General features: G+C 34.9%; 1 non-coding gene across 1 annotated transcript; it reads left to right on the top strand.

Moving 5' to 3' along the window:
• Nucleotides 1–4,656: 4,656 nt before the first annotated feature.
• LOC135269751 (U6 spliceosomal RNA) lies at nucleotides 4,657–4,763 on the top strand. The gene has a single exon (XR_010338015.1). It is a non-coding gene; the product is annotated as a U6 spliceosomal RNA (small nuclear RNA).
• The last annotated feature ends 283,595 nt before the right edge of the window (nucleotides 4,764–288,358 follow it).

Below are 288,358 nucleotides of genomic sequence, written 5' to 3'. Positions count from 1 at the left end.
GGGTTACCCACTTAAACATATCACACACACAGTTTCTATACCTGTAATTGAAGTAATGTGTTGTATGAGGAGGTATTGTTCTCTGGAGAACACACCACAACTACCACAACCCCACTCAGAAAAAGGGTGGCAGTTGATTTGTCCGTGCAGTTTTCTTCATTTACTTCTTCCTGGGAACTCTCTTAACTTATAAATTATCTGATATTAAGGACTACATGTTCTTAAGAGAGCCCAAAAGCCCCCCATTTAGTATTATTTGGTTTTGTTAGTGTTTTGTCAGATGTAGTCATAATAATCACAATCCAAGATTGAAAAATATTTAGACTAAGACATGTTTTTCCCACTGAAAGTATTTATCTCTGTATCATTATTAAAGTAATGACAGAAATGCCTTATGGTAAGGTATTGTCCCCTTTTAAAACCAACAGAGTGGTCTAGTGACAAACATTCTGAACTGGGAGGGTCCACATAGCTCGATTTAGTTCTTATTTCTTGCTTTGTTTTTGGGGTTGTAAAAAAATATATAGTTAGCAAGACAGTGCTTTGCAAAAGCACTATGAAAACTCAAATTAGAATAACCATTTGCTGTTTATATTCTATACTATAAACCAACACCCCTCCTAGATCACATGTAAGCCTTTTCCTCTAACATTTATTTTCTTACAGTCAAATTTCTTTTTTCCCACACTTCTCTTTTATAAAAGGTATTGTCTGGAAAATCATTGAATGCAAGGCCTTTTCTTTCCCACTTTTACTAATGATTCCAAGTCACTCAATACATTTACTTATTGACTCTTTCAAAATAGCTCTTTCTTATTCTCAGTAATGTATCTTGTTTCTTTTTTTATTTATTTGATTACTTCAATTTCTCTTTCACCAAGTGTTGTTTTCTCTTTCTATTCTATAGCCAAAAAAAAAAAGGTGGTTTCAAGCGTTCCTGTCTTTCTTCTTTCTATACTATAACAAACAAACAAAAACAAAACAAAACAAACAAACAAAAAAACAAAAAAAAAGGTGGTTTCAAGCTTTCCTGTCACTCTCCTTTAATTTCCTTGGCCAAATAACAATCTTATTACCAATCTATATCTGCAGCTTCTGCCTTACCAAATGTTAAAGGATTAAAAAAAAAATCATATGGCTTTCTTGCTTTCTTTTAGTCCAAACATTTTTTTTTTCCTATTTCATGTTTCTTTTCTATTAGGATATTAGGTCTATCTTTTCTTCTATTTTTCATAGTTTGTGCTTTTCAAATTTGCACATGTAGATCTTCAAGTTTTGTGGTATTAACAGTGTGAGAAGTCAATAAGAATTTTAGAAATATAGAACTAGAACTTGAAGGACAGGCAAGAATTTTAAAAGGCAGATTCACAAAATTATTATACTGTAGCATCCCAATTTCAGGAATGTGAAAACCAAGATACATAGAAGTCAGTTAACTTGTTCAAGGTCACACAATCATTGAGACAGTAAACCTAAGAATGTCTGATCTTAGAATCTAAATCTTAATCATTATGACCATTGAGCTATACTGACAAGGATTTAAGTATCACCTGAATGACTGTATACACTGTTACTGCTTTTATCTGTTCTTAACATTAAAAACATTTAAAAAATGTCTATAATCTTTGTCACCATTATGTCTGTCCTGTACTACTGCAGTAAGCTCCTAAAAGATCTTTCTGCTTCTGATTTTACTTTTGACACTCTACAGTCTATTCTCAATGGTGTGGCCAGAGTGAAACTTTGCAAATGTAAGTCAGGCAGGTCATATAACCACTGCGTTCAAATCCAAGCAGTGGTTTTCCATTTCCTACAGGTAATGCCCAAAGTTTTTACAATGGCCTATTTGACCCCATATGATGAAAACTTTCATAATTTCTCTGGATTCTTTTCCCACTATTTCCATTAGTTTATTCACTCCAGCCACACTGGCTTCCTTGCTAATGCTCCAAGGAGCTAAATGCCTCACGCCCATTACCTTGCATTGTGGCATAAATACCTGCATTTCTAATTGTCTCAACTCCTCCATGTATTTTCTAAAGCAAAATATTTTCTCAAGAAAAATATTTCCCCATTTTGCCAATAAAGCCTACTCTCATTTTATTATGCTGGTGCAAAATTAACTGTGTTTCTTGTCATTTAAAGTAATGGCAAAAATCACAATTACTTTTGTACCAACCTAATAAATTATACATCATCTTTACCCTATAGCAGTTCTTGCATAGAATTTATCATCTCTTTATATATATACAATTTACATATATGTTTCTTTACAAACTATATATGCATACCATACAATTATGTGTATTATACATGTATAATTTATGTATTTGTTAGTTGCTGTTTTTTGTTTGTTTTGCTTTGTTTTTTTTTTTGTTTGTTTGTTTTCTTTTTTGAGATGAAGTTTCACTCTTGTTGCCCAGGCTGTAGTGCAACGGCACAATCTCGGCTCACCACAACCTCCACACCTCCCAGATTCAAGCAATGCTCCTGCCTCAGCCTCCCGAGTAGTGGGGATTACAGGCATATGCCACCATACCTGGCTAACTATGTATTTTTAGTAGAGATGGAGTTTCTCCATGTTGGTCAGTCTGGTCTTGAACTCTTGACCTCAGGTGATCCGCCTGTCTCGATCTCCCAAAATGCTGGGATTGCAGATGTGAGCCAGTGGGCCCTGCCTTGTATTTGTTAGTTTTACAGTTTATTCTTTGTTGCTCCTTCCAGACGAAAATATAAACTCAACTAAAGAAATATAAAAGCAACTATACATTTTTAGCATATATTTGTTATTGAACAAATTGTACATCAAGAAAATCCTTGAGAAGCAAAATGAAACATGAAAAGCAGGCTTATGAGTTATGAGAATATTTCAGTAGAGGACAAATCTGTCACTATTCTCTGATACTTAGACAAAGTCACTGCTTTTTATGGGACTAAGTTTTCTCTGAAAAACAAGAAGAATTAATTTGACTATCTCCAAATGCAATTTTAGCTCTGAAATATGAAAAATGAATGAAAGGATAGAGTAAATGTCTATTTTTTTATTAAGCCCATAATATTAGAGGGGACCTCCTGGAATTGAAAATAGTGGTTTTGTAACTCTATAGAGTAACCACTTATTTTTCACAGTAGGTAGTAAACATATGGCACTTATATTCACAAGACCTGTTCTGACTCAAAATTCCAACAGACTGAGTTTTAAATAATCATTTCTGCTTTTGATATTTTGAATCACTGTTCTAAATGGCAACTTTTCTACCCTACATTCTGTTAGAGATATTATTAGAAAAGCTAAATCCTGATCTAATCCAGTAAGGCAGTTGTCTTATGCACTATTCCATATTTGTGGACTGAAAAGCAAAATGTCCTCTTACACATGTGGACTTGAATCCTGTATCTTCAAAAATCCAGAAGTAGGTGAGATTATTCTAATGCTTTAACTTAATGGTTCATCTTGTAATGATTTTACTTTCATTAATCTACTTTCTGAATTGAGTATAAGGAATTCATTGTCATTTGTGACAGGGCAAAGGGCTTTATACTATAAATTCTGCCTCAACTCGTTTTATTAGCTATGACATAATTCTAGGAAATAAAGATTGCAAAAACATTAGTATACAGTAAAAGGTTAGTTGCTATAAAATTTTAGATGTAACATTAATATATGTTAATATATATCCTTGAAAATGACAATTTACAATCTAAAATGCAAAATTTTACCTTTATTGTGAACATCTGAAAAAATGAGAATTGTATTAACAAAATGGATGTTATAATTTCCAAAAATTATGAAATTATCCTGATCTAAGCTCTACTATATATTGCTATTTGACCTTAACCATACAGCCTAGTCTCTGTATACTTGATTATATGTGAAAACAAACAAACTTGACCAATACAGAGAAACTAAAGTGTCACAAAGGGCTCATATGAATATGTGCAGGTTTCTAAGATCCTTGGAAGAAAAATAACAAAGTGATGATAAGAAATTTTATTAGTGGAAGCCAAATTTGGAAACACTTTAGAAGGCTGTTCATAGGTGTGTGTTGTACAATATATGCTAAAAAGAGATTTGTCAATAAATACTAATAATGCATATAATTACCTTGGAAATATTTAAGTTTCTCAACTTTACAAGAAAAAGCTTGAATGTTTGTTCAAATTCTTTTATGATGATGTGACCAATAAACAAAATTTAACATCTAATTATTATAGTTTGATGTTAACATTTTCATAGAAACATAGGCATAGGCAAGGACTTCATGACCAAAACACCAAAAGCAATGGCAATGAACGCCAAAATAGACAAATGTGATCTAATTAAACGTAAGAGCTTCTGCAGAGCAAAAGAAACATCATTAGAGTGAATGGGCAAGCAACATAATAGAAGAAAAGTTTTGCAATCTACCCATCTGACAAAGGGCTAACAACCAGAATCTATAAGGAACTTAAACAAATTTACAAGAAGAAAACAACCCCATCAAAAAGCGGGCAAAGGGTATGAACAGATACTTCTCAAAAGAAGACATTTATGCAGGCAACAAAGATATGAAGAAAAGCTCAGCATCACTGGTCTTTAGAAAAATGCAAATCAAAACCACATTGAGATACCACCTCATGCCAGTTAGAATGGCAATCATTAAAAAATCAGGAGAGGTGCTTGCTTTGGCAGCACATATACTAAAATTGGAACAATACAGAAAAGATTAGCATGGCCCCTGCTCAAGGATGACATGTAAATTCGTGAAGCCTTCCATATTAAAAAGAAAATCAGGAAACAACAGATGCTGGAGAGGATGTGAAGAAATAGGAACACTTTTACACTGCTGGTGGGAGTGTAAGTTAGTTCAAACATTGTGGAAGACAGTGTGGCGATTCCTCAAGGACCTAGAAATAGACATAGCATTTGACCCAGCAATTCCATTACTGGGTATATACCGAAAGGATTATAAAACATTCAACTATAAAGACACATGCACGTGTATGTTTATTGTGGCACTGTTCACAATAGCAAAGACCCAGAACCAACCCAAATGCCCATCAATGATAGACTACATAAAGAAAATGTGGCACATATACACCATGGAACACTATGCAGCGATCAAAAGTGATGAGTTCATGTCCTTTGCAGGGACATGGATAAAGCTGGAAACCATCATTGTCAGCAAACTGACACAAGAACAGAAAACCAAACACTGCATGTTCTCACTCAAAAGTGACTGTTGAACATGAGAACACATGGACACAGGGAGGAGAACATCACACATTGGGGCCTGTCAGGGGTAGGGGGGTTAGGGAAGGAAAAGCACTGGGTGGGGGATTGGGGAGGGCTAACTAGGAGAAATACATAATGTAGATGATAGGGGGATGGATGCAGCAAACCACCATGGCACATGTGTATCTATGTAACAAACCTGCACATTCTGCACATGTACTGCAGAACTTAAAGTATAATAATAATAATAAAATAATAATAGGCCTTTGTTTGTCTACTCTCTTTGATTGTCTCCTTGGGAATGAGTAATGCAAGATGAGAGAAAACGAGGGGTCTGTCGGCAAGACGGTGATGGCGGAAGGAAGGTAGTGGAAGGAAGGTGGCTGAAAGGTGGCTGTGCACCTAGACTTTCTAGGAAGATGCTCTGTGGCCAAAGAATAGCTGAAGGCCCAATGAGAAAACCAGGCACAGGGACGAGGAAAATGGGGAGCCAAAGACCAAGCAGCTCAGTGAAGAGGAGGAGGAAAGCAAGATGCTCAGGGAATTCAGGCTGCAGAACCATGTCCCAGAGGATGAAGACCTGAAAAGGAAGAGGGTTTCCAGGCCAAACCAGTTGTTGTGGAGGAGAAGGCGAAGGAGAAGCTGTAGGCTGCCAAGGCACATCCTGTCATCAAGGAGATGGATTTGGCCAACCTCGCCCTCTAGAAGCCTGACTGGGACCTAAGAGAGATGTGGCTGGCTCGCCATCACTTTCAGTTTGGTTTCTGAGCAGTGACTCCTTGATCCCTAATGTCTGAAACTTCCATGGGTGAGGTCAGCTTCTTTTCTCCTGCGTGGTCTCTACCATTCTTGGTGAGGGGCAAGGGGAAGAGCCAGCAACAACTCTCTGAGTGTTCCTGTGTCAGCCATATGTATGTATTTGAACTTTTTTTTTAATCTCTAGAAATAAAGACAAGTAAAGCCCCCTGTGTGGCAGAAATCTGTGAAATATTTCCTAGGTCAAGCAGTACTGTGGATTTGGGCTCCAAGACAGGGTGGCTTCAGAGGTGGTGTTTAATACAAATAATCCCTTTTTAGGGTTGGGCATGTTGAAGTTGGAGGGGTGGGGAAGGCACAGGGCTGACCTGGGTCCAAGTCCTGGTCCAGTCCATGCTCAGTGGTGGTCATTGCAAAACCCATGGGTGACAAAGACAGGGTATTAGAGTTCTTTTAAGACTTTCCCTAGGTCTAGGCTTTGCACTAGTCTGAGAGACAGCTGAAGAGGTTCTCATCCTGGTTCTGTGTGGACTCCTTCACAGTATAAGAAAAAGAAGAAACACTGGGCCCTGGCAAGCCCCTATTTGAGGCCACTTCAGATTTGAGGGCCCTGGCACTGCTTTTCCTCACTCTGTCCAGCCCGAGGGAGCCCCTCTCCCTACTGCACCAGTCAGAGCTGCATTGAGCATTGAGCAGTGAGACAAGGCCAGGACTCTGACTCCCCTAATGGTCAGGAAACAAACATGCCGAGAGTTGACAGGACTAGAGACAGCCTCCCTCTGCAGTTGGCAGGACTGGAGCTGGGCTTCCTTTCCTAGGAATAAAGGATCAAAAGGCTCTTTGCATCTCCTGAAATTGCTGCTGGAGGCAGAATGCTTGTCTATGGCAACGGAAGGACTACTTGGACAAACTTACTTATCTCAGTTTTCAAATAATTCTCACTGATAGAGGTTTTTGTTTGTTTGTTTTTTTTTTTTCTGAGACAGAGTTTCACTCTTGTTACCCAGGCTGGAGTGCAATGGTGTGATCTCGGCTCACCACAACCTCCGTCTCCTGGGTTCAGGCAAGTCTCCTGCCTCAGCCTCCTGAGTAGCTGGGATTACAGGCACGTGCCACTGTGCCCAGCTAATTTTCTGTATTTTTAGTAGAGATGGGGTTTCACCATGTTGACCAGGATGGTCTCGATCTCTTGACCTCATGATCCACCCGCCTCGGCCTCCCTCACTGATAGAGTTTTAAGAAAACTGAACAGCTTAGGACCTACTCAGTGACTCAGGATTCATGAACCCTGGAAGGTTATTTCCAAACATGACCTGTGCCAGTCTATGCTGTCCTTCCTCACCACCAGTGAATTCAATGAGCATAGCATCTACCCCTTCCATCAGTGCAACTAGGATCCTGACCCTATGTAGGAGGATGGGACTGTGGGAAATGAGCAACAAAAGAAGAGGGGAATAAATTATGAGCCAAGAGTTTCAAATTATAAAATTAAAAAAAAATTAAAAAACATACAGAGAAACGTTTTAGACAGGAAGAAATAAAACATAAAGAGCAAAGAATATAAAAATAACACAGTAGAATCAGATTTGCAAAGACTTCAGATATCAGAATTACCAGGCATCGAATTTAAATGTTTTAAAATGATTTAAGAACTTTAAGAACTAGGATGTGGAAATAGGAGGAGATGTGTAAAAGAACCAACTGATGTTCTGGAAACATAAAATGCAGCATCTCCCTTATCCACAGTTTCACTTTCTGTGGTTTCAGTTACCTGCATTCAACTGCAGTCTGAAAATATTACACACAATAAGATATTTTGAGAGAGAGAGAGAGAGAGAGAGAGAGAGACCACATTCAAATAACTTATATTATGGTATATGTAAATAATTATTTCATTTGATCAGTAGGCATAGTTGTTAATCTACTACTTTGCTGAGTTTATAAATTAAACTTTATCATAGTTATGTATATATAGGAGAAAACATTGTATATGCAGAGATCAGTACTATTCACAGTTTCTGGCATCCATTGGGGGTTCTTGGAACATAACCATGGGTAAGGAGTAACTACTATACTATTGCAATGAAAAACCTTGTATATGTGAATTAGACAAAGCTGAAGGGACAATTAGTGAATAGGAACCTAGATCTGAAGAAGTTTTCCAATATGCAGCCTAGTGTGATAAACAGATCAATAATATAAAACAAAAGGCTGAGGGATACAGAGGACAGAATGAGAAGATTCAACATAGCCTGTGATTACAGTTCTAGGAGAAAAGAAAAAGAGAGGGTAAAAATGAGACAGAGACAATATTAAAAGACGATGTCTGAGAACCTTCCAGAACTTTTGAAAATCAATCCACAAATTCAAGAAAGGGATTAATTAGATATTTTTACTTTATGAATATTTATTGAACTGTATACATATTGCATAAGTCCATTTTGCATTGCTATAAAATAATAGTTAAGACTGGGTAATTTATAAAGAAAAGAGGTTTATTTGGCTTAAGTTTCTTCAGGCTGTACAAGCATAACACCAGCATATGTTTGGCTTCGGTTAGGTCTCAGGAAGCTTTTACTCATGGTTTCTACCATGAGTAAATTTTATTAAATGGTCTCCCATAAGGGTGAAATAGGTATATTACATGGAGAAAGAGGGAGCAAGAGAGAACGAGAAGGAGGTACCAGGCTCTTTTAAACAACCAGCTCTCACATCAACTAAAAGAGTGAGGTTATCACTTATGACCAAGGGGATGGTACCAAGACATTCATGAGGGATCTATGCCCATGACCCAAACACCTCCCACTAGGCCTGAGCTCCAACATTGGGGATTACATTTCCACATGAGATTTGGAGAGGACATATATCAAACTTACCACATATATTTTATGCACTCTTTGTAAGTTTATTTTAGCTCAATAAGCAAATTTATTTAAATATTTTTTACATCTTTTATATCAATCAATTTCTATATACAAGTTACCCAGTACTCAGAGGCTTAAAATAACAAATACTTATTAATATCTTACGGTTGCTGTGGGTCTGGAATCATTAGTGGCTTAGCTTAGTAGGTCTAGCTTAGGGTCACTAGTGAGTTTGTAGTCATCTGAAGGCTGGACTGGGAGTGGAGGATCTGCTTCCAAGATGGCTCACACACATGGCTGTTTATTGGAGGCCTCTGTGTCTTGTCACATGGACCCCTCTAGAGGGCTTGCTTAAGTGTGCTCATGACCTGACAGCTGGCTTTCCAAGAGTGGTAATACAAGGGAGAAAGCAAGAGAGAACCTTGGCCTGGTTTTGGAAGTAATATTCTGCCAAAATCTGTTGTTAGAATGAAGTCACTATGTCTAACGCACACTCGGAGGGAGAAGAATTAGGTGCTATTATATGAAGAAAGGGCTAAGAATTTGTAGACTTATTTTAAAATTATCACAAACCTAGCCACATTGTAATAAAATTGCAGAACACAAGACCAAGAAAAGATCTTAAAATTAGAGAGAAAAGACACATTACCTTTCGAGGAGCAACACAGCAGCAGATGTCTCAACTACAATCAGTGTTAACTGGAATGAAAGAAAATTGTCAACTTACAACTGCATACACAGGGAAAAATATCTTATGTTTTTGGACAAACAAAGCCAGGGATTCTGTCACCAGCAGACTCTTACTAAAAGAAAATCTATTTTGGGATAATGGCAATGTTCTAAAAGTGACTGTGGTGGTGGTTGCAGAAATCTGCGTATATACTAAAAGCCACTAAATTGTATGCTTTAAGTAGGTGAATTGTATGGTATGTATACAGCTTTTTTTTTTTTTAATGAAATAAACATTCTCCTTTAGAAAATAATAAAAATAGTTTTTTTTTTCTCCATAAGGCCATTTTGAAAAATACTGACAAAGTTTCCACTTAAGAAATCTCTTGGTTAATCTTACTAACAAAAGAACACTATCATATTATTTTTATACCATTATGTATGTGTATATATATGGTTAATGCTGTTTTTATACTTATACTAATACAGTTATTTTTTCAGTAACTGAAATTTTTTCAAAAGTTCTAAAAGTCATTACTAGAGACAAAAGCTCTTTAATACTTCAGGGAATTCCAAAATTTCCTGAAATGTAACTAAGGCCCAAGACTTTGAATCTCTTACTGAGCAGCCTTATGGTACCTTAGCTACTGTTCACAGGACATGATCCTAGCTAACATCAATACCAGTCTAAGATGAAAGCACTTTTCACTGAGTGACAACAAAGGTTAAATAATAGAATTTAATAAAATTTATTTAAATATATAGAGTTGGAAATTAAATATGTTCTATTAAATACTCTTTTGCATTATCCTTCTTGAGTTTACTATGATGCTTTCCTACTATTTTTTTTTTTTTTTTTTTGTACTTGTGAGATAGTCAGGAAAAGGCTAGAATTTTGCCTTAGACACAAACATGCCTTTTTTGGAAATTATTTAGAGGGGAGATTGTACAGGAGATTGTCTCCCATAATTTCAATGTAAATAAAATCTCATTTTTCAATCTTTTTAAGATAAATATATTTAAAAATTGAAATTTGTATATTTATGTAGATTATTTTATTTTATCCTAAAACATTAACTAAACTACTATCCCTTGGATACTTACATTCTATCATCTTATACTAACTGTAGTGATAGTTTTACTATCTAGGATCAGGAACAGAAAATAAATACTTTTCAGTAATTTTACTCATTTTAGAATTATATATACTATACATAAATCTGAAGTACAATTATGTGTAGGAAACATCTAATAGTTGCATTGAATCTCATCATTTTTGATGAGTAACTTGCCATGTCAATAAAATAGTGCAGTCTTTGTTAATAACTCTCTCTGGAAAATAAAATTAATGACTCCTAAGAATATTAATACAACTTTTCAGGGGAATTAACTTACTCCCTGTGAGTTACCTAGGCACTGCAAATGTGGCAGATTCCTATAAAGCTGGGGCCTTAAGACTACTATAAAGTCCACCAAACCATCTTTGCTAGTTGAATCTGCTCTTTTACCCTGCCTGAGGAGGTTAGCCTTCCCTTCCTGAAAAATCTGTAATGATCTCTCCTAAAATATTAATACCTGTATTGCAAGGCACTGCCTGATTCTCATTGGGACCTTTCCCACAGTCTCTCCTTGCTTCTACGCCTATTACGAGGCTGATTCTTTAGCAGGTCCAACTGTGATCCATAAGGAGATGGAAAAACCAGCCAAATTATTTTGCTACTTTACAGTGACAGAAACCTAGAGAATCATGTGGAAATACATCTTACAATCAATGGATCAAATAGAAGAATATGAATTTGGATTACATCAAATTTGTTTATATGGGTTTACTAAGCAGGGATTTTAGATACAGCATTTTAGAACACACAGATAGGCATGGTCCTAACAATTTGCTCTTTGGTTGACTGAAATATAGACCCAAAGGTGGCCTACATTAAGTAGAGATTAAATACCAAAATTTTCTTGGTGTACTACAGAGGAAACTATCTGAAAGCTTATGGAGACTGAAATAAGAGTATATTTATTATGTAAGACCTGCTTCCATATTCTGTAGATTTCAGAAGACACTCTTTTAATCATAGCTGCAAGAAATAAATTTAGAAGAGGAGCTCCAAAATGTTAGAAGAGCTTTCTTTCTTTCTCCCCACCCAACCCCCTTTCTTTTTCTTCTTCTTCTTTCTTTCTGAATAGATCAGAATGACAGGGGGATTGATGGCATCAAACTGATATCCATAAGTTCAATGGAAATAATGGATTCCCATGGAAGTAGGGGCCAAGTGGTGTCAATCTTCTAAGACATTGGTAGATTGTAGGAGAGGTAGATGTAGTTACTGTAATGGAGTGTTTATTATAATGGAGAGTGGAGCCAAAGTGATATTAGAACAGTTTGACTTCCAAGGTTCTTTGGCATTAGTTAGTTCATCATATCTTTATAACTAAAATAGATAGCCTACTGAAGTCTTACTTTGTCTATATAAGCAGAAGAGTTCTAGGACTAGAGAACAGAAGTCTGACTTGAACCACCAAAACAGAAAGTCATAGCTCCTCTATGAAGTTAAGAATTGAACCAGTTCAAGACCCTGGGCCCCTTGAATGAAGTTCAATCACCTTAAGGAAATGTATATTCTAATCTTCCCCAGGTGACTGTGCATTCAGAAGGGAAAAATTCAGGACAGGGGAGAGTAACTAAACACATTGACCCAAGTGTCTGTGGACATAAACCTTCACTGTGGTCCCTCGGGGTAGGAGCTTACAGAGATCAGATAATCAGTGGAACTTTGGCTTAGTTTTGTATCACAGTGTACGTAGTGGTTGGACAAAACCACCCTGTGGTTGTTACTTCAATTCCAGAATGTACAATTTGAATAAACATACTCAGCAATGGCAGAATTCTCATATTATTCCTTTGACCCATGAAATGAGGACTATTATGGTAGGAGAAGAACAATTTTTGACAATTGTTAAATTTAGAGTCATATTTATGCAAACCACTAGAAGTGCATTTATCTATGAAGTAGATCAAAAGAAATGCTGCATCCCTGGAGCAAAACAGACCAACAGTAATGCTACCTCCTACCATTCAGTGTTTGGAGGATGCAGAGATGGTGATTTTTACTACATCCCCTTTAACTCATCTTTTGACTTTGGTAAAGAATAAATGAATCAAGGAAAAAAGTACTGAATTGTTATAAAAGTCAACTTGTTATTCTAATTGCAACCGTTATTCAAATTATGGTATTCTTGAAGAAAAATCAACAGATTCTCTAGTATATGGCTATTGATCTCACAAATGCTTACATTTTCTACGTACTTGAGAATAAAAAGCATGTGGAACAATTTGCTTTCAAATGATAAGGCCTGTAATATACATTCACAGTATTATTTAGGGGGAATGTATCCTTTCCAGCTCTATGTCATGTCCACTTAGCAGGGACATGTCTTTTCCCTAAGCAGGATATAATGCTGGTCCATGTCATTGATTATATCACACCAATGGACCAATTGAGAAGAAAGTTGAAATTTACTCAAGATAGACACATTGTGAAGACAGTTATGGGTAAAGTGTAGGAAAAAAAAAAAACACCCAAAATCTGAGAGCCTACTAGCTCAGTGAAATTTTCAGGATTCAAATGATGTGAAGTGTTTTTTCCTCTTTCTTTGTTTTTATTATCTATCACATAATAGACATAACATTAAGGCTGGGCGCTGTGGCTCACGCCTGTAATCCCAACACTTTGAGACGCCAAAGCGGGCGGATCACCTGACGTTGGGAGTTCAAGACTAGCTTGACCAACATGGAGAAACCCAGTCTCTACTAAAAATACAAAAAATTAGCCAGGCATGGTGGTGTGTGCCTGTAATCCCAGCTACACAGCAGACTGAGGCAGAAGAATCGCTTGAACCCAGGTGGCAGAGGTTGCAGTAAGCCAAGATAGCGCCATCACACTCCAGCCTGGGCAACAAGAGCAAAACTCCATCTCAACAAACAAACAAAAAAGTCACAACATTTAATAAAAATATGAGAGAGAACATTAGATAAACAAAAAAAATCTAAAAAGGAAATATATTTACCATAGTTATGAATAAAGATACCATATGACTATTATTGTAAATTCCATATATCCCATTTTAGTGCTATGCTTAAGTTTAGCCAAACTTTAAAAAAAGGTAACTAAAAGCTGACTTTTGAGAAGCAAAGTATACGAAGGTTTTTCTAAAATATCTGAATGTCATTACCTAATACATTAGTCATCATAATTTCCAACTGAATGAAAATGTCTATAATGTGAATGCACTCTTGCAACATTTTAAATGAATCATACAATGAGAATGTTACACTGAGTGTAGCCAAATAGGAATTCTATTATTAAATGTGCTGTACTCTTTAAGTTCAAGGTAAAAAACACATGACAATTTAATAGCTTCTGTTCTTAGTTATAACAATTAAGCATATAAAAAAACTAAATTTGTATAGATGGCACATGATTATCTTCCATCTTTCCTTAATCTACATAGTTTCTCAATAAGCTGCTGTAAAAAGTACAAACAAGATACTAAATTGCATAAATTGTATATGCAAAGCAATCTGAGTTACAGGAAAGATAGAATTATAATAATAGTTTCCTTTTATGAATAAAAATGATCGATATAAATATGACTCTAAATTTAACAATTGTCAAAAATCACCATTACCAAATTTGTGATTCTAAATCTTGCCAAATCTTAAATTATTTTCAAAAAGACCTTTAAAAGCTGTCTTCTGGGATGTCAAGTGATCTAATTAATTCAGTGTAGTTTTAGTTTTCCCATTCTGCTTTTCATTTTACATTCTTTTTAATTTTAAGGACTTTCTCGTCAAGAGGTAAAAAATAAGAAGTGAAAAAAATTGATTTTTTTTGTACCATCATGGTGGAAAATGTACCAAATTGTCCAAGAGGGCTTTATAAAATACAAATTTATTTAAGTAATTTTATTGGTGTTTGCATTTTTGAAATATGAGCCATGAGTAAAGACATCTGTCTCACCCATCATTCCTCAGAGGTATCAGCATTAGCATTCTAGTATGGGAATGTCTAAGACTTTTGTGTTAATACAATAAGCATATGTATAAATGTTTTTTCCCAAAATTAAGGTTTGTATCATCAATGTCATTTTCTTTCTTCTCAGTTAATCACATATCATATAAATACTTTCACATCTATATATTTCTATTTTTTTATTCTTAGTGATATTTTGAACATTTTTACTTTGTAATAACATAGCTAACAGTGATTTTTGTTCTATTAGTTGGTGCAAAATTAATTGCAGTTTTGCCTTTATTTTCAATGGCAAAACCTGCAATTATTTTTGCATCAATCTAATATATGCTGTTGAAAAAATTTGATGAAAAAGTTTAGTGGATTTGGTAGACTGGTATTTAGCATCCACTTGGATATCATTGTAATGATATCCAGAGTCTGGATAGCAAAACATCTTGTTTTCAGACTCACACGCTCCGGTCAGATGTCCTGTGTGAAATTTGAAAGCCCTTTGGTCACAGTGTTTCTGGCTTTGATGTTGCAACTTCCAAATTAATTACTCACAGCTTTTTATTGTAGGAAAGTGGTAAGTACATACAATTTACAGCATGTCTTATGCAAGTTTCCATATAATTTCTGCTGCCTATTACTTCTGTGCCTTTAAACATACTAATTCACTTTTTGGTGTTTCATTACAGGGGAAGATAATATTACCTTGGAAGAGTATTATAAATGTTATTGAAAAATATTTTGCATAATATCTGAAACAAAGTTATTCTTGACTACTCTAAGACAATTGTGCAAATTTGGAAATATGTAATCTATGTTTCTGGTTTCAACTTTTTAGCCTCAGACAAGAGACAATTGGTTCAAATTTACTATGCAAGAGCATGCAATACAATTTTTAGTTTAAGTCTATGTATTTTGTATAAGAAAATAAAGAATAACTAATGGGTCTCCTTATTTTTCGCAGTCTTATTTTCAGAAGACTTTCTCTAATCCCTGTAGTTAGAGAAGGCTTCAATAAATTTCAGTATTTTTTTGCTCTGAGGAAGAATATCTATTTTCTGTTCCTGTTCCCATGGAAAAGACTTAGTGGATGGTAATTCTCTCTTCTAGAACAAAAAAAATTGCTCTTTCAGTCAAGAAGTAGCAATATCGTACATGCCACAAATAGTTTTATGCTTCAGTAAATGTTTGATGAATGCTTCTTGACAGTATTGATGATTATTAACTAGACTTACCACTTTTCAGGAGAATATCTTGTAGTTAAATATTTCTCTGCTCAAATGGTGTTCTTTCTTATAAATAGTAATATTTTACTTTGGAGAGTCATTTTGGTTTTGCTTGCTTTTAGAAAACTGATGATTATGCTATTTTTCACATAAATTTTCAAAACATTCTATAAGAATGTTTTAAAGAGAAGATATTTTTTCTCAAACAATTTTTTTAAATTTAACTTTAAGCTCTGGGATACATGTGCAGAATGTGCAGGTTTGTTCCATAGGCATACATGTGCCATGGTGGTTTGCTGAACCAACCAACCCATCCTCTAAGTTCTATCTCCTCACCTCCAATCCCCCAACAGATCCTGATGTGTGTTGCTCCCCTCCGTGGGTCTATGTGTCCTCATTGTTCAACTCCCACTTATGAAAACATATAGTGTTTGGTTTTTTGTTCTTGTGTTAGTTTGCTGAGGATGATGGCTTCTAGCTTCATCCATGTCCCTGCAAAGGCCATGATCCCATTCATTTTTCTGGTTGCATAGTATTCCATGGTGTATATGTACCACATATGCTTTATCCAGTCTACCATTGATGATTGATGGGCACTTGAGCTAGTTCATGACTTTGCTATTGTAAATGGTGCTGCAATAAACATATGTGTGCATGTGTCTTTATAGTAGAATGATTTATAATCCTTTGGGTGTATACCCAGTAATGGGATTTCTGGGTCAAATGGTATTTCTGGTTCTAGATCCTTAAGGAATTGCCACACTGTCTTCCACAATTGTTGAACTAATTTACATTCCCACCAACAGTGTAAAAGTGTTGCTGTTTCTCCACAGCCTTGCCAGCATCTACTGATTCTTCACTTTTTAATAATTGCCATTCTAACTGGCATGAGATAATATCTCATTATGGCTTTGATTTGCATTTCTCTAATGATCAGTGATGTTTAGGTTTTTTTTCCTATGTTTGTTGGCCGCATGAATGTCTTCTTTTAAGAAGTGTTCGTTCATATATTTTGCCCACTCTTTGATGGGGTTGTTAGTTTTTTTTCTTGTATACAAGTTCCTTGTAAATTCTGGATATTAGACCTTTGCCTGGATAGATTGCAAAAATGTTCTCCCATTCTGTAGGTTGTCTGTTCACTCTGATGATAATTTCTTTTGCAGTGAAGAAGCTCTTTAGTTTAGTTAGATCTCATTTGTCAATTTTGGCTTTTGTTGCAATTGCTTTTGGTGTTTTAGTCATGAAGTCTTTGCCCGTGCCTATATCCTGGATGGTATTGCCTAGGTTTTCTTTTAGGGCTTTTATGGTTTGGGGTTTTACATTTAAGTATCCACCTTGAATTAATTTTTGTATAAGGTTTAATAAAGGCTTCCAGTTGCAGTTTTCTGCATATGGCTGGCCAGTTGTTCCAGCACCATTTATTGAATAGGCGATCCTTTCCCCATTGCCTGTTTTTGTCAGGTTTGTTGAAGATTAGATGGTTGAAGATGTGTGGTGTTATTTCTGAGGCCTCTGTTCTGTTCCACTGGCCCATATGTCTGTTTTGGTACCAGTACCATGCTGTTTTGGTTGCTGTCGGTGTCAATGATAGTTTGATGGGAATAGCATTAAATCTATAAATTACTTTGGGCAGTACAGCTATTTTCACAATATTGGTTCTTGGTTCTTTCTATCCATAAGAATGGAATATTTTTTAATTTGTTTGTGTCCTCTCTTATTTCCTTAAGCAGTGGTTTGTAGTTCTCCTTGAAGAGGTCCTTCACATATTTGTAAGCTCTATTTCTAGGTATGCTATTCTCTTCTTAGCAATTGTAAATGGGAGAGTTCATTCATGATTTGGCTCTCTGCTTGTCTATTGTTGGTGTAAAGAAATGCTTGTGATTTTTGCACATTGATTTTGTATCCCAAGACTGTGCTAAAGTTGCTTATCAGTTTAAGGAGTTTTGGGGCTGAGATGATGGGGTTTTCTAAATATAAAATCATGTTGTCTGAAAACAGAGACAATTTGACTTTCTCTTTTCCTACTTGAATACCCTTTATTTCTCTCTCTTGCCTAATTGTCTTGGCCAGAACTTCCAGTACTATGTTGAGTGGAAACAGTGAGAGAGGGCATTGTTGTCTTGTGCTGGTTTTCTAAGTGAATTCTTCCAGCTTTTGTCCATTCAATGTGATATTGACTGTGAGTGTCAAAAATAGCTCTTATTATCTCAAAATATGTTCCGTCAACGCTTAGTTTATTAAGAGTTATTAACATGACGGATGTTGAATTTTATCAAAGGCCTTTGTGCATCTATAAGATAATCATGTTGTTTTTCTCTTTGGTTCTGTTTATGTGATGGATTACATTTATTGATTTGCATAAGTTGAACCAGACTTGCATCCCAGGGATGAAGCCAACTTGCTCGTGGTAGATAAGGTGTTTGATGTGCTGCTGAATTCAGTTTGCCAGTATTTTATTAAGAATTTTCACATCAATGTTCATCAGGGATATATTGGCCTGAATTTTTTTGTTGTTATATCTCTTTCCGGTTTTGGTATCAGGATGATTCTGACTTCATAAAATCAATATGGAAGAGTCCTTCCCTTTCAATTGTTTGCTGTAGTTTCAGAAGGAATGATACCAGCCCCTTTTTGTACCTCTGGTAGAATTCAGCTGTGAATTTGTCTGGTCCTGGGCTTCTTTTGATGGTAGGTTATTAATTACTGCATCAATTTTTATAACTGTTATTGGTCTATTCAAGGATTTGACTTCTTCCTGGTTTAGTCTTGAGAGGGTTTATGTGTCCAGGAATTTATCCATTTCTTCTAGATGTTCTAGTTTATTGGCATAGAGGTGTTTACAGGATTTTCTGATGGTAGTTCGTATTTCTCTTGGGTCAGTGATGTTCTCTCCTTTATCCTTTTTTTACTGTGTCTATCTGATTCTTCTCTCTTTTCTTCATTAGTCTAGTTAACCGTCTATCTATTTTGTTATTTTTTTCAGAAAACCAGCTCCTGGATTCACTGATTTTTTTGGAGGGATTTTTGTGCCTCTATCTCCTTTACTTCTGCTCTGCTGTTAGTTATTTCTTGTCTTCTGCTAGCTTTTGGATTAGTTTGCTCTTGCCTCTCTAGCTCTTTTAATTGTGATGTTAGGGTGTCAATTTAAGATCTTTCTAACTTTCTGATGTGGACATTTAGTGCTATAAATTTCCCGCTTAACACTGATTTAGCTGTGTCCCAGAGATTCTGCTACATTGTCTCTTTGTTCTCATTGGTTACAAAGAACTTCTTGATTTCTGACTTAATATCGTTATTTACCCAGGAGTCATTTGGGAGAAGGCTGTTCAATTTTCACTTAATTTTGTGGTTTTTGAGTGAGTTTCTTCATCCTGTGTTCTAATTTGATTGCACTGCGGTCTGAGAGACTATGTATTATGAACATTATTTTACATTACAGAATAATATAAATTATTGTGTATATGTTTTCTATATGTCTATTAGGTCTACTTGATCCAGAGCTGAGTTCAAGTCCTGAATATCCTTATTAATTTTCTGTCTTGTTGATCTGTCTATTATTGACAGTGGGGTGTTAAAATCTCCCACTATTATTGTGTGGGAGTCTAAGTCTCTTTGTATATGTATAAGAACTTGTTTTACGAATCTAAGTGGTCCTGTATTTGGTGCATGTATATTTAAAATAGTTTACTCTTTTTGTTCAGTTGCTACCTTTACCATTATGTAACACCCTTCTTTGTCTTTTTTTATCTTTGTTGTGTAAAGTCTGTTTTGTCAGAGACTAGGATTGCAACCCATGCTTTTTTTCCCCACTCCATTTGCTTGGTAAATTTTCCTCTATCCCTTTATTTTGAGCCTATGTGTTTCTTTGCCTGTGAGATGGGTCTTCTGAATATAGCACACCAGTGGGTCTTGACTCTTTATCCAGTTACCAGCCTGTGTCTTTTAATTGGGGCATTTACATTTACATTTAAGGTTAGTATTGTTATGTTTGAATTTGATCCTGTCATCATGATGCTATCTTGTTATTTTGCACACTAGCTGATGTAGTTTCTTCATAGTGTCATTGGTCTTCATATTTTGGTGTGTTTTTGCAGTGGCTAGTGCTGGTTTTTTATTTCTATATTTTGTGCTTCTTTCAAGGTCTCTTGCAAAGCTGGCCTGGTGAAATCCTTCAGCATTTGCTTGTCTGGAAAAAAATTATTTCTTATTTGCTTATGAAACTTACTTTTGTTGGATATAAAATTCTGGATTGAAAATTCTTTTCTTTAAGAATGCCGAGTATCGACCTGCAGTCTCTTCTGGCTCATACACTGTTTGGCTGAGAGGTCTGCTGTTAGTCTAATGGATTTCCCTTTAGAGGTGATCTGGTCTTTCTCTCTAGCTGCTCTTAACATTTCTTACTTCATTTCAACCTTGGAGAATCTGATGGTTATGTGTCTTGGGTTGATTTTCTCTTGGGGTATTAGTGGTGTTCTCTATGTTTCCTGAATTTGCATCTTGACCTGTCTTGCTGGGTTGGGGAAGTTCTCCTGGATAATATCCTAAAGTGTGTTTTCCAGGTGTTTCCATTTTCCCCATCTCCTTCAGGTACTCCAATCAGTTGCAAGTTTGGTCTTTTACAAAGTTCCACATTTCTTGGGAGCTTTGTTTATTCCTTTTATTTTTTTTCTCTAGTCTTCTCTGCATGCTTTATTTCACCAAGGTGGTTTTCAAACCCTGATATCCTTTCTTCTGCCTGCTTGATTTGGCTATTGATACTTGTATATGCTTCACAAAGTTCTTGTGCTATGTTCTTCAGCTACATCAGGTCATTTATCACAAAGTTCTTGTGCTATGCTCTTCAGCTACATCAGATCATTTATGTTCCTCTCTAAACTGTTTTTTCTAGTTAGTAGCTTCTCTAACTGTTTATCAAGGTTCTTATCTTCTTTGCATTGGGTTGGAACATGTTCCTTTAGCTCAGTGTATTATTTTATTACCCATCTTCTGAATCCTACTTCTGTCAATTTCTCCATCCAGTTTTGTTCCCTTGCTGGAGAGACACTGTAATCATATGAGAAGAGGCACTCTGGCCTTTCGGTTTTTGGCATTTTTTTCACTGATTCTTTTTCATCTTTATTAACTTGTATAGTTTTGATCTTTGGGGCTGCTGACCCTAGGATAGGTTTTTTGTGGGGACTTTTTTGTTGTGGTTGATGATGTTATTGTTGTTGCTCTCTGTTTATTTTTCCTACAATGGTTAGGTCCCTCTTGTGTAGGGCTGCTGTGATTTGCTGGGGGTTCACTTAAGGCCCTTGGATCTCTCTGAGAGAGATCCAAGATGGCTGATCACTAGCAGTTCAGGATTGTAGCTCCCAGTGAAAGTGCAGAGAACGAGAGGATGCCACACTTTCAGATGAATTTTTCTTGCTCATGGACCAGGAGATTCCCAGTGGAGGAGCCCCACGGGTCACCAGCACGACTCTTGTGGCTGGTGTGGTGGTTTTGTTGGCCCCTCGGCGTGGCAGTTCTTGGTGCAGAGTAAGCGGGACTGGGTCCCCTTTTGGCCGATGTTTGGAGCTCCAGGAAGGCAGAGTCACCTATTCAGCTGACTGAAAGACAGACTCAAGAAGGAAGCCAGACCAGAGATTCCTGGGCAGAAAAGCACCATCAATCTTAACACCGCTATTTTGGCCAGCGCAGTGGATTGCTCAGATTTCGGCACTGGGAATCAACAAGTTGGATGTCCACTCAGAGACCTAATTAGAAAGTTGGTAATTACAAAGATGACAGATGGATAAATTTATAATGAAGGAAGGAAACCAGCCTAAAAAGGCAGAGAATACCCAAAATCAGAATGCCTCTCCCTCTACAGGGGATCACAATTCCTCATCAGCAATGGAACAAGGCCTGATGGAGAACGAGTGCGTTCCATTAACAGAAGTAGGCTTCAGAAGGTGGATGATAAGAAACTTCTGTGAATTAAAAGAACTTGTTCTAACCCAATGCAAAGAAACTAAGAACTTTGAAAAAAGGTATGACGAATGCTAATGAGAATACACAATTTAGAGAAGAATATAAGTGAATTGATGGAGCTGAAAACACAACACGAGAACTTAGCGAAGCATGCACAAGTTTTAACAGTCGAATTGATCAAGCAGAAGAAAGGATATCAGAAGTGGAAGAGCAACTTAATGAAATAAAATGAGAAGACAAGATTAGAGAAAAAAGGATAAAAAGGAATGAGCAAAGTCTCCAAGAAATATGGGAGTATGTGAAAAGACCTAACCTACGTTTGATAGATGTACCTGAATGTGACGAAGAGAATGAATCCAAGTTGGAAAATGCTCTTCAGGATATTATTCAGGAAAACTTTCCCAACCTAGTAAAGCAGGACAATATTCAACTCCAGGTAATACAGAGAACACCACAAAGATATTCCTCAAGAAGACCAACCCCAACGCGTATAATTGTCAGATTCATTAGGGTTGAAATGAAGGAGAAAATACTAAGGGCAGCCAGAGAGAAAGGTCAGGTTACCCACAAAGGGAAGCCTATCAGACTTACAGCAGATCTCTCAGCAGAAACGCTACAAGCCAGAAAACAGTGGGGGCCAATATTTAATATCCTTAAAGAAAAGAACTTTCAACTCAGAATTTCATATCCAGCCAAACGAAGCTTCACAAGTGGAGGGAAAATAAAATCTTTTGCGAACAAGCAAGTACTGAGAGATTTCACCACCACCAGGCCTGCTTTACAAGAGCTTCTGAAAGAAGCACTATACATATAAAGGAACAACCAGTATCAGCCTTTCCAAAGATATACCAAAAAGTAAAGAGCAACAACATTATGAAGAATTTACATCACCTAATGGGCAAAACAGTCAGCTAGCATCAAATGGCAGTATTAAACTCACATATATTATTATTAATCCTAAATTTAAATCGACTACATCCCCCAATCAAAAGATACAGACAGGCAAATTGGATAAAAAGCCAAAACCCATCGATATGCCGCATCCAGACCCATCTCACATGCAACGATACACAAAGACTCAAAACAAATGGATGGAGGAAGACCAAATGGAGAGCAAAAATAAACAAAAAGCAGGAGTTGCAATTCTCATCTCTGATAAAATAGACTTTAAGGCAACAAAAATCAAAAGAGGCAAAGAAAGACATTATATAATGGTAAGAGGATCAATGCAACAAGAAGAGCTAATGATCCTAAATATATACGCACCTAATACAGGAGCACCCAGATACATAAGACAAGTAAGTATCTTATGTATCTCCCACACAATAATAGTGGGTGACTGTAACATCACATTGTCAATATTAGACAGATCAATGAGACAGAAAATTAACAAGGATATCCAGGACTTGAACTGAGACCCAGAACAAGTAGATTTAATAAACATTTATAGAACTCTCCACTTCAAATACACAAAACATAGATTCTTATCAGTACCACATCACACCTATTCCAAAAGTGACTACATAATTGGAAGTAAATCACTCCTCAGTAATTGCATAGCATTTCATAGGTTTAAATAAAATGTTGGTTGGCTGCTTGTTTGTTATTTTCTTCCCTTATTCCTTCTTGTCTCCATTGTTAAGCACAAATATTGGCATAAAAGAGGTTTTCAATACCCATTTTTAGACTGCATTCTAGCCTGGGCAATAAAGCAATACTCTCGTTCTCTCTCCCTCTTTCTCTTCCTTTTTCTTCCACTCCTTCATTCTTTTTTTCTTTCTTTCTCTCTTTCTTTCTTCCTTTTTATTTTTCTTTTTCTTAAAAAAAAAAAAGAATCTCACTCTGTCACCCAGGATTCAGTGCAGTGGTGCAATCTTGGCTTACTGCAAACTTCGCCTCCCTGGCTCAAGTGATTCTCATGTCTCAGACTCCCAAATAGCTGGGACATACATGCCTACACCACTATGCCTGGTGGGAAAAAAAAAAAAGGCCCTATTTATCTGATTTTCTCCCGTGGCACGAGATGTCACTCAAGGAAGTTGGAGAACACATAGATGAGTGCCTGCTCCTTTTTCTGGGATCTCTTACCTCAAGGGGCACCAATCTGACGCCAGTAGGATCATTCCTATATAAAATGTCTTAAACCCCTATTGGAGGGTCTCATCCAGTTGAGTGGTACTGGCAAAAGGACCTGTTTAACGAAGCACTTTGTCTGTCCCTTGATGGAGGGGGTGTACTTCGCTGGAGGGAAACCCACTCATCTGGGTTGCCCAGATTCCTCAGAACTACCAGGAGGAAAGGTTAAGTCTGCTGATCCACAGAGATGGTGGCCACCCCTCCTCCTAGTGGCTCAGGCCCAGGGACACCTGGGTTCTGTCCCTGAGCCTCTGGAAGGAGTTACCGGAGTTTCTGCAGGGAAGCCCCACTCAGTGAGAAAAGATGAGTCAGGATCAGGCCTGAAGAGCCATTCTGGCCACAGTCTGCTACAGTCGGTGTTTTGGGCTCTGAGAGACAAGTCTTATGACCAAGTCTTCCAGCCTCCATGACTCTTCCAGGGAAAAAGCAGTGTGGCCTGGCGCTATATAGATGGATGCCACCCTCCCCCTGCCCAGGGTGATTAGAGTGTTAGGCAGTTGTGTGTCCCAGTACAGGCTGCTGCCCCTCCCCCAAGGTGCTCAAAGACAGCAGGCAGCTGCAGCTGTGGTGCTGGTCGCCCCTCCTCCCAGGAGCTTGGCAGATTTAAGCAAATTCTAGCTGAGAGGCTGTTGAGAATCTGAAAGTCTCTGGGGATGGGATGATAGGCCCTGGTGGCATTGTTTTGTGAGTGAGATCATCAGATCTGTGGGTTGCACAGATCTGTGGAAAAAGTGTGGTTTCCCGGGATAGGTAGTGCTCTCACTCACTGCCTTTCTTAGCTGGGGGATGGGAGCTCCCCAGCCCCATGTGGCTCTCAGGTGGGCGGCTGCACCTCACTGCTCTTCCTTGATCTCAGTGGATCGTGCCAGCCTCCTAATGAGTTCTAATGAGAACCTGGATAACTTGATTATCCAGGTATCCAGGTATCACCACAGAGGTGAACGATTCACATGCTTATTTTGTCTTTTTTCCATGGGCGCCTCTGAACGTGGCTGTTTCTAGTGGGTCATCTTGGCCCTGCCCCTCAAAAACAATTTTTATAATCCTATCCTAATATATAAGGACAAATCTTTAGCATCCAGCAATTTCCCTTCTGGGTATTTAACCCTCTAAAATGAACTCAGTACATCAAAAAGCTATCATCTGCACTCCCATGTTCATTGCAGCTTTATTCACAATAGACAAGATATGGAATCAGCCTAAGTGTTCACTGATGGATGGATGAATCAATAAGGATTCTATTCATATTTGCAATAGAATATTTTCTAGCCACACAAAAGAAAGAAATCCTAACATATGCCACAGTATGAATGAAACTTGAGGACATCATAAGTAAAACTGGCTAGTCACAGGAGGACAAATATTGCGTTGATTATGCTTACGTAAATTATTTAAAGTAGTTGAACTCACGGAAGCAGAAGGTAGAATGGTGGTTGTCAGTGACTGGATGGCGGAGGAAATGGAAAGTTGCTGTTTAATAGCAGAGAGTTTCAGTCACGTGAGGTGAAAAAGTTCTAGAGATCTGCTGTAACTGTAAGCATTGGGCTTAAAGTTAGCAATACTAGATGTACAAATTAAAAATTTGTTAAGAGCAGAGAGCTCACATTATATGTTTTTCACCAAAACAAAATAAATATTCTAAAAGTATAATGTTACCTAAGAAGTTAGTATTATATCAATTTGATAGGTTCATGCCTGTAATCCCAGCACTTTCAGAGACCAAGGCAGGCAGATCACAAGGTCAGGAGTTCAAGACCAGCCTGATCAACATGGTCAAACCCTATCTCTATTTAAAATACAAAAAATAGCCAGGCATGGTGGCATGTGCCTGTAATCCTAGCTAGTCAGGAGGCTGAGGCAGGAGAATCACTTGAACCCAGGAGACAGAGGTTGCAGTGAGCTGAGATTGTGCCACTGCACTCCAGCCTGGGCAACAGAATGAGACTCTGTCTCAAAAAACAAAAAAGAAATTAAATGGCATACACAGTATGTTATGCTAAGTATTATGTACTTCTATAAACAAGGTCCTTATATATAAAGTAATATTATACTAAGTATCTTTTCATCCTGCTGGTCAATGCTCTATTTCTATAAGGAGTTCCCAGGACTGTCTCCAAAGGACAAAGGTAAAATTACAGAGTATTCTAAGTTTTGGACTGGCCAAGGCCTTAATGCAGTTGAGTATAGTTTATGTTACTGTTAAGGTTATTATATAAGCCAATGTTGAATAATGTAACAAGAATGTTTGGAGTAGAATGTAATAATAATGTTTATAATAGAGATAAGAAAACGCTAATTTAGTTTTATTTGAATCAGAAAATAATGTGCTATATCAAGTCGGTATTTTTCCTGTTTTCATGCATTTGAAATAGTCATTTGAATGTCAAGTGACATACTGTTAATGATCAGAAAAGTACTAATTGAACACAGGATGAATGAGGTGTCCACGAACAGGAAGTTTTGGAAGTAAAAAGCTAAAACAAAAACAGATTTCTGGCATTTACCTACATCCAAAGCCGTCAGATGGCAAGAGCAATGATGCAAGAGGCAAAGTGGAGCAGAGAGAGAGGTATCTTGTGGCACTGCAGAGGTAGTTCTGGTCAGAAATCTGTCATTTTGCCTAATCATGAAATTAATTTATGATGAAATTCAACATCAATTAGAGGTTAAATGGAAACTGGCTATTTTGCATTTTCTCTAGCAACTTATTGTTTAACCTGCAAACTCATGTGTAAATGCACCAGGAGTGGGCTTTTCATTGATTAAATGATAAAGAGATGAGAAAGAAAAACTTCAGCTGAATTTTACCTAAAATTTCCAGCTACATTCCAACTTAGAAAATTAAATAACGCATTTAATTTTTGATTATTGATACTTAAACTGATAAGTCTTTTTTAAACATATGCCACATGCACAACACTATATTAGGAGTCATGAGAGAGAAAAAGAATTATAAGACCTTATTCTGGACCCAAATGTGTTTATAATCTAGTTACAGCTATAGGAAATGCGAGGACTTATATGTTATGAGAGCACTATAACAATACAACAAAGAAATGTCTCACATCTGATTAAGGAACAAATTAATATTAGGGTAAAAATTAATCTAACAGATAAAAGAATATATCAAGTCTAATGATATGACATTTTTTCTGGGGATCAGTTTAAAGTTCATAGGAACATAAAGGTAAGTTGAAGCTGCCAAAACTACACATTTAATTTATCTTAAACCCATTAAACAGTGTCTAAAGTGGTAATGGAATTATACTACTCAATTTTCAGACATTCAAGGTGTTGTGCATAGTTCAGAATTATACATATCAAGAGAATAACAACATGTTCATGCAATCATAGTCATGAATCACAAAGTTAAAAGTTCTCAAAGGCACTTAATCATGGAAATGAAAAAAAAAAAAAAAACAAAACACTGCAGAGAACAGAAGAACCATACAGACATTGATACATTTTTGAAAAAGTATAAATCGGTCTTGGTTTTATTATTCCTTACAGAAGAATTTACAGGAATGAGTAGAAAGTGCATGGAGTCACAAATCGATTTACTACAGGGAACAACTTATTAGTTAGTTTGTTTTTGTTTTTGTTTTTGTTTTTATGAGACGGAGTCTTGCTCGTCTCCCAGGCTGGAATGCAGTGGTACAATCTTGGCTCACTGCAAGCTCCACCTCCCGGGTTCAAGCGATTCTCCTGCCTCAGCCTCCCAAGTAGCTGGGATTACAAGTGCATGCCACCAGGCTTGGCTAATTTTTTGTATTTTTAGTAAAGATGGGGTTTCACTGTGTTAGTCAGGATGTTATCTATCTTCTGACCTCATGATCCACCTGCCTCGGCCTCCCAAAGTGCTGGGATTACAGGTCTGAGCCACTGTGCCCAGCCAACATTTTAGTTTTTGAACTTTGGTACAATTGCCACCTCGAGAGGCAGGGAGTTGGCCATTGCAGAATGGGCAAAGTAATTGAAAGAACACTCATGAGAAGTTATAGAGGGAATTTAAGCTTTCGGTATGGAACTGGCAAAATAACATGCCTCTATAGTTTCTTCAAAATCTGAAAGTCATTTTTTTCTATGAATTGTGGTATTAGTATGGTACTGTTAGGTTACAAGGATCAGAAACACATCCAAGTTACTGCAGGCGATGGGGGTTTATTAGTTAACAGGAAGAGAGTGCCTCAGCAGCTACACATACGCTGCACAATCTCACTTATATGTGAAATCTAAAACAATCAAACTCACAGAAAATAAAGAGTAAAGAGTGCTTGGCAAAAGAGCACCTTATTACTCACTGAGATGCAAGGGAAGCTCTCAAGTTGCAGTCTGCTGATGTCCTTTCAAAAGTGGACTCCCGTTTCTTTCTATTCCAATGATGGCTCACTCAGGGCCCATTTTATCTTTGTCTCTATCTACCTCTAAATAAACTTGGCTCTTTACTTTTAATTTTTCTGCTGTGATCACTACTTCATCTGTATGTCCAAAGTCTCTGCTTCTCCTGTCCTTAAACTGCTTTACTTCAAATTTCTTCATGAGCAAAGATCTACTTGAGTCATAATTTAATATGAAATATTCTTATTGAGAAGAGTCTTGACACAAAACACCTTTTATATCAGATCTATAAATGCATTTGGGTCAGTGGAAGATATGAGTTTAATGGATTATGATCAGAACAACAGGGTGAGAGAATAGCATTTTAGGCAGAGGGAAATCATGTAACCTTTCCATAGAAGAGGATATTTCAGATGGGCACTGAGCATCACAAATCTCCCTCACCATTCTAATCATACAATATCTGGCATGAAGAGAGAGATCATCATAGGTTGGAACGTCCTCCATGCATGAGTGGAAGTCAAGGAAGAAAAAGACAACTTCTTTATACAAATTACTCTGACTTTTCTGAGTATCTTAGAAAGAAATGCTCAGGTTTTCAATCTAAATGATTTACCTGACAATTTATGCTTCTCCAATGTCATTTATAAAATGATAGACTGGCCTCAGGCTTTAATGCATAATTCATTTTTATAAATATGTATTGCTAAACATAGTATCTGATAAATGCAAGAGTATATACGTAGCATATCTATGGGATGAAGCCTAATAACAAAATGAGTTTTCACAAACCTATTACCTCTATTTAAGAACTAAAGCAAAATCTAATATGAATAATTCATCTTTAATCAAATCCCTGCTTAGTGGTAATCCACTGATAGCCATAGTATGACCTGTGCAGTAGACAAAGGCCTTACATAAATACTTGTTATGTTAATAAGAGTGTGTATGGTCATTTGATGAATAATCAAAACAATTTTATGTCACTTTCTCCTTGACTTCCTTTTATCTTACATTTATAATCTTAAACACATTAAAAGACAGTGACTTTTTAAATATTTGAAGTAGGGGTTTTATTTGGAGAAAGATCATCAGGAAAGGGAGTCATTATCGGCTTCATTCAGGGTTAGATGTCCATTTATTAGCTAATATTTAATTTCTATTCCTAGTAATTCATTAATTTTCCATCTCTGATTCAAACTTGGATTTGGAATTCACATAGAAATCCAGGCTGTTATATCTTGTAGGACAATTGCTACTCTTACAACACAGAAACATGTAAAACGATATCATCTGAAGCCTTTGAAGTTGGTAGAAAATATGTGGAAATTAAAAGACAATATAGATAGAAGACTAAGAAAAACATCATTATAAAGTTAAGAAATTAAAGACTCAAAACAAAGGGATGGAGGAAGATTTACCAACCAAATGGAGAGCAAAAATAAATGAATAAATGAATAAATAGATAAATAAAAGGCAGGAGATGCAATTCTCGCCTCTGATAAAATAGACTTTAAAGCAACAAAGATCAAAAGAGGCAAAGAAGGACATTACATAATGGTAAAAGGATCAATGCAACAAGAAGAGCTAACGATCCTAAATATATACACACCCAATACAGGAGCACCCAGATACATAAGACAAGTTCTTAATGACATAAAAAGACTTAGCCTCCCACACAATAATAGTGGGAGACTGTAACATCACATTGTCAATATTAGACAGATCAACGAGACAGAAAATTAACAAGGCTATCCAGGATTTGAACTCAGACCTGGAACAAGTAAACTTAATAAATATTTATAGAACTCTCCACTTCAAATACATAAAACATACATTCTTATCAGTATAATATCACACCTATTCTAAAAGTTACTATATAATTGGAAGTAAATCACTCATCAGTAATTACATAGTATTTCATAGGTTTAAATAAAATATTGGTTGGCTGCTTGTTATTTTCTTCCCTTATTCCTTCCTGTCTCCATTGTTAAGCACAATTATTGGCATAAAAGAGGTTTTCAATTCCCATTTTTAGACTGCATTCTAGCCTGGGCAATAAAGCAATACTCCCGTTCTCTCTCCCTCTTTCTCTTCCTTTTTCTTCTTCTCCTTTATTCTTTTTTTTCTTTCTCTCTTTCTTCCTTTTTGTTTTCTTAAAAAAAAAAAAAAGAAAAAAAAAGAGACTCACCCAGGTTGCAGTATGTAAAAGAAAAAAAAAAAGAAATTAAAGATAATATTATATATTATAGTGGAATGTTACAGAAAGTGCGAAATAATAATAAATCTCATCTTTAGGGAGGCAGAGCATTTGATAAACTTTAGCAACACTGAGCTGAAGTCTTCCCTACAGTACTACCTAAGTTTCACAAGTTAATCAAAAGTTTAGTATTTACTTACTTCATAGTTTCCTCACTTGTATAGTGAACATAATGGTATCTAATATGAGGGCTGCCTTAACCATTGAGTTTAATATTCTGTGTAAATATCTTAAGTGAATGCCTGATACACAAACCACATTCAATACATAGCAATTATTACTATTGACTTTCTGTGTGATCTTTGGAAGATTATTTTTCTTCTCTCGATTTGTTTTCCCTGAATATGCATAGATAATTTTTTACATAATGGTATTAACATTTTCTTTTCAAACCAGCAAAGATGCTATGAAAATTAATGCATTCATTTCTGGATGAAGAACCATTATTCTGAAACTTCTGGAATGAAAGAGGCTATTTTGTAATCACAGTCATATAATGTACTCCCATATACTAAGAGTATAGTTAATTTGATTTAGATTATATAACACAATTAGTGTTCTACAAGTATTTATTGATAATAATATTGCACAACATTTAACCTGGATGATCATAACATATTGAAGCAAAAGAAACCCTTCAGTTTTGAGCATTGATATCTATTAATGTAATGAGTCACTCTGTCAAATCTATTAAGACTCCTCTCTGTTTGTGGTCAAGGTGATATTCAGGCTAAGTTTTCAGTATGTTTTAGTGATTTTTATACACTAAAACTATGTTTTTCAGAGTAAATTTTTCTATGCACCCTAGAACTTCTGTCAGTTCCAATAAAAAAGGAGATTAAAGGATCCTTGAGTCTATATTCCAGGAAAACATTAAACTAGGAGAAGGAGGTATCAGGCAAAAACAACGTGTTGATGTTGCAAGTTCTTTAGAATTTATCTACCTAAAGCATATCTTCTGCAATTCTAAAAAAAGGAAAATAATTATTTAAGGCCATGTGCTTTAAAACATGAAAATACTTTAAAATATAAAAATATTTTAAAGGAATACTTTCATATATAATTTTTACTTATATATATATACTATATCATTTATATAGATAGTTGTGGATATATTTTTCTTATATCAGAGATTCTCACCTATGTACAATACTGATGGATTAAGCAGGTGGAGCTTCTCTGAACATAGCAATGGTAGATAAAATTTCTTTTTGTAATGGATAGAAAAGAATAACTTTGAAGTTCACAGAAAGTTCTAAGACAAAAACTTTAACCACTTCTCTCTCTCACTTCCTTTTTATGGGCAGGTTTACATGGCTAATGTGATTTTCCACTGAGTCTATAGCCACAGAAAATAGACATACTATCTTCTTTTCTAAATGTGGCTCTATTAGAGATCAAATGAAAGTAAGTAGGTCTGCACAATTCCCGGACATATTCATGAAAAACAACAATAATAAAATAAAACAACAGTAACAATAATAAAGGTAATAAAATAACATCAAAAAACCCAAAGCCAGTTCAGAGTATAAGTCCTATGCATAATCAATCAGAAACATCATGTTTGTGTATGAACCAGAACCTGTGGATAAATAATTAATGACCCCTGCTAGATCAAAACAAAACAAAACAACAAAACATAGCAAAACCTGCTGCCCTCCCATTCTCTACTAAGCCCTCTTTCTGCAAGGTGAAGTTAGGGCTGGAATTTTTCTAACACTACGTCTACTGAATAACATCATGACCCAAATTGAGGGAAGATGTTTTAATCTACATCATCAGAAAGCATGTTCTTTTCTTCTGCCATGGACCTTGTTTGTAGAATATCATCCAAACTAATTACAACAGGAATGTAGTGTAATCAGGGAATGCCTGAGGTAGAACAAATGTTACAATCCATGCAGTCTGTTTTTCAGATGAGGAAGCTGAAGTTCAATGATAAACCATTAGAAAAGGTAAGACACAGGAAAAGATAGGTTTCCTGCCCTGTAGTTCTATATCACTTCTCTACACTAAACACCTTAGATTTGCCCAAACTGAAAAGTTATGGTTATCGTAAAAGTAAAAATGAGCATTATAACTTTGTTATTTTACTCTTTTTATTTGCCTATAGGTTTTAAGATTCAGTGGTTTTAAAAGTAATATTGTATCTCTATTTATATGACTGTTGCCATCGTGATTACATACACTTGAAATCAAGACTTGTATTATTTAGATTTGAAACATTAAAGAAAAGATTCTTTAGATCTTACACATAAATTATTTTCCTTGCAGAAGAATAAATCCACATTATTTCACTTGAAATTTTATTTTTCATTTTAGGGGAATTTTATTTTAATAGGTAGGGTTTATCTAACGTATATAATCACCCTGTAAAAGTTTTAGTTCTTATGTACATAATTCACTATTTCCATACTCATACATAAATATTGGCTAAATACAAATGCAGGTAACATAATAAATTAATGTTTAAAACTGCTGGATTATTTTCAGATCAGCTACAACTGAAGGCAAATCCTTTTCTCATATGTTAACTGCTTCATTTGGAAATAAAGATTGATTTGGGAATTTGATAAATTTGAAGTTTATTTGTAAAAAAAGATCTAACTGCTTTATCCCTACAGTTACAAGAAATCAATGGATTTTTAATATCTTCCAATTCTATGACTTTTTTGTTCTGATAGGAAATGATATCTAATTCAAAGCAATATAAACAAATGTGTTAAATCTGAGAGGCTGACATACAGAGTTAAAATTGTTAGCACATTTTTTCTACATCCTCTTAAAGAAAGGGTTCAAAATAAACTATCGCATCTAGTTAAGTGAAGCATTCTTTATGTCGGAAACTCTGTTTTCCGATTTGAAATAAAATAGAGACTATCGTTCACTTCTTAATTGTCTAGTAAAATTATGTTCTCAAATGATAAGAAATATACATTTTCTCTTTTTAGAGGCAAACATGCTTTCTGATTTTTCCTGGGCCCACAATTTCTAAAATAATAGGGCTACATATTAAATTTCAAAATTCCTATTTTATTAAGAAGATTTTTGGTTTCAGTCTTTTCTTCTTTTTTACTTTGGTCACCAAAGACTTTAGATCCAGGAAGCATGTTCAAATGCAAAGAAATGCACTGATTATAGTCAAGGATTTTACATTTTACAGCATTGAGGGCAGTTCCAAATTCCTTTGCGATAAATTAGAAATGTTTTCATTACAGGCTTCTGAAAAATATTTTTCAGTTCAGATATTTTCACTTCAAACTGAAGATATCATTATGCTTCTTGAAAATAGCTCCACAGAAACTGGTAGGCTTTTCCTGTTGCAAATTTATCTGTGACTCTGAGCTTAATACTGGTAAACTAGAATATAGACAGGTAAGCAGAACAGACATAACAAAAATCAAAAGAATAAGAAAATAAACACAAAGTGTGTGAAGAAGTAGTATATTCCAGGCACTTTCTAGAGATCTCTAATTTTTAAAAAAGTGTATTGTATACTCAAGTCTATGTCAAAATCTAAAGTAAGTAGTGTGTATTTAAGTTTTTACTCTGTATGAGATTATAATTTGTTAAAGGATATAAACAGGAAGATATACATAACAAGACAAGAAAGATATCATTGTAGAGATAAACAAAGACTTCATGAAAATGTTTCTATAAATAATGTTGCCATACAGTTCTTTTCTCTGGGAAAATCCTAGATTATGCCTTTTGTCCTGACATAATAATTAATTGTATTCTTTTTCACTCTCAAACTGCCCTGGTTTGGATGTTAAATGATATGGCTAAACTACTCTAGAAAGAGAAATAGTAATTGTTAAGATGAAGGGGGAAAATGGACAATTCCAGGAAGATCTGCAACTTCAAGTCATACATGGCATGAAAATGCATGCTGTCTTTGAGATAATCAAAGCTACGTGTTAAGTATAAATTGCAAGAAGGAGGATAATGAGAAGAGAAAGTGGGAGTCAGATCAGTTAGATTCCATAGGCTGCCTTTGCCTGCAGGTAAAATATTTTATTTTACCTCAAAGCAAGTAGGAAAGGAAAGAAATACTTAAACAAGGTAACTGCATAATTGGGTAGATATTGTAGATAGAGATATAATCAAAAAATGAAGGCTGGAAGCTAGATATTATGATGATTTTCAATAATTCAAAAAGAAATTAGAATCTGAACTAAGGCAGTGGCATTTAAGGTTGAGATAATTAGAAGCATTCAAATGATATCAAAAAGGCTTAAATACAGGTTAATATGTTCTCTAATATTACAAAATTCTTCATTCTTTAAAATAGCATAATGAAAAGCATGATACATTTGAGTGGATCTTATGTCAAATACAATGAAATGCTAATAATGTCCACCCATAAAGCGGCCCTTTGTGCATGAAATTAGACTGAAACACTATTTTTATTCAAATAACATTTTTATTGTAAAAAAATAAACATAACATGTAAAATGTAATCATCCTTAAGTGTACAGTTCAGTGACATCAAGTATATTCATATTGTTTTTCTACCATTGAAATCATCCATCTTTAGAGATCCTTTCATTGAAAAACTGAAACTCTGTACCCATTAAAGAATGACTACCTATGCCTCTTTGCCCCCAGACCCTGGCAACTACCATTTTACTTTCTGTATCTGTGAATTTTAATACCGTAGGCACTTCATACAATTGCAATCATATAGTCTTAGTCTTTTTTTTTTTGACTAGCCTAATTATTGTTACCTCTGCTCTCTTCTAGTTACTATTTGCATGAAATCACTTTTTTCATAGTTACTATTTGCATGAAATCACTTTTTTCAGTCTTTCATTTTTAACATTTTTGTGTCTCTAAATAGAAGTGAGTCTCCTGTAGATAGTATATAGTTGGAGCATGTTTTTTTATCCATTCTGCTTATATTTGTCTTTTGATAGAGAGTTTAAAACTTTACATTTAAAGTAATTACAAAGAAGAGATGTGTTATTTTATTTATGTTCTCTATGTGTTATATTATTTTTATATCTCATTTCTGATATTACTGTTTTCTTTTTTGTTTAGTTCATTTTTTGCAGTGAAAGCTTTTCATTCCCTTCTCATTACCTTTGGTTTATGATATACATTCTATAACTAAATTCTTTGTGGTTACCATAGTGATTACATTTAACAACCTAATGTTATAACACTTTAATTTGAGTTTCTACCAGTTTAACTTACAATAACATACAAAATCTCTTTCCCTATGCAGCTTCATCCTTACACTTTTCATTTGTTGATGTCACAAAATTATGTTTATATGTTTCTAAAAATATAAATAGTTTTTATGCATTATTCTCTTAAATTATACGGAAAACAAAATGTGGAGTTACAAAGCAAAGTTACAAGAATACCAACTTTTAAACTATTTTTTAAATAGTTTTTAAAAATATATTAGTCTCTTAAATAATGTAGAATACAAAAAGTGAAATTACAAACCAATGTTAAAATAATGCTAGCTTATATAATTACCCACGTATTTACCTTTACTGGAATATTTACTTCTTTATATACCTTTGTAAATTATTATTTATTCTCCTTTCATGTCAACTCACAAGATTTCTTACAGTACCTTGCAAGGCAGGTCTAGTGGTAACAAGCCCCATCAGTTTTTGTATATCTGGGAATGTTTCAATGTCTCTCATTTTTGAAGGACAGTTTTCCTGGATGTAGAATTCTTGGTTGAAAGTCCTTCATTTTTTTAATAGTGCTTTGAATATATTGGCTCACTGCCTTTTGGCCTCCACCATTTTTGATGAGAAATCTGGTGACATTCTTTGAGAATCCTTTTTACATGATGCTTTACTTCTTTCTTGCAGCTTTCAAGTTTTTCTCTTTGTCTTTGGCTTTTTATAGTTTGATTACAAAGTGTCAATATGGGTCTCTGAGTTTATCTAACTTGGAGTTAATTGAGCTTCTTGAATGTTTATATTCATGTCTTTCATCAAATTTGGCAAATTCTTATCATTCTTTCTTTGAAAAAGTTCTTTACCCCTTTGTCTCTCTCTTCTCCTTCTGGAACTTGAATATGTATCTTAGTCTTGCTGGCAACCTACAAGTCCCTTGGGCTCTGTTCATGTTTCTTCAATGCTTTTACTTCCTGTTTCTTAAAATGAATAATTTCAATTTTCCTATCTTTGAGTTCACTCATTCTTTTTCTGACTGCTAAAATCTAACTTTGAATCCCTCCAGCAAATTTTTAATTACAGTAATTGTACTTTTCAGTTTCAGAATTACTTTTATGTTTTAAATCTCTTTATTGACATTTCAATTTTGTTCATACATTGTTTTCTTGACTTTCTCCACATCTTTCTTTAGTTGTTTGAACGTATTTAAAGCAATTGTTTTAATGTATTTTACTAGCAAGTTTGCCAGCTGGTCCTTCTCAAGATAGTTTCTCTTGGATTATTATTTTTTAACCTTTGAACAAATCATACTTTCTTGTTGCTTGGTACATTTGTGACTTTTTTATTGATAAAAGCAGAACTTTTGAACCTAATAACTATAACCATCAGATTCTGCCCTTACCCAAAGCTTTGCTGATTTTTGTGAGTTTTTTTTTTTTTTTTCCTTTTAGCTGTAGGCTGTCTCTGAGCCAGAAATTAGTCAGAGAAATAAACTTTAGATCTTCTGAGGGACTTTTTTAAGCCTGTGACTTTCACTGTTGTACATAATAACTTTATAATTCCCCCATACATTTGGTTTTCTTTCTCATATCCTAGGTTTTTACTGACTGATTCCTAAATGGGTAAAAAAAGAAAAATGAGGATTGGGAGGAAAAAAAGGGCTCTGGCCCTTTAAATTTCCCGGAAATTGCTTCATTAAAGTGCCAGGGGCTTGCAGAGCAAGAGGTACAACAATTGCTCTCACTTACTTATCTGTGCCTCCAAGATCAAAATAAGCAATCAGCAATTAGAGGACAAATCCCCAAATTATGGTGGACAGGATCCTTTTTGTCTACTCTGGCTCTCACAACCTATGTTCAGGCTTTCCATGAACATATATACAGTTACCTGCTGTGAAATCTAGGGGATGGATAGCTGCTACACTGCTGGCTGCAGAAACTGGCTTAAAACAACTGAAATTTACCTTGCAAATCTTCCCCTGGAAGTTGTGATCCTTGGAATTGACTCCAGAACTCCCAAATGCTTAGATCAGACTATATTTGCCAGTGCAATTGTTGTATAGGTGGATATACAGATTCAGGAATCCTTTCTGCCTTGCTATTATTCCAGAATATTCTGGAATATTTTTCATTTTTTTCTATCTATCAATGTTCTATTCTCAGAACTGCCTGTAGGGTCAAAAGCAAAACTACAAAGAGCTCTAGATTTGAGACTGATGAAGACTTCCTGCCAGTATATATCCATGCCAATTGTTATGAAATCGAAGTTTTATTTTGTAGTAATTTAGCAATAATTTTTACAAAAATCCTAGGCAAAGCCATTCAGGACATAGTCATAGGCAAGGATTTCGTGACTAAAACATCAAAAGCATTGGCAACAAAAGCCAAACTAGACAAATGGGATCTAATTAAACTCCAGAGCTTCTGCACAGGAAAAGAAACAATCATTAGAGTAAACCGGCAACCAACAGAATGGGAAAAAATTGTTGCAATCTACCCATCTGACAAAGGGCTAATATCCAGAATCGACAAAGAACTAAAACAGATTTACAAGAAAAAAAAACAAGCCCATTCAAAAGTGAGCGAAGGATATGAAAAAACACTTTACAAAAGAAGACATATATGAGGGCCAACAAACATATGAAAAAATGCTCATCATCACTGGTCATTAGACAAATGCAAATCAAAACCACATTGAGATACCATCTCACACCAGTCAGAATGGCAATCATTAAAAAATCTGGAGACAAGAGATGCTGTAGAGGATGTGGAGAAATAGGAAAACTTTTACACTGTTGGTAGGAGTGTAAATTAGTGCAACCATTGTGGAAGACAATGTAGCGAATGCTCAAGGACCTAGAAATAGAAATTCCATTTGACCCAACAATCCCATTACTGAGTATATATCCAAAGGATTATAAATCGTTCTATTATAAAGACACATCCACACATATGTTCCTTGAGGCACTGTTTACAATAGCAAAGACCTGGAACCAACCCAAATGCCCATCAATGATAGACTGGAGAAGGAAAATGTGGGACATATACACCATGGAATACTATGCAGCCATAAAAAATGATGAGTTCGTGTCCTTTGTAGGAACATGGATGAATCTGGAAACCATCATTCTCAGTAAACTGACCCAAGAACAGAAAATCAAACACCACATGTTCTCACTCACAGACAGGTGTTGAACAATGAGAACACAGACATAGGGAAGGGAGCATCACATACTGGGGTCTCTTGGCAGGGAATAGGTGAGGGACAGCAGGGGGTAGGGAGGTTGGAGAGGGATAACATGGGGAGAAATGCCAGATAAAGGTGACAGGGGGATGGAGGCAGCAAACTACATTGCCATGTATGTACCTATGCAACAATCCTGCATGTTCCGCATACGTACCCCAGAACCTAAAGTGATATTATATATATATATACACACATATATATATTTAAAATAGTAATTTAGTTGTGATGATTTAAAACAGAAAAAATAATGTACTCTGCCACATTTGTTTTCTCATTAATATGAACTTGAAACAGTCATTTGGAAGTGATTGTTTACATGAGATGATGGAAACGAAAAATTTATGACTATGTAGTGTCTTCCCTGAGATGACTGACTGTTTTTCATAGAAGGTAGAGCGGTAGAAACTTTTGTGAGAAAAATATGAGTGGAGACCCTATACACTGAGTATGAGTTGGCAGTTATATATCTAAGTGAAGATGTCCAAAGAAAGTTAGGTTTATGAATATTCACTCAGAAATGGCTAGACTTGGGTTAGGAATTTGAAGATCATCTTGCCATAAGTAGAAGAGAAAGATAGAGAGTAAATAAGAATCAGGTGAATTGAGTGGAGTGCCAAAAAAAAAACCTCAGAGAAAACTGAGGAAAAAATGTACATTTGAGTATTAAACTTAAAAAAAAAACAGAGCTGCCTCATCACTGGTCATTAGAGAAATGCAAATCAAAACCACATTGAGATACAATCTCACACGAGTTAGAATGGTGATCATTAAAAAATTAGGAGACAACAGATGCTGGAGAGGATGTGGAGAAATAGGAATGCTTTTACTTTGTTGGTGGGAGTGTAAATTAGTTCAAACATTGTGGAAGGCAGTGCAGCAATTCCCCGCAAGCACCTAGAACTAGAAATACCATTTGACCCAGCAATCCCATTACTGGGTATATACCCAAAGGATTATAAATCATTCTGTTATAAAGACACATGCACACATATGCTTATTGTGGCACTGTTCACAATGGCAAAGACTTGTAACCAACCCAAATGCCCATCAATGATAGACTAGATAAAGAAAATGTGGCACATATACACCATGGAATACTATGAAGCCATAAAAAAGGTTATGTTCATGTCCTTTGCAGGAACATGGATAAAATTGGAAAGCATCATTCTCAGCACACTGACACAAGAACAGAAAACCAAACACCACATGTTGTCACTCATAAGTGGGTGTTGAACAATGAAAGCACATGGATACAGGGAGGAAAATATCATACACCAGGGCCTGTCGGGGTGGAAGGCTGGGGGGAATAGCATTAGGAGAAATATCTTATGTAGATGACGAGGTAATGGCTGCAGCAAACCACCATGGCACGTGTATTCCTATGTAACAAACCTACATGTTCTGCACATGTACCCCAGAACTTAAAGTAAAATAAAAACAAATAAATAAATAAACAGAGCTGTTGAGTGCTCAGAAAAGCAGGAGGAAAACAGGAAAGAATGTCTGAAAATGAAGTAAAGACAACAATCCAATAGTGGAGCAGTGAGTAAAGTGAGTAATTCTGCATGCCACGTGTGTGTTTATTTTGAATACTGAACAAATTACTATGATTGATAGCTTAAAACAAAACAAATGTATTTTCTCAGAATTCTAAAAGCCAGAAGTTAAAAATTAGTAACTTGGGCTGAAATCAAGACAGGATTTCACTTCTCATAAAGGCTCTAGTGACAATCCATCCCCTGCTTGTTCCTGCACCTGGTGGCTGCTGGCATTCCTTGGCTTGTGCCCACGTGACTCCAATCTTCAAGGTCAGCATCTTTAACTCTCTCTCTGCTCTGTCTTTTTTATCAGTTCCTCCTCTGTGTGTATGTGATTTCTTTCTGTCTCTTTCTTATAAAGATAATTGTGATTGCATTTAGGACTCACTCAGATATTCAAAAATAATCTCATCTCACCTTAACTTTATCACATCTGAAAAGATCCTTTCATAAAGTGATATGTACAGATTCTAGGGACTTAATCCTGCATACCTTTTCAGGCCGTTTTTAGCTTACCACATCCCATGTAACTTTGGTAGGATGAAACTTATTAGCACTCATTGGATTTAGCAGTTAAAGAGATTTTAGTGACTATAGTAACTGAAAGTTTAAAGTTATAGGTGGAAAGCAATATACAAAAACAAAACAGTTATTTTTCATCTGGGAGTTGCAGTTCTAACTTGGTATGAGAGAAAAGAGTCTTAAAATTAATCTCTGGAGAACCAGCATCTGTAGATAATGGATTACTGGGATGGAAATCATAATAGAGGTGAAGGCCGTTTTAATAGATCTTTTAGAAATTCATTCCTATGGTAAATAATATGGTTTAAACATTTCTATGGTTAAAAAAGAAAACCACAACCCATATAAAATAAATATTTACCTTAATTAATTGCAGAGGCAATATATCCTATAACCACCATCCAGGTTAAGATAAAAAGTTAATTGCATCCCTGAACCAAATCCCATCATAGCCATACATTTAACCCCATAGATTTGAAAACATTTTAAATTTCACTGATATATGCTCATGGTATAGTCCAACATGATCCTTTGCCTTCTGTATTTTCTGCAAATAAAATAGGTGACTAGCTCCAGAAGCTCAGTTTAACTCAGGTTAAATCAAGTCATGGGATGGTGAAATACAGTGTATGATGCTCCCCCTCTTTCTTTTGTAAATGCTCCATTCTTTAGATGTAATTGACAAGAAGTAAACTTTACATATTTAAAGCGCATCATTTGATAAGTTTTGACAAAATGCATATACCATGAAATCATCACTATCCTTGAGATAATATATCAATTCCCAAACTTTCTGTCTGATTCTATTTACCCCCTCCTGCTTGATTCTACTTCCCATCTTCAGGTAACAAAATATCTTTTTATTATCAAGACATATCAGTTTATAATTTCTAAAATTTTACATACATGAAATCATGTACTATGATTTTGATACTATCAAAATTCTTCTTTCAAACAGCATGATAATTCTGATATTCTTTCAGGTTATTGCATACATCAACAGTTTATTATTTTATGTTACTGAATTATACTCCATTTATACCACAGTTGCTTTGTCTATTCATCTATTTTGAACATTTTCTTCATTTCTAGTTTTTGGCTAGTAGTATAAAGTTACTCTAAATATATATTTTAAAAATTTTGAGTGGATAGACACAGTCATTTTCCTTGAGTAAACCATCTAGAAGAAGAACAGTTGTGTCAAATAGTAAGCATATATTTAATTTTTTGCAAAGCTCGCAATCTATTTTCCCCAGAAAATGTACTGTTTCATTTTCCCACCAGCAGTTTTCAAGAGTCACTGCATGTTCTCAACACTTGTTATTATGAAGGCTTTTTAATTTTAAGCATTCTGACAGGTATGTAGTAATATCTCATTGTGGTGTCAAACTGCAATTTGCAACAATTTGCATAATTACTAATGTTCACTATCTTTTCACGTGCTTAACTGTCATCCATATATCTTTGGAGAGACATTTAATTCTTTTGCCTATTTAAAAAATTTTATTATTTTTGTGATGCTTACAGTAGTCCCGCATTATGCATAGAGTATATGTGGATGCCTGAAACCACAGATAATACTGAATCTGATTGGCATCAATTGGAACACATTCTGTTTATGTCTTTCATCTGGAAATTTAGTGTCCTTCCCATCTTAACTAAGCACTTATCATGCACTGCGGCTATAACTTTTGCAGTTTGAGATTCAACAGCAAAATTAACACAAATTTCTTTTTCCTTAATCACAATTTCATAGGTAGGAAGATTCTATAGATCTTAGTACCCTCAGCATAAGATTTTTTTTTTCTTTGTAAGTGAAAAACTTTTATCTCTTCCCTAAAGAAAGCACTTTACAGCTTCTCTTTGGCATATCTGAATTGCCAGCATCACCAGTCTTGGATTTTGGGACCATTATTAAGTAAAATAGGGATTACTTGAACACAGCACTGAGATTCTGTGATAGTTGATCTTTGGGTAGCATAATACCCCATAAATATGCTGGATGAAGGGGTGATTTACATCCCAGGCAGGACAGAGTGAGATGGCACAAGATTTCATCATGCTACTCAGAACAGCACACAATTTAAAACTTATAGCTTGCTGATTTCTGGAATTTTCTATTTGATATTTTCAGATTTTGCTTGACCATGGTGAGTAATTGAAACCTTGGAAAGCAAAACTGCAATCAAGGGGGAATTATTGTAATTTCACGTGTCAGCTTGAATAGGCTAACATATCCTTACATAGCTATGTCTATAAGGGTGTTTCTAGAAGAGATTCACTTTCGAATAGGACCTCCACCTTCTACTGTCAGACATTTGTGTTCCTAATTCTCAGGCCTTTGGACTGGACAGGGAATCAAAGAGTTATCAATTGGCCTCACTTTTTCCTACCCTTCCACACTCTATCCCTGTTCTCAGGCCTCCAGACTTGGAGGTTGGAACTACACCGCCAGCTTTTCTGGCCCTACTGCTTATAGAGAGCAGAACATGGGGTTTCTCTGGCTCCTCAACTGTGTGAGATAATCCCTTATAATGAATCTCTTTCTGTACTATCTATATGTATCCCATGTAAATCACTACATGTAATTTAAAAAGAAAAATAATAATAGTTACAGAAAAATTATTCATATACTACCTCCATAACAGTAAATTCAAGACAATCCTAGAAATCAAAAAGGAAATAAGCAAGTGTAATCAATATTTCTTTTGTAAAAACAAGAAAATGTTTATGTTATTGAGAAATATATTTAAGGTCATGTTAACCAATATTGAAACTGCAAACACCATAAAGTTAGGAATTTATACATTTGCTATGAAAAAATTTAAATAACTTAAATGATAAGCATGGACTGGGAAATGTTTGAAACTGAAAAAATTAAACCTAATATCCAGGCCAAATTTTTAAAGTACTGAAAATAAATAAGAAAAAGAGAAATGACCTAAGAACATTATGCAAATATTACAAGACATTTCACTGGATAGAAAATAAAGTAGCCAATAAACATAGAAATGTTTATCCTAAGTAGTAACTTAAAAAAAAAAAAAACAAATTAAAATGAGAATCATTTCCAGCTATCTAGACAGAAAGAGGTCATGTAAAATATAGTAAAATCATGGGAGTATGAGAATATAATTTCTATCTAAAAGACCTTAATAAAAACTATAGTCTGGGCGCGGTGGCTCACGCCTGTAATCCCAGCACTTTGGGAGGCTGAGGCAGGTGGATCACGAGGTCAAGAGATAGAGACCATCCTGGTCAACATGGTGAAACTCCGTCTCTACCAAAAATACAAAAAATTAGCTGGGCATGGTGGCGCGTGCCTGTAATCCCAGCTACTCAGGAGGCTGAGGCAGGAGAATTGCCTGAACCCAGGAGGCAGAGGTTGTGGTGAGCCGAGATCGCACCGTTGCACTCCAGCCTGGGTAACAAGAGCGAAACTCCGTCTCAAAAATAAAAAAAATAAAAATAAAAATAAAAACTATAAATTGACATTCTTTTTAAAAAAAGACAACTGAATAGAAAAAATGAGTCAAAATTATCCAAGTGGTGAATTAACATGTGAAAGTTTATCACTGATCAGGAAAAAACAAATTAAAATTATTAGATATCATTATACATCCAGAATAATCCCTCAAACAAAAAGAGAGAAAATACCAAATACTGGCAACCTTGTAAAGAAATTGGTTGGATGTCAAATTTGCAAAACCACTTTGGAAAAGTATTTATAATATTTACTCAACTACATATATCTAATGAAACAGTAACTCTACTCATATGTATACTTTCAACAGAAGTGTATACATACATCCTCCAAAAATAAAAAAATAATAATAATTCTTGCATAACTACTCCTAACAGCCTCAGACTGGAAACTATTCAAACACCAATCAACATAGAACAGGTAAACATATTGTGTTATAGTCATAATATGAAAACTATTAAACACCAGTGAACATAAAATAGGTAAAGATGTTATGAGATAGTCACACAACAGAATACTATATAGCAATGAAAATGAATAAACTATTTCACCAAACAATGTAGATTATTTCAAACACATAAGGTTGAACCAAAGAAGCAAAATGCAGGAGTTAATATTTCATAATTCTGTTTGCATAAATTACAAAAAAATAGACTATACTAACTTATACTTTTAGGAATTTGGATAGTAGTTAGTGACCCCTATTGGGAATGGTTAATGAACTGGGAGCATGGAAGGGTTTTCTGGGGTGCTGGTCATGTTCTCTTTCTTGATCTGGATACTAGATATACAGACAAGTTCTGTTTGAGAAAATTTATAGAACACTTCACTGGAGAGAATTTAAAACAAACAATAGTTTTTTAAAGAGTTCTTCCAAGTTGCTAACTAGGTGATAATCATTCCCTTTTTAAAATTTATATTTCATTATACACATTTTTAAAAAGAATAATGTTCTGGTTATTAGCCCTTTGTCAGATGGGTAGATTGCAAAAACTTTTTTCCCATTCTATTGGTTGCCGGTTCACTCTAATGATAGTTTCTTTTGCTGTGCAGAAGCTCTTAAGTTTGATTAGATCCCATTTGTCTATTTTGGCTTTTGTTGCCATTGCTTTTGGTGTTTTAGTTGTGAAGTCCTTTCCTTTGCAGGGACATGGATGAAGCTGGAAACCATCATTCTCAGCAAATGGACACAAGAACAGAAAACCAAACACTGCATGTTCTCACTCATAAGTGAGTGTTGAACAACGAGAAGACATGGACACAGGAAGGGGAACATCACACACTGGGGCCTGTTGAGGGTGGGGGGCTAGAGGAGGGACAGCAGGGGTGGAGGGATTGGGGAGGGATAAGATTAGGAGAAATACCTGATGTAGATGACGGGGGATGGATGCAGCAAACCACCATGGCATGTGTATACCTATGTAACAAACCTGAGTGATCTGCACATATACCCCAGAACTTAAAGTATAATATAAATAAATAAATAATGGTTTTGAATCACCCAGGATGTGAAAATATAGGCATTCAGAAACAATGCTGGTGGAAGCATTAAAGAGCAAAGCTATATCAAAGGTTCATTTGGCAGCCCTATAAACCTAAAAAATATATATCCTGCAACTCATTATTTCTACTCCATCATGCAGAGTAACTTGCAACTGTGTAGGAGGGCTACAAAGAATATCCATCAAAAAAATTTTTCGTAAATTTTTTATTAAAGCCCTTTTTATCTATTAATAGGTCTTAATGAAATTAAATGTGCTATTTCCATTCTGTACATGAAGCATACTTTTAGTAATTCAAATAATTAAAGAGACATATGGACAGGAAAAATACAGGTAATTGTCTATAAAATATATTAAAATACTTGTTAACATACATGTAATAATTTTATTACATGTTGAAATACTATCAATATATAAAAGATTATTTTAATAATCTTCAATTAATTTCTACTAGAAAATACTCAATTTTAATTTAAAAGTTAAAGCAGACCAATATTCTGCAGGCAACAGCATGAGGAACATACACACCTATATATACACATAGATCTATAAATACATATGCTTTATGAATCTGGGTGCTACTGTATTGGGTATATATATATTTAGGATAGTTAGGTTTTCTTCTTGCATTGGTCCCTTTACGATCATGAAATGCCTTTCTTTGTCTTTTTTGAACTTTGTTGGTTTAAAGTCTGTTTTATCAGAGACTAAGATTGCAACAGGTTCTCTGTGGTCCCAGGGAGCTAGGAGTTGGCTAGCAAGATGGCTGAATAGGAATAGCTCTGTTCTGCAGCTCCCAGAGAGATCAACATAGAAGGTCAGTGATTTCTGCATTTCCAAGTGAGGTACCTAGCTCATCTCATCGGGACTGGTTAGACAGTGGGTGCAGCCCACAGTGGGTGAGCTGAAGGTGGGGGGTGAGCATTGCCTCATCTAGGAAGTACAAAGGGTCAGGAAACTCCCTCCTCTAGCCAAGGGAAGCCATGAGGGACTGTGCCATGAGGAACAGTGCATTCTGGCCTGATACTACACTTTTCCCATGTCTTTGCAACCCACAGACAAGGGGTTTCCCTCAGGTGCCTACACCACCTGGGCCCTGTGTTTCAAACAAAATACTGGGTGACTCTTTGGGCAGACACTGAGCTAACTGAGGGAGTTTTTTTCATACCCCAGTGGCAGCTGGAATATCAGTGGGACAGAACCATTCACTTCCATGGAAAGGGGGCTGAAGCTGGAGAGCCAAGTGGTCTAGCTCAGCAGATCCCATTCCGATGAAGCCCAGCAAGCTAAGATCCACTGGCTTGAAATTCTCGCTGCCAGCACAGCAGTCAGAAGTCAATTTGGGATGCTCGAGCTTGGTGTGGTGAGGGACATCTGCCATTACTGAGGCTTGAGTAGCTGGTTTTCCCCTCACAGTGTAATCAAAGCCACAGAAAATTTTGAACTGGGCAGAGTTCATGGCAGTTCGACAAAGCTGCTATAACCAGACAGCCTCTCTAGATTCCTACTCTCTGACCAGAGCATCTCCAAAAAAAAAAAAAAAGAAAAAAAACAGCAGCAGCTCCAGTCAGGGGCTTGTAAGTAGCTCTTTTAAAAACAGTAATAAATATACACACAAATTTGTAAAGTTTAATCAAAACAAGATAAAATAAATTAACAAAGAAACAGAAAAAGATTTAAATTATAACTGGATACTGTATAATTCTGTTTATTTAAAAAACCTCCATGAACTACATAGCTTATTAAAAAATATGAAGAACCAATATTAACCTGAGAACATCCAGTACAACAGAATTTCTCAATTTCCAAATAAGAGATTAATAAAATATTACAATGATATTTCCCAAATTGAATCTGGGTGCAGATATTTTTAAACAGTGAATTATCTAAATTGAGAAGCATTTTTAAACCTTAAAAAAAGGAAACATATTCTACGCATACTGTACAACTAGCATATAGCTAATGTGGACCAGGATTCCAAACTCAAAACCAGTCTTATTTCTGCATATAGGTGCAAAACTACCTAATGAAATGCCACCAATTTGAATTTCATAGAAGAGTTGCAACGTAATATGCCATAAGTAAGTAGGTTTACCCCAGGAATGCAGGGGTATTAATATGTAAAATATATCAAAATACTGAATGCTGATAAAGCCCTTTAATAAAGCCCAATGCTTTACTGATAATGTTTCAGCAATTTAAGAAGAGTTACATCTTTATTGTACTAAAAACTCTCTATCTTTAAGAATGGATATTATTCTAATAAAGATACTTTCCTCAGGATAGAGATAGGTTTTTTTCCTTAGGAAATATCTATACATTACTGATTATAATTTCAATTTCTTAGCCTTGAAATTCACAGAAGGGTGACCCTAAAACATACACACAAAATAAGATTTTCCAAGTTCACGCTTTCTCTGACCACTTTCTCTTTTAATGCCTCTCTTTTTTTCTATGGAAAAAAACAGTCACTTAAAATAATTTTCAGGCAATGGTCTAGCCCCTGGGCTCACTGATTGCACATATAAGAATGAACCAGTTAACACACAATCTTTACCCCAATTATAAGGACCCAGATGCTGCAATCATTTGTAAGTAATGGTAGGGTAAACGGCATTTAAAAATAATTAGATAGTCTTTTTTCTCCAGAGTGGCTTTTTCAAAGCTAACATCATCACCATCAGAACATTAAATAAAATACACCATCAGAACATTAAAATGAAAGCTTTTGTGTTTCGTTTATTGTCTGGTAGCACAGGTCTAAATACAAAGGGTAAGATCAAGGTGCAGATTGTAAAACAAATGTATTTGAAGTGTCTTCTAGCATTTTTACCACTAACAGAATATATTTTTTAAAGGCTTTTTGGGTCATGTGGCCATATTCTGTGGTGGTAACCAAGATAGTGATTCCCTATTCCCCTTCCAACCCTGCTGGTATATTTCAAATGGAAAAAATAGATTTAAAAAAAGCTAAGAGGTTGGTTTACTTTATCAAATAATTTTGAGAAACTCATGATTAACCATAATTAAACAAGGCCTTTATGCAGGAATTGTTAAAATATTTAATGTCCTTCTTTAAACTGAAGATGTGGAATATAAAATGCTATGTTTTCTGAATATGCCTTAGAAATATCTTTTTCCAATGTATATAACTAGGGATTAGTGTTTTACATAATGCATTTTGCAAAATACCTGTTTGAACTACTTCACACAAGTAGAGAGACTATGTTTTATGTATTTTGAAAACATCTACAATTTTTTAAAATTTTTAATTGATACATAATAATTGTACATATGGTATATAAGGTCATGTTTTGACACATGTATACATTTTGTAATGAACAAATCAGAGTAACTGGCATATCTGCACCTTAAACATTTATCATTTGTGGTGAAAACATTCAAAATCTTCTCAACCAGCTGTTTTGAAATATACATTATTATTAACTATAATCCTGTTGTGCAATAGAACAGCAGAACTTTATTCTCCTAGATAAATGTAACTTTGCACCTTGTGACCAATTTCTTTCAATTCTCCTTCTACCCCTTTCTCTTCGCCAACTGGCCCAGCCTCTGGAAACCACCATTCTACATTATATTTCTATAAGTTCAACATTTTAGTTTTCACATGTGAGATCATACGGTTTTTGTCTTTCTGTGCCTGTCTTGTTTCACTTAACATAGTATCCTCTAGATTCATTCATGTTGTCTCAAATGGCAGAATTTCTTGTTTTGTTTTGTTCTTACAGCTTAATAGTGTACAATGGAATGCTTGCCTCCTTGGGTCAAACTGGACCAGCCCATTTGAATCTCTGGAATCACAAAGGTGGGAGTCTCTCTGACTAGGCGGGTCATTGCAGTGGGCTCTGAGGCTTGGCAGGGAGACCAGCAGTAGAGGGGCTCAAGCTAGATCATACACCCCCAATGCTTCCAAAGTCAACCAGCTCAGCTTTTTGGTACCATATGAGGTTGTTTGATACTTCGGATTGATCACAGAAACACAGAGGTTAAACCAGAATGCATGCACTGTTCACTTTCTTCGTTTCTACCCAACTGCCCCCAATCCCAGGGTGGGGAGGATGGGGGAAGTGGGTGGAGAGTCAAGCTGTGCTATTTCCCCTAGTACTCCCTGAGGGGCGAGACTGGATTGAGCTTCCTGGGAAGTGTTTCAGAATGCTAGGGAAGCTGGATGACTACTTCTGGTTGTCTTTTCCCCCGTAAGCCCAGGAAAATACTAGCATTGTGCTGACTTGCAGTAAGGGTAGGGGTTGGTGGGGAGAGTGACACCATTCCTCCTATGCTTCTACTTTGGATTTTGTTCAGTTCTGTGTACCATGTGGGTATCTCAGGCTAGTTTCCAGGTGGTGGGGTTTCTGAAGCAATGTTCAAGTCTGCGGATAGCTGCTAACTGAACTTTCTACAGAGGAGAGAGCCCGAGATTTCCTATTCTATAATCTCACTGACATCACTGCAACACCATGACTTTATAACATGCTGTGTGCTATAAACTGAATAATTGTGTCTAGTTAAAACATGGGTTAGATCTTAGCTCCAGTGCGGTGATATTAGGAAGTGAGACATTAAGGAAGTGAGGTCATGAGGGTGAGACCTTATGAATGAAATTAGTGCCCTTATAAAAGAGGTTCCAGCATACTCCTTTGCGTTTCTACCCAGTGAGGTTGTGGTAAGAAGATAGCTATCTAAGCAGGAACTAGAAAACCAGCCCCAACCAGCCACCAAATATGCCTGAGCCATGATATTGCATTTTTAAGCCCCCAGAGCTGTGAAATATATATTTGTTTTATTTATAACCCACCTGGTCTGTGGTATTCCATTACAGCAGTCCAGAGGTGCTAACACACTGATATGGATTGGCTGTGTCCCCAGCCAAACCTCATCTTAAATTGTAGTTCCCATAATTCTCACATGTTGTGGGAGGGACCTGGTAGGAGGTAATTAGATTATGGGGGAGGTTACCCTCATGCTGTTCTTGTGATAAGGAGTGAGTTTCACCAGATCTGATGGTTTTGTAAGGGGATTTTAGCCCTTTAACTCGACACTTGTCCTTGCTGTCTCCATGTGAAGAAGAACGTGTTTGCTTCCCCTTCCACCATTATTATAAACTTCCTGAGGCCTCCCCAGCCATGCTAAACTGTGAGTCAACTGAACCTCTTTCCTTATAAATTACCTCTTCTTGAGTATGAGAACAGGTAATTTATAATTCAGCAGCATGAGAACAGACTAACACAGACACTGTGTAAATTACTGAAACTTAATGAGTACATAAAAAGATAGAAAAAAATTAATATAATTTTTCTCATGCTTCATTTATATAATTTATACTCCTAATGTTTCACCCCACTTTATTCCTCCTTCCATTGCTTTCTTCCTTTCTCCCTTCCTTCCTGTATAAATATCCTTTCCTTATTCTAGCTTATTTAGGCAGAAACAGAAGGACAGGGGTTTGCACGTTGTCTGTTGTCTCCCAGGAAATAGGCAATGCTCCCTCATGAACCCTTAGCTTATCAGCTCTGGAAAAGTGATTACAAAATTGAGTTTGGGCTTATTAGTGATTTAACTTGCAAATTGCCTTTTTGCCTCCCTGGGATTCCAGCTAAGGCTATTAGAAACGGAGTTGGACACTTCCTTCTTGCTCTTCTCCTTAAGTTCTGACATTTAATTACATGCATCTTTGATTTTTTCAAACAAAAGAAATTGAGAAAATATTAGTGAAATGTTTGAGATCTTTTTTTCTTTTATGTTCATTGTTCACATTCTTAAGAGAACCATTTCAGGTGATTTTTAATGGATGTATTTGTAAGTGAGACATTAATGGCGATATAAATATACTTGCCATTATAAAAGCAGGCATACCTAGGCCTTACAATAGCACAGCAAAGAATACAGACATTGCTATATAAGAAGTACAAAGAGATGTGAAAACATAGTACAAGGTTTTAATTAAAACTTTGGGCTTCAAGATGAAAGTAGTAAATGAATTAGGCTTTAAAGCTAATTGATTAAATGTAAATAACTGGAGACCTGGGCATACAAGAAATTTTATGTACAGGAAAAGAGAAACAGCGAAAACAAGGACAGAAAGAAAATAAGGACAGGAAAAATTCTGTGAGCAGAGAAACAGTGGCATGAAGAAGAATGTAGAGTTATGAGAGTTTGGATCTCGCTCTGATGCTCCTGGGCTCTGTGACAAAGTTCCTATATTGTGAATATAACAATGGTAACTAAACTACAAGAATGTTATAAAGATTATATGAGATAATGAATTTTAAAATGCTTAGCATAGTTCGTGGTGCATAGGGAGCACTTGCGTGACTGAAGTTGTTATTCTTGCTGCAATTAAGAAAACAGTGAGAACTCTAGTATACCTGAGCCAGAGTTCTAGGGAAATTGACGATGTATTTAGAAATCTACAATGGAGGCAATTGTGGAGACCCTGAATATTTTACTTTGTTGGCATGATATTGAGCATAGCAATGTCATGGAAGGGTCATATAGGTATTTAAAAGTTAGTCATTGGTAATATCTAGCATGTTTAGGAATGGGAAAACTATCAATAACCAAAATCAGATAGGAAGTCTCTAAAATGCATGGAACAGGTAGGAAAAAAATAGAACAAAGGGAAAAGTCAGTAAGTGTGAGCCAGGTAGATAGGTTTGTGGTTAAAAAAGAAAAGTCTCAGTATTTAGAATGATGGTGTAATAACATTTTTCTTTACCATTTATTAAAAAAATATTTCTTGATCCTTGCTTTCTTCTAAGCCTTATCCCAGGTTGCTAGTGATATGGAAGAAGAACAAATTCTCATTCACTTTACATTCAATTAAGAGACAGCATACATTCAACACACGGTTGATACATAAAAAATAATTTCAGATGTAGTAAGCATAAAGAATATTTATGCAAAAACATTTTAGAGAAATAAATAGTGGTGATATTTTAAAAGACAGGCTACTTTAGGTATCCTGGACCAGTAAAAAGACATACATCTTATAGTATGCTTGTATTTGAAGATAAGTTTTATGAAGATAAAGATTTAAATATTTTTCCCTTCAGTTTTACTGGTTTTATAAACTTTTCAAGCCTTCTCTTACTTTGCATTTTTAAACAGTCTTGTCTTCTAGCAAACTAGTTCTTTCTTCTGCTTGTGCAATTCTACTATTAAGAGACTCTGATGTATTACTCAATTTATCAGTTACATTTTCAACTCTAGCATTCTGCTTGATTCTTTTTAATTACCTCAATCCCTTTGTTAAATTTATATGCTAGAATTCTGAATTTCTTCTCTGTGTTATCTTGCATTTCTTTGAATTTTCTCAAAACAGCTATTTTGAATTCTCTGTCTGAAAGATCACCAATCTCTGTTTCTCCAAGCTTAGTCTCTGGTGCTTTATCTAGTTTCATTGCTGAAGTTATGTTTTTCTGGATAAGCTTAATGCTTGTAAATGTTGTCTGTGTCTGGACATTGAATTGTTATTTATTCTAGTCTTCACAGTCTGGGATTGTTTGTGCCCTTCCTTCTTGAGAAGACTTTCCAGGTATTTGAAGGGGCTTGGACCTGAGCCTAACAACATTGTGATTTATGCAGACTTAGAGAGGTTCCACCTTGGTAGTCTTGGATGAGATTCAGAACTATGTTCTGGATTACCAAGCAAATACTCCTGTTCTTTTCCCTTGCTTTCTCCACAGAGAGTCTTTCTTTCTGTGCTAAGCTGCCCAGAACTGGAGGTATGGTAATTTAAGCACCTCTGAAACTGCTCTGGATCAGACCTAACTGAGTCAGCACAGCACTGGGTCTTACTCAAGGCCCTCTCCAACCACTACCTGGCTACCATCTAGGTTCACTTAAGGTCCTAGGGCTCCACAATCAGCAGGTGATGAAGACAGCCAGGTTTGTTTCCTTTCCTTCAGGGTGTTAAGTTCCCGCAGGCCCTGGGCAGGTCCAGAGATGTTGTCCGGTAACCAGTAATTGGAATAAAAAAATCTTAGGATTTTACCTAACATTCCATTCTATTAAGAATGGAATGGTTAAGCTGGCACTCAAACCACAATACAAAGTTCTTCTCATTCTTCCTTCCCCTTTCCATAGGCAGAGGAGCCTCTCTCTGTGGCCAGCACAATCACTGGCACACAAGGGGTTCTGCCAGGCCACCACTGATGTTCACTTAGGACCTAAGGGTTCCTTAGTCAGCTTGTGGTGAATGCTGCCAGGTCTGGGGTTCACCCTTCAGGGTAGTGGTCTCCCCTCTGACCCAGGGCCAGTTCAGAAATGCTGTCTAAGAGCATAGGCCTGGACCTGGGGACACCACGAACCTACTTGATACTCTACTGTGGTCAGGCTACTACCTGACGTGTAAGACAAAGTACCCTTTACTTTTCCCTCTGCTTTTCTCAAACAGAAGGGGTCTTTCATCATAGCAACCGCAGCTGGAAATGTGCTGGATCATGTCTGAAATCAGCACATCTCAGACCCCAAAGCCAGCACTGGATATCACTGCTTATAATTCAGCACTCTTTAGTCATCAGGTGATGAGTCCTGCCAGAACTGGGTCCTTCCTATAAGCCACTGAGTTCCCTTTTGGCCCACAGTGAATCTAGACATGGCATCCAGAAGCTAGGGATTAGAATGGGGGCCTAGAGACTCTGCCTGATGCTCTATCCTAATATGGCTTAGCTGGTACCCAAGACGCAAGAAAAAAATGTTCTCTTTACTCTTCACTCTCCTCCTTGTAAGCAGAAAGAAGGCAAAATGGCAAAACATTGGTTGCTGTGAGCTCCACTGCCTGGGGTTAGAGGAGGGACGGTGCAAGCCTTCTACCAGCCACTCAAGCTGTTGTCTCCCTAGGTCACATGCCATCCTAATTCACCAGTTCTGAGCATGGCCCAGCTCTAGGAGTTGCAGTCTTTGTGGCCTAGGCTGCCTTTCAAGTTTATGTGGAATCACAAGTACTTTGGCCCATGGTGGCAAGGCTTCCCAGGAAACTCAAGCTCTGACTGCTGCAATTGGTGATTGATTCCCCTCTGGCTAGGTCTGGCCCAAATGCTCCTTCTGGGCATGGGTGCTGGGCTTTGGTCTCCACTGTGACATGGCAGCGTTGAGTTCAATGTAAAGTTACCCCAGCCACTGTGCTCTCTCTCCCTTAAAAAAATAGATTCTTTCTCCATGCCACACAGCAGCTTCTGGGGATGGGGAGGAGGCGGCTTTGGCTATGCACGACTATCTCTCCAACTGTCTTCTATGCCTTTTTCAGAGATGTAAAAGTAAATCAGGTACTATAATTGTTCACCTGACTTGGTTCTTGTGATAGGGCTTTTCTATGTGCAGACAGTTGTTAAAATTTTGTGTTCCTGCTAGGAAGATTAATAGTGTAGGCTTCTGTTGCACCATCTTGCTCTATCCACAATATTGCTTTTCCATTTTTCTTAACTCTCCTCTAATCCTTATTATTCCCTTATTTCTGCTAATATTCAGTTTAGTTTGCTCATCTCTTTCTTGTTCCTCAAAGCATAATGTTATAGATTTGAGATCTTTCAATTTTAATGTAACTTTTTACAGCTACCATTTTCCCTCTGACCACTGACTTCACTGTATCCCATAAGATTTGGTATATTATGTTTTAATTTTCATTTGTCTTTACGTATTTTCTAATTTCCCTTGGTTTCCTCTTGAACCCATTAGTTTTTAAGAGAGTGTTAATTTCCACATATTTGTAAATGCGTCACTTTTCTGTTATTTATTCCTAGCTTTATCCCATTGTTATTATATAAGATATTTGCTATGATTTAATTCTTTTTAAATTTAGTGAGACTTCTCTGTGGCCTAATGTATGATCTATTCTGGAGAATGTTTCATATCCACTTGACAAAAAAGTGTATTCTGCTGTCATTGGGGGCAGTATTCCATAAATGTTCACTAGACCTACTTTGTTTGTAGTGTTGGTAAAGTCCTTTATTTCCTTATTGATCTTTTACCTAGATATTTTATTAATTATTAGAAGTGGTATATTGAGATCTCCAACTATAATTGTAAATCTGCCTATTCATTTCTCCCTATAATGCTGGCTTTTTTGTGTCTTATATATTACGGGGTTCCATTGTTTGGTGTCCGTAGCCTTCTAATTTCTCCTATATATACTAGGGGTTTTGAATGCTCTAATATCTCAAAGAATCTTCCCAGCTTTTCCTCCAGTGTTTTGTTTTATTTTTAAATCTATTGTATTTCTCGACCATAACCCTTTGTCTCAGTCATTTTGAGGTTATTTCACCTTGCAGCATTTTCTGCCTATGCACAGCGCCTTTCTGGCCTGAGTTCTGATTTAGGCAGCAAAACAGATATGAGCCCTTGGATCAACGCTTAAGGTGCCTCCAGACATGTTAAAACAAACAGACCGAGTAATTTGCAAATAAGGTCTGCTCTTCTTGGTCCAGAAGCAGGAACCAGAGTTCCACACTGGAAACATGGGCTATCACTGCTTCAAGATTGCTGTCATTCCAGGAAAACAGTGAGACAAGGGAATGTTTAAATAAGGGAAAGCTTTCCCACTATTTTCAAGTTGCTATTTTCTTTATTTAAAAAGGCTAGGTTGTTGTAAACCTTTGAATGTTTTTCAAAGTTCTGACAATGTTGGTACTGACATTTCTGACATTTCTGTCTTTATGTGTGTGTGTGTGTGTGTGTGTGTGTGTGTGTGTATAAATATATATTTCATATATATCATATTACATATTTCATATAAATTATATATATTTCATATATTATATGTATATTTCTATAAGGACACAAGAGCTTGGAGCCACGTACTTTGCTGTTTTGCTGATGTCATTTGTCTCGAATCTGTGCTCTAGCTAGGTCTGTAGCGGTTACTGCTGCCCACTAAAATTTGAAAAATATCGAACAATGAATAAGAAGCTCAGCTTAAAAATAGAGACTATAGGTTTGCAGCTCTTTCATTCATACATAAATAGTGTGATAGCTGGAGATTTAAAAAGTCTCTCTGATAATTGTTTAGCCTGGATAATCCATAGTGTTCTTTACAGACTACTTTTAGTAAAAAACCAATATAAAGTACATGAAACAAAGATGCTTAATTAATTTGTTCTTCCTTCTTCTACCTCTTTTCTGTATTCTAAGACATTAAGCATTCACTTTTAATCCTCCTCTGTCCTTCTCTGAAAGTGTCATAAAGAAATGTCTGAATATACTTGCAGCATTCATTTGAAGCAACTGGAAATAATGAAAAGGACTCTAATCTTAATTTTGGAAGATTAACTTTCAGATTTATTCTTTCTTATTCATGGATAGGTGTCTCTGGGCAGATTACTTAAGTTTTCTGGTCCTCCTTTCTCTTTTGTAAAATAGAGGTTATCATATTTACAGGACAAGGTCTTAAGAATTTTTTACAGAGAGGTGAATCTGCTTATCAAGATACATAGTACAGAGTATACTCAGGAGATTTCTTTTTAAATAAATGAATTAATGCATGAATGATGCTGAAGGCTAATGGCATATGAAAAGAAAGTTTATGAAGATAATGCCCAAGCTGTTTCCATTTAGCAAATGCCCACACAAAGAACAGGAGACAATAAATAGTGAAGTATTGCTTCCCATTTTATAAATGTATAGAATAGTAACTTTCAAACATGAGAGAAAAGAAAAGTCAATAAAGACATAAAACAAACAACAAAAAAACCTTTAACCAGTCAATCAATGCATCTGCACATCTGTACTTTTTTGTGAAATGGAAATTCAGACTCTTCAACAAATGTATACAAGATTTATTATAACGTATGTCACCCTCTATCCTATGTTGAAAGTAATTGTCCCATAGAAGGATATGAATTATGCTGATAACACATTTGAGTTTAGTGTTGAGAAAATTTAGCATGAAATATATTGTTGCTTTTTCATAATAAGAAGTAAAGTACACTATGGTTATAAATACACCGGGTTATTTTGGTGGAATATCACAATGGTTAAATTCCCCATTTGGTCATAAATAACATGAAAGCAGTTTATCGCATTCATGCATTTTATTTTCCCTGACTGTCCATGTCACACAATTCACAATTACTTAAAAGTACTATAAATTTTACAAACAAGTTACCAATAAGACACATCTTTAGTATTCTGACACTTAAATTATTACACTATCAATACTATCTAAATTCTGTATACCACCTCAGTACAAGTAAACTGGAGTTGCTACCTGTAGTGGACCACAGATCCTTACTTTTTGTTAATTTTCCCAGAAGATGAATTTCCCACAAAAGGTAAAATTAGGAAATATACTTTTAGTGTTGCAAATTTGACCAAAAGTCAACAAGAAGCACGCACCTACTACTTTACCAGTGCATATGTGGCCTTAAGAATAGCATTAGCATCAAGATACAATAACAAGAGAATTGAAACATAAAAAGATTTTATGTGCAGATGGTGCCTTGCTATTTATCACTGAGCCACAAACAATTATCCTGGAAATATTGAGACGAATAGGCCCATTTAGTAAAAGAGCTAATTGTGAGAGGCATTGGGATAAATCTGAACTATTTTCCATATCAAAGTTTTCTCTAGTTCAATTGCATCTTCTATAGAGTTATAACCAACCCACCAGTGCCAGAATCTTTTTCCTCTTTTTCTTTGCTTTTAGGATACTTCATTTTATAGGAGTATGTTCATTCTGGGATTGTAGGTTTATATGCAGATAAACCTGGAAAGTGTCACTGTCTAAGGAATTACAGTTACTTTGTAGCATTTTCAGAACTTCAGTTTTCCTCACGCATCTGAATTTTCTCTCCTCTTTATACTTCAGAGCCTAATAAAATCCAGTATGTTTTGGTAGTTTCCAATTAATGAATATTTATAAACAGTGAACATTTGCAAGTGTTTGGATTTTTACCATGCACATAATGGAAGGATTTGATACCAGCTTCTTTACATACACATGCAGTAAACGAAGTCAGGCAAAGGAGTTTTATGACAAAGTCACAGGCTTTGAAACTGCAGGGTAAAGTGGATTGGCTATCAAAAAATCAGAGACTGAGTGTTGAAAACACAGATTCAAGTCCCTATTCTCTCACTAATTAATTATATCCACAGATGAATCCTTGTCACTGTCTCTTTTCTGTGAAATGGGATTGAAGATCCTGGAATCAAACAGGACCATATATGAAGCATTTTGTAAACAGTAAAACATGACAATAAAGGTTAGCTTTGGTTGTGTCCTGCAAACTGGGCAATTGAGCTCATGCCACTCAGAAGTAAGTGTTAAGCATCTTCCTACCAAATACCTTGGGCTGGAATAAAAATCTCAGTAGGCAAATTGCAAATTGGGAGCCAGAGCATACTTAAAAATCATGCTGAAAAAAAGTATTTGCATGTCGCATTTGTTTGACTACTCGTTAATAAGTTGTATTCTTTTTGAAAAAACCAGGAAAGATAAAGCAGGGTAAATACTTGTTTTGAATGCTGTAATTTTGCTCCTTATGTAAAGTACAGTTTAACAGTATTACAGTTGGAGCAATTTAGTGGACAAAATGAAGGAAGAAAATTGAAATTATTAAGCTAAATGGCACCCTATATAACTGAGGCTACCTATTTAAATAACGAGATTTAGCTTTCTTGATTAGCTACAGCAAGACAGACAAGACATTCAAAAACAAGTAGCATCATACCAAAACACTTACAAATACTTATAATCATATTTTCTTTTTTAGCTTTACTTAAGCTAGAGATGATAACAAGAATATTTCCTCATGGCTACATATTAAACTTATCAACCAAATTTGTCCTGCTACACTAGGGCCTGTCCTTGAAAAACCTGGACAGAACTGGAAATTCATTAGATATAATGCTTAAGAAAAGAAATTAAAGGAATATTTATTTCACTGGGAAACCTAGGTCTATAGCCAAGGAAAAAATTCTAATTTATTACTGCCCACATAATGTGATAAAGAATAAGTATTTGATTTTTCTTCATTGGAAAAGAATAGAGAACCCAGAAATTAACCCAAATACTTACAGCCAATTGATCTTTGACAAAGCAAACAGAAACATAAAGTGAGGAAAGACACCATGTTCAACAAATGGTGCTGGGATAATTGGCAAGCCACATGTAGAGAATAAAACTGGATCCTTATCTCTCACCTTATACAAAAATCAACTCAAGATGGATCAAAGACTTAAATCTAAGGCCTGAAACCATAAAGATTCTACAAGATAACATCGGAAAAACCCTTCCATATATTGGCTTAGCAAAGACCTCATGACCAAGAACTCAAAAGCAAATGCAACAAGAGCAAACATAAATACATGGAACTTAATTAAACTAAAAATCTTCTGCATAGAAAAAAAAATCAGCAGAGTTAACAGATGACCCACAGAGTGGAAGAAAATCTTCACAATTTATACATCCAACAAAGGACTAATATCCAGACTCTATACGAAACTCAACAAATCAGCAAGAAAAAAAAATCCCATCAAAAAGTAGGAAAGTGGGCTAAGGACATGAATGACATTTCTCAAAAGAAGATAGACAAATGGCTAAGAAACACATGGAAAAGTGCTCAGCATCACTAATTATCAGTAAAATGCAAATCAAAAACCCCAAATGCAAGAAAGGCCATAATCAAAAAATGAAAAAAATAATAGATGTTGGTGTGGATGCAGTGAAAAGGGAACACTTTTACACTGTTGGTGGGAATGTAAACTAGTACAACCACTATGGAAAACAGTGTGGAGATTCCTTAAAGAACTAAAAGTAGGCCAGGCACAGTGGCTCATGCCTGTAATCTCAGTATTTTGGGAGGCCAAGGCGGGCAGATCATGAGGTCAGGAGAGAGAGACCATCCTGGTCAAAATGGAGAAACCCTGTCTCTACTAAAAATACAAAATTAGCTGTATGTAGTGGCACACACCTGTAGTCCTAGCTACTCAGGAGGCTGGAGCCACAGAATTACTTGAACCCAGGAGTCAGAGGTTACAGTGAGCTGAAATCGCGCCACTGCACTCCAGCCTGGTGACAGAGTGAGATGCATATATATATAAAGAAAAGAACTAAAAGTAGATCTACCATTTCATCCAGTAATCCCACTACTATGTATCTATCCAGATGAAAAAAAGTCATTATACACAAAGATACTTACGCACACATTTATAGCCCATCATTCAACTTATGGATGAAGAAAATGTGGTGCATATATATATATGCACGCACCCATATATATCATGGAATAATATTCAGCCATGAAAAGCAGTGAAATAGTGTCATTTACAGCAACCTGAATGAAATTGGAGACTACTATCCTAAATGAAGTAATTCAGAAATGAAAAACCAAACCATATGTTTTTATTCATATGTAGAAGTGAAGCTATGAGGACTCAAAGGCATAAAAATTATACATTGGACTCTGGGTACTCAGGGGAAATAGGTGAGTGGTGGGGAAGGATAGAAGACTATACACTGGGTACAGTGTACACTGTTCGGGTGATGTGTGCACCAAAATCTCAGAAATCATCACTAAAGAACTTATTCATGTAACCAAGCACCACTTGTTCCCCAAAAACCTATTGAAATTAAATAATAATAAAAGTAACTCACTCTTACATCATCACGTAGTGAACATTCTTAATGTAAGATGGGGGTGGGGGTACTCAAAAACACTTTTTAAAAAGTCTTCTTGTTACAATGTAAATATAGGAATGACAATAATAGTGCAAATATTTTTAGGTATCTTATTTTACTTTACATTCTATGTCCAGAATTTTCTCATAATTTTAACTATGTTTGAGAATACCTGTAAGTTGTCTCATCACATAGCTAGTCCCTTGAAGATATATATTAGGTGGTTGTTTTTGTTTTTGTTTTTTGAGACGGAGTTTCGCTCTTGTTACCCAGGCTGGAGTGCAATGGCGCGATCTCGGCTCACCGCAACCTCCGCCTCCTGGGTTCAAGCAATTCTCCTGCCTCAGCCTCCTGAGTAGCTGGGACTACAGGCGTGCACCACCATGCCCAGCTAATTTTTTGTATTTTTAGTAGAGACGGGGTTTCACCATGTTGACCAGGATGGTCTCGATCTCTTGACCTCGTGATCCACCCGTCTTGGCCTCCCAAAGTGCTGGGATTATAGGCGTGAGCCACCACACCCAGCCTTAGGTGCCTTTTTTTTTTTTTTTTTTTTTACCATTATAAATAATGGTCAGATGAACATGATTTTGTATGTATATTTGTACATATTAAATAGATTTTAAGAAAATTCTTGAAAATGAAATTATCATTTCAAAGGCTATAAATATTATTAAAATGTGGATATGTACATCCCCTGATATCCCTTAAGAACAACTGTACTCATACTATTTTCTTGAAATAATTAATCATTCCATAAGCTTCTTGTAATCATACTATTTTCTTGAAATAATTAATCATCCTATAAACTTCTTATCTGTGTGTATATATTTTTACATTTCCAACAATATATACATTACAATATTTTAAAAATTTTCCTATTTGCTAGACTATGCTAGAGTTTCTTATTATTTAGTCTTTCACCTTTTTATTTTTTTGAGGGGTAATTCTTTCTCTAAAACATAGGTATACATTCATTTTTGAATCTGTAATGATGTTAAGACATCTTGTACAGTAGAATTAACTATGACGCAGTTTATCAATTTGATCTCTCTTTTCTAATTGTTTCACACTGCTCTGGAGATTACTTGGCAACTAATAGTTTATCAACAAATATCAATTTAACAAAAAAATGAATAAATTAATAGTGATTACTTAAGGTGAGTATGTATAGATTTTGGTCTTAATGCTGAAATATAAAATGTTTATTTTTATTGGTGCTTTTAATCTTGAGATTCACCAATCACTGAGATATTTGATGTAAAGTGTTCGCAATAAATACTGAAACCTCTTACTGTTTCTACAAATTACACAAATGTCAATTAGCTTAGCATGAGTGTACTGTTTGCAATTATTTGCAATTTATTTTGTATCCTTTCAAAAACTACTAGGGTCATGAAAAAGTAGCTCTCTCAGACTGACTCCTCCATTTCAGGCACTTACAAAAGTTGGACCAAACCAAAATTTTGTTATCACTAGAAAGCACTAGTAATTAATACAAAGGAAGCACACAAGAGGAGATTAATATTCACATTAATTTCTCTTTAACTGCATTTTTAAATAAAATTTTCACAGAAACTGGAAATTTATTGTTCAGAGGAAATAACAGAGTTCTGGTTTGCCAATGCAGCTGAAACTTGATGTACAGGAGAAAGTAGCAGAGAAAAATTCTCTAAAAACCTGTATAAAAACTTATCTCCCATCTTCAGTTGACTCCTAAGTTGCACATACACATAACAGACAGCTAGAAGGCTTAGTAAAGAAGAGAGGTTGCAAAAGACATGGTTTATGTTGGAATCCAGGCCCAGATAGAATTTACAAGGAATATAAAAGACAATGGGTATTCAGCTATGACCTCTAAATGATTGTGCCTTGGATGTAAAGGAAAACCTAAAATAGAACCACCCAAACATAGCCTAGAGTAAAGCATCAACAGAATCAAGATGAAACCCTCATATTTCAATTTTAAAATAAAACAATGCAAAACCCTACAAACCAAAATAGAAACTCAACAATCTTTATAGGAATATAAGATAATGCAAGTCTCCACATGCACACTATGTCACAAAGAAAAAAAAAGCGTAAAGAAAAGTAAGAAAAATATTTAAAATATGGGAAAAATAATACCATACGGCCAAAATATCTAATCCACCTATAATTGGAGTTCAATAATGGGATAACAGAGAGAATAGACCAGAAGCCATATTTGAAAAAATATTGACTAAATAATATCTAATATGATGAAAGACATGACTTCCTGGATTTGAGAAGTTCAGCAAATATCAATTGATTTAAATCCAAACAGTTTATCCCTGAATCAAATTACTAAAGTCATTAGATTAGAAATAAATATCCAAAATTCAATTTAGTTTCTACATATTAGTAAAAAATTAAAAATCCTTCACAGATATCCTGCATATAAGGTTGGACTAATATATATATATTCATGTGATTTATAAAATAGGAGTCACATTTGCTGAATATTTTAAAAATAATCTTTAAAGTAAATAGTGCTGGAACAATTAGATAACCTTATAGAGAACAAAACAATTTTTGACTCATTTCTTAAGCCATATGTAGAAATTAATCTGAAATAGAATACAGATGTACATATCTATTAAAGGTAAAACAATGAATCTTCAATAATATACAGGAAAATAATTCTGTGAACCTGAGTGAAAAAATACTTGTTAAACAGAGCAAAAATGTGCTAACCCCAAAATCAAAATACTGATAAACTGGATTTCTTTGAAATCAAGATCTTTTGTTCACTGAAATGGGTAATTAGAAAAAACAAAACTGGAAGAAGATACATAAAACAAATACGTCTTACAAAGAATATATATCCAGATTATAAATGAATCTTACAAATTCATAAGTAAAAGACCAAAAGCACATTTTAAAAGCTGGGAAATCTGAACAAGCAAAAGGTAGATAGCTAAATGGCCCATAAGCATATAAAAATACGCTCAACATCATTATGTATCAAGGAAATAAAAAGTAAAATATCAATGATTTATCAACTTACTCAAAGAAAAAAAAAAACCCTAAAATTAAGAGGATAGACAATGTCCACTGCTGGTGAGAAAGTATAAAACGAAATTCTCATGTAGTGTTAGTAGAAATATAAATTACTTCAACTACTGTGGATAACTTTTGACAATGTCTATTAAGCTTAGGCACACTTCTACCTTATTACCCAACAATGCCATGCTCATGTATGTATCACAAAAACATAATTGCCTACATTAGCCAACAGACTATATAAGAAAAAGTTCTACTGACCTCATTCATGGTAGCATAAAACTGGGAGCAACTCAAAGATCTACAAAAAAGAGAATGGATCAATTTTAGTGCATTTGTAAAATTGACAAAAACTATTTCTGAAAAATGCAAAATCATCATAATTCTCACAAATAATATGTTGAATGAAAAAAGACAGACACAAGTTATATGATAATAATTATATGATTCAATTCATATGATGTTTGAGACTAGACAAAATTTAATCTTTAGCTTTAGAAAGCAGAATTGTTATCTCTGAGAAGGATTATAAAAGAACCTTCTGTTATCTAACATAGTACTAGAAGTCCTAGCTAGAACAATCAAGCAAGAGAAAGGTTTTAAAGGCATTTAAATTGAAAAGGGGGAAGTCAAATTATTCCTGTTTACTGATGATATGATCTTATAAGAAACCTAAAGACTCAAAAACAAAACACTAGAACTGATAAACAAATTTAATAAAGTTACAAGACACAAAATTAGCATACAAAATCAGTAGTATTTCTATATGCCAACAGTGAACAATGTGAAAAAGAAATTTAAAAAGTTATCCCATTTATAATAGCCACACATAAAAATAAATACCTAGGAATTAACTTTATCAAAGGCATGAAAGATCTCTATAAACTATAAAACACTGATAAAGGAAATTGAAGAGAACACCAAAATATGAAAAAATATTTCATGTTCATGAATTTAAATCAATATTGCTAATATGCCCATATTACCCAAAGCAACCTACAGATTCTATGCAATCCCTATCAAAATATCAAAGTCAATCTTCACAGAAATAAAAAAAAAATTCTAAAACCTATCTGGAATCACAAAAGACTCAGAATAGACAAAGCTATCCTAAAAAAAAGGAACAAAACTAGAGGAATCACATTAGCCGACTTCAAATTACACTACAGACATATAGTAAGCAAAACAGCATAGTATTCGCATAAAGGTAGACACATAGACAAATGGAACAAAATAGAGAACCCAGAAACAAATCAACATACCTACAGCAAACTCATTTTTGACAAAGGTGTCAAGAACATACACTGGTGAAAAGACTGTCTTCAATACATGCTACTGGGAAAACTGAATAGTCATATGCAAAAGAATGAAACTACTCCCCTATCTCTTTCCATATACAAAAATAAAATCTAAATAGATTGAACACTTATTAAGACCTCAAACTATGAAACTACTACAAAAAAACTTTGGGGGCAATCTCCAGGACACTGGTTTGGACAAAGTCTTCCTGACCAATACCCTACAAGTACAGGCAACCAAAGCAAACATGGACACATGGGATAACATCAAGTTAAAAAGCCTCTGCATAGCAAAGGATACAGTCAACAAAGTGAAGAAACATCCCTCAGAATGGGAGAAAATATTTGTAAACTACCCATCTGACAAGAGATTAATAATCAGATTATATAAGAAGCTCGAACAACTCTATAGGAAAAAAATCTAATTATCCAATAAAAAATGGGCAAAAGATTTGAATAGGCATTTCCAAAAAGAAGGCATGCAAATGACAAACAGGCATATGAAATGGTGCTCAGCATCACTGATCATCAGAGAAATGCAAATCAAAACTTCAATGAGATATAATCTCACTCCAGTTAAAATTACTTTTATTCAAAAGGCAAGCAATAAAAATGCTGGAGAGAAAATGGAGAAAAGCGAACCCTTGTACACTGTTAGTGGAAATGTAAATTAGTACAACCACTATAGAAAATAGTTTGGAAGTTCCTCAAATAACTAAAAAGATTAGCTACCATATGATCCGGCAACTCACTGTTGGATATAGACCCAAAAGAAAGGAAATCAGTTATCAAAGAGAAATCTGCACTCCAACGTTTGTTAACAGCACTGTTTACAATAAATAGCTAAGATTTGAAAGCCACCTAAGTGTCCATCAACAGATGAATGGATAAAGAAAATGTGGTACATATACATAATGGAGTAGTATTCAGCCATAGAAAGAAAGAGATCTAGTGATCCATTCCATGGATGGAAATGAAGGTCATTATATTAAGTGAAATAGGCACAGAAAGACAAACATTGAATATTCTCACGTATTTATGGGATCTAAAAATCAAATCAGTTGAACTCACGGATACAGAGAGTAACGGATGGTAACCAGGGGTTGGGAAGAGATGGGTGGAGATGGTTAATGGGCACAAACAATAGAAAGAATGAATAAGACCTACTGTTTGATAGAACAGTAGAGTAGCTATAGTCAATAATAACTTAATCGTATATTTGTAAATAGTTTGAAGAATGTAATTGCATTATTTGTACCTCAAAGGATAAATGTTTGAGGGTTTGGATACTCCATTCTCCATGATGTGCTTATTTCACATTACATGCCTATATCAGAACATCTCATCTACCGCATAAATACAAACACCTACTATATAAATACAAAAACAATTTTTTTAAAAGAAGATTCTGGAATGATGTATATTTAAGAGTGATAGTTACACTGATATATACATATGCTTCACCTTAAGCTGAACATTTAAGGTTGTGCTCTTTACTGAAGTTACAGTAATTTTTTAAAAAGGCGATCATTAGATGACATCTAATGCCATGTTTTTATTTAGGAGTCAAGCTACGCTGTGTTTGTTTGCCAGCTGTATTCTATGTTATGTAAAATTCTGGACTAAGTAGATTTGGCTTTTGTTTAACTGTGGCTTTCAGCAACTTGATTAGGATGTACCATAGTAGTGTTGTCTTTTTCCTTTTCTTCTTTTTTCTGCTTCAGATTTGTTGAGCTTCGAATTCATGGGTTTGTAAATTTTATTAAATTTGAATAAAGTGTTGGCAATGATTTATTCAAACATTTTTTCTGACACTCCCTCCTTTTACTCTGTAGATCTAATTATACTTCAAATTGTCCCATAAGTTTTGATGTTCTATTCTCTTTGTGTTTTATTTTGGATAGTTTTTCTTTTTCTACTACTTCATGTTTACCACTTTTTTTTTCTTCTGAAATATGTAATGTAATCTGTTATTATATCATGAATATGCTTTTTTAGATATTGCATTATTATATCTAAAACTTCAGTTTTTATTTTTTATATATTCTATTTTCTCTTCATCATGTTCCTATTTTCACCTACTTCTTTGAACTTCTGGAACATACTTACAGTCCTTGCTATTATGTCCTTCTCTGCCAACTGCAATGGTGATTTCTAGATTTGTTTACATTTGTTTAATTTTAGCTTTATTATTGGTCTTATCTTTCTGCTTCTTTATATGCCTGGTGATTTTAACTGTAAGCTGTATGTTTTGTATTTTTCATTATTTGTTTCTGCATAATAGTTTTAAAATAATATTGCCCTCTTTGTTCTCGTATCCAGTGGAGTTATTGGGGATCAGTTAAAGCCTTTCAAGGTCTGTTCTTATACCTAGTTAAGCTGCTTTTTCTCTAGTGGTCTGTCCCACAAATTATGAACACCTCAGTATCCCCAAATACTAATCTCCTTTTTTCTCTACTCACAGAGACTTCTGAGATTTGGCTTTTTCTCTTCTGTTACCTGGAAACTACTTCTAAAAAGTAAACTATTGCAATTATAGGGATTATCTCATTTATTTTCATTCTCTCTGGGATCACAGTTCTGCACTGCCTGCTGTACAATAACTGAAAACCATTGTTTCATATGGTTGTCTGGTTTCTAGTTGATTAAGATGTGAGAGAAAATCAAATACCTGTTAATCCTCCTGGCCTGAAGTGAAAATCTACATACATTCACTTTTATAAACCCATTGAAAGGTTATAAAATACCAAGTGATAGTAAAACTTGTTTCCAAGTGATGGTTGTGTTTTTGTTTTTCTTTTAGTTTGCTTCTTTGTTTTTGCCTACATATATAATTCAATAAATATACCTATTACAGAGCAGTGAAATTAACATTTACTGAAACAAGTAAGATCTGCGGATTTAACTTTCTTCAATTTTTTCTTTATTCTTTAGCAGACCTTAACTAGAAAATTATCACTGGCTGCTAAAATGACTATGGACTTGGCTGAAGTGAACCTATTGGATTTGAATTTTAACCATGTCATTTATTAACTCTGTAATGTTAAGGAATCCACATATCTCCCCTGAGACTCAGTTTTTTAGCTATAAAATGAAAATGAACTATGAATACTAACTTGGAAATATTCACTGTTTAAAATAATAAAGGCATTTTATGAAACATAATGTCTTGTATATAAAAAATGTTTTGACACAAAAAATAGAAATCTGTGTGCTAAAGAATAGCATAGGGCAAAGGACATAACTCACATAGAAACAGCATGAAATAGACAAAATAACATAGAAATTAGGTGTAGGAGAGCAATAATCAAAAGTCCTTTCTTGGAAAATTTACTTGACCTTTTTGAGGCTCATTTTTCTCATTTTTGTAATGAAATGGTTTAAGTTGATAATTGTAAAAGTCATTTCTAAAAATGAAATTATATGATCTGATCTCACTTCATGCCACATCTTAACAGACTGACCTAACTGGTCACATACAAAGCTCATTATTTTTGCATTATTATTTTTTCCTATTAGGCACCAGACAAAAGTAGATTTTTGTGAATTCTTGTTACTATATAACATAGTTATTGAGTATTGGTTCTTGTATATTAGAACAAATCTCTTCTTTTTGGGTTTTACCATTAATTATTTTTTTATCACCTTGATAATCTGTGAAGCATTTTTTGGTACAGATTTGCCCTTCTACCTTTTTTAGAGTATACAGTCTCTGTTGGAACCTTAGTCAATAAATTTCCTTAATATTTCAAAAATAGAAGAACAGAAATTCTAAAAACTGTCTCTCCAGCAGTTGAAAATAGAAATTATTGAGGTAATAAAACCTTACCTGAAGTGAAATTACTGTTTTTCACAGCACGTAATGAGAGGAAATGGGAAAGCCACATGGAGGCAGGAAAAAAAGCTATTAGAAACAAAGATCATGTTTTTTTATTATTATACTTTAAGTTCTGGGGTGCATGTGCAGAACGTGCAGGTTTGTTACATAGGTATACATGTGCCATGGTGGTTTGCTGCATCTATCACATTTTTTGTTAGTTGAAAATGTACACATTATTCATGCAATGTTTATCGTTTTCTGATGATGTCTGTATGTTACTGAAATCTTGAAAGCTAATATAAAAGTGTACACCTATAAAACAAAATTTAAAAAAATTATTATCTATAATTTTGCAATTGTATTATCACTCAGGAGAGCGTATCCTGTCTCCGTGCAATGCTTCCATCTAACACACACTTGCCTTGCATTCAGTTTCCTCCCCTCCAGCCTGGCCAAGTAGAAGGTTAAGATACTGATTTTAGGAGCCTAATTAGACTAAGGGAAGACTAGGGTTAGTGACTTGTCTGAAGCCCCCAGGGTAATCTTAAGAGTTAGTGACTGATGTAAAACTGATATCACAGGACCCTGAGACAATATACATCATTGCAACAGGGCTAGACGGGACTAAGCTCTTAGGACCAACTTAACATGTTAACAAACTAAAGACCACCAAACAGAGTTGTGGTAAAAGTGAAGTAAAAAAAAAATACTGAATCCCAAGACAATAGTGCAGATAATATTTATCAAGAATTTTTAACTTTAAAATAATCCATTTTAAATTATTAATAAAATACAATTCCTTTCATTTTAGCTCATATAATCATAATATATAATTTTATATAATTATTTTAATATAGAAAACATACCATTCTTTTTAATTCCATTTAAGTCTTTTCAGTATCTCCATGAGATGAAGTGAAATGGAGATGTGAGATAATCTATTATTTTATCATGTCATTTGCATTACCTAGAATATATTAATTAGTAAAACTAAAAGTTATATGAACACTTATCAACTGATAATAAAAAACTCAATGAAAAAGAGAAGTAATCCAATTTAGAAATACACAAAGGATCTTAATGGATATTTCTTAAAAGAAGATTTATATATAAATACACACATATATACACACACACATATAAAGATATCTATCTCCAATAAGCACATGGAAACTCAATATTATTAGTCTTTAGAGAAATGCAAATCCAAACCACATTAGAATAAAATTTCATATCCAATAGTATGACTATAATAATATGTATTTTTTAAGACAGATGTGTTAGTCTATTATAGCAGTATTATGCTGCTTTAACAGAATACCTGAGGCTGGGAAATTTAAAAAGAACAGAAATTTATTTCTGGAGGCTGAAGTTCAAGACCAAGTTTCCTGCATTTGATTTGATGAGAACCTTCTGGCTCTGTTCTCTCATGGCATAAGGCAGAAGGGCAAGCTGGCTGTATGAAGCCTCTTTTAAAAGGGTCTTAATCCCACTAAAGAGGAGGGAACAACCCTCAAGGCCTAATCACCTGTTAAAGGCTTGACCTCATATACTATCACATTGGCAACACCTGAATTTTGTAGAGGATTAAGTTTCATCACGAATTTTTGGAGGGACAAAAACATTCAAACCATAGCAACAGGCAGTGCTAAAAATGTGGAGAACTGACTATCTCATATACCACTGCTGGAAATGTAAAATGGTGCAGCTGCTTTGAAAAACGGTTTGGTTGTAAAGCAAAAAGTTCAACCTAGTGTTACCACATGACCCAGCAAATTCTACTCCTAGCTTTACGGCCTGGATGACCTTTAAGTTCCTCTCAGTTTGACTGAACTTCAGATAGGCTTCTTCCTGACTATAGGTCACTGTCCTCCCTTTTCTTACATCATTTACTTGAGAAAACTTGCAATTGCATTTTTTTCTTTTCCACTCTGAGATGTAAACTTTCTCCCAGCCTCTTGCTGATTTTGGAATCCAAGAATGTGTTTCTCAAGGAGCCACTCCTTTGAAATATCATCATTGAAAAAAATATTATGCTAAGCAAAAGAAGCCAGTTACAAAAAGACCATATATTGTATGATTCCATTTTCATGACATGTCCAGAATGAAGAGGTTGTCCATTACAGAGAAATAAAGTAGATGTTCCTTATGGTTATGCAGCTGAGAAACAATGGGAAGGTGACAGCTAATGGACAGAGTTTCATTCAGAAGATGGAAATATCAGTTTATGGCATTGGTTGCACAACACTGCAAATATAGTAAAAAAAATTGACTTGTACACTTTTAATGAATTATATGGCATGTGAATTATATTTAAAAGCTGTTTTTTCTTAAGCTGTTTCCCATGACATTCTCTGTCTTATACTGATTTATTTTTTGTTATTATCTGACATATCACATATGTATCTTCTCATTTGTTTATTGTCTACCTTCCCACCAAATTGAAATCCGTATATAAGCAGATTTCTCGTTCATTTATTTGTTTGCTTCATTTAGTATTTCTAAGACTTAAGAGTTTCTGGTACACCATAGAGTATCTGAATTAGCCCAGGTAAAGCAGCATTAGAGACAGGTTTTATGTGCAGTAGTTTATTTTGGGAAATACTCTTATGGCACAGGAGTGGGAGGCTGAGAAAAATGAAAGAAGGAAATAGAAAATTCAATAGGAGGGTGAGTTCTAGGGTTGCTCCCCAGTGTGGAAAATGCTGCTTTATATAACTGAGACTTTCTTTGGAGATATGGAATCTCACAACTGCCCACAAGAAGAACAAAAAGAGGAAGTATTTATCATCAGCTCTTCTCTCTCATCATGCAAGAATTGTCCCATTAGAATGTTCACAGCATTGAGATTTTAGTAAAACATGCAAACGTGTGTAAGTGCGAAGTAGGTTTATGCAAGTTTCTCCATTGAGTTAAAAAAACCCAGGAGAATAATCCAAGAAAGAGTAAATGTAGTGAAGCAAAGTGCTATTAGTTTACATCTGCATACATCTGCTTGCCTTAACAATGTCTGGAGTAAAGGTTAGGTAGAGAAGATAAGAAGTAAGGCACCAGAAGTATCCAACACACCAGTGATACTTGATGAATACTCTGGTCCCCCGGTCCCATCTAAAAGAACATGGTCAGTGAGACGTGAAGAATCTAAGACAGCCACTGGGGTACTGGATCACTACCTCTAGTATTTTCCCTCATTTCTCCTCTCTGAATCTTCCTTGTTTTGGCTTTCCCCAGCTTGTTCCTTTCTGACCTTGTTTTTGTTTTCCCCAGCTTTTCAACATTGGATTATTTCTCAAGGCCTTCTTTTTTTGACTGTTCAGACAAACTCATCTCCTACAAATCTCTGAAAACTCTAAAAAGGTACCTATAAGTGTCACAGATTAAAAATAATCCAATGCATAACTATAGACCCTGAGAAGGTTCACTTATGCTGCTAATGGTGGCTGATAAATCAAACAAAACCAGATAATTTTTGGTGAGCAAAGGCATATTCTTCATATGCATTGAAACAATTAGGCTGTAGTTAAATTCTATTAATGTATATTGACTATTAAGAACGTAAGTTTAATCTTCCATTTCGCCTTGAATAACCTAATTCCAATACAAAATAATAAACTCTATTCTACCTCTTAGAAGTTTGCACCTTTTTAAGAGTCTAAGTGGGAATGAATCTTCACCAGCCTCTTTGTCTCTTGTCAAGAGTACTCTGGATTCATGGGTTTAAGCAATCCACATGGAGAAAGGATCTGATCTGCTTAGAGGACTGCTTCTTCCTGGGAAACCTTGAAGCTGTGTCAGTAACATCTCAATCTATAAACTTTCATTCTAACTAAAAAGTCATCTGTACCTAATGTCTGAGTGCTCAGTATTTATTATACCGCATGGTATAGACATTTTCATAAGGTTTGCATTGCAGATAATTTAGCATTGTTTCAGAATGAATAGGCAGTTTACAAACAGCAGGACTGATCAGTTTACTACAGCTGACCTCTTTGGCAGGGCTGGGGATAGTTTACCCTAGTTCATGAGCCCTACCTTATGATTACACAGATTGATGCTATGATCTCCTTCAATAGATGAAAACATCTACTACTTAACACTTTGAAACATGTTTTTCTATGCCTACACATATGCACAACCACATAATATTATGATAGTAGACATAGAACAAATAGATAAATTTCTCCTTTCCCACTAAGCAATGCAACTCAGGACCACATATCTCAGGCATTATCTGTGATTTGTTAAAACTGAATTACTTCTTATAGGTATATTCTACCAACAAATGTTTTCTGCTAAGTTTTGAAGGTTGTCTAGATTGTAGTTGCACAATTTTCCCCTCCTCCATAGAGTTCATGCAGTTTCACAGCAGAACATTTTTCATACTGCCATTACTTTGACGTAATTTTCATTTTTTTTTTTTTTGAGACGGAGTCTTGCTCTGTCACCAGGCGCCAGGCTGGAGTGCAGTGGCACGATCTTGGCTCACTGCAAACTCTGCCTCCTGGGTTCAAGCAATTCTCCTGCCTCAGCCTCCCAAGTAGCTTGGACTACAGGCACGTGCCACCACGCCTAGCTAATTTTTGTATTTTGAGTAGAGACAGGGTTTCACCATGCTGGCCAGGATGGTCTCGATCTCTTGACCTCGTGATCCGCCTGCCTCGGCCTCCCAAAGTGCTGGGATCACAGGCACGAGCCACCGCTCCCGGCTACTTTGACGTATTTTTCTAAGGCACTTGCCATATAGTTGAAATACATTTAAAAATACAGTGGCTATTTCGCAAATCACATGTGTGTCTTTAATGACATACTACTTTAGGATTTATATAAGAAAATACATCTTAATCTCAAAAACTCCTTTCTAGAGACTAATACCAGTTTTGACTATTAGTGCACTACAAATTCTACTCTTTTCCCAAATTCGTTTTGTAATGCCTAATATGAGAAACAATTATATGGGACATGATATTTTAAATTCCAGTCTACTCTTCCAGATATAAGGCTCAGGTTAATCATGGATATATACAAGGAATATATTTGAACCTTAAGGAAAAAAAAACTCTGCAACGTTTCAGGCTTGGGGAACCATTCTCTGACATTTCCAGGCAAACAGTTCGCAATCATCCTCTCCCAATTTGACCAATGGTGTGTTAGTAAGTCATGTATTCTCACCTCATTTTAGGTTCCTCTTGTTAAAGAAATAAAATTCTTTCACATATTATCAGTCTGCACTATTTTTCTTACTGTTTGCTATCTGTGAAGTACACCATTATCTTTTCATTCATACTATAGTATTTGCCTAATTTGGTACCAGGCCTAAAGATTCCCTATCCCTTAGTAGTTCTGGAGTAAGGGGGATGCTTTCAACCCCTTGGAATTGTATGATTATACATATCAAACATCAGGATTAACTAGTTACTATGGCATGTAGCCACACATCCACAATATTAGTATTTTTTGGTGTAAGTCAACTTTGTCTATCGCGTGTCCTGAATCACTGAGAAGTCCACCATATTCCTACTACAGATACATGAATGCTTCAAGGTAATGAACTAAAAGTGTCTATTAGACTCGATATGTCCCTGAATCGCATTCACTTATGTCATAGAAGTGTCAGTTATCTTTGTATCGCCCATAGATCTTCATATAGGGTTAGTTCCAAGTAAACAGCCTGCGCTGTGAGCGTTACTGAAACATCACATGATACATTTTGAGCTCATAGCTTGCAGAGTCTCATGGATAATATTCCAGATTTCTTTCTGTCCTGACAGCCAAACCAATTTCCAGAACATTATAACATACATAATATTATTTTTGTGAGACTCTCAAATGAGGTCCATCTCAAATTTTACCCAAAACAGCTAGTGTCTTTGAGAGAAAAAATAAACTCCAATGAGTTTTGAATCCCCTCTCCCGATTCTTCTCAGGCAACCTCTAAGGCTTGTATTGGAAATGGTTGTTGTATACCCACCAACTGAAATTGTCATGGGGTTCTTGGGGTGAATTACACCTGATAAGAAAGATTAGGATTAATAGTGTATTCACCAGGTTAGAATGCACAAGGCAGATGGACTTTCTGCTCTATTTAGCATTTTTTTCAATCCCAGAAAGGTTAGGGGTTCTGCATAACTTGCTGATTATTAACCTTTCAAGGAAACAGTATTAAATCTTACCCTTTGCTGTCACCCATTTGGTGTCTGCACAGGTGCATCCAGCAATAAAATGGATGTACATCCTCTGTACCTTACTTATCATTCATGCAGTTGTGCTTCGGGTCATTGGGTTTGTATGAACAGTGCACAGCAGAGTCCACAAGAAAGTGGCTCTAAGTGTCCTCATTCTAAGGCTTTTATTCACTTCAAATCAAGGCAGGTAGGATCTGCATGAACATATTAACCATGTATCTCTCTGTTCACTCAGACTTAATTTTAAGGTCTTGTACTAGTCTGATCTCACACTGCTATAAAGATACTATCTGAGACTGGGTAATTTTCAAAGAAAGAGGTTTAATTGACTCACAGTTCCACGTGGTGGGGGAGGCCTCAGAAAATTTACAATCATCATGGAAGGCCAAGGGGAAGCAAGGCACATCTTACATGATAGCAGGAGAGAAAGAGTGCAGCGAAAACTGTCACTTTTAAACCATTAGATCTTATAAGAACTTACTCGCTATCATGAGAACAGCATGGGGGAAGCTGCCCCCATGATCCAATCACCTCCCACCAGGTCCCTCTCTCAACATGTGGGGATTACAATTCAAGATGAGAATAGAGCCAAATCATATCAGGTCCCAATTAAGAACTGTGCACAATACCTGAGTTATAAGAACTTCCCTAATCTACACTTGCAAATAATAGCGTCTTCTCCAGTCCAGGGGTTCCCTGGAAGCAGTTTTTTTTGTTTATTTCTTTCCCCATCCCCTTCCCTTTTTTTCTTTTCTTTTCTTTTTCAGGAAGTACTCTTGAACACAGCCTGATACATTACTCTTTCAGCTCCTACGAGAGGGAGGACCCTGAGATTCCTGTCCATAGAGCAGGGTGACCTGGAAAATGTGTATAGAACTAGGATGAACCTTCAAAGTCAACAACTGTGATTACCTGTGCTAGATATGTAGGGAGCATGAAGTCTGGATAAGATACTGTGCTTCACTCAAGAAACTAGAGGGAGTATAACTGAGATGATTAGTTCAAATGTTGGCTCAATGAAGGGATCCTGTTAACAGAAATCAAGAACCACATATAAGAAATGGGATTCATTTGCCAAATACCATTTTTAAAAGGATGTACAAATATAAACAAAAAAGACACAAAGTCTTAGGGCAAAAAAGAATATAAAAACAGTCTGTATGAAGGAATTTGGACCTTGAACATGGAAGGATGTTGGAGGCTGGCTGTGATACTGAGTATCTGAAATGGGGGACACACCTGCTGAGTTAAAAAAGCTATGCAGCTCTGACATATTTATTACTCTGCTCCTGAGTTGTATTGTTTCCTTATTTACATTTAGTTATTTACACAAATTGTAGAGCTGCTTTCTTTATATCCTATGAAGGGCAGTTTTTTTAACCCAGTGTTCTTAACTAGTAGCATTTTATTTTCATAATTAGAGTGGAGTACGCAACTGGAATTAAGTGGGTACTGCTTAACAATATACAATGCACAGGGAAACCCTTACAACAAAAATTAGCCATCCCAAAATGTCAATAGTGTTAAATTAGAAAAACACTATCCTGACAACAATAAATATGCAGATTTGTCTTTCTATAATCTTTGTATGTATTTTAAAGCAAAAGTAATAAAGAGAATAACAGTAGTTCCCATATATGGTAAGATATAAGAATTACATATGGAGGTTTTGAGAACCATATATTCCAGAACCCCTCCCTAGACCTGCTGAATGAGAATATTGGTGAATATATCTGTGTGTTTTAAAGGGATAAACAGTTGCTTCTGTTAGCTACCCATGCTTGAGAATAACAAAGATAATATGTCCATTCCTAGTGTGGTAGATAAAATGGATTTTGTTTTCTTATTCTGATTATTCACCTGAAGAGTCTTTATTGATCTGTTCATTAAATTCTGCCTCTAAGCATACCTGGACATATTAAATAGAAAAATGAATTCCCCATCAAATTTGTCATCTATGCACAGTAATTGAGAAATCAAGATAATGATTCAGATTATTAAAATAATAGATATCAGAGGAATTGTTGACAATTATAGTATGCTGCTAACTATAATGTTTAGGATTTATACGATTTCTATCTCCAAGGAGCTCACATTGATTGTCACAAAGATTTTCAATGTGTATTAAAATTCATCCTCATGCTCATTGTCTCTGTTAATATTTTAATTAAAATAATACCCTAAGTAACTGAGTAAAAGTAACAAATATCTTTATCTTGTTAGAACTTTACAAAAAAATTTCCATTGCTTTTATCACTGTGATACATGTACCCTTTTTGGAAAACAAATCATGAAACACACAAGAATATAAAGATAAAAATGAATAATCACGAAATCACTTTATCTAGAGTTTAAAATTGCCTCAATTAAAAAATTCTGTATTATATATATGTAGAGATTTCATTAATTAAGAAAAGAATTTACACTGCTTCAATGTTGTCATTATAGAGTAGCAGGCATTAAGTCTACTGCCAAAAATTATTATGATAGCTGAGTAATTTAATAGCTATTAATGTAACTGAATCTGTATTTCAAAAATTTCCAAAAAAAGGGAGAGAAGAGCAGAAGGCAGGGAGGTAAGAAAAAAACAAATAAGGAAAGAAAAGATAACCTACCCTAGATGACTTTGCTGATGAATTTCTTCAAATCTTAAAGGGAGAAATAATACCATATTATACACATTTATCTAAAAAATGAAAATGGGAGACTACTTTTTAATCTATTTAATGGGGCTAGCACAACACTGATACCAAAAGTGATAAGAAAGTAAGATTACAGGTCAAAATCTTTTATGAACATATACAGAGAGTAATAAACGAATATGATTTAAAAAGATTACAAATGAGTTTTGTTCCAAGAATGCAAGGTTGGTTCAACATTTGCCAATCACTAAGAATAAAAATCATTGTCATCTTAATAGAGGCATGAAATGTTCATTGATAAATTATGACGCTCACTTATTTAAAATCAAAACAATAAAAACTAAAATAAAAAAACACTTTAGCTAAGAATGGAACAGTCTTTGAAAATATAAGTTATTTTTTAAAAAGCCTATAACTAACATATTTAGTAAAAAATTATTGAATGGTTTTCTCATACCTTGGGCAAAAATAAAAAATGTCTACTATTATTGTTCAGATCAACATTTTACTAGAGGTATTAGCCTATGGTCCATGCAATAAAGTTTAAAAGAATTAAGAGGTTTAGAAATATTGAAAAGGAAGAAGTGCAACTATTCTTTTCAGAATGTCATTATTATTTTACAGTTCCAGAAGAATAAATAAAAACGTAGAATAAGTGAATCAGTAAAGTTAATGCACACAAAATTGATATATAAAATTTATCTATGCATAATTGTAAATTATATAAAATATTATTTAAAATTACATCAAATAGCATAAAACACCTAGGATTTTGAAATTAAATTTGAGAAAGATTTTCATACTGGAAACTCTTAAGATATTCTTGAGAAAAATCAAATAAGACTTCAATAAATGTTCATATAGTGACTTGGTATTAATATTTCTGTTCACCCTAAATTGATCTAATTATGCTAAATATTCACTCAAATATCAATTAATGTTCAAGCAAAACTTTGGAGATGCAAGGACTATAAAATAGACAAAACAATCTTGCAAAACACATTTAAAATAGGAAGACATATACAGCCAAAGTAAAGACATGCTCCCTTTCCCCTCTGGGATTTCCCCTCTGGATCCCCTTCCACACTCTTTGTGGAAGTCTTTCTCTTCTCCTTTTCTTCTGCTTTTCTCTACCTAAATAAAATCACCTTTCTGCAACAACAATAACAACAAAATACAAAAAACAAAACAAAAAAATGACATGCTTTAGGGAATAACGTCATTAAAATTATGAAATAGAAAGCTGTGGACTCTCCTTCCCTGAAAGACACACTGATTCAACTGCAACACATGGATTAATATTCTCTGTCAAAAGTCTCGAAATTATTTGAGAGGCCCTAACATCCGAGCTAGTACAAAACCAACCATAATAAAACTTGTAAGAAAAGCAGAGACATTTTTCATCCCTGGTACAGTACCATATGATTGAAATGCAACTTCTAGCTCTCAGTTTCTCCCTCAGGAGGGAAAGCTTTGGATCACATATCTAGAATCCAAATTTTTCTGGGTGCTATCCAAGAGGATTCCACATTGCCTGTGGTGGAGTGATGTTGGGCCCAATATATGCTAGTCCCCTGGGGGGCTACAGAGAACAAAGTGATGGTTTGAACAGGAGTGAGAACAATCACCACAGCTTTTCTCTACAACCTTCAGCTCAACATGAAGCTAACAGAAACAAACAAACAAAGAAACAAAAAACAGCTTCCAGCTTCTTCATGAGAAGGAAAAAATTAAACTACATATATAGTGTTCTAACTTCTCCGGGGACTACCAGGGAAATTGACTTCTGTCTTACTTTGCCTGGCATTATGTAGATAACTGGGGTCCACATAGAACAAACACACCCGTTTGGACTAGCATGAAGGTCTGAGAGGCTCAGGGAAACTCTGACCTGTTACATTAGTAAAGGTCTTACATTCTACAAGACCAATTCATAAAGACCAGAAGAAATAAAAGTTTATTTTCCTATTTGCATGAATACCAACAAAAACAGTCAAGGAAATTTAAGAAATAGGAACACAAAATCCAAACAAACAGACAAAAAATCAAGATAACACCCCAAAAATAAATCCTAATAAAATGGAGTTACATAATTTACTGAAACAGAATTCAAAATAATTGTCATAAAAATGTTCACAGGAGAGCTATGCATGGGCTAAATGAGAATTTTAACAAAGAGATACAAAACTTTTAAATGAACCAAACAGAAACCTAGGAGTTGAAGAATGTAGTCACTGAACTAAACACTTTGATAGAGGAGTACAACAGCAGATTAGAGCAAGCAAAAGAAAGAGCAGGGAAGATGAAGACAAGTCATTTGACATTAACAAGTCAGAGGAGGAGTTAAAAAAAAAAAGAATGAAAAAGACAAGAGTGCAGATAGCTTAACAGTCCTATAATACACCATCAAGTGAACCAATATATGTGTTACATGAGTCTCAGAAGGAGAAGAGAAAAAGAATCAGAAAGCTGATTAAAAGTATGATTGGCTGGGTACAGTAGCTCATGCCTGTAATCCCAGAGGTAGGTGGATCATTTGAGCCCAAGAGTTTGAGACCAGCCTTGGCAATATAGTGACACCCCATCATCACTAAAAATGCAAAACATAACAAATAAACAAACAAAAGAAATGACTGAAAACTTCTCAAATCTGGGGAAAGAAAGAAATATCCAGATTCTGGAAGCCCAAAAGATTCTGAATAAGATAAATGCAAAGAAAAATCCATACTGAGATACAGTATATATATATATATATATATATATATATATATATATATATATATATATATATTCTTACTCTATGACCCACTCCTAGAGTGCAGGCTGGTGTGATTATATCTCACTGTAGCCTCAAACTGCCAGGCTTAAGTAATTCTCCCACCTCAGCCTCCCAAGTAGCTAGGACTAAAGGCATGCTCTACCATACCTGGATAAACTAATTTTAATTTTTTTATATTGACCAAGTTTTACTATATTGCACATGCTGGTTCTAAACTTCTGTGTTCAAGTAATCCTTCTGTCTTGGCCTTTCAATTTATTAGTATTACAGGTGTGAGCCATCATGCCCAGCCCAAGACCCTTTATAATCAAATTGTTAAAAGTAAAAGGCAAAGTATAAAAGTTGTTGTAAAGATAAATATATAGACAAATATAGAGTACTGTACTACTGTAATAGTGTTGGGAAAATCACTCTTAATTCTAATATAAAAGTTAAAAGATAAAAGTATTAAAAAATAACTATCACTAAAACTATGTTAATAGGTACAGAATATAAATACAGTTGACTCTTGACCAATGTATGGATTAGGGGTGCTAACCCCCCAAACAGTTGAAAATATGCATATAAAATGTGACTTGCCAAAAATTAACTGCAAGTAGTCTAATGTTTACTGGAAGTCTTCTCAATAACCTATACACATTAACACAAACTCCTGAACAACCAATGAATCAAACAAAGTAAAAGAAAGATAAAAAAAATTGAGACAAACGAAAATAAAAATACAGCATACCAAAACTTATGTGATACAGCAAAAGCAGTTCCAAGAGGAAAAATTTATAGCAATGAACATCTTTAATAAAAAAGAAGAAAGAACTTAAATAAACAATCAAATGTTATACCTCAAGGGACTAGGAAGAAAGTAAAGATCAGAGTAGAAATAAATAAAATTGAGATTACAAAAATAGAAAAAAATCAACAAAACTAAGTTTTTGAAAAGATAAAATTGACAAATCTTTAGCTAGACTTAAGAAAAAAAGAGAAGAGAGAGGACTCAAATAAATATTATCAGAAATAAAAGAAGAGACATTACAACCTATGTAACACAAATAAACAAAGTCAAGAGACAATTATGAACAATTATACACCTCTTAACAGTAGAATGAGTAAATTCATGGTGTTATATTAAATGTATAATATATTGCAATAAAAAAGAACAGTATACTGATAAACACAACATAGATGAATTTCACAGATATTATAATAAATAATGTTCATAGAAATGAAAATAAATATTACTCTTTGGATGGTTTACTGTGATCTGATATATAGTTTCCTCCTCTGGGTTCCAGAAATATTCTATTCTTATCTGATATGATTGTTACACTCTTATAAATATTTGCGCTTACTGAGTTGTAAACAAAAAATTAGTATATTTTACTACGGTATAATTTACACCTTATAAAACATTAAAAATAAAGATTTTGTAGTATAAATGCTAGTTTTTGGTTTGCCTCATTCATGGTACCATATTGACATATATGTATTTCTCATAGTTTACCAATTTAAACAACTGATTACAAATTTATGACAGAGATTTTTGTTCCACATCATCACAAATGCTGATGTTATTACTCTTTTAAACCATGCCAAATTTAGCAGCAAACATTTTTATAAAAGAAAATCTGATTGATAATTCTATTTCTTAGGTTAGTGATGAAGTTATTTTTTCAACTATTTATTAGCTGGCTATTTGTATATTTTTGTAAAATGACTGTATCCTTCACCCATTTTAATTTTAATTTTTTATTGATTAATAGGCACCATTTATAAAATTATAAATAATAAGTGTTTGTATCTTTGTGTTACAGAGCTTGCTTTCCCAGTTTGTCTTTTATTCCTCTATATTCTTTTCTGTATTATTTAACAGCTTTATTGGAATTTATGTGCCATATAATTTACCCATTTAAGGTGCACAATTCAACATATTGTTACTATTTATTGTGAGTGAGACATGGTATTATGTTGTGGTTTTGCATTAAGGCACTTTTTTACATAAAGAAGAATATATTTGTAGTAACTTCATATAAATTTCTAAAAAGTTAACTTTGTATTTCCAAATACTTCTTATATTCTATAGCAATGATGTGTTCTTGCCTAGAATTTCTAACTATATTGATATCTTCATTTGATTGGCTTTTAATGTCTATAACTTTGACTTGTCTATGACTCTGATGCAAATATTAAAATACTGGTACTTATGTGTTCATTTATTTTTTGGATACTTCTGCTTTCATTTGTTTGCTGTTTCCTTGCCTTCTTTTAAATAGCAAACTATCTAATATAGGTTATTAGCCATTTCCTTCCAATACCATAACTTTGCTTTTCATTTTCTGTCTCTTTAATTTGTTTTCTGTTTCTAATATTGCTTTTTTTTTTTTTTGGTAATAATTCTTATATGGTGTTTCCTTGACTTCTCACCAGCCTGACATCCTCCCATCGATTTGGGGGCTTCTCAAATTTTCTTTTAGATTTACTATGTTGATTATCATATGTTTGAATAAATTTCATGTAAGAATCTATCAGCTTTCAAATCAAAAAGGTTATACAGAAACTAAAACCCCATTAAAATTACATATTATATTATATATATATTATTTATAATATATATACAGTCTGGATTTATACTTTTTTCACCTTCACTTAAAACAGATACCTTTTGGTTTTTATATTCATTGTTTTATAGATTCTGAGAATCTTCCACTTGATTAAATAAAATAATTGTTATAGTATGTATGTTTTAATGAAAATTACTATAATGATATTTGCAAAAAATAACAATTTTATGTTTATACATAATACTGTTAACCTTTCAAAATTAAAGTGTCTTCAGTTAAGTAAAAGTATTTGTTTCAGGACTAAACTGACTTGATCATACAGATATTTTACTTTTTGTTAGATATTAGGTATAAGATGAATACATTCTGAGTGTTTTCATGTATAAATTATATTTTTTGAAATTGTTCATAAGGGCATATTTTTAATGTATGTAAATTTGAAAATATTTTTGGTAGTTTTACATGTGAACAATAATATTAATTATGTGTTCTTGGGCCACATCCTTTTTTATGTTTTATATTTAATAATGCTATTTTTTATTATACTTTAAGTTCTGGGATACGTGTGCAGAATGTACGGGTTTGTTATGGTATACACATGCCATGGTGGTTTGCTGCACCCATCAGCCCATCATCTGCATTAGGTATTTCTCCTAATGCTATCCCTTCCCTACCCCCCTACCCCACAACAGGCCCTGGTGATGTTTTCCTCCCTGTGTCCATGTGTTCCCATTGCTCAACTCCCACTTATGAATGAGAACATGCAGTGTTTGGTTTTCTGTACCTGTGTTAGTGTGCTGAGAAAGATGGTTTCCAGCTTCATCCATGTTCCTACAAAGGACATAAATGCATCCTTTTATATGACTGCATAGTATTCCATGGTGTGTATGTGCCACATTTTCTTTATCCAGTCTATCACTGATGGAAATTTGGGTTTGTTCCAAGTGTTTGCTATTATGAATAGTGCTGCAACAAAAATATGTGTGCATATGTCTTTATAGTAGAATGATGTATAATCCTTTGGATATATACCCAGTAATCGGATTGCTGGGCCAAATGGTATTTCTGGTTCTAGATCCTGGAGGAATTGCCACACTGTCTTCCATAATGGTTGAACTACTTTACACTCCTACCAATAGTGTAAAATTATTCCCATTTCTCCACATCCTCTCCAGCATCTGTTTCCTGACTTTTTAATGACCACCATTCTAACTGGTGTGAGGTGGTATCTCATTGTGGTTTTGATTAGCATTTCTCCAATGACCAGTGATGATGAACTTTTTTTCATATGTTTATTCCTTCCATAAATGTCTTCTTTTGAGAAGTGTCTGTTCATATCCTTCCCCCACTTTTTGATGGGTTGTTTGTTTTTCTTCTTGTACATTTGTTTAAGTTCCTTGTAGATTTTGGATATTAGCCCTTTGTCAGATGGATAGATGCAAAAATTTTCTCCCATTCTCTATGTTGCCTGTTCACTCTGATGATAATTTCTTCTGCTGTGGAGAAGTTCTTTTATTTAATTAGATTTCATTTGTCAATTATGGCTTTTGTTGCCATTGCTTTTTGTGTTTCAGTTGTGAAGTCTTTGCTCTTGTCTATAACCTGAATGGTATTGCCCAGGTTTTCTTCTAGGGTTTTTATGGTTTCAGGTCTTACATTTAAGTCTTTAAACCATTTTGAGTTAATTTTTGTATAAGGTGTAAGGAAGGGATCCAGCTTCAGTTTTCTGCATGTGGCTAGCCAGTTTTCCCAACACCACTGATTAAATAGGAAACCCTTTTCCCATTGCTTGTTTTTATTAGGTTTGTCAAAGATCAGATGGCTGTAGATATGTGACATTATTTCTGAGGCCTCTGTTCTGTTCCATTGCTCTACATAACTGTTTTGGTACAAGTACCATGCTGTTTTGATTGCTGTAGCCTTGTAGTATAGTTTCAATTCAGGGAGTGTGATGCCTCCAGCTTTGTTCTTTTTGCTTAGGATTGTCTTGGCTATAAAAGCACTTTTTTGGTTCCATATGAAATTTTAAAGTAGTCTTTTTCTAATTCTGTGAAGAAAATCAATGGTAGCCTAATGAGGATAGCACTGAATCTATAAATTACTTTGCACAGTATGGCCATTTTCACGATACTGATTCTTCCTATCCATGAGCATGAAATGTTTTTCCATTTGTTTGTGCTCTCTCTTATTTCCTTGAGCAGTGGTTTGTGGTTCTCCTTGATGAGGTCCTTCACATCCCTTGTAAGTTGTATTCCTAGGCATTTTATTCTCTTTGTAGCAATTGTGAATGGGAGTTTATGATTTGGCTCTCTGTTTGTCTATTATTGGTTTGTAGGAATGCTTGTGATTTTTGCACATGGATTTTATTTCCTGAGACTTTGCTTAAGTTGCTTATCAGCTTAAACAGATTTTGGGCTGAGATGATATGGTTTTCTAAATATACAATCATGTCATCTGCAAACAAAGACAATTTAACTTCCTCTCTTCCTATTTGAATATCCTTTATTTCTTTTTCTTGCCTGATTGCCCTGGCCAGAACTTCGATACTATGTTAAAGAGGACTATTGAGAGAGAGGATCCTTGTCTTGTTTCAGTTTTCAAAGGGAATGCTTCCAGCTTTTGCCCATTTAGTATGATATTGGCTATGAGTTTGTCATAAACAGCTCTTATTATTTTGAGATACATTCCATCAATACCTAGTTTATTGAGAGATTATAGTATGAAGAGTGTTGAATATTGTCAAAGGCCTTTTCTTCATCTATTGAGTTAATCATGTGATTTTTACTATTGTTTCTGTTTATATGATGAATTGCATTGATTGACTTGCATATGTTGACCCTGCCTTGCATCCCAGGGATGAAGCTGACTTGAATTTTCTGTGAAAATTAAAATACCTTAAATATTTTTGAGTCACAGAATCTATTTTTTTGTGATTTATTTCCTGCTTTCTTCATTTTGCTTTCTTTTTCTTGATGTGCTTTTGCTTTCAACCCTTTTATTTTTATTTTAAAGAAGTTAATCATTTAAAAATAGTTTCTTATACATTTTCTCATACGTAAGAACTTTTTTTTTTTTGTAAAAAATGCTTGTACTCACAAGATCTAATATTTATGTTTGAATAGCAATGTCTTTGACAGATATATGCAGCTATATCCATCAGTATGTACCAGTTGAATAGACTGTGGTAGCTACACATAAAGGATAATAAAAATTGACTATAAAGATTATTAGGAAGACAACTAAATATTAATATAGACCTATTCCATGATTACATTTTTATAGGGGTTGGGGAGAAAATGTACAGAATCATGCACTTTATTATGTATAATAAAACATTGTATTTTGTTATTATTTACATTATGAAGGCTTATAGTATGCCATCATAATATAAAAAGTATGGGAAGCAAATATGTGTAGGTGTGTTAATACATATTCTTTCATATTTTAACAAAGGAAAGATGAGAGAATCAATTTAAAACTTACCTAAGAAGAAAGGGTATCAGGAAGAAGAAAGGAATGGAAGTGATGGAGATGAGAGTTAGGCTTCTGTTAATAAACTGTCTTTTAATAAGCTTACTTTATAATGTTGAATTTGGAACTAAATAGTGTTTTATTTCATAATAATCATCACCAATCATAAAAAAGCTAAAAAAGAAATTCCTGAATATTGAAATGAAACTGAAACAAATGTACTTAAATATATATCTATTTGGAGCATAACAAAGAAGAATTATTTCCATTGATACTAAAGTATAAACTTTTGACTGCATATTTCTAGTAAGACACATGAAAAGGATAAAAAAAAAATCCCAAGCTGCATTCAGTAGTCTTCTAGTTCATAGAAATAATTATATATATATATATATATATATATATATATATAAATATATATATTTGAAATGATTATGTGCATATTTTTGGATAAAGCAACTAAGCAACTAATTATTTTACTACATTAGAAACCAAGATATTTTTCAGCATAAAAACACACATAAGTGTATAGATTAAAAAAATGTGACCCTAAATATGAATTTGAAATGCCAGTATAAACTTATATTTTGTTTTTCTTCTTTTAATCAATATATATTTTCTAACTCAGTAAACTAAAATGTTTTGTTAACCATACTACCCTTAGAATCCATAATGTGATTTTTTTTTTTTTTTTGAGATGGAGTTTCGCTCTTGTTACCCAGGCTGGAGTGCAATGGCGCGATCTCGGCTCACCGCAACCTCTGCCTCCTGGGTTCAGGCAATTCTCCTGCCTCAGCCTCCTGAATAGCTGGGACTACAGGCGTGTACCACCATGCCCAGCTAATTTTTTTTGTATTTTTTAGTAGAGACGGGGTTTCACCTTGTTGACCAGGATGGTCTCGATCTCTTGACCTCGTGATCCACCCGCCTTGGCCTCCCACATAATGTGATTTTTAAGACCACTTCCCATTAAAGTAATTACAGTAACTACAGTTTCTTAGAGAAACAGCCACTTCCAGGTCTTGTGAAGGGTACTGAGTAAGTCTGAGAGAAGGCTGTGTGACAAAATACAGAGTGTATCAAATTCTACTGAGGCCATGTCAAAAGGAAACAGGAGCCCCCGAAAGGGCTTTCACCCATCAGAGTTGAACATCTTATGAGGGCAATAGGCCAAAACTTTTCAACTATATAAAAATATGAGTTCATAATGATACTAAAATACATTTATTATACAACTATGGAGGTTTCTGAAGCATCATAATATATTTTTTTTCAAAATTAATAAAAGTGGGAAATAAGCATTTAATTCTTCTTCCGTTTCTGAGCAAACTCAGAGTATCCTAATATTTGATAAGGAAAATCATCTTTTGCCTCTTGGTAGATAATTGCAGCTAACAGATGCAAAAGGAATGATGAAGTTAGAAAATTACTATTTTGAAACCCCTTATAAATAATCGATTGAGGCTATGCTCTTCAGTGGATACTAAAACCATTAGGCAAAAGGTTATAATGGATGGATCAGGTTGAAAACACTTGAACCTACTTCTCAATCTTAACTTCTCAATTTTTGGGACAAACAGACAATATGAATCTCCAGATACATTGCAAAAAGGAATATATCATCTATAAAGAAATATTGCCATCCTTAACAAATGAACACGAATCTAATCAAGTCTCTGGTTTTATCAGTTCATAAAATGAGGAAGCAATCATGAAATTCTATAAGTCAAATGACCAGGTTGCAGTCCTCCCCTCTTGGCCTCCCAAAATGCTGAGATTATAGGTGCAGATGTGAGCCAATGTACCAAGATGACATAAACTTTCTAATGAAATGATTCACAAAAGTTACAATTTTATTTCAACACTGGCAAGTCATTGTCCACTGATGATGTACAGAAAGTGCCATAATACACTATTCTCACCTAAACTGCTGTCAATGGATTTATATAGAAATATAACTACATATTTATATCTACATTTATGTATTTTCTATCTATTAACTTGATTGAACTATCTGTCTAGTGTGTGTGTGTATGCATGTAAACTAATTTAATACGACCCAGAACTGTTGGTAATTTTCAGTATGTCTTCTCCGAGAGTAGAAATTTTGAATATAAGCACTTAGTTTATGACTATTTACATTCTTAGAGGTTAAATTTACAGTGGTAAGGATCAGAAGAGAAACGCATTGAAATGGTTTGAAAATACACATAGCAACTTCAAAGACTAAAAGATGTATATGTTTCTTAAATATAAACTATACTTATATAAATTTGTATGATTACAATTATACAAATAGTTTAACTGATCTTTCTGCCCACTTTGACCAAAATTCCATTCCTGTTCCAATGTGTGATTTCTCATCTAGAACCAGGTAAATCTCTACTGCAAAAGTGAAAAGATGTCTTATATTAGCAACATTTCTCAACTATTTCTTTATCCCAAAAAAGGAAATTGATTTGACAACACCCATGAAAGCATAACGATGGGTTACTGATTTTTATTTTTCACACATTTTTCAGATTTTATATGAATCATTCTATATTTATGAAGCACATATTTTTGGTTTCAGTTGCTCTATCAAATGGTTCCAGGTCTTTGCTGAAGTCATCCGTGAATATAAGGAATGACATTTTGCGAGCAATGCACTTTATATCACAGGAACAAGCCTGAGCTCTTCTTTTGTGGAATGACCCTGAAATGGGTACAACAGGGAATGACGAGGATCTATCAAGGTGAAGAAATACTATTTTATTAGGTGAAGCAAACCATTTGCTCTGTCAACCTACTTTTTTGCTTCAGTGATAATGGGGCCTTTAAGAAACTCAAATGGTCTCTCACATACCACACCTGATAAATTTCCATTTGTTACATCTACACAGAGACACAGCAGGATTTTCTTCAACTGCTTTTTCTTCCTACAAAAGTTTCTGAAATTCAAATTCTTTACATTATACCTGGACTGTCTCCCTTTTTGAAGCTGCCAATGCATTTCCTGGTTTCAGTTAAATATTAAAAATAATTGGTATGTACAAATACAGATGGAGCAGTGTAATGGATTCTTCTACATTATCTTCTATGCCCTGGGGTGTGATGGCAGCCACTGTTTTTTGAACCCAATTTCTGTTTTAACTTTGACTATTGATATCAATTCCTCACTACCAACGACCTTCCTGACTTCTAATATTATTTGTAATCTGCTAAATATTAATTTATTGGCTTAGTCTTTAATCCTAGTATGCAATTGCCCTTTTTCTCTCTAATGTGGTGGTTTTATAATCATTAATAGCATTTATTCTACATACACCCTGTGCATGTGCATTTTCTGTTCCACAGACAGAAATACCTCATCTTTTATAAAATGCCATTTTATTTCAAAGGGGGCTGAAAGAAGCCTATGTTCTTGTAGTCTTGAAATGTTAACTTCCTCTAGTACCAAAAGTTAGCCATTCTGTCTTGCAAAGATAAACCTCTACCAAAGCTAGTCAAGAAACTCTATGTGAAGTTTATAGTAGTATTTACATTAAAGTGAGTTCGAGTAAAGAGAATCAACTAGATCTTGTTACTCTTTATTTCGGAATCCTATACCAATACGAGGTAGTTGAAAGAGTCAAAGATTTGGAATTGGGTAATCCTAAAAATTCAGAATCCCTGCCCTATCACTTTGCCAATCATTATAACTTTTAGTATTAGAATATATGTGATAGAATTATATGTATTATGTCATGTCCATATATATGATTATAAATCTCATATGTCTATCTGAATAATGACGGGGGTTTACTTGAGACAAGTAGTTTGTGTAGCATCCAGCAGAGAGTAGCTTGTACAGTATCTGCTCAAAAATAGAAGCTCAATAGTTGGGGGAGTGCATGAACAGTACATCTTGACCAACTCAGTAACAGCTTGTAGAGATGTGCTGTCTAATATGATAGCCACTAATCATACGTGGCTTTTAAAATTTTAAATATAAATTAATTACAATGAAATAATATTAAAAATCTATGTGTTTTTTATCTTGTTCACATACTATGTGCTCAGTAGCTACATGTAGCTTGTGAATATCACATTGGGTAATGTAGAGATTTATTTCGGACATTGCTGGAAGATAGGAAAGAACATCATCTTTGGCATCAATCAAACCTGATTTCAACCCTCAGTTTCAATATCACTAGCTGGGTGACTGTAACAAGGTCATTTTATTTCATCTATTAAGTGTGACACGGACCTGGAATTTTTAGAATGAATTGATAAGATCTCTATTTAGCAAAGCCTTGAGTAATCCTGGGGTAGCTATGTCATCATAGGATTGTAAGACACCAAGCCACTTGAAGGTAAAAATCAGGGAAGATCCAAAGCTATAGATTGAAATAAATTTTATACTCTTCCTGTGACAAATTTTGCTCTGCCTGCTCCTTGTCTTCCTAGTCTTCTGTTTCCAACCAGATTATTTTACTACTTGCAAAGGAAATACTTTTGCCTTTCTTGCTCCAGTGAGAAATCTTCAAGGAAAATCTGTATTTTTGCTGCTATCCTCTGACTGAACTACTCAGTGTGGTTTGAAAGGATGAAGTACAATGAGGATGCAAAGGATCCAGGTTAAGTCAATCTTATGGACCAGAGACGCTTCATTAAATAATAAGGTTGAAAGTAACATTCAAATCATTGATAGGGCAATTTTTAAATAGAAGGCAAATAAGCCAAACATGAGTTCCTCTAATAGATTCAAGAGCCAGGCAAAGGACACAGTAGAATCTACATGATGTTTGCCTCGCAGGGTATTGTGAGGAGTACTTAAAAGGGCATCAGTGAAGCACCATTTCAAATACATAGCTCATAGGAGAAACTAATAAATGATTGTTGGCTTTATTTCAACAACTCTTCATAAATTAGCAAAATATATAGAGAAGCATGAATCCTTTGCCTCTTTCTCTTCAGGAAGGTCTTGCATAAGTACAGGGCTTATCTGATAAGAGGTATAGCCTAACTGTTTTTCTGTAAGGCCTTTCTTCCATCTTAACTTTCCTTCAAAACCCTTTCAATAACCCTCTTCACCAATCAGACTATATAGCTTACTCAACACCCCTCTTTCAATAATTCTTTGTGTTTTGAATGCTTCAGTGATCACTAAATTTTTCCTTCCTCTTCCTTTCTGCGTAGAGCCTTGCATGAGTGCCAAGTCCCATAATAGTTGCATTTTCTCATCTGAATTATTGGAGTAGCTATTGCCTATACCTTATTGTATTGTGTACTTCATTAGTTTTAAGATACATGCATATATTAATTAGCTTTACTTAGCCATTCTACAATGGATATATTTCAAAATATGTTGTACATTAGACACACGCACCCCCCCACCCCTCCATATATATATAATTATTTTTCCTTTTAAAAATAAATTATTTGGATAAGATATAGGTAAACTTGGGATCTTAGCTTTGTTCTTTCTACATTATATTAAACCATTAAATCAATCTTCAAAAAATACATTTTTTTCACATTTAAATGGCTCTGAATTTAGAGCATGTATTGTAATTAATGATATTTCACAATATCTATTGGCTTAGAAAAGCATCCGGTGTACAAAGGTGAAGAACTTCAACTCACAGAAATCAAATGCTTACTGGAAGATTTGGATGAGATGCTGAATCAGATATGGGCATGCCTCAGAGACATTGCAGGTTTGGTTCCAGACCACCATAATTAAGTGAATATTAATAAAGCAATTCATATAAATTTTATAGGTCTCCAGGGTATATAAAAGTTTTATGTTTATACCATACTAGAGTCTATTAAATGTGCAATAACATCATATCTAAAAATTATATATACCTTAATTAAAAATACTTTATTACCGAAAAATGCTAAGAATCATCTCAACCTTCAATGAGTCATAATTTTTTTGATGGTGTACGGTCTTGCCTTGATGCTGATGGCTACTGACAGATCAGGGTGAAGGCTGCTGAAGGCTGAGGTGGCTGTGGTAATTTCATAAAATAAGAACACTGAAGCTTGATGCACTGACGTAAGCTTCTTAGTAGTTATGAAAATAACATCAATCTCCTTGTACATCTCTGTCAGAGCTCTTGGGTGACTAGTTGCATTGTTAATGAGCAGTAATATTTTCAAGGATTTCTTTTGTTTTATAAGTATTAGGTCTCAATAGTAGGCTTAAATATCCAGTAAAGCATTCTGTAAGCAGATAGGCTGTCATCAAGGCTTTGTTCTTCCATTTATAAAACACAGGCATAGATTTAGCATCGTTCTTAGGAGGAATGGGATTTTTAGAATGGTAAATGTGCATTTGCTTTAACTCAAAGTCACCAGCTGCTTTGGCCCCTGACAAACGAGTCAGCCTGTGCTTTGAAGCTTTGAAAGCAGGCATTGACTTGTCTCTAGATCTTCTGGAAAACTTGCTCCAACTTTAACATCAACACTTGCTGCTTCCCCTTGCACTTTTATGTTATGTAGATGGCTTTTTTCCTCAAATTTCACGACCCAACCTCTATTAGCATTAAACTTCTCTTCTTCAACTTCCTCACCTCTCTTAGCCTTGCTAGAATTAGAGTTAGAGACTTGCTCTGGATTAGGCTTTGGTTTAAAGAAATATTATGGCTGATTTGATCTTTGATCCAGATCACTAAAACTTTCTGTATTATCAGCAGTAAGGCTGCTTCCTTTCTTATAATTCATATGTTCACTGGATTAGTATTTTTAATTTCCCTTAATAACTTTTTCCATGCATTCACAACTTGGCTAACTAGTGCAAGCAGCCTGTCTTGGCTTTTGACAAGCCTTCATCACTAAGCTAAATCATTTCTAGCTTTTGGTTTTAAGTGAGAGATGTGCGACTCTTTTTTCACTTTAATACTTAAAGTCCATTTTAGAGTTATTAACTGGCCTAACTTCAATATTCTTCTGTCTTAGGGAATAGGGTGGTCCAAGGGCAGGAAGAGAGATGAGAAAAAAGCCATTCGGTGAAGCAATCAAAACATATACAATATTTACCTATTACGTTCACTGGCTTATATGGGCAAGGTTCATGGTGCACTCAACAATTACAAAAATAACACTAAATATTACTAATCATGGATCACTATAACCGACATAATAGTAGTAAAAATGTTTAAAATATTGTGAGAATTACCAAAATGTGACATGGAGACATAAAGTGAGCACATGGCATTTGGGAAACAGGTGCTAACAGGCTTACTTGCGGCAGGGTTGCAAACAAACCTTCAAATTGTAAAAAACACAGTATCTGTAAAGTATGCCTCTATTCTTCCAGCTGGATAAATAATAATAAATAGAAAATATATTTTATAATTTGTTTAAATATTTATTTATTTAACATCTGTGATTTTATAAATTTCCCCTATTATCAATAATTCTGTATTGAACAATTGTTATAAATGGACCTTTCAATTTAGAACTTTTAAATATGTGAAAAGATAATTTCATGAGAAAAGAATCCCCCAAATAATAAGAGGAATGCATTCTGTGGCTCCTGATAAATATTGTCAAGTTTTTCTTCAAAGTAGCCTTACCAATTTCACCAAAAATGCATTTGTATTTCCTAGATAGGTGTTTTGCAAAGACTTAATCCATAGTCAGAGAATATCCACCAGTGTGTCAAGTCTTTAAGATTCAAAATCCTTTGATATTTTCATTTTACATTGCTGGTTGAATTAAATAAACAGAACTTGAGCTCATCCAGAAAGCTTCTATTTTTAGTCATCAGTTAATAGACTCTTGATTAGACATCCGAACACTTTGATTTGGGTCTGCTTCTTGTTCCTCACCTAACTTCAACAGTTTAATACTGAGCTAGATTTTGCAAAGTTTATGTGTACACATATAGAAGTCTGTGGCAGAACTTTTGAAACAGAAACTCTGTCAAAGGCACTAATGGATTTAGTAGACTCGTTCCATGCTATACAAAGTGTAGTTCAAGGAGATCACCTGAGAGCTTGTTAAAAAGGTAGACTCAGGTCCTAATCCTACTACTAAGACCTACTGTGATAGAAATTGCATTTTAAGGGAGAGAGATCCAAGAAGGCTGATCACTAGCAGCTCAGGATCGTAGCTCCCAGTGAAAGCACAGAGAATGAGAGGACGCCACACTTTCAGATGAATTTTTGTTGCTCACGGACCAGGAGATTCCCAGCAGAGGAGCCCCACGGGTCGCCAGGGCGACTCTTGTGGCCGGCGTGGCGGTTTTCCTGGTACCTCAGCACGGCAGTTCTTAGTGCAGAGTCCGGAGATTCCCGGGCAGAAAAGCACCATCAATCTTAACACTGCTGTTTTGGCCGGCGCAGTGGACTGCTCAGATGTCGGCGCTGGGAATCAACAAGTTGGACGTCCGCTCAGAGACCTAGTTAGAAAGTCGGTAATTACAAAGACGACAGAGGGATAAATATATAATGAAGGGAAGAAACCAGCCTAAAAAGGCAGAGAATATTCAAAATCAGAATGCCTCTCCCTCTACAGGGGATCGCAGATCATCATCAGCAATGGAACAAGGCCTGATGGAGAACAAGTGCGTTCCATTATCAGAAGCAGGTTTCAAAAGGTGGGTGATAAGAAACTTCTGTGAATTAAAAGAACTTGTTCTAACCCAATGCAAAGAAACTAAGAACCTTGAAAAAAGGTTTGATGAAATGTTAACGAGAATGGACAATTTAGAGAGGAATATAAGTGAATTGATGGAGCTGAAAAACACAACACGAGAACTTCGTCAAGTATGCACAAGTTTAAACAGTTGAATTGATCAAGCAGAAGAAAGGATATCAGAAGTCGAGGACTAGCTCAGTGAAATGAAACAAGAAGACAAGATTGCAGAAAAAAGGATAAAAAGGAATGAGCAAAGTCTCCAGGAAATATAGGACTATGTGAAAAGACCTAATTTACTTTTGATAGGTGTACCTGAATGTGACGAAGAGAATGAATTCAAGTTGGAAAATACTCTTCAGGATATCATTCAGGAAAACTTTCCCAACCTAGCAAGGCAGGGTAATATTCAACTCCAGGTAATACAGAGAACACCACAAAGATATTCTTCAAGAAGACCAACCCCAAGGCACATAATCACCAGATTTATTAGGGTTGAAATGAAGGAGAAAATACTAAGGGCAGCCAGAGAGAAAGGTCAGGTTACCCACAAAGGGAAACCTATCAGACTTATAGCAGATCTCTCAGCAGAAACCCTACAAGCCAGAAAAGAGTGGGGACCAATATTTAACATCCTTAAAGAAAAGAACTTTCAACCCAGAATTTCATATCCAGCCAAACTAAGCTTTATAAGTGAAGGAAAAATTAAATCTTTTGTGAACAAGCAAGTACTTAGAGATTTCACCACCACCAGGCCTGCTTTACAAGAGCTTCTGAAAGAAGCACTATACATATAAAGGAACAACCAATATCAGCCTTTCCAAAAATATATCAAAAAGCAAAGAGCATCAACACAATGAAAAACTTACACCAACTAATGGGCAAAACAGCTAGCTAGCATCAAATGGCAGTATTAAACTCATATATATTCAAATTGGACAAAAAGCCAAAATCCATCGGTATGCTGCATCCAGATCCATCTCACATGCAACGATACACAAAGACTCAAAACAAAGGGATGGAGGAAGATTTACCAACCAAACAGAGAGTAAAAATAAATAAATAAATAAAAAGTAAGAGATGCAATTTTCACCTCTGATAAAATAGACTTTAAAGCAACAAAGATCAAAAGAGGCAAAGAAGGACATTACATAACGGCAAAAGGATCAATGTAACAAGAAGAGCTAACGATTCTATAGATCAACGAGACAGAAAATTAACAAGGACATCCAGGACTTGAACTCAGACCCGGAACAAGTAAACTTAATAAACATTTATAGAACTCTCCACTTTAAATACACAAAACACACATTACCACCTCACACCTATTCCAAAAGAGACTACATAATTGGAAGTAAATCACTCCTCAGTAATTGCATAGCATTTTAATAGGTTTAAATGAAATATTGGTTGGCTGCTTGTTCCTTCCTGTCTACATCATTAAGTATAATTATTGGTATAAAAGAGGTTTTCAATACCCATTTCTAAAATGCATTCTAGCCTGGGCAAGAAAGCAATACTCCCATTCTCTCTCTCTCTTTCTCTTCTTCATTCTTTTTCTTTCTTTCTTTCTTTCTTTCTTAAAAAAAAAGAAGAAGAAGAAACTGGTCATGAGAAAGTCTGGGGGAAGAGCCTTTTAGGTGGAGGGAACAGCAAAACAAAAGGCTTTGCAAGGGGTAGGAACAAACTTGGGCATGTTGAGGGAAGGAAAGGAGGTTAGTATACTAGGAGCATAAAGAACAGAGGGAAATGTGATAGATAAGATTGGAGTGGTAGGCCAGGTAATGGACAAAGTTACTTAGTCCCTCTGAAATTCAATTTCCCCATCTGTAAAATGAAGGCAATAATAACATTTACTTCATCTGATTGATTTGAGGATTCAATAAGATTAGGTATGCAAAGTGTGAAAGGAAAGGCAAGACCTGGGCAGACCTGGATGCTAGATGCTAGAGGCATCTAGGGCATCTAGGCATCCTGGGGCATCTGGGAGGCTGGCAGAGGTAACCTTTGCCAATTCTCTGCTTCTTTCTACCAGTTCATCCCAATGCCTGTGCTCTATGGCATCTTCCTGTACATGGGGGTGGCAGCACTTAGCAGCATTCAGGTGAGCCCATTAAAATCACCTAGCCAAAAAAAAAAAAAAAAATTACTTAGCAATCCCCCTCTTTTTTTCTTAAGAAAAAAAAAAAAGAAATTGCATTTTAAGATTTCCCTTTGATTCGTATGCACATCAACATTTGAGAATCACTGGTGGAGGTGATTATGAAGTCACAGTGAGAAATGCTCTTCTTTGCCCTTCGTTGTTTAACAATTGCTATCATTTCTGCAGGTGACAATCAAACCATGTACAGAGAGAGAAATCTCTTTCCTTCCAAGTATTCTCTGCTTTATATGTGAAATTCTTTTCTAAGCTTATTGTGTCATGTGTGACATTCTTAGAGTTTGACATTATAAAACTTTCTGCCTCAGCCAATGCTTTAAAAAAATCCATTTGAGTTGTCTTCCTCTACTATTCCAAATACATTAGCTTTCCAATGATAGTGACGTTACAATATTTGACAATCATTTTCCATATAGACTGCACAGAGATCATCAGTCATCTACTCCGATTTTTTCATTTTTATTTCGTATTTTTATTAGGACTTCGTGGCAAAATACATGAAACAAATGGTTTTACTGTTTTAAGCTGTACATGTAACACAAAGATAATACTCAGACCAAATTCACTTATGTTTGATCTCTTGGGAATAATGTGCAAAAATCCATTCGTTCGTTCAACAAATATTTAATGAGCGCCTAAAATTGGAGAGATGTAAGTGTTAAGAATTTCACAGTGAACAAGAGGAAAAAAGTCCTTATTCTCAGAAGGCTTACTGAGTAAACAGAGGATAAATGATGGGCAGGCAAAGAAATAACCACGATTTCAGATATTGAATATTACTCTGAAAAACATAAAGAAGACAATAAGCTAGAAAGCAGGAAAGTTAGTAAGAGAGCTGTGGCCCCCACTTCTCTCTGGAGCAACGCTAGCTCATGAGAAAATCTTAGCTTTTGTTAGTACCCTGGTGTCGATTTGAAATTCTTTTGTGTAGCTATGCTGCTATTTCCACTGAGTGTCAGTTTCACTGGATCAAAGCCCAGGATTAAAATAATAGGGTTTTGTGAAGATATCCTCACAAGATCCAGGGTATAAGTGATATAGTGATAGTAAGAAAAAGAGAAAGACAAACCTGGATGCTACGGAAAATATAAATAAAGTCATATGCTAAACCTTAGATTTTCTACATTATTTTAATATAGCTTGTTATATTCTTGCTTAGAATGAAATTGATCATGTGAAATTGAAGCACAGAGAAGTTCAGTAACTTGCTCTGGCTTACATATCTTCTCAGTAAACAAATAAGCATACAAAGAATAGACTATAATTTATAGATTTATTCAGAGACATATCTTTAGTATGTCCTGTGCAACTGTTTCTATCCTACCCTTTAGTTTTTTTTAGTAATTCCTGTGCAAACTGTTTCTATCCTACCCTTTAGTTTTTTAACTACAAAGAAAACAAGTAGAAGAGAGCTGGACAAGGAGCTATAAACAAAACTTGCCCGGGAGAAGCAATACCTGAAAAGCAGAAAGACAGAGACACAAATAGCACAAATCCATTGGAAACTTTTTAAGCACTGGGGATGCGAGGCTGTACAAAACATCTAAAAGGGAAGCCCAAAGAATGCAAGGTTATATGCATGGGGCTTCTTAACTCACATATCTTTACCTAATGAGATAGGAAGCAAGTTCAGGAAAAAGAGTAGACACAGTTATACCACACATTATATGCCACATTCCATATACCAAATACTATGTAGCTATAAAGTGTATGTGGCTAAAAGGATGAAATAAGATGAGTTTCTTCTGGAATGATGTCCTGACTCTTTTCTATACAACCTGTTAATCTATCTGGCCACCTAAAAAATCCTAAAAATATTTAATGTAGATGGTGATTATTACAAACACAATTCCTGCAAATTGCTCTATAAAAGTATGATACATGAAGGTTTCTGTGCACTCACAGCAGCTTTATTTATAATGGACCAAAGCTGGAAACAATCCAAATGTCTGTCAACAGGTGAACAGACAATCTGACTGTGGAATGTTCACATAATGGAATATTACTTAACAACAACAACAAAAACTGCTGATCCATGGACCAAGATGAAAGAATTCCCAAAATAGTATATCAATTGAGCAAAAACAGGAATAAAATGATCTATGTATGATTCCATTTACATAAAGTTACAGAACAGGCAAAAATAAGCTATGGTGACAAAGATAAAAACATTGATTGCTTAGTGACAGGGAGATAGACTAGAAAGCAAAATAAGAAAACATAAGGTAATAAAATGGTTACATATCTTAGTTGGGGTATTGGTTACACTCCTTTGAAATATATATTAAAATATGTGAATTGTATGCTGTGTAAATATTAACTCAAGAATTCCCTGAGTGATATGATTCTAATATGTATCTAGCATGAAATAAAATAAGACTTATCTCATACTCTACAAAACAGCAATTTTAAAATCTCTGCATAGAAATTTCTTTTCATCCCTTCTACACATTCTATCATTTGATGAGCTTGACTTCTATTTTATTCTAAAGAAAAAGTATATACCATCAGTCAAGATTTTATTAACTATACTATAACCAAGTCTACGGTTTCATATATCTGAATCCTCACTATCCAAATTCCTGTCCTTCTATTCTCTAAAATGCACGTATTCAAATACGATATTAATTTCTTTCTCTTTTGTCCTTTACAGTAAACATATCCATGACTATACCTTTTATTTTTCCATATTTAATCTTAACTTTTTTTATTCTGTCTTTGTTTTTTTAAAACACAAAAGCTAAACAAAACTATTTTAGAGTTCCCATTCATCTTTTGCTATAATCTCACCTAACTGTCCCTTTATATGCAAGTCACTGTTTCTATTTCCTCACATCTTGTCAATTTTAAGGCCAATCTTTCTACCAAAACAATTATCAATAAGGTCACTCTTTCACCTTCATGTTGCTAAGTATAATGATCATATTACAATTTATCTTTAAACTTACATTGGCAAAAGTTTCTGACACTGATGACCATTTGTTCCATCAAAAAATCCTCTCCTTCCTTGATTTTTAAGGCATATAAGTTATGTGTGTTCCCTTCTTTCTTTTCCTGTTTCTTCTTTTGGGCTTAGTCATCTCCAGCAGCCACATAAATGTTTAAATTTTTAAAAGTATATTCTAGGTCCTTTCTCTTATTTACTTTCTACTTTTCCCCTAATTTTGTCTATTCCATGACTAGGTTTTGATGTTACCAAAATGTGAAAGAAAAAAAAAAGACCAGACTTAAGGAGACATAAAAAGAGGGAGCGATAAAAAGAAAGGGCTATAATAATTTAGGAATCTGAGATTGGGCAACAATGGGCTAGAAAAATAAAAAGGGAGGCAAAGAACTGGCAAACAGGTGGTGGTACCTGGTCAGTGCTGTGCCTGTTGGGGTTGTAAATTTCAACTTGTCTTAAAAGGACAGGTTAGTTTAATTTCATGCAAGGTATCATCCCGAATTGAGATTTTTTTTTTTTTGATGGTGCAGTTAACATATATTTCCACCACTTCAATAAAGTGATACTTGGTGACTTGTGATAATTGAAATAATAGTAACAATACAATACTGAACTTGAGCTATTAAAACACTTCTGAGGTTAGAGTCTGACACTAATCAAATTTTATCAGTATTGTAAACTGCTTCTTATCTACCTACACAGCTAATTATCAGTCAGTACTCACATATTGAACTTCTTTATAGTATTCTGGTTCACTTGCTGCTTTCCAGAGAGATTGCAATCTATATCAGTGGAAAAGAAGTCCACTGCACGTTTTGCACCTTCTGTTCAACAGAGAATTTGCCCTTTCCTTGGCAGAAATTTCAGTTGTCTGTTATTTTTCTAAAATGCAAACCTAATCATCTGACTCCACATCTTGTATTTTTAATGGCATCATCTTGCCTACATGTTAAAACTAAAAGTCTATTGGTAGGTCAAAATTACTTTATAATCTGATCCTTACCTGTATCAATCATGTAGTTCCCGATTTGACCATTTTGCCAAAAAATCCATTTCTTCTTGGCCCAAAAAATTTACCAAGAGGAAAATTTTGTCAGAGAGAAAAACTTATCTACCTAGATATACAAAGTTGGTCATGAATTAAATACCTCCTCTTTATACTGTGTTATAATCTGTCGATTTTGTTCCTAGCAGTAATGACTATTTAGACTTCCATTAGCAAACACTAATTTTGCTTTATTTGATGGTGAGCCATCTAGGGTATGAACATTTGTTGCATCTCCAGAGCTCAGCCCAGTGCCTAGTGTAAATTAAAGATATTGTGAGTAATTAAATAATTGAAAAATAAATGGATGATTGAATAAATGAAAGAAATGGACCTTAGCTCATTTGACCAGCTCACATAAAGTCATATAGCAAACAAACATTAAACATCAAAATCACTCTCATTTAAGAATTAATTTTCCTTTACTAGTATTTTGTTAAATTCATTTACTTATCAAATGTTAGTTAATGGGGCATACATTACAAATTACTGTCACATAAAATTTCTAAGTAAAGCTGTGTAAATTTGGAGGAGAAGGATTGTTACCCTCAACAAGCTTCTCTCATCCCCTGGTGGGCTTCTTGCTGCTATCTTTTAACATGTAGTGGAAATACTAAGCTGTGTTGTTAATGTAGAACTTTCAAACGTGGCAGATGCAGTTTGTGTGACAGTTTTAAGTACTTATATTCTCTCTGAACCAAAATAACAATGAATTTTGGAGGAAAAATCATGTCTCTGAAATATGACATATCTTTAGTATAAAGGCAGCATAGTTAAGATTTTTTTCAATATATCGTGTTATATAAAGAAATAGTTCAATATCATACATAAAGATTTAGCACATTATACACACCCACATACATACACAATAATAAAAAGAAACTCTTGAGTTAGTTAAAAAAAGGATAAGTCAGATTAGTTTATGATTTGTTTTTTAAATATCACTTTCTCATCTATAATTCCACCTAACTCTATGTAATGGATATTACATATTTCTAAAAGTTCAGTTTTGTTAATACCCCATACAACTTAGTAAATGATAGTTTAGTTATACCTTTATTTAACAAATAATTTTCAAGAGAGAAAGGCATTAGTGTCCAGTGGTTAAATGGCAGATTCTGTATCTTTTTTCACTCAATTTACAATTTAGCATTAACTGAGACAATGGAAAAACTGAGTATGTATGTATCCTTTTTCCTTAGCTTAGCTTATCACATATTATGCTTTAAAAGTAAATAAGGTGGCTGGGTGTGGTGGCTCACACCTGTAATCCCAGCACTTTGGGAGGCCAAGGTGAGTGGACCACAAGGTCAAGAGATGGAGACCATCCTAGCCAACATGGTGAAACCCCGTCTCTAATAAAAATACAAAAATTAGCTGGGCGTGGTGGCACATGCCTGTAGTCCCAGCTACTTAGGAGGCTGAGGCAGGAGAATTGCTTGAACTCAGGAGGCAGAGGTTGTAGTTATTGTTATAATAACAAAAATGAGGTAATTATCTTAAAACTTTGATTTCTCATATTCTTAAAATTTTTTTCCTCAGGCATAGGAATTTCATAAATGTCGGTATAGCCTAATGAAGCAATATCTTACTGCGTATTTTAAGTCTACATGTTGGCATGTTCATGTCACCATTTTGGCTTTTTGTAATCTATAATCAGTATGTGATACCAATCAAAGCGGGGAAAATCAGTGACCTGAGAAAGCCAGAGAAAGGAGTTCAGGGCCACAGAATCTGCAGCTGCAGTCCTTGATAAACACCATTTTCTAGTCAATAACTGAAATATTTTAGAATTTTAGGACAGCTAATTAAGCACTTTTCAAAAGCATTTAATTATTGTTTTAATCTGTAATTCAAAGGAGATCAGAGATAATATCTTGACCAACTTCAACATTCTTGTAAATCAGCCTCCTCATTAAAAGTTTTGGACTCAAAGGCCTCATGCACTTTTTAATTTAATGTTGGTTATGAAACATTATTTCCTTTTTCACTAAGTCATCTGGGACATTGATTGTTTTGTTAGGCTCTGCTCTGCCTCATCTGTATTGTCTTGAAAGCATAAAGAGCTTTTTCTAAAACTTAGAAATTAAGGAAACATAAACTAATCTACCCTCTCCCACCCACCCACACAAGCACACGATAGATAAAGATATGAATAACCCAAACAATATTGGAACAAGTTCAACTTGCTTCAAATATCTCTTTAGATTACTATCAAAACAAAATCCTAGTACTGTATATTTTTGCTGATTTTTAAAATATTATTTATATCAAAGTTAATATTAAGTATATAAGGCTTTATACATACACACATGCACATAGTATGGAGACATGAATTTACTGTCTTTATTGCTTAGTGATAACATTTCAAATGTTGATTAGCCTGCTGTATATTATAAATTAAAAAACTACGAGATCCTTACATATCAGATACCAGATGCGAAATTTGTAAATATCAAAAGCCTGTATCATTGTCCTATATTTCTTTGGGTATGTTAGTATTCAATGTTGCTTAGTCCTTTTCTCTAAGTGAAGTAATCATTTTTCAAATTTTACCAGGCACTACCAACTTAACTAACAAGATCCTCCATGAAACCATTCATGATTATTCCCAGTAGCAATGGGAAGCGCTCTAATTTGACCTCTTACGCACTCATTTGTACCTCTCTTATTGTCTTAATTTTTTTTTTTCAGTTGGCCAACCTATCTTAAAGAATTCATTTAATCAGTCATACCAACTCAACAATATTTCTGGATACAATTATACAAGAGATTAGGGATACTAAAATGAAGAAAAAAAAAAACCTCTTACTCCTATAAAGCATGCTATTTTGAGAGGACAGACATATAAACAAACAAATTTAAGGTATATTTCCCAATACTGAAAGTTCAGAGAACTTAATGAAGTAACTTCAATAAAGGAATTTACTTCTTTATTGAATGAAGTAGCTTTCAGACTGAGTTGTGAAGATAGGTGTGACTTCTCTAGGTACATGAGTGGGGGTGATCTCCCATAGGAATGAAATAGTATGATATATTTTTGGAAGAGAATAGTACTTGTTTAGCCTAGAGTGTGATGGAGAAGGAGCTGATGCTGGAGAGGAGTGCAGGGGTCAGGTCAAAGGGTATCTTGTGGACTTTACTAAGAATTTTAGCCTGTGCATAACTGAATTACCACAAGTCCTTGCCTGTTATCCTTCATTGCACATTTCTTCATTCAGAAGAGAAATCAGAGAAAAATCCACATCCCTATTTTCTCACATCCTGACATACAGGAGGGTACGTCCTTTTAAAGATAGCCTAAACCATACTTTCTTTTTCCAGCATCACTCTCTTTACCATTGTTGGTCTGGATTATTGCAATACAATCTATATGTATTTCATTTGCCTATTATTCCACTTTCCCACATATTCACCATGATGCTTTGTAAGTAATCTCTTAAAAAATAAGTTTTAATAATGTTACTGGCTTGCTGAATGAAACTTATTACCTCACTTACATGTGAAATGCTTTTATTGTTCTTTCCTAATGCACTGTCACTTCCTGGAAATCAGACATGGTTTCCTCATGTCTCCAAGAGCAGCTGTAACGTAACACTGGCTAATAGTGAGACTTAGTACATTATTGGTAGGTGAAATAATTAAGTATTATTGAATTTTATTAATGCCTTCAAATAGTCCCCCTCAAAAACAGCTAAAAAAATTGGCTTATTTCCGTTTTTGCTTTTCTTCCCAAACTCATACATTAATTTCATTCTCTGGTTTTTTTTTTTTTAACTTGACTCTTTGCACATATATTTTGCTCCAAAGTAGAAAGATAAAAAAGTTAATCGAATTTCTTGTGTCTTATTATCTTGCTTCTCAGTCTGCATAAACATCAACTTTCTGAATAATTAAAAACCCTCTCCTGGGATCCTGTGTGACAGCATACAATATTCCACACCATGTATGGGGTACAGTTGTTTTGAAACTAGTAAAACGTCAGTAATCCTTAGCTAATGCTGAGTGTAAGTATGTGAAAAGTTTTATATATGTATATATATAAAATGCTGAGTGTAAATATGTAAAAAGTTTATATATTTATTATATGTATATATAATATATATTCTATATATTTTTAACTCAGCATTTTATACATACATATAAATTATTTTATTTCACTCATTCTTTTTAGAATCATATTTTATTTTTGCATTGAAATTTTATAGGATAATTTATCTAACATGTATATGCTCTGTGGATGATATCAAGGCATTCATTAGGTGTTGCTGATGGCAAAAATAAATTTTAGGTACATACTATTCTAAGAATTTAACCTTCTCATTCAGGAAGATAAAAAGTATGTAATCAAAAACTAAGGATCATTTACATAATATAGAGATAGCCTGTGAGCACTGATGACTAACATAAGGAATGACAAACACAGGATGAGGTTACTTGCAGGGAGATTGTGATAGAATGGTAAATCGCATCTTTCATATTTAAAAAAAGATTCAGGTATTCTACAATTTTCTTTTGAAAATCCTACAACTGCATGCCTAGAAAACACACACACACACACACACACACACACACACACACACAAATCTCTGTACTAGGAAGGAAAATAACTTGGACTTTTGGAGAGATGAAAGGCTCCTAATGAATGTTGTTTGTAGATGGTTTATCTTTTTATCTGCTCTAGGATATATGAGCCTTACTGAGCATGAGTGTGGTGGAAACAATGCTATGTGTTCACCATACCCAGTTTCATATTTCTTTTTCCCAGGTTTATGCACAACTATATTGTCCATATCCTTTCATTGCATGCATGGCTGACCATGTGGATAGTTCTGGCCAAGATAAATGCATGCAAAAATGATACATGCTACTTCCAAGTTTTTGCACAATTTTCCAGTCAATTCCTTCCTCTACCCAAGCAATTAAAGATGCCTAGAACTGTCATGGTTGACACTCAGAGACGCAATCAAGTCATTCTTGATAAAGTTTCTGCCCTAGAAAGTTGCCTTCCTACCACATGTTAAAAGTGTAAGAAATACAATTTTGTTATGTGAAGTAGTAAGATTCGAGGTTTTCTGACTCCTCTCTTCCTTTTTCCTGCAGCACAGCGTTTTTTTTTTAAACAGTACTAATACACTATATTTCCCTTTAACTTCCCTTTCCTTTCTTTGAAATCTATTCTGTTTATAGAATCTGCACCTTTTCTCTGCTAGAAGTCTCTTTACCAAAAATAAGTTTTTAGCACTGTGGGGATAAAGCACTTTGAAACTGCAAAATTTTGCCTTGAATTGAGAAAATAGTTTTCCTTTGGTGTTAACACTCTCAGGTCATTTGTTTTCTGCACACAACTTACACATGCCTTATAAAAACACGCTTTTTCTACTTCTGCTTTAATTTGGATGTAAATGAGGAATCATTAGGTATCTCTCTCTCTTTCTTTCAGTTTCTACCTATTCAGCATCATTGGAAATAACCATAGGCTTATCTGACAAGCTACTATATAGGTAAACAAGAAATAAAGAGGCCAACTGGTCTTTTTTGGGTGTGAATTTCTAGGCAAAAGCATACAACTGCTGAGCCATCAGGTTGATAACCTGTGTTTTACTGTTGGCTTAAATTTAATGTTTTAATTAATTATATTTATGATAGTTTGAGTCTAAGGCTAGTAAGTCTTCAGATAAAAACAATGGCACACATCTACTGGAACACTTATGGACCTAGGCATGCAACTTATTATTAGCCAGCTCACAAAATCAACTTCCCGATAAATAAACAAGTGATCCTTTATGTTCTTCTACCTCCTTAGCCTAAACAATCTATGTCAATATAAAGTTAGGACTTCACTTAATATTATTGTCACTCACTACGCTCAACCCCAGGCAAAAGAAATATTAGGATGCTTCTCCAAACTCAAAGCAACATCAAAATGCAAAGAACTAGAGAAATTTGGATAAGAGAAGTCAGAAATTGCATCAGGATATCTGAATACCTAATTTGGGGATTGTTTTCAAAGGTGTTTTTACAATTTATTTCATCCTAAAGGGGACGTTGTGTATGAGTTTATATTCTATTAATGCTTGTGAGCACATACTAATAGAAGAAAAACTTTAAAATCAGTAGCTGATTTGTGGAAATTTGAGCACTAGCGTCTGAGAAAGTGAAGTACCTGTCACAATTCTTCTAAGTCATGAATATAGAAAGAAGGGATACAGTAAACTATATGTCAGACATACAGACATTTCATTCTGTACTGCCTCTGATGGGGCCAGTCTGAAACATAGTGAAGTCTGATAGATAAAGACAGGATTCAAATGAGTATCCTAACTATTTGAAACAATGTACAATGTAAAGTGCATTGTCCACAATTCGAGAACCACAGATATATAAAATATATTCCCTGCATTTGAGGAGTTTCAAGTCTATGGAGGGCAGTAGCAAATATACGTCTATACAGGCTTCTCTCTAGATAGACAGAGATAGAAGGTTTTCTATTCTAAATATAAAGTAATTTATATTGGAATTCAGAAAAGAAGTACAAATTGATGTGCTAGAACCAAGCCAGAAAACTTTTTCATGGATATGGCATTTGGAAACCTTGAAGAAACAAGATTTTGATCAGTGAAAAGTTTGAGCCCTGGAGTGACTCATCGGAGGGCATAGGCTGAAGTGAGGTGAGAGGAGGGAGCGGGCACTCACACCCAGAGGCAGCTGCCTCACTCCAGGTAGTAAGAAAGGGCTCAGGAGGATGGGTTTCATGCACAAAAAGTAGTCAATTCAATAAGAATAGAGGATTTGCCTGAGGGAAAAGAAAGCAGAAAGGGGATAGATCATAGAAACTCTATAATGCATGGGCGGAGCTTTTCTTTAATTTTGCCTGTACTTATTATAAAGAAAAAGGAGGCCTGAAGGAACAAGGGGCCAAAAGAATACACCTGTTTATTTGGATTATAAAAATTTTAAAGAGGCATACATTCTGGCTTATGTTTATAGCTGGAAGTAGCTATATTTCATTGAGATTTTAAAAACAAAGTATCCATATAAAATTCACTCTACACACTGTCTCTTTTTACTTTAAATGACTTCATTGTTTTTGAAAACGTAATTCATTGGAATACAAAAAAATCAATATAAAAATTTAAGTAACAGAGAAAAGCAACAATGTTGAACGGGAAGCATAAAATCTTGCCCAAATTCCGTCTACTGCCATTGTTAACTTTAGATAAACCTCATTCTAGACACAACTTTCTCTATTTGAGTACATTTAATGAAGTAAAAAACAGTTTCATAGAAATTGCATCATGCTATATTGTTATTTTTAATGAAACAAAATTTTCATTCAATAAATTGATATACTTTAAGTAAGCTTTTCACCTAAAAGAAATATGTATGGTTAATAAAGATAATTGGGCTACCTTAAATCTTTCATAGATGCAATTTTATTTTTCAACTGCCTGTTTCGATTTTTGAGAATAGTATATGTTCTGTGCTTAAAATGATTAAATAGACTCTTCTTTTTACCTCTGTTCTCCCTCACTTGCCAATTTTTGTAAGTTACATTATTTATATATTGTTGAAGTTGATAAAATTCATATTCTACTTAACAATCTCCATTTCCAGAGCTGTTTGGTAATTATTCTATTTATAAATGGATTCAGTGCTCTCAGCCAGTCCTTTTATGACAGGTTTTCCATTTCAGATTTTATTTTGTTTTGCTTCATCACTTAGTTGACTGGAGTTATTTATCAAGTTTGCTTATTTTTTTTCTTTCAAAAATGGCCCATAAATACTGTATTCCATGAGTTTCTGCATGCCTGGAAATAACTCATTTTGTATTATTTTGTCCTGTTTTATTGCACTTGAAGGACAATTTGATTATGTATAAAATCTTGGCTTCGGTTTTAATTTTTCCTTAGAACTTTGTAGCTATTGCACCACTATATTTTGATATTTAATGCTACAGTAGAGAAATTTAAGGCAAGATTGAATTTTTATTTTTCCACTATAGATGACATGTTTTATTCAGCCCAATTACCTTAAAAATGATTTCTTCATATTTGAAAGTCAGTAAGTTAGTCATTTAGCATTACCAATTGCCATTAACTATTTTTTTCTGAAATATTTCATAATATGTTTAAAATTTTACCTTTATTTCTTCCTATTGTACCTTCTAATGCTAGAGCCTATCTCATTTTTAAGGTTCTACTTCAAGGACAAAAATTATTTTGGATCATCTCAACCTGATATTTAAAATTATCACCTTCATTTTTGTTGCTTTCATCTTTCTGTCATTTTATCCTGAATTCAGTATGATTTTCTCAAACTTCCCCTTATTTTATAATTTGATTTTAATCTAATCCTTTGTTGTTTCTTGAAGTCTCTAAATTATTCAGTGTCCTATAATCAGTGTTATTTTGGGTTTTTACTTTTTTTCTATCTCTATAATATCCTTTTTACAATATTTTATTTTAGTATTATCTCATCTTTGAATTTTATTTTTAATGATTCATGACATTTATTAAGTTTTCATGAGTAGGGAAATGCATTTTGTTCCTAGGGGTATATTTTCAACTGAGGTAGTATTTCTTTTTAAAAATAGGTACATGTTCTTTTCTTGTGAAATGTGTGCTGAATTGTTGTGCCTTTTTCTTTACTGTTGATAGTGCTTAGTGCTAGCACCTCAGTGTGGATTTTCTTAATGCATAGGATAGGTTCCTTTATTTATTGTTAGCATGATCTATGCTTATTATTTTTCATTATACTGTGGATTGAGGACTTGGATATGCTATTTTATTATCTTCTTCTAATAGTAAGTCAGTGGGTCAGGCAGAGGACGATAGTTCTCCTTACCCCACATAAAGCAAATGTAGTAAATGTTTGGTCCTCTCTTATGGAAAGGGATCTTTTTTCTTAGTGATATCTGGGCATTCTGCCTTCATGGGAGCAAGTTTCATGAATTCAAATATTTCCCCATTTTTACATAACCTTGAATCCCACCTTTCTATCAGAAAGAATCATTTTCTATTGTTGGCATCCTTAATTTCACTTATTTCTCCCCAGCAGAGCTTTTTCTTCTTACTTCTCACCTCACATACCATCCTCTTGCCAGTAGGAAGAGAGAAGAGATAAACATGATCACTCCCTCCATTTCTCCCCAGATCTAGGTGTGTGTAAGGATTCTCAGGATCTATGTTAACCCACAAATAATTCTAAACTGGGGTGAAGTTAAAGCCACACTCTGAAAGAAGCTTCTGCCTTTTTCCTTGCTTGCTTCTTAAATTGGTCAGCATGAGGCCATACTCCTTTGCTTATGTGATTGCTTTTGGTGAATGGTGTCTGCACTGTCTTTGACTATTTGATTAGACTTTACTCATCATTGGAACTCAGAGATCCCCATTTATTTTTCTTCCTTTTTGTAATTTACAAGACTATCTAACACCAGCTACTGACAATACCTGTTTATTAACAGTGTGAGGGGAAGGAGAAAATAAAAACATAGGCATGAATCAAGACCTAATCTTGAGCATGCTTTTTTCTCAATTTAGGGTTAAAGAAAATGAGTACTTTGTACTCAGATGGTACGAAGTAAAGAGAAAATGAAGAAGGGGAGAAATTTAGGGTAGACGGATTGGGAATTTCTATGCTGTCTTTATTATAGTTATCTGGCCATACTGATTAAGAAATGTCTGTTAGTACAAACAGAGAATGACATTATAAGAACCTGCTGCTGGGTGTGGTGGTGCATGCTCATGGTCCCAGCCACTAGGGATACTGAAGTGGGAGGATCACCTGAGCTCAGGAAGTGGAGGCTACAGTGAGCCGTCAAGGTCATGCCACTGCACTCCAGCCTGGACAACGGGAGTGAGACCCTGTCAAAAAGAAAAAAGAAAAGAAAAAGGGGAAAAAAAAAAGAATCAAAGAGTCTGTTTCTGGCATGAATGGTTGGGGAAAAAAAATCCTTATGGAGTAGTCATAATTTTGTATTTTTGTAAGCTTAAGCAATGACAGGTAATAAAATCGAAGGCCTTACTAAAATAGGTGGGTTGAATTGGTAGATAAAATACTGTGATAACGAAAATGTATAGCCAACTTATTGACAGACTGGACTTCAGGTGTACAAACAAAACATGTCTATTTTTCTCACTTATGTTGCTCTCAAACATGCTTTGTTGGAGGTGTTCTGTGCCCTCAACAGATCCCACAGATTCACAGTTACTTTCTGTTATGAGAAAAGACAAATTTTAATAGCTGAGACTGAATTTTAGTATTCGAGAGTTCCAGCTATTTTAAATCAAAATTCAATCACATATTCAGTTCAAAGACTCTCATCTCTCCAGCCCTGACACAGGACTTGGGGCCTTCCAGTGGAGAAGATGAATGCATTCTCATTTTCACTTTTGCTCCATCTTTTTTATTTGCTGCTTTGATTCTTCAAGGACTTGGCCAGGAAGGAAGGAGGAACTGTGACTATTTCTCAGAGCCTGACCATGGCAGTTAATCTCATTCTTTTTTACTGTTAAGAGCTTCCAAATCTTGCAACTACCTCTTGGCTCATGAAATCTCATGAAGATTGTCCAAAATATTTACCTCATCTGGAATATTCTTGTCCAGTATCTTCCTCTTTCAAACACTCCTAGATTCATCAACATTTCCCTTTTCTTTATTTGTCTCGTGAAGAGAAAATGGAACATCCTTTGCCGTTGAAAAAAGTACAAATATAAGGCCGAACACAGTGCCTCACACCTGTCATTCCAGCACTTTAGGAGTCCAAGGCTGGCGGATCACAAGTTCAAGAGATCAAGACCATCCTAGCCAACATGGTGAAACCCTGTCTGCACTAAAAATACAAAAATTAGCTGGGCGTGGTGGTGTGCACCTGTAGTCCCAGGTACTTGGGGAGGATGAGGCAGGAGAATTGCTTGAACCTGGGAGGCAGAGGTTGCAGTGAGCCAAGATCATGCCACTGCACTGCAGCCTGGCGACAGAGCAAGACTCCATCTCAAAACTAGAAACAAAAAAAAGAAAGAAGAAATATCATTGCTTTTTTATTAGGTTTACTTTATTACAGACTTACTAACAAACTCTAGTCTTCTTTTAGTTTGGCCAAATTTTAGTGGGTCCTAGAAAGCTGTATCTAGCTGTATCAGTCCATTTTCACACTGCTGATAAAGACATAACCAAGACTAGGAAGAAAAAGAGATTTAATGGGTTTACAGTTCCACATGGCTGGGGAGGCCTCACAATCATGGCAGAAGGCATGGAGTAGCAAGTCACATCTTACATGGATGGCAGCAGGCAAAGAGAGAGAGCTTGTGCAGAGAAAATCCAGTTGTTTAAAACCATGGGATCCCCTAAGACTTATTCACTATCATGAGAACAGCATGGGAAAGACCTGCCCTCATGATTCAATTATCTCTTACCAGGTCCCTTCCATGACATGTGAGAACTGTGGGAATTACAATTCAAGATGAGATTTGGGTGGGGACACAGGTAAACCATATCACTAGCAGTTTCTCTTTAATGCAGGAAAGGTTTATATTTACACAAGGTTTTGGTAAACATATCCTCAGTGTTTAAAGCATTAATAGAAATTCTGAACTTCCAAGATAATGAGGAAAGACATACCCAATATTTTCTAATACTTACTTCAGTGCTTTAATATTGTACTTTGATAATATGAATAACATATTCAGCTTTTTCACTAAGTAATCAGAAAAGTATAATAAAAATGAAAAGTATATGCTATGTTGCCTCCAAATTTTAACTTCATATGTAATTTTTAATATTTTATGAAAAAATTCACAAATATTTTCTTAATCTGCATAAAAGCGGTAGTCAAAATAAACACTATATTTGTCCTTTAAAAGATTATACTGCAGAAACTCAGAGGTTATTTACCATACACAAAGTTACATAGTTAGTGAGTGCTACAATCATAAATGATAACTTTATTCTATTCTCTAATTATTATTTTCATTGTCATTAAACAGCCTGTCTCTATATAACTTAGAGAATATAATTTTTGATTTTAGTTTATGTGCCTAACATAAAATTTTTTATAATTATATTATAAATATGTTGTTTTAGGTTAAGAATTAAGCCTATACTTATATCCTTAGGGATCATTTTCTTGCTACCGGAGAGAGTTAAGATGAATAAATGCATTAAAAATTATGGTTTACTTTTTCAGGAGAATTCTGAGTTTTTCTAATCAGATGATTGTTCTATCAGGAGAGAAGTGTTATACAGATCGAAGCCACCAACAGGCAAATGTTTATTAGAAAACATGATTAAAGATACCCAAATAATTTTACCAGCATTTCTATTTAAGTACTAGTCTAAATGCTAACATGAGAATGCACTCACATATCTTCCAAGTTTATTGATGATAGTTGCAAACTTCTCTTTCTCTTTCTGACATTTTCATGTGGCACTATATCAATTAGTGTAGCATCTTTGCTTCCCCTCCCCTAGGGAGAGGAAATGACTTATGTGATCTCTGAGTTTGGGATAGGACACAGGCAAGTTTAAATCAGTCTCTGCTTTTCCCTCTTTGGATGTAACTGAAGAAGACAAGCATAAAAGATCTGTCTTTGAAATTGATGATAATTTTAGAGGTAGGTGCAGCTTTGAGATAAATCCAACCAGATGTCATATTAGCTCTAGGTACATTGGCCTACAAACCTTGGAAAGTAAATATAAGTGGAATTTGAATGCAAAATCACACAAAAGTTTAAGCGTTTTGTATATCCAGGCATGACTATTTTTACCTTGACAATTTGCTGCACCCTGCCCAAGCAACTTAAAGCCTGAGGTGACATATTATTTTGACTTCTCCAGCTCATGGCCACTTTCTCCATTTGGGAGTGTCTGTTTACATACATTCAAGGCTAAGTATACCTTAGCCAAACACCAGGCAAGGTCTGAGGATGTAGGGAGAGGGCAAGGTGCGTGTGACCTGAAGAAGCTAGGTGAGCTTCACAATCACAACGGTCATCAAATACAAGTTTCAATCATCTGTTCTTGAACTGCACAGTTGCAGAATGGCCTATAGTTACAGAAAAAAGTGATACTGACTAAATCTTATTAAGAATAGGGGTAGGTTTGTTTTTTTCTTTTTTTTTTTTCAGCTGAATCTGTTAGCAGCTCCTTTAAACTGCATATCAATAATGTATCCTTATGTGACTGGTTGCCTGGGATATTCCCTCTTTTATGTTCTTGGCCTCCTGTTCCATCCTATTTAACATGTCGCCTGAATGATATAATATGCAGTCACTCTATCTATTGAACAAGAAGTTGTACGCTTTAAATTATGAATGAAAAGCCTAGGTATGCACTATCAATAGGCTCCCCTAAATTCAGTTCCTTTTGATGTTTGAAGTGCATTTAGGACTGTACAAGGAGAAGATACCTGCCTGGATTCATGTGGATTATACACTGTGCCTCTGTAAATTAACATTCTATAATGAAAGTTATCACATAGACAAAAGGAGACACATTAGTGAAATAAACATCCTCAGACCCAGAACCAACAATACTTGCTTAATTTAGCCTTCCACCCAACCCCAGCACCACCCTTTAGTTTAGAGCATTATGAAGTAACTCTTAAGAATCTAATCATATCAAATATAAACATAATAGTATTTATAACACATATGGATTTCATAAACAACAAAAATATGAATACACCCAATGCTAATTAATCATTAATTATTTTACACAAATAAATGGCTCCTTATTTAATTATTCAATTATTGATTATTAATGTAAAATTCTTATTAGAATCAAACACAGTTCACATTTAACTTTGCCCAAAAGTTTTCAAAAAATTTTTCATTTTAATAAGGGTCTAACCAAGGTCACACACTGAATTGGATTGATAATCTCTCAGATCTCTTTTTATCTGGAGCATTCCTTCTTCTACTTCTTCTTTCTCCATTTATGTGTTGTAGAAACTAGGTCATCTCTCTGGTATAATTTTCCACATTCTGTATAATGTAATACTATTTAACATGTTTTTCTATCTCCTGAATATCTCATAAATTGGAGAGGGGTACATGCAGAGATACATTTAGATTCAGTACAAAGACTTTTAATACATTTATACAGCTCCATGTATATCCATTTGTATATTCTTAGTAAAGACTGAACCATAGGTTTAAGTGGTATCAGTCTCACACCTCTGTCGTACAGTTCTAATTATCTTCCATCTAACGGATTAGCCGACGTTGATTATCATTCATTTCCCTTGAATTTATTAGCTGTGATTCTTTTTTTTTTAATTGAGGTGAAGTCTCACTCCGTTGCCTAGGCTGAAGTGCAATGGCGTGGTCTCAGCTCACTGCAACCTCCACTTCCCGGGTTCAAACAATACTCCTGCTTCACCCTCCCAAGTAGCTGGGACTACAGGCATGTGCCACCACACCAGACTAATTTTATATTTCTAGTAGAGATGGAGGTTCACTATGTTGGCCAAGCTGGTCTCAAACTGATCTCATGATCCACCCACCTCAGCCTCCCGAAGTGCTGGCTATGATTCTTACATAAAGGGAAATTTTTTATCACCAGTTCTTTGATTTGTCTAAAGACAGTCATTATAGGACAGGCTGGACAGATGCTTGCTTCTTTCTCTATTTTTATCTTAGTTGAGATTACGGCTAGCCTGTTTTACACCATGGTTACAAAAAATACATGGAGGGGGAAGGATATCTCAAGCACGGGATTATTAAACTTAGCAGTGAAGAAGATCAGGAATTTAGGACGGATGCTTTTGGCCAACTTAGAATTCATTGAGCTCATATGGCCCACAGAAAACTTCATAGCACAAAATTTTGAGTTATATTAGGAAAATAAATATGCCAGAAGGGAATAAAAAGAATAAGGAAAAATATAATCAAATCTAGCAACCAAGACTAATTATGTATATGATAAGAAAGAAAAAACATAAGAAACAGACTGGCATGTTAAAAACTCATCCAAGTTTGCTTAGCCCCTCAAAAATATGAGAGAAATGGAACACTTTTCTTTGGCCTGAGCATATTCCTAACAAGGGAGCATGGAAAGAACCACAAATGCCACAAAGAGAGTTCAGAAACTTAGGCTCTACACTCAATGCATCATTTGGCAGTAAAGAACTCAGAATTCAAAGCCAAAGCATAATAATAAATTACTATATGTAGGGAAGCTTCCTAAAGTAAGAGCCATTGGTGAAAAATATATTATTTTGCAAAAAGGGCTTCTTCTGAGAATAGAGAGAATGATCCATAGTTTAAAATTCTTAACGGAATGGGCTAGTTCTTCAAAGTGATTTGAGTTCATGGTTCATGGACTCCAGATAACTACTGTAAATCTATTGCTACCTTGGTAATGCTAATACCCAAAGATTTTGATCTGCTCATGTTAGGTAATGGTATGATTAGCTTTTGTATTATGTTAAATCTCTGGATTCTTTCAAAAGAGATGCACATCAGAAAATTTGTTTTGAATTCTGAGACTCTGAAAGGAATACACCCATAAACTGGTACAGACCAGGCTCCAGCTGATAAATTTAAGGATCTTTTGAGGACCCCTAGTTGCAACTGAATAGACTAAGAAATTGGAAGAAAGAATTCTGAGTCTGAATTTCTTTTAACTTAAACCTTCAAGTATTTGGATATGTGAACATTAGTTAATAAGGACATGTCGTATTTGGATTTTAATTTTCCCCCACAAATTTGACAATGGGAGGAATTGTATATTACATTATGAACCGTCTTACTGCTGGCCTCTTATTGGCATGCCTTCTTCAAAATAACATATGGTTAGTAGCAATTAAGATGGTCTCCCTAACATTTTGCTAAATGAAGAGAGATAAAACTAGGACTGGCAGATAATCTAATACTAGAATTTAGATATAAGTTCCTGAGCAATAAACATTGATAATAGGTGTATAAAATTAATGACAAACAAATATAGTCCTTATCCTAAATCACTTATTCATTATCACTGCTTTATATATTAATTAATTTAATTATAACAACACTATTAGGTTCAGTTATTTTTATCTCCTTTGAATCAATGGCAAAGTTGAGGCACAGACAGATAAGGTCATTTGCAAAGATTATAGAACTGGTAAAAGGCAAATCAGTTTGGTTCTAGATAATATAGTCTCAAATAGAGAAGAATTAAGACACGTCAGCTTGGAGGTCAGTTCACAAAATACTAAATACAGATTTTTTTTTCATGTAATATCCAGCCAAAAATATGTAAGAAAGAATAGGATATCTCCAATCTCAATTTCCACTCTCAACTCAAAATCTAGATACTATATCACCTCTAATTAGGGAAGATGCAATTATAAACCCCACAGGAATTACATATAAGATACCAATAAACTCTTCCATACTTCAAGCAGATCCCTCATATTCTCCATTCATATTAACACTCACATGCCATGTTTATAGAATCAGAAGACTACAAAGTAGAGAAATCAAACTTAAGAATGTGTTGAAAGCCTTGAATTTAACTCCTATTATAATAAATTAGAACAAAATCAGTAATATAAATGGTGATGTAAAAGTAAAAGAGCAAAAAGAGACAAAACAGAGGAGGGGTTTAAGATGGCTGATTAGATGCAGCTAGTATGTGCCTCTTCTACAAAGAGGAACCAAAATAGAAAGTATGATATAATTTAAATATATGTCTCCTCCAATTCTCATATTAAAATATCATCCACACAATGTTGGAAGTCAGGCCTAGTGGAAGGTACTTGGGTCACGGGGATGGATCCTCATTAAGGACTTGGCACTATTCCTGCAGTAATAAATGAGTTCTCATTCTATTAGTTAATGCAAGAGCTGGTTATATAAAGAGCCTGGCAATTCCTTCCTTTTCTCTTTCTATTTCTCTCACCATATAACATGCCTGCTCTCTCTTTACCTTCTGCCATGATTGTAAGCTCCCTGAGGCCCTCATCAGAAGCAGATGCTGGCACTATACCTCTGCAAAACTGTGAGCCAAAATAAAACTTTTTTCTCATAAATTACTCAGCCTCAGGTTTTTCTTTACAGCAACAATAAATAAACTACCCAACAACTGCAGAATATACACTTCTCATCAAAACATGGAATATTCTTCAATGTATGTCCTTTGTGACTATATAAATAAGAATAGAATATCTTCAACCTCAATTTCCAAATTTTAACAAATACAAAAAAGTTCAAAATTATATGAAATATCTTTTCAGACCACAGTGTAATAAAACTAAAAATTAATACCAAGAAAAATCCTCAAAACTATATAAATACATGGAAATTAAACAACAACCTCCTTCAGGTTAATGCAAATAATTTAGACAAAAATCGTAACATTTTTGAAGCAAACAAAAGTAAAGGCACAACATACTAAACCTTCTGGAGTATAGCATAACCAGTGCTAAATTCCTGGAAACATACAAGCTTCTGAGATGGAACCAGAAATAAACTGAAATCCTGAATAAACTAAGAATGAGTCAGAATGCAACAATAATAAAAGGTCTCCTGATGAGGCCTAGGAGCAAACGAATTTTCAGTTGGATCTTACTAGACATACAAAGAAGAACCTGTATCAGCACAGTGGGTTTCTACACAAAGCCTCACAGAAATCTGGGCAGCCATTTCAACTGGTACCTGGAATGCCTGGGAGACAGAGCCACCCAATCAACTGAAAAACAGAAGCTGAAAGCAGGGAGACAGGGGATCTGGCTTGGCAGGTCCCACCCCCACGAAGACCAGCAATCTGAAACACTCTGGATTGAGAGTTTTGCAGCAAGTGCAGCTGGACCCGAATGGTTCAGCTCTGTGGGTGGAAGGGCATCTGCCATTCTAAGGCAGTCCACCACTACGGAGGCAGTCCACCATTACTGAGGCAGTCTGCAATTACCGAGGAAGTCCACCATTACCAAGGCAGTCCACCATTACTGAGGCAATACGCCATTACTGAGGCAGTCTGCCATTACTGAGGGAGTTGCCATTACTGAGGCAGTTCTAACTGTACCTCTGTAAATAAAACCACAAGGAAATGTACACAGCAGCTGGGCAGTGCCCACAGCAGCTCAGCAACTCCTGTGCTGGCAGACTGTGACTAGACTTCCTCCTTGCTGGTCAGGGCATCTCTGAAAAAAGGCAGTAGCATGTCAGGAACTTATAAATAAAACCTCATGTTCCCAGGGCAGAGCACCTGGGAAAAGAGGCAGTTATAAGTTTCACTGAAGCAGACTTAAACATACCTGCCCAGCAGCTCTTAATGGAACAGCAGAGCTCCCAACACAGAACTTGAGCTCTGATAAGGGATAGGCTGTTTCCTCAAGTGGCTCCCTCACCCCCATATATCCAAAGAGATACCTCATAAAAGAGAGCTCTCAATGACATCTGGCAGGTACCCTTCTGGGACAAAGATAATAGAAGAAGGAACAGGCAGCAACCCTTACTGTTGTGTAGCCCCTGCAGGCGATTCTCAGGCAAGCAGGGTCTGGAGTGGACCTCCAGCAGTCCTGCAGCAGAGGGGCCTGACTTTTAGAAGGAAAACTAAAAAACAGAAAGATATACCTTCAACATCAACAAAAAGGACATCCACTCAGAGACCCCATCTGAAAGTCACCAACCACAAAGACCACAGGTAGATAAATCCATGAAGATGGGAAGAAACCAGTGCAAAAAGGCTGAAAACATCCGAAATCAGAATGCCTCTCCTCCTACAAGGGATCGCAGCTCCTCACCAGCAAGGGAACAAAGCTGGATGGAGAATGAGTCTGATGAATTGACAGAAGCAGGCTTCAGAAGGTGGGTAATAATGAACTTCTCTGAGATAAAAGGACATGTTCTAATCCAATGCAAAGAAACTAAGAACCTTGAAAAAAGGTTAGACAACATGCTAACTAGAATAACCAGCTTAGAGGAGAATATAAACAACTTGATGGAGCTGAAAAACAGAGCAGGAGAACTTTGTGAAGCATACACAAGTTTCAATAGCCAAATTGACAAAGCAGAAGAAGTGATATCAGAGATTGAACATCAACTCAATGAAACAAGAAGGCAAGATTAGAGAAAAAGAGTGAAAAGAAATGAACAAAGCCTCCAAGAAATATGGGATTATGTGAAAAGACTTAATCTGCATTTGATAGGTGTACCTGAATGTGACAGGGAGAATGAATACAAGCTGGAAAACACTCCTCAGGACATTATCCAGGAGAACTTCCCCAACCTAGCAAGGCAGGCCAACATTCAAGTTCAGGAAATATAGAGAACACCACAAAGATATTCCTCAAGAAGAGAAACCCCAAGGCACATAATCATCAGATTCACCAGGTTTGAAATGAAGGAAAAATTGCTAAGGGCAGCCAGAGAGAAAGGTTGGGTTACCCACAAAGGGAAGCCCATCAGACTCACAGTGAATCTCTTGGCAGAAACCCTACAAACCAGGAGAGAGTGGGGGCCAATATTCAACATCCTTAAAGAAAAGAACTTTCAACTTAGAATTTCACATCCAGCCAAAAAGCTCCATAAGTGAAGAAGAAATAAAATCCTTTACAGACAAGCGATTGCTGAGAGATTTCTTCACCACCAGGCCTGCCTTACATAACTTCTTTCAGGAAGTGCTTCTTCCTGAAAGAAGAACTATACATGGAAAAAAACAACCAGTACTAGCCACTCCAAAAATGTACCAAATTGTAAAGACTATCAACACAATGAAGAAACTGCATCAACTAATGGGCAAAACAACCAACTAGCATCAAAATGGCAGGATCAAATTCACACATAACAGTATTAACTTTAAATGTAAATTGACTAAATGCCCAAATCAAAAGACACAGACTGGCAAACTGGATAAAAAGTCAAGGCCCATTGCTGTGCTGTATTCAGGAAACCCATCTCACATGCAAGGACACACATAGGCTCAAAATAAAGGGATGGAGGAAGACTTACCAAGCAAATGGAGAGCAAAAAATAGCAGGAGTTGCAATCCTAGTCTCTGATAAAATGGACTTTAAACCAACAAAGATCAAAAGAGACAAAGAAGGGCATTACATAATGGTAAAATGATCAATGAAGCAAGAAGAGCTAATGATTCTAAATATATATGCACCCAATACAGGAACACCCAGATACATAAAGCAAATTCTTAGCTACCTACAATGAGACTTAGACTCCCACATAATAATAGTAGGAGATTTTAACACTCCACTATCAATATTAGACAAATCAACAAGACAGAAAATTAACGATATCCAGGACTTGAACTTAGACCTAGACCAAGGAAACCTAATAGATATCTACAGAACTCTCCACCCCAAATCCACAGAATATACATTCTTCTCAGCACCACACCACACGTAATCTAAAATTTACCACATAATTGGAAGTAAATCACTCCTCAGCAAATACAAAAGAACAGAAATCATAACAGTCTTTTAGAGCACAGTTCAATATAATTAGAACTCAGGATTAAGAAACTAACTCAGAACCACACAACTTCATGGAAATTGAACAAGTGGCTCCTGAATATTGGCTGGATAAACAATGAAATGAAGGCAGAAATTAAGATGTTCTTTGAAACCAATGAGAATGAAGACAAAACCTACCAGAATCTCTGGGACACATTTAAAACAGTGTCTAGAGGGAAAATTATAGCAATAAATGCCCACATGAGAAGCAAAGGAAGATCTAAAATCAACACCCTATCATCAAAATGGAAAGAACTAGAGGAGCGAGATCAAAAATACTCAAAGCTAGCAGAAGACATGAAATAACTAAGATCAGAGCAGAACTGAAGGAGATAGAGATAAAAAAAAAAAACCCTCAAAAAATCAATAAATACAGGAGCTGGTTTTTGGAAAAGATCAACAAAATAGACAGACCTCTAGCCAGATTAATAAAAAAGAAAAGAGAGAAGAATCAAATAAATGCAATAAAAAACAATAAATGGGATATCACCACCGATTCCACAGAAATACAAACTACAATGAGAGATTACTACAAACAACTCTATGCACATAAAGCAGTAAACCTGGAAGAAATGGATAAATTCCTTGACACTTGCACTCTCCCAAGCCTAAACCAGGAAGTTGTTGAAACACTGAATAGACCAATAACAAGGGCTGAAGTTGAGGCCGCAATTAACCTACCAACCAAAAAAGTCCAGGTCCAGATGGGTTCATACCTGAATTCTACCACACGTACAAAGAGGAGATGGTACCACTCCTTCTGAAACTATTCCTAACAATACAAAAAGAGGGAATCCTTCTCAAATTATTTTATAAGATCAACATCATCCTGATACCAAAACCCGGCAGAGACTCAACAAAAAAAGAAAACTTCAGGCCAATATCCATGATGAACATAGATGCCAAAGTCTTCAGTAAAATACTGGCAAACCAATTGAAACAACACACCAAAAAGTATCCATCATGATCAAGTAGGGTTAATCCCGGGGATGTACAACTGGTTCAACATATACAAGTCTATGAATGCAATCAACCACATAAATAGAACCAAAGACAAAAAACACATTTATCATAATAGATTCAGAGAAGGCCCTTACAAAATTCAACAACCTGTTATGCTAAAAACTCTCAATAAACTAGATATCAGTGGAACATATCTCAAAATAATAAAAGCTATTTATGACAAACCCACCGCCAATATCATACTGAATGGGCAAAAACTGGAAGTATTCTTTTGGAAAACTGGTCGTAGACAAGGATGCCCTCTCTCACCATTCCTATTAAATATAGTTTTGGATGTTCTAGCCAGAGCAATAAGGCAAGAAAATGAAATAAAGAGTATTTAGTTAGGAAAAGAGAAAGTCAAATTGTCTCTATTTGCAGATGACATGATTGTATATTTAGAAGACCCCATCATCTCAGCCCAAAATCTCCTGCTGATAAGCAAATTTAGCAAAGTATCAGGATACAAAATCAATGTGCAAAAATCGCAAGCATTCCTATACACCAATAATAGACAAACAAATCATGACTGAACTCCCATTCACAATTGCTACAAAGAGAATAAAATACCTAGGAACACAACCAACAAGGGTTGTGAAGGACCTCTTCAAGGAGAACTACAAACCACTGCTCAAGGAAATTAGAGAGAACACAAACAGATGGAAAAACATTCCACGCTCATGGTTAGGAAGAATCAATATTGTGAAAATGGTCATACTGCCCAAAGTAATTTATATAGAGTCACGACTATCCCCATCAAGCTACCAATGACCTTCTTCACAGAACTGGAAAAAAACTACATTAAACTTCATATGGAACCAAAAGAGAGCCCACATAGCCAAGACAATCCTAAGCAAAAAGAACAAAGCTGGAGGCATCATGCTACCTGACTTCAAACTATACCACAAGCCTACAGTAATCAAAACATCATGGTACGGGTACCAAAACAGAGATATAGACCAATGGAACAGAACAGAGGCCTCGGAGGCAAGGCCACACATCTACAACCATCTGATCTTTGACAAACCTGACAAAAACAAGAAATGGGGAAAGAATTCCCTTTAATAAATGCTGTTGGGAAAACTGGCTAGCCATGTGCAGAAAGCAGAAACTGGACCACTTCCTGACATCTTACACTAAAATTAACTCCAGATGGATTAAAGACTTAAACATAAGACCTAACACCATAAAAATCCTAGAAGAAGACCTAGGCAAAACTGTTCAGGACATAGGCATAGGCAAGGACTTCATGACTAAAATACCAAAAGCATTGGCAACAAAAGCCAAAATAGACAAATGGGATCTAATTAAATTCCAGTGCTTCTGCACAGCAAAGGTAACAATCATTAGAGTGAACTGACAAACAACACGATGGGAAAAAAATTTGCAATCTACCCATATGACAAAGGGCTAATATCCAGAATCTACAAAGAACTAAAACAACTTTCCAAGAAACAAACAAACAAACCCATTCAAAAGTGGGCTAAGGATATGAACAGACACTTTTCAAAAGAAGACATATATGAGGTCAACAAATATATGAAAAAATGCTCATTATTATTGGTCATTAGAGAAATGCAAATCAAAACCACATTGAGATACCATGTCACACCAGTTAGAAGGGTGATCATTTGAAAATCTGGAGACAACAGATGCTGGAGATGTGGAGAAATAGGAACACTTTTACACTGTTAGTGGGAGTGTAAATTAGTTCAACCATTGTGGAAGACAGTGTGGCGATTCCTCAAGGATCTGCAAATAGAAATTCTGTGTGACCCAGATATCCCACTACTGGGTATATACCCAAAGGATTATAAATCATTCTATTATAAAGACACATGCACATGTATGTTCATTGTGGGACTGTTTACAATAGCAAAGACCTGGAACCAATGCAAATGCCCATCACTGATAGACTGGACAAGGAAAATGTGGCACATATACACCACCAAATACTAGGCAGCCATAAAAAAACGATGAGTTTGTGTCCTTTGTAGGGACATGGATGAACCTGGAAACCATCATTCTCAGCAAACTGACACAGGAACAGAAAATCAAACACAGCACATTCTCACTTATAGGTGGGCATTGAACAATGAGAACACATGGACAAGGGGAGGAGAGCATCACACACTGTGGTCTGTTGGGGAGGCTAGGGTAGGGACAGCAGGGGGTGGGGAGGTTGGAGAGGGATAACATGGGGAGAAATGCCAGATATAGGTGACAGGGGGATGGAGGCAGCAAACCACCTTGCCATGTATGCACCTATGCAGCAATCCTGAATGTTCTGCACATGTACCCCAGAACCTAAAGTAATATAAAATAAAATTAAAAATTACCAAAAGAAACAGAATTAAAAACAAAACTATAGGATTATCTCAATACATTCAGAAGAGCATTTGATTTATTCCAGGATTGCTACATCAAAAATGTCCTCAACAAACTAGGCAGAGAAGGAATATACCTCAAAATAGTAAGACCTACTTTTATGAAAAAGTCACAGCCACAATTATACTGAATTGGGAAAAAACGTAAGCATTGCCTAAGAACTGTAACAAGAAAAGGATCCCAATTTTCACCACACCTAGTTATCATAGTACTGGAAGTCCTAGCTGAAGCAGTTAGATGAGAGAAAGAAAAGGCACCCAAATTGGAAAAGAGGAAGTCATATTATCTCTGTTTGCAGATGACATGATCTTACACCTAGAAAACCCCAAACTCAAAAAGACTCCTAGATTTGATAAACTGTTTCAGTAATTTTTTTACAAACAAAAGCAACATTTGTTTACAAACAAAAGCAATGTAGTAAAAATCAATAGTATTTCTCTACATTAGCAATGATCAAGCTGAGAAGCAAATTAAAAAAAAACTCAATCCCATTTAAAATGCTACCAAAAAAAAAAAAAAAAAAAGCAACCCAAACCCTAGGAAAGAAATTGTAAATGACACAAACAAATGGAAAATCATCCCATGCTCATGGATTGAAAGAATCTACATCATTACAATGACCATACTGCACAAAGCTATCTACAGATTCAATACTATTTCATAAAAATTCTAGAAGAAAATCTTATAGATATTGGTCTAGGCAAAGAGTTTATAACTAAGACCTCAATAACAAATGTAAATAAAACCAAAAATAGACAAATGGCAATTAATTAAACTAAAATATTTCTGCACAGCAAAACAAATAACCAACAAATTAAACTGACAGCCTACAGAATGGGAGAAAATGTGTGCAAACTGTGCATCTGAGAAAGGACTAATTTCCAGAATCAATGGTTTCTACAGAATCTAACGCAACAAGAAGAAAACATATAATTCGATAAAAAGTGAACCAAGGACATGAACATATATTTTTCAAAAGAAGACAGGCAAGTGGCCAAAAACTGAACAAAATATTCAACTCATTAGAGACATGCAAATTATAACCACAATAACATGCCATCTTATACCAGTCACAATAACTATTACGAAAACGTTAAAAAAAAAAAAAAAAAAAAAAAAAAACAGATGGTGAGAATGCAAAAAGATGTAAGAATAGCTATCCCTGCTCATTTTCGGTAATCATTTGCATGGAATTTTATTCCCCATCCCTTTATACTTTAACGTGAGTTCTCATGTGTTTGGTGAGTCTCTTGACGACAGTAGATGCTTGGTTGGTGCATTTTTTTTCTTTAAATCAATTCTGACATTCTGTATTTTTTAAGTGGAGCATTAGGCCATTTACATTCAATGTTAGTATTGAGATGTGAGGTACTATTCTATTCATCAGGCTAGCTGTTGCCTGAATACATTCGTTGGTGTTGTTTTTTCACTGTGTTATTGTTTTATAGCTCCTGTGAGGTTTATGCTTTAAGGAGGTTCTATTTTGGTGTATTTTGAGGATGTGTTTCAAGATTTAGAGCTCTTTTCAGCAGTTATTGTAGTGCTGGCATGGTAGTGGTAAACTCTCTCAGCATTCTTATGGAAAAGACTATCTTTCCTTCATTTATGAAGCTCAGTTTCACTGAATACAAAATTCTTGACTGATATTTTTTTTTTTCTGGAAGCTACAGATAGGACCCCTATCCCTTCTAACTTGCAGGGTTTCTGCTAAGAAATCTGCTGTTAATTTAAGATGTTTTTCTTTATAGGCTACCTAATGCTTTTGCCTGACAGCTCTTAAGGTTTTTTTCCTTCTTCTTAAGTTTACCTGATGACTTATGTACCTATGCAATGATACTTTTGTGATGAATTTCCTGGTTGTTTTTTGAGCTTTTTGTATGTGGATATCTAGATCTTTAGCAAGGCTGGGAAATTTTTCCTCAATTCTTTCCTCAAATATGTTTTCCAGACTTTTTGATTTTTCTTTGTCCCCAGGAACACAAGTAATTTTTAGGTTTGGTCATGTATCATAATCCAAAACTTCCTGGAGATTTTGTTAACATTTTCTTAATCTTCTTTCTTTGTCTTCGTTAGTTTGGATCAATTCAAAAGCCTTGTCTTTGAGCTTTTAAGTTGTCTACTTGTTCATTCCTATTGCTGAGACATTCCATTGTATTTTGCATTTCTCTAAATGTGTCCTTTATTTCCAGAAGTTGTAATTTTTTAAAATTTATGCTATTCCTCTGGAGCTGTTTTGTCCATATCTTGTATCATTTTCTTTTAATTTATTTAAATTGGTATTCACCTCCCTCTGGTGCTTCCTTGAGTAGCTTAATAATCAACCTTCTGAATTATTTTTCTGGCAATTCAGAGATTTCTTCTTGGCTTGCATCCATTGATGGTGAATTAGTGTGGTATTTTGGGTGTATTAAAAAACCTTATTTTGTCATATTACCAGAAATGTTTTTCTGATTTCTTCTCATTTCAGTAGACTGTGTCAGAGAGAAGATCTGGGGCTCAGAGGCTGTTGTTCAGATTTTTTATTCAGTAGGGTGGTCCTTCGATGTAGTGCTCTCCCTCTTCCTCTAAGGATGGGTCTTCCTGACAGCCAAACTCAGTGATTGTCATTTCTTTTCTGGGTCTGGCCACCCAGTGGAGCTACTAGTCTCAGGGCTGGTAATGTACAGTGTCTGCAAAGAATCCTGTTATGTGATCTGTCTTCATGTATTTCAGCTGTGGATACCAGCACCTACTCTGCTGGAGGTAGCAAGGGAGTAAAGTGGACTTTGTGAGGACCTTGGTTGTAGTTTTGTTTATTGTGCCAGTTTTATGTTGGTTGGCCTCCAGCCAGGAGATCACACTTCATGAGGAGGTGACAGCATCCACTGTGGTTATATAGGAAGGATACAAGCTTGCCCTAGGGTCACGTGTTTAAGTATTTCAGGCAGTGGATGGACACATAGAGCTCCCAAGAGATAATATGTTCTTTGTCTTCATGCACAAGGGTAGGTAGAGAAAGACCATCAGTGTGGGGCAGGGTTAGGAATGGCTGAGCTCAGACTCTCCTTGGCTGGGGCTTGCTGAAGCTGCCATGGGGGATGAGGGTATGGTTCTCAGGCCACTGAAGTTACATTCCCAGAGGGATTATGGCTGCTTCTGCTCTGTCATACAAGTTGCCAGGCAAGTGGGGGAAAGCCGGCAGTTAAGGGCCTCGCCCAGCTCCCACACAGGCCAAAATGCCAGCCTCACTCCCACTGTCCTCCCCAACAGCACTGACTTTATTTCCAGGCAGCTATGAGCCCCCCTACTGAGAAAGCAAGCAAGGAAGGCTTTTAGCTTTCGCGTCTCCGTGTCTCCCCTCCGGTCACTGTTTCTGTGCTCATATCTGCACTTCCCATTCACACCCTTCCTCGGATTCTGTTCAGGAAACTTCATGTTCAGTCAAAATTGTCACAAATTTCAGCTATCCTTCTCCCTGTGGTCTTTCCCCAATTCCACTGGTAGCTGTCCCCCAAAACCTCTATGAGACAAAGTCAGAAATGGCTTTCCTGGGGACCAAGTGTGCCCACAAGGCTCTTCCTGCTGCTTTCTCTACCCCTATAGTTTTCTCAGCTCTCTATATTTGTTTCAGCTTCAGGTAAGGTCAAATCTTTCTCCCATGATCTGGACCTTCAGGTTTCCCAGTGAGGATGTGTGTCTGGGGCTGAAGGTTCCCCTATTCACACTTTGGGCATTCACAGTTTTCTGGCTGTCTCTTAGAGCCACAGCAGCAAGCCACTTCCTTCAAACGGTCTGTGGATTTTCTCAGCTTTTCTGGTATGTTCCTGCCATAGTTACTGGAGCAAAAGGGTGAGTCTCCACATGCTGCTCTGTCCATCCAAGTGGGAACTGTAAGTAGGTCCTGCCTCCTCCTCGGTCTAGCTTTAATTTGTATTACTCTGATGATAAATGCTTTTGAGTACCTTTTCATATAGCATCTTGCCATTTTTATGTCTTTTTAAAATTATATTTATATATTTCACACATTTTTAAATTGTATGAATAGTTTGTTTTCCTATGAAGTTGTTTAAGCTTCTTATATATGCTTATGTATTATATATTCTTACATATTCTGGTTATATATTCCTTGTCAGATGGATAGTTTGCAAATATTTTCTTCCATTTTGTGTGTTTTCCATTCACTTCTTGTTTACTTTGCTGTACAGAAGCTTTTTAATTTGCTATGCTCCCATTTGACCATTTTTGCTTTGGTTGCCTGTACTTACAGGGTTTTATCCAAGAAATCTTTGTCCAGACCAATGTCGTGGAGGTTTTCCTTAAGGTTTTCTTTTAGTAGTTTCATAGTTAAGTTTCATAGGTTTAAGCTTTCATCCATTTTGAGTTGATTTTCGTATGTGGCAGGAGATAGGGGTTGAGTTCTATTCTTCTGCATATGGGAAAATCCAGTTTTCCCAGCACCATTTATTGCACAGAATATCCTTTTCCCAATGTATGTTTTTGGCACCTTTTTCTTTTTTTTTTTTTTTATTGCATTTTAGGTTTTGGGGTACATGTGAAAAACATGCAAGGTTGTTGCATAGGTACATATGTGGCAGTGTGATTTGCTGCCTTCCTCCCCTTCACCTATATCTGGCATTTCTCCCCATGCTATCCCTCCCCAACTCCCCCCTCTCCCCCCCAACAGACCCCAGTGTGTAGTGCTCCCCTCCCTGTGTCCATGTGTTCTCATTGTTCAACACCCACCTATGAGTGAGAACATGTGGTGTTTGATTTTCTGTTCTTGTGTCAGTTTTCTGAGAATGATGGTTTCCAGGTTCATCCATGTCCCTACAAAGGACGCAAATTCATCGTTTTTGATGGCTGCATAATATTCCATGGTGTATATGTTTTTGGCACCTTTTTCAAATATTAGTTCACTGTAGATCTATAAATCTATATCTGTGTTATCTTCTTTTCCATCAGTCTACATGTCTGTTTTTATGGCAGCACCGTGGTGTTGTTACTATAGCTCTATAGTAATATTTGGTGTCAGGAAATGTAATTACTGCAGTTTGTTTTATTTTCTCAAGATGGCTTTGCCTATTAGGGTTTTTTTTTTTTTTGTGGTTTTATATAAATTTTAGAAACACTCATTGAGAACCTATACTGAGACTGTGTGGAGGTGAAACGTGGGGTCAGAGCTCTCATACAGAGGCCTTCCTGGGTCCTGCCTAGTAGAGCTATGAGAAGAAGGCCACTGCCCTCTGGACTCCAGAATGGAAGATCAATTGGCAGCTTGCACCCTGAACATGAAAAAGCTGGATGCATCCAAGTACAACCTGTGAGAGCAGCTGCAGGGACTGAACACTGCAAAGACATGAGGGCAGAGATGCTCAAGGCCTTGGGAGTCTACTCCCTACGGCAAGGTGTCATAGATGTGAGTCAAAGATTACTTTGGAATTTTAATATTTAATGACCTCCCTGCTGGATTTTAAACATGTGTGAGGCCTGCAGCCCCCTTCTTTGGGCTGATTTCTCTCTTTTTGAATGGTAATGTTTACCCAATGCCACAACCTGTTGTATCTTGAAATAAACTGATGCCTTTGATTTTATAGGCTCATAATTGGAAGGAACTTGCCTTGTGTCAGATGAGACTTTGGACTTTGAACTGCTGAGTTAATGCTGGAATGAGTTAAGACTTTAAGGGACTATTGGGAAGACATTACTGCATTTTGCAATGTGAGAAGGACATGAGATTTGGGGGTCTGGAGTAGAATGAAGTCCCACCAAAATCTCATGTTGAAATGTAATCCCCAATGTTGGAGGTAAGGCCTGATCAAAGGTGATTAGATCATGGGGGTAGATTTCTCATGACTGGGTTAGCATCATCTCCTTGCTATTGTCTCTGCAAGAGTGAATGTGTTCTCATGAGATATGGTTATTTGAAATTGTGTACCACCTTCTTTTTCTCTCTCTCTCTTGTTCCTGCTCTGGTCATTTAATGTGCCTGCTGAATCTTCACCTTCTGTCATAATTTTAAGGTTCTTGAGGCCTCGCCAGAAGCAGAGCAGATGCCAACATCATGCTTCCTGTAAAGCCTTCAGAACTGTTAAAACTCTTTTAATAATAGACTACCCAGACTCAGGTATTTCTTAATAGCAATGCAAGAACAGCTTAATATAACTGCTGTGGTCATGCTGGTGCCTAAGCTGCTAGACAATACCCTTTTACTCTAATCTCTTTGTTTCTCCAGCAAAAGGAGTCTCTTCCCATGTTTGCCACAGCTGGAAATGTGCTTGGCCATACCTAAAATCAGCACAGCTCTGGGTCTCATCCCAGGTGTATGGCAAGTATTGCCCGCATGCCATTTATTCAATGTCCAAGGGCTCTTTGGACATCAACTAATGAATTCTTCCAGATCCTTCCCTTCAATGTAGTAGTCTTCCTTCTGGCCCAGGCTCTGTCTAGAAATGTCATCCAGGAGCTGAGGCCTGGAAAGGGGGCTACATGACTCTACTTGGTGCCCTATTCTACTGTGGCTGAGCTGCAACCCAAATTGGAAGACAAAGTCCTCTTTACATTCCCCTCTTCACTCCTCACATGGAAGGAAGTGGTCTCTCCCGGAAGTGCATGTTATACTGCCTAGGGTTGGGGGAGGGTGATGAAAACAGTCCCTTGACGGCCCTGGCCAGTGTCTCACTAGGTCATTTGCACTCCAAGTCCACTGGCTCTGAACCCAAAACAGCATGTGGACTTGCCCAGAAACTGCCGTCCTTGTGGGCTAGATTCCTTATAGTTTATTTAGGTCCCAGAGTGCTTTAGTGTGTGGTGCCAGGACTAGCTGGAACTCAGGTTCCAACCACTGAGATGGGCAATTCCCCTTTGGCTAGGGCTGGTCTAAGTGTTCCCTCCATTGGCACTGTCTGAATTCTGTCCCATGTTGCTTTTCTCTGTGACAGGGCAGCATTGAGTTTTAATGCAAGGTCCCACAATCACTACACTCTCTCTCCCCTATGCACACAGATTCTTTCTATGTGCCATGTGACTAATGCCAGGGGATGAGGAAGCGGTGATGTTGGCGATTCAAGATGGTCTTTCCTACTATCTTCAGTGGCTCTTTTTTAAATATAACGCTAAAAGCAATACTGTGCTTACTCACCGGGCTGGTTCTCATTAAAGTGCTTTCTTATGTAGGTAGTTCTTCAATGCGGTTTTCCTGCAGGGATAACAATCACTGGAGGGTTCTATTCAGCCATCCTGCTTTGCCTCCTCCAAGATCATAGTTTTTGATCTTTCATGTTTTTCAGGTATAAACATTTAATAATACAACTTTTTCTCTGAAGACTGCTTTAGCTGCATCTCAAATTTTTACAAGTATTTTCATTTTCTTTCAATTCAACCTGTTTTTTATTCTTTTTGTGATATCTTCTTTGAGTTGCAAATTACTTAGAAGTGTATTTATTCCTTTGCAAAACAATTGTGACTTTTCAGCATATTTTCATTATTTCTAACTTATTACGTTTTGGTCAAAGAATATATGCTATATGATTTTTATCTGCTTTGAGTCTTGTTTAAGGTCCTAGCATATGGTCTATCTATGTAAATGTTCTACCTGCAGTGTTGCTCGGTGATATGTTTCATAAATGTAATTTAGGTCAGGTTGATTGAAAGTGGCATTCGAAGGTTATGTATATTGTTGATTTTCTGACTTTTGTTCTATCAATTACTGAAAGAAGAGACAAATGCAATTATAAAGTAATAAGAGATAAGATAAAAATAGGCTACAAAGCCAAATTATTATTAAATGTTTTGGGAGGACCTAGGCAAACACATCTTCTCTGTGTAGTAGGACTTTCCACGGGCTAAGACTGACTTTAAACCTTGTTGATCACATAATTATGCAGCTGTAAATGATAAGTGTATATTTATACATATATTACCTTTACTTCATACACTATGTATAATATAATTATAAATACACTTACTAGTAATTTCAAATAAACAAATACATAAATAACGAATTTACACAGTGGTTGCTCTTGCGTAGCTATATACCATTCTGTATCTATTTTTAGAAAATGCCAAACTTGGGATTCTATATGTATACATATTTAGAGAAAGGAAATCAAAGAAAATGAAATAAAGAGCCAGAGTAAGAGAGAAAGTGAGAGGAAGGAGAAAGGGAGAGAGATGTAATCAATGTGTTCTATCACTTATTCGGAAATGTCTTTTGACAGCCACATTTCTGGTGGCCTCAATCCTCTGGAGAGTAGTTTTCGCCTTTGCTACCATTACATCACACATAACAGATGACACTTTATGTGTCACAGGCTCCCATTTGCAATGCTCAGAACACTGAATGCATTTCTAATGCTTTATTTACTCTCAATGAATCATTGGTGTTTCGGATCATTTTCTGCTGATGTAAAAAATACCAGACTGGGTAATTTATTGACAACAGTTTATTTGATTCATGGTTTTGGAAGCTAGGCAGTCCAAGAGTGTGGTGCTAGCATCTGCCTAGGGTCATCTCATAGCAAAAGGCAGAACTGAAGGCTGAAGGCTGAAGCAAGCACTCAAGACAGAGAGATGATTTTGAGCTAAATTCATTCTTTTATCAGGAGCCCACTCCTGCAATAACAAACCCATTCTCAGGATAATAGAAGTAATTCATTAATGAGGGCAAAATCCCCATACTTAATCACCTCTTAAAGGTCTTACTTTCCAATTCTGTTACACTGGCAATTAAATATTTATATGAGTTTTGGTTGTAAGCTGGCAGTTCTACAGTTCAGGGGTCTTGAGAGTAGCCTCATTCCCACACTTCATTAGGCATTGCCCTAGCAGGGACTCTCTGTATCAGCTCCAATCCCACATTTCTGCTTGGCCTGTCCTAGTGGGTGCTCTCTTCAGCAGTTCTACTGCTCTACAACAAATTTCTGCCTTGGCCCCCTGGCTGCCCATGACATCCTGTGAGACCTGGAAGGAGTAATTGTTTCCTCTGTAGCTTTTGCATTCTTTGTGCCTGCAGAATTGGAGCTATGTGGACACTGCCAAGGTTTATTGCTGTACCTTCTGGAGCAGTAGGTTGAGCTGCACCTGGGGCCAACTGAGCCATGACTGGGGTGACCTAGGAGCACTGCACCCCAACTTGGGGAGCAGAGATCTGAGGTGGGTCTGGGCAGTGAACCCATGGAGGATACCCTGGGTCCATCCCATGAAACCATTCAGCCTCCCTAGAGCTCTGTGTCTATGATGAGAGGGGCAGTCTTGAAGGTCTCTGGAAATTGTGGGATCATTCTCCATTGCCTTGATGATCTCTTCTATCTGTACTAATCTCCTTAGCAAGTAGTTACTTGGCCAAGACTTTAGAATTCTCTCTCAAACTTGCTTTTTTATCCTCTACATGTTTAGGCTGTGAAATTTCTAAATCTTTTATATTTTCCCTTTAATTTTAAATTCTAATTTGAGGTTATCTTTTTGCTCTCATATCTCAGTATATATGGTTAAAAGTAATTATGCAGCAGCCTGAATGCTTTGCTGCTTTGATATTTCCTTCACTAGATATCCTAGCTCATTGCTCTTAAATTTCACCTTTCTTGAAGTCCTAGGACATGCATAATTCTGCCAATATCTTTGTCAGTTTATAACAAGAATAGTCTATACTTCAGTTCCAAATAGAACTTTTTTTTCTTTCTGAGACCTTAGCAGAGTGACCTTTATTGTCCATATTTCTACCAATGTTCTAATCACAATCATTTAAGTAATCGCTAAGAAAATTCAAACATTCTTTAAAGGTATCCTTTTCTTCTGAACTCACCAGGATTGACCTTTATGCTCGGTTCATGACAATCCAGGCTTTATTAGTTTACTCATCCAAATTCTTCTAGCCTCTATCCATCATCCAGTTTTAAAGCTGCTTTTGCATTATTAGATACTTGTTACAGTAACAATCTCACTTCTTAGTGCCAATTTTCTGTCTTCATCTGTTTTTGCTGCTATAATGGAATACTACATCCTGGATAATTTATAAACATGAGGAGTTTATTTGGTTCACGTTTCTGGAAGGTGGAAAGTCCAACAGTATGGTGCTGGCATCTGGCCAGGGATATCTTCTGGCAGAAGGTATAAGGCAGAAGGCAGAAGCAGAAGCGAATAGTGAAGACAGAAAGAGAAAAGTGGACCAAACTCATCCTTTTATCAGGAGCTCACTCCCACAATAAGGAGCCCACTCTCATGCTAATGGTGTTAATCCATTCATGAGGGCAGAGCTCTAATGACCTAATTACTCTAAAAAGCCCCCACCTTCCAATGCCATTTACTTGCAATTAAATTTTAGATGTGTTTCAGAGGAGGAGAGAATTCTAATCATAAAAATTGTCAACAAAACTGATTTTGAATATATTATAGGTACACATTAAATATGTAGAACTTAACTTGTTAGTTATACCTCAATAAAAATGGAAAGAAATTTAAAAATGGTAATTTCTTAGACTCTATACAATAAATGTTTTTGCTTCATTGAGTGTGATATTATAAAATTTAGCATACTAACTTTTAGTCAATTGTATTTTTAAACACTTATTCTCCCACAAGTAAATACTACTTCACCAGTACCATACCTCACTCTATGGAAGTCAGGTTGGCTGCAAAGTTTTCTTTCTTTCTTTAATTATTTCTTTAATGCATTTTTAGAACCAATATTAAACTTGTAATATTTAAGTATTAGTACTGCATTGAACAACGACATGATGTAAATAATTAAGACCATAGTTTTCTGATTAGACAGACGTGACTTTGAGTTGAGTGTGCTGATACCAGCAGTTACAAGAGTAGAAGCAGCCAGACAACTCAGGATTTCAATCCACCAGAGAAGTTACCAGTTGTGTGAATTGGGGCAATGTGCTGAGAATTTTTGAATCTCTCTTTTCCCATATTAGAATAAATATAGTATCCTCTCCAATATATTTTATCAAAAGCTAAATATATAATTCATGTAAATTTTTTGGTGCAGTTTCTGGAAGGTACTAAATGCCCTGTACATGTTTGATACCAGCCAAATTGAAATAGTCGCAGTCATAGAAGTTGTCACTGTAGTTTAAACTGTAGTCATACTGGTAGTAACAGTAATACATATTTCTGCTATACCTCACTGTTACGTCAAATCATCTTGTTTGAGAGTCAGTCAATTCCTTGGGATATAGTCCTGTGGGAGGAAATTTGTGAAAATGTTCCCTGAGAATCTGAAATGCCTGCATTGATTGGTTTTTTATGGGTGGCCAGGGTGAGGGAACAGTTGGAGGTTACAGGCTGACAGACTGTGAGATGTGGGCTGGCATGGGGACATACACAAGTGTGTCCTTGCTCTACTCATGCCAGACTGCACAGTAGTAATGAAAGTTCACAAGGATATGTGTCCTAGATGCTCCTCGATGCTAGTAGAACACATTGACTAACAGAGGAAACCTTCATTCATTGGCTTTGCTTGAGTAAATCTGGAGAAAGGAGCCTGGATGATAGAAGTACAGTCAGAATCCTAGAAAATTATGGCCCAGTAGTGATGCTAGGATATGGAGAATTTACGTCAAACCTCAATGAAGTGGAAATTTCCACCAGGAAAACAAATGTTTGAGATTTTAAAACATATTTTGCAAACCTATTTATTTAGTCACTTATTTACTTACTTATTGATGAAATAAGAACTCTACCTATAAAAATTGCCTACAGCAATTATCTTTATCTACCCAAGAAGTGAATTAACATACAAATTTTGAAGTTTCCTTTATATTTGGTCTGTATCATGAACTCTTTGAAGTTCAGTGTTCGATTCCATAAAACAGATTGGCACTAATTATTCAAAGGTCTATTTTTGGACTCAAATAAACAGTATTTGCAAAAATACCTGACACTTATCAGGACTTCCATAAACCTAAGAACTTTTATTTTTCTACAGTGACAGAGCCAAGAACCTTTACACTGATAAATTACAAGAAGCAATTATATAATTTTGTGTTTAATGTAGTATTATCACTACATTTTTAATCCTTGGTCTTCTCTCATCAAGGCTGAAAATAGCCTTGTGTATAGTTTGTAAAGATGGCACTACCAGTTCAGCTCATCTTTGCACAATTAGTTCAAATGATTAGACTGTAGTGCTAATAATTTCAAGGTATCAGGTTTAATTTTAGTAATAGTACTTGGATTAAAATAGAAAAGCAAACAAAATTCTATGCTACTACCAATACTACACACCTAACCATTTTAAACCAGCATATTATAATGTGTTATTTGTCAACAGAAGTGACTCTGGCAATAACATAAAAGGGCTTTGGCAATCCATTTTTGCTACAGGTAAAAGTAATCTCAAGTTAAGTGAATAACATTATCATCAGGTGTCCAGATGACATTTCACCTCCCAGTGAGGACAAACCCAAACAGGAATTTTGAACTCTATTGGAATAAGGAAAACAGAGACAAGCCAGTGAGTGTTAAAAGGTTTAATAAAGAAGCACTTGTTTAGTTTTGTGTGGGTTTTTCTTGATAAAAAATCCTTGATTTGGGACAAGAGATATGAAGGACCTCTTCAAGGAGAACTACAAACCACTGCTCAAGGAAATAAGAGGGGACATAAACAGATGAGAAAACATTCCATGCTCATGATTAGGAAGAATCAATATTGTGAAAATGGCCATACTGCCCAAAGTAATTTATAGATTCAATGCTATCCCCATCAAGCTACCAATGATTTCCTTCACAGAATTGGAAAAAAAACACCTTAAACTTCATATGGAACCAAAAAGACCCTGCATATCTAAGACAAAAAAAAAAAAAAAAAAAACCCACACACAAGCAGGAGGCATCACATTACCTGACTTCAAACTATATTACAAGGCTACTGTAATCAAAACAGTATGGTTCTGGTACCAAAACAGACTTATAGACCAATGGAGCAAAACAGGGGCCTCAGAAACAAAGCCACACAACTACAACCATCTGATCTTTGACAAACCTGACAAAAACAAGCATGTATAAAGGATTCCTTATTTAATAATGGTTTTGGGAAAACTGGCTAGCCATATGCAGAGAGCTGAAACTGGATCCCTTCCTTACACTTTATACAAAAATTAACTCTAGATGGATTAAAGATTTAAACATGAGGCCTAAGACCACAAACATTTAGAAGAAAACCTAGGCAATATCATTCAGGACATAGACACAGGCAAGGACCTCATGACTAAAATACCAAAAGCAATGGCAACAAAAGCCAAAATAGACAAATGGGATCTGATTAAACTAAAGAGTTTCTGCACAGCAAAATAAACTATCATTAGAGTTAACCAGCAACCAACAGAATGCAGAAAATTTTTGCAATCTACCTATCTGAAGAAGGGGTAATATCTGGAATCTGTGGAGAACTTAAGCAAATTTACAAGAAACAAACAATGCCATCAAAAAGTGGACAAAGGGTATGAATAGACACTTTCAAAGGAAGACATTTATGCAGCCAACAAACATGAAAAAAAGCTCATCATCATTGGTCATTAGAGAAATGCAAATCAAAACCACAATGAGATACCACCTGATACCAGTTAGAATGGCGATCATTAAAAAATCAGGAGACAACAGACGCTGCAAAGGATGTGGAGCAATAGGAATGCTTTTACACTGTCGGTGGGAGTGTAAATTAGTTCAACCTTTGTGGAAAACAGTATGGCAATTCCTCAAGGATCTAGAACTAGAAATACCATTTGACCCAGCAATCCCATTACTAAATATATATCCAAAGGATTATAAATCATTCTATTATAAAGACTCATGCACACTTACGTTTGAGGCACTGTTCACAATAGCAAAGACTTGGAACCAATCTAAATGCTCATCAATGATAGACCGGATAAAGAAAAAGTGGCACATATACACTATAGAATACTATGCAGCCATAAAAATGATGAGTTTATGTCCTTTGCGGGGACATGGATGAAACTAGAAACAATCATTCTCAGCAAACTGACAAAAAACAGAAAACCAAACTCCGTATGTTCTCACTTATATGTGGGTGCTGAACAATGAAAACACCTGGACACAAGGAGGGAAACATCACACACTGAGGCCTGGGGCTTGGAGGGCTAGGGGAGGAATAGGAGAGGGTGGGGGGATTGAGGAGGGATAGCATTAGGAGAAATACCTAATGTAGATGACAGGGCAATGGAGGCAGCAAACCACCACCATGGCAAGTGTTTATCTAGGAAACAACCTGCATGATTGGCACATGCACCCCAGAACTTAAAGTATATATGAGAAAAGAATAATGATAGAAAAGAATTTTACTTTAACTATTCTGGAGAGATTTTCAAGAGATCTATAGATAAACTAAATTTAGTTTTCCTGGTGAAGGTAAGTTCTATCCCTGAATTTAAAGAAATCTTGTGGATGAAAATGCTCAACATCAGTAATCTTTGATGAAATGGGGAGAGGTTGCCACAATAGGGACATAAGAAAATGCCATTCTGATTTTTAAAAATAAAATTATAAAAAGCAAAATTTGTAATATTTAAGCTACAATATTGTATAATTCATGTCAATAAAAGCGGTATTACACTTTTAGAAAAAGTGTAAAAACCATTTTAATCACACAGGAATCCGCTAGAGCAAATGAACCCAGACAAACTACATTATATATAAAATAATCAAAACAGGGAATGGTAGATAAAGTAAATGGATGCATAACTGCTATAAAAATGTGTCCTAGAAAGTGTAGACTAATGGGTCAATATCTCCCAATTATATGTCATAGTTTTGTGCACTCAACTTGTTTTTATATTAGTAATATAAATGAGCCATACAATATGCTTCAAATGTGAAAGTGAAATGACACCCTAGTGGACAGATTATTAACACTTAAGCTAGCATAATGCAAACAATTCAAAACTATAAAACAATGGGCCAATTGTTATTTTAAATAACTGGACCGATAATACATAGTTTTCCAAAGCAAACTATAACTCGAGACAGGGCAGGTAGGATGTGAGTCAATCATCTAGAAAGAGATGTACCGTGTGAGTTGTCTGCAAGGACAATAGAATAAAGAAATAATACAATCTTGGGGTACATAATTAACAGAAGAGTAGATTGTACACAGGAGTTTTTTGTAAGGTGAAATATGATGAGAAACAGAAGTTCCCTAGCTTTGTGGGAAAGTCAGACATAATTTGAAATCCGGAATGGGTGACCTTTGGCAAATTTGCTTAATCTTTATAAACTTGGATTTCTCATTTTTGAGTTGTGGAAAATAGTATTAATTTCCTCATGGAGTGTTGCAGGTTAAATAAGGATGTGCCTACAAAGTTTACAGCACACTGTCATTTGTTAAGAACTCAATAAATTATTATTGCAATTTTTGCTAAAAGTGTAGTTTTAATCCTACTCACATGTGGGGCCTTTTCTTTGCTATTCATTTGCCAGTGAGAATTCAGATACTTTAAAGCTTTTGTTGGGTAGGGAGAGGACAACGCTTCTGTCTTATCACCTACTTTTGGCTTCGTTTTATTCATAGTAGTATTTCTCAGTCTCCTTCCATGAGGTTGGTCATAATCAAGTTTAAGTCTTCCTTAGACACGTGCTGAGCTAGAAGAAATACTTCCTAGCTAATATATTTGCTGCCAGGATTTCTTTATCGCCATTTATTCAGAAATCCCTGCCATAGTCATTTGCCCAAAAACCATTTCTAAACTATCACTGCTGTGTTCCAAAACATATAATGGTGTTAGCTCCCCCTCAGCAAAACATCCAGCGTTCTGGACATTTTGACACTGCTCCTTGATGATCCTCTTCATGTTATCACAGCAGCCTTTGCTGTCCCCCGTCTATTTCAGGACTCTCCATTTTATCTCATTGCCTCTGTATTTCCTTTGCGTCAAGTCAGCATCTTTTTCTTCTGAAATTCCCTTTATATTTGCTGGTACCATTTCTACCAGTTTAAATTTCCCACTCTTGAATCTTATATTATTATGTAAGCTTACATTGAAACCACTGTCCCATCAACTGCATTTAATTATGCAATTCTTGATTATGTTAAGTTATTATTAAGTCTCATTTTGGAAGTTTACTTGCCATACATATTCCTGTCTCTCTGGCTAAATATTAGGGCACATATATATATACAATTCTTTTTTTTTCTCATATCCACTGTATACAGTAACATATGATACAAAAATTTGCAAAGCAGGTGCAAGGTGAGAAAGTTGATATTAAATAAAGTAATAAAGCTGCTAATAAATCAGTTCCCTCAATATCGCATCTGTTCTACATCTCAGGGTCATGTAAATTTACAAGGATGTAAAATAGTGATGGCTTACTAAGCAGACTCTAGAGATCTGAATGAAACAGTTTGTAGAGGAAGATTTTTCCTTTATTCACAAAGATTTCTCATTTGAATGACATGCTAATAACGGCTTACTTACACGTACACTCCATGTACAGATTTTTTTTCTATTTCCTGCCTTTGTTAACTTCACTACAGATGCCTTTGTGGCTGGAACAAAGGACCAGGTTTCCCCGTGATTGCTTCATCATTAATTAATATACTATGAAGCAGAATCACAGCTAGCAATTGCCAGAATTTCTCATTCCAGCGTGCAAACCTCTGTGAAGCTTGTTCTAAAAAACGAAGGAAAAAGCATCCACTGGACTTTCCTATATTCTTCCCCGAGGCTTACATTGAACAGTGAGTTCAATACAGTGCTGTACATCATACCCCTGAGCTGCTAGAAGAATTCAAACTTCGCTAAGCACAAGAGCCAAGGGAGCTATTAGCATGCTTCTGAGTCCAGAGCTTAACATTCCGGATGAGATTACTGTCACAGGTTCCTTTGGAGTGTGATTTTTCTTGATTCTGTTCCATTTGGATGTGTGAAAGTATAAGGGAGGCTGGAGCAGCTGGAGAGGGAGGGAGAGCATGTCTAGAGTGATGACATATTTAAAAATATCATTCCAAGGAGGCCTGAGCTCTCTAGCTATGGATTCTAAATATAGTAATGCCAACAGAAGAGAATGCGCCAGTTGGGGCTCTCAGAAATCTGCTCCCGCACCACCAGGTAAGGATGACTCACCCAGGGCGAGTCAGGCTATGATGTGCCATTTCAGCATTTTCTTACCAAAGCCCTCTCAGTCAGACCCTTCTCAAAAAGCCACACTCTCCTTGGGGGACTGAATAAAAATAATGCATAATACTGAATTTCTAACATTAGATCATTGTTAATCCCCTCAAAAAACACAGCTCTCTGTGGAACAAATCTGCATGTTCTGCACACATATCCCATTTTTTCTAATTTGTTTTTTAGAAGAAGAAATAACACATTTCTGTTACAAAAAGGCTTTTTAGGTAATAACTCGTACTGGCAGAGGAAAAATACAAAAAAAAAAAAAAAAAAAGGAAAATGTAGTGGGTATTAATTAATCCTGTACATAAATTGGTTTGAATGTTTGGTTGTTTTTTTCCCCTGATTTGCTTTTATTTTTATTTTTTGGTAAGGGAATATAAAACTAACGCATTAAACATATGCCTAACATCCCAAACAATAAGTTGAACAGATTTAGGAAAAGGAAAAGCCCTTATTTATTATACAAATCCGGGTGTCTTTTCCTCATTAGAGTACACGCATATAAACACATAATTTAAACATACAATTCTCCAAAACCCCATTGAAATCAAACCTATTTGAGCTTATTGTCAAAGTTGAGTCTGAAGCTCTCTTGCCCGCTGCATATTTATTGTGTTGAGATTTATTGCATTTTAATGGCTACGTGTTCATACGTTGCTTCTCAACTAGGGCTATTTAAAAACCTCCAGTGATGAGCTAACTATAACACACTTGCCATCTGTATCTCTTAGGAAGCAAGAGTTTTAAATTTAGTCAACTCTTGCCATTCTATTTTTCAGTCCGATCTCTTCTGTAGATTCCTTGTACCGATCCTAATTCTGGAGGTAGGGAGGGTGGGTAGACAAGGCTGACTTTTTAGCAAGAGTAGGAAACAGAAGAAATTTCTTAACTATGACTTCAGCTAGTGGTGGTGATTTAGTATTTTTATTCCAGCTTCTGCTTCCTCGCTCCCCTTCAAGACAACATATTGAGGTGCTACCAATACCTCTATCATTACCACCTGGTGAAGCCAGAGGGAAGGAAGTGAAGGGAGAGAGTCACTCCTCTGGGAATCAGCAGTAGGAGATGCCTGATTTCATTAATATCCTACAGGCTGATTCATTCAGTGGTTTCTGACACCTAAACTAGTCACTAAGTGAGCAGGGTAGGCAGCTAGGCCTTCTATTTGTTAGAACCCACTATTTGGTTTTTCATTTGAGTCTCAAGCTTCTCGCCTCATCTTGAAGTGAGGAGCAGACAGCCTCTTCTTTCCAATTTTTTTTTACAATGCTTTTGAAATTTGTATTTATCCTTTTGTTTCTTCTTACCCATTTTTTCCACTTTGCCTATTTTCATTCTCTGATTTCCCAAAATATATTTAGAAAGGAAAAATGAAATAATAAAGCAATGCAAATAATTTTCTCCCTTGTTTTTGGGCAAAATTCATCTTTTAAAATTTGGTGTTATTAGTGCTAGCAACAAAATCCAACTATAGAGCACTATCAGTTTTTATTAATTTTCTGTATAGCTCCATATATCCAGAGACACTTAAAATGATTTAACAATAACAAATGGGTAATAAACTTCAGTAAATTTTAGGATTTCTCATCTATCATCAACTAAATTGAACAATTTCCCCATAAATGTCAATTGACTACAATGAAGACTTTTAATTTATTTTAGAAATATATGCCCTGCTATTTTTTTTTCCAAAGTCATCATACTTTTCAAATCCCACACTCAAAACAGTATCCAAATGTCAGAAAGCCTTCTCTATTCCAAATGAGAATCTATTAATTAAAACTGGGAAAATGAAGAGTCTGGGTTATAAGAAAGCCATGAGTTAAGTCAGTATTTAAAACTATGCCCTGCCCAGCATGACTAGTGGAAATATAGTAAAATGCATGTGTTTAAAAATTAACTATGAAGAAAAATTGACCTGTGCCTATTACCCAAATTTGATATGAACTAAAAAAAAAAAAAGTGTGAATACATTTTGAAGTCAACTGAACTCCGACACAAAAGAAATTTGACATTGTCAGCTATTCAAATTTAAAAATCCAATTATTTTGAATCATGGGTAAGATGTCCTTTCACACATCTGGGATCTAAATTTCCAAACATTTTTATTCTTTTCTCTATCTTTATATTTCATTAAAGAATAAAATATAGAAGCTGCCTTGGGGACAGATTTGAACTGGATATCTTCAACACATGGTTTCTTTCCACTTTCACCACATTCCTCAGATAATCCAGGCTTCCTGCCTTCCCCACCAGCAGAGATTAGATGTCTCTGAAAAGAAACCCAATCAAACCAACTGCCTTCCGGTGATGGGCCAGGGGCACCAGCCTGGATGCTGGCAAGGAAGTTAAAGGAGGATTGGGTGAGATACTGGAAACCCTCAGTGTCTAATTTTGTAACTATCAGGTCATTTCCTTAATATTACATGCTTCAGAGTTCTTATCCGTGTAAATTAAAAACAAAATTCTAAGGACCCCCAACTATCTGAACGGACTTCCTCCTCAGCCAGAACTCTTGTAAAATTTAACCCGAAGGACTGGTTCAGGCCATGATAGGAAGACATTAACATCAACACAGACTTTAAGTCTGATAGAAAATATTTTATAGCCTATTCTCTCTGAAGCCTGCTACCTGAAGGCTTCATCTGCATGATAAAACTTTGGTCTTCACAACCTTTTTTTTTTAAAAAAATATATTTTAACTTCTGAGGTACATGTGCAGAATGTGCAGGTTTGTTAGATAGGTATACAGCTGCCATGGTGGTTTGCTGCACCCATCACCTCATCATCTACATTAGGTATTTCTCCTAATGCAATTCTTCCCCTAGGCCCCCACCTGCTGCTTACCCTCCCCTAGCCCCCCAGCCCCCAACAGGTCCCAGTGTGTGATGTTCCCCTCCCTATGTCCAGATGTTCTCATTGTTCAACACCCACTTATGAGTGAGAATATGTGGTGTTTGGTTTTCTGTTCTTGTGTCAGTTTTTGCTGAGAATGATGGTTTCTAGCTTTATCCATGTCCCTGCAAAGGACATGAACTCATTCTTTTTTATGGCTGCATAGTATTCCATAGTGTATAAGTGCCACTTTTTCTTTATCCAGTCTATCATTGATGGGCATTTGGGTTGGTTCCAACTCTTTGCTATTGTGAATAGTACCACAATAAACATACATGTGCATGTGTCTTTATAACAGAATGATTTATAATCCTTTGGATATATACCTAGTAATGGGATTGCTGGATCAAATGGTCTATTTCTAGATCCTTGAGGAATGGCCTTCTCCAGCATCTGTTGTCTCCTGATTTTTTAATGATCACCATTCTAACTGGTGTGAGATAGTATCTCAATGTAGTTTTGATTTGCATTTCTCTAATAACCAGTGATGATGAGCTTTTTTTCATATGTTTGTTGGCTGCATAAATGTCTTCTTTTGAGAAGTGTCTGTTCAAATCCTTTGTCCACTTTTGATGGGGTTTTTTCCTGTAAATCTGTTTAAGTTCTCTGTAGATTATATATATTAGCCCTTTGTCAGATGGGTAGATTGCAAAAATTTTTTCCCATTCTGTTGGTTGCTGGTTAACTCTAATGATAGTTTCTTTTGCTGTGCAGAAGCTCTTTAGTTTAATTAGATCTCATTTGTCTATTTTGGCTTTTATAGAAACTCAGACATTGCTTGCTATATAGATCCCAGGTCTTTAGACAAACTCAACCAATTGTCAACTAGAAAATGTTTAAATTTTCCAAAAGCCTGTAAGAAGTAATCCCTGCCCCCTGGTTTTCTACACCAAAAAAGTTGTCACACCTTTCTAGACCAAATCAATGTATTTTTTAAATGTATTTAAATATATTTGACTGAAGTCTCATGCCCCCCTGAAATGTATAAAACCAAGCTGCATCCCAACCACCTTGGGCACATGTTCTCAGGACCTTCTGAGGGCTGTTTCATGGGCCACAGTCACTCATATTTGGCTCAGAATAAATCTCTTCAAATATTCTACAGAGTTTGACTCCTTTTTGTAAATATCTGGACCATTTCATTTCTTTTTTTTTTTTTTTTTTTCAGAAACTTACAGATATTAACCAAACGCACAGAATAGACATGACTGATTACAGTCACAACAGTGCCAGACATTCAATTTTTGACATTGATCTCTTTCTCCTTCTTTCTCTCTCTTTCTCTCTCACACACACATACACACACACACACACACACACACACACACACATTCTGTACCACTTCACTCCTCCCATAAACAGAAAATAATAATGTAGCTCTACCTTTTCAGGGTTGAATGGGATGAGTAAAACTGAGAAAATATGGGTTGCTTATGAAGCCTTAGCTCCTTTACAGGGACAAATCTGTCAAGGGAATCCTCTAATCCACTGATAACCACAAATGTCAATGGCCCAGATTTGCAAATTTTACCTCATAAATTTTCAAGACTATTTGCTGATCTCAATAAGAATAAATTGGGCAATGATAATATCATGAATTTTTATAATAGAATAATAAGTGACCATGAACAATACGACTTTCAAGTGATCACTATTAGAGTCTGTTTGCATTTTCACTAGCATCTTCTTGCTATTTATTTTCATTTCTATTTGAAAAATACCCTAAGATGATTTGAACACTTCGTTAAGGATTCAAAGTGATACTGTTAGTTGCCCTTTTAATGAATTTTCATTTATCTAGAGGAGTGCAGCTAGAATCAAATAAAAACATCTGAAAATGACTAATGTTGAAGTCAATCATTTATAAATAAAGACAAATATAAAACCACAATTGTATGTGTATAAAATGGCCATACTATTTTATATTCACCAGCAATGCATGAGAATTTCAGTTGTTTCATATCGAAACCTGTTTTTCTGCATTCTAATTGGTACCATTTTAGCATTATTTTATCGACCCATCCATCCATTTGTCCATTTGTTCATTTATTCACTTGAGAAATATCTTACTTTGATAGAAAGTTTGTTAAAACCTCAAGTTGATAGTTAGTTAACCTTTCAATTATGCCTAATTATTTAGAGGATTTTGAGAAGTAAGTAAGTCAAAGTCAGAAAATATTATTACTGAATTATATCATTTATAAATAAGGACAAGATTAAAAAACTATAATATTCCATAAAGACTGGAAATGTGAAATAATTTTAAATACATAATTTTATACAATTCACAAATAAAATTACAGTTTGTAAATATATTTCAGTGGAATATTATAGCTTGCAATCCTTTAGATCTGCATCGATATATTTCAGAAAACATTAATGTCAAATATTATGTTTACAAAGTTACTACAGACTTTCACTTCTATGACCCTTCTCTCTTCATTATATAGCTATATGTATCATGGTACATAAATAATGATTGGCATATGATTCTGTGAAAACTATTAGAAATATGAGTTACCTAAAATCTAAACACTTACTGCTGTAGTTCAATGTTTATTTCCCCAAACCTGAAGTTAAAATTTGATTTCCAGTGTTGCAGGTGGGGCCTCATAGGAAGTGTTTGGGTCATGGGGATGGATCTCCCTTATGGATAGATTAATGCCTCCCTGGAATGGGTGTGAATCAGTTCTTGCTCTATTAGTTCCCATTAGTGCTAGTTGTTAAAAAGAGACTGGAGCCTCTACTCTAATTTCTGTTTCCTCTCTTGCCATGTAATCTCTGCACACACATGTTCCTTTTTTGCCTTCTGCCATGAGTGGAAGTAGCCTGAGGCCCTTAGCAGGAGCAGATATCAGTGCTATGCTTTCTTGTACAGCCAGCACAACCATGAGCCAAATAAACCTCTCTTTTTTATAAAGCACTCAGCCTCAAGTATTCCTTTATAGCAACACAAACAAAGATGCTTACCATAAAATATCACCAAATACTATAATAAAAAGATTACTTATGCTATAGAGAAATAATATGTTTACCTCAATTAAAAATAACAGATATTTTAGTCACATAATAAATGAATATAATATTAAAGTAACAAACCAGAAATTTTGACAGTTCAGAAACTTAACACTTTCCCACATTTCCAAATTGATGCATTACTATGTTAAAACTATTTTGTTTTGTGACATGATTGATTTCATGACTTGTGCAAAATTGAATGTGACTGAGGTTAAAAATAAGCCAGAAGTGAAGAACAATAAAGGCTGACTTAATTGTTACCATGCAAAATTAAATAATTAATACGGGAGTTAAAAAATGAGAACTGAGATGTAAGAAATGAGCATAGAACAAACAGGCAGAGATGTAAGTAAACAATGTTGACCTTCAGAGCAAGAAAGGTTAAGGAGTTTCAGCTCAGAGAGCTTAATGCCATCTGTTCTGGGAGGTTTAGACATTCAAGATCCTGGAAGCAAGGAAATATACACCTCAAGTGTCTTTGAAAAACACACTTTACAGTTTAGGCTTTATATGTTTCTCAATAAAGCACAGTGAAAGAAAAAATGTCTATATTCAAAATGCCTATTTCATTTTTAGAAAATGTGTCTAAAACTAGATCAATCTTTTTAACTGATTCATGAATACATAACCAATGTGCAACAAATTGCATGCATTTCAAGTGTACAATTTACAAGTTTTAAGATAGATAAATATATATGAAACAATCACACAATAAACATAGGGAAAAAGATTCCTCTTGCCTATTCTTTTTTTTTTCAAATTCACAAATAAAAAATTTTATATATTTTTGGTGGACAACATGATGTTTTGATAAATGTATATACTACAGAATGGCTTGTGAAATCAAGCTAATTAACATATATAGTACCTCTTATAATTTCTTTTGTGGTGAGAACACTTAAAATATACTCTCTTAGCCATTTTTAGATAGATAGTATATTGTTTTAAATAATCATCTGCATGATGTAAAAAAGACCGCATGAATCTATTCCTTCTGTTGAGCTGAAGTTTGGTATCCTTTGACCAACATCTCCTCAATTCTTTCATTGCCCAGCCTCTAGTCACCATCATTCTACTCTGCTTCTACAAGTCTGACAGTTTTAGATCCTCCATATAAGTTAGATTGTACAGTATTTCTCTTTCTGTGTCTTATTCTACTCAGCATAATGTCCTCTATAGTTTTCCAGGTTGTTGTAAATAACATGGACAAATATAAAAAGCTTTTTAAAAGCTACATAGTAGAGTGTGTGTCTGTGTGTGTGTGTGTGTGTGTGTGTGTTTACCTTGTACCTCATCCATAGATAGGCATAGGTTGATTTCATGTCTTGGCTATTGTGAATAATGCTGCAGTGCACATGGTAGTACAGATATCTTACTAACATACTGACTTCACATCTTTAGATATAACCAGCAGTGGAGAATTGCTGGATGATATTAATTTTCTGAGGAATCTCCATAGTATTTTCCATAATGCCTTTAGTGACTTCCATTCCCACTAACAGTATACAAGGGCTTGTTTTTATCCACATCCATGCCAGCATTTGTTATTTTTCTTTTTCCTTCTTTTCTTGCTCTATAGGCCAGGCTGGAGTGCAGTGGCATGATCTTGGATCACTGTAACCTCCACCTCCTGGGTCCCAGTTCAAGCAATTCTCCTGCCTCAGCCTCCCGAGTAGCTGGGATTACAGGTACACACTACCATGCCTAGCTAATTTTTGTATTTTTAGTAGAGATGGGGTTTCACTATGTTGGCCAGGGTGGTCTTAAACTCCTGACTTCATGATCCGCCCACCTCCGCCTCCCAAAGTGCTGGGATTACAGGCATGAGCCACCATGCCTGACCAGCATTTGTTATTTTTAAAATCCTTTTTATAGTAGCCATTCTAATGGGTGTGAGGTGACATCTCATTGTTGTTTCAACTTGCATTTCTCTGATGATTAGTGATATTGAATATTTTTTTCATATACCTGTCAACAATTTCCATGTAGTCTTTTGAAAACATCTATGTATTTACATTGCCCATTTTTAAAAAAAGAGTTATTGGTTTTCTTACTGTTTGCTTGAATTCTTTATATATTTTCTTCATCTCTTTTTAATTTCTCTTTCTTACTCCTTCCTACACTCACTTTCATCTCCAGAAAACCACTGACCAGCTTTCTGGCAATACATATTAGTTTGCAATTACTAGAATATTACATAAATGAAATCACAAAATATATTCTCTTTTTTGTGTGGATTATTTCACTCAACCTAATTCTTTTCAGGTTCATTCATATTGTAGTTTGTATCAATATTTTATTCTTTTATAAGTTTGTGCTGAGTAGCATTTGATTTCATGAATATACCACAACTTCACTTGTTAATAACCATTCGAGTTGTCTTCAAGACAATTATGAATACAGCTTATAATTTACGTATTCTATCCCAAATACTTATTTCAGAGAAATAAAACTTATATTTACAATAATATGTTTGTAACAAGTATTTGGTATGGTGTATGTGGATTATATGGCAGGTGTAGGGTTAACTTTTTAAGAAACTGTCAAACTATTTTCCAGATTTGTTCTCCTATTTACATACCTAGCAACAATGTTTGAGTTTCCATTATTCCACACCCTTCTCAACCACTGGTATAGTCAGTCTCCTTAATTTTAGCCATTTTAATAGAAGTGTAGTCATTATAGTGGTATCTCATTGTGGTTGTCATTTGCCTTGTTCTAATGATTAATGTGTGTAAATTTCTTTTCACATGCTTGTTTGCCATCAAATAAGTACATCTTCCCTGGTTATGTGGCTGTTCAAGTTTTTTGCTCTTGTCGTGTAATTGGATTGTTAGCTTACTATCACTGCATTTTAAGGGTTCCAGACATATTTTAATTATTATTCCTTCACCAGATACATATAGTGGAAATAGTTTTTCTCATTCTGTGCCTGGCCATTTATTCTCCTAACTGTAAGTATGAATCTTCAATTTTATTGAAGATAAATTTATCAGTTTGTTCTAATATGAATCACACTCATAGTATTGTATCAAAAATTGTTCTTATTTTAAGGTTACAGAGGTTGTTTTCCTGTGTGTTCTTCTAGATATAATTTCAGGTTTTAAATTTAGGTCTATGTTTTATTTTAGTTAATATATTTATTTTAGTTAATTTTAATCAATGCTGTGAGGTAATTTATTTTTATGCTTGTGGATAAATAATTATATGCCCAGTAGTGAAATTGTTTGATTGAAAAGTAGTTCTATTTTTAGTTCTTTGAAAAATCTCTACACTGTTTTCTATAAAGTTTATAATAAAAACTGACACCAGGAGTGTATAAGTATTTTCTGTTCTCTGCATTCTCACCAACGTCTGTTGTTTTGAGATTTCTTAATAATAGGTATTCTGACTGGTGTGAGATGGTAACATGACTTGGATGTTTGTCCCCTCCAAATCTCATAGTGAAATTCAATTCCCATTGTTGGAGGTAGGGCCTTGTGGGTGGCGACTGATTCATGCGGGCAGGTCCCTCATGAAAGGCTTAGTACTATTAACCTTGCAGTAATGAGTGAGCTCTTGCTCAGTTAGTTTACATGAGATCTGGTTGTTTGAAAGAGTCCAGGAACTCCCTCTTTACTCTCTTCTTTTTCTCCATGTGATATGTTAGGTCACCCTTCACCTACCACCATGATGGTATGCTTCCTGAGGCCTCAATAAGAGCAGATGCTGGCACCCTGCTTCTCATAAAATCTATAGAAACATGAGCTAAAATAAACGTCTTTTCTTTATAAATTACTCAGATGTATTTGTCCATTATCATATGGCTATAAAGAAATGCCTGAGACTGGGGGGTAATTTACAAACAAAAGGAGTTTAATTGGCTCACAGTTCCACAGGCTGTATAGGAAGCATGGCTGGGGAAGCATTATGAAACTTTCCATCATGGCAGAGGGTGAAATGGAAGCAGGCATATCTTACATGGTAGAACAGAAGAAAGAGGGAAGAAAAGGACAGGTGTCACACACTTACAAACAATCAGATCTCATAAGAACTCACTCACTATACAGTACCAAGGAGAGTGGATACTAAATCATTCATGAAGGATCCAACACCATGATCCAATAATCCTCCATATGTCCCCAGCTTCAACATTAAAAATTAAAATTTAACATGAGATTTGGGTGAAAACACAGAGTGAAAACATATTATCTGCTCCTGGATCCTCCCAAATCTCATATCCTCCTCACATTTTAAAATACTATCATCCCTTCTCAACAGTTCTCCAAAGTCTTACCTTATTTCAGCAATGAGTCAAAAGTCTGAAGTCTCAAGTCTCATCTGAGACAAAGAAAGTCCCTTTCACCTAAAAGAAACAAGTTAGTTACACCCAAGACACAATGGGAGTATAGGCTCTGGAAAAATATTACTTTTCAAAAAGGAAGATATCAACCAAAAAAGTGTTTACAGGCCCCAAGCAAGTCTGAAACCCAGCAGGGAAAGAATTCATTAAATCTTAAAGATTAAAAATAATCTTTGATTCCATATCTCACTTCTCAGGCACAGCGGTGCAAGAGGTGGACTCCCAAAGACTTGGGCAACTCCGACCATGTGACTTTACAGGGTTCAGCCCCAACAGTTGCTCTCATAAGCTAGTATTGAGTGACTACACCTCTCCCAGGCTCAGGATGCAAGCTATCCATGGATCTATCATTTCAGGATCTGGAGGATTGTGGCCCTTCTCTCACAGATCCAGTAATCAGTGCCCCAGTGAAGACTGTGTGGGGGATTCAATATCACCTTTCTTCTCTTCACTGCTCTAGTGGAAATTCTCCATGAGGGCTCCACCCCTGAAGCAGACTTTTGCCTGGATATCCAGGCTTCCCCATACATCCTCTGAAATCTAAGTGGATGCTTCTAAGCCTCAATTCTTGCACTCTGCAAACCTGCCAGATTAACCATGTGAAAACCACCAAGGCTTATGGCTTGCATCCTCTGAAGCAGTGGACCAAGCTGTACCAAGTGCCCTTTTAGCCACAGCTTGAGCTAGAATGAGTAGGATGCAGGAAACAGTGTCCTGAGGCTGTACAATGTCACAGGGCCCTGATACCAGTCCATGAAACTATTCAGTACTCCTAGATCACCAGATGTGTGATGGGAAGGGCTAATGTGGAAGTCTCTGAAATGCCTTGGAGGTCTCTCAATTGTTTTGGCTATCAACATTCAGCTCCTCTTCACTTATGCAAATTTCTGCAGACAGCTTGGATTCCTCCCATGAAAATAGGCTTTTCTTTTCAACCACATGGCCAGGCTGCAAAATTTCCAAACTCTTATTCTCTGCTCCTCGTTTAAACATAATTTCAATTTCAATTTATTTCTTTGCTCATGCATATAAGCACCAGCTGTTAGAAGCAGCTAGGCCAATCCTGAATGCTTTGATGATTAGAAATTTCTTCCTCCAGATACCCTAAATTATCACTCTCAAGTTCAATGTTCCACAGATCCCTAAAGCAGGAGCACAATGCATTCACCCTCTTTGCTAATATATAACAAAAGTGACTTTTGCTCCAGTTCCCAATAAGTTTCTCATTTCCATCTGAGCCTTCAGCTTGACTTCCACTGTCCTTATTACTATCAGCATTTTGGTTACAACAATTTAACAAGGCTTTAGAAAATCCAAATTTTATCTCATCTTCCTTTCCTCTTCTGATCTTTCCACACCCTTCCAACCTCTGCCCATGACCAAGTTCCAAATTCGTTTCCAAATTTTCAGGTATCTTGATAGCAATGCCTCACCTTTTGGTACCAATTTTCTGTATTAGTTTTTTCTAACATATCTATAAAGAAATACCTAAGACTGGGTAATTTATAAAGAAAATAGGTTTAATTGGCTCATGGTTCTGCAGGCTTTACAAGAAGCATGGCTTGGGAGACCTCAGAAAACTTTCATTCATGACAGAACACAAATAGGAAGCAGGTATTTCTTATGTGGCTGGAACAGGAAGAAGGGGGCAGGGAGCTGCCACACACGTTTAAACAACCAGATCTCATGAGATCTCACTCACTATACAGTACCAAAAGAGGATGGTGCTAACCCATTCATGAAGGATCCTCACACATAATCTAATTACCTCTCACAAGGCCCCACTTCCAACTTTGAAGATTAGAAGTGAACATGAGAGTTGACTGTGGACACAGATCCAAACTGTAACAGCAGCCTCATGTGTTTCTTTAGAATAACACACACTGACTAACACAGAAAATTGATACCAGGAGTGAGGTATTGCTATAAAGGTGCCTGAAAACGTAAAAGTGACTTTGGAACTGGTTAATATGAAGAGGTTAGAAAAGTCTGGAGGGGTCAGAAAAAGACAGAAAGACAAGAAAAAGTTTGAAAGTTTTTAGAGAGTGGTTGAATGTGTAACCAAAATTCTGTTAGTGATATATACAGTAAAATCCAGGCTGACAAGGGCTCAGGTGGAAATTAAAAACTTATTGGGAATTGAAGTAAAAGTCACCTTTGTTATCTATACTCTAGCAAAGAATTTGGCTAAATTGTATTCATTTCCTAGGGATCTGTGAAAGTTTAACTTATTAGTGATGACTTAGGGTATCCGGCAGAAATTTTTAAGCAGCAAACTGCTCAAGAAGTGTGCTATTTGCTTCTAATAACATGTGATCAAATCTGGGAGCAAAAAATCATCTGACATAAATTGGAACTTATATTGAAAAGGGAAGCAGAGCAGAAAAATCTGGAAAATTTGTAGTCTAGTCTTGATGTAAAGAAAGAATCCAAGCAGGATATGGAGTAACTACTTTCCAGAGAGGTTAGCATGATTCAAATGAAGCCAACTGCTAACATCTAATACATTGGGGGAAAGTCCATGAAGGCAATTCAGAGATCTCTGATGCAGCCCCTCCATTTTCAGACCTAGAAGGCTAGGAGGAAAATGTGGTTTCATGGGCCGGGCCAGTCCTGGGGTGCCAATGTCCTGTGCCACCTCAGGAGGCTGCTCCTCACATCATGGCTACTCCAGCTATAGCCTCAACTCAAAGGGTCTGGTACAGTTTGGGTTGCCACTCTGCATATTGAAAGCCATAAGCTTTGGTGACTTCCATGTTGTGTTAAGCCTGGAGATGCACAGAATGCAATAGTGAATAAGGCTTGGCAGCTTCCACTTACATTTCAGAGGATTTAGTCTGAAAGCCTGACTGCCCAAGACGAAGCCTGCCACAAGGGTGAAGATCTCATAGGGATACTCTACTAGGTCAATGCCAAGTAGAAATGTGGGGTTTGAGCCCCCACACCATCTCCACTGAAGCAATGCCTAGTAGAGATGTGGAAAGTGGGCTGCTACCTTCCAGATTCCAGAATGGTACTCAAATTCAACCCATGAGAGCAGCCACATTGGCTCATCCTACAAAGCCACAGAAGCAAAGCTACCTAAGGCCTTGGGAGTCTACTCTTTGCACCAGCATGCCCTAGATGCAGAACATGAAGCCCAAGGAAATTGTTTTAGAGTTTTAAGATTTAATTGCTTCACTGCTGGGTTTTAGATTTGCATAGGTTCTATTGCCACTTTCTTTTGGTCTATCTCTTCCTTTTGGAATGGAAATGTATACACAATGCTTGTACCACTATTGCATCTTGGAAGAAGATAACTTGGTTTTGATTTTATAGGCTCGCAGTGGAAGGAAGTTGCCTTTTCTAGATAAGACTTTGGACTTTTGAGTGATTCTGGAATGATTTAAGACATTGATAGACCATTTAGAAGAGACAATTTTATTTTGCAACATGAGAAAATGTGAGATTTCAGGGTTCAGGGCAGAATAATATACTTTGGAAGTTTGTCCCCTCCAAATCTTATCTTGAAATGTAATACCAATGTTGGAGTTGGGGACTGGTAGAAGATGATTGGATCATGGAGATAAATCCCTCATGAACAGCTTAGAATCATCATCTTGATGATGAGTTCTTAGTCAGTTCAAATGAGATCTGGTTGTTTAAGAGTCTTGGATGTCCTCCTTCTCTCTAATGCTCTCTCTTGCCATGTGAAATGCCAGCTGCCCCTTTACCTTCCATCATGATCGTATGCTCCCTCAGGCCTTGACAGAAGCAAACGCCAGCACCATGCTTCTCATACAGCCTCCAAAACCGCAAGCCAAAATAAATCTTTTTTATTCATAAATCATCCAGCCTCAGGTATCCTTTTAGAGCAATGCAAATGGACTACACAGATGGTATCTCACTGTGGTTTTAATTTAGATTTTTCTGATGATTAGTGAGCATTTCTCATCTGTTTAACTCCTTTGCCAACTTTGTAATGGGGTAATTTTGTTGTTGTTGTTTGAATATCTTCTAGATTCTGGATATTTGTCCTTCATCACATGTGCAGTTAGCGAACATTTTCTCTCATTCTGTTGGTTGTCTGTTTACTCTCCTGATTGTTTCTTTTACTGTGAAGAAGTTTTTAGTCTAATTAAATCTCATTTGTCTTTTTTTTTTTTTTTAAACTGGGAGCCACAATGGGACCTGGTGGTGCCCAAGGCACCATTCCCCCAGTATTTGTCTATTGTTGTGTTTGCCTTTGAGGACTTGATTATAATTTTCTGGCCAGTGATAAGAAGAGTTTTTTCTAGGTTTTCTTCTAGAATTTTTATAATTTCAGGAATTACATTTATATCTTAATCCATCTTTAGTTAATTGTTGTAAATAATAAGAGATATGGGTCTCATTCTATTCTTCTGCATATGGCTATCTGTTGTTCCCAGCATCATTTATTGAATACAGTATCCTTTCCTTAGTGTATATTTTTGTCATCTTTTTTGAAGATCAATGGGTTTTAGGGATGTGGTTTTATTTTCAGGTTCTTTATTCTGTTCTATTGGTCTATGTCTGTTTTTATACTAGTATCACGCTATTTCGGTTGCTTTAGTCAGTATAATTTGAAGTTGGATAGTGATGTCTCTCACTTTGTTTTTTTTGGGTTGAACTTCTTTGGCTACTTGGGCTCTTTTTTGGTTCCATGTGAATTTTAAGATTTTTTTTTTTCATATTCTGTGAAAAATGATTTTGGTAATTTGATACACATTGCATTGAATGTGTATTTTTTGGGGGAGGTACAGTTGTTTTAGTGATACTGATTCACCTAATCCATGAGCATAAAACGTTTTTTCCATTTGTTTGTGTCATCTATGACTTTTTTTTTTGTCAGTGTTTTATAGTTTTCCTTATAGATACCTTTCACTTTCTTGGTTAAATATATTGCTGCATTTTTTTTTCTTTTTGTAAATATTTTAAAAAGGATTGCATTCTTGATTGATCCTCAGCTAGACAGTCATTTGTTTATAGGAATGATACTGATTTCTGTAGCATTTCTGTAGCTATAGAAATGTAACTATATTAATGTAACATACATTAACTTTGTATTCTGAAATTTTTCTGCATTCAATTATGAAACGAGTATTTTGATAGAGTCTCTAGGGGTTTCTAGGTGTAAGATCACCATCAGCAGCCACAAAGAGTAACAATTTAACTTCCTCTTATCCCATTGTGTTGCCTTTAATTTCTTTCTCTTGTCTGATTGCTCTGGTGAGGGCTTTCAGTACTGTGTGGAATAAGAGTGTTGAATGTTGGCATTCTCCTTTTGTTCTAGTTTACAGAAGGAATGCTTTCAATTTTTCCAGGCTAATTATGATGTTGGCTGTTGGTTTGTCATATATGGCCTTTCTTATGTTGAGTTATGTTTCTTCTATATCTAGTTTTTTGAAAACTTTTATTCTGAAGAGTTGTTGAATATTATCAAATCCCCTTTCTGCATTTATTAAGAAGAGCATATGGTATTTGTCTTTAATATTCTTTATCTTATGTATCACCTTTATTGATTTGTGTATGTTACATCCTTACATACCTGGAATAAATCCCACATGATTATAATGTATTACCTTTTTTGTTTGCTGTTGACTTTTATTTGTTAGTACTTAGTTGAAAATTTTGGTATTTATGTTCATCAGAGATATTAGTCTGAGGCCTTCATTTTTTGTTGTGTCTTTACCTGGTTCTTGTATCAGGGAAATATTGGCTTATAAAATGAGTTATAAAATTTTCCACCTTTTTGATGCTTTAGTACATACAATTTGTCTGCAAATCTGTCTGGTTATAGGCTTTTGGTATTGTTGTTGTTGTTGAAACTTTTTAAAATACTGATTTAACCTCACTACTTACTATTGGTCGGTTCAAGAGTTCAATTTCTTTCTTGTCCAATATTTGAAAGTTGTGTATTTCCAGGAATGGATCCATTTTCTCTAGGTTTTCAAATTTGTGAGTATATAGTGGTTCATAATAGTCTCTTATAATCTCTTGTATTTTTGGGGTATCAATTGTAGTATCTCCTTTTTCATTTTTGATTGTGATTATTTTGATCTCTCCTTTTGCTTAGTCTGGCTAGTGGTTTATTAATTTTGTTTGTGTTCAAATAATCAACTCTGTTTCATTGACCTTTTGTCTTGTCATTTTGGAGGGTTTGGGGTCTCTATTTCATTTAGTTCTGCTTTGATTTTCTTCTGCTGACTTTGGATTTTGTTTATTTTTGCTTTTCTAGTTCCTTGAGGTGTGGCATTAGATTATTAATTTGTGGTAATCCCACTTTTTTGATGTTGGCATTAAGTGGTGTATACGTCCTCTTTGTACTGCTTTTGCTGCACAGGTTTTGGTTATGTTCTGTTTTCCTTTTTATTCATTTAAAAACATTTTACATTTTTATTTTAATTTCTTCATTGAGTCAGCAATTATTCAGGAGCATGTTATTTAATTTTCAAGTATTTTTATACTTTCTGAAGTTCCTCTTGGTAGTAATTTCTAGGTTTATTCCACTGTGGTTTGACAGTTGATATGATTTTATTACATTTGTTTTATTTGTCAAGATGTTTTGTGGACTAATATGTGGCCCATCTTGAAGAATTTTCCATGTGTTGAGGAAAAAATGTATATATTCTGTGTTTCTTGGGTAGAATGTGTTGTAAATGTCTGTTAAGTTTATTGAATCTAAAGCCCAATTAATGTAAATTATTCTTTGTTAATTTTATGGTTCAATGATCTATTAGTGTAATTTAGGTATTAAAGTCCCCTCTATTAATATATTACTGCCTATCTCTCTTTTTTAAAGTATCTTTTTATGGGTGAATTTGGGTGACCCAATGTTGGGTGCATACATATTTAGCATTACTATATCGTCATTGTTAATTGGTCCATTTATCATTATATAATGACTGCTTTTGTCTTTTTTAAAACCATTTTTATTTAAAGACTGTTTTATCTGATCTAAGTATAGTTATTCCCGCTTGCTTTTGGTTTCCATTAGTGTAAGATATCTTTAATCTGTATGTATCTTTATGGGTAAGATGAGTTTCTTGTAGTAGTTTCCAAATATAGTTTAATCTTTTTTTATTATTATTCATTCTATCTTTGCAGTGAGGCATTTAACTCATTTGCAAAGTTATTATTGATATGTGAGGACTTCCTGTGATCATTTTAATTTTTTAAGTTGTTTCATAAATTCTTTATATTCTTCCTCTTTTTTTTTTTTTTGTCCCTGTGGTTTGATGAAATTATTTCATGTAGGCATTTATTTTTTTAGGTTCCTTTTTTGTGTGGTTATTTTACATGACCTGTGATTTTTGTATTCCTATGTATTTTCATGATGCTGAATAATCCACTCTGTTGAAAAGTCCACTTTTACTCTGATGGGACTTCCTTTATAAGTGTCTAGATTCTTCTTTCTTGCTAATTTTAATTTTTGTATTTCACTTTGACTTTAGACATTCTGAGTATATCATGACATGCTACAGTCCTTTCTGCAATGTATTTTCTGGGAATCAGTGGGCCTCCTTTTTAGTTGTATAACTCTCTTGCTAGACCTAAAAAGATTTTGTTATTTTCTTAAAAAGGTTTTCTAATTTTTTTCTCTCTTTTCCCCGTGAAATACTGATAATTTATCAGCTTGATCACTTTTTATAGTTCTAAGTGTCTCAAAGTCTTTTTTTCTTTCTTTTTATCTGACTAGATTATTTCATAAGAACTGTCTTTACATTTTCAGATTCTTTCTTCTTTTTGATCTAATATATTACTGAAGCTTTTGCATGTTTTTTGTATTTCCTTCAATGATTCTTTTACATCCAGAATTTTGTGTGTGTGTGTGCGTGTGTGTGTGTGTGTGTGTGTGTGTGTCTTCTTGGTACAGTTCTCATTCACACCCTGAATTGATTTTCTAATTTGTTTTCAGAGTTTTCTTGAGTCTCATTGAGCCTCTTTAAAATTAATATTTTAAATTCTTTATCTGACATTTTCAGGAATTATTTTTAATTGGAATTTGGTTCCTGGACAATTTTTGTGTTTCTTTGGTGGTACTGTATTTCTCTGCTTTTTAATGGTTTTTGTGTCTTTTCATTAATATCTGAGCAACAGACATACCAGTCATTTATTCTATTTTTTTTGAAATTAATCTTAGGGGAATCTTTTTTTTTTCCCCCTGAAGATGCATGTGTGTTGTAGGTTGAGTAAGATACTTTGGCTTTAATTTGGGGTACATGCAGTGGTGTAATCTTTGTATGACATCCTTGGCAGTACACAGAGTCATTGGTATCTGTAATTTTCTGGGTGGTTTAGGGTACAGTTATTAGTTGAAATTTGATGGTTATCAGGGTCTTGTACCAAAACTGTACCAGTGTTTGTGCCATGGTGTTGGCAGCAGTGGGGTGAATGTGCCTGTTTTTAGGCCCCAGTGCCTCTTGCACTAGTGGTTATTGTGTTAATTGGTCCTGGATAGCTGATTCTTAGGCTTCTGTGGCTCTTCTAGAAGGTTGTTGTGGCTGTAATAGGTCAAATATGTGGGGAGGGGGGGCGTTCTCAGGCCCCTAAGCAGGGGGTGTGGTGTAGGTGATGGCAGTGGCAGTAGCAGTGATGGAGAAACACGTTAGAACTCCAGTAATCTATGTTGGCATTGCTGGTAGCTATGAAGTGTTAGACACGTCTCCAGCCCCTCCCTCAGCCACAGCAGCAAGGTGGTAGGTATTGTCCTAAGTGTATTTAGGATATTGGTCTCTTCTATCTCCCATCTAGATGAGTGGCAGCTACAGCCATGTCATCTCAAACTTAGCTCAGAAGTAGGGTACAGTTTAGTATTAGACTCTTGAAATGGTACTAGCTGTGAACTTCTGAGAGCAGAGGTTGAAGCCCCTCTCAGGTGAGCCGCATGGGTAAAAAGCTGTAGGGAGTGCAGTTTGCTTGGACTCAGGTCATGTCGCAGTCGTAGCCCAGTGCAGAGCAGTGGGTATTGTCCTAGAGATGCATAGAGCCTGGTTTCCCTGTCCTTCCTTGTCCAGGAAGCATCTACAGCCATATCCACCAAAACTAAGTCAAATGACAGAGTGTGGGCCAGAGTTAAACTCTCAAAATGTATGCCTTGGGCCTGGGGCCAGAGAGGACAGGGATCTTCCCAGACAAGCAATGTGAGTAAAAGAAGTGGAAAGTATGGTCCACTTGTGTCTCAGCCTCAAGGAAGCCCACTGTAGGGCAGTGCGTGTTGTCCTATATGTTTGCAGTTGAGCCTTCTTTCCACATCCTTTCTTAGCTGGGCTTACAGTTGCATTCATGTCAGCCCAAAATCAGGACAAGGGCAGGGTGCTGGCCAGTGCTAAACACTCAAAATGGCATATTTGGGTAGGTGCCAGTGAGGGCAGGGTCTTTCCCAGGTAAGCAGTGTAGGCAGAAAGCTAGGGGAAGTGTGGTTTGTTCAAGTCTCAGTCAACAGCATTGTTACAGCAGGGAGGTAGACACTTTCCCAGGGGTGTGAGAGAATGCCCAGTCTCTCTTCTCTTTCCTCGGAGCAGCACAGTGACAGCAGCTATATCTGCGATCCCTGGTGTCTAGGTTATCAAAACTGCTCCCAGCTGAGGCTGCTTCAGGTTCAGATGCCTGTGGGATTCCGGTGGGTTCCTTTACTGGAGTAATGTCTCTGTGCAATCTTTAGGCAGATCCATATGTTAGATCTGAAGCTCAAGTGGTTAAAGGATTTCCTCTACGCCCAAGTTTGTACAAGCCTATTTAAGGGTGTGGAGCCCTGGGGATTTTTCCCCTACTGTTTCCTTGAATACAGAAGCCTATTCTGGCTGTCAGTCTCCAGCCCGGCAAGCTGTTTTAAACCCTCTCCTTACTTACTTCTGATGCCTCTCATCTCTTCCCTGGTGAATTCTCTAACATTCTCTCCTAGATGAACTGTTGGAAATGTGATTATCTATTTACTATGCTGGTTCCTCTCCATGGAAGAAGCATATACTACCTACATCTACACCTTTATCCCTCTCCCCACCATTTTCTTTTTATTTTTTGTGCTTTTGTCATCAAGTCTAAGATTTTTTCGAGTAACTCTAGATTCTGGAGATTTTCTTCCATGTCTTAGTTATCTCAAAATTTTTATACATTTTATTTTGCACTTAAGCCCAGTGATTCATTTTGAGTTAATGTGTGTATAAAATGGCACACTTAGATCAAGTTTCTTTTTCTCCCCATGTATGTTCAATTACTCCATTGCCATTTGTTGAAAAAGTAATCTAATCTCTCTTTCACTGATTTGCTTTTTACTCTTTTGTCAAAACTTGACATTTTTTTGTGAGACTATTTCTGGATTTTCTGTTTTTTCCATTAATCTTTGTGTCTCTGGACAAAGTTTATACCATACTACTTCTTAATGAAACCTGTGACCCATAAATGATTAAGAATAAATTAAATAGGAGATATTAAGGCCAGACATTATCAGATCATCTGAGGTCACACAAACTTTTTAAAACTGTATTTGGATTAAGAAGAAACACTAGTTATATTTAATTTTTTCTAATTAAATGTCCCTTATATTTTCCTATCAAATTTTCATAGATTTGGAGCAGAGAGATACAATAATTCCCATAGTCATTCCTATAAACAATATTGCGAAAAATTGGCTTTCTAAAAGTGCTAATTCACTTTTCCTACAAATTCACTCAGATTCTGATATTGTTTTTCTTAGATGTCATAACAAAGTTGGATAAATGCATTTTCTTTTATATTATAATTATAAATTAGAAACTCAAGTAATACAGAAACCTCAAAACTCAAACATTTGTTTCGGGAGAGTAATTACACTGGGATAGTTATAACAAAGTAATAATAGTTACTGTCAGAAAATTAGCAAATAGTACTCTTAATAACTATCTTTTTCAAAGCTTACTTAAACACACTATGTTTAAACCAAAACAGGAGTTTTGTCATGGAGTTAATGAATCTCTTTAACATAATGCCTGTGGCAATGCAACAGAGTCAAAATGTTAAAAAAAAAAAAAAAAGTGTATTATCCATGGGTTTGTTGATTGTTTTGAATGAACAAATACTGTGTGTAAAAGCTGTGTGTGAAAGTTTTTTTATAGTATCTCTGCATGCTTGGGCCTCAGGGCCTGAGAAATGACCAGCCCATTTACTTCACTTCATTACTGGCTGCCAAATTCCTGGCTCAGCCCTAGAAGGAACACGAGGATCCAGGAAAGCTCAAGAGTGTGATGGAATAGTTGTCTCAAAAATTATCTGATAATATTTCAGTTGCTATGTAAAATATTTGAAAATGTAATCTTTTTTTAGAGGCTCTTTCAGAATATCCTTCATGTCAAACTGCTATGATGAAAATGTCACATACTTGTCAAAACAGCATATGAATTAGTAGTTCTTAGTCTAAAGTCAGTTTAGGCACAGAATAAATTATCAATGCATATCAGCTATTATTAATTTTATGTTATTAAGTTCCCACAATCAAAAGTTCAATAGGTCTTTGCAGATCACTCATTATGTCCCAGGCCCTCAGCCATCTATTCTTTCCAAACAGTATAAAATAGCATGAGAAAAGCACAATAATTATGCTTCCTATTAGTAGGAATTAATATGAGCAACCCTTAACACTGTGGAGGCTTTGATAAAATTAGAAAATGTTAAGGGGAAAAAAAACACAATTAGGCCTAGCTATGCTTAAGCTTTGCTATCATCACTACGAAGACAGGACATACAACTTTAGTACTGTACACTGAGTAATCATAAAACTCCAATGCAAAGGAACATTTTGTGTCTGCCCATCTTCAACACACATAAGAAAACATAGATTCTTTTTTCTCGATCGATAGTAAAGATCAATTTTTTAAGGCTCTGTTCATAATAGAAATTTAAGGGTCTCTGGGGGAAAAAGGTATATTTTTAAAGGTGTGTATCTTGCATTCATTCATTTTCTTTCTTTCTTTCTTTCTTTCTTTCTTTCTTTCTTTCTTTCTTTCTTTCTTTTTATTTCCAACTTTTAAGTTCAGGGTACATGTACAAGATGCACAGGTTTGTTATATAGGTAAATGTGTGCCATGGTGATTTGCTGCACAGATCATCCTATCACCTATGTATTAAGCCCAGCATTCATTAGCTATAGTTCCTGATGCTCTCTCTCCCCTCACCCCCCATCCTCCGACAGGCCCTAGTGTGTATAGTTCCCCCATGTGTACATGCGTTCTCATTATTCAGCTTCCACTTATAAGTGAGAACATGTGTATTTGGTTTTCTGTTCCTGTATTAGTTTGCTGAAGATAATGGCTTTCAGCTTCTTCTGTGTTTCTGCAAAGGACATGATCTCATTCCATTTTATGGCTATATAGTATTCTATGGTGTATACATACTACATTTTCTTTATCCAGTCTATCACTGATGGACATTTAGGTTGACTCCATGTCTTTGCAATTGTGAATGGTGCTGCAGTGAATATACACATGCATGTATTTTTATAATAGAATAATTTCTATATCTTTGGGTATGTACCCAGTAATGGGTATTTATGGGTCAAATGGTATTTATGCCTCTAGTTCTTTGAGGAATCACCACACTGCCTTCTACAATGGTTGAACTAATTTACACTCCCACCAACAGTGTAAGTGTTTTTTCTTTTCCAAAACTTCTCAAGCATCTTTTTACTTTTTACTAATACTAATACTTTTTACTTTTTACTAATAGCCATTCTGACTGGTGTGAGATAAAAGGACTATTCCAATAGAAAAATATCACAGTCCTAAACATATATGTACCCAACACTGAAGCTCCCCAATTTATAAAACAACTAACACTAGGTGTAAGAAATGAGACAGACAGCAACACAGTAATGGTGGGGGACTTCAATACTCTACTGACAGTACTAGACAGGTAATCAAGACATAAATCAACCATGAAAGAATGGTCTTAAACTATACCCTGGAACAAATAGACTTAACAAATATTTACAGAACATTCTACTCAACAAGTGCATAATATACATTCTGTTCATCAGCACATGAAGCATTCAAGATAAACCACATGATAAGCCACAAAAAAAATCTCAACAAGTTTTTAAAAAAAATCAAAATTATAACAAGTGCTCTCTCGGGCCACAGTGGAATAAAACTGGAAATGAACTCCAAAAGGAATCCTCAAATCTGTGAAAATACATGGGAGTTAACCTCCAGAATGATCTTTGGGTCAACAGTAAAATCAAGTTAGAAATTTAAAAATTCTTTGAACTGAATGATAACAGTGACACAACATATCAAAACCTCTAGTATACAGCAAAGGTGGTGCTAAGAGGAAACATCATAGCATTAAATGCTTACATAGAAAGGTATCTCATTGTGGTTTTGATTTACATTTCCCTAGTGATTAGTGAGGTTGAACTTTGAAAAATATTTGTTGGCCACATATATGTCTTCTTTGAGAAATGTCTGTTCATGTTTTTTGTCTAAGTTTTAATAGGGTGGTTTGTTTTCTCTTGTAAATTTGTTTAAGTTCCTTTGTGGCACTGAATACTAGACCACTGTCACATGCACAATTTGCAAATATTTTCTCCCACAATGTAGGTTGTCTGTATACTCTAATGGAGTTTCTTTTGCTGTGCAAAAGCTCTTTAGTTTAATTAGATTCTATTTGTCAATTTTTGCTTTTGTTGCATTTTAGGGTTTTGTTATATTTTAGGGTTTTACATTTGAGTCTTTAATCTATCTTTAGTTAATTTTTATATATGGTGTAAGGAAGGGATTTGGTTTCAATTTTTTTTGCATATGGCTAGCCAGTTCTCCTCTCCACTGAGAGGTAGACACTTGGTGGGACGACCGGCCTGTGGAAACGAGCTACCGACTACAGCTATCCTCTTTGCTGAGAGCTGGACACTCGTCAGGACAACCTTCCTGCAGAGACGAGCTACCCACTATAGGTCTCTTCTCTGCTGAGAGATAGACACTCATCAGGATGACCTGCCTGAAGAAAAGAGCTGCCCTACTGAGAGCTGTTCTGTTGCTCGGTGAAGCACCTCTCTGCCTTGCTCACCCTTTAGTTTTTCATGTACCTCATTCTTTTGGATGTGCAACAAGAACTTGGGATTGAAAGAGCTGTAACACAAAGAGGGCTGAAACTTGCTCCACATTCACCACATTGTGGACAACAAGAAGTAGAGAACAGCTGCAGCCCTTCTGAAAGCCCAGACCTCAGGGTTTCCCAAGCCAGGGCTGTGACATGCTATAATAGCCTCTTTGGGGTTTGCAGTTCCTGGCATCTCCGAACTTTCAGGAGCCATTACGTTCCTCAAATGGAGGAGCTAGTCACGCTGGTTGCTGGCTACAATCGCAGAAGGCCACCTGGGACTAATTTAATGGGTTCATACACCCTCACGAAGCACCTTCTTTTCTTTTCTTTTCTTTCTTTCTTTCTTTTTTTTTTTTTGAAGCCACAGAAAGGAAAATTAGATCTGAGGGACACAGAGGTAGAAAACTATGAAAGTCTAAGGGTACAGCACAGGTGAGCATGACTAATTCCTGATGATTAGACACCCCACTTCATGGAATAAGGTCATGCTTGCATCCATGGCACAGATGAGGTCTAGGGAACCCAAATATTACTGACAGTGGGAGGATAGGAGAGCACATAAGTGAGTGGGAATACTTCTACCCAATAGGCCTCCCTGTACATGGGTGAAGGTTACACTTGCACCCATGGGTGACACCTGCAAAGGTCACCAGGACTCAGGAATATAAGAATGGAAGAAAAAAATGGGACACCTTTTTTTTCTCTCCCTTACAAACCCCAGGTATTCACTCAAAAGAGAAAGGAACTAAGGGGTGCTTTTTCCCCTCTTTCCCGATGGGTAATCAATTATCTTCAGCCTGCACTCCTCGCAGGTACAGGCTTCATCACTGGAATTCCTCTGACCCTCAGACTCTGTAGAAAGAAGCACCTTCACTTTCCTATTTTCCTCCTCTGGCCTGTCTTCATGGATGGGTAATCGCATCTCCATCCCACAGGACACTCCCTTTGGATGCATTCTCCAAAGTGGGAAAAGCTTAATTTCTCCAAACCTTAAACTGCTTGGCTTAAAAATGAACTGGGAAGATATTACAAATCCAAGTGAGCCATCTCTTGAGAAGGTACACTTTTGACAACGTGCAGATAACCTCTTTTTCTATTCCCCCTTCACGGGACTCCAGGATAAATAGGGCTTTATGGCTCAGGGGAAGGAAACTCAGATGCCTGACATGCTGGCAAAAGGGTAAAAATTCTTACCAGTTAGACTTCTGGCTTCTCTCTTTCTGTGCAATCTGGTTCTAAGAATGGAAAAAAAATCACTATTCTCTCCTCCCCTAATTGCTTGTGTACTCAAGCTTCGTGGTACTCTATTCTTTTATAATAAAGTAAAAGACAAACAAAGATCCACTCTATTTGATATTTGATATAGTACTTTGCCTACTTGAAGCCTGTGCCTCAACAGCTAAGTATGGCTTGAGAGGAGCACACATTTACCTATTCTATTTGCTTTCCCTCTTTTTTTGGACACTGACTTTACTTCCCTAGTCTTATACCTTTAATATCTTCTTCCTCATATTCATTTTAGCTAATAACTTTGCTTGCTAATTCAAATGATAAACTAGAAGAAATTCAGAATATAACTTTTATGTAGTATTATTAACCAACTAACCTGCCTCTTTACTCACAGATTCTACCTTCCTTTATACCCAAACAAATTAGCTTTATCTAAAACCAATTCTTCTCTCATGCATTATATTCTATCCTCTCATGCTTACTAAAGAACATTCTCTTTTCTCTTCTGTATTTGCCTCTGTCTAACAGCCTCTCCAACAAGCTTCTTGGTATCAGTAGAGAGTTAGGCTTCCCGTATCTCAGAGCTAAACATGAACTTGGAGCCCAACTTGCCTCATCTCTTCTCTTTCACCTCACCTAATTCATCAGCAAGTCATATATCCATAGTTCATCCAAAGCTCATACTTTACTCCTCCCAAATTTAGGCCAGTATAATCTCTTTATTATATTACATTTGTTGCCTCCAAAATGACTTTCTCCATTGCCTGCTTCAGTTTATTGTCAATAAGGTTGTCGGAATGATCATTTTAAAGTGCAAATCAGATCATGTTTCCCCTTTCCTCAAAGTTTTCTAGAACCTTGCCATCTCACTGAGCACCAAAGCAAAATGGCTCATCAATGTAATCCTCCTGCTGTAGGCTTTTCTTGCCCTGCCCTGGGCACATTCAAACTGTTTCTTGAATGTGTTAAGCGCATATCTGCCTCCATACTTTCCCAGTGCCTGAACCATTTTCTTCTAGATATTATTTCCTCGGTTCCCTCGGGTTTGTGATTAAATGTCACTTTAACAGTGTGACTCTTTATGACCACAACTTTCTATAAAATAGTCATTTCCTTGTCATATTCCATTCTTACATATCTTGATTTTTGTTTTTTTTCTATATAGCAATTAATATTATCTATTAAATAACTGATCATACCAGTTCTGTATTTTACTAGCATGTGATTCTGGGCAAATTACTAAGCAGAATACCACAGTTTCCATAGTTATATGATAGGAATGATATTAGTAACTGCCTCATACTATTGGTATGAAGATTAACTAACTTGACAGGTGTCTTGTGCTTAGGCCAAAATGTTAGTTATCATATTGTTATTATTACCATTATCTAATTTAATCATGTATCCTGTCTACCTCATAGAAGACTGTCTGATAGTCGGGACTTTTTACATCCACTGTTTTATCCTAATGCCTTAATTAGAATGTGATACATAACAGACAGTTAATAAATATTACTTGAATGAAAGGTGACTCACATATCAGAAAGTAACAAGTGAGTATTTAAGTTTTCACCAGTCAGAATTAATAAGCCCTTTTCAAACCTTAAACATCACTTAAACTCTGGTATTTTAGGCAAATTCATCCCTATTAAGTGCACGGATCCTACAAAACAGGCTTCTGCTATACGCATCTTCATTATCTTTAAACCTTTTACTCCCTTGCTATTGCTTTCTAGGGTTACTTTTAAACTTTGCTTTGTATTTCTAAGTACACTGAAAATCCTAAAAAACAATTCTATCCAGGACTCAAGTATTAAGGGTTTCCTTCTTGTAATACAATAAAGCAAGACAAGGTTAACTAATTAATATCAAGGTATCAATTGCCTAACTCTCAGTCTATTTGTAGGAAACAATTCTTACTCATTACACTCTTGTGAATTATTACCAAACCTTCTGTGAAGGAGTATAACTTTAAATATACCAATGGTCAGTAACAAGTTGCAGGAATTTTTATAATAAATTTTACTATTCAGTCTAAGTAGATAAAAGAAACATTAGATTGTTTTCTAATTCATGAAAATCTCTGATACATTAATTCAAATAAAATAAAAAACTTCCTCAAAATAGAAAGCGAATTAGTTTTAATAAGAAACACCTTTCTGTAATTATTCCTGCATTTATAATTGAATAAAATTAGACATAAATTTAGTATCAATGTTTCTCATAAAATAGTGTTAAGTGGGAGGCCGAGGCGGGTGGATCACGAGGTCAGGAGATCGAGACCATCCTGGTCAACATGGTGAAACCCCGTCTCTACTAAAAATACAAAAAATTAGCTGGACATGGTGGCGCGTGCCTGTAATCCCAGCTACTCAGGAGGCTGAGGCAGGAGAATTGCCTGAACCCAGGAGGCGGAGGTTGCGGTGAGCCGAGATCGCGCCATTGCACTCCAGCCTGGGTAACAAGAGCGAAACTCCGTCTCAAAAAAAAAAAAAAAAATAGTGTAAAGTTGCACTTATAAAAAACAAATGATCCACTTAAGAACTTATACCCTAGGTCTACCTTCCCTTCCAAGCATGTAAGATTTTACTTCTTGAGTTGTTCAGAAAGGGCATCAGGATAAAAATCAAATATGTGAGTTAATTAATTCTATACATTTATTTGCTGGACACTAGTAAAGTATGAAAAGAGAATCATGGCAAATGGTAGGTTGACAAATTGAACTCAAATATACACATTTCCCTTTTTTCCTATTATTTTTAATTTTTTAATTAAGTTCTCTTTTTATTCCATTTATTAATAACTTACCTCACGCAGTTGGCCTTGAACAGGTTTTTGTAGCAGCATTGTCCTCTATGTAAATCACACCATTCACTTTGCCCTCCTAAAGAATTCAAGACAAAATATAAATACATAGTCTGAAAGCAAAACAAGCGATAATACCCCAGTCTACATATTCATGTGTATTCCTATTCACACCCCTCTTTCAGTTTTTGTCACTAAAAATATGCTTATTTTAATAAGAAAAAGCTGGCAATGTAATATTCAAATATACACTCTTGCAAGGAAGATTGTAACTATATTTTATATGCATAGTCTACATTCAAGTGACTTTTACATTTGTATGTGAACTATTAATAAGAATTACATTGACATGTTTTGTGGCAATTAGTCTGTCTTTCTTGTGTTAACATCTACTGAAGTAATCTTCCTCCCTATAAATTATTGGTAATGTGCAACCTAATGCATGCTTTACTACTTGATTTTTTAAAATTCTATAAATAGATTTCCATAAAATAGACCCTGGAAACAAATGTATGCAGAAACACATTTCTAAAAATTTATTTCTTCACTAAATTAAACATTAACAAGGCCACTGAAGTAAAGCTAACATCAGGCTATGCTATACTAAATTGGCATTTCTAGATTTTTCTTAATAAAATAATTAATCTTAGAAATATTCTCAGCTGTCTAATATGGGTAATTACCAACACAGTCATTTTCTGCAAAATATTTGATTTTTGTAAAATTTTATTTCCACTTACTAATGAGAAGTTGTAATAAAAATACTAAAACTCAAGGGATACTTAACAGGTTAAATGAACATAGTGTTGTAGGAGATTTTAGGGACATAATTTATATTTATTTTTGTAAGTCTTTTACCTTAGTCAAGAGCCAGACATTAATACCAATACAGTTCATCACACTGAATTACAAGATCTATAGAAACATTTTTAATGTATAGTTTTAACTCAGCTATTAAATGTTATATTTAAAAAGTATTTATAAATTTAGATGTTGTATCCATGAAAAGTGTGAATATATAAGCAAGTTAGAGGAGGATTACAGTTTTTTGATATTTCTTATAGATTTATTTATTCATCTGTTTTTCTAGTTTCTAGTTCAAAATATGTATTGAGCAAAAACTCTATCTTCTCAATGATTCAGTTACTGATATGTAGACTTTACACTGAGTAACATGTAGATATATATTTATAAAACTATGAGGTGATATATATATGTTATACCTCATAGTTCTGTATAATAAAATGAGCTTATGCATGAATCTGTTGTTATATCATTAAAAGTGACCTGAAACAAAATACAAAATATTTGCATTACCCATTTAACATATGCTTTTATTATATCCATTCTGCACAAGTATGTTCAATGCATAATCACCTGTATTGTATGTTTCCGTTTCAGTGTAAATTATTACTGAATTCGAAACATTAAATGTTGCAATTTTTTTAACTATTAAGATAACAATCCAGTGATACTGGGAACAAACATCATAAAGTAAGCATGACAGACACTATGAATTTGACAAATTTTTTTGGAATTGAGCTGAATATTACAAGGTTGACTGGAATCTTTCAAAGTCTATTTGCTTTAAAATAACCAATCTTTTTTTTTTTTTTTTTTCCTCGCATGACTGCCTCCTGAATCCCCATGGTATGTGGTTTAGAATTTCCAAGATTTACAATGATTAAATTTATATAAGTGAGTCTAATGTTGCTGACGCACAAAGTTATCAAAAGTTACAGATGTTTGGGAGTTATCCAAATTAGGACTAATGGAAGCATCATGATAAAATATATAGAAAATATCATAAATAAGTTATAAAAGTAATTAAATACCACCCAATAAAATTAATGGCACAATTAAACAAACTGAACTATAATATAACATGTTTTAAATTGCATATGGAAAACATGCCATTGGCTCATAATTGATTTGTGTTTCTGAAAGAATAGAAACACATTCAAGGAAAATAATTCCCCAAATTCAAACATTATTTTTATAATCACACATTTTCTTCATAAAAGCCTCACTCATTGGGGAAGACAAGAGAGAAAGCACTGGATTTAGAAGATATGGAGTCTGATCTGATTCTAGATTTCACTCTCAAAACTAATGTGTTTTTCTGTCTCTATATTTAAAGGAGTACTCGAACTTGCTATCCTAGTTTAATGCTTTAAAATTGATTATTATTAGGTATACAGTTTTATTTTTACAATATAAAACCGAATGATTTTTATGCAAATACTTGTCTATGCAATTGAGTCATTATTTTTGTTTTGAGGTTCAGCAGTGTCTTAATATTATAAGCCACACCTGACTGGCATGCTCAGTCATTTTTATAAAAATTCTGCTGAGCATTTTATTTTAATATTTTCTAAACAAAAGTCAGATATTTAACTCTGTAATTCTCATTATTTTCTGACCTCCAGCCATCATTTCTTACTTTTCATAAAAGGTCTATAGAAAGAATAAAAGAGCACATCTTTGCTGTAGCTTCCTATGCTTTTGTATCTCCAAATATCATCCTTCATAAAATAACCAGGCTATTTTGATCTTGACACACTACCATTTTCCTAATCATTCAGATCATTTTATGGGCAACCTCTCTTTACTGATAAATTGAATACTACCTTTCATAGTTATTTGCTACTAAAAATATGAAGGAGTTATGTGGTCTGGAGCAAATCATTACCTTTCCATAATTCAATTTTCTCTACTGTAAAATGTATAATGATGAATAACGTACAACTCCTAGGATCAAACACAACAATATGAGGCACATGGTAAATGTGCTATTATTCCTACCCATCTATGGCATTTCAGGATTCTATTCTAATGCTCCATCTAAATGACTGGACATAATAGGTATGTGGCACCTTCTAAAATGCTATAAACATATTGGCACTTTTTATTTCCTTATGCTGTCCTAAATAGTCAGACAATATAATAATAGTCGATTAGTATAGACATCAGTGCAGTAGTAGGCTTTATTTCTAAATTGAAATACTTTGTATTATTCCATATGGAAGCAGGACAGTTATTCCTCCCTTACAGAAGATGTGTAAAGGAACAGGAAAAGCACTTCTAGAAGAATCAGTAAGTGGAATTACAATCCCCAGCTTGTTTTGCAACTTTGGTTAAACCAGTTAATTATTTCTGCATCACTATTTCTTCATCTGCAAAATAGGCCCAATATGCCTTTACTTATGTCACAGGGTTGCTGTGAGGATAAAACCAAGTATATTTGAAAAACTTCTTTGAAAAACAAAAAACACTGTAAAATACTCATCAGCATTACTATCAGGAATTGGATAGCAAGCATTTTTCTGTGTCTAAAGAACAGGGAAATTATCTTAGTAAGTATTAGCCTTTGGCCTTATAGAACTTTAAAACATCTTGATTTATGAAATAAATGTCAAGGCAGATTCATTTTATGATGGTTAAATGTTATGGTTCTTTATCAATTGTTTTAACACAAATTTCATTTTTAAAAGGCTATTTATCAAGGAATTGACATCTTGTATTGATGAGAGTGTATCAGCTTCTTGGAAGGCCTGGATCTATTAAGAGTTAATATGACATCTTAAGCTGTATAAGGACATCTTGACTCATGGTGTTTTTTACTGAAGAAAAGGGCATAATATAGCCATATAAAAATGTTCTTTTCTCAGAGGTCAAGAACTAAGATAAAATAAACATATCACTCAAACAACACCAAACAACTAACACAAATAAATATACTTTGAGAGAGATATTAGTCTTTAAAAAGCATCATTTCGAAAAACCACACTAGGAGCTCTTTAGTTTACTTTTACTTTAATCTCTTTAATATACAGTCACAACGTCATTTGTCTGTTTATTACATTTTATACTACCTTAGTCTAACATACTAAAGGACAGTTGAGCTGATATATGTTTTAGGAATTTTGTCTACTCTCCACTCTTTGCAAACTCCTTTTAGAAGTTTGACAATAACATATCTTCCTTTATTGATTTCTTCTCTTCAATTCAGCAAATATTGATTTTTTGCACGCATTTACAACACTACTCCATTTTGTTTGATTCTTTCTCTATGAATCAGCATTGCTGACAACAGAAGCTGAAACATCTAGAACTTGAAAAAATACCTTTGATGGAGCTGTCCTGGAGCTAGAGATAAGAATACAAAGGCACAAAATGGGACTTCTCATGGGGCTCTGTAAAATTCATACAGGTTACCTTTGTTTTAAAGATTAGAAATGGAAAAGAGTTTATTAACATTACCGTGAGATCTTGGAAATGCTTGGAAATTAGCAATATTTATCATACCTTTTAGATTATGCTTTATAGGCGTTTTCATTCACTGCCTGTAAAACTTCCTTTACCTTTAAAAATTGGCAAAGAAATAGTCAGTGCCAACCAAGAAAGCAATATCCTGTAGTATACAATACTGCCTCCTCTCTAAGCACTCTAATTGCATCAAGGGTGGTAACCTACTTCAAAGAATACCATCTGTGGATAGCCCACTGACCTATGACTAATGGGACAGAATAATAACAACAATGTTAAGAGTGAGACAAATTAGTTTTCTCTCCTAGAAATTTGAAATAGGAGATTAACTGTGAGAGATTAAAGTGATATTGACAAACTAGAGAAGTCATAATCACCAAACAGAACTATGGAGACAACAGAGTAAGTAAATGGAGAAAGTGATTTGCTATGGGAAAGATGAAAGCATACATACAAATATTAGCGTTTCTTTGTACTAATAAAGAACAGTAAAATTCAAATTCATCCTTTCAGGTGCTAAAGTTCATAGAGTAGCCTTAAATCCACAACATTCCTAAAACTCCAAATTTTGCCTTGAGGTATCTCTAGGTTCTTCCTCTCAATGACTTCACTTGTTGGCGAAAGTGGTATTTTCATTAGCATTTCATAGAAGCATGCATAAACCCAATGGGTATAGAGAAAGAAAGAGAGGAGTGGTCAACTCTATACAAGGATATCTGGAAAGACTGTAGCAGGAATAATCAATGTTAGCTGAAGAGATGAAAAGAGATTAAATCCATTGGCTAAAGAATTTAATAACAGATTCTCTAAACTTAAAAACTGACATCTGGAAAAATGACATCTATTGACTTATTTTCTATATTATAGCCCAGAGTAGAGATCAGGAAAAATACAAACAGGTAGATAGAATGTGTTTGCCAAAGGTTTTATAAAAGTTTAATTAAACATTTAAGAAATAAATAAACTTAATAAACGAAGTGAGATGTATTTATTGAAAATTGCATAAAACACTGAGTTTTAAAATGTAACAGGAATTGTCAATTTATTGACAATTGTTGGGAAATGCCCTCTTGTTTTATATTGATTGATGATGCAAATCTTCCTAGATTTCACTTCAATGCTTTTTACAGCCTGGATTCATTATTTTTTCACACTGTGGCTGTCCATTAAAAATAAAATTTAGCCCAGGGCAGTGGCTCACGCCTGTAATCCCAGCACTTTAGGAGGCTGAAGGGTGGATCACTTGAGGTTAGGAGAGCAAGAACAGGCTGGCTAACATAGTGAAACCCTGTCTCTACTAAAAATAAAAAATTAGCTGGGCGTGCTAGCACATGCCTGTAGTCCCAACTACTCAGGAGGCTGAGGCAAGAGAATAGCTTGAACCCGGGAGTTGGAGGTTGCAGTGAGCCGAGATCATGCCGCTGCACTCCAGCCTGGATGACAGAGTGAGACTCTGCTTCAAAAAAAGAAAAGAAAAGAAAAATTTAAAAAATTTTGTTATTTTAATCATTAATGCCATTTATTTGAAACCTCAACGAGCTTTCCTCAGAATTAGTTGTTCTTATAAATCCGTTGCAAGTGGCATATGGATATAATGGATACTTCCATTTACGTATAACCCACTGACCTCTTTTTCTTATGCTTTCTCAACTGAACCATAGTTGCCAGACATTTCTCAGGTTTCCCTTCTGATTTTCAATTCTAGGAAATAACAACCACCTATATTATTTTGTAAATATATATTGAGGATTTTTTAGGGTAGTAAATTACCATATTTAAATATTTATTTTTGAATAGCATTAGTAATTACATTATATAAATATTAAACTGCCCTGGAAAAAATTGTTAATATTTTTTTCTATTACTCCAAGTCATGTGTATACCTGTGTGTAAGTATGGATACATATTCCTTTAAAATAGCAAATAGATTATTTTCATTTAAATGTGTACTTGAACATTGCTAAGAGAGTAGATTTTAAGTGTTCTTGCCACAAAAATTGTTAAGCACATGAAATCATGAATTTATTAAATAGCTTAATTTAGCCATTCCACACTATGTACACATATGGAAACATCGTGTTGTATACCATAAAGCTATACAATTTTTACTTGTCAATTAAAGCAGTACAAATTTAAAAAGTGGCTTATATACTTAATGTTTAAATTCTGATTTTTTGGTTAAAAATATTTTTTATGTGCTTTTCCATGTCAGTATATACGACTCTATGTATTATTTTTTAAGGAAATATTTTAAAATTAGTCTATTGAGGTACATATGAAAACAAGAATACTGTACATAATATAGAATGTTAGATTCCTCCTGCTTCCACTGATATCATGGTATCTACATAAGTGTAAAGCACACCTGAATTTCAGTAGTAATTGGATAAATATGTTCCATGATTTTTAAAAGCCTGCTCCACTTGCAAGATAAAATGGTGAAGAGAGCAAGAGAAAAGAAATTGCTAAAGAGACTTACTTAAGGAGATGTATTAGTCCCTTCTCATGTCACTATAAAGAAGTGCCTGAGAATGAGTAATTTTTAAAGAAAAGGGATTTAATTGGCTCATGGCTTTGTAGGATAGGCTTCTGCTTCTGAGGAAGCCTCAGGATGCTTCCATCATGGCAGAAGGAGAAGGAGAAGCAGGGACATCATACACAACCGCAGGAACAGGAGGAAGAGACAGCTAGGGAGAGGGTACTGCATACTTTTTTAAACAATCATATCTTGTAAGAACTCTATCCCTTGAGCAGCACCAAAGGGGGAAATTTACCCCCATGTTCCAATCACCTTCCACCAGGCCACCTTCCACCAGGCGCCACCTCCAATAGCGAGGATTACAACTCTACAAGAGATTTGGGCAAGGCACAGATTCAAACCGTATCTGGAGAATTGTTACTCTGTTGTGTCTCACTGAATTTTCTTCTGTAAGCACAGCAGGATGCTACCTTCTAATCAGGTGGTCTTAACTTGTGGGCAGTTTTACTGTCCACAAGATATTTGGCAATGTTTGGAGATACTTTTAGTTTTCACAACTAAGAAAGTACTCATGGAATCTAGTAAGTAGAAACCAAGGGTACTGCTAACCATCCTAAATGTATAGGACAGTCCCTGACAACAAATAATTTTTCAGCTAAAATATCAATAATGCTGTGGTTAAGAAGCCCCAAGCCCCCTTGAGACCATTAGAAATACAGTCCACATAGCTGGAAAACACAGAGGACTGGTGCCAAGAGAGAGCTAAATAGGCAGTGAACAGTGGACAGAGAAGGGGTGACTATTTGCTGTAATGTTTCTATTTGGGACTCTGACATTTTGTTGAATCTAGAGATGTGTGACTTTCTTTCCTGGCACCAGACATGAACTATAGAAAAGGAGAATGGAGGGGCCATTTGAGTTTTCAGTAAAACTAGCAAAAAGTCAAGAAACTCTTAGACAAAAAATTAGAGGTTGGAGATGCGTTATCAGATGACCAGGAACTAAGAAAGTAGCTTCAGTGCATTATCTGTAGTCCTATCTCTGCCTTTTCCACTATAGAATTCCAGTTCAAATCAAGCTTAAGTTGGTGGTGGACATTCTAATTATTGGATTGACACTGTATCCTCAGTCACAGTATGTGAGTAAAGCTGAGTATTTACCATGCGCTGTAATATATGTAACCAATTATTGATGGATATTTAAATAGCCTCCAGTTTCTTCTTACTGTAAAAAAAAAATGGAGTAATGAATTATTTTCTTCTATTGATGGGTATTTAATTAGCTTCCAGTTTCTTACTGTAAAAAAAATGGTGTTATGAATATCAATCTATTTATTTTCTTATATTGTCCCTCATCCTCTCCATCCTTCTCTCTTTCCTTCCTTCTCTCCTTTCTTTCTTCCTTCTTCCCTCCTTTCTTCCTTTTTCTTTTCTTTTCTCCCTTCCTTCCTTCTTTTCTTCCTTCCTTCCTTCCTTTTCTCTTTCTCTTCCCTCCCATTCAGAAATTTTAAAAACACATGATTCAGAGTGAGTGAAAAAGCATTAAAGGTATTGAACTATCTTATTTGAGAATTAATACTTTCTTAACAGTTTTATTTCACATCAGAAATCATGGAAGTAAAACTTTCTCCTGTTTTATTTGATTCATTTCTATGAGATTGGATTAAGGAAGTGGGCATCTTTATATGCATATTTTACCCACCTAATTTTTAACAAGGGTAGTAACAAATAAATAGAGATTAAACTTAAATGCTATTTTGTACTGGGTTGCATAGCACTAATAGTATATTCATGGTTCTAATACTGAAAACAATTCTGTTAGGACAGTATTATTACCCCTATTTTACAGAGGAAATAATTTAGGGACAGAGAAATTAATGGATTTGCTTGCCCAAAGTCTCACTGCTACTATGTTATGGTGTCAGTACATCAAGGCAGATGAATCTTGCTCTATACTGACTTCCTGTATTTAGTTATTCTATTTCCTTTAATGAATTCTGAAATAAACTCATTTCAACACAGCTCATTTCCCTAACAATAGTTATATTTGCATAGTGCTTTCTTGCATATGACAACTCTATGAAATAGGTAAAAGCTATTATCCTTAGTTTACACATATAAAATTGAGGTAATGGCAATCAACTAATTCATTCAAGATTACAAAGACAACAAATAGTGTTTTTTCCTAAAAAAAAAAAAAAAAAAAGAAAGAAAGAAAGAAAGAAAGAAAAAGAAAAAAAGAAAAATATTTGAGCCTAGGCAGTGTGGCTTAATGCTTTTACTTATTGTTTTCTATTGCCCCTTTATAGAAGAAAGTTTAAAATTTAGATATAGTTACTTATTTAGTACAATCTTTCAATGCCCTTCTTATATTTCTAAATATATTATCTTAAATAATTCTTTCAGAATCTATCTACTCCAGCTAAATCTACTTCCTTTTCTTATGACATCAACTCATAATTGTAATAATAAACCCAACTGTGGTTGAAATCACAGATGGCTCATACAGGTGAAGATGAGCTCAAGTGAGAAGGAAGATGTAGCTGATTATATCCTAAGGAACAATAATTCTATTTTTTCAGCAGACTCAGTGATTGATTTTTTTTTTTTTTTTTTTTTTTTTTTGTGGAAGAAAAGTAATTAGAAATAACAGCTGGATGAGCAGAATCATTTTCAACCAGGTGGTCAACAAAATTAAAATATTGAAAAGTAAATGCATAATGAAAAAAATTTTGTAGATCGTACAAGGGACTTTTTAAAAAGAGATTAATGGAGTCTTTATACAAATAGTTTAATTTTGGAGGAAACTTAATAATTAATCCAACAAATAAATCAATAAGAAGGTGTTCCGGGGACATGGTAGCCCAAACACATGTCTGATGCCTTCTACTATTTTTACTCCACTTCCTCTTCTGAGTGGAACATAAGTGGGCACTTTGGAAGATAAGGTCTGGAGAGTTGTTGTAAATTCTGTAAATCATCTGGGGCAAAAAGGATAGGTCATATGTAGTATTTCCCCCTGATTGAGCCTGACCATTTCTAGGAGACACGTTTAAATGAAAGACAAACTTCTCTGTAGACAGCTTGTCCTTCAAGACTCATGTACACAGAAGCAGAAAGGTCCAATTTATTAAATCTCTCTTGCTTGAGAGGGGCTTTGATGAAGGTGCACAGGTGAACTGAATTTTTGCCTATTCCTGAGATCCAATAACAAACTGTTGCCATGAAGAACTCAGACCAGAGGTAATTGCATACAAATAACTTTTAGGAACTAGAAGCCATTGTATCTACCACAATTTATGGAATTTCTTCTTGAAAGACATTAACAGCCTCATCTGAAATCTATGCAATATAGAGCCACAGGCTGGCTAAGGAATTAAAAAATGCTCTTAGGAAAATGCAGAAATTAGAGTATAAACATAGGCATATTATTTAGAAACAGCAAGCTTTTAGAGAAATCAAACTATCAGAGAAGATGGATTTCAACTTAAATAAGACAAAAATTACCAAAGAAAGAAGGAAAAGTACTTTAGTATGAATCATATTTTCTGAAATTAAAATCTATGTTTTCAATGTTTAAAATTCTGACTCTTCTTACCAGCTATTTGGTGGATCAAACGTCCAGAAAAACCTTCCTGAAAGACAACGACTAAAAATGCTGCATTAACCACTTTAAAAACACTATTTCAAATCAGAGCAAAGTTGAAAGTTCAGAATGCCTTAAGAATACAGAAATACCTCTTTATAAAAAGCACGAATTCAACACCACAAAGCTAACTTTTGGCTTACAGGTATATTAAATCCAGATACAAAGTATACAATGATTATTCAATTGTTTTTTTAAAAAAACAAAAGAGGCCGGGCGCGGTGGCTCACGCCTGTAATCCCAGCACTTAGGGAGGCCGAGGCGGGTGGATCACGAGGTCAAGGGATCGAGACCATCCTGGTCAACATGGTGAAACCCCGTCTCTACTAAAAATACAAAAAATTAGCTGGGCATGGTGGTGCGTGCCTGTAATCCCAGCTGCTCAGGAGGCTGAGGCAGGAGAATTGCCTAAACCCAGGAGGCGGAGGTTGCGATGAGCCGAGATCACGCCATTGCACTCCAGCCTGGGCAACAAGAGCGAAACTCCGTCTCAAAAAAAAAAAAAAAAAAAAAAAAAAGAGCACTAAAATTCTGTTAAAAATCTTGTAAAAAAAAGTCTTGAAACAAAATAAAACAACACTTCCGGAAATGAAAAATAAAGTAAGGTCAATTATAAACTTAATAGACTCAACAAATGTCAGATAAAATACTCCTGAAGATAAAATTATTTAATTGGAAAATAAATCTGATGATATCATTCCAGAGAGGTAAAAAAATGAAAAACATGAAGCTGACATAAGGAAGATAGGTTAACCTTTAAAACAAAACAGAACCTATGAAAAGGAGTTTTAGAGGGCCATACAGTAAAATTGAGAAAGGCAATATATGAAGACATTTTGTCTGAGAGCTAATAGAATTAATGAAACACAGAATCCTTTAATGCATTAAAAAAACCCATTCATGGCAAATTTTTAACAAAATCCTTAACGCATCATAATAAAAATGTAGAACATCAACAAAACAAAATAAAACAGAATATTTATAATGAAGCAATAGTAATAAGTCTGCCAAAATATGTGGAAGACCTTTGTGGGGAAGTATTTTAAAGCATTATTAAAATGCATTAAATAAGCTTTAATTATATGTTTTCACTTATAAGTGGGAGCTAGCTATGAGGACACAAATTCATAGAGTGATACAATGGACTTTGGGGACCCTTGGGAAAGGATAGGAGGGATCGTAGGATAAAAGATACATTGAGTACCGTGTGCACCCGTTGGGCAATGGGTGCACCAAAATCTCAGAAATCACCATTAAAGAACTTATCCATGTAACCAAACAGCATCTGTTCCCCCAAACAGATTAAAAAAAAGAGAAACTAAAGAAGTAAATAAGTAGAGAAATATATAGTATATATGTCTTATCATAATTATCCCTCTGTATCTGTAGGTTCCACGTACATGAATTCAACCAACTGGAGATAGAAAATATTTGAGAAAATAAAAATTAAAAAAATAATACAACAAAAAATACATTTTAAAAAACCAACACAGTATAACAACTATTTACCTAGCATTTACATTGTCATAGTTATTATAAAGATAATCTAGAGATTAAAGTCTATGGGGAAATAGCTGTAAGTTACATGCAAGTATTACACCACTATATATAAGGGACTTAAGCATCCAAGGATTTGGGATTTCAGTATCCACAGGTGGAGGATTGTTGTGCCGGGTGGATGAAACCAGTCCCCTGTAGATACCAAAAGACTGGATATTAAAAGGCCAATTTTCCCCAAATTGATGTATATTTCATACAATTCCTATAAAAATCCAAATTGGGTTGTGTGGAATTAACAAACTAATACTAAAACTTAATTAAAAGGAAAAGTCAACATTGGTCCACATCATCATTAAGAATAGACATCATCACTGGTCATTAGAGAAATGCAAATCAAAACCACATTGAGATATCATCTCACGCCAGTTAGAATGGTGATCATTAAAAAATCTAGAGACAACAAATGCTGGAGAGGATGTGGAGAAATGGGAAAACTTTTACACTGTTGGTGGGAGTGTAAATTAATTCAACTATTGTAGAAAACAGTCTGGCGATTCCTCAAGGATCTAGAACTAGAAATACCATTTAACCCAGCAAATCCATCACTGGGTATATATTCAAAGGATTATAAATCATTCTGTTATAAAGACACATGCATACGTATGTTTATTTCGGCACTGTTCACAATAGCAGAGACTTGGAACCAACCCAAATGCCTATCAATGATAGAATGGATAAAGAAGATGTAGCACATATACACCATGGAACACTATGAAGCCATAAAAAAGGATGAGTTCATGTCCTTTGCAGGGACATGGATGAAACTGGAAACCATAATTCTCAGCAAACTGACACAATAATAGAAAACCAAACTGCATGTTCTCACTCATAAGTGAGTATTGAACAATGAGAACACAAGGACACAGGAAGGGGAATATTATACACCAAGGCCTGGGAGGTGGGGGGCTAGGAGAGGAATAGCATGGGGTGGGGGCATTGAGGAGGAATAGCATTAGGAGAAATACCTAATGTAGATGACAGGGCAATGGATGCAGCAAAGCACCACCAAGGCACGTGAATACCTATGTAACAAACCTGCACCATCTGCGCATGTACCCCAGAACTTAAAGTATAATCATAATAATAATAAAAAGAATAGGTGTAGGGACTTGTTCTATCATATACCACAGTTGAAGAGAAGCCAAGTAATAGTTATTGTATGATAATGGGGTAGGTACTGAGGTAGGCAAATTGGACAAAAGATGAAGTCCAAAAATAGATGCATGCATATACGGACATTTGATATAAGACAAACGTTTCCTTGCATATCAGTGCGAGCTGACATATTTTTCAATAAATTGTCATGGGATTTTGCTTATTCCTATGCAATGAAAATAAAGTTGTATCCTTAAATGACCTCATGCCAAAAAATCAAATTTCGTGCTATCAAAAATCAACCAGCCATTGCCAGTTGGAATGTGGAGAAAGGACATTCACATATAGTGCTTCAAGAATGTGAAATACTAAAGTTCTAATAAAAATATTCTGAAGCCTGTAATCCCAGCACTTTGGGAGGCCGAGGTGGGTGGATCACGAGGTTGAGAGATCGAGACCATCCTGGTCAACATTGTGAAACCCCGTCTCTACTAATACAAAAAAATTTAGCTGGGCATGGTGGCGCGTGCCTGTAATCCCAGCTACTCAGGAGGCTGAGGCAGGAGAATTGCCTGAACCCAGGAGGCGGAGGTTGCAGTGAGCTGAGATTGCGCCATTGCACTCCAGCCTGGGTAACGAGAGTGAAACTCCGTCTCAAAAAAAAAAAAAATTCTGACAGTTACCTATTTTTAAAAATGCACATTTCAGCAGGGTGAGGAGGCTCATGCCTGTAATCACTGCACTTTGGGAGACTGAGGCTGGTGGATCACAAATTTAAGAGATTGAGACCATCCTGGCTAACATTGTGAAACCCCGTCTTTACTAAAAATACAAAAAATTAGCTGGGTGTGGTGGTACATGCCTGTCCCAGCTACCCAGGAGGCTGAGGCAGGAGAATCGCTTGAACCCAGGAGGCAGAGGTTGCAGTAAGCTGAGATTGTGCTACTGCACTCCAGCTTGAGCGACAAAAGTGAGACACCCTCTAAAAAAAAAAAAACAAAAAGAAACAAGCACATATCTTTTAACCCACAGTCTCACTCCTGGGGTTTTATTCCAACAAAAGAATATCACCTAATTTAGTACCTAAGAATATCTGTAGAAGTTGCTTATTGCAATGCTTTTATGACTGAAAAAAAATGAGTATAAATAAACATTGGAATTTTAGAATAATTTGTATTACCACAAAATTTCATTTTGCCATTATGAAGTTCGTTAAAACTATTGTGGGCCGGGTACAGTGGCTCACACCTATAGTCCCTGTACTTTGGGAAGCCCAGGTGGACAAATCGCCTGAGGTCGGGAGTTCAAGCCTGGCCAGCATGGTGAAACTCCGTCTCTACTAAAAAAAAAAAAAAAAAAAAAAAAAAAAAAATTACAAAAATTAGGCAGGCGTGGTGGGAGGCACCTGTAATTCCAGCTACTCGGGAGGCTGAGGTAAGAGAACCACTTGAACCCTGGAGATGGAGGTCACAGTCAACTGAGATCATACTATTGCACTCCAGCCTGGGCAACAGAGTGAGACTCCGTCTCAAAAAAACCAACCAACCAACCAACCAACCTACCATCTAATAAACCAACGATTTTGGTTGACTCAGAGGGATTCCAGCTATATTTGTTTAAAGAGAAATTTTTTTTGCCTGAAGTATAAAATCTTGTGATCTCAGTTCTGTAAAAAACAATAAGAATTCCAAAAATGTAAATGTATGTATGAAATTTGATATAAAGAATTTAAAGTGTAGAAAGATAGCACAAAACCCCTTAATATTGGCAATGGAAAATGAGAAATGTGGAAATAGAAAAACAAAAGGGAATTAAAGAGGTAAGTTTAGAAAGGGAAGAAAAAGCTATTTTAAAAATTGTGCTCATTTTTGTAATTATTACCACAGAGGTAGAAAAGGTTTATAAGTGAATATATGCGCAGATAGTGTTATGTCAGATGTCACTGAAATATGTTCACTGCTTGTCCCTCAGTGTAGTTTCAAGTGGTTGTCCTAATATTATTTTATACCATTTTCCTTTTTATGCTTAGTATAAATATAATCAGGAAAAAGGTATTTTCATGATATGTTCAGAAATATGAATTATGCTATTAATGGAATATATGAAAGCAGAAGATCAAAAGTGTGTGAAGTTTGAAATATTTAATTATATGCATTAAAAAATCTCCGGTCTAGCTTCTACTCCTGTCATGCAATTAGCAAACAAAAGAGCGAATCATCTCTGGATTAAGGTCTCAATAGTATATTGTAAATCATGCTTCTTGCATTGAAAAGGTCTAGATTTCATGAAAGTCAATTGGTTTTGTTTGGATGATTTTCCAGAAGTAACTGTTACTGCTCTAAAATAAGAAGAAAAGTGAAAAGAGGGTTGAGTTAGAGACAGTTTAGTGGTAAACTAAGTCTAGATTATGTTTCTGAGATTTAGAAAAATTGTTTTACTTATCTAAAAGAATTATATTATCTCAATTAATCACTTTAAAAATAAGCATTCAGCTTGTGAAACGAATTACAATCAATTAATTCTGTCTAATATTCTAAGGGCCTAATTTAATTTCAAGACTATGCTCTTGTGGGGGAAACGCTTAAGAATACTCTGCATTTCAAAGCACTCTTACACCAAACCTTCTTTCCCTTCCAACGGAAAATTATCCCCACTATATTGTAAATCAGGTTTTTCAAGAAGTTTGATGAGCCTATCAGCATATTAAGCAAATATTACTGTGAATTTCTCAAAGGAAAATTTTATGTTGTCTCTTCTTCAATAGGAAACTTTTTCATGATTGATTTAGGAACATATTGTCATTTTATCGTGTGGTTAATTTTCCTTTACATCAACTAATTTAATGTTGAGAAAATCATATCAGTATTGACTTTTGCAAATTGATAAGTTATCATAGTCTGGTTTTGCAAGCATCTACTCGTTGAACTTAAGCTTAAAAATGTATTTTTGCTGAGAATTATGGGTTCCAGATTCATCCATGACCCTAAAAAGGACATGAACTCATTTTTTATGGCTGCATAGTATTCCATGGTGTATATGTGCCACATTTTCCTTGTCCAGTCTATCATCGATGGGCATTTGGGTTGCTTCCAGATCTTTGCTATTGTAAACAGTGCTGTGATGAACATATGTGTGCATGTGTCTTTATAATAGAACGATTTATAATCCTTTGGGTATATACCCAGTAATGTGATTGCTGGGTCAAATGGAATTTCTATTTCTAGATCTATGAAGAATTGCCACACTGTCTTCCACAATGGCTGAACTAATTTACACTCCCACTAACAGTGTAAAAGTGTTCCTATTTCTCCAAATCCTTTCCAGCATCTGTTGTCTCCAGATTTTTTAATGATTGCCATTCTAATTGGCATGAGATGGTACCTCAATGTGGTTTTGATTTGCATTGACACAAGAACACAAAATCAAACACCGCATGTTCTCACTCATAGGCGGGTGTTGAACAATGAGAACACATGGACACAGGGAGGGGAGCATCACACAATAGCCCCTGGGGTCTGTTGCAGGGGCTAGTGGATGGACAGTGAGGGGTGGGGAGGTTGGGGAGAGAGAACATGGGGAAAAATGCCAGATGTAGGTGACGGGGGGATGGAGGCAGCAAACCACATTGCCATGTATGTACCTATGCAACAATCCTGCATGATCTGCACGTGTACCCCAGAACCTACAGTACAAAAAAAATGTATTTTTGCTATAGATCCCTGATATCTACCTGGAGAACGATAATAAAGTTGCTAATAATGTTGCATGGTCATCACAGTTCTTTTCACTAAGAGCTTCTTCTTTTCAGTATGCAATTCCTCGCACTGTTGTTCAATATGAGTTGTTCATGCAGGTGCTCTAAACTGATTTTTTTTCTATCAAAATATTAAAAAATCACCCTTTCACATTTGTGACCTTGTCTACACCCTTTCTCTTCCCATTAATTAATAATGATGGGAAAAAAACTACAGAAGGAGAAGGTTGGAGAGAAATTTTTCATTGTTTTGAAAAAGTTAAACTGTGCTGATTTTCAATTTTGCTCCAAAAATAGGTAAAGAGGTGTTGTAGCAGCTGTGGCAATTTAGCTCAAATGGATCATTTATATTGGCAAACATATGTACCATAAGCTATAAAGACAGTAGCTTGTGAACCCATTAAATGGTGGAATTCTGCTTCAGTATTTGCTAAAACTTTAGAGACAATAATCCTTTGAGCTTTAACTCAATCCTTTGAGTTTCAATTCTTCCTTTATCATTGAATTGAAACTTCCACAGTAAAGAGAGGAGGTACAGCACTGTGTATTACAGCTATAATGATAATGCTGTGTTATCAAGACAGCAATGGTCTAGTTTGTGCCTTATGAGACAAGTAGGGTGACTATAGTCAGAAATTGAGTTTTCTGTATATTTCAGAAGAGGTAGAAAAAAGATTGGAGACATTTTTCACACAAAGAAATGATAAAGGTTTGAGATGGATAACCCAAATACCTTGACTGGATCATTACAAATAGTATACATGTACAGAACATGCTCTGTACACCATAAAAGTACAATTATTAGGTATTAAGGAAAATTAATTAATAGTTGTGTCTTATATTTGTAATAGAGATAAATTAAAAGTTAAATTAAAAATTAAGTCTTGCCAAGCTAGAATAGAAAATAAAAACTTTGGCAGATTTTCGTCATTTTTATTGTCTGTGCTCATCTGTGACCTTACTTATATTGGGAAAGATACATCCATTTCCTGGAGAGAGTGGCTTCTTAAAAGTTTGACTTCTTCATTTACAAAGCTAAGTACAACAAATGAATATGAGTTTAATACAGTGTGCCAGTAATCTTCAGAAAAGATCAAAGCCCCAATCCTTTTAAAGTTAGTTAACCTCACTGATGGCTTGAGATGGTTCCAAATGTGTTGTACTAGCAGAAAGGGCCGTTGATGACCCCAAATAGAAACTTATTACAAAGGAAGAGGCCTGGGATGGTGACTCCAATATAAGACCAGACTTTAAATATTAGAAGCAGAATGCTAGTTTGGGGCGCACTTTCTGTCTCCGGCTAGAAGCTCCCTCTTACCTCAGGTATGCTGGAATAGCAGTCATTTTGAGGGCACAGTGGGTGAGAATAAAGTGTAAATGGAAAGAATTCTAAACGTGGGAACCCCAATATGATGCACCGGTGGGAACTGTGCAGGCACGTTCACATCAGAAACGTGATGAAGAGCATATCCTCCTGTGTGTGAATAACAAAAGAAGCAGTTACAGAAAAAAATCAGGGGCCCTTTTAGTATGAAATAATTTCTGATATCTTCTCTTTCTCTCACTCTTACTCACGTTAAAAGTATGAGTGGCCAATACTCTGTGGACTGCGTAAGTGAGTCCTGAAGATTCATGGACTATACATAAGGAAAAGGGAGCACAGTTGACATTAAAGAGGGAAATCTTGGAACAATTGCTAATAAATTCATGGAGTATTTGAGTAATTAAGTTTTAAAATGGGAAAGAGAATAGTATGTGTGCTCCATACTGATGAAGAGTGTCATATATTCTGTTTTTTCCCCCAAAGAAATTGCCAGAAAAAAAGGAAAAAAATACTCAACAAGATTAAATATTTTAAAGTTTCTTAAAAGATTAACTTACACTTAAGAAATCGATTCATATATAATACAACTTTTTCCCACAATGCCAGATGAATTGAATTTTACAGAACTCCACTGAAATAAAAATTCTGAAGCACTACCAGATTTAAACTCTTTCTTTAGCAAGGCCCATGTGTCACTTTCAGTAGGTGTCAAATTGATCCAGCTTCCTGATATAGCACTAGTGCTTAGTCCAGGTTCAATCCATATTGCAAAGTTATAATAATCCCTTCATCTTAGGCATTTATTTTCATTGCCCTTAAATGTATGATCTTTCTACCAATGTCCTATCAAAAATCAAAAGCTACTGGGTTAGTGTAATTGGTGCTTTAACTAAACAAATAAAATTATTGGAGCAGAGTTGAAAATACAAGTCATGAGTTCTAATATATAAATAAAATCATCTATTTGTTTTTAAAAGACGAAAGAGAACATTTCAGAATGCATGGCAAATATGGGGTATCATGCTCTTACTTGTTCCTCGTGAACAAATGACAACCAATGTTAATTGACCTTACTTTCTCCTGATGAGTTTCAGACTTATTTTCCATTCAGTGCTCCAGGCGGCCACACTCTATCAATCAGAATTGAAATTATAGATAAAATAACTACCTTTCCCTAGATTAGGGAGATGAGAGAGGTTTTGCAGCGTTTATTTAACCATGTTTTTCTGATTATAAACATTATGTATTTGTTACATCAACCTTGGAACAATAAAAATTTAGCTAATGCTAAATATTTATAGCTTTAAATCTGAATTTTTTTTTCTTTTTTGAGATGGATTCTTGCCCTGTCCCCTTGCTGGAGTGCAATGGCATAATTTCAGTTAACAGCAACCTCTGCCTCCTGGGTTCAAGTGACTCTCCTGCTCCAGCTTCCCGAATGGCTGGGATTACAAGTGCACTCCACTATGCCCAGCTAATTAAATTTTTAAATGAGTGGAAAATATATAGGTTTTTAATAAGATTGAGGCAATAAAAGTTGACTCATCTTTTTCTTTTTTCAGTTAACATTGAAGGAAGTTTTCCATATATTCCTCACCAAATATTACTCATCATCTACAATAACATGCTTTTATGCCATATGTCATATGACATAGATACAGTATATTTAAATTCCACTTTATTTCTCTCAGAACTTCATGATGTTTTCTGTTTTTTTCTTAATAACAATGATAAATGTTTTTATAAATAAATGTATGATTTTATTTCAGCAAGATTCAGTGGTGATGGGGAGATAGAATATTATTACACTTTTGTAAATTTGAACTGGCAAAGATGCTGACAGATGTTTCAGAATGTGGTGATATAATGACGCAAGCCCAGGGAGATTGAAAGAAAGAAAAAACAGGAAGACAAATACAGTCTGGCAGGCAACCTAGTGTGAAAAAAACTGCATCTGGGACAACTAGGACCAGGAACCTCAGACCTGGCTCACCTTCCCCAAGAAGGACAATCTAGAAACATGCCTCTAAATTACATTTAACTCAGGGTTGTCCAGTGAAGGCCCCGGCAGAGGGCATGAAATTTATTGAAATCTATGTCAGGGCATCAATCTGTGATAATAATATCTTAAAAGTATTTACTCATTTTTATTAAAAAAAAAGTGCAAGTTTTCTATAGTATTTGTAAATTACCTGCATTTTCTTTCTCGCTCCCTCTCCTCCCCTCCCCTCCCCTCCTCTCCCTGCTCCTCTCCTCTCCTCCCCTCCTCTCCCTGCTCCTCCCCTCCCCTCCTCTCCCTGCTCCTACCCTCTCCTCCTCTCCCTGCTCCTACCCTCCCCTCCTCTCCCTGCTCCTCTCCTCTCCTCCCCTCCTCTCCCTGCTCCTCTCCTCTCCCTGCTCATACCCTCCCCTCCTCTCCCTGCTCCTCCCCTCCCCTCCTCTCCCTGCTCCTCTCCTCCCCTCCTCTCCCTGCTCCTCCCCTCCCCTCCTCTCCCTGCTCCTCCCCTCCCCTCCTCTCCTTACTCCTCCCCTCTCCTCTGCCCCCTGCTCCTTTTCTCCCCTCCCCTCCTTTTCTACCCTCCCCTCCCTGTCCTCCCCTCCCTGCTCCTTTTCTCCCCTCCCCTCCCTGCTCCTTCTCTCCCTTCCTCTCTCTGCTCCTCCCCCCTCCTCCCCTCCCCTCTCCTCCTATCCCTGGTCCTTCACTCTCCTTCCCTCCCCTCCTCTCCCCTCCTCTCCTCTCTGTACCTCTGTATCTCTCTAGCTATGTCTCTTCATTTTCTCTCTCTGTCCTATTCTCTGTAATCATTTATATACAAGAAGAAAGAAATAAGAAGAAAGTATTGATGTGCTTTGAGCTTGAGACCAGTGAACACACAATGTGATTGTTAAAAATAGATTATAAAGATCAAAACAGAACACAGTGGTAAGTTTCTGAGTGTAAGAATGGAAACTGACATGATTTTATGAGGACTTAAGACTCTTCATAAAACTGTTGGTTAAAATAAAACTTTAATTTACAGAATAACGGTTTCAAATAGATCCTATAATCATCAACATGCCAAATATAGGGATATTAAATTCACTTGCATATTTCTAATAATTGGTAAAGTGGAGGCTCCTTTCCCATGAATTTTCTGGTGTCCAAATATACAAATTTGTAAGGTGGAAGAGTATGCAGCTGAGACACTCCAGGGAGATATGTTTCCTAGAATAAAGGATTTTGTGTTTTCATCTTCCTTTGATCAGGACAATTGTTCGTGATTTGAAAGTAGATATTAGTAAATGCCTTACACTGTTTAGAACTAAATCTAACGAGAAAGAGAGAGAACTAATAATCACTAGATAGCCCTTAGCAAAATGATGTGGTCTCGTATTATGCCACAACTAGTAAATGCTGGTTTATTACATTAGATTTTAAGTCATTGAAGCATAGTCATCAACATAGAGAAAATGCTAAATACTGCCACTAGCAATTTGATTTTGCTATAAGGAATAACAAATTAAGTACATTTTTCCTTAGTCTAAATTTAATATTGTTTTCAAAATAAGAATTTCAAGGCAAAAATCTGTACTATAATGATGACAAATATTATCATGTTTAAAATTTAATCATAGCCTTCCAATTATTTCAAAATATAGAACAAAAACCTAGGGTGGTACACAACGTGATTCATTAAAACACAGAAAAAAGTACTAAAAACTTTTTTTATATTTATTTTCTAAGAGGTCTATTTAATATTATTTATTATAGCAGGCTTCATGATTATTATAACATACTAGCACAATAGTACATTTTTATAACTGAAACAAATCTATATTTTTGTTAAAATATTTTTGCTAAAGAAATAGACCTATTTATAAAGAAGAAAAAGAAAACTAATAGAAGCCTGTACATAAGCAATAAGGTTTGGGGCCTAATGATCTAAGGCATATTTTTGTCATTCTTCTGGTGAAAAACTCAACCACATCTCAAGACAGCATAATTTATCTTTAGATAATTCTTTCAGATTTTTTTAGTACTTTTGATTAAAATATGCTCTCAATAATGCTCCCTCATTGGTTTCATGTCTGCTACTTTACATGAAATAAAGCAAACATCTCTATTTTTATGTTAGAGCCAGTTATTTCCATTCAGCTATTAAATTTAATTCATTTAAATACCTATTTATTGAGTCTCTGTTATGCTACTGAACACTGCAGATATAATCTCTACTCATAGAAAACGTATGGAGCATTCATGGACACATATAATTATAAGAATTATTTTGCTGCAGTAGGATAAGATCAAGGGGGATGAGGACCAAAACAGTGGGTGCACTAAGGAAAAGTAGCTAATCTGCAGACAGGGTGGTGGTTCACAGAAGGCTCTTCAAAAATAACGGCATCTGCCAAATAAGCCCTCCCAGTGGGGCCGAGACGGGAAGGAGAGTCTTCCGCAAAGCTGGTGTCCGGAAGGTCCAAAAGAGAACAGGCATGTTTTAGGAAGCGCCAGCAACTCAGTAAACCTCAAGCAGAGCAGGTAGATATCATTGCGATCTAAGATGGAATTAGACCAAGAAGGTCCCTGCTAGTTATGGCCAAAGTAAGGGTTTTATATGCAGAGAAACAGGTAACAGTTAAAGGACTTTAAACTTACTGCTTTAAGTTCTCTCGTTGTACAGTGAAATAAGTGATTGGATGCTCATGGGCCAAAAGTAGATAAGAATGTATGGTACCCAAAATGTCTAGCTGGACTAGGATTGATTTGATAGTGGCATTGCATTCAAGAGCTGTCAAGGCCATCTGCAGACTTTTTTCACTCGGTTCCAGAAAGAATTTAAAATGGCTAAAATAGGAAATATTAAAATAGTTGAGGAAAAGAAGACAATAGGAAAAGGGACTGAATAACAAAATGTAAGTCAATAGTGAATTTAAATATGTAAAACACATGCTGTTGGGTCTCCTGTAATTGCCAGAATCAGGCTAAGACTTTGACCATACTATTTTCTACAACAAGGTGTATGTTTGTGAGGGTGTGTGTTTGTGAATGTGTATGTTTGCATACATTTGCCTGCAGGCATGCACATGTCTGTGGTCCTGATTTTGTAAAACAGAACAGTCAGAAAGTCATAAAGCTCCAGTTTTGTTTCTTTTTTTTTGACTCTGTTCAAGAGTTGTATGAGAATGTTTAAAAGCTTTAATGTCATGGCCTTTTGCGATTAATCTCTCTTCACAGAAGGTTTGCTGAATGACAGCCTAAGTGAATGATACATTAAGGTTGTCAAAGATCACAGTAATCACTCCAAATTCCATTTCCAAGCGCCTAAACCTGTGAAGTTTATGGAGATTCAAGGCCCCCTAGCTCTTGAATGTTCTTGTCTGCAGCTAGTCATGCCAAGCTATATTTTTAAAATGACACTCTTGACCCCTCACCCTGGCCAAGTCAATTACTCTAGAGAATACGTTTGACATTCCATATGGAACAGATAATCTCACAGGTGCTCTGATCTGTAGTCAGCATTCCTGACTTCAATCACAGCTGGCTGGACTGCTGAAGTAGATACACCATTATAACAGCTCATATCATTGGATGAGACTGAGTTAAGCCATAATGAACCAAAGTAAATAAATAAGTTGATTTTTATAAAATGAATACACAAGTAGGGAAAAACTGCTGCTGCTGCTATGATGACTCCTCATGACTTATTTCTCGATGGTAAAGACAAAGAGAAATAGACAATTTCAATTACCACATAAAAGAAAGCAATTTGGGGGGGATCTATGTCTAAAAGTTTTATGTCATATAATTTCTCAGAGACCATATGTTTTCTCTTATAACCTATAGGAATGTATAAACCAAAGTAACTGACTCATCAGGATACATATAAGACAGTTAATAGATACTTCCTCATTCACATTAGTATGGAACTTCCTAAAGAATGTACTTCTGAAAGGAATGGACTTTGTATGTATTTCCTCAAAAAACAAGTCTACTTTTTTTTTTTTGAGACGGAGTTTCGCTCTTGTCACCCAGGCTGGAGTGCAATGGCATGATCTCGGCTCACCGCAACCTCTGCCTCCTGGGTTCAAGCAATTCTCCTGCCTCAGCCTCCTGAGTAGCTGGGATTATAGGCACATGCCACCATGCCCAGCTAACTTTTTGTATTTTTAGTAGATACGGGGTTTCACCACCCATTTCATCACCCTAGTGATCCACCCGTCTCGGCCTCCCAAAGTGCTGGGATTACAGGCGTGAGCCACCGCGCCTGGCTACAAGTCTACATTTTAAAACAAAATTAATAATCATACTTCTGGTAGTGTTTGTGGGAAAATCATTGAAAATAAACATTTCATATTTAGATTTTGGAAACAAGCATCAATGCCAACCACTGTAAAAATATATATGTATTTTTAATCTGCATCTATCTCTCTTTCTTTGCACTCTTTCCCTATGTCTATACTGTTCTCTCATTTTCTACTTAGCTCATCCTTTTTTTGCTCTTTCATCAGCTCATCGTTTTTTTGCTCTTTCCTCACTGATACAAGACAAGTATGTTTAGCCATTGGCACCTAAGTATAAATTAGTTAATATGAAACCCTTCTCAGGATAATGATAATTTCAGGTGATGACCATTTCTGATATATGACTGAAGGAGATCTTTCACAACTAAGAGACATTAGAGAAGAAGAGGATGTATCACATTTTACTACTGACATTAAAACTCAATGAAAGTCACTCTGCTAGATGTTTTCTTTTTTCCCAAATGTTAGTTCATTTAAACTTCATAGCAGCCCAGTGAAGTATGTCCTATTATTGTCGTAATATTACATATAAAGAAAATACGATGTGCAGAGATTAAATAATTTCTCCTAGCTAGGTTTTAAGTAATTTTCTCCTATCTAAACTTGAGTATTTCTATCTAGAATTTGACTCAGCCTGGCTTCAAAAATGGCAGTTTTCTTTCATTATGCTTGCTATATAAAGAGCACAAAAGCAAACTTGCATATGTAAGAATACAAAATACTTATTTTTTCTCTAATTATAAATATTATAACATAATATTTCAATTCAAATAATCTCTTTAGCAAGGTAGTCCTTATACATACATATGTATATAAAGTTAATTTATACAAAAAATTTATTGTAGATGATTTAGAAAATGCACAAATGTTTAAAGCAAAAAATTGAGAATTACAAGTAACTTCAACAATTATAGAAGGGCACTAACATTTTGGTAGATTTCTTTCTAATTATTTTATACATATGCATATATGTATATTTTAATTTAAATTCTTTGTCTTACTGTGGTCAATTCTGGCATTCTGACAACATTAATTACATTTTAACATTCATTTTTTTTCCCTTATACACTGGTTCAAGCTTCACAGAAAAACATTCATTTTATGTAAGATCTGCTCAAGTATATACAAATGCTTTCTTCACTCAGTGATATAACTGGTAGTTATCCATAGTCTTCTCTTTCTGTTGTCATTACCTTAAGAGAAACATTTGCAAAGCACTCTTCCCTACAAATGGCTATATTCTATAAATGGATGTTGTATCTTAGTTATCTCTGAATTCTACTAAGCAACATAGCACAATCCCTTTTATGCTGCGGGCATTCAGCTAGTGTGGCTCACATTAAACTCAAAGAGTACAGTGAAGACTGAAGAGTAGACCTTAAGTCCTTAAAACTTTTTAATTAATATTTGACCAAACCTTAATTAGAAGAGTTTGAAATCGCTATGTTGGCAAAATATATTTAGAATCAACTAGGATGGTACGATTATTGTACATTTCTAAGCTGGCTCAGTGGAGCCCAGTTAGTAATTTGAACATCATCTGATGGGCTAGTGCACTTGTTATTATATGTGTCCATTGATATTTGCAGAGTATTTTTAGATGAACTCTTGAAGTTTATGATAATAACAGCCACTTTTATTGATTTTATCCCTTTCTGAATGAAATATATTTAAATCATGTTTAAGTTTTTAATAACCTAATGGGCTTAAGGGATTTGGAACAAATTGTAATCTAGTTTGTATGTCTCTAGGTTCTAAAACAGTTTTTTCCTTGCCTTCTAAAATCTGCAGTGTGCCATGCCTTCAATGCCCTGTTACCTTTGGGAGGTTTTCACACTATTATTTCTGCATTAAAATAAATTTCCAAAGTGATGTATTTTAAAAATTATTAATATCCATTAGAGGCTGGGCATGTCAGGATGGTACACAGAGTGTTCAAGAATAATAACCTAATTCAGTTCATCATTAATATGTAATTCCACTCTCTCTTCACCAAAATCATCCAGGGAAATGGGGCATGAATGGAAAGTGATGTGATGTAGTGTGTGTGTGTGTGTGTGTGTGTGTGTTTCTCTGTTCCTACATAGTTTATCTTATAAATTACTTTTAAAATGGTAGAAAAGGTAATTGTAGCAAAGCCCTTCAATGTAGACCCAGAAAACATACCTAACCTTGTATAAAGTATTCTTTAAAATAAATGATTAGAAAATTAGTCTTTTAATGTAGATTTATATTAAACATTAAAAATTGTAAGAACTATAATGCAATTTTCAAATCATTTATTATATTATTGCTAACTATAAGTCTCATAAGGTTTAATTTGAGAGAAAACATTTGATAATTAATATAAAATTTAATGTAATGAATAACTTAACACAGAAGATATTTCCTAGTTCTGTTACTCTAGGAAATGTTTTAATGCGCTTTTTTGGTATAAACCTCTCATATTTTCATGTGTCATCTAAAATATTTTTTAAACTGTTAGAAATTTCACCTTAATCTAATAAAAGAACAAAAATTATTTGGACATTATAGTTTAAAATTTTTAACAGATTTGAAAATTAATCTTTCTAGAGTTTACACTTTTAACTGGAGAAAGATGTAATTAGAGAATTTTATTTAATCTTTTGACTGTGAAAAAATTTGTAGCTTCTATGTAACATGGGAATAATAATAAATGGCTAATAAAAGCAGTATGCTATGCTTGAATTGTCTTCCAGTTCTAAAAGCTACAATTATAAATTGCTGAATCAGAGAAACTGCAGAAATTTTAATACTTTTTTAGTATTCTATTCATTTTTAAAGTTCAAACATTAAATGATAGCCACTTTGAAAGGTATTGTCAAAGTTATTTTTTTTCTGATTAGTGTGACTAATACAAAGCAATAAAATACTACTTAATATATAACCTGCATTTATAAATCACACATCTGATTATTTAACTAAAGGGTTCCCATGGTCCTCCCAGATACAGGGTTCCTGAGTGGCTGAACATAATTTACAAAGGAAAAGATAAAAAGCCTTTTAAATTTTACCTCATGATCTAGAGCTGGTGATGAGAGAGAAATATAGAGGTTCCACAACCTTTAAGAAGCTATAAACCATTGTGCTCTCTTTAGCATTTATCAAGTTTTAACCACTGCTACAAGGCTTCCCAGCAATCAATTATTCCCTGGTTGAGTGAGGGACTCAAACTATACCAGATAAATCAGAAATCAATTTTACTGCCTTGTGGCTGGTTTCTAAGTATGTTTCTTCTCACCACATTTAAAATAAAAAACATTAGAATTCTACTCTTTCTATGGCAATATTTTTACATCACATGAAAAAATACATATTTTTAAATGGAAAGGAAAAACACATTTTGATTCACATAGCCTAGATTGGTTTTCTTTTTCTCAAGTTAATAGTGAAAAATGAGGAGGGCCTTTTTTTCCCCTTTTCTGCCTTGCATGAAACTGGTTTGTAATTAATGGAAGCCTTATTTATTTCAGCTAAGCAATCATCTTTTTCAATCTCATTTCTACTGGATTGCTATCAGACACTGTACAGATGGATATTTGGGGTACCACCATTTAATATGTTGGCCTCTACCCCAGCCACTGTGACCAGTAAGAGCCTTCTTGAAATGTTAGATTAAGTTAAACAGATGCATCAGAAATCTCATTTTTTTCCTCTTATATTTTCACTCCAATATAAATTTTTCTTTACTTTCCATTCTTGGCCCTATTGTTCCAGTTTATGATGTTCCCATACAAGTCAATCACCAGAACATACCATTTTATTTCAGAAAAACTTTAGACTGGTCAGGGAAGTAAGGGACATAGGTTTGGGTGATAGGCTGAGGATAACGTTGAAAAACAGTATTTTTTACAAAAGGAAACAAAAGTATTAATTTTACTTTAATGATTAACTTTCCAAATGTGTAAACATTGCCTCAAGCAATTTGAATGTAATTCTGTCAAACATCTACTATAGATATGGGTTCCATGCTAACCAAAGTAAGAGAATAAAATTGTAACTTCTAAACATCTTACATTTATGTAAGGGTGGTTAATTTGCTTTTCAAAGGGATGCTTCCTTCAAAAATTATTTGTTGAATCTTAATGTATGCAATTTAAAAAAAAATTATTTAGCAGGCTACATGATTCCAGAAAGGAATGTAGATTCTGGCAAGATAATCTATCTGTACTATAAATGTATGAACCAGCCACACTGAGAAAGGAGGCAGAGGGACTTAGTGTTGATATAAGTAACTTTGGAAATGAGTGGAGTCCATAAAACTGTCGACAAAAGATATTGCACATAAGCACTCTACTCTAGTTAAGAGAGATTTTTCCCACTTTGGTATAGCTTAGCAACTCTGACACCACTATGCATGTATACTGGCACTGAATGATTAAGGAAATGGATAATAGATGTTGGGTACCAGCTTCCTCACTATGAGAACAAGAGGTGACAGATGCAAGGCAGAAGGCTAGTATGATCTTGCAGTAATGGTCAAGAGTTGGATAAATCAGTATAAACTTGTTTACTTTAATGTAGACATAAATGGTTACATATAGAAATATTTATAAATGTGAGTATATATACAGATTATTGTACATGCATATATTTCTTTGCTTTGTTATCTGAGAGAGCCTAAGGAAATAACATCCAAATATCAATAAGCATACCTATCACTCATTTATTGGTTTCCAATATCATTCTCCAACACAAGGGGTTAGAGATCCTTGGAGAGATGCCTGGTTTTAGGGCTAGGGCAGGAAATATACAAGGTGAGCATGGAGCATCTTGTAGTGTTAGAAAGTAATAAGATACTCAAAAAAAGAAGATAATAATCCACATTTGTGGGTAATCCAAAGAGCACAGGCAACTACATCAATGTGAGTTTCTAATGGCAAAAGCTGGAAAAATATGAGCAACAAAATAAACAGAGTAGTATTGGATTATAATCCAAAATAGAAAACAAATATCAAAATAAATAAATGACTGAATACATTCATAAATAGCAAAGAAAAGATGTTCTCCAGACAGAAATCTAAATAATTTATGGGTGCACTTCTCCTTCAAGGAGAGGGAGCATAACTCCTTGCTCTTTAGGTATGAATTGTACATAGTAACTTCATTCTGAAGAGTACAGTATTGAAAGAAGGACATGAAAAAGTAACTTTACAGGGCAAGGCAGTTAACTTCATTATACTAGCAATTATCTCTGTGAAGATCATTTGGCTCTGACATTTGAAAAGATGATCAAAGGAGCTTTCTTGAAATGTCCTTCTCTTCTGCTTTCTGGTTTCATAGCTTCTTCTCACATGATAGTCTCTTTAGTAAAGAAGGTAGGAAAGATTTCTTTTTCCAGTTAATGTGTAGTGGAAAAAGTACACAGAATTACATACAGTCAGTCAAAAGTTGTCTTGTCTTAGGTGACTTGAAGCAAGTGCCTGCCTTTTTCCAGAACTGATACACACACGAAAATTAGTTTTAAGCTTTTATTAGTTTAAACTGACTGCTTTATCTGTTCAGTAATAATTTGTATACATAAGTTAATGGAAAAATGTTATTTATGCATATATAATATATTATCATCATTGTTAGATAGCACTGCACTATTTATGGGTCTGATAGGCTCAGTAGTTAATGTCATAAAATGATGTATTTCACAACATTTTCTTTAGTTTCTTAGGATTCAAATCAACCTAACTATTGATGCTCACTTTGCAATAATTTTGGCACCAAATTTGCTAAATGAATCAAAAGTTTCTAGCAGGCGAGAAATAATTTGTGTGTCTAATGTTCATAAACAGATGCTTATTTTTATAGATATAACAAGAAATGGAAACTATTTAAGCATATTTTGTACATAAAAATGAAGAGGTTTTGGCATTAATGTCATCACTCAGTATATGTGACATTATTTAATACGCTATTTGATTAATTAACTTACTAATCAGTGAAATATATTGGAGATGTTATTAATTAGGTAATGAGTGAGCAGAGAGTACCAGTTTTACTGTAACAAACTTATTTTAAATTTTGGATGGAAATATAAGGAAATATTATATTACAGATTTTAAAAAGCTATCTAAAGCTGCATGGGTAATCTAAAACAAAATCAAGACATCCTTGATATTCAATTATTTCTTTGATTTACCACATAACTTTTCTAAATTGATATTTTAAGTGACATAATTGTCAATGGAGACCAAACCTTGACAAATTATAGTGATGATAATAGATCCGATCCACAACTTTTGCCATTTATTTTTCATTAAAATGTGCCTAAGGTCTATATATGACATAATTTTATAAAAAGTAATCAGAAATGGCCAATTGACAATTGCTGCATAATAACCTGATATATATATATATGTGGAACTTTCATTTAAAGCACTTAAAACTTTATAAATCTCACTTTTTACTGAAAGATATATCCATTAGTCATGAGGCTATATCTCTCAGGTGTTACTAATGAGAAATGTTAGATACTGGGAATATCCATATATATTCGTAAATCAACAAGTTTTTATTTAATGTCCTGAAGGTGCAATTTATCTGCATTTCTAATATAAAATGCCTCTCCAGATGTGTACAAGCAATGCATATAGACCACAAGAAAGCACTATCACTTAGAGTTAGTAACTTTACCTAAATTTAATAATCATCCAAGGTACTAATGGCTTATTAAATATTAAGCTATTAGTATGTCTTAGCTAGATTGAAGAGTCATATAGGCATTCATTGAGATTACATACTGTTGATGTTCTGCAGAGCTTCAATCTTCACTCTTTCTCTGCTCATTATGAGCCAACTCTCCAAGACTATTCCATCTCTTTTAATATTCCCATATATTAATGTTTTACATTAATATCTATCCCAATATTTAGACCTTTCTGACCTTCTGAATATATCTACCTTGTTTTCTTAAGGTATGTTAAAATCAACTTACATAAACACAACATTCTTCACTTTTTATTAAGAAGAAAGTGAGTATGCTCATTTAATAATTATTCACCTTCTTACTTACAAAGAAGAATGAGGTTGTATTAGACATAGATAGTGTAAAAGATAATAGACAATCAACTTCCAACTAGCACCATACTTGATAAAAGAATTTAAAAATGTTATCAGATGCCATCTTTTCTGTCAAGTGCAGGAAAAGATAAAATGAAGGAGATAGGACATCATTGGGAGTACTTAAACTTATATATACAGTATTGAGTATTTAATAAAAATTTTAAATATCCGCCAAAGTATAAGAAAACATCCCTAAAAATGATATCTAGAAAATAAAAGAGAGAATGACCTATAGGTAATTTAGAAATTGATGTTGGTTGACTAGTTATAAATATAATTTGTATGATTATATCTAAGTAAATATAGTAAGAGCTTGACAATATATCTATAATAATAATAAATCAACAAATGCATTTACTCTCTGAAGCCAAATTGACATTTAGTAACTGAGAAATACAATATCTAAAATTTAAAATACATGAGAAATGGATAGAAAGCAGACTATGAACAGCAGAAGACAGAATTCTGAGACCCACATTAGTATCAAAACTCAGGCAAAGAAATTACAAGAAAAGATAAAGGACAGATTAACATTTCTTTTATCAAAGGGATATATGAAAGCCAATATGCCAAGATAAAGTGTGAGTAATCTCAAGAATAAAGTTAGTACAATATTCAAAAATTAATATAATTTGCAATATTACTAATATGGACAAAGAAAAACCATGTGATTCAACTAACAGATTCACAAAGATTACTGATATTGTATCTATTTCTATTTAAACTCTTGGCAAATGAGAAATAGGAGGATACTTCCTAAAATTATAAAATGAATCTGAGAAAAACCTACAGCTTGTATCACACCTAATCGTGAATGACTGCTTTTCTTCAAGATCAAGGACATAGATAGGGCATCTATTCTCACAATTTATACTCACAGTGTAGTTCAGTTGTGTAAGAAGGCTAGAAAAAGAAAGAGCATTGAGAATGGAAATAATATTGCTTTTATTAGTGTTTATCATGAGCATATATATGTATATAGAAAATCCTAGAAAATATCCCCCAAAGCTACTAGAACTAGTAAACAGGTTTAGCTAGAAAGAAGTATGTAAGAGCAATATGCAAAAATCAACTCTATTTTATACAGCAATAACAAATATTTCAAAGTTAAAATTTTTGAAATATCAAAAGCAATAGCATCATTGAATATGAACTATTTAGATAGAGATTAAGGTATAGAAAGATGGACATAAAAAGGTACACTTTGTATATGAAAAAGTACAAAACATTGCAGTGAGAAATGAAAGAAGACATAAATAGGTAAATATATTTGTTGATGGATCAGAAGACCCAGTGTTATTACAATGGCAAGTCTATTCAAACTTGTCAGCCCAATCCAAGTTAAGTGTAAATGAAAGATCTAAATGTAAACATGAACTAAAAGCATAAAATACACCCATCAGAATTACTGGGATTTAAAAAAAAACAATATTTGGTAACAATGTGCATTAGTCAGAACTTCAAATTTTGTTGAAAAACTCCAAAAATGTCTGGCAGTATCCACTGAAGCAGATATTGTACCCTTTGGTCCATCATTTGTACTCAGAGGTATGTAGCCAATAGAAATGCACATTTGTGAGTTTTTAAAAAGGGGTTTGATAGAATGTTCATAACAACACCAATTATAAGACTCCAAATGGAATAATTCACTTGTCCATTTATAATATAACGGGTAGATAAATTGTTTAAATTTATAAAATACAATTATATATAGCAATAAAAGTAAGTAAACTGCATTGAACATTATGAATCTCATGAATATAATTTAAACAGTTGAAGCCAGAAATAAAATTACATTTTGTACCATTCCATTAATGTAAAATTTAAAGATGAAATAGCAAATCTATGACGATTAAAGTCTAAAATATGATTATCTTTATTGGAGAATATTGATTAGGCTATTGATTAGAGGGATCTATGAAAGAATTTTTGTGGTTCTGATAATATTCTCTTTTTTTATAATTTGGGTGCTGGTTATATATGTGTGTTTCCTTTGTCAAATTTTTCATGCTTTTTGTTGTGTATACCTTTCTCTACATATGTTATAATTTGATAATTTTTGAAAAATGAACACAATATTCTGAAGAAGCTGCTACTGGCTAAGCTTGTGACAATTTAAGTATTAAGATACTTATGGTAATAGATTACAACAAATTGATCACTAATAGTAAAAATAATAATTCAAGGTGACTGTGCAACACTCGAAGCATCAGGGTGGTATTTTTCATTATCAGATGCCAACTAATAGGCATAGAAAGCAGAAAAGAACTTGAAAATCATCCTTTTGCAATAATCAATATAATTATAGATTTATATTTGGACGTTAAAACAAAGGAGTAAGTTTTGCTGTGGAACAGGATATTCAATGGCCTCAAATGACCTTTCACAGATTGCAGTTATAAAACAGAATGCTTAACTTTTTAGTGGAGCATTCTGGCAGATATCAACTTAACCAAAGGATTAATAATGGAGAAAAAACCTGATACTATGTGCTTTCTAACAAGCTACATTTAAAACTATCACCTATTTTGAGCTAAAATTGATTAGCATGAATCCAACAATGAGAAAAGAATCAGATTAATCTACGATTTGTGACATTCTACAAAATAACTAGATTTGACACTTCCAATATATTATTAAAATGAAAGTTAAAAAAAAAAGAGAAGAAAAGGTAGAAAAAAAGTTTGGGTTGGTATCAATACATTGATTAATATAGAGTTTTTCCCTCCAGTCTGCATGGTATTAAACAAAATAGGCATGTTGAATAGAAAGTCTACATAATATTTTCTACAACTACTCCTGTGCCTTGTCTGCTCAAGATCCCTGATGACATATCAATTTTAGTTAAAACCATGTATTATATAATAATGTACACATCAAACTTAATATCCATAGCAATATCTAGTACAAAAGGACACAAATAAATTAAAATGTGTTACATAAACTAACAGAAAATCTGGAGTAAAGAGAAAAAATGCAGCTAAAAGTTTTTAGCTGTTTATAATTTCACAGTGGGTTCCCCCTTCTATTTGAATGATAAGGGAGAAGAGATTGTTTGATTCAAATGGTAAAGTCTACCTCTGTATTGTATTCCTAGAAAATTATGATGGCTATACACATTTTCGGTTTACTTCATGACTATATGTTTAAAATAAACATTTGTTTCTTAAAGAAGACCTACTATAACAAGAGCTTTGAGCAAACATTTTAATTGTGAATGCTAAATTTCTTTTTATCTATTTCTCACATATAACAAGGGTAATCGATGGTCCAATGTCTCCTTGTGGACTGAAATTATAGCATGAAGTGAACTGCATCCTTTTCTAGTTAGCATTTATATTGAGCCACTCTCAGCCTAATCATTTGTATGCAATCATTTGCATGGTTTTTTGGCTCTTTCTTCCATCCCTGAAAGGTCAGCAAGTATTACTGTCCTGCCTTGACAGTGAAGGTCACTGAAGTAAACTGAGAATAAGAAAGAGTTGCAAATGATAAGCAAAAGCCGTTAGGGTCAGCAACTCCAGCACAGAGGGAACACAATTTGCATGCTGCCTGCCTGTATTTTATGATACAACTTCTTAACTCTTTACCTGTTTTCCTTTCTGTTTATTGTTTTCAATATTCAAATTAATTCAACTCTGAAAGACTTTACTGAACATTCACTTCCCGTCAGCAATGTCCGACTTAACTGTAGTGATACGAATTGCTCAGTACATGGCACAAAGGCTCTTCATTATTATAGAAATGAATAAATCCACATTACATAATTAGATGCATAATCCATGTTCAAAGGGATGTGCAATTTAGGGGAGGAGGAAAAGAATATGGAAAATAAGAGAAATGATGAGTACAAACTCTAAAGCAATTTATCTGTTAGATTATAAGGTCCATGGACATAGAAAGTGTGCATGTTTTACTTGCCATTTTATCTTTAGTGCCCAGTACAATGTCTGGTACATTTCAAGTCTCCAATAAATATTTAATGAAAGAATAGTTGCTATAAGCAAAGTTATCAAAGTAGTACTGTCTAGGCAATTACTGTTTGAATTTGAAATACAGAAGTCATCATTAGACATTCAGTTAGGAAACACTCACAAAACTACATCTGAAAGGAAGTGGAGAACATTCCTAATTTTATATTACAGGTTGAGCATCCCTACTCCAAACATTTGAAATCTGAAATGCTCTAAAATGTGATATTTTTTGAATGCCAACATGATGCCACAAGTGGAAAATTCCACACCTGACCTCATATGTAGGGATGTAGTCAAAAGGCAGTTAAAACTTTTCTTCATGCACAAAATTATTTAAAATATTGTATAAAATTACTTTCAGGCCATGTGTGCAAGATATACATAAAATACAAACAAATTTTGCTGTTTACACTTGGGTCCCAACCCCAAGATATGTAATTATTCATATGCACATATCCCCTAATACAAAAAATAAAAATAAAAAATCTGAACTATTTCTGGTTCCAAATATTTTAAATAATGAATATTCAAACTATTATTTTTCTTGTGATATATATTGGTATAGCCATGAACCTGGTCTCTCTACTCACACCCTAGATTTAAGATAGTTTTCAAAACCAAAGCCAGAGTGATCCTTTAAAAATGTGAAGTCAGATTATGCCACTCAACTATAATTCTCTCCTTGGCTTCTCATCTCATGCCGAAATTAAACTGATGTTCTTACGGTGGTTTTCAAATCCTTCAACCTGTGTCTCTGGCAATTCTCCAACCTCCTTTCTCATTTAACATATTTTGATACAGTTTTTCTCTCTTCTTTTTTTTTTTTTTTTTTTATTTGAAGATGTCAGGTTCCTTCCTGCCTCAGGGCTTGGAAACTGCTACTATTGTCAGGGCCTCATAACTACGTAATTCTGTTTCTCATTTCCTTCTAATTAAGCTCAAATATCAACAAGAGCTTCCTTAATCACCCTGAATAAAATGTGAACATTGGGCCTGGTGCAGCGGGTCATGCCTGTAATCGCAGGACTTTGGGAGGCTGAAGCGGGCAAATCATGAGGTCAGGAGTTCGAGACCAGCCTGGTCAAGATGGTGAAACCCAGTCTCTACAAAAAGTACCAAAAATGTTAGCTGGGCATAGTAGCAGGCACCTGTAATCCCAGCTACTCGGGAGGATGAGGTAGGAGAATCACTTGAACCCAGGAGGTGGAGATAGCCGTGAGTGCACCACTGCACTTCAGCCTGGGTGACAGATTGAGACTTGGTCTCAAAAAAAAAAAAAAAAAAAAACTGAACGTTTTCCATACTGAGTCATTCACAGCTTCTTTTCCCTTGCTTTATTTTTTCTCCACAGCGATGGTCATCACTTACAAACAAATTTATTTCGATCCATTTATTTGTTCATCCTCTTTCTCTCATGCTAGAATGCAAGATCTGCGAAAATAGAGATAATGCCTTTTTTGTTTGGGTGATATACTTAGTATCTCACATATTTATGGCATATATGTGCTCAATGAATACGAAAATAAAATAATGAGAGTATATTAGAAAGCAAAGTTAAAGCGGTAAGAGATAGAAATAGAAACATAGCACTATATAGCTGGAGTCACACCAAAAAAAAAAAAAAAATCACAGTCGAAGTGAAGAAAACAATTAAGTATAATCTGCCAAATGAATTAGGACTAATTTATAAATAAACATACCATCAAAATAATTCCCTATATTTATGACATGGGTTAGGGTGATGATAAAGCATTATAATCTGTCTTAGAAGTCCTCTGCACATCAGGGCATGCTTTAAATCTCTACTACTTAAGAAGACATTGGAGACTATATCCTTCTCTAAACCACCAAGAATAATAGATGAAACAAGAAGAAAAATAACAAATATAAGAAATCATAGAAGACATATATGAAAGACTTTTGGAGAAATATCACAGAAAGTTAACAAATGAGGCTATATTTAATCAAATTTTTCCATATTCAATATTTAGGAATCTTCTTACTTATAATTTTATTACAAATTTTTAAATATATAAATAGGAATGCAGTAATATGCATTATTTTAAAACAATATTTATAAATGAAATTCATGGAATGCCTTATTTTCATGTATCTTTATTGATTTATAACACTTTTAAAAAATCTATCTAAAGGAGTTTCAAATCCTCTACTGTTCTGAATTTGCAATTGGTTTCATTGAGTTTATACTAATTGCACTTCTGTACTGAAATTATTTTTAACTAAAGGTATGACTGGAGATGCTATAATATACCAACATTAGAATAAATACATAATTCAATAAATTTTAACAAGTCTCTTATTCTATACACATTCTCTTTCCAAAACAACATTCTCTAAACTACTGAGCTTCTTATATAACTCCTGGTAAAAACCTTTTCAGATTATTATGGTCTATAGTCATACCACTCCATATTTGTTATGGTTTTAGGCTGTTTGGGCATTTGCAAATTTTGAGATATACAAGGCAAGTCTGAGTTGTGTAGGATTGCTCCATGCATTGCAGCATCTAGTACCCTTGACCTCCACTTACTAATTTGAAAACCAAAAAGTTCCACACGGGTATATAAAGTGCTCCATAATTGTGAATCAGGTTAGAGAATGGCATGAGAGTAAAATAAGTTATAAGTTTATTGCAAGAATACAAGCAATAAATATGGAGATTTTTACATAGTAGGAATGGAAGGAGGAAAAAACATGCAAGTAAATTAAGTAAATTAAGCCTCTTGATATTTATCATATAGTTATCTTGCAATGTAGAGTCTCATGTTACCATCCTAGTTGAATGCAAAATTTTTCAGGACAAAGATTTGCATTATAGATTCTATCCTTTCAAGGCACATGACTATTTAGCACAAAGCTCTTCATATGCCATATACTATATATTTCTTTCTTCCTTACAATATCCTATTTTTCCATCCTAAGTTTATTCTTCCTTGTCTCTTCTAAATAATCACTATTGATTATCTCTTCATGCCCAGTAATCTGTCTTCCTCACCATTATACTTCATTTTCTCTCTCACTCAAATCAGTACAGATCAAATTGCCAAATTCCCAAATCCTGGGGGCCTTTCTCTTGTCTACATCCTCCCTAACCTGATGGCAAAATTTGACACTACCAGATTTTTGTATGATTTTTCTAAACTTTTTCTCCTTTCATGATGGAACTGAAAAATACCACATGAGAACTTCATGAAGCATACACAAGTTTCAATAGAGGAATCGACCAAGCAGAAGAAAGTTCGATAGGTGTACCTGAATGTAACGGGGATAATGAATCCAAGCTGGAAAACACTCTTCAGGATATCATCCAGGAGAACTTCCCCAACCTAGCAAGGCAGGCCAACATTCAAGTCCAGGAAATACAGAGAACACCACAAAGATATTCCTCAAGAAGAGCAACCCCAAGGAACATAATCGTCAGATTCACCAGGGTTGAAATGAAAGAAAAAATGCTAAGAGCAGCAAGAGAGAAAGGTCGGGTCACCCACAAAGGGAAGTCCATAAGACTCACAATGGATCTCTCCGCAGAAACCCTACAAGCCAGAAGAGAGTGGGGGCCAATATTCAACATCTTCAAAGAAAAGAACTTTCAACCTAGAATTTCATATCCAGCCAAACTAAGCTTCATAAGCGAAGGAGAAAGAAAATCCTTTATAGACAAGCAATTGCTGGGAGATTTCGTCACCACCAGACCTGCTTTACAAGAGATCCTGAAAGAAGCACTAAACATAGAAAGGAATAACCAGTACCAGCCACTCCAAAAATGTACCAAATGGTAAAGAGCATCAACACAATGAAGAAAATGCATCAACTAATGGGCAAAACATCCATCTAGCATCAAAATGGCAGGATCAAACTCACATTTAACTATATTAAGCTTAAATGTAAATGGACTAAACACCCCAATCAAAAGACACAGACTGGTAAATTGGATAAAAAGTCAAGACCTATCAGTGTGCTGTATTCAGGAAACCCATCTCATGTGCAAGGACACACATAGGCTCAAAATAAAGGCATGGAGGAAGATTTACCAAGCAAATGGAGAACAAAAAAAAGTAGGAGTTGCAATCCTAGTCTCTGATAAAATGAACTTTAAACCAACAAAGATCAAAAGAGCCAAAGAAGGGCATTACATAATGGTAAAACTCATAACGCAATGAGTTCTCAATGCATCAAGAAGAACTCATGATCCTAAATATATATGCACCCAATACCAGAGTACCCAGGTATATAACGCAAGTTCTTAACCACCTACAAAGAGACAGACTCCCACACAATAATAGTGGGAGACTTTAACACTCCACTGTCAATACTGGACAGATCGACAAGACAGAAAACTAACAAGGATATCCAGGACTTGAACTCAGATCTGGACTAGGCAGTCCTAATATACATCTACAGAACTCTCCACCCCAAATCCACAGAATATACATTATTCTCAGAACCACATGGCACCTACTCTAAAATTGACCACATAATTGGAAGTAAATCATTTCTCGGCAAATGCAAAAGAATGGAAATCATAACCAACAGTCTCTCAGATCACAGTGCAATCAAATTAGAACTCAGAATTAAGAAACTAACTCAGAACCGCACAACTTCATGGAAACTGAACAACTGGCGCCTGAATGTTGACTGGATAAACAATGAAATGAAGGCAGAAATAAAGATGTTCTTTGAAACCAACGAGAATGAAGACACAATGTATCAGAGTCTCTGGAACACATTTAAAGGGTGTGTAGAGGGAAATTTATAGCAATAAATGCCCACCAGATAAGTGAGGAAAGATCTAAAATCGACACTCTGTCATCAAAATTGAAAGAGCTAGAGGAGCAAGATCAAAAGAACTCAAAGCTAGCAGAAGACATTAAATAACTAAGATCAAAGCAAAACTGAAGGAGATACAGAAACAAAAAATCCTTCAAAAAATCAATAAATCCAGGAGCTGGGGTTTTTGAAAAGATCAACAAAATAGACAGACTGCTAGCCAGATTAATAAAAAAGAAAAGGGAGAAAAATCAAATAGATGCAATAAAAAACAATAAAAGGGTTATCACCACTGACTCCACAGAAATACAAACCACCATCAGAGGTTACCACAAACAACTCTCTGCACATAAACCAGTAAACCTGGAAGACATGGATAAATTCCTAGACATTTGCACCCTCCCAAGCCTAAGCCAAGAAGAAGTTGAAACCTTGGACAGATCAATTACAAGGGCTGAAGCTGAGGCGCAATTAATAGCCTACCAACCAAAAAAAGTCCAGGTCCAGTTGGGTTCAGAGCTGAATTCTACCAGATGTACAAAGAGGAGCTGGTACTATTCCTTCTGAAACTATTCTAAACAATACAAAAAGAGGGAATCCTTCCCAAATCATTTTATGAGACCAACATCATCCTGATGTGCAACAGCACATCAAAGGGCTTCTCCATCACGATCAAGTAGGCTTCATCTCTGGGATGCAAGGCTGGTTCAACATACGCAGGTCTATAAACGTAATTCACCACATAAACAGAACCAAAGACAAAAACCACATGATTATCTGAATAGATGCAAAGAAGTCCTTTGATAAAATTCAACATCCCTTTATGCTAAAAATTCTCAATAAACTAGGTATTGAAGGAACATATCTCAATACAATAAAGCTATTTAAGAGAAACCTACAGCCATCATCATACTGAATGGGCAAAAACTGGAAGCATTCTCTTTGAAATCCAGCACTGGACAACGATGCCCTCTCTCACCACTCCTATTAAATATAGGAATGGAAGTTCTAGCCAGAGCAAATAGGCAGGAATACAAAAAGGGTATTCAATTAGGAAAAGAGGAAGTAAAATTGTCTCCATTTGCAGAAGACAATACTGTATATTTAGAAGACCCTATTGTAAGGTATATTGCCGAGTTAAAATGAGGAAACTGAGGCCAGTGAGAAAAAATGAGAATTCAATTTATTCAGCTCCCGGGCGAGGTTCTATGGTCCAGGAAGGGGCCAGAGAAGTCGCAATGGGCTTCTCAGGGCGTGGGGTTTTATAAGAAGTGGAGGTAGTTGATTGGTCATTGGGAAACAAAGAGCAGACAATTTTATTGGTAAGGAGGTTTGATTGATTGTTAGGGAAACAAAGAGCAGACAGTTTCATTGGTAGGCTGACTGGCTGGGGAGGTTAATGTTAAACTGCCATTGGACAAATCTTCCACGGGCTTTTTAAATTTTGAAAGAGTTGAGTGAGGAATGCAGGTGTGGGCGTGTGGAGCCTGCATGGAGAAACCAGATAGGAGCAGGTGTGGGGAGCCAGCACAGAGAGGTAAGTGTGTCCATTTGGCTCTTCAGCGAGGCAGCCGGCCTTACACCTATCATCTCAGCCCAAAATCTTCTTAAACTGATAAGCAACTTCAGCAAAGTCTCAGGATACAAAATCAACGTGCAGAAATCACAAGCATTCCTATACACCAATAACAGACTTCAAGAGAGCCAAATCATGAGCGAACTCCCATTCACAATTGCTACAAAGAGAATAAAATACCAGGAATACAACTAACAAAGGATGTAAGGGATCTCTTCAAGGAGAACTACAAACCACTGCTCAAGGAAATAAGAGAGGACACAAACAGATGGAGAAGCATTCCATGTTCATGGTTAGGAAGAACCAATATCATGAAAATAGCCATACTGCCCAAAGTAATTTATACATTCAAGGGTATCCCCATCAAGCTACCAATGACTCTCTTCACAGAACTGGAAAAAACTACCTTAAACTTAAGCAGAAACTGGACCCCTTCCTGACACCTTACACTAAAATTAACTCCAGGTGGATTAAAGACTTAAACAGAAGACCTAACACCATAAAAACCCTAGAAGAAAACCTAGGCAAAACCATTCAGGACATAGGCATAGGCAAGGACTTCATGACTAAAACACCAAAAGCATTGGCAACAAAAGCCAAAATAGACAAATGGGACCTAAATAAACTCCAGAGCTTCAGTACAGCAACAGAAACAATCATTAGAGTGAACCGGCAATCAAAAGAATGGGAAAAAATATTTGCAATCTATCCATCTGACAAAGGGCTAATTTGCAGAATCTACAAAAAACTAAAACATATTTACAAGAAAAAAAACAAACCCATTCAAAAGTGAGAGAAGGATATGAACAGTCACTTTTCAAAAGACATATATGAGGCCAACAAACATATGAAAAAATGCTCATCATCACTGGTTATTAGAGAAATGCAAATCAAAACCACATTGAGATACCACCTCATGCCAGTTAGTATGGCAATCATTAAAAAATCTGGAGACAACAGATGCTGGAGAGGATATGGAGAAATAGGAAAACTTTTACACTGTTGATGGGAGTGTAAACTAGTTCAATTATTGTGGAAGACAGTGTGGCACTTCCACAAGGACCTAGAAATAGAAATTCCATTTGACCCAGCAATCTGATTACTGGGTATATACCCAAAGGATTATAAATCATTCTATTATAAAGACACATGCACAAGTACGTTCATAGTGGCACTGTTTACAATATCAAAGACCTGGAACCATCTCAAATGCCCACTGATGATAGACTGGACAAGGAAAATGTGGCAGGCACATATACACCATGGAATACTATGCAGCCATAAAAAATGATGAGTTCGTGTCCTTCGTAGGGACATGGATGAATCTGGAAACCATCATTCTCAGCAAACTGACATAAGAACAGAAAATCAAACACCGCATGTTCTCACTCATAGGCAGGTGTTCAACAATGAGAATGCACGGACACAGGGAGGGGAGCATCACACACGGGGGTCTGTTTGGGTGGGCCTAGGGAGGCACAGCAGGGGGGTGGGGAGGTCAGGGAAGGATAACATGGGGAGAAATGCCAGATGTAGGTGGAGGCAGCAAACCACACTGCCAGGTGTGTACATATGCAACAATCCTGCATGATCTGCATATGTACCCCAGAACCTAAAATACAATTTAAAAAAAAAAGAATATGTTTAATATCTTTGTCAATAGTTAAAACATTTATGATTTAATGATTAAAATATTTTACTTGATATTCTATAACATACACATTAAGCATTTAGATAATAAATAAACCTTTTTATGTTTAATTCCATAACAACAAAAAAGAAAATGGCATCTACAATATCTTTATTCTACTTCCTCGTTGCAGTCATGATTCCTGATTCTATGTTATAATTTTACACTAGGTATATAATAATGATTTCAGAGATGTTTCCAGAGATGCTTAATCCAAAATTATTCTACTTCCAAACACTGAAACAGACTAGGAAACATTAATATATAGCATTCTTCAAGGCCTCTCTATTAACAAATGAAAGTCAAATTCTGATTGTGATATTTAAGGCTTTGAACATTCAATCACTGTATCATTTTAGTTCAAATTAGGTGAAATGTTATCACATGTCCTACATGAATCACCAGGCTGTGCTTACTTCATAGTTCTCTAATAAGCATGGTCCAATGAGACTTCTAGGATCTAGTCAGTCTATTATATAGCTCTTGCTGCAAATGAAGGCTAATTAAGAAAAGAAAAATTGATGAAAGAAGATGATTTTTTTGTCTTTTTCCCTATCAATGTTCCCATGCAATAGTTCTCTCTGAAGAATCAGAGGCCAAAGAGCTATGTTTATTTGTAACTGGAAATTATTGGCTCTTCTTCTTGGGGAAGGGCTTCTCTGAAAGTGTCCCCATGTATCCACCCAGGTCTTATGAAGTGGAAATGCAATCTCTCATGGAGGGTTTCTTTTGTTTTTTGTTGTTCTTGTTTTTTCTCGTTGGTATAAGCTTCAAAGGGTAGAATAATAAAATGGAAATAAAGTAGACATAAAGATCACATTATCTGCTAGGATAAGAATCTATTTCCTGTTAATCTGACACCTTGAATCATTTTTCTATTATATATTATGACTTAAAATGTACAACCTAGATACTAGAAAATGTAAGACAGAATGTAAGACATTTTTTCTACTAAAACAAATATAATGCCACTAATTATATTTGTTATAATTTGTAATTACATTTGTTATAATAGTATAAAAGCATACTGTTTTAGAATAATATAAAACGTTTCTATCATCAAGTTCCCACACTGAAATTAAAGTGGTAAAACAAAAACATCCTTTGTCCAATTGGATAAAAACAACACAAATTAATGATCTTTCCAAATTTTCTTAAGCTGCTAAGTTCCAGTCGTCATTCAGGATACATGAGAGGTTTTCTTTCTTTTTTAAAGTCCCAGAGTTTGGACCATCTTCTACTTCAACATAAATAACTTCCCTAGCATCTTCCAAGTTGTTTTCAGTTTTTTGTATCATTCTTATTCATGTATCACACTTGCCAAATTCCAAAACATGTTAGAAGGACACATACAAACAAAATCAGGTTAACAAAATGAAGTCCCAATTATCTATTTTTATCATTGATTATTCCAAACAAAAAATATATTAGCATCCAATAATTAACACAATCAAGATCCACTATTACCACTGCCAAGCAAAGATCATAGCAACACTGCACTGCACTGCTACTGTGCCACTTCTTCTTCCATTGCGCCACTGCATATCCAAGTTGGTGTTAAAAAACAGACTGGTCCAGTAGCTGTCACGTGGGTCCTGCATTCAACATTTCTCACAAGTTCCCAGGTGATATCAGTGCTGCTGGTTTATGCAGTGCAATTTGAGTAACAAAGGTCTATTATAGGCAGTGAGTTGAAGATGGAGGCAAGGTTTGCTTATGAGGGAAAGCAGAAAACAATAAAAATGAAAAATACTAGCTTTAGCTTTGCCAAGAAGCTAGTTAAGCTGTTCCAGCTGGTTCATAAGAGGTGAATGTAAAATCAGTTAAGAGAAATATTTCATCAAACCATGAACTGTACTACATGATTTCTACATTCTTTGGCGACAATCCACATACGGTATATTCATTGCCTCCTTTAGTGAAGAAGGTCATTTGCCATCCCATGGTTTCTTAATGACTTTTAAGAATCTGCAGTGGTGGTCTTGTCATTCTCTGTATAGTTCTTGAGATTCTTCTTTTCACCTTCATATGTATCCTGAACATTTAAATTTTCCTAATTTCTTTTTTTACTTTGGCCTCTGATATCAAAGGGAGAATTACCCACAAAGAACAATAACCAAGCGATGACAAATACAAATATTAAAGACCTCTTTACTAAGATTTGAGCAAGTACCTAAAATCTGGATCCAGGTCTCTCTGGTTGAAAGTATGCCACTAAGTGAATAAGAAGTATATCTAACATCCCGGCTTCAAACTCAAAACACAACTCTGATGACCAGTCAGCCTTAAGTACAAAGACACATGAAAACCTTTGCTTTAAACTTCTTGTGTGAGGAAAGAGGAACTAGTATGAACAGGCCTTAAGATGGGTAACTAACTGCTCTTACCAATTTGGAGGAGGATCCTAGCAAAAGCATCTTAGTTATGTACAGAATCTAGTCGTGTACTGGAACCCTACACACTAACAAATGTTTCCTCATCATTCTCCTGAAATCAAAAAAATCACGTAAGAGACTTCTCACAGAGGGTAGACATTATATAGAAAAGGCACGGAGAAAGGGAAGACTTCTGGATTTAACCTCTTCCTCCCAAATTCTCAGTAGTTTCAGCAATGAAAATAAAAGAAACCAAATGAAAGAGACTAAAGGGAGAAAGTACATTAATTTAGGGCCATGAAATCAGTTTTTCAAGTTCTCAGAATATTTGTTTTTATTATCACATTGCTCTTTAGAGGTTATGTATATATTCTGTGATTTGTCAAAAATAACCTTATGATGTGCAATTTCCTCTGTGTTTATATGTGAAGCCTTTTTTTTTCTCCATATAATGATGTGGCATAACAAATAAGACAAAAAAGTTGTAAGCAAAAGACCTGGAGGTCATATTTTGAAGTAGGGCCTAGTACATGCACAATGGTCCCAAGTGGATAAGGATTTTAAAGGTAACAATAGAGCTGAATAAAGAGTAGACTAAAAAATGTACTTACGAGCCAATGGCTCCATATAACATTTAACAGGAACCTGTAACTATCACTAAAAATAAGATGATTCTTTTACAGGTCATTGCAAGAACTTCAGTTATCTACCACATTTTTAACGTTACAACGTTTCTTCTAAAATATAAATAGGATTGTTTGATGTGTACATCACATTTATGTATCTGATCACTTGATATTCAAAGGAATTAAAATTGAAATTTCATGTTAATTTAAGCAGGGTGATTGTTTAGCAATTATATAGTAAAACAATTTTTAATCTGGAACAGTCTTTAGGGGTCAATTAGTCCTATAATGTCATTTTAGAAATAAAAACCTAAAAACACAAAGAAATAAAGTAATTTGACTGAAGTCATGTATGGTCATCCCTCCCTCAGTATCTTAGGAGAATGATTCCAGGAACCCCTTCAGGTGACAAAATCTGTCAATACTCAGGTGTTTTATGTAAAATGGCATAATATTTGCATATAACCTACATACATTGTCTCATATACTTTAAATCATCTCTAGATTACTTATAACAACCACGGCAATGTAAATGTTTTGTAAATAGTTGTTACACTATCTTGAGTTTTTATTTTGTATTATTTTTATTGTTGTATTATTATTTCAATTGTTGTTGATTTTTGGAAATATTTTTGGTACTGATTTATTGAATCCATGGATGCAGAACCCATGAATACAGGGGCTGACTGTGTTTTTAAGTGAAAATAAGACATCCTCAATTTCCAAACATCTCTTTCTTCAATTTAAAATTCAACTCTCACATTTTTAGCCCATAAACTAAAAATGCATCATAAGCTTGTTCACATCTACTAGCTTCTCATGAGTCATTGTTTCCTTGTGAATCCTTTCCAGTCACATAAACAGTCTGACCATTAAGATGGTAGTTTGGAAATGAATCATCACTGACATTCAGGTTCTTCAGAATCTGTGAGATGAGATTTGTACACACAGCAACTCATAAAGACAGAATCCTTTTATAGGCTCAATAAAAGAATAATCCAGGTGGAAAACTATGTTCTGGAATTTATGCCTCTCTGAAGCATTCTTCTTATCACTCTCCAATGGCCATTAACCAAAGTGATATTAACTTGAATTTTGACCACAGTCCCATAAGATTGGGTTACATGAAGACATAATGCCTTCCATTTCCTCTCCTCTAATGAAGCCCCACGTCCATCTCCAGAGACAAGGTTTCATCTATCCATGTATGGAAGATGGTTGAGCAAAGGTAAGCTATGACGTTACCCAGAGGGACAAAGTAATAAATTTAAGATAATTGCTCACTACTTAGAAAATGTATTTGTAGGTATTAGGAGAGTTTTCCTGGGAAAAATTGTGGGAAAAATCGGTTCATGGATAATTCTGTATTTCTTCCCATGGATGCCCTCTTATCTGTAATCAGTGTTGATTTTTTTCTGTTCAGTTAAAAAAGTGTGTGTGTGTGTGTGTGTGTATAAATTTAACTCTCTTCTTTGAATTGTGCCTGTGGTTTTGGACCCAAATCATGAAGCATCTCCTAAATTTTCTATTTTATATCCTGTTTCATAAAAGATTTGATCATACAAATGTAATCTCACACACAGGCACATACACAGTAGCACACACATATACACACAGTGCAATACATGTACACACACTGCTCAAGATCAGAAGATGAGAGAAACCCAAGGTTACCCAAATAGCCAGACTGGCTGTCTTTGTGAATTATAGCTGGCAATATAAATTCTTTAAGCTGCATTAGCATTGATTGTGGCAACAAGATAGAGGCACTGCTCACAAATTTAAATGAGGAAGCAATACCCAACATAGTGATTATATTAAATATTATGTGTTCCTTAACTAATTTTTCTCTTCTAAATTATCTAACCCTTGGCTCTTTTCTTTTCTCATATGTATATAAACTTTAGGGTGATATATGCCCTACCTGTCTCCATATATATGGTGGGAGACAGGTAATACATATATCACCTTAAAGGTTTAGAGCCTTGCTCTGTTACTTGAGGTATAATCCAAGGAAATTCTCCTCCCTGCTTAAACAAAGACAATAGCTTGGCTCTACTTTATGTTTAACACATGCCTGGGTCTTGTCTTTAGCTTTGTAGATGCCCAAATTTAATGTTTCTATCTGTGTCCAGATGCTTCACATGTAGAATGATTATATGGTCTACATATATAGAAATTTTATGGGGAAACGTGATTCAAATAAAATAAAAAAGAGAAATGATATTAATAGCTAGTGACTTCAAAATATTTAAAATCAAGACAGCCATCTTTATGATAAGTACAAATCTTCTAAATGGACAAGTTTTTCAGATCAGCTAATTGGCATACTCTCTTCATATGGAAAGTACCAGAAGTTTCTTGAAGTTTACTCTCATTCCATTTAAAAATGTTATTTTTGATTTGGTTATAGTAAGGGTGATTAAATTCCAGCTTTCTTAGTCACAATCACAATCTAATCATGCCTCCTTGATATTCATCTCAGTTTAGCTTGACTTCCTTTCATATCTTCCTCAGGCTCTTCAGTCACATATTTATAAAACATCTCTGTGTCTATCATGATGAAAAAATCATTAGCTCTGTGGTTTTATTTTTAAGTGGGCAACATTAAACTTCAGTTTCAACATTCATTGCATCATCACTCTCTGTTGAGTTTTTACCTTGATTTGATAAGGTGTTACTCCTAGGTACTGAGATGAAAATATAATCTTACCCTTCCCCAAGTCCAAGATCCTCTGTTAATGGAAATCATGGGCAGTAAACAGAGGCACTATGCCATAAGACAACTGAATTTTCTTATCTATGTCAAGCTAATGGAAGAGCAGTATACCCATTTTATCAATAGCCATTTTGGGGCTGTAATCTGAAGGTGGTCCAAGGTATTTGATCACATTTGACTTTTGAATAATCCATTTTTTTTAAGGAAATTAACTGTGTATATCCTATTGAAATGTTCTTTTTTCATTTCTTCCTTTTGTTTAATATCTCAACATTTGTATATTGAAGTAATCTTACTATGAACCAGAACTTGTATTATGCATAAGAAATTAAAAGCTTTTTGCAGGATACAAAATCAACATAGAAAAATTAGTGCATTCCTATATATCAATAACAAACTAGATGAAAAAAACAAGAAGGCTATCTCATTTACAATAGCTACATAAAAATAAAAACCTAGGAATAAATTTTAACCAAGCAGGCAAAATACCTCTACAAAGAATCATATAAATGGAAAGGCATCTATGTTCATGGATTGGAAGAATTAATATTGCTAAATTGATTATACTACTCAAAGCAACCTACAGATGTAATGCAATCCCTATCAAAAAATGAATGACATTCTTCACAGAAATATCAAAACAGTTTTTAAAATTTGTATGGTACCATGAAACACATTGAATAACCAAAGGAATCTGAGCAAAAAGAACAAGCTGGAAGCATCAAACTACCAGTCTTCAAAATATACTACAAAGTTGTAGGAATCAAAAGAGAATGGTACTGGCATAAAAATAGATAGATTGACCAATGGAACAGAATAGAAAACCAAGAAACAAATCCACACACCTATAGTAAACACGTTTTTGACAAAGGTGCTAAGATAATTTATTAGGAAAAGGACAGTTTCTTCCATAAATGGTACAGGGAAAACTGCATATGCATATTAGTATTCAGATGACTAACACCAGACTACCACTTCTCACTCAATGCAAAAATCAACTCAAAATCCATCAAAGATCTAAAAGTAAGACCTAAAATGATAACACTATTGGAAAAAAACATACATAGGAGAAACACTGCAGGACACTGATCTAGCAAGATTTTATGAATAAGACTCAAAAATACAGGCAACAACAGCAAAATAAAAAAGTGGAACTATATCAAACTAAAAATCTTCTAAACAGCAATGAAAACAATTAATGGAGTGAAAAGACAACCTATAGAATATGATAAAAAGTTGCAAACAATTTATCTGACAGGAAATTAATTCTCAACAGTTAAAAGAAAAAATATGATTAAAAATGGGCAAAATGCTCTTCAGTTTAATTAGATCCATTCTGCCAATTTTTGCTTTTGTTGCAATCAATTTTGGTAATTTCATCATAAAATCTTTGCCCTTGTCTATATCCTGAATGCTATTGCCTAGATTTTCTTCTAGAGTTTTTATAGTTTTGGGTTTTACATTTAAGTCTTTAATCCATCTTGAGTTAATTTTTATATAAGGTGACAGGAAGCTGTCCAGTTTCAATTTTCTGCCTATGGCTAGCCCACTCTCTCAGCACCATTTGTTAAACAGGGACTTCTTTCTCCATTGGTTGTTTTTGCCAGATTTGTTAATGATCAAATTGTTATAGATGTATGATTTTATTTCTAAGTTCTCTATTCTGTTCCATTGGTCTATGTGCCTGTTTTTGTACTAGTGCCATGCTGTTTTGGTTACTGTAGCTTTGTAGTATAGTTTGAAGTTGGGTAGAGTGATGCCTCCAGCTTTGTTTTTTTTGCTTAGGATTGTCCTGAGTATAAGAGCTCTTTATTGGTTTCATGTCAATTTTTAAATAGTTTTTTTTTTTTTTTAAATTCTGTGAAGAGTGTCAATGAGAGGTTAACGGGAACAGCACTGAATCTGTAAATGGATTAGGGCAGGCAGTATAGCCATTTTCATAATGATTCCTCCTATCCGTGAGCATGGAATGCAAAATTACAAGAAAAAACAACCCTATTAAAAAATAGGCAAAGGTCATGAACATACATTTCTCAAAAGAAGGCATACATACAGCCGACAAACCTATAGAGAAAAAGCTTAACATCACTGATCATTAGAGAAATGCAAATGAAAACCATAATGAGACACCATCTCATGCCAGTCAGAATGGCAATTATTAAAAAGTCAAGAAACAATAGATGCTGGTGAGGTTGAAGAAAAATAGAAACACTTTTACACTGTTGGTGGGAATGTAAATTAGTTCAGCCATTGTGGAAGACATTGTAGTAATTCCTCAAAGATTTAGAACCAAAAATACCATTTGACTCAGCAATTTTATTACTGGGTATATACCCAAAGGAATATAAATTATTCTATTATAAAGATACATGCATGCATATGTTCATTGCAGCATTATTCACAATAGTAAAGATATGGAATCAACCCAAATGCCCATCAGTGATAAACTGGATAAAGAGTATATGGTACATATATATCATGGAATTCTATGCAGCCATAAAAATAACTAGAATATGTCCTTTGCAGGGACATGGATGAAGCTGGAAGTCATTATACTCAGCAAACTAACACAGGAACAGAAAACCAGACATCACATGTTCTCACTTATAAGTGAGAGCTGAAAAATGAGAACAGATGGTCACAGGGAAGGGAACAACACACACTAGAGCCTGAAGGGGAAGAGCAGTGGGGCGGGGAGAGCATTCAGAAAAAGAGCTAATGCATACTTGGATTAATACCTAGGTGTTGGGTTGATAAATGCAGCAAACCACCATGGCACATGTTTACCTATTTAACAAACCTACGCATCCTGCACATGTACTCCAGGACTTAAAAAATAAAATAAAATTTTTTAAATGGGCCAAAATATGAACAGATATTTCTCAAAACGATAGTACAAATGGCCAAAAATGTATATAAACAAAATTCTCAACATCACTGATCATTAGATAAATGCAAATCAGAATCACAATGAGTTATCTTTTCATCCCAGATAGGATGGCTATTATCAAAGACAATAAATAACAAATGCTGGCAAGAATACAGAGAGAAGCATACTCTTACATACTGTTGGTGGCAATGCAAACTTTGCACAGCCACTGTGGAGAACAATATAAAAATTTCTAAAAAAAAAAAAAAAAAACAACAAGAAAAAACCTACAAATAGAACCATCATATGATCTAGCAATTCCACTACTGGGAATTCATCCAAAAAAAAGAAAGTAAGTATTTTGAAGAGACATCTGCATCCCCATGTCCACTGCAGTACTATTTCTAATAGCCAAGATATGGAATCAGCCTAGGTGTCCAACAATAGATAAATGAATAAAGAAAATGTGGTATATATTCACAAACAAATACAATTTAGCCAGAAGAAAGAATACAATTTTGTTATTCAAGGCAGCATGGATGGAACTAAAGGGTATTATGTTAAGTGAAATAAGCTAGGAACAGAATTAAACACAGCATGTTCTTCTCACTCTTAAGTAGAAGCTAAAAAATGTTGATCTCATAGAAGTAAAAAGATTAGGGGGAGGGATAGGAAGAGATTTACTAAAAGATACAAAATTATAGTTACATAGGAATAAGTTCTACCATTGTAAAATGGCTACAGTTAACAATAATACATAGTTTCAAACAGCTAGAAAGAGTATATTTAATGCTCTCAACAAAGTGGCAGGTTTTAGATGGTAGATATGCTAATTAACTCAATCTGATCACTATACATTATATGTATCAAAACATCATTGTGTACCCCAATACATATATACAATTATGTGTAAATTACAATAATAGAAATGTAAAGAAATCATAGAGAAAAATCGTTATTAAACTTTGAAATAATTCAATAAACAGGTTAATTTTTTGAGTAGACATATTTGAAGAGAGAATGTACATTTGCTAAGTCAGTACTGAATAATCCCCTTACAATAATTTTTTAAATCTTTTTTATTTATCAAAGGACGTTAAATACTTCTTCATGTTATTAAACACAAATCAAAATGTTGCAAGCTAGTAAAAAAAATCTTCAAAACACACAAAACATTAAAACAGGATGAGAAACAATCCTAGCTTTATGAATTGCACAGTATTAAAGGAGACTAACAGATAAGCCATTAGAACACAGCATGACAAGGGCTCTGAGAGGAATGATGGCAAGGACCTAGAGGCAACACAGAAAAAGCTCCTAATCTTTATAAAGTGCAGCTGTAGTTTCTGGGTTTCCTCAACCTAGCCTTAATTTCAATGACTTTCTAGAAGGACTCATAGAATTCAGCAAAAGCATTTAACTCATGGTTAAACTTTAATACAGCAAAAAGATACAAGTGAAAATTAGAAATGATAAGAGATGCATAGGGTAGGGCTAGGAGAGTTTCAGGTGTAGTTTTTCAATTTTCCATTCCTAGAGGAGTTGGATGGAGAGGCATTTCTTCTCTCCACATCAGTATATGCCAATATGCCCAGAATCCTGCCATTCAGGAAAGCTCACCCAAGCATTTGTGTTCAAGGGTTTTATGGGGAAAAAGGAAACGGATAGTCACATAGAAATGGTTAACTACCTTTGCAGCTACTCTTCAGTCTGCAGCCCCTTCAGAGGTCATCAGAGGTCACGCTGCTACTGCATGGCCCAAAGTTCCCACTAGAAATCACGTGGGTATTGTACGCTGCCTGGGAAGACCCAAGGCTCCCGGGTAAGTATAGATAGTCTTATCAAGCAGAATATTCCCAGGTCTAAGCGGTTACCTCTCAGGAGCTGGACAGAGGCTAAATTTTCTTGTGCAGTCAATCCTTTTCTGCACAACAGTGCAATGTGTTTAGAGAGGACAGGTTCTGCCCACCCACTCTCCAGTGGCTTTGTTTACACTACTCCACTTTTTAAAACTTATATAAATTTATGGAGTACAAGTATAATTTTGTCACATGGCGAGACTGCACAATGGTCAAGTTGGGGCTTTTAGGATATCCACCACCTGAATCATGTGCACTGTACGCACTAGGGAATTTCTCATCCTCTGTTCCCACGCCCCATTCCTCACCCTTCTGAGTCTCCACTGTCTCTCATTCTACTCTTTTCATCCACGTGCACACATTTTTAGCACTCCACCCTCTGGTCTATTGGCTAAGATTATATGCTACATCTTCTTCCAGGAATCTTTGTAAACACTACTCATACTTTAACCAAAAAGTAAAAACTCTTGTCTCTCTGTGCAAAAAACTTGTTTGTTTTTTGTTTCTTTCCACAGCTGACATTTTTGTCAAGTACTGCATGTCTTAGACTAAGGCTAAACTAATTCGTGTGAGCCAAACAAGGGTACTCAGCTTTAACGAAGTCTTATTATTAGAGGAGAACTTATTTTTAAGAACAAGCTGAAAGATACTCAGTGTTTAACCAGCAGGTATTGTTGAAAACTTAATCAAAATGTTGTAGAAGCACAGTTAAACATTTAAAAATACAAAATCAGGCCGGGCGCGGTGGCTCACGCCTGTAATCCCAGCACTTTGGGAGGCCGTGGCGGGCAGATCACGAGGTCAAGAGATAGAGACCATCCTGGCCAACATGGTGAAACTCCGTCTATACTAAAAAATACAAAGAAAATTAGCTGGGCGTAGTGGCGCGCACCTGTAGTCCCAGCTACTCGGGAGGCTGAGGCAGGTGAATTGCTTGAACCCGGGAGGCGGAGGTTGCAGTGAGCCGAGATCGCGCCAGTGCGCTCCAGACTCTGTCTCAAAATAATAATAATAATAATAATAATAATAATAATAATACAAAATCAGCAATGCTCAGAAACAGGTCTAGATTGGAAAAGGTGACTTTCCGGGCATTTTATATTCTTAGAGCTACACAAAACAAAAAGAACACTTTGATAATGTCTCGCTGCCCATCATACATTCTATACTTTTGCTCTGTGTAACCATATGGATAGTTGCTTCTCTGTCCACTAACTTCAGATAATCAAAAGTATTTAGGGCAATACATGGTCCTAGGCTGGGCGGAGTAGCTCACACCGGTAATCCCAGCAGTTTTGGAGGGCGAGGCGAGCAGATCATTTGAGGTCAGGAGTTTGACACCAGCCTGGCCAACATAACAAAACCCCATCTCTACTAAAATACAAAAATTAGCTGGGTGTGATGGCGCATACCTGCTATGCCAGCTACTTGGGAGCCAAGATCGTGTTACAATACTCCAGCTTGGATGACAGAGCTAGAGCGTATCTCAAAAAAAAAAAAAAAAAAAAAAAAAAAAAAAGACAAGGTATAGTTCTAAAAGTTCACGTGATTTCATGTAACCAATGTAACCATTAGAAAAATTCAGCCTGTCTTTAGGGGTGTTGTATTACGAATTGAGAAGCCCAATCCCATGCAGGTGGGATAATGTGAGAGGTAGGACACAGTGGTTTCCCTGTCCCAATGAGAGGAGAAATTTGCCACCTTGACTTAAAAACACTTGTTGCTCAAGAACTATGGCTTTAATAAATGAGTCAAACCCAAATCCTTCTTTAGTCAAGTTCTAGTAAGCAGTTCTCTGAGTCTTTATCTTATCTTTGTTGCCCCTGTTTGAAAAAACTGTGATGAAAATTGTACACTCAGGGAGGTAGCTACAGAAAATGATTGCTTAAGGTAGCAACAAAGCGTAGTGCTGCATTTCCTACTGGCAGAGACAGCGTTAACTGGGTCACAATGAATTTAAAATAAACACAACACACCGGTATGTAGAGAATCTCACACGATCTTGACAAAAAAGGAAAATTTCTTCTCTTCATGGTTTCAGGACAAAAGGTCAGTGGTCACTCGAGACTGGGAGCTTTTGTGATTTTTCTGTCTGATTAAACTTAAAGTGGTATGTCACTGGGCCAAGGAGCTTAAGGGCAAATGAGAAATTCAGAGTGCATTGTTACAGAACAGAACTAAATCCCATCGACAGGAAAGTGACTTGAGAAGTTGCTAATAGAAGAAACTTGGTCAGCTGCAAATATCTCATAAAATACAGGAACACTCTTTTTAAATTAGCTAAGACCAGATAGTTTTCAATTACTTTTCTGTGTATAAATCACATTTAGGTGAAAGAGCAAGAGAGGAGGCAAAGAATAAAATGAGAAGCAATTTCATTAATAAGGATCTTAGGGGATCCTGTTACCCTACGAACATAAAGATGAAAGCTAATTATATGACTTCAAGCTAGGGTTTGGTAGGGATGCTTGTTAATTTTCAGAACAAACAACATTGAATGGAAGAAGGAGAGGGAGGTTTAACAAGAGGGAAGAAGGAAAATAGGTGGAAAGGAAGGAAGGAAGGAAAGAAGGAAGGAAGGGAGGGAAGGAAGAAAGGAGGGGAAAAAGAAAAGAGAGAAAGAGAGGAAGAGAAAGAGAAAGAGAAAGAAAGAGTGAAAGAAAGAAAAAGAAAAAGAGAAAGAAAGAAAAGTTTGATTTTCTTTGTTTCTCTTTCAGTATCATCTCTTTAAAAAAAAAAAGTTTTATTGATATATAAATTATATGCCATCAAGTTTACCCATTTTAAGTATACAATTTAGTGGTTTTCAGTATATTTATAGAGTTCTGGATCTACCATCACTTTCAAATTCCAGAATACTTTGAGCCCTGCAAAAGAGAACCTGTACCAATCAAGCAATCATTCCCATGTTTCCCTCTCCCCAGCGCCTGGCTACCATTAATCTACTTTGTCTATAAGGATTGCCATAGTAGGAACATTTCATATTATAGGAATGACATACAAAGAATGAGATACTGATACAACAAGGATGGCCCTTGAAAGCACTATGTTGCTCAGTTAAAGAAGCTAGATTCAGGAGGTTACATATTGTATGATTTTAGCATCATCTCTTTTCATTACCCTGTTGGAACTTTGAATTCTAGGTAAATGAACTTGGGATGACCTTTATTTCTGTTGGGTCTTTGCTTTAGTCACTCCCTTTACCTAGAAAACTTTTATCCTTACACTTTTCTCTAATTGATTCTTATTTCCTGAAATAAAATACTAGTGTTCACACAGAGACTAACTTATTTCCTCAACCATGAGTAATGATAAAAGGTTAGGTAAGGCATCAACTCCAGTCATTCCATCCTAAGGGAAAAAGAAATTAACCTTTAAGATATTACTGAATTTTTCAGAGTAGACATGCATATTTTAAATAATGGATTTGTAAGAGAGAAGTTCTGTAATAGATGGAAAGCAAACATATTAGGGAATTTCCAAATAAAATCTCTGGTTTGAAACACAACGATGTTATGCTGAACAAATAAACCCAGCAGTGTGTCCCTGTTCCTCAAAAATGATGTAGATTTCATTTCTGTTAGTGGATGTAAAATAATAATGTCATTGAACATTAAGGAGTCATTTTTTTTCAGCTGAAAATCTGAAATCATCTGAAAATGCAATTCAGTGGCTCCATTCGTCACATGGCTCACTAACTAGTATAGTACTTGAAAGTTTATTTCCTGATGTTAGATATTATATCCCAAATTTTCAACTGGATTTCAGTGGCATAAGCACATTAGAGTGTTGTTAAAGTCTTAATGCTTAATAAGTGAAGTTCCACATGTCCTTCCATAAAGTTCCCAAAGGATGCTCACAACATCTACAAATCAATCCTTAAGTTATAACCACTGATTTTATGTCTAATTAAGATATAGAAGAATAAGGTGTCAAAAAATGGCCTTGGAGTTTTATCTACATTTTGATTTGTGAGCCTCATTGCTAAATAAAAACTGTAGAACCATCTGGCCCTTACAGCAATTGTACAAAGCCTCTTAAATACAAAATCAGATTTTTTCACATTAATCTTGAAATTTCCTTCCTACAAAAACTTTATCTATTGATGTTCGATATTTTCACTCTGATATAAATGTCCATGTCTACATTTTTTACCTGATCCTGTATTCCCAGATTAGTTTCATTTTATTGGTATACTTTTATATTCTTCTCCTTACATCGAATATTAGAATTACAGAATTTCAGAGCTGCCACTTGGTGATTTTTCACAGTTATTCTGGTTAAATTTCTCAGTTAAATTGATGCTCATTTGTTTTTTCTACTTCTGAATGGGCCATTTAGAATTAAATGCTGCATAAATCCCTGAACTTGAGAGTATACTTTTGGAGGATGTAAATCATAGAAATATGACACCCTGCTCAGTTAATCAGTGCAACACGTCTGTGTCTCTATGGAGATGGATTGAACAGGGTGTCCATTCAGCTGCAAACTGGTAAGTATCATTTGACGCTAGCACTACCAATGTGTTTCTGTCTAAGTTATGTACTGTTCATGGATGGGATCTTTTCATTCTCATCCAGTCTAGCTTTCATTACTCTCCTTTTTCAAATTCCCTTCAGTGCTTGACTTATGCTTTTTTCATACAGAAGTTGTACCATGGTAACTTTATATTTTTGTATGTTCAAATGATGTTTACCCACAGGTTTTTTTTAGCACCTTTAATTGCAATTTATCTTTATCTAAATGTCTATATCAACCTATGCTAATTCCTCCAGCCTCATTACCTAAATCTTGTCTACTATTCAAGGCCAACCTCAGATCACTTCTGATTCTCTTTCAACCCAAGTCACAGCCATCTCATTTTATTTTGAAATTCTAAATGGTCTTTGTATCTTTGATGCAATAAAAATTATATTTCCTGTATACATAATTTCTAATTGCAGTAATGAATTACACATTTATGTAATGATCTCCATAACTATTTTGATAACTTTGACATAATAATCACTGAAACAATTTGAACTTTTATGTGTATTAAGTCTTTTTCCTCCACCATATTCTACCATTTAATTGTAAATTCTTGAAAGAAGCTGTGCTTTTCCGTACAGATACAGAGCAGTGCTTTGTTGTTAGTAAAAATCAGTACTTTTTTTGACTGTCAACCGTTTACTCAAAGGCAGTGAGTTATGTAGCACATCAATTACTTTATCCTATTCGAAGTTCCAGAGGTGGAAGATGAACTAAAACATGATGAGAAATGTAGGGGAGGTAAGAGAAAATCCTCTGTCAGCAAATTTGAACTACAATCAATGAAGATGATAAACACAGACATGCAGGCAGGGGGCGGGTGGCAAATGTTGGACTAAAATGGCTCTTGACTCAGTGTTTCCAAGCCCTTAATCATTTCAATCCAATCTAACTCATAATGAATAAGTTAATATCATACTAACTGCACTGCTCTAGGCATTTTGGGGATATATAATCAGTCAATCTATAGTTTCTGCTGTCAGCCGTCTTCGACTGATGAGGGGAAGTAAAACAAGAATTTAAACAAGTATAAATCAAAAACATATTGCAGAATTTACTCTCATAGAACTACAATTGAATGGCTGTTATAGTTTTTTTTTCCTTTTATCCCTCAAAAAATTGTAATTCCAATTGGAGAAAAATTTAGGGGGAAAGAATACTATTTATGCAGAATTTCAGAAAATGAGTAAAATATTGATGAACACGAATGGGATAAAGGTCTTCTAAGTAAAAAGGAAACTCTTAGACAAAGATGTCACTGCTCTACTTCCAGAAAAATGAGTAGAAAACCACTTGCATCTTCAGCGGTCATTGCTGTCAAATGGTTCTAAAAGCATCCTAATCTTTGTCATATGTATCACTCATCACTAACACCAATGATGCAAAAACTGACTCTTGCTCTCCAGTATTAACAGGAGGCCTGGGCTACAGAGACTTTCTTGGGAGGCTAAAAGAAGAAATCAAAAGTAAAACAATCACGACACAATCTGTCCTCTAATGCCACTTGTCCCCTGTATTTAATGAGTGATTTCTAAAGTCAGGGAGCATTTGATCTGAAAATATTAAGACTCAGGTGATTAAGTTGAAAACAAAGAATTTTCTGAAAAGTAAGAATACATGTTCTTATTTTTGAAATAAAATAATTGATAAATATGCTTAAATACCAATATAGGGCATATTTTACTTGGAAACATTCCTCAGACAAGTACAGAGAAGTCATGTTAATAGTCAACATTTGTTCTTAACAAAGAACAAAACAATATTGACTACATGTCAAAATTAAAATTGTTCTCTGCAATTTATGCTATCAAGAAAATGTAATTCAGTCCTGGAAAAGCATTATGAAGTTGTTTAGTTCTATTGTCACATTTCATAGTTGTTAAAGAACTTTGATGATATGAGCGACAATTGTTCTGTCAATGATAGAATAGATATTAGAACTGAAGGATTCCTGATAGAATAGGTATTAGAACTAAGGAATATTATCTCCTGCAGGGGTGTCCTTCCTATTATCACCAAGTCACTTAACTATCTCTTCACATCTCCAACGTTTTTTGAAAGAAAAATCTCTAAGGAATTAATTCATTTTTCTAATAGTAACCCTTTGCTTAGATTGCATGAGTAATTGAACATTTATTGTTTTGACATTTTTGTGAAAATATAACAAAGAAATTGGTGGCTATAAACTGTATGTTTGTGTCCCACCAAAATGCATATATTGAAATCCTAATCCCCAAATATGGTGGTATTTGGAGATGGAGCATTTGGAGTTAATTAGGACTTGAAGGTAGAACTTTCCTGACGAAATTGGTGCCTACAGAAGAAGAGACACAAGAGAGCCTGTTCTCTCTGTTCTTTGTCATGTGAGAACACAACCAGAAGATCATCTGCAAAGAAGACAGTGGGTCCTCATCAGACACCAGATTTGCCAGCATCTTGATTCTGGACTCTGCAGCTTCCAGATTGTCAAAAACACATTTTTGTTGCTTGAGCCACTTATTCTATCATAATCTGTTATATTAGCTCAAAGTAACTAAGACACTGGCTAAATACTATCTAATTTTGGAGTCTTAGAATATAATATCTTCTCTAAAATAAAAAAATATGAAATATTATTAGAACAGTATCTTGTGTCCAGGAACCATTCAGAAGATAGTGTTTGTAAAACATAATTGGCAGATTTTCTTTAATCTGCAATGTTTGGTTTATTGTTAATAGATATATAGTTTCAAAACAAAGCAAAATATTCCTTAAAAAACTAGTATGGCTTTATCTGTTTGCTAATGAACATAAAAAGGAGTAAAAAGAAAGCTCATATGTATAATTTAATATGTGCCTAGTACTGTGTTAGCCCTTTGACATTGACATAAATTAGCTGTAGTACCAGAAACCTTATTTTTGATGATAACTAAACCTATGTGAAAAGTGATGAAGTGCTTCTCAATCCAAAGAAGACAACGGAGGAGCTGACTTAAGAGTAGGACACTTGGGAGGCCGACGCGGGTGGATCACGAGGTCAAGAGATCGAGACCATCCTGGTCAACATGGTGAAACCCCGTCTCTACTAAAAATACAAAAAATTAGCTGGGCATGGTGGCACGTGCCTGTAATCCCAGCTACTCAGGAGGCTGAGGCAGGAGAATTGCCTGAGCATAGGAGGTGGAGGTTGCAGTGAGCCGAGGCCATTGCACTCCAGCCTGGGTAACAAGAGCGAAACTTCATCTCAAAAAAAAAAAAAAAAGGAGTAGTTCACACTGGTATTTGCAGCTTCCTTCAGACATACCTCTGGCATTTTGCAAAATGTCCATGATCAGAAGGGAGTTGAAAGGTAGGAATTGCAACACAGGCCAGGAAGGAAGGAGAGAGAGAGAAGCAGTAAAGCAGGCTATGAAAGACATGATAGCATAATGGTTAAGTGTATGGACCCTACGGTCAGACATATGGGTTCAAATCCAAGTTCCACAAATGCAGGTTTTCTTACCATGGCTATGTCATGTTACCTTTCTGAGAGTTCATTTGCTCATATATAAAGTGGGAAAATTAATTGTACACTGCTATGCTTATATGATGATTAAGTTAATGATTCATATATCAATTAATAGAGTGGCTAGTATATAATAAATGCTCAATAAATGTCAAAAGTTCTTAATTGACATGAACGTTGACAAGTAGAAACTATGGTCAAGGTAGAATATGGTGAATAACTTCTGAGACAAGCAGGTCAAAGAGAGCAGAATGCAAACTGCATACAGATGTAGCTTAGTAACTAATTTGAAGTCTGTAAACAAGCAATGTGCGTATACTTAGGAAGAAAGGGAATGGAATTTGTGGTGGTTTAGTAGCAGAGACTAATGCCCTGAGCTCATTTTCAGCATGCCAGTCATTGCAGGAGCTGAAGAAACACAGAGGCTTTGTCTTAAGGGAAAGATGCTCAGGTATCGGGCTAGTTATCAACAGAGAAACAAATTAAAAAGTTAAAAAAGGTGAAGAAAAAAGAGAAAGACCAAGGCTTGATCACAGGGAAAGAAAGAAGTCACAACTTTTCTGAGTCCTGAAGTAAAAGAAGGAATGGCAGAAAGATTGATTGCTGCTGAATCACCTGTACTACAAGATAGATTTCCAAAGTGTCCTAAGGACAAATTTGATCTCTAAACCCTGGGTACATTAAGGTTAGGTCTTAATTATAAACTCACATGGTTGGAAACAAGCAACCTTGACTCAGGACCTGTAGCACAAAGTGCAAGGATATATGCTTATATGTATTCCTGAAATGCGCTGTAAGAAGTAGAGTGGTGATGATTAGTTCTGAATATTTGAGTTTTACTTCCAGAAGTCTACTAATCTTTGTTGTTGTTAGAAAACTGTAATATCAAAATACAACATCTTGGCAATGGAATCTGAAAGCCTGGCCAACTAGTCATTGAAAATGCCTTTTATTTTGTACATGAAAGTCTTGACAAATCACATTTTCTCATAACAACACTTTGAATCCACTGAAACATCTAACAAGACTTCAACAGAAAGCACACATATTTAGATTCTTTTGATGGTATTTTAATATTACCAGTGCTAATTATTCTGTTAATTATAAAACTATTTAACCTGATAAGAAAAAATATTAAGTGGGTATTATATAACCCTCCTCCATATTGCTTTTTAATGTTTGATTGATTTCTTCCCATCTTTTAAAAAGCAAGTATTCATAATAAACAAAATACAAGGGAAAATTAAAATTAAAAAGCAAATCTCAAGCTTCATCATTTGTGACAGAATGTAATTATCTCTTTCCATATAAAAATGTAAATTAGACCTATACATTTTTTATATCCTTGAGATTATCTCACACTAGGATGAAACATGCACTTTAAAATACAATAAACTTTAAATTATATCAATAAATATTCTGAATCATTTAGATAAATGATTTCTAAATAATTCTGAGTTACTTGGACATGATTTCAAGAGGTAATGATCTGTATTACACTTTGAGAGAACACTAGGGTAAGAGTTTTCCTAACATGACAGAGCCACAAGAACAGCAACAACCACAGCAACACCATTTGTTAATTTTCTGCATGTCCTCAGTGTTCTAATCCACGTCTACAAAACAGGTTTTATAGCTACTACTACCTTAGAGAGAAGCAACTGAGGCAGGCACATTTCTCTTGAAGAGATTCTTCAGGATTGCACAGCTGGTAACAGCAGAGCCAAGATATATCCACAGAAGGTCTGGATCTAGAGACTGAACTATTAACCACTATATTTATAGTAGTTCAAGAGGAGGATTTCGATGTGGCAATGTGACAGAAACACAGAAAAAAATAGGTGAAATAATACAGGGAGAATATATGAAGATGTTTTTTAATACTGGCAAAAAAAAAAAAAAAAGTTGGCTAAAACTGAATTTCATCTTGGTTGTCCTAGGTGGGATAATCTAAAGCAAACCACAAATTTAGTGTTTAATAGACAAGAAAGGCTCTGTCAACTACATTATTAGAATGTTAATGGCATGCATGGACATGAAACATAAGCTTACACATTGTCATATGCCAGCACTCTTTTCAAAATTTCTAGGAGGTACTTCACGGGTCAAGTTCTAACATAAAAGCACACAGAAAACTTTCAAAGGCATTTTTAAAAAAATAAATCTACCAACAAATATTTATGAAGAATTTACTATATGTCAAGCAGGTCAGTTAGGTATATTTGAGATTTTTTCTTCCCTCCAGGACATTCATGGATACACAGTAATAGCAGAAACAATATTACAAATAGTAACACAATGTTAGTGTCCACAGGCATAAAACACACTGTATTATTAACGAAGGTAGAAGACAGTTGTGACATGACTCACCTGGACACTGGAAGAGACCAGAGTGTCATAGATTTACCTTAAAATCATTGTTGTTTTTCACATTCCACCTCAATAAATGTGCCTTTATAATTTTGCATAGTTCAAACTAATGGAAGACTCACATATATTCTCTATTTATTTGCCAAAATGACAAAACGATTAGGCCAGATGATAGAAGGGTAGCTTTCTGAAAATCTTTAAATAACCTTTGATTATCTAGAAAATTTATTCCTACATTAATTACTGAGGATCTGTTTATGATAAGTATGTACACACATTCATGTATGAATGCATACTTGTTCATTATTGTATACTTACTAAATAAAAAGTCCGTGAAAAAGTTTACACATATTAATAAATTTAACATTCACCAGATATCAGTTAATTACATATTATTATTTCCACTTTACAGATAAGTAGATGGAAGCCTGAAAAGTTATAGTCACACAGCTACCAGAGTCAAGCCAGGATTAAACAGTATCATAAGTTAATATGACATATTCCTTGTCTGTTATGTAAAGCTAGGTTAATGTTGGCTGGGTCTTCCAAAACGCTACTCCACGGGCATAACACACATAGTCAAATAACAAATACATTTAGCCCTCACTTTTCCGAACATTCTGATATAATAATAAAATAATTCTCTGAGATCCCCAATTTCATTTTTGAAAGTAATTTTCTAAACAATATGGTCACCTATAGTATCATCAAACACTGATATTCTTCCATTAATATTTCCCCTATTGTAGTATTTTTCCTTGGCAAAGATTCACTTATTTCTCAACCTGCACTAAGTGAGGCATTGTTGAACCATTATTTATTATTTATTAGACTACAATAAGCCAAAACTCAATGGGGAATTAAACATACTGTGTTAAATGAATGTTTGTGTTAACTACACAGTAAAATGAAGACTTAGACTAATAATACAATATATGGACTTCCTTCCTGTTGTAAAGTTAATATGTGGGACTTAAAGGAAACACCAGCATACTATTAGGGCTTCAGTCAAACTAAAGAAATTAAGGAATATTTGGGTCTAAATGTTGCTATTGAACTGGCTTCTGAAAGAAACCTCTGTATGGAATTTGTTATATTTAAGTCTAGAATAATGCAAGGAGAAATGCCTTATAAACAGTGTCTAAAATCAAAATCCCATGTATTATATTTAAAATTATACCTGCTGTACAATATCTAAAATTATTGTATTTAGTTTTAAATAGCACCATTCTCAATGAAATAGAACATGAACAAATGTATTGAAAAGTCTTTCTTTTAAAAGGTCACTTTGTGAGTTGGTCTAATGAGCCACGTTTCTGGTCAATCGGAAAGACACTCCCAAAATGAGTTCAATCAATTAAGTTCATAGGAAGTAAGTAGGGCATTTCACATTTATCTAAATTTAGCCTACTCTGCTTTTCAGCAGCAGACTCTATTGTTGAACACTTTTTGGAAAATATAGCTAGTAGGAACTTTATGAAAGTAGGAAAATATGTAAAATGTTCACCTAATTTTTCCATAGTTAATTTTAAGGTACATATATGACTCCAACGATGTAAGAAAAACTAAAGTTAAAAATCAGGGGCAGTAATAGTGGAAATAGCAATGAACTATAGGAAAATTAACCTGATTTCTCATTGTATGTTTTCTTTACTACTTTTTCTATTACATATAAAACTGTGACTTAGAGTTCTAGTAATCACTCCAATGGATTCAAGTGTAATAAATAGAACAGAAGAAAAATAAGGACAAGTCAAAAGAATCTCATTATGAATTTCTTTGTATTTTGAATACAAATTTCTTTCAAAAACTTATGACTCCTGAGAGATATGAATCAAAGGTGACTGTCTACTCAGATATAAGTAAAAAGAAAATGATGGGTTACTGATGTAACAGCTTTTAGGAGAGAATCAATCTGCTGCTTTTTTTTTTTCTTTCTTCCTGATTTGAGTGAAAATACTTATTCAGCCAGCGGATTTGATATACATAGGCAATAATGTTATAAAAATCATGACTGTCAGGAGCCCATGTTACCATAAATTCCTAGTAAGAGCCTACAATCTCTCACTGCAGGTGGTTAAGACCAAGTCCTGGGCATGGGCCAAGTAGGCAATTCAGATTTTATAGGTATAAAACATACCATGCTGAGGGTGCACATTAAAAAATATAAATAATGAATGTAAAATTAGGAGCAAATACACAATACACATTTCTCTAGGATGATACAAATTACCAAAATAATTACAAATTTTGAAAGCTAACACCACCATTCAGCACAAGATATATTGTCAGAAGCATTTATTGCCAAGGGCCCTCCCTGGGTATTCAAAGGTCCTATGTAAGTGAGAGGCCCAAAGACTAAGGCTCACTACTTCATAGAAAATCTGCCTTTATGAGGGGTTGTCCACTTCTTGAGGAAAGAAAGTTATTCTATCAACATGGCAGAAGAGATGCAGAAGTTGAACCCTGACAGAGCAATTGAGATATACATCTTGTCAGAAAGAAAAATTCTCTGGCTTGAAAAGTAAACTTTATAGTAAATAAAACTGGGAGAGAAAGAATTGATTTAGTAAACAGGTCATGGTAGCTTCCTGATCATTTAAAAACATTTTTAAATGCCAAATTTCAATAATTTCACTATTCTTCAATATTCATGAAAGACTAAAATGCTTCACACTACTTCTTTTTGAAACAATGTTTCAGGTTTTTTTTTTTTGTTTTGTTTTGTTTTTTTTTGGTGGGAGCACTTTTTGTTGCAAGGTTACACATAACTCTGTTTTCTTAGTTTCTGCATAATGCATAAATCAAACAGCTGTATGTGATGCATATTTATGGGGAATTATTTTTTTCATTCTCTCATCTCAGGAGACATCACAGAAGGTAGTATCTAGGTCTTTGAAATTCATTGGTTTCAGGATGAGTACGTTTAGGACAAGACTGTGAGTAGAGCCTGTGTTTCTTTATAGTTTCACCAGTTAATTTTTACCATGGTAAGTCAGCATTCCTTCAGAGACTCCAAATAGGAAGCATGATTAGACAAAGCTGCAAGCAAGTAGATATACCCACTTTAAAATGTTTTTAAATCATTTCACTTATTCAGAAATGAATTATGAAGTCATTCTCTATCAACCAGCAGAAAGGAAAAATTGTTCATAAAAGACATGAAAGGAAAACTATGTGTACAGAGACAGTTTGAATAATAGAGAACCTTGTAGGGAACAATTTCAGAACCATTACAAATAAATATGTTAAACAGTTAAAAAAGATATAATATTATTTTATGAATAGAGTCTGAAGGAAGAGATTTTTGTAGAGAAAGAAATGTTTCAAAAAAAAGATAAATATCATGTTTCAATTAAATTAAAAAAAATTTTTTTTCTGGTATTCTCAATGCTTTTGTTAGGTTTGAGCTATTTGTATTTTCTTTACCAACTCGTTTTATACAAAACTCTGAGTTACTCCTGATGATTATTATTTTCCTTTAGACTAGGTTTCAACGTAAAATAAATCATGAAAAATCTTTAATTTTTTTTTACAACTAGTGTACTGAAAAGTACAGTTCTAGGGCTAGTTCCCAGTATTTATATTTTTATATAAAGTTTCAAAAATATCTGTATGTGTGTGTGTGTGTGTGTATATATATACACATATGTGTGTGTGTATACATATACATATACACACGTGTGTGTATATGTAGGTGTGTGTGTATATATATACACACTGGGCATGGGCCAAGTAGGTGAGACAGATTTTATAGGGATAAAACTTATACCATGCTGGGGGTGCTCATTAAAAATATAAATAATGAATGTAAAATTAGGAAGAAATACACAATACACATTTTTGTATTATATATATACACACACACACATACATGTTCAAGCAAAACAAACTGGAAAGGTATTAATCATAATTTATCCAGAATTTATTTTTAGTAAACATTTTGAATTTCTAGGTTAGCAGAATTACAAAACTCATTTAATCTGCAGGAGAAACACTTGAACCCAGGAGGTGGAGGCTGCAGTGAGACAAGATTGTGCTACTGGACTCCAGCCTGCAAAACAGAGCTGTCTCTGTCTCAATCAAACAAAAAAATCTGTCTCAAACAAAAAAAAAAAGGACATTTTTGTTAAATTTATTTCTAACTAATATGTAACTTTTGATCACATTCTGAATAGTACCTTACTCTTCTTTTATATATTTTAATTGAACTTTGGACATTTTCTCTGCAAATATTTTAAGATAATCCTTTCTTTTAACTATCATTGAACTTTAATTCACAAACAGTTCACAAATCCTACTGTATGTATTGATGAATATTTTATTGATATATAAATAAACTCATGGCTTTCATTAATATGAAGCTATGGAACATAACCAACCTATCTTTTAGCTCAGTATGTCCTCTCACTATAGATAATTTTTCCTGCTTTTGAACATAGTAGAAATATAGTTGTGTATTATGTATACTTTTAAGATCCAACTTCTTTCAATCTACATCACGTCAATGAGATTTGTTTGTGTTATGCGTAGCAGAATTCATCATTTTTTATTGCTTTATAATATTTTTTTAAAAAAATAATACAATATTATCAAGTTTTTGTTGCTAAACATTGACCTTATTTTCAATATGTGGCAATTATGAATAAAACTGTTAATAACATTTTTATTTGTCTTTGCATTGACATAAGTATTTCTTTCATAAAAATTGCTAGAAATGGAATTTCTAGGACAAAGTTTATCCTATATTTACCTTTAGTGGATTGTGCCAAATTCTAAAGAAATTACAGCAATTTACATTTTAAGCAATCATGTAAGAACGTTCTTACTGCTTTATATCCATGGTGTTATTGTTTTATTTCCCTAAATACATCGTTTATGTTATTAATATTTATTGGTGCTATTATCATGGATATTTTTATTTACTTTCTAATATTTCCTAAAGGCTTTAAAAATTGTTTTCTGAGAAGTTTTAATAATAAAGTGGTATTAAACTCGATTAAATGTTTTTACTGCTTCTGAATTTTTTCAACTTGATTCTACTAATATTGTGAATTACAATGATTAAAATTTTTGAATATCAAATCATATTTGCATTTGTGAAATAAAATTCTCTTGGCTGTGATGTATTACCCTTTATGTGGTTTAAGTGTTTTCTATCTATATTCAAAAAAAGACATTTACTGTAATTTTGTTTTGTTGTAATATCCACGTAAGGTGTCTAAGTCAATGCTTTGCTGGCCTTATAAACGTGTTGGGAAGAATGGCATATTCTTTCTAAATATATTTTCTAGATGGGATTATATAAGATCAACATTTTAAAAATAGAGAACTAGTTTATCTGTCCTTTTTCTCTTGTATATGGTTTCATAAGCTGTGATTCTCAAGAAATCTCTATTTAAATTGTCTCTTTTGAAAAAATAATGTTCACACTATCTTTTTTTTTTAATTTTACTTTAGGTGCAACTAAGGAAACTGTAAAAATGTATTTTTTTTTATATCTGAGATAGTAACTTGTGCTTTTTTCTTGTGTTGTGTGTTAATGCATTTACTAATTTTGTTAATTTTATCAAAGAAACAATGTTTAACTGTTGATTTTTATAGAAAATTATATTTGTTCTTTCATTCTTTAATATTTGCTCTTATCTGTCATTTTTGTCTCTTAATTTGGATTAATTTATATAAAATATTTCTTTTGAGTTGGAAATGTTATTGATTTTCAGACCTTTTACTTTTCTACTGAATGCATTTATAGATCAAAATTACTTTTAAGTACTGCATTTAACTTGCATGATGCTAATTTTGACATATTGCACTGTCATTATCATTCAGCTTAAATATATTCTAAATTTTATTGTTACCTCTTCCTTAACTCATAGGATTTTTAGGTTATTACATAATGTCCAAACAGTTTAGATTTGCTGAGTTTCATTTTTGGAGCAATTTCTCTGCTAATTCCAATGTGGAGAGACACATTCTATATGGTTTTAGTTCTTGAAATTTGTTGAACTTGGCTTACGGCCCATTATGCAATTGATTTTGATAAATGTTACTCGTGATCTTTAAAATAATGAGAATTTTGCATGTGTTGGCTTCAGCATTTCCAATATTTCTATTAGTTTAAGTTTCTCATGTGCATTTTTCAAATCATTGGTACCTCTACTTTTTTATATCTGTTTGTTCTTTCAGATACTGAGGAAGTTACCTTAAAATCTTGAAAAGTTATTGCAGGTCTATTTCTACCTATAGGTCTATTAGTATTTAATTAAGCATATTAGCAGTTTGGGTTGATATATCTTCCTACTATATTGATTGATTTATCATTACAGAATATCACTTACATCTGTGGCAATACTTCTTTGAAGATGAATAGTTTTTTGATAAGTATTTGTGCAATATATCATCTCACATTCTTTTATGTTTTTAGTCTTTCTGCTATCTTATGTTGAATATTTAGCTATTATTGGCAGCACAGAATTTCTCTCTTTTCTCTCTCTCTTTCATGCCCATTATTTGCCTTTAACGTTGATTGTTAAATTTGCATCTTAATGAAATTGCCGAGATACTTGGATTTAAGACTAGCAACTTGTTATTTTCTAATAATTCCATTTGCTATTTTCTTTCTCCTTTTTTGCCTTGATTTTGACTAACTGGTTATTTTTTCTCATTTGTTTTTTCTTGAGGAACCTGTTAACATCTTTTTTTTTCCTTTAATAGAGAGATTACAACATGCATCCTTATTTTCTTAAAAGCTACCTTAAATTAGTAAAGTTTCATTTTCCTGAAGGATGCGAGACCTCACCACATGTTATCTTTATCACTTCAGATGAATTAAATATTTGTGTCATTATATATTACAATATTTCATGCTTAAAAATCCATAAAACTTTTTTTTTTTTTTTAAGACACAGGGTCTCTCTATATTGCTCAGGCTGGTTTTAAACTCCTGGTCTTAATCCTCCCATCTGGCCTCCCAAGTTGTTGGCACTACAGAAGCTTAAAAACTTACAAAACTTTAGATTTATCCTCATATTTGCCCTTCCATGTCTATTTCTTGCATAATGATGATTTTGTGCATTTTTTTTTTGTCTGCAAGTCCTCAAGTTTTCTTTTCAATTTTTAGTACGGAATTGTTGCCTCTGAATTCTCCAAATTTTGTTCATATTAGAAATAATGTCTATTTGCCTTCATTTTTAAAGATGGTTTGCCAGGTTGCAAACTTGCATGTTTACAATTATTTTTTCAGCACTTTTAAGTAGTAATTCCATTGACTTTTGGCTTCTAAAATTTCTGCTGAAAAGTAAGATTTTTGTCTTCTTATTGCTTCTTTGAAGTTTCTTTTACCCCTTATGGCTGATTTGAAAATATTTCAGGTTTAATAATTTTCCCACTGTGTGTTCTTGATGCTGGGTGTAGGAGAAATGAAGAGATGTTTATCCAAGGGTACAAACTTTCAGTTATAAGATGAACAAGTTCAGGATACTTAATGTTCAGCATGTGCCTACAGTTAATCACGACATTTTGTATAACTGAAATTTCCTAAAACTGTAGCTATCAAACTTCAAGTGTTTTTACCAAACACAAAGAGTAATTAGGTGAGATTTCACGAGGTATACATATATAAAAACAATGTCATACAATTTCTATCTGTCAGTCGTACCTCAATAAAGCTGCCCGCAGCAGTGGGATGGGCGGGCAGGCGAAGGCATCTGTTAGCTTTCAGGAGCTTTGATGAAGGATGTTTTTGATTTGTTTTATTTTCCTTAATAATTATTTTGTATTATACTTTATGGCAAATGCATATACTTTTTTGTATTCTCTCTGTGTGTGTGTGTGTTCTTAAAATTACTAAGAACAATAGTATCTTATGCTTTTTAAAATCTGAATGAGATACCTTTCCTTTTTTGGTTTCTTTTTTATCAGCCTCATCTGGTAGTTTTGTTCTCAAATAACCTGTCTATGTTGTTGGTGACATCTACTTCTTTATATTATTTTCTACATCCATATTCAGTATTTTCTATCTGATATAAATTTCTAAGAAATGTATTTTAAAATTCCTCTGTATTATTTAGATTTGTCATTTTGTTTATAGTTATCTCAAATTTTTTATTATAAATCTTGATACTAATTTATTACTTAGGTTATCATTATTATAAATGTATTGTGCATTGTCTTAAGATATGTCCATTTTTGCTTTATTGTTTTCATATTTATTCTAATGGTAATGATATTACTATAATATTCTATTCTAATGTTATATTAATTTTATTTGATTACTCTTTATACTGTAATTTGATTATTTTCAATCTCTGTAATATATTTTAGACATGTACCTAGCAAGAAGCAAACAGATTGATATTTTGAAAGTGATTCTTATTGATAATTTATTTAAATTTATTTGTATCTCCGATATGTTTGGAGTTATATAGCCTTATTTTATAACTTGTATTTAATAATATTCCTTAGTTCTGTTACATTTCCTTTCTTCATATTGATTTTACTATATTTTCTTTATTTACATTTATTCTTTCTTTGTTGAAATGCTGTATATTCTATTTCTATTCTTTGGTAAATATTTATATGTGCTTTTGACTGACAAATTATCCTCTGCACACATTCCCAGCTTTTCTTGTGGTTACAATGCAGGCATTTGAGCTGGTGGGCAATTAGAAGAAGTGATGTTTATTTTCAAGATGAAATGATTAAAAGCCAGGGTACCTCTTTTTATTGCTGCAATATCCTTGTAGGACATATTTGCCACAGAAGATAGCTTTAAGGTGCAAGAAAGCTTCTTGATTCCCATTAGACTTTGCATAAGTTAGAAATAAATTCTTATTATTAAGCCACTGCTATTGCTGGATTTTTCTGTGGCAGCACTTAATGTAAGTGATTCTGACTAAAACAAGTAACTATTTGTTTTGCCAAGCAAAGCCTAAATGCAATCATTACCTCTGCACATTTTGCTAACACTAAAAGAATCTTGGAGTCTTCCCTAAATTCTCCCTTACATATTCAATGTTTTTATTACAGTAGCAGCATTTTATTATTAACATAATCATTCATTTTTGTTATTTTATTTAATATTTAATATCTAATTTTTTATCTTCTATAAGTTTTATAATTTTCCTTGCTCACCATTACTATCAGCGTATCATTCTTATCTTCTGGCTTTATTTTCCTCCTTGCTAATTAAATCTTTTAGCAGTTCTTTCAGCAATATTTAGCGAATTTCAAACTCTTAATCCTGGGTATCTTGAAATATCTTTCTTGAATTGAATGAATCAATACATGAACACTGTTTATACCAGTTTTGAAATTAGATCTACTTTTTTATCTGTTTTGTGTTCTATATATTCCCTGGGTTTTAAAGGTCTCTTTATAGGACAGGTTTTTGGGTTCCTTGGCCAGAGTCCCATAGAAGTAATAGATTCAGATCAGCTTTTTAATTGATTTTCAGCCTAGCCTGCTTCTTTACTTTAATATTGCAGATATTTCGCCCAGCATCCATTCATAGCATTGTATGTGGATTATGATTTTCAAAGACAGAGTGTATTCCACTCATATATCCAAGAAACCTGATGATTTTACGCCAAATCATCTAGCTAGTGTATGAGTATTTTCACATTTTTAGTTTTAGGCAAGGGTGATTGTCCCAGGTCCCCTCTGAGAATGAGAGCTAAAGCCTGGCCTCCTGTTACAACATCAGCCTTCAAGGTACATCTTTTCTCCGGTATACCACTCCAACTTTTTCTTTCTTTCTTTCTTTTCTTTTTTCTTTTTTTTTTTTTTTTAACATATCTGAAGCTTTCTCTTGCAAGGATTTTTCCCACAACATTGAAAGTTCAGTATTTTGTTTTTTTTCTTTATATGTTTTGTCTAACATTTTTGTTTGTTTAAAATAGGAAGAGAGACTCATCATAAGAAAGTTAATATTACTATAGTTAATATCTCTAGTATCACTTCTCAAATTTTAAAAAATGAGTTGAAAAACTTCCTAAAATTTACTTCCAGTATTAATACTTTACTATTCAATTATTTCTTTCATTCCTGGCCTCCCCAGTGTCCTGAAATTGAAGACATTCTTACTTTTTAAATAAAGATTCAATAGACACTTATCCACCCCCTTTCTAACTTTTTATGTAGAAGCAATGAAGCTAACACTAGGATATTTCCAAATAAAATTATGTTCAAAGTCAAGTTGCCAACTCTACATGCAAATTTAAGAATTGCTCCTGAGGGAGTTAATACACAAAATCAGAACTTACAGTGGGCATGTTGCCTTGCTGTTTTTCTGGAGTCTGGTACATTTTTCATTTGTTCCATGTTCCCAGACCCATAAAGCAAACTTGTCTATGGTCTAACAAGAAGCTCCAAGAGGCTCCAGCTCTTTTTGGTGGAGGATAAAACTAACTGTGGCCTGTTGGACCCTCTGTTAATTTTATTTTTATTGCTCAGTATATATCCTTAAGGACCAGAAAAGTGTAAGCATTAGGGCATCAGAACTATTTCTGAGCCATCAGGATGACTCTGCCATCTTTTTTCTACTAAGTTTGAGCAATAATTTAAAATAAAATCAAAACTGGACTCCAGTCTCCCTGAGCACTTCAGTTTAACAAGAGTTTCTTTGGCTTAAGGGTATGGTTTCTGCTTGCGCTTGCCTTGAATCTTTAGTTTCTCTATTCCTAACTACCAAATACCATCTTATATAGTATTCCATCTACCTTCATTTTCTTCTTGACAAAGCAAAAATTGTTATTAAAAAGATAAAGAGATATTTCCTTTATTAGAAGACAAATATATAACCATGCCAATGACGAAAAAACACGAAGAAACCGAGTATAATGATGATCGTTCATGTCCTTCTATTTCTGCAGCTTTAATAAAGAACTAAAGCATTCCAATTATTCAGCTTCATATTTACTTATAAACTGTTCATTTTATACATTGTTTCTTCAAATCCTTCAATTACGTTTTCAGGCTCAATGATAATACTAGCAACTTATTTTATAATCAGAAATCATAGCTCTGAAGAGTTGAAAACTTATTAGCAAATTTTCTCCTCTTTACATCAAATCTACATGCCTTAAAGTTTGCCCATCACTACATGCCTTCGTTTTTTTGTTCTTACATTGTTTCCCACAGATACTTGCTTACATTCCTATTTTCCTTTCTTTTCCAGAAAGAACTACAAACACATTCTAGAAAATAAAGCTTGCAAAAGTGGCTGCCAAAATCACTGTCAGAATTCCGTATTACTTTGAAAGTTCAATAGCTTTGTCAGTTCCTTTGCTGGAGGCAGTCTGAAATAGGTAGACAAAAATTTTAGTTTGCAATGAACAGTGTGTCGTAGTGAGAAGTGAAAAGCCATTTTGTTTTAGGCAAAAGGAAGTTAACTCTGAAACGTTGAAAGATTCACTTACCAGACTCTCAATTTCTAGCAAACAGCATGCTGCTGGTCTACATAAAACACTTAGAATTCAATGCTTCGTCTTCAAACATATGTGCTGCTGTTAAAGCCTACTGCTCCTCTCTAGTGTGGAATATTAGTGGGAGAAAAGTAACTTTCCTGAGGCATGAGGAAAGAAATACAGTTGATAAAAAGGAAACTTTCACAGGCAAAAAATTCTGACAGTAGCATCAGAAGACATAATTAGGATATTTATTTGGAGCAAATCCCTGCAGCATTCATCCAACTACCTCAAAGAACACGTAGAGATTAATGGAATTATCATCCTCTGGGATATATGGATCACATGGCAGTACGGATTTCAGTGGGGTCACATGGCAATAACCATAGACCAAGTGTATGGAGACAGCTCAAATGCAGAATTGCATGCTGTTAGGTGTGCTCCTCCAACTCCACTCATAGGCAAATTGCTTTTTTTTCTAGAAATGTTTCCACTTCCTCCTGACAGAATTCATAATTTCCTTCACTTCTTACCAGAATAATTTTCACTTATGTTTGAGTTTGCAACACTTTATATGTGTATATATTTATTATTTATTATTTTTAAGATTGTATAAAATTTTTAAAGTCATTAATCCTGTTATGCTTTAAAAATTAAAAACAGTAGTTCCTGTACTACACCTCCCCATCTCATATTTCCATTCTATCAAGGCAACGACTTACATTTTAGCAGAATGTTCTGGAATATAGATTAATAATTTTAAATAAAATGATTACGTAGATATTTATTGGATGTGTTTCAAGTATTGTTATTGTCTTCCTTAAATAGAAAATTAGAATTGAGTTGGCTTGTCTTCTAACACATTAGACACAAATGCCTTTCCTTGTCCTATTGTTGAAGTCTATTATAACCATATTTTACTTTTGGTTATAAGATTAATCTCAGTATTTTTGATATTTTGACATGTCATTTTTATCAACAATTGAATGATGTAGAATATTTTGATTACATATAACTTTTTGCATATGATTTTGTCTTATCTGGAGTTAATCATTACCTTTTCTTAAAAAAAAAATTGCTTAATTCTCATGTTCCTCCTGTGGCAAGTATAAATCTCTTCTCAATATATTCAAACATAACAGGTAATCTACCAGTTTCATTGTTTTCGTAGAGATACTTCTTTCATGCCTTCTTCCTGATATAAAACCTGAACCAGTTGTTCTCTTAACTTGAGGTACAAATATATTCCTGAAATCTCCTAACACTCTTCTCATGAGGATTACTTCTCCACTTTATGGTGTTGAAACAGTCATTCTGTTTTCTTTCTTCTCCTGATTTGCCTTCTTCTGGGATAGTGTATTCTCCAGGAATTCTTGAAACACATAGTAATTTCTTCTAAGAGAATATGTCTGGTTTCTCTAACTTCATATTTGAATAATTGTAATGGGAATAAATTTCTTGTTGGAAAATGTAAAAATATTATTCCATTGTTTTCTAGCATCCAGTATTATTTGTTGCTAAGAAATTCAATGCTCTTCTAATTTTGGAACTTTTGCAAGTTATTTAATTTTTCTGTCGGTAAGCTTTTGGCATCTTCTCCTTGTGCCTAGCATTCTAGTATATGATGATGATGCATGTATGTGATTTGGATTTTCTCCACTGTGATGAATACTTGGCAGGGTATATCTATCAAGAAACTCAGGTCTTTCTAATTTTGAACATTTTAAAATTATTTTTTTGCTGAATATCCCATCTGTTTCTTTAGCTATTACTTCATTCTTTATTCTCTTGCTATTCAGGGAGCTTACCTCCTGGGCCAGTCATCTAGGTTTCCTATGATAGCTCTATTATTTTTCAACTTGTATGTTTATATGCATGTATTCTAATTAGGAGAAGCTTTTCTCATTTTAATTGTTCAATGTTTTTCTTTTCTATTTTATTTTATGGTATCTTATCTTTAATTTCAAAGAGCAATTTTAAAATCGAAATGTGCCTTTTATAGAAATTTGTTGACTTATGTATACATATATTCTCTTTAAGCATATTTATTGGAATGTGTTCATTTGTTTTATTTAGGTTGTTTTCTGTTTTCTGAATGGTATAGTTCTTCAGAGTATTTTATGATTTGTTTTATTTTGTGTCATTCATGTTAGAAAATATCTTCATATAGATAGGCTTTAGAAAATAGGATAAATTATCTGTATTGTTAACTTAGGGACTTTTCTATAGAGTGAAGTGTCTGGGACATCATGAATTTTCCTTTGAACTGGTTAATTTCTGTAACATTTTTAGAACTAAATGGCAAAAAGAAATATTTGATGACAATACTATTTTTATTATGAAAATCCCCTTGAAGTATGCCCAAGGTGCCTAAGTCTCTTTATATTCAAACTTTCCAGGAAATAAATCTCTAGTCTTCTCCATGGGATCTTGGAATCTAACTTCTCCTTCAACTTCCAACAATTTTCTTTTGAGATTCTCAGACTATTGCCTTTTTTTTCATGTATATTTCATACTTCAAATGCCTGAGCCTCTTTGGGATTCCATGATGCATATAGTCTTGCTTAAGAGTTTCCGCCACTGTTGGCATAATGTTCCATTTCCTCTGACTTCTCAGTCTGCTACTATTTAGGTATCTGATTTGCAAATTTCAAAATTGTTTTGCTGTCATCTCTTTTCTCATTATATCTGCCCTTGAATATTTTTCCTTCTTATGCTTGTGATAAAATTATATTTAAAGAAATTATGTGCTTTGCCATTAAAACAAAAGCTTTCACACTCATTCTAAAGTTTTATCAGTAAAACAGGGAGTTTGAGTTAATTGGCTACTAAGTATTTAGCATTTTGGAATCTGGCCTCGAGGAACTTATATCCCATTAAGAGTGACACAGCTTATGCCTTTAAAAATATATAACATTGCATGATATATACATGGGATAGAAAATCTAATTGCAATGCAGGAAATAGGAAAATCAATATGGGCTAAATATTTCGAAAAGACTTAAGAAAATGTGGGCCTTGTACTGATTCTTAAGAAATGGAACATGCTTTGCTAGATCAAAGAATAAATCAGTAATAATGATAAGGAACACCCATAGAATGCTTACTCATAGCCAGGAAAGAATCTAAAACTTTGCATAGATTATCTCATCTAATCCTCAAAACAAATAGATTGGCTAATTACAATTTTCTCCACATTTAAAAATGAAGAAACTGGAGAAGTATTTGACTTGCTTAATGATGAGTAGTTAATCATGAGTTGAACCAGAATTAAAGTCAAAAAGTCTGACTTAAAAACCTGTGCTCTTAAAGAGTAAGTTATACTGATATTTGTATAGACACAGCTCAAATTTAACAACATATTTGAATTATAGTTAAGCATTTTCAAGGTTTGCTTTAGAAAGTCAAGAACAATTTTTAATTGTGATAATGACAAGGAAATGTAGACTGGTCTATGACATATCCTAATTAATTCAGACAGCTAAATTTCTATTGTTAAAAATTAGTTTATTGAGATTAGGAGAAAACCTGCAGATTTAAGCATAATGTAGGTAAATCAACAAAGAAAAGAGTAGTGATAGGCTGTAAGAACGTAGACCTCTAATACAATCAGCAAATCATAAAATGAAAATATATAAAGTTACTAATATTATCCCAGTAAATTTTTTCTTTGAGACAGAGTTTTGCTCTTGTTGCCCAAGCTGTAGTGCAATGGCACAATCTCAGCTCACTGCAACCTCCTTCTCTCAGGTTCAAGCGATTCTCATGCCTCAGCCTCCTATCTGGGACTACAAGCATGGGCCACCATGCCTAGCTAATTTTGTATTTTTAGTAGGGATGGGTTTCTCTGTGTTGGTCAGGCTGTTCTCAAACTGCCAACCTCAGGTGATCCTCTTGCCTCGGCCTCTCAAAGGGCAGGGATTACAGGTGTAAACCACCGTGCCCTGCAATAAATTTTTTCAATAGGAATACAACAAATGTAAACAACAATACCAGAACACAATAGTACTGAATCTGTAAGTTGATTTTATTTCCAATAAGCTGGTTCCCAAATACCAATGCTTAACATTCTACAAGATACAACTTTGTACACTGTGCCTCACTGAAATACAGAAACTTAATGTAATGCAACAAAGCTAGTCAATGAGAAAGTAATGATAACTGGTTCCATTAATTATGAATAAATGGCTGCCACAGTGCTAGGTATCCTTCATTTATATTGACAAAATAAATTCTAGGCACATTTATGAGGTGCTGCTCTCCACTAGTTTTGCATTTCCATTTATTGGATTCTTAACCTGTAAATTTTAAAGTGGATAAAAAACTTTCTGTATAAAGAGGGGAAGCTTGGTGCAGTGGAAAGAAGAAACTTAGTCAGAAATCCCGGAGCTCAAGTCCCAACTCTGCCACCAACACTACGTGTGGCTATGGGTAGCTGACCTCTCTATTGGTCTCAGCTTTCTTGCCCGCTATAAAAGAGGGTTGGATTACATTTGTAAGGTCTTTTCCGAACATATGTACTATGAGTCCAAGATAGTGTGTCATGCATTTGGATTTCATTAGCAATTTGCAAATTCATGTGTTCCCTGTAGTATATGGTCCAGCGTAAATCCTGTGATTTCTTTTCTTTCCTTGAGTAATGATATACTCATCTAAAATTAACTAATTAATTTTAAAATAGTGTCAGAAAGTTTGTTCAACAACCGAATGAGAAAGAAGCATTTCACATAAATTTTGGCTCCTGAGGCCCTCAAAAATGTTCAAGGATGTACATCCCCTGCACGCTTAAGGTGACTGCTGCACTTTTTGCCGTTAACTTTAATTAGAAAAATGGATTTCTGGCATTTTGGATATGTGCTATAAATATTATCATTATTGTCGCTGTTGTTATTGTTATTTTATTATGAAGATTTTTTTAATAAAGTTTTTAAATCAATTTATGGAAAAAAAATCAGTATCAAATCTATTTGCCCTGCATTTCTCCTGGGCAAATGACCAGCGAAACAAGTTTACTTTCTGTCAGAAGAAACCTGACTTCATTACATTGAACATTTCATAGTGGGATTCACTTTAACATGAAATGAAAATGAAGTGCCAATACAAGTCCAATTACATCTCCTTTCTGAATTCAAATTCTAAGATAGATGATAGATTGATGACTGATAGAATAAGGATAAAGACGGGGAGTGAGAGAGAGTGAGATGGTCAGGACAAGAGACAGGTAGGTAGATATGGCACACAGAGCTTTATGACGAGACTGTTACTGATTCTCAAGTATTTTTTAACAAGGTCATGTTTTTTTGCTGCCAATATACTCTTCTTCAGGAGCTATGCATTTTTTTTTTTGTGTGCTTTTGATTGGTGCCCACAAATATTGATAGGACTGTGGATGGGACTCTGGGAGGTTGATCAATTTGCCTTTCTTTGAAAGTCTGGGGGAGAAAAGCAATTGTGCAAAGTATTGATATGGAAAGGAAGTTTCAGAACCACTGATAAATCTAAACTTCAGAACTTTCGGTCACATCAGTTTTAGACAGAAATACATTGGGAAGTTAAAGATCTGGAACACAGTTCTCACTAAACTACCAGTGCTACATGTTCTTTGGAAGGTCTTTATAATCCTTGAGAATAAGCATACCTAGGGTTGAAGACATATAAGGTATGATTTATTTTTCATTCTAAAAAATATAATTTGCCTGTTGAGAGGTCAGCAATTATAAAGTGAAGATAAATAAAACTTTATTCAAGAAGATTTTAATACATCAACACAGTCCCTTTAGTCTATCAGGCCAGAGGTAGAGATTCACTATTTGTCTATGGTGATGCAATTCAGCTGAATTTGATTAACTACTTGAAGGAAACTGTCAGCATCTCTGTAAAACTAATCTGAAATACCTCATTTCCTTAAATGTGTTTAATTGGGTTGGGCCCTCATCTAGTGCTTCATGGCCAATACCCTGTCCTGATGTTCACAAAAATCTGTCTTTCTCATACTACTTGATCTGTCTTTTATGTCTCACAGCAGCAGCTTAGAAGTCATGAGCACACATAAAGCCAGCAGCCACAAATCACACCAACATTTCTTTAAGTCTATATTGATTTAAATTATTATGGAACGATTTATATTCAGACCCATGCCTGTGAAAGAAAGAGACAGTGATGGGGAGACAGGAATATAGATAGATTTTAATGTTTTCTTTTTTTTTGTTAAGAAAACTAAAAGCTATCTTATTGGTTTGTGGCTTCAGAATTTGCTCAGTGATTTTTAGATCCTCATCTGTTTACCCTGGTGTTTATTACCTTACTTCCCATTTCTATCTTTCATAAATTCATGGATGAAGACACAGAAGAATTATGTAAGATACATGGAAACAGCACTTCAAAAATACTAGTATGCATTTTAACAACAATAAAAATATTTAAACAAAATGTTTCATAATTTAAACTGGATATGTGCAAGGTAAGTCTTTCGTTCTTGAAATACGTGATATAACCACGTTAGTTGAATTGAGAATAAAGAGTGGACAGTTGTCAATACAAGTGAAGATATGAACTGGAATCTTGAAAAGATGAAGAGATAAAAATAATATAAATTCAAAACTAAAATACTAATATACAATTTTCAAGGTTCTGTGAAGAGTTGGAGACAGAGACTACCTACACGTATATGTAAGGAGGTAATGAGGAAGAAAGGGATTATACTAACTATATGCATGTGTATATTGTGCCATAGGCTCTCAATCTAAAAAGCACATTGAAAATGATGATGAAGATTTTAAGCTATATTTCCTTATAGTGCAAATCGCAGTATCTCATTAGCATTTTTATTACAGATATATTTTTGGTTGCTAACATCAGCATGTTTTTTTCTAAACACAATATATAATTAACTATTTAATTCAAGATATGAGTCACTACTCCTTTATATTTATTCATTGATATTGTCAGTTCTACCCCTGAATAATTTTTCTCTAATGACATTTTAGTATGAAAATGCGTTGTTGTTATTGCATTGAAAGGAACTGTTTTAATATTCTGCACGGTTCCTTCATTTTATCAAGAGAAAAAATATCCCATGAATGTAAACTACTCACGAAACTCAGTGTTGTTATGTGATACAGTACTTCAAAACGTTAGAGGCTTAAAGGCATGCCTGTCCCTACACTGAATGCACAGGCCTCCTGCACATGCCGTGGCTTCTTGTAGATTTTCAGCCTCTACTTGGCTGTCAATTGTTTCACCTGTTATACCAAGCTTCTCTTCTAATGAGCTCCCACACTAGTGTATATGATATATATATATAAATCACATTTTGTTAGAATTATAACTAAAATTTAAAAATAAACTCTAAGTGAGATTTTCTTTCTTTTAAAAATCCAAGCTTTGAAGCACATGTTATATTACAGTCCTGCATACAATGGCTCTTCTTTAATTTCCATTATATCCTAGCTAAATCCTCATTAATTTGTAGTGGCAGATTATTCACATTCATATTTTACTCAGCTAAAGACCTACTTCTCTCCATTCAGAAAGGGTAGAAGAAAAATGTTAAGAGCTCTAGGATGGCATTCCTTTCCATTTAATACTTCAAAACTCCCCCTCTGTCACGCTACAGTATTTATTATGCCAAGGCTATTAAGTGTATAGCCCAGGATGTGGCAGGTAGCTTGCTGCTGTGATCATACTCCTGGGGTATTCCCTTGTTCTACTTATTTTGTTCCTAAAAGTAAACTACATACAATTAAAATAGCCACAGAATTCTCTTTACCTGTATGCAAGTTCACTGCAGGCAGAAAAAGGTAGGTCTCAAAGGGTACAGCAGGTTGCTTTCCTGGCCTCCTTTTTACTGAACCTGTGGAGGCAGTCATTTCCTGAAGAGGGGGCTTTCCAACCACTCTTCCTCTCCTTACAATGGTCTGTTTCATCCTGATCTCTGGAGACCCAGGATACTCTCCCAGGTCAGCCTGGGTTTACATGGGCTTCTAAAATGAGTAGGCAATCTCATTTTATTCCAGTTTCAATGGAGATGCTTGTATTTCATCTTCACCCTTGCTTGTAAAGGAGCTTTTATTCCCTTCACAATTCTAATTGAGAAAAGTTCCTGATCCCTATTTTGGAGGGTGAAGGAATCCTGGAAGGTGGATCTTCTTTTCTACTCTATCCTCACGAGAATATTAATAGCTTCTTTCAGGGCTAAAAAGTGTGATTAACTGAAATATTAATTTATCATTGCACATAATACTATGTAATGCAAACTTAGAATTTCCTGCCTCCTAAGAGTTAACATACCAGTAGGGTGTAATCAAGTAAACAAACTAACCAACAACTAAAGAAATAAATAGAAGTTCATTGAGTGAATAATATGGTATTATGATGTTTCTTATTTTTAATCTAAAAAATGTAATCTGATTACCACCATGTTAGCACTTCAAAAACATTAAGAAGGGTTTATTCCTGTGAGTTTTTTTGTGATTATACCAAAATAGTAATTCAGTGCATTTATATTTGTAGGAAGGAATTAAAACAACTGAAATATTTTGCAAATAATCAAGTGCTCAGTAAATGCTAATATAGTTATAGAAGAACTAAATAAATCTTTTGGGAGAATGATGAATTGACACACATGAAATTGCATTTTCTTACTTTACAAGCATTCCTTTTTTCAAAATAAAAATGCAGTATCTTTGCCTAGAGTACTAAAAAATGCACATAGACTGAGGAGTGGGGGTATCAGCAAAAGGGTGAGCATGGTAAAAAACAAGGTAATCTCAACCCATTTGAGAATAAACCAACTTGATTTTAATATTGCTGTAACTATCAGCAATTCGTTATTGAAACATAAGCTAATTTTATGCAGTTGGTGGCAAGTTTATTGAGAAAACAAACCCAATAAATTTGTATGCTTAATGTCAAAGGAAACAATTCAATGCATTTTTTTTCTTATTGATGGGAAATCAGAAATTAAAAAAAAATAACTGGATATTGCATGTTCTATCATTGCCAAGAATGAGCTTATACTGTATGAAAAAAAGAACATTGATAGCCTATTTGGTCATTTATGGTTTGAAAATGATAAACAGAAAAAACAATTAGGCTGGTTTTTATTTTTATTCAATAGTCAGATAGACAAGGCTGTTACAATATCTAATTCCATTTTACTTCTATTATACATCATTTAACTAAAATAATTTTTATTGACTGCTTGTGTTTCCAGTTCGGTTAGGATTATGAAGAGGATAGATGGAATTTTTAACCTCAGTTTTGTACCCATATTATACTCTATTAATCTTTATCATTTGAATCCTTCCCAAATTCTAAACTTTTCTAAAAGCAATTTCACCATCTTTTTTTTTTGAGTAGAGTTGATGTTAGACATCAGACATTCTAGAAGTCCATATGCTCCCTACGTCTGTCTACTTTCTGACAATGCAGGCAGTTCTGAGCCTCCTATTGTCTCTAACTGTATCTCTCCCTAGTATTACAAAGTGAATATAGAATAATTTGATGAGAATTGATTAAAAATAAGAAACTATAGAACATTAGAATGAAGCCAAATTAATCTTTGTCTGTATCATAACTTAGCATGGTTTAGATTAAATTTAATCTACATGTGTTCTATTATCAAAAATAGTTGTATCTTTCAGACAAAATAACAAAAAACAAACCAAAACAAAACAAAAAAATCCACACCAATTTTGGGATTTGTATGTGTATGTATGTATATATTTTTTGTTTTCAGGGTTTTCCAGAGATGGAAACGTTCAGAGTTGTAGTTAAAATCTATAAGCAATCTGCTAGAGAACAAGGTGCAGATGAAGTATGGAGGTAGAGTTCTAGGGAATTCTCTCTTGCTGATGGGAAGTCAGCCTTTTCCTCTATTTAGGTCTTTATTGATTATATAAGGCCCACCCATAATATAGAGGGCAATCTGCTTTACTTAAAGTTTACCATCACAAACGAAAATCTCACGCAAAAACACCCTCATAAAAATATCTAGAATAACATTTGATCCAATATCTGGGTATCCTGTCCCAGAAAAGTTCATATGTAAAATTAACCATTATACTATATTACCCAGGAACTTGTACTATTAATAGCTTAATGCTTTTTCTGTAACTTTTTACCACTGTGACTTGTGTTTTTAAAATAATATTTTATATCACTAAAATTGAATGTTAATCTAATGCCACATGATATGAATAAAACTACAAATAATAAAATGCAAATAAAATATTTTCTATAATCTCCTAAGTTCTGAAACTGAAGACTTCCTTAGTCCATAAAAAAATGAGTCAAAGTGAAAATTTTAAAGAAGTACTAAAGGCATACTAGCACCAAGGTTAGACTTTCTCCTTGATTTAGTCAATTTCATTTTCATTAGAATTTTAATAGAATTAGCTAGAGTACTTCACCTAATGGTGGAGAGAAGTTGTAGGTTGAGTCCCTTTGCTGAAAATGCATGGAAAACTTGACAACATTGAAAATTATGATGACTTGGACGCACTAAAAATTGACCAGTCAGACAAAAGTTTGAGAAGCATTTGCTGTTTAAAAGCTGTGAAATTATTGAGAAAACCCAGGCTGAATCTATCACCATCTTGTCTGGAACTACTCCTGCCCACTTCTGCTCCACTCCCTGCTTGGTCGTGGAAAACTATAGCTTTACTGGCTTTGAGTTTGTAGTAAACCCAGCAGCTTTACAGTTGTGGGTGGCAAGCTGGATTTGGAGTGGGAACAGGGTGATAAGCCCATAACTTTGCCAACTAAAATTGGCAGACTCCAGTTTGAAAAAGATGGAGAAAATTGACAGATATTATAGTTCAGCATTATATTCTTAGTTCTCAAAGGTCTGAAGACAAGGCTGGATTTTAATAGTGACACCCAGAAGTGAGAGAGCCATAGAAGAGTTGAAAGAAATTTTAAACCCATATCTATATAACGACACATTCTATAGTTGTATATGTATAAACTATATATTCATGGGCATGACCTGAGTCAAGTAAAATTGAAGAGAAATTGATAACTGTCTGAGAATTTCAATGTGTTTCTTTGTTTACAAACAGCCGGCTCAGCAGAAGGCAAAAGCTTACATAGACTGGAGGTGTCTACACACAAACTCCTTACAAACCATTGCCTTACCACTAACCCATAAAAAAACAGGAGCCAGCCCACACCCAAAAAAATTTTTTTTAAATATAATTTTCAAAACTACATAGTAGCCTCAGTTTAAGTAAAGGCAAGTTAATAAAACTGCCTTTGCAAAAATGACAGTGAGAGAAATCGAACACAGCTGACTCCATCTTCCTTCTAACCCCACAAGCCTTCCTTGCTACTTCCTGGGCATAAGCCAAGCTAACTATCTAAGGGATTTAGTTTATGATTTCCTTTCCTTAAACTAACTCCCTCCTTGCTCAGAGACTGAAACCATCTTTGTAAAACTAAAAGATTAGTCACAAGGTTAGAATTATAGTTCAGGAGTCACATAGCTCGAGATCACAAGATTTGTAACCTCTTCAATTGCTCCTATAGATAAAAATCACCATTTTAAACCTAGCACTGGTATTTTGAGTATCTTCCAGACCATGCATTTTGATGGACCAGCTGATGCCACTCAGACTCATAAACCACACCAAAAAGTTGATTCAAATGGTCCTGTAATCCCTACCCAGAAATTGGCTTAGCAGAAGAAAACAGCTTGAGTCTCCCATAATTTTATGCCTAACCCAACCAATCAGCATTACCCATTGCCTAAACCATTCCCTAAACCCTGGCCAACAAAACTATACTTGAAAAGCCACAGATTCTGAATTATTAGGGAAACATTTCAGAATTATCTCCTATCATTCTGCTCAGCTGGTCTGGTGATTATTAAACTCTTCCTTTGCTGCAAAATCTGCTGTTCTCAATGTAATGGCTTTTCTGAGCACTAGGCAAAAAAGAACCCATTAGGTGATAACATTTATAAAAACAATCAGGACCCTCAGAAAAATAAAAGACGATTCAGAAAAACCATATTAACTAAAATGTTCAATTTAAACCAAAAATCTTTTAAACATGAAAATAAAAAAGGAAAGTGTGAGAATATAGTGCCAAATAGCAATGGTAGTCAATAAAAACTAGCTGCAAGTGAGTGCAGATATTGTATTTATCAGGAACTGATTTTAAAGCTGCTAATATAAATATGTCCAAAATAAAAAAAAATTCCAAAAATTAAAGGAAATTTTGTTAACTATAAGCAGCAAATAAAGACTCTCAACAGAGAAATAGTTATAAAAAAGAAGTAAAAGTTACGTGTGAGAAGTACAATAATTGAAATGGAGGTAAATAACAGATGGGCTCCTGAACAGATCTGAGGTGGCAAAAAAACAGAGCCATGATTAATAGGACATGTAGATGGAAAATTAGTAAGGATGAACGACTTTAATGATTCTATTTTTAAAAAGTATTAAAAACAAAATATTTTGATATAAATTAATAAAAGTTGTGTAACACCTATAAAATGAAAGTTACATAACATTGCTGATAGAAATTAAAGAAGGCCTGAATGAACAGAGAGATACACTATGCCAAAGAACTAGAAGACTTATAATTATAAATGGCAATTCACTCCAAAATGACCTACAAGTTTAATGCAATTCTTATCAAAATCTCAGCAGGTTTTTAAGATGGATCAACTCACCCTACATTTTATATGTTAAAAAAGAATCACTACTATGTATTATTTCCATAAAAATAATTTTAGATTTACTGGAATCTTGCAAAGATTGTACAGTTACCATATTCCAATCCTCCCACTTCCCAAAAAGTTAGCAACTTGCAAGACAATGGTTTCTTTAACAAATTTCAGAAGTTGACATTGGTTCACTATAATTGCCTAAAGTAAGTATTTTATTCATATTTCTCCAGGTTTTCTACTGATGTTCTTTTTGTCTTCAGCCTTATAGTATCTACACATTTTCCCACTGTTTTTTTTTTTCTCACTGCCTTCAATAAAGATTGTCATACATTTTAATTCAGTTAGATTTATTTCTCACCATATGCTTTCTATATTCGGTTCCTACATCTTCATTAAAAACTACATACAGTAAAAGTCAATCAGATGCATAGAGTAATACATCCACCACCACCCTATCATACAGAACAATTTGATCACCCTACACATTTTCTTAAGCAACCAATTTATAGTCAATCTCTTCTTCTTCTCCCCTGACAATAACAGGTCTTTTCTTCTGTTCCAAAAATTTACCCCTTTGCAGAATATCATACAAACACAATCACAAAATACATAGCCTTTTGGGTCTAACTTATTTTCTGTAAAAATGCATTTAAGATTCACTCTTATGTGAATAAATTGTTAATTCCTCTGTATTAATGTACCATAAATTAAAAAAAAAATCCGTTCATCGGCTGAAGGATGTATGAGTTGCTTCTAAATTTTGGAGTTCATAAAGATGATTTAAATATCTGCAAATAAGTTTTGTATTAGCATACATTTTTAATGGTCTTGAATAATAATGAATATTACAATTGCTAGATTATATTGTAAGAGTATGTTTAACCTTATAATAAACTACCAAATTGTTTTCCCAAAGTTGCTGTACCATTGACACAGCAAAGAAAATGTTCTTGTGGCTCTACCTCCTTAAAAGCATTTGATATTGCAATTTTATCTTTTCTACCCATTGCGGTAGTTAAAGATTTTTTCAGTATGGTTTTAATATCTGTATCCTTAATGACTAATAATTTTGAGCCTCTTTTTACATGATTTTTTTTGCCATCTGTGTATCTCCTTTGATAAAGTTCCTGATCAAATATCTTTTCCACTGTATAAGTAAATTTTTTTGTTAAGTTGTAAGAGTTTAATTTATATTCTGGATAAAAGTTCATATCAGATATATAATATATGAATATTTTCTCCTAACTTTGGCTTGTTTTTCAGTAACTTAAAATTTCACATATAAAAAAAGTTTTAAGGGTAATAATGTCCAAATTATTATTCTTTGGTTATTATTATCCTTTTACAGATCATGTTTTTGGTGTCACATATAAAAACTCACCATAAAACCCAAGATCATTAGGTTTTCTACTATTTTTTCTAGAAATTATATAATTTTGCATTTCATATTTAGGTCTACAATTCATTTCAAGTCAATTTTTATATGAATTGAGATGTATTTGTCAACCACCATTTGTTGAAAAGACTGATTTCTTAATACCAACCCCATTTGTTGAAGGCTGATTTCTTACTTATACCTGGGACTTTGACAAAAATCAGTTGACAATATGTGTGGGAATCTATTACTGGGTCATCTATTCTTTTCCAATGATCAATGATTGTTTCCTTGACCAATTGATCAGTATAGTTTTATATTAAGATTTGAAATAGGCTGGGTGGGATGGCTCATACCTGTAATCTGAGCAATTTGGGAGGCTGAGGTGGGCGGACGACCTGAGATCGGAGTTCGAGACCAACATGGCCAAAATGGCGAAACCTCATCTCTACTAAAAATACCAAAGATAAGCAGGTGCCTCTAATCCCAGCTACTTAGGAGGTTAGCCAGGAGAATTGCCTGAACTTGGGAGGCGGAGCTTGCAGTGAGCTGAGATGGCACCATTGCACTCTAACCTGGGAAACAAGAGCAAAACTCTGTGTTAAAAAAAAAAAAAAAAGATTTGAAATAGATTAGTATAGTTCCTCCAAATTTGTTTTATCTTTATCATAAATGAAATAATAATTAAGATTACTTTTAGACAAGGTATCCAATTGTTTTTACATTCACTTTTTATTTTCATGGCTCAAACTACTTATGCCGCTAAAAATATTAAAAGATTAAACTGGGTATTATTAATCCTGTTTAAAATGCAGTTTTTTTAATACCTATTTTCAATAAACCAAACGATTAAAATAAATAGATTTTTATCAAAACTTTGGCATTTCACGTTTGCATTACAACTATGTTTTTCTAACTGGCTTCCCTTGCACATGAAGCAAACTTGGGTTGGGAAAATAAAGGGGAGAAGCGTGGAGAATGAAAGATAAAAAGAATGACCAAGTACGAGAAAAAAATACCAAAAATCATAAATATAGCTAAAAAATAGTGATTTTTTAAATCCTAAATGACCTCTGCAATTTGCATTTTCTTTAAAAATTTTTCCAACATTGACCTACAAACTCTCCTTTTTGTCCATAGTACAAATATATATCTGCTGTCTCCAAAGTGACAGGGAGCCAGTAAGAAATACTGCCAACTTTCCTTTCTCTGCTATTTCTGAAAAATACTTTTTTTATCACAGTAGAAAAAAATATAAAAAAGCATCTTGCTAACACTTAACTTCCTCTCAAGAAAATCAGTTCATTCCAGGAAGAGAACCATAGATTAGTATAAAAACATGTGAATAATTTTTCTGAAAAATTTTATAGGGAAATTTAGGATTATTATGCTTATTATAAATTTATTTTAAAATTTTGCAGTATTTACATGTGTAATTAAGTAGTTTCTTTGGGTAGACAGTATTGACTTGAAAATTGTTTTTTAAAGAATCTGACTTTCTCTGTCTCCAAGGCTATGTCCTAACTCTGCACAAAGGTAACCTCTGAATTGAATTACTATAATGTACCTTCAGAACCTTATGTACCTTGCCCTCTTATACTCAAAGCACTAGCTTTCCATGAAAAATAAGTTTCATGGATTATTTCAAAGGTGAAATTAGGTTTTGGAAATATATATGAAATAAGTATGCGTTTTAATACTTAGTTTTTATGACAATACTCTTACTCAACTAATCTAATATAGCACCCAATTACACTCTTATTTCAGAATTGTTAAAACCTTGGTCCTAGATGCTATTAGAAACCAGATTTTAAAACCTAAAGAAATGCTGCCTCTTGTGGAAATTTCATTATATCATTGTTATCATGACTAGATAAAGGAAACATACTTGATAAAAAGTGAAACAATTTAACCCAAGCTCTACTTAAAATTTACTGACTGTTACTGATGTTGTTGATTCTCTACAATTATTGTTACCCTCTCCATCACTATTTGAGGCTCAAATCATTTGACCAGTCTTTCCCCAAAATATATTGTTGATCATCCTTTTATAAATTTCAATTTCTTCAGAAACTCAAGGAAATAATGGCAGAAATTTTTACAATTTTTGAATTAAACCTGTCTGGGCTCAGTGACTCAGGCTTGTAATGCCAGCACTTTGAGAGGCTGAGGTGGGAGGATCACTTGAGTCTCGGAATTTGAGACTAGGCTAGGCAATATAGATTCTATCTCTAGAATAATAATAATAATAGTTAAATTTGACTATAAATCCCAGCTCTTGATAAATACATTACTTTTTATGATTTCTATACTGTGTCTGTTTGACTCAGGCTTATCTGAACACTTTTCAGCCCTTCCCTTTTTTGCATAATGCAAATGCACACTTGCATACTTATTAAAAATGTTAAAAGTCTACATAGGATAACCTTCTTGTGTATGTATTAGAAAACTTGGTATAATAGAGGAGCTTTAGCATTTAAAAATGCAGATATTTGTAACCATTATAAATATGTGGTTATAAACATCTTTATTATTTAAAAGTGCAGATATTTATAACCAAGCAAATTATAATTTCTATAATTTCCTTTCAGTCTATAAATTGACTCTTTTTCTTGATTTCTCCTCTCAACTTTGCTGTTTTCTCATTTAAAATTTGATTATAATTTTTACCCATGTAAAAAGTTTCTTCTCAAAAGTAATTCCAATGTTAATTTAAAATATATAATAGTATACACATTTTAAACACATACAAAATTTAATTTTTTCTAGATTTTTAGTACTGATAAATCATATATATGATCAACTCTATTTTCCATTTTTTTAAACATAGCACTTCAGAATTTAATAAGCTAGAACATTCTTACTTTCTCCTCTGTATATTTTTATATTGATGTCTTTCTTAAAGTAATTAATTCTAGTAAGATTTAACTGTAATATCTGATGAAATCAATTACCATTACATTTCTAAACAATTTGGTTCATCTTAACAAAATTCAGTGCCTCCTATATTTCATCAATTTTGAGAGCTCAATTAATTGGAAGAGTTGAATTATTAGTTTCTACTATTCTTCTTCCCATTAATATTTACTGAAATTAATTGAAGATTATATTAACATAAGTTATAAAACTAAGAATGAAATACATATATATACTACTATATATATATACACTGCTATATATATAAAATATATATACTACTATATATATTTTAACAAAGTAATTACAATGTAAAAGCAATGTTTATTAATTGTGGTGGCTTAATTAAAACTCCATACACAACAATAAGAAAAAACACATTACTTGTTTTTTCTTATTAAAGTGTTACTGATACCACACTGAAGAACATCTGAAAGTGTTTTGGGACTCTGCTTGAAATTGAAGGGTAGACTAGGTATTATCAAGGAACCTATCACAAAAAAACAACAAGAGACAGTTCTCAAATTAGTCACCTTGACAGCTCAGAGGCTATGGTTTTTAGTAATAATTTGATTAGCAGGAGGCTAGGGAATGAGTACTACTGACTGGTTGGGGAGTAAATCATGGGAGTGTCTAAATTATCTTTGCAGGCTTAGTTTTTAGGTGGAGTTCTCAGGACCTTCCTGAGCTGGTTCCTTGGTATAAGACATGGGTCTGGGTGAAGTCAGTGAGTCTCCAGAATACAAAAGCCTAAAAAGTATCTCAAAGACCAATCTTAGGTTTTGACAATAGTGATGTTATCTATAGGAGCAATTGGGGAAGTCACCAATCCTGTAACCTCAGGAGCAGTAAATGTTTTTACAGAAAGGCAAGCTAAGGAACAATGGTTGGCTATGATTTAACTATGCCTACATTTTCACAGAATTCAGGTCTCTCCCACAATCCTAAACCTGTGGATTTTCATTAGTATTAAAAGAAGAGTTTGGATCCTGAACAAGAGACTAAGAATAGAGAAATAATCTTGGAATATTAGGTGGAAGATAAAATCTCAAATCAATATTAAAAACCGCTACTCCTTTTGCACCAACCTAATAGCAAGAAAGAATAAAAAGTTTGAAGAACAGATTAACCGAAACTTTATTTATCTTGAGTTACAATTTGGCAGCTATTTTAAAAGATCAAAGATGATCATCATGGGCTGGGCGAGGTAGCTCAGGCCTGTAATCCCAGCACTTTCAGAGGCCAAGGTGGGCAGATCATTAGGTCAGGAGATAAAGACCAAACTGGCCAACATGGTAAAACCCTGTCTCCACTAAAAATACAAAAATTAACCAGGTATGGTGGCACGCACCTGTAGTCTTAGATACTCGGGAGGCTTAGGAAGGACAATTGCTTGAACCTGGGAGGGGGAAGCAGCAGTGAACCAAGATTGCACCACTGCAGTCCAGCCTGGGTGACAAAGCAAGACTGTTCAAAAAAAAAAAAAAAAAATTCTGTTTAAGAGACTTTTTTTGACTGTATTTTGCAAATATTCTTTCATTTTATTGTTGTCATTGATGTTGTTTAGGCTGTCTTACTTGTTTCCAAAAGCTCTCTGATCCTTTCCATAACATAACATTCTATCCTTTTTTAAAATGTTCCTATTGGAACTGCCCAGTGAGTTCACCTTACCTGCTGCCTAAACAGAGACAATTTATCATGACAGGGAAATCACAACAGAGAAGGAGTAATTCTCAGAGTTGGCTGTGTGAGAGAGTGGAGTTTAATCATTACTCAAATTAGTCTCTTTGAGCATTTGAGAATCAGAGTTTTTTTGTTTTTGTTTTTGAGATGAAGTTTTGCTCTTTTTGCCCAGGCTGGAGTGCGATGGCACAATCTCAGCTCAACGCAACCTCTGCCTCCAGGGTTCAAGCAATTCTCCTGCCTCAGCCTCCCGAGTAGCTTGGATTACAGGCATGCACTACCATGCCAAGCTATTTTTGTATTTTTAGTAGAGTCAGAATTTCTCCATGTTGGTCAGGCTGGTCTCAAACTCCCGGCCTCAAGTGATCCATCTGCCTCAGCCTCCGGAAGTGCTGGGATTACAGGCATGAGCCACTGGGCCCGGCTGAGAATCAGGGTTTTTAAGGATAATTTGGTGGTGGAGTTTGGTTAGATTAGACCTCTTTCACTGTATCAGTTATAATTTTGCAATGTTGTACTAAGTTTCAGTACAAACTGTATTCTTATCCTTCTAAGGCTATTGAATGCAGTTATCTGTGAAGTTATCTGTGAAGTTTTTTCTGGGTCTGGCATTATGTTCTTTCATTTGGAACTCTTTGACTCTTTTATTCTTTCTCATCCAAATTGGATAATCTTATTTATATTTTCTGTTTATTTTCTAGCATTTAAATAAAATCTAGGGAGAAAAAGAATGTAAAAATATGAGGCTAACTCAAGTTTACTTTTTCCAAATATAGTATTTCATTTAAAAATTTATTTACTCTCCAATTAAAATCTCAATTCAACCTTTAAAAATGGGATTTGAGCATTTGTCCCACCTTAGAGGCTACTATGACTACTATAAGCAAATAGATAAGAAAGTTTTATTAGGGATTTAAGTTAATATTCACACTAAACTAATCTAGAGATAAAACCTTCATCTTTCAGCAGTTGTGACTTAAGCTGCATTCTCAATTTATAAATAAAAGTATAAATTGTGTCAGCATGAGATGTTCACGGTTTTTCATAGATGTGTGACTTACATGATACCCACAGAAAGTCTTCCAGTGAAGATATATTACCATGACTATCCTCAGAGCTTATCCAGTAAATTCCCCAAAGCCATGAACATAGCAAAGATTTAAAAAAAAAGGTTATCTATGTTTATTACTTGATTGTCACTATGTAGTCCTATAGTCTTTCTTTTTTTCATAATTCATGTTCAGTTTTTCAAAAAAACAAAATTAGGATTCAAATATTGAAAGAGGCATAGACTAATTCAGTAAATATAGTTATACATTTTTATAGATTTATATACACATATATATGTGTATATACAGAAAGAGAGAGAGACATATATATATATATATATATATATATATAAATATATCTAGATATATATAGAGAGAGAGAGAGAGAGAGAAAGACATTTATATACTATATGAACGGAAAAAAATATCTTCCTGTAATTAAAGTTTTCCAGTTGGAACCCTGCAAAATAGATGGGCCAAAGACAGATTAACAAAAGAAACACAGATTATTAATATGTGCATTGCATGGGTAACACATGAGAGAACCCAGAGATGAATAAATGGAAGCATCTTTTAGAATCTAGGTTTATATAATGTTTTAGGTTAAAGGAAACGGGCTCTGAGGTTCCTGAGCCAGGGAAGTATGTTATGTGAGGGTGATTAGAAAAACCTTTGTAGACTGAGTGAGGTGGCTTATGCCTGTAACCCCAGCACTTTGGGAGGCCAAGGCGGGTGGATCACCTGAGATCAGGAATTCGAGACCTGCCTGGCCAACCTGATAAAATGCTGTCTCTACTAAAATCCCAAAAATTAGCTGTGTGTGGTGGCATGCTCCTATAATCCCATATACTCAGGAGGCTGAGGCAGGAGAATCGCTTGAACCCAGGAGGCAGAGGTTGCAGTCAGCTGAGATTGCACCACTGAACTCCAGCCTGGTTGACAGAGCCAGACTCATCACAAAAAAAAAAAAAAAAAAAAAGGAAAAGAAAAAACTTTGTAAACAAGGGTCACTTAGTAATGTTTGTTATACAGATTTAAGTTAGTACTTTCTCCACTAATAAATTGTGTCCTTCTCTTCCTGGTACAGAGGAGAGAGACACATCTATGCATGGAATTTTCTTTTAAATATGTAAATTTCCTATACAAGAGGAAATCTGTACTCTGTTTTTAGAGCATTTCCTAGTATCCTAGTTGTAAGGACCTTCAGCTCAAAATAATTCACATGCTAAAGCAGCATATTTTGGAGTTGAATATTCTGGCTTATATCAATACATAATTTGCTAATATTTATCCATATCTATGCTGAGATATCTATTAAGTGAAATGTATCTGTCTATTTATATGCCTACCTGTCAATTCACTTTAGGAGGGAGAAAGAAAGGAAACACAACAATATTTAACAGCATTGACTTTAAATGTTGATTTGATGGGATTCAAGACAGACTACCCCCAAATATGGCACCTTGACATTTCACAAAACCACAGAAGCAGCAAGGTCTTTCTGACTTTCTCCCTGCCTTTCATCCCTGAAGCAGGTCATAAAACCTAGGAACAATCCTCTGACCTCCTGAAGCAAGTCATAAGACCTTTATTTAGGAAGTGCCTCCCTATACCCAAAGAAAAGGAACAGAGAATTTTGACAGAGTCCTTGCTAAGTTTCCCACTGTTTATTATCCTTAGACATGTTTTTTATTTTTTATTCAATTATACTTCCCCGGGACTATATACTTCTTCATCAAACCTAGCATAAAAAATATACAGGCCTACCCATGCCTTCAGATATTCATTTTGCTATAAATGTTCATGTGTCATATAAAACTTATATTAAACAAATATGTAGTTTTCTCCTGTTAATTTGTTTTTTTTTAAAGGACCCTCAGCCATAAACCTAAGATGATTAGGAAAGATATTTGGTTTTTCCAACAGGTTATTCTACAGGTAGTTTATAGTTTGTACTATATATGAAATATAGATATATATATTTCAATTATTCAAGATTTCTGTAATAATTATATATTTCACACTCATAAAATCATATATAATTTATTTTTAAGCTGAAATTCAACTGATACAGGACTATCATGCTACAGAGATTAAAGAGCTCTTGTTTTTACTGTATTGGGACATAATTTAATTAATTTTTAAAGATCTGCTCTTTCAATTTACTAAATATTGACTTTAGTAAATCAATCACTTGTCTAAAAGATTTTATTTGGTTTTAAGTAGGAATAACCTTATAAAGAATGAATCATTTTTCTCTCAGTTTCAGGGTTAAAGATATGTTAAATGATAAGTAAAGAGACTACTTTCATTCCTTTTACCAAGAATGCATGGCTGAAAACATGTGAAAAGTTAGAAATAATTTTTGACTGCTCAGTTTTGTAGACCCAGTGTTTTTTAAAATAAGTAACAGTGGATACTGAAAGACTTTTTATTTCCACAGCGCTTTAACATAATTTATTCAAATCTGATATGGGGAATGGAGAAAGAGAAATTTTCACTAGCGTTAGTAAAATAAAGAATAATTACTCTACCTAAGTTTCCAGTCTTTAAAATCTATCTATAGAAATTAACTACTTCTTCACATGTGTCGTGAAATAGCCTTGAGCAGTGCTCTCATTTCAAACATTTTGCATGTGTACAGGCTTCACATCAGAGCCAAGCATAGGGAATGTATGAATCAAATTGAATAATCCTTGATGAATACTTATTTTGCATAATCCAAAATATAGCTGCTATTGTTTTCAAAAGGAAAAACCATGTATTTTTTTCTACTTTAAAATCCACTGACTCTAAGAACAGAAGAAACAACAATATTTTTTCCAGAATTAAAATCAGAATAATGGCAAATTCATATTTTAGTATTTTACTGTAGCATTTAGCACTTAGTATCTTACTTTATATAATACTGTAAAAAAAGATTTCTATTAAGTAAGTTAACATACTTAAAAGATTAGAATTATATATATTTCCTGAAAAGGATTCAGTAAATTTACTTATTTCCACTAGCTGTTAACACCATTATTGTTATTATTAATTCATTTTGTTTGTTTGCCAAATATGTTTTTTTATTCTATCCCGAAAACTAACAATAATTAAATATAATTAATTCTGCCCCAGTAAAAGGCAATGAGATGGCATGTAATAAACAATTTGGCTGAACTTTATTTCTCATTCCTGGGTGATAACCTCTGTGTCTTGGGAATTTTTCAAGTAGTAGCAGTATCTTTTGTGATTCATGATGGGCCCCTAGGGCCACACCTGATAGTTTATGCTAATGAGCTGACTCAGAATGGAGGATGGTCACCCAGAGAGACTATTCATTCGAATGGAAGGTTGGGGCTTTCAGCTCCATGATATCAGTCTACCTTCCAGTAGGGGAGGGAAGCTGAAAATTAAGTAGAACCACATGGCTAATGATGTAATCATGACCACGTATCAAATCTGCAATAAAATTTCTGTACAAAGAATCTTGGATAGGCTTCCCTGGTTGGCAATTCTCTGCATACTGTTACAAGTTTATGTGCCAGGAGGGTAATATAACCCTGAGAATTAAGGAAGTTTCATTTTGTTTGTCAGATCTCACCTTATGTGTCTACACCTTCCACCTGTTTTGATTTGTATCATTTTATTCTAATAATACTATGATCATAAGTATAGTACTTTCCTATATTTTGTGTCACTCTAACAAACTGTCAAATCTGAGGGAATAGTGAAACATCTCAAATCTGTAGCTAGCTTGTGAGAAGTGAGAGTGGTCTGGAGACATCCCAACTTGTGGGTGCTATCTAAAGTAAGGGCAAGAATGTATAGGACTATGTCCTTAACTGTGAAATTTAGTCTAACTCCTTGTAGTTAGTATTCGAAGTTATTGCAAATGGGGATTCAATATCTATTTGAGACATCAGAAATTTTCTTCCAAATTCTCCTTTTTGTTAAATTATTAAGACTCATCTAAATTTCCATTTCACTTTTTTGGTATTAGAGGAATGACTGCTTTCTTTAGCAAATAGCTTAGATCGCCTAATCTGATTTACTAATGGCTACAATTTTTATTTCAGACAAGAGCTAAGATAGAAACTCATGTTTGTCCATGTCTTCATATATTTCATTATCAGGGTTTCATTGGATGCTTAGCCTCAAGATGACATCAAAATTCCTCTTTCTACAATCTGGTATTTCCCATCTTTTTTCAATTACAAGTCAATGTCAATAGAAAACAAAAATGAGGGGAAGGTAAAATATATTGAAAAGAAAGAAATATATTTAGGAAGAAAGAAAGGAAGAAAAATAGATAAATATTTAGGTACAACTAATATATTGTCTCTGAAAACGATTCCAAAAGTAAGCGCCCCAATTATTTGAAATAATGCAACATCACATGAATAAAAATGTGTTGCTTTCTAATTATTCTATTTGGCAAAGAATTTGTTTTGATATTTAAATTCACATGTGAAGAAGTTCAGTCTCAAAACATTATTTCATTCTTTAAAAGTTCTTGGTAAATGAAACATACAGAAGCTGGGTGGTGGTTACAATTCACTATACACACACACACACACATATATATATTCATAAATATATATAGGACATGGTATCAAATGCAGGCTATGTCAATTACGTTTGGTCATCACTAAAGCCAAAATCTGAGATATTGTTAACCTTTAAGGTAACAAATGAATAATTTAAAGAGAACAAAAATACGGTTAAAAAAAGTGTTCATTGCATATTAGTAAATGGAATAACGCTTTTGTTCCCGATAAAATGTAGCTCAACAGGAAGATGTTCTATTTTAAAGCAGAAAGAAATTAATGATGCCAAAGTTATTTATATTCATTTGCCTGGAGTAGGCAGCAAAATGAAATTTTCTAAGTCTCTCTTTTTAAAAAAAAAGATGATTCTAAGATGTGGCTAAATTATCTGCCAAACAAATTCCTGAATTTCCAGATATTCATGCAAACTATTGTGCAATATGTATTAAATATTAATAAAATAAAATTATAGATGAATAAACTATAAATGTTGTATATCATTTTATGATTTAATAAAACTTTAGATGTATTTTATGTGACTGCTCAGTTTGCTCTGTTTTGTCAATTTCTTCATGCATTTAAATGTTTTATACTTCTATTAGTCCGTTCAGGGTGCCATGAAAATAAAAATACCAACAGACTGAGTGACTTAACCAACATAAATTTACTTTCTCACAACTGTGGAAGCTAGAAGTCCCAGATCAAGGTGCCATCAGGGTTCAGATCTGGTGAGGGCTGTCTTCCTGGCTTGCTTATGGCCACCTTCTTAGGATGTTCTCACGTGGCCTTTTCTATGTGCACAAGTGGAGCAAGAAAGGTATTTGGAATCTCTCCTCTTCTTATAAGAACACCAATCATGTTGAATTTGGGTCCCATCTTTATGACCTCATTTTACCTTAATTACCTTTCCAGAGGCCGTATCTCCAAATGCCATTACATTAGGGATAAGGATTTCAACTTACAAAGTCTCAGGGGACAGAATTCAGTCCACAGTAATACTACACAATAAAGTGATTTATTGTCTCCTAATCCCAGATGTGTTTGGGAAACATTTTAAATTAATTAGATCTGAGACAGTTATTTGCTGGTAGATAAATTTTATAAATGAGACTTTTCAAAACTCATTTTTAATGTACAATGCTGAAAATATAGTGACTTATTTTTGTGCCTAATCTGAACACCTGCATTTCTATTATATTTATATCCCTGAAAGAGGGGAACATGAATACTATTAAATTTTTCTTTTTTAAGACGGGCTTTCACCATGTCGGTCAGGCTGGTCTTGAACTCCCGATCTCAGGTGATCCACCCGCCTTGGCCTCCAAAGTGCTTGGATTACAGGCGTGAGCCACCATGCCTGGCCAAATTTCTAACACAGAATAAAAAAATTCCCATCCACAATATTTTGGTAATTTGATCAATATGACAAATCAAGTAGCGATAAAGCCAGAAACAAGTACCTGACTCCTTACTGCTACTAGAAACAGCCTGCAATTTTGTCACCATTTTTAAAGCAAGATAGAAGTCAAGAGAATTCAAGTTAATTGGAACAGTTAGAAGGAAAGAAAGATAGTGAATAACTGATCTTATTTATGTTAATAATTTTAAAAAAGTACTATTACCCCTAAGGTAGCATTCTATTTCTCCCAACTAGAACATTATGATATTTTTTGGTTTGTTTGTTTCTTTTGTTTTTTTGGAGACAGAATCTCGCTCTATCACCCAGGCTGGAGTGCAGTGGCAGGATCTTGGCTTACTGCAACCTCTGCCTCCTGCGTTTAAGGTATTCTCCTGCCTCAGCCTCCCAAGTAGCTGGGACTACAAACATGAGCAACCATGCCTGGCTAATTTTTGTATTTTTAGTAGAGATGGGGATTCACAATGTTGGCCAGGCTGGTCTTGAACCTCTGACCTCAGGTGATCCAACCCCCTCACCTTCACAGACTGCTGGGATTACAGGTGTGAGCCACAGCACCTGGCAGAAAATTATGAGATTTCCAACAGCCTCTTTCTCATATTTATAACAGGGGGGATACTGAACATCTTAGTGGAGGAGATAAAATACAAGGAGGGTACAGAAACTAACTTTAATTATTTTTATATAGTGCATGGAAAAATAGACCTGATTAATCTCAAAGCAGATGTCAGTATTAAGAAGAAGCAAAATAAGGTGCCCTTTGAAAATTACCTTTGACTTTATATTACCAGGCAAGTATCTAATTAAGTTCATATATGTTAAATAGTTGAGTTAAAAGTCATTCTCATTTTGCATGATAAAATACCAAAGTTAGTGATAGAGGGCTTTGGATTGTATTCTTCCTCACAAGAGGCCTTTATACTAACTCAGAAATCAAGCATTTCTATGAAACTCCTTTGCAGAAAGTATAACATAATTGGATTGATTACCATTTATTTTCAGCATAGCCTAGAAATTGAACAGGTGGTAGATTTACTACCACAGTGATTCTGACAGCTGCATTGACTTTCAGTAATTTAAGATAAAGGATAGTGCAATTTAAAGGAGGTTGTATCACATATGGGAGTATTTGTACAACACATGCATGGTTATGTATATTTTGTAGGAAATCATGAGCTATGACCACTAAAGTCAATGTCCTATTAATTGGAAATTCTTCCATACAAAATGTTTGAAATACCAATGACCTATTTGGGTTAACAAGCTGGCATGTTAGACTTTGGACCCTTCAACTTCTGTGTCTTGGTAGCAAAGTCCACATTTAGACGAAGTAGACATACTACTTTAAATTTTTCACCTAAGATTTTTTAAATCAGCAACTTGAAGTATCACGGAGTCTCCATATAGTCATATCCTGGTGCCTATAATCCCAGATTTTCAATTTCTCTACCTTGGTAAAGCAGATGCTGATCATATAATCTGTCTTATTGACACAGGCACACTACCTTGAGAGTAATCAAACACTGATTAAGAATAATCAAACACTGATTAAAACATCAGGACCCTCACTAGTGAAATGCAGTCATTTTATATAGCCAGTTGCTATAAGCAGAGTATTTAGTAATCAATGATTTTCATGGTTTTGGAGGGTAGAAATTACTACGCTTTTTAACTTCTGCTCATAGAATTCTCTTTTATTTAAGTATTTTTAAGGCTAAAATTAAGTTTTAAATCTTTTGTATGAGGAAGCCCACTTACTTTATATCAGGTTATTTTAAATTCATTCTCTATAGATTTTGAAGTAGTTTTTGTACAATGATTTCTAAGACAAGTCCCGCTAATAAGCTGCTTATAATGTATCACAGAAATGTGGGAAACACTTGTTAATAAATCTATAATTAGCTGTCTTTAGGTGTCCATGGTCTGAAACGCTAGTAGGGTTTTGATATAAGCTTGGTAATTATTCACTTGTTAGTCTCTTTTTTTCAACCTTTTGATATTATATAAATTCATTTTGCTACCGCACTAATTAACCTACAAAACCCATAATTTCCAGAAGATATATTGTTTTAGTAAAATATATTACAAATACAAATAAGAACATATTTAGACATATCAAAGAAAATACAAGATATTTTAATTATGTACGTATTGACTGATGCTTCAAGAGGTTTACAGTTAAATAAACTGCAGGAATTTTAGTCAAATTATCAACTTGTTTGCTTGTCTTAGTAGTATTCATAATAGTGTTGGAGGTATGGAGAAATGACAACAAAATATAAGAAGGGCTTTCCTTGACCTTTTGAACGCTTGGTAAGACAAACTGCTTCTGGGTAACGAATTACTTGATTAGAATAGCATGTTCTGTGGCAATGAGCCTATAGCTACACTTATTGTTTTGAAAATCGATTGTTTGTCCAGAAAAACGATGTGAAGGATATCATTCATTGAATATATTTTACAGCATTCCATAAGTCCCTGGGTAGCACTGCTGGTAAAAGTGTCTGTCAGAGAAGTAGCAAATCCATAGCAAGAATAAGTATCTATACGAGTCAGAATTACCTTCTTCCTCCTTCATGATTGAAAAAGTCTTGATATGACAAGCTGCCTTCAAGCGTTTGGCTAGTCCTTACTAAGAATAGTTACACCAGGGGCTAATGGTATTTTTCTGTTGTTGGTTGGTTGGACAACAGTGGCAGAAAATAAATTAGCCCCAATGAGGAGAAGCCGATCGTGTTTAGCCCAAGTGTAATTTCTTCATCCTTAGTGCCATAGGCACTTCTTAGATGAGCTCATTGAGCAAGAACTTAGGAGTGTGAGGAAAGAAGTTAACTGATATTCAAGGATCGTTACCTTCCGTACTGCTTTCTGAGCCTTTCTCAGCAATGAGCACTGTCTAAAGACAACATACCTGGGACAGTGGTATTCTATACTTTATGCTCATCGTGAAAGATACATCCACGTGTCTCTTCTTTACACGTCTTTGGCATCTTGTGATCACTTTCTTCCCATATTTTGACTACCTACCCAAACCATGAGCCACTGCCCCAAATTTAATACAGACTTGCACCTCTGGCTATCTCTTCATCTAAGCAAAGTAGACCAAATGCAGTAGATGAATATCTACCCACGTAAAGGATTTCCTTTTACAATCTTTTAGTACCATCTCAGATTGCCATGGAAATAATAAAACAATATCCTTTCTTGTCTCTCCGAATATCATGCAGACATTTTCTTCCTCAGTGATGTAGTTAGAAGGAACTCAGTAAGAAACCATAGGTGTGGATGAAGATAAATAAATCAATGTGTATGTGTGCATATTAGAAGTGAGGTAAGGCATTTAACTACAGTCACCATACTGTCCATTAGACGTCTAGAACTTATTCACTTATAACTAAAAGTTTTGTACCCTTGATCAGCATCTCCCCATTTTCCCCATTTGCCTAGCTCCTGGCAACCACTGTTCTATCCTCTGCTTATATGACTTCAACTGTTTTTAGATTCTACACACAAGTGAGATTATACAGCATTTGCATTTCTGTGTCTGGCTCATTCCAATTAGCAAAATATCCTCCAGGTTCATCCAAGTTCTCACAAATAGCATAATTTCCTTGTTGTTTTATGGCTGAATAACATTTGTGTGTGTATGTGTGCATTTTACATGTATACCACTTATTTTATTCATCCATCAACAGACACTTAGGTTGCTTTCATACTTTAGCTATTTTTAAATTTCTGCAATAAACATGGAAGTATAGATTTCTCTTCTAGGTACTGAGTTTATTTTCTTTAGATATATACCCAGAAGTGGAATTGCTGGATCATTTGGTAGTTCTGTTTTTAATATTGAAGGAATTTCCACACTCTTCTCCACAACAGGTACCCAAAAGTACATTCCCACCAACAGTGTACAACAATTCTTCTTTCTTCAAACCCTAATGAACACTTGTTATTTTTCGACTTTTATAAGTCATCTTAATAGATACAAAGAGATAGCTCTTCACTGCTTTAATTTGCATTTCTCTGATGATTCATATTGTTGAGAATTTTTTCATATATTCATTAGCAATTTTCAGATCTTCTCTGGGAAAAACATCTATTTAATGTAAGCCCTTGCTTATTTTGAAGTGAGTGATATATAACATCTTAATATATTTTGGATGTTAACTCCTTATGAGCTATATGTTTTGCAAATATTTTCTCCCATTTCATGTTTCACATTTGGTGTGAGTTGTATCCTTTGCTGTGAAAAAGCTTTTTAGTTTGATATAGTCCCACTTGTTTATTTTGGCTTTTGTTACCTATATTTTTTGTGTCATATTCAAAATAATCATTGCTAAGACTAGTGTCAAGGAGATGTTTTCTACATTCTCTTCTATGAGTTTCACAGTTTCAGGTCATACGCTCATGTCAATACATACAGAGAAAGCATTTGAAAAAAAATCAACATTCTTTCATAATAAAAACCCAACAAATTAAAGAATGGATCTGAACACAATAAAGATCATAATCACAAGTACACAGTTACAACCACACTCAATATGAAAAACTGAAATATTTTTCTGTATAATCAGGGAAAAGGTGAGGGTAACCACTCTCACCACTTCTAGCAAGATAGCACTACTGGAGGCCCAAGACAATGCAAAGGAGTGAATGAATAATAGCAAAGTGAAAAACAATCAAAATTTATAAACAGGCAAGTGCTCAAAATCATTCAGATAGATGAAAGCAATGCATGTATGTCTTAGTGAGATAATAGGAAATTTTCTTGGAAAGCCAATAAGCCGTCATTCTAAAGTTAGGAAAAGAGGGCATTATGTGGACTGTGTGAGAGGGAGGGGAATTGGGCTTCATAATAACCAGTATCCAGTAGCGTTTTTGTTCCCAACAGAAAATCACTCAGAAATATTGAACTTAAAGAGAACAGAATTTTGGCTCAAATAAAGGTTTGGAGAAGTAGAAGAAGATCCCTATGAAAAGAAATAAATAAATTATCTATTTTTGAAATCTATAATAAAGAAATTCATTTGATATAATCTATAAATATACTGACTTACGAATAAAGATAAACATGTAAAAACTGCAGTTAATTTAGAACTTTGTTTCTACTAATCTCTGAGATGTGTCTGTGTATGGGGTGGGAAGGGGAAGGAATGTATCTTATGATGTTTTAATTAGATAGCATCTGTTTGAATTAAGTTCTTCATGGTAGATACTACTTGTAGATGAACACATCTGTCTCTCCCCATGAAGAAACATCTGTGATGATATTGCTATTGTCTATCCTATGAAATACCCATAAAGAGACAAAATTATGTATAAAGATCATTTTAACACAATGTAAAGGTGATGAGAAAGTTTAAAAAATACAGCAGTAACACTAAATTCCAACCTGTTCTCTGGGTTGCAATTACTTATGAAACATCATCAACCTGAGTTGAGGTTTACCTGACAAAATTTTACATATAAAAGTTACTTCCAATTTGTTAAACTCCCTGCATTAAAGAGTAAAAAAAAATCCATGAGCATAAATATTCTACCTAGATATCTATTAGCTACCTACTCTTCAATATTATGAAGCACTAACTCCTTTAATCTTCCTTTGGTTGTATCTTGTAGCAAAGTTTCAACTATGGCTAGAAAGTGGTTTATATGGTATAAAACTAATGTGATGTGCCCTACACACTAATATATGCCTCAAAATAGAACCCTGTTTCTATTAAGTTCTGAGATATGTGGTAAGATGCTAAACTCAAAATTCGTAACTATTTGGATTATATTTTCATATGTTTGGTTTTTCTCATCAGTCTTTAAAATTATCAGAATTTTAGAATGAAAACATCATGTCATAAAAGTCTTTAAAACATAGTGTGTACTCGGCATTAGTGTGTACTCAGTCAGGTATGCCACAATACCAAGAAGTGGGTTTGAATATTACATGTCAATTTTGGTCCTTTCACAGTTTAGAAGATAGCTTTCCTTGAGTTAAAAATAAATAGTTTATTTGAAGTTTATTAGAAGTTCTTTAATGGGATGAATGAAGGCAAATTTGCATGTAGATCATGCTATAAGCTTTTATTTTTCACTAGTTCTTTAACATTCTTGGTGTGATTTTTGATACTATATTTCATTGAAAGTTCCATTGAACTGTGATAAATAGTAGTAATAAAAAGAATTACTAAAATCTTAGCACCTTACACTGATTCTAGACCTTAAGAAAAAAAATACATGAAATAGAAACTATACAAGCTTAAATAACATTAAATTATTTTCTTCTTCATTTCTCAAAATTCCTCAAATAAGTTTTGTATATCAAAATCCCTTTGAGGTAGCATAAAAATAATTACATAGAAGACATAACATTTTTGTCCAGGAAGATTATAATCAATCAATGACAGCAGCATAACTTTATAGAAATAGAAGTGAGCTCATTCTCAGGGGAACTGTTTTTGGCCATTAAACTTCACTCATATAACCTTTCTGGGTTTCAGTTTTCTCATATGTAAATACACATGGTCATATGCACTTTTATCTGCCTTATTGGGTGTGCTGAGAATCAAATGATTAGCATAATAGCCATAAACGTTTTTGAGAAAATTCAAAATTTGATGATAAAAGTTAAGATAAAGCTACACAGTCAAGACAAGATAGAAATGCCACCAGAGGCTGAGCTTTCTTTCCGTTCAATGCAGAGGACCATGGAAGGATGAGTCATTCCGAGGCATGCACAATGAGAAATTTTGATGAAAAGTCCTTAAAAATGACCCATCCTCCAAGACTACTTACATGTTTTGTATTAGTAACAAAACCTGGCCAATAGAATCAGAGTTAATTAATCAGTGTCTGCCTTACCGCAAATGAAGAGCAGAATGAGCAGTAATAGCACTGTGTGGAGTAATTACTAAGGATATTAAAGTGGTAAGAATGGCTTGGTGCCCAGCCTTACAAAAATTCAGTCAACGAATCTGAAGAAAAATATTCCCTCAATGCTCATTTACAATCATTTGACTAAAAGCAAGGAGATAAATATCTATTTATTGTGATTTGGAAGACAAGGAAAAGTCACAAAACAACTTTGATCCTACAGTAAATAAAATTTTAATTATAATATAACTTCTTAATGATCTTTTATAAAGGAGTCATCTTTAAGCCTCAAGGTATGCAAATATTTATAAAGATTTCTATGAAAGCATGGCCAGCTGATCTATAAATATAGGCTTTCTTTTAAATAAAGTAAAAAGTGCAATTGCTATATTTTTCAGCTTATACTGAAGAGTTGCTCATTGAGGACTTCCTCCGGCATTCTACAAAAGTATATATATTTAACCTTTTTCTAACATACCAGCTATTTGCCTCTTTTTGGCAACAGAATAACAATATCTGGGGGGATATTTATAATTATTAGATGTGATGGCTGGTACATACATGAAACATGTTTATTCAATGAATTATATGTTGCCAAATTTTGATAAGCAAATTGCATTATATATTTTGCTCAATTCAACACATAGTTTCTGAGTGAAAAATTCATGCAAAACATGAGAAAAGTACTAGATAGATACAAAAATGAAAAGGTTAATCTCTGCCCTCAGAAGACTTTTCAAGAAATATAATGTATATAAACATATAAAGACTACAATAAAATAATAGCAGGATAAATTAACATGAGTAAAATAGAGATTAAAATGTCTACTGTGGGAGGAAGAGTTCCCCTAACTATGTGGTATTTGTAATTGGATAAATGATAGCAATAACTTAGATTTTACTGGTAAAAAGAAAGACATTTGGGATAGACATGGACACATACACAATGTTTGAGAATCAACAAACAGTTCTATTTTGTTGCCTAATAGAATTTGGGTGACATCACAATAAAAAAGAGTTACTTTTAGAACACTAGGTGGAGAAGAGTCTAGAGGCAGAACTTTTAGCTACAAAGCTACTGCCCTGGATTTGTTAAAAGAGCCTAAGAATTTCATGTACGGAGCGGTAGAGATCCAAGATGGTCAAATAGGAACAGCTCCGGAGTGCAGTTCTGAGCAGGAACGATGCAGAGGGTGAGTGCTCACCGCATTTCCAAACAAGTTTTCATTGCCCACAGACCAGGAGACCCCCAGGCAGAAAAGCGCTGTGAGTTTTCAGCATGGTGATTTCTGTGGTGCACAGAAACTCACACAAATCTGAGCTGCCCTTTCAACAGGTGCCTGGAATGCCTGGGACACACAGCCACCCATTCAACTGAAAGGGAGAGGGCAGACACAGGGAGTCACGTGATCTGGCTTGGCAGGTACCACCCCCACAAAACAAGCAATCTGAAACACTCTGGATTGAGTTTGTCAGCAAGCTCAGCTGGACCCAGGATGCTCAGTGTGGGGAAGGGCGACCACCACTACCAAGGCAGTGACATAGCAGCTGGGCAGAGCCTGCGGCATCTCAGCAACACCGCTTCTGGCAGACTGTAACTAAACTACTCTATGTAGGGCAGGGCATATATGAAAAAGGCAGCAGCCTCAGGAACTTACAAATAAGGCCAACCTTCCTAGGACAGAGCACCTGTGAAAAGAGGCGGTTATGAGTTCCAGGGCAGCAGACTTAAATGTACCTGCCCAACAGCTCTGCATGGAACAGGGGAGCTCCCAGCACAGCACTTGAACTCCTATAAGGGACAGACAGTCTCTTCAAGCAGCTCCCCAACCCCTGTATACCCAAAGAGACACCTCATAAAGGGGAGTTCAGGCCAACATCGGGTGGGTACCCTTCTGGGAGGAAGATAACAGAAAAAGAAACCGGCAGTAACCCTTACTGTTCTATAGCCTTGTGGGTGATTCCAAGGCAAGCAGAGTCTGGAGTGGACCTCCAGCAGTCCTGAAGCAGAGGGGGCTGACTGTTAGAAGGAAAACTGAAAAACAGAAATAGTTTCAACATCAACAAAAAAAAACCACAGGTAGATAAAGGCACTATGATGGGAAGAAAGGAGCGCAAAAGGGATGGAAACACTAAAAACCAAAAAGCCTCTCTTCCACCAAGGGATCACAACTCCTCACCAGCTAGGGATCAAAGATGGATGGAGAATGAATCTGATGAATTGACAGAAACAGGCTTCAGAAGGTAGATAATAACGAACTTTTCAGAGCTAAAAGAACATGTGCTAATGCAACACAAAGAAACTAAGAACCTAGAAAAAAGGTTAGATGAGATGCTAACTAGAATAAACAGCTTGGAGAAGAATATAAATGACTTGATGGAGCTGAAAAACACAGCACGAGAACTCCGTGAAGCATACTCAAGTTTCATTAGCTGAATCAACCAAGCAGAAGAAGGGATATCAGAGATAGAAGACAAACTAAATGAAATAAAATGAGAAGGCAAGAATAGAGAAAAAAGAGTGAAAAGAAATGAACAAAGCCACCAAGAAATATGGGATTATGTGAAACGACCTAATCTACGTCTGATAGGTACCTGAATGTGAAGGAGAGAATCAATTCCATCTGGAAAATACTCTTCAGGATATTATCCAGGAGAACTTCCCCAACCTAGCAAGGCAGGCCAATATTCAGGTCCAGGAAATACAGAGAACGCTACGAAGTTATTCCTCAAGAAGAGCAAGCTCAAGGCACATAATCCTCAGATTCACCAGGGTTGAAATGAAGGAAAAAATGCTAAGGGCAGCCAGAGAGAAAAGTCAGGTAACCCACAAAGGGAAGCCCATCAGACTTACAACAGATCTCTTGGTAGAAACCCTACAAGCCAGAAGAGCATGGGGGTCAATATTCAACATCCTTAAAGAAAAGAACTTTCAATCTAGAATTTTCATATCCAGTCAAACTAAGCTTCATAAGCCAAGGAAAAAGAAAATCCTTTACGGACAAGCAATTGCTGAGAGATTTCGTCACCACCAGGCCTGCCTTACAAGAGCTCCTGAAAGAAGCACTAAACAAGGAAAGGAACAACCAGTACCAGCCACTCCAAAAATATAACAAATGGTAAAGACCATCAGCACAATGAAGAAAATGCATCAACTAATGGGCAAAACATCCAGCTAGCATCAAAATGGCAGGATCAAATTCGCACATAACAATATTAACCTTAAATGTAAATGGACTAAATGCCCCAATCAAAAGACACAGACTGGTAAATTGGATAAAAATTCAAGACCTATCAGTGTGCTGTATTCAGGAAACCCATCTCACGAGCAAGGACACACATAGGCTGAAAATAAAGGGATGGAGTAAGATTTATCAAGAACAAAACAAAAGCAGGAGTTGCAATCCTAGTCTCTGATAAAATGGACTTTAAACCAACAAAGATCAAAAGAGATGAAGAAGGACATTACATAATGGTAAAAGGATCAATGCATCAAGAATAGCTAACAATCCTAAATATATATGCACCCAATACAGGAGCACCCAGGTACATAAAGCAAGTTCTTAACCCCATACAAAGAGACAGATACTCCCACACAATAATAGTGGGAGACTTTAACACTCCACTGTCAATATTAGACAGATCAATGAGACAGAAATTAACAAGAATATCCAGGACTTGAACTCAGATCTGGACCAAGCAGACCTAATATACATCTACAGAAATGTCCACCCCCAATCTACAGAATATACATTATTCTCAGAACCGCAAGGCACCTGCTCTAAAACTGACCACATAATTGGAAGTAAATCAATCCTCAGAAAATGCAAAAGGACAGAAATCATAACAAATAGTCTCTCAGACCACAGGGCAATCAAATTAGAACTCAGAATTAAGAAACTAACTCAGAACCACACAACGTAATGTAAACTGAACAACTGGCTCCTGAATGTCAACTGGATAAACAATGAAATGAAGGCAGAAATAAAGATATTCTTTGAAACCAACAAGAATGAAGACATAGCATATCAGAATCTCTGGGATACATTTAAAGCAATGTGTAGAGGGAAATTTATAGCAATAAATGCCCGCCAGAGAAGCGAGGAAAGATCTAAAATCGACACCCTATCTTCAGAATTGAAAGAGCTAGAGGAGCAACATCAAAAAAACTCAAAAGCTAGCAGAAGACAAGAAATAACTAAGATTAGAGCAGAACTGAAGGAGACAGAGACACAAACTCTTCAAAAAATCAAATTTAGGAGCTGGTTTTTTGAAAAGATCAACAAAATAAACCACTAGCCAGATTAATAAAAAACAAAAGGGAGAGAATCAAATAGATGCAATAAAAAACAATAAAGGGGATATCACCACTGATTCCACAGAAATACAAACTACAATCAGAGGTTACTACAAACAACTCTATGCACATAAACCAGTAAACCTGGAAGAAATGGATAAATTCCTTGACACTTACACCCTCCCCACTAAAACAGGAAGAAATTGAAACCTTGAACAGACCAATAACAAGGGCTGAAGGTGAGGCAGCAATTAATAGCCTACCAACCAAAAAAAGTCCAGGTCCAGACTGGTTCATAGCTGAATTCTACCAGACATACAAACAGGAGCTGGTACCATTCCTTGTGAAACTATTCCAAACAATACAAAAACAGGGAGTCCTTCCCAAATACCAAAACTCAGCACAAACTCAACAAAAAAAGAAAACTTCAGGCCAATATCCATGATGAACATAGATGCAAAAATCTTCAATAAAATACTGGCAAATCGATTGCAACAGCACATTAAAAAGCTTATCCATCACCATCAAGTAGGCTTCATCTCTGGGATGCAAGGCTGGTTCAACATATGTAAGTCTATTAATGTAATCTACCACATAAACAGAACCAAAGACAAAAACCACATAATTATCTCAATAAATTTAGAGAAGGCCTTCAACAAAATCTAACAGCCCTTTATGCTAAAAACTCTCAATAAACTAGACATTGAAGGAACATATCTCAAAACAATAAAATCTATTTATGACAAACCTACAGCCAATATCATACTGAATGGGCAAAAACTGGAAGCATTCCCTTTGAAATCTAGCACTAAACACGGATGCCCTCTCTCACCACTCCTGTTCAATATAGTATTGGAAGTCCTAGCCAGAGCAATTAGGCAAGAAAAAAAAATAAAGGGTATCCAATTAGGAAAAGAGGAAGTCAAATTGTCTCTATTTGCATATGACATGATTGTATATTTAGAAGACCCTATCATCTCAGCCCAGAATCTCCTTAAACTGATAAGCAACTTCAGCAAAGTCTCAGGATACAAAATCAGTGTGCAGAAATCACAAGCATTTCTATACACCAATAACAGACAACAGAGAGCCAAATCATGAGCAAATTCCCATTCACAATTGCTACAAAGAGAATAAAATACCTAGGAACACAACTAACAAAGGATGTAAAGGCCCTTTTCAAGGAGAACTACAAACCGCTGCTCAACGAAATAAGAGAGGACACAAACGAATGGAGAAACATTCCATGATCATGGTTAGGAAGAATCAATATTCTGAAAATGGCTATACTGCCCAAAGTAATTTATAGATTCAAGGCTATCCCCATCAAGCTACCAATGACCTTTTTCACAGAACTGGAAAAAACCACCTTAAACTTCATATGGAACCAAAAGAGAGCCCACATAGCAAAGACAATCCTAAGCAAAAAGAACAAAGTCAGAGGCATCACGCTACCTGATTTCAAACTATACTACAAGGCTACAGTAATCCAAACAGCATGGTACTGGTACCAAAACAGACATATCGACCAATGGAACAGAACAGAGGCCTTGGGGGCAACGCCACACATCTACAACGATCTGATCTTTGACAAACCTGACAAAAACAAGCAATGGGGAAAGGATTCCCTGTTTAATAAATGGTGTTGGGAAAACTGGCTAGCAGTGTGCAGAAAGCAGAAACTGAACCCCTTCCTGACATCTTACACTAAAATTAACTCCAGATGGATTAAAGACTTAAACAGAAGACCTAACACCATGAAAACCCTAGCAGAAAACCTAGTCAAAACATCGAGGACATAGGCATAGACAAGGACTTCACAACTAAAACACCAAATGCATTGGCAACAAAAGCCAAAATAGACAAATGGGACCTAATTAAACTCCAGAGCCTCTGTACAGCAAAAGAAACAATTAGATCTAACTGGCAACCAGTAGAATGGGAAAAAAATTTTTTGCAATCTACCCATCTGACAAAAGGCTAATATCCAGAATCTACAAAGAACTAAAACAGATTTAGAAGAAAAAACAAACAAACCCATCCAAAAGTAGGCACAAGATATGAACAGACACTTTTCAAAAGAAGACATATATGAAGCCAACAAACATATGAAAAAATGCTTATCATCACTGATTATTGGAGAAACGCAAATCAAAACCACATTGAGATACCACCTTACACCGGTTAGAATGGCAAATCATTAAAAAATCTGGAGACAACAGATGCTGGAGAGGATGTGGAAAAATAGGAAAACTTTTACACTGTTGGTGGGAGTGTAAATTAGTTCAACCATTGTGGAAGACAGTATGGCGCTTCCTCAAGGACCTAGAAATAGAAATTCCATTTGACCCAGCAATCCCATTATTGGGTATATAGCCAAAGGATTATTAATCATTCTATTATAAAGACACATGCACAGGCATGTTCAGAGCAGCACTGTTTACAATAGCAAAGACCTGGAATCAACCCAAATGCCCATTGACAATAGACTGGACAAGGAAAATGTGAGACATATACACCATAGAATACTGTGCAGCCATAAAAAATGATGAGTTCATGTCCTTCGTAGGGACATGGATGAATCTGGAAACCATCATTCTCGGCAAACTGACACAAGAACAGAAAATCTAACACCACATGTTCTCACTCATAAGCGGGTGTTGAACAGTGAGAACACATGGACACAGGGAGGGGAGCATCACACACAGGGGTCTGTTGGGGTGACCAAGGGAGGGACAGTGGAGGGCTGGGGAGGTTGGGGAGGGATAATATGGGGAGAAATGCCAGATGGAGGTGACGGGGGGATGGAGGCAGCAAACCACATTGCCATGTGTGTATCTATACAACAGTCCTGCCTGATCTGCACATGTACCCCAGAACCTAAAGTATAATAAAAAAAAAGAAAGAAAGAATTTCATGTAAGGAGATGGTATAGAGAAATGGAGTGCTGACAATTTACTAACTCTAGGGTATAAAGAAGGACAATGCCTGCAAAACTGATGCCAATGTTTTCAGCCCAGTGTCAGAAACAGAAATGGAAAACACATTTGAGATTGAAATTCAGTGGGAGTATACTGAAATTTAATTTCCAGCAAGATAGCCATATTTTGATAATTTCATGTATATATTAGAATATTCCAAAATCTATTCCTCCATAAAAGCAAACAAATAAACTGGACAACCTGCTTGAGTTAAAATTTTGGGAACTTTAGAAACTAAAACTTACAGCAGCCAGAGGAATGCATAATAAATAAAAAACCTCAGAGAGATCCAAGATGGCTGATGATTAGCAGGTCGGGCACGTACCTCCCAGTGAAAGCAAAAAGAACGAGAGGACGCCACACTTTCAGACGAATATTAGTTGCTCACGGACCAGGAGATTCCCAGTGGAGGAGCTCCACGGATCGCCAGGGCGACTCTTGTGGCTGGCGTGGCGGTTTTGCTGGTGCCTTAGCACGCCAGTTCTTGGTGCAGAGTCCGGAGATTCCCGGGCAGAAAAGCACCATCAATCTTAACACCGCTGTTTTGGCCAGCTCAGTGGATTGCTCAGATTTCGGCGCAGGGAATCAACAAGTTGGACGTCAAAGACCCAGTTAGAAAGTCGGTAATTATAAAGACGACAGACGGACAAATATATAATGAAGGGAAGAAGCCAGCGTAAAAAGGTAGAGAATACTCAAAATCAGAATGCCTCTCCCTCTACAGGGGATTGCAATTCCTCATCAGTAACGGAACAAGGCTTAATAGATTATACCTGTGTTCCAATAACAGAAGCAGGTTTCAAAACGTGGGTGATAAGAAACTTCTGTGAATTAAAAGAACTTGTTCTAACCCAATGCAAAGAAACTAAGAAACTTGAAAAAAGGTTTGACAAAATGTTAACGAGAATGGACAATTTAGAGAAGAATATAAGTGAATTGATGGAGCTGAAAAACACAACACGAGAATTTCGTGAAGCATGCACAAGTTTAAACAGTCGAATTGATCAAGCAGAAGGAAGGATATCAGAAGTCAAGGACCAGCTCAGTGAAATGAAACGAGAAGACAAGAATGCAGAAAAAAGGATAAAAAGGAATGAGCAAAGTCTCCAGGAAATATAGGACTATGTGAAAAGACCTAATTTACGTTTGATAGGTGTACCTGAATGTGATGAAGAGAATGAATCCAAGTTGGAAAATACTCTTCAGGATGTCATTCAGGAAAATTTTCCCAACCTGGCGAGGCAGGGTAATATTCAACTCCAGGTAATACAGAGAACACCACAAAGATATTCTTCAAGAAGACCAACCCCAAGGCACATAATTGCCAGATTTATTAGGGTTGAAATGAAGGAGAAAATACTAAGGGCAGCCAGAGAGAAAGGTCAGGTTACCCATAAAGGGAAACCTATCAGACTTACAGCAGATCTCTCAGCAGAAACCCTA

This window comes from Aotus nancymaae, unplaced genomic scaffold, assembly GCF_030222135.1.
Source record: "Aotus nancymaae isolate 86718 unplaced genomic scaffold, 86718_ANA_hifiasm-v0.15.2.pri h1tg000057l, whole genome shotgun sequence".
NCBI lineage: Eukaryota > Metazoa > Chordata > Mammalia > Primates > Aotidae > Aotus > Aotus nancymaae.
This window is presented reverse-complemented; position numbering and strand designations above follow the sequence as displayed.